The sequence below is a fragment of the Leptinotarsa decemlineata genome, unplaced genomic scaffold (assembly GCF_025532065.1).
Source record: "Leptinotarsa decemlineata unplaced genomic scaffold, Ldec_3_MD MMD2_tig00026307_RagTag_RagTag, whole genome shotgun sequence".
Lineage (NCBI taxonomy): Eukaryota > Metazoa > Arthropoda > Insecta > Coleoptera > Chrysomelidae > Leptinotarsa > Leptinotarsa decemlineata.
This window is the reverse complement of record NW_027412681.1, coordinates 19,419,220-19,707,577: the sequence shown is the minus strand read 5'-3', so window position 1 is coordinate 19,707,577 and position 288,358 is coordinate 19,419,220. Positions and strand designations below refer to the sequence as shown.

The following is a 288,358-nucleotide window of genomic DNA, read 5'->3' as shown; positions in this document are numbered from 1 at the left end:
ATTCTGATTCTGTCAAAAAATGGGAACAGCAGCGATACAGCATTATAGTACTAATCAGTACTACAACTACCAAATTCTACGCGGGCGAAGCCGCGGGCAACAACTAGTTATCAATATAATAGATTCAGCATCGTCAAGATAAATTACTACAAAGATCAATTAGTACAAAACATTAAACCTTTTTTACTATGGTGGTAAGGCTCTTCAACCATCTAACATAATATATGAGGAAATTACATATGACTAAATTCAAAAAAATTATAAAAGAGCTGCTGGTTGATATCTGCCCTTATGGCGTAAATGAATTTTTCAACTGCAAGTTTGAATGCTTTGCCTTTTAATGTGTATGTTTTGTACTAATTTATCTTTGTAGTAATTTATCTTGACGATGCTAAATCTATTACATTGATAACTAGTTGTTGCCCGCGGCTTCGCCCGCATACAATTTGGTAGTTGTAGTAGTAATTAGTACTATGTTGCTGTATGACTGCTGTTTCAATGTTTTGACAGAATCAGAATCAACGAACTTAGGCGTGTGCAGCGTTATAGAATAGTGCTTTAGAAAAATTGTTCTACAATGCCATCTTGTGGCGAGTTACAGAAAAATTGATAGCCTCAAAACCTCTATGAAAAATTATTTGTACATATCAAGTTTCATCACGATGGGTTGAGCGATGTAGAAGTTTATCACTTACCAACCAACCAACCAACCAACCAACAAATATCCATTTTTATATATTAGATAAGCAGATAAATTGATTGATAGAAAGTCAAAATTTTCCTTTCCCAAAAATATGTTATTTTGAATAATAAGCTTTCCTGCGAAGGTTTCAAAAACGAGATTTTCCAGTGAAATGAATTTCTAACCAATCATGACATCTTCTGGTTATCTACCATTTCGGCGATATGAAAAATAAATAGACTTTTTTAATGACAATTTATTCAGAAGACTCGATATTGACAATATAAAGACTCCTATTAGTGAACACAAAACATTTTTTTTGAAAATCGTGATGAGGAAATAATCTCTGGAAACGTTTATATCATCAACAATCTTATTCGAAGTCGATTGTACCGAATAATTTCTGGATCTTCATCAACTGACGGCCGAATCAATCAGGTAACTGAATGAAATTACAAAATTAGATTGATATACTCTCAAGTCAAACAACCAGAAATCAAGAAATGGGTAACGCTAACATATTTTGGAAAAAGAACAGAGATAATTGCGGGTTTCTTCAGAAAAAACAATGTGGACGTGGCATTCAGACCACATGCCAGGTTAAATTTTTCAATGCCAAAGATAAGGTGGATAAGTTGGAGAAATCTGGAGTTCATAAGCTCAAGTGTCAGGAGTGTAATAGTTTTTACGTGGGACAATGTGGCCGAAATTTCCAAAAACGGTATGCTGAACATGAAAGGTCCTTCAGAATAGGAAAAAATGATTTGACGTTTTCAAACCATTCCTTGGCATGCAACCACAAGTTTCCGAATCTAAACGATACGGAAATTTTGCACTATGCCAGGAAGGGTTGCAAACTTAATTATTTAGAATCCTTGGAAATCCACAAGCATAAACATTGCGGCTGCAACCCGTTGAAAGATCAAATCGATTTAATTTACTCGCCGGTTTTTAAATTGGCACATCCGCATTGTGAACTGTAAATTCAGGTACTCAATCAAGTCAATTACCTCTATTTCTATTAGTACCTACAGGGGTGGTATATAATGGCGAATGTAATGAATAATAGTTAGTTTATTGTATACGTTTGAAAATGTCCGTATAAGATGAAACTGCAGTAACGTTAGTTACAATTAAAAGTGGTAAAAAACATAGAAACTTTCATATCTCTTTTCTTCATTATGATTTCCTACCACGTAGTAACGGCTACATCCATCAATTTAATAATAGATTTTGGATAATATTTCAGGTTGATTGTTATTATAAATCTTATTTTAGAGTCTTAGAAAAAGTTTAAAATCCTATTCGCGATATACGTTCTATACATACTTGAATGATGACGACGACCAAATCTATTCTCACGATCAATGGCAACATTTATCGATCATTGAATGATGTACCTTAAAAATATTTCATAACCCAAATGTACCACCGTTAATAACCCTACGAGTTTGATGCGGATTACAATACAAAAACATTCTAGTCGTCATTCCTGTCGGTGAAATGACTGGTGTTATTTTTGTCTCAGCCAAATATATCAAAAATATTTTAATAACCAAATCTATATGAAAATCAGGAATAATCCAAGCTGCGCTGGATAAACAAAAATAAGAGAGTCAGCATTTTCGTTCCATAATAATCAACCGCCCATTCATTCCTTACAGAACTGAACATTTACATGATATTTTTCTCGTTTTCGGAACGCCCTTTGAATTAATTAGTTGAGACTTTTCTCCCTACAGAGTATTCTTCCACAAGACCTGATTGCAACATTGTCTAGCGCTCCAACCTTCCATCAAGCTTTTAAAATGTCCAAGGTGAATTTTTGTGATGTAGATTTAATAGACTTAAAGCGAGCTTTCGGGAATAATTAGACGGTTAACTGAGTCTGGAAGGAATATGGCAGCGGAACGAGCAAGAGTGGAATCGTTGACAGAGTGGCAATGAGAAGCAGGGGGGCCTGTACGTCCTGTTTGGTGATTTCCCCAGAGTGGTATCGATTGGGAAATGCAACACCTACCTGATGGCCTGGACAGTGGCGGATTATGAAAGAATATCGCGTTGGAGGTCGTTTTTCCATTTCTGGAAAAAATACTGCTGAATATTAACACTTGAACTGCCATTTTTCACAGGGTGATTTCTTGACGAGAACGAGTAAGTTGTATGTTGCAAAATGATATATTTCAAATTAAAGAGAGTGTACTCTAGAGAGGGACTAGTTTTTAGGAAAAAATTTTTTGGCTGTCACTTTTCCATCTCTATACAAAACAGTATAGAAAATATCCAAAGAAAAGAAAAAAACAATATGTAAGTGGCATTCCGGGTAATCTGATTTTCTTTTTAATGCCACAGATAAAGTGGGCAAGATGGAGAAATTTGGAGTTTATAAGATAAAGTGTCCGGAGTTCAATTTGTGTTCATATTGGGCAATGTAGCTAAACAAAACGATATGCTGAACATGAAAGATACTTCAGACTAGGTAAAAATGATTCGACGTTTTCAAACCATTCCTTGGAATGTAACCACAAGGTCCCGAATCTAAATATTGCGAATGCGGATGACCAAATTGACCTGGTCAACTCGCCAGTTTTCATATTAGCGTACCCACATTGTCACAGATGAACAAAATTCAGGTAATGAAGTCGTTAAAGACCGTCTGTTATTGTCGCAACTCAGTTCTCGCTTGGCTATTAACAAGAGGATTTTTATTTGCTGTATCACCCGCTCATTTATTCATCCCAAATAATGAAAGAACTCATTTAAAATTTAATAAAATATTTATTGTGAAAGAAACGGAAAAATACTTTAAATAAACTCACACTCAATGTTAATAAAAAAAATACATTAAAATGATCAAAAAACTTACATTATACTGCCACCCAGCAGGATTGAAGAAAAGGAGATGTGCTGCATTTCTGATGACCCAATCGATACGTAAATGAATACTGTCTGTTGACTGTTAACTGTTAACTCTCATCCATGATCTTGACCTCCCTCAATATTTATAAAGAATTATACGCTGACATTGCGACTTTGATCCGGTCACTGTACTGAGGTAAAATGCACAGCATGCAATCTGTGCCAAGTTTGCATATTTGGAGATTGTTTTATATTCCATATCCTGTGATCGGATCAATTTCGATGTCTATGAACTTGAAATATCAAAAGATGGAATTCTGAATACTGAGTGTTCTTGTGTTAAAATATTGAAGTGAGGTTGGAATATCTTTCAATTCATATATTTACTCAAATGAATCTGAATTATTTCATGTTTATTTCCTATAATTGACACATCTCCCCTCCACGTTAAAGCTGGTCCCCAGCTTTCTGGGTGGTAACGAAAAACAACAAAAAAAAAACAAATTGAAAGTCAAATGAAAACTCACAACTCAATAAAAATATTTTGAATAATAAAAAAACAATGGGTTTAAAATATGATTATAAACATCAATTACAAACTACATGTCCTATAAAAGTTAGAAAAAACTATATTGTCCAATTGATCCTGCAACTATGAGTTCCCACACTAATATTGTCATAGTCCGGCACTGAACTTTATCTGTCTTTGTGTCACTCCACCAATCTGTCCGCACAGCGTTCCGTGTCTTGGTTCTGACTTTGTTTTGGTTGACGGCTGCTCGGCTACCACAACTCAACTGGATGGAAACATTGGCAACGTAACAGTGGACTGAATTGGACTGGACTATAATTACGTATTACGTTGTGCTTTGCGTTTTCTCGTATTACCAGAACATGTTTTTCTGGTTTCTGTGAAATGTATCTGTCATTCTGTTCCATGCCTATTCTCTCAATTGTGTATAGAGAAGAAGATTTACGATTTGACATGACATATGACATACATACAATTTGATGAATATGTGAATATTTAGCGCCATTTTTCGTTCACTGAAGTGATTTTGATTTTACACTTTGAAATATATTTATATCTGTGTGTTCATCGTGTAATAGTGTGATCGAGTTATTAGCTGCCCAGGAATATAGAAATTACCTCTTCGAGAGCTTTTGGGAAACTTCAAACATCATCGTCTGTGGTTCTGTTGTGTCAGCATTTATGAAACTAGCGTCGTTCTCATAAATTATTAGTGAAATATTTTCTGTAGGCTGCTTGGGATTTGGATTATCCTGGTACTCAACGGTATGATGGTGATTCTGAATTGTTTTGAGTATTACAATTTTATTCACATATTATGTCTGTGGATGATGTCTGCCTACACAGGAACTGTTTATCAGCTACTCAGAACAACTGGTAACGCAACAACGTAAGTATTTATTTCTGGTTGAATATGGCACTAGTGACTGCGATATTCCTATAGTCCATTCATTTGAGCCATGATGATTCAACTTCATGTTTCCCTAGGTCATCGTGCTGTCTATGGTACGATCTGCTGAATGTCCTGGAGTGGAAAACCGTAACAGTGGTGATGGAGTAGTGGAGTAGTGACTGCCTCGAAGTGCCTTGGGGTGTGGTGTTGCCTCGATTGCATGAAACAAGAGAGAAATTCGGCAGTAAGTTCTTTCATGATATATTTTTATTCTTATAGCTAGGTTATGTTACTATTAAATTTGATAATAAAAAAAAATCAACAGAAATCCCTGCATTATATAGTTAACAATCATTTGACAGTTTAATCTAATTCGTTAGAGTACATATAATGTACATTTAAGTTAATTTGACAATAACTTGCAGATACCTTACAAACTTTCTTTTTCAACTTTGAAGCATACTTTTTGATTTATGCTTGAGCATACTTTCAAAATTCATTGGTTCTTTATGACACACCCATTTTAACATTAATTTCTTTTTGTACAATTTTTCACTGATTCCTTACAGTATGTGTCACCTGCCTATTCAATTGTCACCTCATGTGATATACATTTCACTGAATAATAGGAAATTGAAAATAGCAATAGCAATTTATTTTCTTTTCAATGAAAATAAACAGCTATTGGAAATATTTATCGAAAACAACTACTTTCCTGGCTAGTACCAACGACGAATATTGAATGATATCTGATAAATATATATTAGAAACCACATGTATATATTATTATTATTCTCTTTATACTCTTTCACCTTTTTTCATAATTACCATGACGTAGTAACTTTCTACATCTTGAAACATCATATTTGTCTTTTCTTAAGACAACTTTCTGTGTCGTACTTTCTACAACACCGTACCTGTCTTTCCTCCGAAGACCTCATGTATGCGCATTTCATTTCATGCCTCATACAAAATTCATATTATTATCATCATTATTTCTCATAAACACCTAGCACATTTTACACACCATCAAAAATGAAAAATTTCATGCAGTTTTGGGAGCGTCCTCCACAGTCTGCCTTTTCATCTTGTGTGTATAGTCTACCTATATAAATGATTCTTCTTCAATACATAATCATCAATTCTCACATTTTCAATATATCTTTATGCTTCTTTTATTTCTCATAATATTACAAACTTCACTGTTTGTAGATCATCAGTCTGAGATGCTATTTCCTATTACTTTCCATACAAAATAAAATTAAAATAAAACTATGTGGTGACATTGAATTGTTTGTACTACTTCTGGCAAGAGGTGTGTCAATAATGCATTCATTATTATTGTTTCTTTTCTTATAAATTTACTGCTTATTTTTCCTTAATTAATTGTGTGTAAAATTTCATTTGAAAAATGCAATTGAAAAAATATTTTGTATCTGCATTTCATTCAATTACTAATCTCTAATGTTTATATCCTAACTATTCTGGATTCTTATATGTTTAAAATTAAATATTTTGATTCGAGTCAGAATACTCATTCATGAAACAATTCAGTTCTGGAATTTTTCCGTATACCTAACTAGATAAATTAATTTTTGTTTAATATTATATGTACTCTGGACATGCTCTACCGAGCATAATTTAACAAATTTAATTTTGTTATAGGGGAGGCGGTTAAGATTATGCAACGAATAGTGAACAATAGTATTTGAGAAAAAAAACTTTTTGTGAAAGAGAGGTAAGTATGTATGAAGTGTAACACTGCCATGTAAAACATGTCTTAATAAAATTTTTGAAGACCATCATCTTTTACTACCTCTTGATATCAGTCTAGCAATAAATATTTATAGCAAATGAATTGTTACTCTTCAAACTCAAAGGAAAAAGTTTGAATATTTGGCGGGCATATTAAAATAAAACCATTCCCAGAATTTACTGAAAATAGTAAATCTGAGGGATTTTTTAAATATTTTATGTTGCGCTGTATCGAAAACAACATCATAAACCAATCGACAAGGGTTCATATTTATACTGTATCTCAAAAATGAGGATTTTTTCATGTTGGCGATCATGATGGCGTTCCTTATCTAAACAGTTTTCGCAAATTATAGGAAATTATGTCAATTATAGGAAATAAACATGAAATAATTCAGATTCATTTGAGTAAATATATGAATTGAAAGATATTCCAACCTCACTTCAATATTTTAACACAAGAACACTCAGTATTCAGAATTCCATCTTTTGATATTTCAAGTTCATAGACATCGAAATTGATCCGATCACAGGATATGGAATATAAAACAATCTCCAAATATGCAAACTTGGCACAGATTGCATGCTGTGCATTTTACCTCAGTACAGTGACCGGATCAAAGTCGCAATGTCAGCGTATAATTCTTTATAAATATTGAGGGAGGTCAAGATCATGGATGAGAGTTAACAGTTAACAGTCAACAGACAGTATTCATTTACGTATCGATTGGGTCATCAGAAATGCAGCACATCTCCTTTTCTTCAATCCTGCTGGGTGGCAGTATAATGTAAGTTTTTTGATCATTTTAATGTATTTTTTTTATTAACATTGAGTATGAGTTTATTTAAAGTATTTTTCCGTTTCTTTCACAATAAATATTTTATTAAATTTTAAATGAGTTCTTTCATTATTTGGATGAATGAGATGAATGGGTGAAACAGCAAATAAAAATCCTCTCGTAAATAGCCAAGCGAGAACTGAGTTGCGACATTATTACCAACTGTGGTGCTACAAGGGTGTACGATGTTGATTATGTCAGTTTATTGTATCCGTTTGAAAATGTCCTTGTGGGACGAAACTGCACTAACGTTAGTTACAAATAAGTTACATATAATACCATACCATCTACCATATAATCATGGTACTGTCAATATCTAGTGGAAGGGGCTCGTGATTATTTGAAATTTTAAGGGGTATTTCTATCAAAAACTGGTATCTGCAGAATATATTGGCAGTAGGGAGAAGTGAGCATATAGGGAAGAACTGAATGTTATTTTATCCAACAGTGAGATTGATATTCAATCGACCGAATTATTCCAAACCTCTAAAGCACTGTTGCCAGAACTGTACCACAGATTTTACCTAAAATGAAAACGAGAGGACGAAGTAACACTAGACCAACTTCTTTCGATAATGAAACAATTGATACTATGATCAGCCAATTGGGATCAAAGTTGATTGAGCAACTTTGAGAGGAAATTGATGAAAAAGTGAGTAACATGGAGATCACACTGAATGATGTCATCCAAAATGTATCTTCAATGGAGAAAATGATGCGGGCAAGTGATAAAGGTGTTAATTTGGTGAACAAAAGGCAGAATATTATGGAGCAGGGCTTGAAATTAAATATTCTGTGACTAACAGCAATACAAGAAGAGCAAAACGAAAATCTTACATCTAAGGTACTTACTCTTATTAATGACTCATTGCATGTAAAATGTGCATGTTTCATTTTGAGTAGGTAGGAATTCATCGCTACTCTTATTTCATAAAACATTATGATAACGGTATCACTTAGATTTTAGATTATTATATTTTATTGAGTGTATACCACTAAAACTGCAGAGGTCTGAATAGTAAATGTACTGAGTTTTCTAGAACTTCCTTAGTTGGTGCTTATGATGTTAATATCTGAAACATGGTTACGAGAGGGAGTCGAAGACGGCGAAATCGTAGATACAGATAGGTTTCATCTGATACGAGCTAACAGAGATCTCGAATATACAAATAAATCTACGGGAGGAGGTGTTTTACTGGGTATCAGAAAAAAGTACAAAATTTTGCAAGTAGTTAGGAAAGCGACACTTTTTGAGGTACTGGTTGTTCAGGTGAAAGTTATTGGTTGTAAGTACACACTGTGAGCCTTATATATTCCTTCGAATAGTTAATGTTTATGTTATGTTTATGTTTATGTTAATGTTTATGAATCGGCCATGGACTTTCTGCAAGGTAATATAAATGATGTTGAAAAAACATATATATTTGTAGTGCAAAACTTGCAATTTTGACTGATTTTAGGGATTTCAATACTTTTCAGTTATATGATGATATTTCCGATTTGCAGGGAAAAACACTGGACCTAAAAATCACTTCTGAAGGTAATATAAATAATTGTACCATTCAAAGGGTTTGTTTATCATTTGTCAAGGGAAATATTTATGATCCTGCCTTAGAAATTATTATAAAAATTCAACGTGAAAAATAACTTGTGAACGAATTGATAGAACCAAGATTTATATAAAAAAAAGCTAATTTTCTTATGCTAAGTGATCGAGTTAGAAATACTGATTGGGAAAGTGTGTTATATGAAAATACTGTGAATATGGCTGTAGATAAATTTTATATTATATGGAACACAATTATTGAATTGAAGGGGTTATATTTTTAGGAGTGATTAATTTTTTGGGAAAGAAAGTTTTTGGCTTTCTACTACTCCATCTGATACAAAAAAAGGGATGAGAGAATCTTCCAAAGGAAAGAAGGAAGTAATCAATTTGAAACTCTATAGATGAATGTGTAAATCATGCAAAGAAGTAATTTTCAGACACAAACTGTAAGAAAGTCCTCCTGAAACAGCTACTTTCATATAAACATTGAATTACCCGAAAGAAAATAATTCTTTCGAAACAAATACTTCTATATGAACACTGAATTATACAGAAGATACTTTTCTCTACTCAGTTTGTATTTCAAACATTTGTTGTGGAATAAGAATCAGATATCATTCACATGAGTTCTACTTTGAATGAATGGTAATAAATTGTACTCACATAGAACACTGTCACCCTCACTGGTATACACCGATGTATTATTGATAATGATTAATGAGTGCCCAAATGTAATAATTTTCGAAAAGGAAAAAAAAATTGGTTTGCTAAAGAGGTCAATGAATTATGTAGAGAAAAAAATACATTAAGAAAATTAAGACTAGTATCGGACTACTACGGAGAAAGGTATAAAGAATTGAGATAATGCTGTTATAGTTAACAATTTTTGCGACATTAGGGAGTCAGATTTTGAAAATTCAATAAAGAAATTGAAACCAAAGAAAGCGGCTGATGTTGATGGAATTCCCCCATACATTCTGAAAGCTTGTGGCGATTGGGTAAAAATATCACTTCATTCTGCACATATTTAGCCTCTTCATGAAGTCAAATGTTTTCCCAGATTTGTGGAAAACTGCTATAACAACACCTATTTTTAAGAGTGGTAAAAATGTGAGATAGTAAATTATCGGTAAATCTCCATAATGTGTGCCCCGGCCAGGTTATTTGAGCAAATTATTTATACACGAATATTTCACTACGCAAAAATATATATCACGGAAGAACAGCATGGGTTTGTCAACAACAAATCCATCAATACCAATCTATTCATTTTTACTAGAATTGAAGAGTCAACTCGATACTATATTCAAGGATTTCAGAAGAACTTGTGATAGCTCTGGTGTTCCTCAAGCGTTAGTTACTAAGTGTTGTGAATAAATTAGTTTGTGATTATTGAAATATTGTTGGAAATGAATTTGTTCAAGGCAGTTAATTCATTAATTTGTTACAAGTGGTGATCAGAAGTGGATTTGTAAAATAAATCTGTGAGCGCTCGGTGACAATCTTTGTCTTGCGGATAAATTAACTATAAGACTTATTTGTTCGCGCAGAGAGACTGGTGATTCTTTGTATTGCGAAGTGGAGAATACCGGACTAAGGAAATATAAGCTGATAGACCTTTCTCGCAAAAAATAGATGTGAAAGTAAATAGGTGTTTAGGACTTGATTGAAATAAGTGGACATAATATGAAGTTTTGTGGAAAATAGACAATAAGAGACCAATTGTGTTCGAGGAAAGTGTGCCTAACGAACTTGAAAGTCGCCTAATTGAAGTAAAAATTGGCGAAGAGAGAACTAGATTGTTCTGGAAAGAAATCAGTACTCCGGAAGAGACTGTGGAATAACTTGCTGAATCAGGAGAAGATCCCGAAACATATTTTTTCCAAGTTTCTGGGTCTGATTTGAGTTCAATAATGAGCAAACTCGATGAACTTCAACGAATTTCGGTAAGATTGAAGGAATAACTTTTAGAAAATGCAGAAGGCCTAAAAAATAACTTTGTGGTGTGGCGAGTCTACTCGAAGACATCGATATAGAAATAGACAAAATCAGGTAGGAAATGAACATGGAAGTAGAGCATTGGTGGCGAACATCGAGGACGATGCGACCATTGGACATGATGGACACAATGAATTCCAGAGGGTTCGAGCTGAATTTTCAAGACGGCGTCCTACGTGTTGATGGAGAAGCTGTTGCTAAAGATGAACAGGGTTCTGTTGGCTGAAGATGTGTGCGTACCTTAGAGGGCTGAAACCATCCTGGAGGCTCATTTGGACGAAAGTGTGAGCAGCGAAAAGGTGCCCAAGATACACGATGAGAAAAGTGAGCGAAGAATCGCACTGGGCAAGACCCTGTTCCGTGTTGATGAAGTTATGCCGGTCAGGGTCATGAATGTCAACTACTTTCCCGTGACCTCGAAGAAAGGAACAATACTGGGGCACTGTTCGTCCATTTCCTCTGTGATACGGAGGGTATGCAGTCTGGTTAGCCAAACCAACAACTTGCCTAAAGAGTTGGAGAAGTTAATTGACATTCACTTCAAGGATATACCACGAACTCACCGGTCCAAATTGAGGGAGTTAGTCAAGAAGTACCGGAAAATCTTCGATATTGGAGGAGGAAAAGGCAGCAGAACACATGTGGTTCAGCACATAATCGACACTGGGAATGCCCGACCAATCCAGCAATCAGCTAGAAGACTCCCCCTTACCAAGAAAGCAGACAAGAAAGTCAGAGATATGGGAAAAAAGGAGTCATCAAACCTTCTGACAGCCACTGGTCTTCCCCAGTCGTATTGGTGAAGAAGAAGGACGGCTCGACAATGTTCTGCGTGCATTATCGCCAACTAAATAACGTGACGAAGAAAAACCCTCTTTCAAGAATCGACGACACTTTAGACATGCTATCCGGCTCGACACAAGAGTGGATATTGGCAAGTTGGTTTGGCCCCATAAGATCGTGAAAAGACAGCTTTCACCATTGGCTCAGGATTATGGCAGTTCAAGGTTATGCCATTCGGGCTTTGCAATGTTCCAGCGACCTTCGAGAGATTGATGGAGACGGTACTCAAGGGGCCCTCTTGGAAGACGTGTTTAGTGTATCTCGACGATATAATCGTGGTCGGAAAATCTTTCGACGATCACTTGAAAAATCTGGAGGTGGTATTTATGCATCTGAGGAGTACTGAATTGGAAGTTTGTCCCAAGAAATGCCATCTGTCTCGAAAAGAAATCCGTTACTTTGGCCACGTTGTCTCTGGGGAAGGAGTGGCGGTAGATGAACAAAAGATCAAAGCTGTTAAGGATTGGCCCATTCCGAAAGACATACATCAGCTTCGGAGCTTCCTTGGTTTGTGCACCTACAAAAGCAGATATATGCTGGGGTTCGCAACATCGCCAAACTATTGACCCGACTTACAGAAGAACAAATCCTGTTCCAGTGGTTCGAGGAATGCCAAGACTCATTCAGGAAGTTGAAAAGAGCTTCAATCAACGCTCCTGTTTTAAGCTATCCCCTACCGGACGAAAAATTCATTTCAAATACGGATGCCAGCAACGTGGGACTTGGAGCAGTCCTTTCTCAGATCCAGGCGGGACAAGGAAAAGTTATTGGCTACTTCAGCAAAACGCTCAGTAAACCAGGGCGCAAATACGTGTATGGAAGAAGATTTCTGCTGAGAACGAACTCCTTAGCTCTCAAATAGCTTCTGCAGTTAAAAAATCACGAAGGCCAAGTAGCGCGCTGGATTGGGAGACTTCAAGAATTTGACTTCCAAATAGGACATCGAGCAGGGACTAGCCATAAAAATGCAAATGCTCTGTCACGAAGATCATGCCCCGATGACTGCTTAGTTTGCCGATGAGCAGAAGAGAAGGAAGCAGCTATTTTTAGAACTACAGCTGTAGTCTACAACTGGGTGGACAATAAGATCAAATGAGACCAGGAGAAATATCCAGATCTTTGTTCAGTCATCGATTGGAGGAAAATTATTCAAAGACCATCGTGGCAGGAGGTAGCAGGTTATTCGCCAGCGGTAAATTCCTACTAGGCCCAATTAAACTCCCTGATTTTGAAAAATGGAATTCTGAAGCGGTTATTGGAGTCTAAAGACGGTGGAAAAGAAAGGTGTCAGACAATGATATCCAGGAACAGATGACTGGGGGTGCTAAAAGAAATCCATGATGGAGTCACTGGAGGACATCTGAGAGTAACGAAGACCCTCCAGAAAGTGAGACAGCGGATTGACTGGGTTAATTGTCAAGTTGTCAAGCCGACGTCAAGGACTGGTGCCCCCGTAAGGGCTACTAACGCCTGTGTGCAAAAAAGGATTTTGGCGCCCCTTAAGGCATTTTGGATCATGTTTTTTTAATAATTTGTTTGAAGGTAGGTAGGTGCTTACAATAAAGCAAAAACTGAACTTTAGAAGTCATATTTATTTGTTGACTAAAATATCAAAATGAAACAAACAGAATAAAATCATAACAAAATAAATTGAAATAAATTCTTGTTCACACTCATTTTGAACCATTTACTTTACTGATAGGGTACAGACACGTTGTTTATAAATACCAAAAAGTAACCCGAAAGTAAAAATTACATCTTTTTTACGAACAAATAACAGAAATATTGCCTAATGCCTACATAATGTCCAGATATTTTAAAAAATATGCAATATGCAGATACTTCTGATAAAAAATACCTAGGTAACTTCGTTATAAAATCAAAAATGATAGCTAGGTACGATAGAAAAATACAAAATAGCTATTGTAGCAGCGATATTTTCCTCTAATATCGCTAGCCCAGACAATCTTTCTTGAAGCATTGTCGACCTTAAATTTTCAATGATTTTTAACTTTGAAAAAGATAGCTCGCCAGACGCTACAGGTACAGGCAATGTCAGAAGAATTCTTAGTGAAATGCTAAGTTTGGAAGGGTGGAGATTGAATTGTTTCCAAATATATATTGTAAAATACTCAAGAGGTCAGTATCATCAGGTAATGAAAACAAATTTAACGTACTTAAGTAAAAAGCAATTTGTTCGAGCCCATTCACTTAAACCCTTTCAAAAATAAAGGTAGGAAAAGTATTGAACTAATTTGAACTTATAGCTCTTAAAAAACCTACAAAATGGTTTTTTGAAAAGATCGATAGCATAAAAACTAAGCCAATTAATAAAAAACCAATTATTTTTTGAAACTCGTACAGGGTCTTTGACTTTTTGACTATATTAATGTGCTTCCTAGAGCATTTATTATGTCAGATAGAAAAAAAAATTTTATGCTTATATTCGTTTGCTATTTGGACTATTGAAAATAAATTATATTTCTTCTAATTGTTTCTCTGCAATTTATTCAAGCTAATGTAACTTAAAAATTTAAAAACACCTCACCCAAATGATATCAACATATATATTTTTCAAATCAGAGAAAAAAGGGCTTTTATTTTAGCGCATGATGTACAGGGTGTTTTATTAATGTGGATGCTGCCTATATTTTTTCATTTTCGATGCGATTTTGTTTTTATCTTATAACTTCAAAAGATAATATAGGAAAAAAAAACGTACAACTTCTGCTCAAAACATTTTTTTCTATCTGACAGGCTCTAGGAAGCACGTAAATGTAGTCAAAGACCCTGTACATGACATTTCAATTAATAAAAAGATATTTGGGTAAACAAAAAATAATTATAACCAGTATCCTATATAGGGTTAATGTTGATAGTAATTAAAGTAGGGACCACTTACCAATTTTAAAAAATCAAACCGTTGAAATTGGAGTCAGCAGGTATTCAGCATTTGATTTTTTAGAAAAAAAGTAGTAAACAAAATATTATACAACACAACACTTGACAGAATAAAAATAATTTTAAATGTAATAATTGATAGGATTACTTATTTTTATGCACTTGTTGCACGGTCCAGTGAACTAACCGGTTTAAAAACGCCTCTGGCGATGCATCATCTGTTTTATAGCGCTCCGGGCATTGTTCATGTCTAAACAGGAAAAATCACCGCCTGACATGTTCTCGCACATAGGAATCGGCAGTAACTGGATGATATACTAATAAAATTTCATGTGTATTCATACCTAATCCTATTTAATTTCTCTACTTTTATTTTAAAATTAATTATTGTTTTTTTTTGAAAATTATTGCAATTTTTGACCCTAAATTTTGGCGCCTCTAAAGGATGGCGCCCGTGTGCATTGCACACTTTGCACATATGGTAGCGGGGGCCCTGTGTATGTGTGCTACCAGTAACGGACTTTGGATACGACCGAAAGCTCCAATGTGCCAGTATAACGCGGGTAGTCCCTTTGAGAGAATCGCCATCGACATCCTGATAGACATGGACTACTTCAGTAAATGGGCAGAATCTTATGCCCTGCCCAACCAGGAAGCCTTTACCGTCGCTGACGTCCTGGTAAAGGAATGGCTATGTCGATTCGGTGTCCTATTGGAACTGTATTCGGACCAGGGCAGGAATTTCGAGTCCAACCTGTTCCAAGGAATGTGTAAACTGTTAGACATTCGAAAGACCAGAACCACAGTCTCACATCCACAGTCATATGGAATGGTGAAACGAATGAATGAGACCATAAACCACCTCTTGTCTGAGGTAGTATCTGACCACTAGAGAGACTGGGACCAGTACCCCCACCTATTCCTGTTGGTCAAACCCCTACCAGTATTATAATGGCCAAAGTGATAGGTTGAAGAAGGCCTTTGACATCAAGGCGAATGCTGGAGAATTTGAAACCGGTGACTTAGTTTGGCTGTACAACCCTAAGCGACGCCGTGGTTTATCACTGAAGTTGCGAAACTCGTGGGAAGGTCCGTACAAATCATGAAGAAGATAAATGACCCCGTCTATCCATAGGCAACCTCGCGGAAAGCCTTGGGTCGTCCATTTTAATAGATTGGCTCCTTATGCTGAAAATCGCGACCAAGTTAGCGCCCTCAGACCACCAGAGTATGAAATTACGTTCCAGCAGTTCATGTCTTTATACTCGAACGGACAGAAGGTCGTACATGGTGTACCTCAAGAAGAGTCAGTAGACGTTTTCAACTTTTCAAGGTTTCAGTTGATTACTAGTATACTGCATGGCAGAGGATCTCCAAATGTCTGGATGTATCGCTGTAGTATTCAACAAAAAATTCGGAGAGCTCCAAACATTACAAGAACAGAATCCAGAATTCGGAAGAGTGCTACAGTTGAAGAAGGGCCAGAGAAATATTCTCTACTTGATCACCAAAAAGCATTCTCGAGACAAACCGTCCTATGAAGATGTTAGGAGGAGTCTTACCAGACTGAGGAACACGATGCTCGATCAGAATCTTGTGGACTTCGTAATCCCGAAATTAGCCTCTGGGCTCGACAAGCTGGATTGGAGAATTGTGGGAAGCATGTTGTAAACTATATACAGATCTAGCGGCATCAAGATTTTGGTGTGCGACAACCATCTTCCGCGACCGAGTATGAAGACTGTGGAGTGTTACTTCCATCGAACTTCACAGTGCAGATATGGAGAGTCATGCAGGTAGAGAAACTGAAGCCGTCTGATATGCTGACCGACTCAGCGAACATACACATGACATCACCACGAAAGAATGCAGTCGGGAATGGTCTGTAAAATTATAGGACCGAACCGACTTCAGATTTCTAGAAAAGACCGTTAGTGAATCAAGCGGCTAAACAAGAAATTCAAATAGTGGAAATAAATTAAGCGTTAGTTGTTAAGTGTTGTAAATGAATTAGTTTGTGAAATATTGTAGGAAATAAATTTGTTTGAGACAGTTACTCAATTCAATAATTTGTTACATTGTATTCATTATCCAACTAAACCTTTGGTCTATTTGGATACTGTTTAAAAAAATCTGTTTGAAATCTGTTTTTCCGTTAATCAGCTGTCGCCCCCATACGAACGACAACTTTCAGAAGTTGAGAAACTTGTACGAGCTGAAGACTAACGAGGTCTTACCTTTCAATGTGAGATTCCTAACACGGTTGAAGAATCATTCCAGCTTCAACCAGATAAATTCTCTAGAGAAAAATATCTGGTCTGAAAAAGAAGTATACAGGTATACTTCTTTTGAAAAACTCCAGAAAAAATGATTATTATATTCGATAGTCTATATAAATATATATCCAGGACAATTTAACTTGTGTTAATATTTCCGTCCTTCAATCTCTTTTCGAAAAAATTCTTTGAATATTTACACATGAACTGATCTGAAAATTTAGAACACAAAGTAAGAGGTAATGATCTGTTACTTCGTGTCCTTGAAATATTATCGAACTACTTTCATTATTTTAGTTATAACTCTCTCCCCAGAAATAATTTTGTTGGTGTTAATTTTATAGTACAGTGAGGAGTTGAACGATAGTCAAATAACAAATCGTTTATTTACATATTTATCGTTACATTAGTGTACTTCCCCAGTGCATTTTTAATGCCTTTTCAATTATGCCTACTGAATTTTCCGCCGCACCGTTAGATACCGGATGAAATGACGGTGTTGTTATGTGTCTGATATTATTTTTTGATAAAAAGTTCTCACACTCTCCTGAATGAAAAGAACTTCCGTTATCTGTTACTACTTGTTCCGGTAGTCCATATCTTGCAAAACATGTTCTGAGAACTTCAATGGTTGATGTCGAAGTGATGAAAGTCATTGGGAATACTTCTATCCACTTACTATGAGCACAAAAAATTATCAAAAAATTCTTATTCATAAAACGACCTGAAAAATCCAAGTGTAACCTGCTCCATGGTTGATTAGGCCAAGGCCATGGGTTCAAAATTGATTTTTTAGGCGATTTCTTATTTACTGAATAATTTTTGCAAGTTTTACAAATCACTTAAATTTCTTTATCTGAACCAGGGCAAAAAAATAGGAGCGCGCAAGACTCTTCATTTTTACTACACCCATGTGACTACGATGCCAACTTTCCAGTATTTTACCACGCAATTAATAAGGAATTACAATTCTATTATTCCACATTGAACATTATGACTCAATGGTTAACGCATTCCTTATTTTATAAAAACTGCGAACATTTTCATCTTTGCCCCACTTGTAGGATCCTGAAGGCCAACCATACTTAACAAAATTCAAAATGCTTTTCAACAAATCATCCTTGACCGTGGGCTTGTGGACCACCTCAAAATCTATAGGAAAATGTTCATTCTTTGGAAAATAATGGGCATAATTTAGATCTATGTTTTCTACAGAAATGTTTCAGGTAAACGTGACAACATTTCTGCGGGATTATTTTCAGATTTGACTACTTCAATATCATATTGATAACTGGAAAGTATTATCGCCCATCAGAGAAATGCGGAATACTTTTATTTGGATGGAAAATATATGAAAGAGGCTTGTTGTCCGTCACCAATATAAAATATCTACCAAATAAAAAAGTATGAAACTTGATTAATCCAAAAATTACTGCTAGTCCTTCTTTATCAAGAGCACAGAATTTACGTTCTCGTTCTGATACAATTCGTGAAGCATAACATAACTTTTTCTTTGCCGTCCGGAGTTATATGTGCTAGCAACGCACCTACCCTGAATTCACTAGCGTCTGTAACCAACCTTGACACTATCTATTTTGAAGGTTATGAAATAGCTAGTCACTTCACTAGACGTAATTTTAATAAAAAAATCATTAGTTTATAAAAATGAAGCAAACCTTGACAACATGTCCATAGAGTTAGAATATGAATCTTGTGCAATTTCTTTCAGTGATAACAATCTCAAATCCTGTCTTATTTTATTATATAGACCTCCTAAAGGTAATACAGAAATATTTATGGATAGTTTGTTCAATGCTCTACAATATTTTGACAAAAAATTCAGAAATATCGTGATATGCGGATACTTGAATATTAATTATTTATGTAATTCAAATGATAAGACATCTTTAAATGATTTGTTACGCAGTTTCAACCTTAGATTCAAAAGCTTCGAACCGACGAGAATTTTCACAAATTCATGGAAAAACAAGTATTACAAAGATTGATTATTTCCTGATGAATATTCCAGAAGAAAATTATAATGAAAGAGTTGTCAATGTAAATCTTGCAGACCACTTGAGTCTCTCTTTCGAAATTTTGAATTCTCAATTAAAAATATTGAATAACCAAAAAATAATCAGTTTCACGAACACATGTGATGAAAATCTTGCAAATCTCCTATCTTGCCTAGAAAGTGAGAACTTCAGTTCAGTTTATGAAAACTCTAATTGTATTCAATCCGCTTTTGAAACTTTCTTAAATATTTCAACATATTGGACTGATTTAACATGCCCTACTGTGAAAAAGACCGTTAATCTTGAAATACAGATGCACAAAAAGAAGTGGGTAACCAAAGAAATAATTTTCATGGGAAATAGTCTCAAAAATCTCTTTCGGTTAACCAAAAATGTGGATGATCCAGAACTTAACAAACACTACCAAGACTCAAAAAAAAATGCATGCTAAAAAAATAATTGAAGCTAAATACTCATTTTACCATCATTCACTCAATGGCCAGAGTCAACAAGAAAAACAAAAGAAAATATGGAATATGGTTAAAAATCAGACAGGCAGGACCAAGTTGAGATTCAATCATGAATTGATGCTAAATAACAAAATAGTAAGTGATAGAAATATAATCGCTAATACTTTTGGTGTATATTTTTCAACCATTGCCAATGATTTGATCCATACACATTTCGCATTTACATCCTTCAATGGCTATACAACGATGCATTCAACTGACACCTTTTATTCTACTTCCGTAAACCCAATAGATATTTGCGAAATAATATCTAGCCTGAAAAACACAAATGCTGTGGGAATCGATTGCATTTCTACAAAAATGATAAAACATATTATGAACTTTATTTGTAAAACTCTGGCATATATGATAAATATTTCAGTGAAAACAGGAATTTTCCCCGACAAACTGAAAATTGGATCGGTTACGCCGGTTCTCAAAAAAGGTGATCCAACTATAATTGAGAACCATAGATCTGTAACAGTACCTACAGTGCTGTGTAAAATAGTCGAAAGGTGTATCTACAATAAAATGCTAGTATTCTTAAATCGGTTTGGCATCATTTCTAAATTTCAGCATGGTTTTTGCCCAGGTAGGTCAACGGAAAGTGCATTTTATACTTTTTTCAAGTATGTTTATGACTCACTTGATGAAGGAAAGTATGTTGGTGCTCTTTTCTTTGACCTATCGAAAGCTTTTGACATTATTGACCCCGATATTGTTTGCAGTAAACTATATGCAATGGGTTTCAGATGTATCTTTCTACAGTGGCTCAGGTCGTACTTTACTCAAACGAAAATATATGTTGAAATTAATAACTGTTACTCTCAATCGTATGGCATAGACCTAGGAGTTCCTCAAGGCTCTATTTTGGGACCACTAATTTTTTTACTATATATCAATGATATGCCGAATTATATAAGCACAAATTGTATTGTCTTATATGCGGATGATACAACTTTAGCAATTGATGCTGATAGCTCCGAGGAACTTCAAGTCAACGTATTTTTGAATTCACAACCTGGTGCAGAAAAAATTCATCAGTTGTGAATCCAAGCAAAACAGTGGTGATGCAATTTTACTATAGAACGATTAAAAAAATTAGACCACTTGTGGTCGGGGTAGGAAAAGAGATTATTGCATCATCAGACAAAACCAAATTTTTTGGTACGGTCATAGATAGACACATGTCGTGGGAGTCAAGTATAGCTCAAGTGAATAAAAAAGTCGATTCGGGGTACTATGCTATTAGACAATTGGGATCGGTATTCAACAGAAAACAGCTCCTAAATGTCTATTTTGCCCTTATATACTGTCACATCTCATATAATATCGGTGTGTGGGGTTGCTCCTCCAAGCTTCATAGAATTTTGGGGCCCAGAAAAAGGTTATAGGACTAATATTCAAATTAGAGTGCCGATAGTCTTGCAAAGAAACTTTTGTTGGAAATGGAATTATGTGTGTATCATGCATATATATTTACAAGTGCATACTAGTATTCAAGAAATATTTACACGATCACCATCGAAACTCTGAAATTCATCCGTACCCAACGAGACATGGTAATTTGATGAGACTTCAAAAACACTCTACATTGTTTTTTGAAAAGTGTCCATCTTTCGCAGGTGCAAATTTTTTCAATAATCTTCCTGTAGATATAAGAAATGAAAAAAGAATTAATATTTTCAAAGTCAAACTGAAAGAGTTTTTGATTGACGGTTGCTTTTACAGTACAGCAGAATATTTGAGTCAATATGAGGACTGATAATATAAGAGTTGATAATGAAATATGCTTTGTGAAATATTCTATCTGTATATTTGTATGTCATATATATGTAAACGTGTGTTTGTGCATATATGTATGTATTTTATTTTCCATGTGACGAATCCTATATCATTTTGTGATCTTGAAGGATTTAATAAACATTATTATTATATTATTATTATTAGTGATGAATGTATCACAAATAACACCGTATTCGATGTCACAGTGGTGTGAAACCTGTCAGTGTATTTTTCAAAACTGAAGGTCTTTATGAATATCAACGACAGCAAGCTGGTGTAAAATATTTTCCACTCTGTGGGAAAAGTGGATTCATCAGACAACATTCACTGAAATCGTTCTCGATGGCAATTTGTACCGGTGATTCTTCAGATTATCTAGGATGATGAATAGAATAAAAAGTATTCATGTTTATAGTAAGCTAGTTGTCTAATTTGTAATAAGAGCTGCAGAGAAAATATTTCCACCTGATATTGAATCAACTTTAACAAAATCCACTCATTGAAGATGAGTTATCATGATTTGTATGGATACGTTTCAGAATCCAAGAAATTCAATAAATTGAGGTATTGTAATCAAACTCAAAAAATATCTGTCGGAACAACGACTGTTAACTTCGTTTTTGAATATAACAGAGAACTGAAGTAATTTATGGGAGTTTAAAATGATATTTCCTTTTTCTTTCTTCTGCAAAACTGTCTATACTTTTTTACATCAAATTTATTCAGCTTCAATTTTTTCCCCACGGTTATTTCTCCTTATTGTCTATTCCTCCTGCAAATTCGCATTTAATATACTGTAGATCTCATCGGCAGGGACCAATTTTTCTTTGAATTATAAAAACTCGGGGGCTTCAAATCATCTGGAATTTTCAAACTGTCATTTCTTCAGTCCTATGGAATACGTAACTCGATGTTTCAATATTTGCATTTCTGATCCATTGAATAACTGTATGGGAAATCCTACCAAAAATAAGCTTTTGCTGCTTGAAGTTTCAAATTTGGAATGCACTACTTTTTTTAGTGAAGCAACTCTGATTTTTATATTACTAATAATGTTTTAATCGTTAACATTCGAAAATCAGAAATAACAACTAAGAGGAGCAATGGCTTGTTGGCTGGCATCGCAGAAAATATGCTGGTCTGATATAAAAACTTTACAGTTTTCCAGATTGGAATTCTAAGGTTTCTCTCTTTTCGCAGGTAATGGAACTTTGAAAATTTGGGGTTTCTCGATTTTTGCAGGTATTCTAACCATCTCAATCACTTTTTCTTGATGAATTCTGATATTTTTTCATCCCATTGTATTCTGCTGCTCCATATTTCCTACATGAGAAATTTGCTTCTGATTATTAGATTTTTCGGAAGGCCTAAAAGATCATTAACCGACATGATTAATTTCAAGACTTCTCTTCTCGTGGAATTTAAAATTTTCTGGTATATTTTTCGATAATTCGAGGGAATTACCCATCCAACTGAGTATATTTTTTATGGATTTCAGTTATTTCTTTTACTATTTTCATGTCTTTTTCTTCGTCTGATATACTGTCTTAATGGTCATCCAAATAATATTTTTTCCTAATGGAATTTACAGCTTCAAAAAAATCATTTCCGAACTGTTCGGCATTTTTGTTCCTTATATATTGAGCACAAAATGGGGAGGATACGGCTCCGAAAATAATGACGTTCCTGGAATAAACATCAGGGTTTCTTATGCTTTCTGAACCTTTCCATGAAACTTTTCGTGTATCCTGTGGTCTTCTTCCAGAATTTTCATTTGGTGAAACATCTTCTCTATAAAACCACAAAACAGTAAGTTTTCTTAACGAACTTTCCGAATAATGCCAACTGAAGAGTCGAATACGTCGGGACTATTCAGTAGAAAATTGTCAATTTTCATCATCATCATCAGAATCGAATACAAATCGAAATTTACCGGGTTCATTCTCATTGTCTACATCAAAATGGAAAAAATACCATATTTTTCTATTTTCGGTATTGTTCTCCACTTGATCAGGCTTCAATAATCGACAGTATTTCTTCTCGATATACAACTCAATTTTTTCTTCATACTTTTGGGCAAATTATCCCTCTCTAGCCATTTTTTTTTCAATGGATTTCAACTTCTGCATTGCCATCGATTTAGTTTTCGGCAAAGTTATATACTCTTTTTCTACCACCGGAAACCAGTTTCTCAACCATCTTCTGTTTTTCGTGATACATTCACCATCAAACTTACTTCATGTTTATCTTTCTCATTTTTCATTTCTTTTCTTTTCAAAACATAACTTTCAAATGGAAAAAAACTCCTTAACTTATTCGTGTAGGTTTCTCAAGTCTTCATCGTATTTTTTTTCACAAAGAAGATTGTGTTATTGATGATTCTTTTCAAGTTTTCTATATTGCCGTGGTTAATCCAACCTAATTTTGTTTCGAAAAGAACCGAAACATATTTTGGGCTTTCAAAAATCTCCCAGCTGATGAATAAATTCCAATTGTCTTGGCCTATCAATAATTTCGGCTTCAGTAAACTCATTTCCGAAATGTTAACAGTCTTCAAATTCTTTGAATTTGAACTGGTGAATACATTCCTCCATAGTTCAGGCATTAGTTAATTCATAAGCTTTTCCGTTACTTTCGCTGATTATAATGTTGATTTTTCGGGTTGCCATTGATATACTTGAATTTCTGTGAGCCCATCTTAATCCAAGATTGGTGGGATCACCCTGTATATTTAACCAGTTCTCAATTTTTTTCTGTAGAAGAGTTGCTGCTTCATCAAAAAGGGCATACATTTTCAATTAATGTCCATTGGGTTTTATTTTTACGGAAGCAACTTTTAATTGGATGAAATTTCTATCAGAGTTGTTCTTGTCAGATATTATATCGTTTTGATTCATATGGTCCGTTTCACAGACTCTCTCTTTTCATATGCAATGAATGATGGTGAAATTTTTGGCAGCTGTCCCTGTCACAAACCTTTTTTCTTAAACAGTTTTTCACTCTATGTGCTACTTTCAATTCATAACAAAATTAAAATTTTCTTCTAAGTCAAGTTTCAGGATTTTTCACATTTTTAGACAAAATGAATTTCCAAATCGCAATATCTACAGTCAAAATGTTTCTTGGTCTTCGTTTTCTCATTTGCAGTGACTGACGTATGTTCAAATTTGGATGACCTGAAATGTCTAGTCTCCTCTATAGGGTTTGAAGGTTTGGTTGAAGTTTGTACATAGATAGCCGCTTTCGAATTTTTCCATATCCAGTCGCTGAAGTCCTTCAGATAAAGATAATTTCCACTCAATGATATTTTCTTAGAAGACATCTGCATTGAGTAGGCTAACTTCTGTAACGATTTTTCAGCAAATGAGGTCTATCAAAATGATTTTTCTTATCAAGTACTTCTAATGTAGCAACTAGGTAGGCAACTGTTTCAGATATAATATTATAATTTTTTTTATCTGCATCTAAATTACACATTATACATAATATTATATGTTACAATTATATAGATGATCTAGATAAAAATATATATAATAAGAATATATTAAAATTCAGTACTTATATCATAGTTCGTGGAAGTGACAGCATCAATAATTATATAACAATTTGAAAATAATATAGTTACAAACATATAAATAGTTATTGACAAAGAATATATAAAGCGAAAGTGGAGTGAAAATTTAACACTTATATATATATATATATATATATATATATATATATATATATATATATATAATATATATATATATATATATATATATGTAGTGCGTGGAACTAACTGACATCAATGGTAATATAATATGCTATGCAAACAAAACGGTACCCACAAAGTCATAGACTCTCTGTCTGTGGTGACAATATCGTGCATTTCCTAATACCTACACAATATCAATGAATGAAGTTTCCTATTACATATACATATATAACGATTTTTCATTTTATTTCCTATTACAAACTAACTGTTACATTCAATCAACCTATGTATTTCCGATCTTTTTGTGTTCAGTAAGTATTTTTTTAGATTTCTCATAAATTTGTTAAATATTCTTATTGTTTTTATTTCATGCGGCAAAAAGTTAAAGAACCTTGGAACCAAATGGGTATAACAGCGTTGACCAATAGACTTGGAGGCAAATGGTGTTCTAAAATGACCCGTCTTCCTTCTCGTATCGTAGGTATATTCTAGTTTGAAAAGGTATGATTTGTGTTTGAATGGAAAGCAGGTTGCTTTGAAAAAATAAATGCCTCTCTCACATCACCTGAATGTGTTGGCTTGTTTAAAAAAAAAACAATATTTCCATTTTGTCTTCCTAAAGGACTTGAATGTTTCGAGTGTGGTTCTCTTGATTTTCAATCCAAGTCTATTCAAAATCATCTATTTCTCCTTTTCTAATATACGCGCCAATGCTTTATCTGTGTTTATCTGAGCCTCTATCTTGAGTTCAGAGGCGGTTCTGCTTGCATTGGATTTTTCGCTTTAGAACTTTTTCTGGTGCATGTTTTAGTATTAACAATACTTCCTTTAGGAAGTTCAGCTTTACTATTTGAACACATATTTGATCTCGCTTGCTCTTCTCCTACATCATGAAAAATAACATTTTATGTCGTCATACTTCTTGTCTGAATTTTATTTGTATGTATGGATGAATGTATGGATTCAATATATTAAGGTATTGAAATGAAACTCACAATTATCTGTCGAAACAATGACTGTCAACTTTGTTTTTTTTGTTCTTTACCTAGTAACATTCGAAATCAATCAACACAAAATCATTACAACAAATTTCAACATGAGTAATACTGATGGAACTGTTACAGTCTCTTCAGCGGTTCCTAAATCTAGAAATATTAAAGAAATCAAGGTTCATTGAAAAATCACCTACTCATAAGAACATGGGCTATCAGGGCCACAGTCATGATTGAAGGGAACAAAATCTGGACTTCTAGACCGTGGTAGTGGTTTGTTCTGATTATAAATTCAAATAATTGTTGGTATGAGAAGACGTGGTTCCAGTGTTTACAAAACGTTCGTTAAGAATTTCATCAAACAATTAGTTATGATCTAATCATGAAGCACATTGGGTATAATAATAATCAAAATAATTAGCAATATATTTTTATATTACCAATACATTATATGTATAACTCGATGATCTACATTATACCTGAACATTATACAGTTTTTAAAGCCGATTGGAATAAATCATTATTTCGGCTACTGTACATATTTCAGAAAATCCGGAAACACGTTGAATTTAAATTATAATTTGGAATTATTCAACGTAAAAATGTCACCCGTACCTTCAACTCCCTTCGAATGACAGGTACAACCCCCAATATTTTAAATTGGGAGTACAGTTTTGTGATATATCGTTTGGAAGGTCTCTTTATTTTCAAGTTTATTGCGCAACAATTAAGATAAAATAAATTAAAGTCATGTGGTTTCCGAAATTCGATAAAATACACTCAAAAACTATAATGTAATGCAAAACGCAATGAAATGTAGAATACGGAAAATACCATGGAAGTTATCATAGTCGATGATCAAAATGTTGACCGCGAACGTCATGGCAACATCCTAATCTCAAGTAAAACTGTCTTCTAACATTATTTAACATATCAGGCGTGACTGACCTAATCGCAAGCGTTATTCGTTCTTTCAAGTCATTCAAATCTGATGGTTTGGTTTTGTACACATGGCTCTTCACATATCCTCATAAAAAGAAATCTAATGGCAAGGATCAATCGATCCTTGCCTCCCTATCCACCGATTGGGAAATGTTGTATCGAGGTATTGCCGGACATTAACTTGGTAATGTGGTGGTCCTCCATCCTACTGAAACCATATCGTATTCACTGGAATTTGAGGGTTTCCTTGATCAGGATATGAATTTGCTAAACTTGGAATGACATACAAAACAAGTTGACAAGGCGTTTTGAACTAACGTTGCCACAGAAATTATTTGCAGTTTTTTAAAAGATACCATCTAAAAAACGTTGATATGGTTTTTGCTTACGTTCTTAGCACCAATACCTCAACATGAAATAAGTTTTGAGTATATTGCAATAAGTTTTGGATGTTTTTCATCGAATTTCGGTAACCACATGATTGAAAGCGATAACATTTTTGAATAGAGAATGAAGAGACCTTCCAAACGATATATCGCAATCCTATACTTCCCATTTGAAAAATTGGGGGTTGTACCTGTTATTCGACGTGAGTTGAAGGTAGGGGTAGCATTTTTCCATTGTAGCATTATAATTTGAATTCGACTTGTTTCGGAATGTTATGTTATGTACTGTAACCAATATAATGAATTTATTCCATTTGGCTTTTACACACTGTATATTGGTTTTTGAATATATCGCTTTCAGAACAACTGACGTCTCAACTATGTACGTGAATGAATAATAATTAGCTCGAACACTATTCATGAGTTTCCATAATTAATAGGTACTTTTGAATAAGAAATAATGATGATAAAATAAAACTCTGCAGAGCCACATCAATATTTCAATAATGAACTGCATCAAAATTATTATCTAAACATTCTTCGGAATCGCTAATAATTATTCCTAATTTGTCAAATGAACTGATGACCAATATTCTGAATAATTCTTTATATTTTCAACACTATCTATACCTAATTATTCCCCATCATGATAATATCAAGTAAATAATTTTTCCATTTCCAATACACTTTTTCCCTTTGTTTCAGGTAAGTAAAAATAAATGAATATGAATGATATAATACATAATAGACTATGTATCCAAAATACCCAATATAAACCAAATGTTGACATCATGATCGGAAATAGAAATATAACAAAACCCATTATCAGATCGTTGTTCACCATTATGAAAGAAATTGCAATCGGCCTGACATTTACTGGGAATATTTCACTAAGGAGAACCATTGGGACACAGCCAAATCCAATTCCATTGACAATGCAAAACAATATAACACTAGTAACTGGCATCCATCCAATGGACTCCATCAAAGGGGATCCCTGTTGTTTCAACCAAAAAAATAAGCCGAGTAATGACAAAGGTATACTACATCCAAGTGAAGATATGAGTAAAAGACACCTTCGACCATATGACTCAACTATGAAAGATGCTACAAAAGCACAGATAACTTGAACTGTAGCCGCTACTATGGAACTTATGAATGGTGATACGCCTGTACCAGATTCTTCGAAAATAATCCCAAGGAAAGACATCAAACCTGGTGCTCCGGTTAAAAATGCGAATGCCCATACCATGTTGGCAAGGATGAGTCTTTTTCTGGTTGACTTGTTTTTCACGAGCGATACAAAAGTAGCACTTGTTTCAGATTTTGAACTGACACTTAGAGCTATTTCAATCGTTTCGACTTCTTTGGACACGAAGCGATGGCTCTTGTTCCTTAATCTTGACAAAGCAATCTTGGCACCATTTATATTTCCCTTCATGATGAGGTAAACTGGTGATTCAGGTAGAATCGTAATGAATATAACAAAATAAATCGCCATCGGCAAGGTACATAAGAGTGTAAATAATTTCACAGAACAAATTGGACCAGCTGCATAACCAAAAAGACTTCCAAGAGGTAATCCCATTGATATGAAACAAGCAAGTTTTGCCCTATTATGATCTTCACTTATTTCGCTAGAATACATAGTCGTTCCAAGCATCCCGGCTGCAAAAGCGAAGCCGTTCATGAAGAGAAATATATAATATAAGACTATATGTGTGGAGAATGCGAGGCAAATCAAATCTGCAGTGATTATAGCAGAAATCACTAGCAGTCCCTTTCTTCTTCCATAAATGTCGAAGCAATTTCCGACCAATAGGAATCCAATCAAATTTCCAAGTACGGGAAGAGATCCAAGAAGAGACAACTCCACCGGGGTGACAGGTTCTTCAAGAGGATTGATATCTGAGTTGTTTGACAATAGTTTCAGTGATACTGGTGAAATCCAAACCGCAAGAATCCCAAACGTGGCTGACATCAGGTTAACTGGAAGTACAAAAATATATAAATATCCGTAATATCATCAACAAGCATATCCAGGAAATAAATCCTTATGACTTCATAATGATATTTGCCTAATGTTCAGTGATTTATCACCTATCCGAAATGAAACATGATATCTAATAAAGTCATTTCAACAAAATAGGGATTATCTTGCTGTTTGTATGAATTTTGGTCTGTTTCGGATTTTATTTGAAATACTTAGGAACTGCTATACAGAGTGGTCCAACGAAAAGTATGCACCTTGCTTTTCTCCTTTTTTTGTAACTCAACGCAAAAATGCTCGGACAGGTCAATTTAAGACACATTTTAGATGTATTTTTCTACCTGTGCCTTCAACCCCCTAGCGAGGGTAAGTAACAACCCTAAAATTTCAAATGGAAAGTGGAATCGAGTGATATATCATTTGAAAGGGCACAAAATTATCTTTTCAATGATACCAAATTTGTTGTTATAACTTTTTAGTTAACCTCATTAAGTTACTGCCTAAAATTAAAGTATTTTACACAAAAAAAATGTTCAATTTATCAGTAACGTGTCGTATTTATTACTTACCTCAACGTTTCAGATGCCAAAATCTGCCTTCGTCTTCAGAAATGAACAAAAAATATACAACACCATTGCCAACTCCTTTATTATTGATGCTACGAATTTGGTTGAGTGGGCGAACTAGTAGAATTTTTAATAGCATTCTCTTTGGCAAAAACAAAAAAATTGACAGTCGCGTTTTCAAAATATTTCATAAAATGATATTTCTTTAATTGGAACACCCTATACTGCATCATGCATTTCGATTCGTAATAACATTCTCAACAACTGAGCTCATATCACCTTCCCTTCTACAGTTGAAAATGGGCGACTTATGTGGACATATTTATTTTTTTCACTAGTACAAACAATATTTTTGTTTTGGCGAATAAAGGGCTATAAAGTATGGAGTAAAATTCAAAAACGTCGCCTTCTTCTTGAATACATATTTGGCCCTTTCTCTTGACACTACGTGTTGCTTTCAACACTATTCGGCTATCAATTCTGTTAATTATAGTTTCAATATAATTTCTCAGTTCATCTTTGTTATCATGTTTTATTTCGTACACCTCACTTTTCATAAATCCCCAAAAATAAAAATCTAGAGGTGTCATGTCTGGTGAACGAGAAGGCCACTTAACAGTATCATTTGTAGCAATCCATCTGTTTTCAAAACAGTCACGCAATATTCTTTCTACGTCACTGAAATTATGTGCCATCCTGCTGAAAAAAGATCATCCGACGAGCCTCCAGATTAAGATCATCGAAAAACTCTCCCAAAACTCTTGTTAATGAATTACTGTAACGGGGTCCGTTTAAAGAACCATGATAGAAAATTGGACCGGTAATTCTGCCTCTAAAAAGACCACACCAAATATATAATAATGAACCGTTTTTGCGGATTGTGGATGGATTATGTCTACTCCAATGATGGAAATTGTTTCTACTATACATCCCATATAATATTTCTATAGAAGTTTGTATCTTGTCTGCATTTATTCATGAACCACCGTCAAAACCCAATTAGTCTCTCAGGGACCAGAGTTTGCACTGGTTTTATGTTTCTTCAGAATTCGTTGAATAACAGACGGTGGATCAACTATTTCTCCAGATAAATCTCATTTGGAATTATTTGGATTCACCTCAAAGTAGGCTGAAACGTCAAGTTCTGTATCTTCCGGTATTACGAAAAATTTTTTACTCCTCCTATTCCGATTAGGTAATTCACGATCCGGCAACGAATTGCTGCAGTGTTGGAGTGCTCGTACGCTATTTTTTGGCAAATCAAATAAAATTATAATATATTAAATATATTAAAATTGACATTGCCATGATATACTTGAGAATATTTGACAAATTTTATTCAACAAATTCAAGGCAACTTGGTTACTCATTATACTCTGTTACATCGAATCAAACACATTTTTTCCAACCGCCTTAATATGACGTCCCAGTATTTTCTGTTCTGTACAAAAACGGCTTCAATGTTATCATTATAGCTGACATATTTTGAATCGCTTAAAAAATGCGGCTAGTGTAATGCTTCAAGATGAAAATTATCGTTTTGTAAATTAATAGCAAATAGCTCAGTGGTATCAAGTGAGTGGTATGACATCCAGTCATTTTAGGTTTTTTTTTTGTGTGTCAGCACTGTATGAAATGGTTGTGATGTTTACTCCCAAATACAGTAAAAAAATTGTGAAATTGAGCGCGAGATAAATCTGGAAAAGTACACCAAGTGAAAATACGGCTGCTGATATAGTCAGTAAGTTGAAGGCCTTTCACCAAATGTTGAATCACCTCCCAATTGTGAGAACTTCACCTCAGAAATCGATTTCAAATACACCAAGTGGATCGTATTGTTGCCAAATTGTAACAGATAGCGAGAATTTTGAGAAATTTCACTTTGTGATTTATAAACCAAATAATTATAGCTGCAATTATGAACGATTCAACAAATCTATCGGCAGAGCATCTCCAGTTATATAATTTACTACTGAAGGCGAATCAGGACCAAACCAATCAGATCAAAGACGAGTTTCAAAAAACAACTTGTAAATTGATACAAAAATTGAATCAGGCTAATCACGAAATCGAAAGTTTGAAACAAAAATGTGTTGAACTGGGAAAACAATTATTCGACTAAATTGGTGAAACTAGGAGACAATGAATATGCAGAAACGTTAGGCTTGAATTGGTGTCCAAATACGGATAGTATACAGAATAAATAATGAGATAACTAATAAAAAGATAACCAAACGCGTTATTTCATCTAGCATTTCTCAAGTGTTTGATCCGCTTGGATTATTAGGTCCATGTATAATATTGGTCAAAATTCTCCTTCAAAATTTGTGGATAGAAAAGGTTACTTGGGATCAAAAATTACCTCACAGTATAAATGTATTTTGATCTGAATTCCGAAATGACATCCGAATTAACCGTAACGTGTTATGTATTAAACCTCTAAGTATTGAAATGCACGGTCTACTTAAGGTCAGTTAATAAACACGGAAATATAGAAGTCAATTCACTCTGTTCAGAAACTAAGGTCGTACCTCTAAAAACAATCAGTTTGCCTCGTTTAGAATTATCGGGTGCATTAATATTAGCACAATTGGCAAACAAAGTATCGAAATCATTACGGCTTAATATCAACAGAAGATTCTTCTGGTCTGACTCAACCATACCTAGTCCTGGCATGGTTGAAAACACCACCGAATAAACTAAAAACTTTTGTGAGCAACAGAATAGCAAAAATACAAGAACTAACTAATAGTGATATTTGGCGTCATATTCCTAGCAGTCAAAATCCGGGGGATATTTTATCTCGCGGATTGATGCCTGACGAAATAGCGAATGTTCAGCTGTGGTGGCATGGTCCATTGTTGCTTTCAAAAGGTTGTAAGGATTGGCCAAATGAAGTTAATTCATTGAAAACAAATTAATTACCAGACTTTAAATTCCTTGATGATGACGGTATTGTGAGTGTCGGAGGTAGATTACGAAATTCATTGTACAGTATCGATAAAAGACATCCAATCATATTAAGTGCTAATCACCATCTGACTAAATTAATATTCGAGTATGAGCATTCTATACTCATGCATTGTGGTCCACAGCAACTATTGGCATCGTTGAAAGAAAAGTATTGGACCATTGGTGGAAGAATCCTTGCTAAAAAAGCAATACGACATTGTGTCAAATGTTTTCGCACTAAACCAATAGGGATGCAGCCACTCATGGGTCAATTGCCTGCGTCTTGTCTACAGCCAGCTCAGCCTTTTAATACTACTAGAATTGATTACGTGGGTCTTATTTTGGTCGTAAAGATCGAGGATCAAAACTCAATAAGTGTTATATAGGACTCTTTATTTGTTTTGCCACAAAGACGATTCATTTAGAATTGATTTCAGACTCAACCAAATATTCTTTTCTGATGGCATTTAGAAGGTTCTTGGCTCGTCGCGGAAAACCTTCTCATTGATTTTCCGACAATGGTTCAAACTTTGTTTCTGCTAGATCTCATTTGAAAGAATTAGGTAGGTTTTTGTCAGATCATAAAAACGAGTTAGAGAATGAAATGTCTGAATTCAATATAAAATGGGATTTGATTCCTCCTTATTCACCTCATTTCGGAGGGATTTGGGAAGCTGGAATAAAATCAAGTAAGGCTCATCTAAAAAGGGTTGTTGGAAATGCGCATTTGACTTTCGAAGAGTTAAACACAGTTCTTGTGCAGGTAGAGGCAGTATTAAACTCACGGCCCCTTTTTCCCATTTCCTCCGATCCTAAAGATTTAAATCCTCTTACCCTGGCTCATTTTCTTCTGCTATACCGGACCCGAACTTCAGAGACATTTCCATGAATCGAACGTCCAGATATCAACTTATCCAACAGTGTCAGCAACATTTTTGGAGCCGTTGGCAGAAAGAGTATAAATCCGAACTCCAACAGAGAACTAAATGGAAAACATCCCAGGGAGAATTGAAAATTGGTTCCTTGGTCTTGATAAAGGAATATAATTTACCTCCTTTGAGATGGAAGTTGGGACGCATTATTCATCTATATCCCGAAAAGGACGGTGTCAGTAGAGTCGCTACGATCAAAACATAAATTGGTGTTATCAAGAGATCTTTTGCAAAGTTATGTCCACTTCCAGATTCTGATTCCAGTTAGATGTTGAAAGAATACGTGAGGCCTTCCAAGGCGGGGGGCATGTTTGAGAATTCATGTTTGACAATTTGAAAAAATCAACATTTATTTTGTTCTCTTTTTTATTGTTTTTTGTAACGCCAATGTGTATTGAAATAATTGAAAAACGTCACGTAATTGTCAAATAATTAAATTCGGAATTGTACAACATTCACGAAATAAAAACAGTTTTAGAAGCTATAAGCAGCCCAGTTTCTTAGTAGAACGTAAGCGGTTCAGACTTTAGTTTTTCAATAACATAATTTGGTAGCAGAGCGTCGTTATCGCAATAAAAAACATAACAACGAACCCATTTCTGCCAATATAATACGAGAACTTGATTGCTTCAAGGACATCTTTGACCCCGTTGAGTTCAAAATTATACATATGAACATACGTAGTGTTGCAAAAAATATACATTTCTTCTTAGTCTTTCTTGATAAACTTTCAGTTGATATAGATGTAATAATACTTACAGAAATACACCAGCTCTCTGATCTCTACTTATACAGAATTCAAGGTTATCAATTGGTGTACAGTCATTGATCACTCAACAAAAATGACGAGATAATTATCTTTATAAAGAAGTCACTAAAAGTGACAACATGTAAACTACTGATTGGAGAAGTTGATGCACTAAAAATTCTGATTTCCACTGAAAAAAGAAAAGTTAATATTACTGCCATTTATCGTTCACCGAGCATTGATCCGCAAGTTTTTGATCAACATTTTCTGGAATATCTGAGAAATTTTCAAAAAACAGATATTAATATAATTACAGGAAACATAAATATAAATTTGATTGGAGATTCTGATTATATAGAGGAGTATAAGAATATTCTCAGTTACTTTGGATTTGTTTCATATATAAATGAGTGTACATGATTACCTAGTTTTTTTGTTAATCAAAACACAAACTGCAGAGTAATGAAAATGAAATCTTCCATCTTCAGATATAACATAACAGATCATAATCCAATAGGACTTACTTTCCATAACGAATCAAATAAGTCAAATGTGAAACAGAATGACTTCAAATTATTCTTAGATTACGACAAATTGAAGAATTTCTTGCGAAATGAAACCTGGAATGAACTTTATCAAGAGAGAAGTGTAGATAATATTGCAGCTAAATTTTTCGAGGAAATGAAATATTACACAGAGTTTCATACAAAAAAAGTTAAAATAAAAACTAAAATCAAGTTTATAAAAAAATGGATGACTTCATCTTTGCTAAATTCAATTAACGAAAAAAATAAACTTTACAAATCATCTCTAAAATATTCGCAGAATAAAGAATTGAAAGAAAGGTATAAAAATTACAAAACCAAGATCGAAAAATTAACTAAACAAGCAAAAAAAGATAATTTTCCCAAACAAATTGAAAAAAATCAAAACTCATCTAAAGCTTTATGGAAAACTAAATTATCTATGTGGAAAAGATAAAACTAAAACAAACATAGAGGCTATTGAAAATGCAGATGGCACTGAAATAACGAATGAAAAAGATATTGCGGACAGATTCAATGATTATTTTAGTAAAATAGGACAAAAACTTGCTGAAAAAATCTCAGATGTACCGACAAAATCGAGTTTTTTTATCAAACCATGTATTCAAATCCAACAAATGAGAAAGACATCGTTTCAATAATGAAACCAAAAAAATCTCCAGGACCTGATAAACTAAGGGCGGACACCTTAAAAGAGACAGCATCAGAAATCGCCAAGCCCCTAGTATTCTTAGTGAATAAATGTTTTGATATGGGGCGTTTTCCTAGAATTTTTAAAAGCAGAATAATAAAACCCCTACATAAAGGTGGAAATAAATCATCTGTCGCTAATTACAGGCCCATTAGACTAATCTCTAACTTATCGAAAATAATTGAAAAAATCATCACGATAAGATTATAGTGTTACTTGAAAAAATTCAATATCAGATCGTCAATATGGCTTTAGAGAGGGCAGATCTACAGAGGACGCTATTCTGAGAATGACGAAGATGATTTATGAATCGTTAGATAAAAAAATTCCTACCGTCAGTATTTTTCTAGACCTGTCTAAAGCATTTGACACTGTCTCTCACAAAATACTCCTTAATAAATTTAAATGATTTTGAATAAGAGGAAATATTTATAACCTTCTTGAAAATTATTTATTGGGTAGAGAACAAACACACACAAACACAAACAGTATCATATGGAGGGAACTGTACTCGGACCTCTTCCGTTCAGTATCCACATAAACAGTTATTTCTAGACACTAGTGGTGAAATCATTAGCTTTGCTGATGATTCTGCTGTGGTGTACAAAGCGTCAACCTGGCAAGAACTCAAAGAGACAGTAGAGAGTGACTTTCCCAACATATCAAATTGGCTAAAAGGGAACAAATTAACATTAAACTGTAAGAAGACAACTTATCTATACCTTTCACGTCGTATGCGTGTGGTTTACCAGATCTTGGGCCTTTGAATGTAGGACTAGACTCTCAAATAAAAGAAGGTGACAAAATAAAGTACTTAGAAATCATTGTCGATCGACATATGAAGTGGAATATGCAAACAAAACAAATATCAGGAAAAAAGAGGGTTTTTTCTATCTAAATTCCAATATATGAAGGATTTTTTGAACAACAACCAGTTGAAAACTGTTTATTCTTCCTTGATAGAGTCCTTACTACTCTATGGGATTTTGGGCTGGGCCGGGGTCAATGATTGCTTCTCGAACCAAGTACATGTTTTACAGAGATGGGTTCTGAAAATTATTTATGGCAAAAAGCTGACATTTTCTTCTGACGCACTCTATAATGAATCTCAATGTATAGATGTGAGACGAATATTTGTTAATAAAATTTTACTTTATGTCAAAGCTAATAAAATTCAAGTCAACCCTCATGAACATTCTTACAATAACAGAAAAGCTGATGCAATTTCCTTTCCCAGAAGTGAAAAATGTATAGGTCAACGAAGTGCAAATTACCTTGCTCCAAGAATATATAGTTTGTTACCAAATGAGCTGAAGAATATATCTGTTGATAAGTTATTCAAAAAGAAAATAAAAAAGTGGATTGTGAGTGATAGACCCATAATCAATACAATTTTCAAGCAAAAACTATAAAGAGAAAAAAAAACTGAAATACACACATTACAACTGAAAATAAGTATCTGTGTCTATATGTCGTGTTATCCAGTATTGAACGACGTTACCCCGAAAATGTAAAATTAACCGGATTGTGACTTAAATATAACTGATTTGAGAAAAAAACCTTAGAACTAGAATGTGATTAATAGTATCGTAGTTGTTTTGATACAAAGATACGTAGGTGTTAGATATTACATTTTTTCATCGATTATGTCAATTGTACTCTTATATTAAACTTATTTTGTTACTGCCTTCATATACACATATACAAGTAGCTTTTGCAGCTACTTCTTTGTTTTTTCCGTGTTTATTCACCACTTACCCTAATTCAATGAGTTACTGTATTTTTAAATGAACTTTTTTATGTAATTATATGTTGTTTACTGTGAATAAACCTTATTATTATATTATTATTATTATTATTATTGAACCCTAATCTGCAAAAAAATTCCTACTGAGCTGAATTTTGGTATACATCTTCATTATGGCGTTTTATCAATGTATTTATTTTGAGGAAAATCATATTTACAATATAAATTGTCCATATCCAACAGCACTATTTGATGATGTTAGCATGAGAAAAACTCAGAAATCAAAAATATATCAATACTTGGAGCCAATTGATTATCAATTAGTTTGTGTTAATGCAACATAAATAATTGATGGTGGATTTCTTATTCATCGTGCTGTATGGCAAAAAATGATACATTCAATATTATCATTAACAAATATATTAATTATTCATCAAACAATTTTGGTTACTCTGATACCAGTAAAAATATCAAAGCGATGGAACAACTAAGACGAACCGCAGCCCTTTCTATATCTTGTGAAGTGCACATCAATGAATCGATGGAAGTTCTTATCAGTCAAGAAACATTTTCATCTGATCGACTCAACGAAAGAAAATTAATTGAAATGCTCATTGAGAATTTAGAAAAAGTTGGTATTTCTACAAGACGGTCACGTGATGATGCTGACGTCTTAATAGTTGAAATAGCAATTGGAAAATCAATAAATAATACTACAATTATCGTTGGCGAAGACATAGATCTATTGGTACTTCTCATAGCAAGCACACAAATACTTGATCAACCTACATCCATTTTTTCAAGAAACCAGGGAAAACAATTTTGAAATAAAAATATACTCACTGAGAGTCTCAACAAGTATCCACACTGCAAGAAAAATATTCTCTTCCTACATGCTATGACCGGATGTGACACAACTTCAACACTTTTTGGGAAAGGAAAAATTAAAGTCATGAAGATGTTTGAAAAAAGACCCGATTTACACAATTCTGCAGAAATATTCCAACATGAAAATTGCGCTCGAGATGCCCTTGTCAAAGCTGGAATACATTTTCTACTAGCAATGTACGGTGCTCCAAAATCAGAAAATTCAATTGACAATTACAGATACTGCAGCTTTGCTGAACTAACAAGACAAAGCACAGCTGTGAAATCTCATTTATTACCACCCACTTCTTCAGCAGCTCAACAGCATATTTTTCGAGTCTATCATCAAATATAAACCTGGCTAGGAAAAGAAATTGATTCAGTTGAAAAATAATATATTACAACCAATAACAACTTAATGCTACCAGCACCCGATGATCTAATAAACACAATCTTTTGTAATTGTACAAAAGGTTGTGGCGGCAAATGTGGATGTGAAAAAATTGGATTGAGATGTTCTTAAGCTTGTGGACATTGTCGTGGTCAGTCATGCTTAAACGCAGAGTCCACTAGTGAAGAAAATGATGAAGATGATGATTTTAATACAGCAATAAGTCCACTCGATGTTTTGTCAGCAACTTTTGATGAAGTTGGAATTGAGGATATCGACGACGAATTAATATAAAAGAAAATTATATACAAAAATTTTTTTCCCAACTTTTCAAGTAAAGTAAAATTTATTGAGCATAAAATAAAAAAACCTTTTATTTCAGTTCATGGATTATGCCTACGTGGAAAACCATGTAAAAAGACGCGTCTTGCATTCTACCTCAAAGGTGGTACGGAAACGAGTGCATCATCATAATGTAGTCGTTTTCTCAGCGCTCTAGTCCGAAAATGGTTGACTTTACAGGAAAATGCAAAAGACATTTGTTGTATAGATAATCGTATGAGGAATAACTTTTATGATGACTTTCTTTGACCTCTGACCTATAGGTCGCGAGATATTCCCGAAAAACTGATTATCGTGACCTTTTGACCCTTATAACTTTTTTAGCCGGCACGATATCAATGTCGATTTCTCACATCTTCATTAAAACGCCATAATGAAGGTGTATACCAAAATTCAGCTCAGTAGAAATTTTTCCGCAGATAAAACCTTAAATGACTGGAGATTTCACGAGTTCAAATCCCAGGGCAATTCTTTATTTTTGCTGATAGTAACAAAATATTGTCATTCGTATAAGTACCAAAATTGGGTGTTTGGATAATCATGAGTTTTATTTGCCAAAACAAAGAAATTTTTTTACTAGTGAAATAATAGTATATTATGCAACGATCATGTAATGATGGTTATTAAGACACGAGCATTAACCGGGATACGAAACGAGCCGAAGGCGAGTTTTGTATGGTATATGCGAGTGTATTAATAACCATTACATGACAGTTGCATACGCTATTTTTTCTAAACCCGATTAATAATGAAAAACTATAAATATTATATTGGTATTGAACACATTTACAGTAATTAACTCATATTTTTTTAAAAAAACACAAACTTAATGGTACTATCATGGTTATATGAAAACTATAAAGATTCTAATTATATTTATATTGAATATGACAATTGTAATTAATCTGATCTTTTAAAAATATTGGAGTCGATGGTATTCCTTCTATATCGCTGTTTTCAGACATTCTATAATATAGGTAGGTAATATGAAAACTGATTTTGACAAATAAAGTAATTAGTTACTTAGGTTAGAATCTAGGACAAACAAAGGAACAGGATTCTTGATTGAAAAATTATGGGTTTCTATTGGTTGATAATCTGTATCGTTATGAAAAATCTGGATCATAATGGATATCATTATGAAACGGATTATGGTCATATAAGTGTATTGTTAGAGTACGGGTGTAGAAAAATAAATATTTCCACATTAGGAAGAAAGGTGATATGAACTTTGTTGTTGAGAATGTTTTACGAATCAAAATGCATGATAAAACATAGGGTGTTCAATTTAAAAAATATCATTTTATAAAATATTCTGAAAACACGACTGTCCATTTTTTTCGGCATCGAGAAGGCCATTAAAAATGCTACTAGTTTGCACATTCAACCGAATTCGAAGCATCAATGATAACGGAGTTGGCAATGGTGCCGACTTAATTTGAAACACACTGTATATGCAGTTCTTCCTTTGCTGATTGCTTATTTCTTTGACAGATGTCAAAGGAGTTTTGAAATGTGAATTATGTTAATGTAGCACAAGGTGTGTCTTGAGATCAGTTTGTTGCTTTTTTTCCATCAATCTGAGGAGCTATTTGGAATACTCTTTCCTCCATATATGAGAATATACGCTGATTCTTTTAGTTTACGACTCTTAGAGTGAGGTTCATTGGAACTATTTTTTGTCTTGTTCTAACAATTTAGATCCTGTTAATATTTTGTTTTTGATGTAATTCCAATGTTCACGCACTTTTAATGGTCTCTAAGTTTCACCAATATAACTTTTACCACAAGAACAAAGTATCTATCTCATGAATGCAATTTTTGTTTTTTTCTTCTGTGTTGTCTGTGTTGTTGTGTTTTGTATGTGTGAGTATAGATCTCAGTCTATTTTTTGTTCTGTGTGGAGTTTGAACATCATATCTATAATTCGTCTTATCTTTTCAGATATTCCTGGAATATAAGGTATAACGTTAGTTGTGAAAGGTGTCGGTGGATGTAGATTTGGTAATTGTTGAGCTGGACTGTCTGAAAAGAAAAGACAAATTGGAAATAGATATGATATTAGAACTTCTTGCAAAACAAACAACATTGACATAATTCACATTTTAAAACTCCGACATCTGTCGATGGAAGGTGAATATATCCAAAAAGTAGATAAAAAACTAATTTTTGTTCACAAAAAATTACTTTTGTTCAATAGATTGACCATGTAGGCTGAAAGTTTTACGTATATGAAATATGATTCATTAGGAAAAATGTTCTTCATTCTCTTTACAGAAATATATTGCTTTGAGATGAACGAGAAACTTCCCTGTGAGGTAACTTATCTAATTCTTGCAGGTGGTACTTACTGTATAGGAACGTTTGAGAGAGGTGAATGTTTCGAAACATCATTTCAAAATATGAAATATCTGACAGCATTGCAAGGTTTATGTATTTTTTTCATACAATTCATAATTTTTTTCGTTTTTTGTATGTTTTTTTTATTCAAAATGATTATAATAATTTCGCAAAGTAAACTGGGTATCGAGAATTTGTCAATTTTTGCTAAGTTTATCATTCCACCATATACGACATATCTATGAATTGTAAATATGCGGCTTTCATTTCATTTCATATACAGGGTTTTAAGTATGTACCATAAATTTAACAGATGATTGTTTAGGTAATTTTAGGACGAAATGTTCATATAAACATGGGTCCGCAAATCTTTTTCGTTCTCAAGATACAGGGTGTAGAAATAAAAATAAAAAAAAGGTATTCGTAAATATCTTAAATATCCTTTACCTAATTTTGTTGCAATTTGGTAATGGTATTTATAACATCAAGGAGCTAATTTAGCCCGAACGTGATTCAATTTATTGAGTCCAGTGACGTATCGAGCGGGATTTGAATGAATATTTTTGACTCAAAAATGTATGTCACAGACGTTTGTGCAATTTTTATTATTTCTTTGGATTATGCAATTAGGAAAACAACGTTTTTGTCTCTTGAATTTTTTTTGTCTCTTGAATTTTTTTCGTATATTGCTTAGTTTTAAAAAATAAAAAGTCGACCTAATTGCAAATCCCTGGACCTCACAAGGAATAATATGGGGAATCAAATGTTTCTTTTAGAAATTATTATTTTTCCAATTCTTCATTACTAATTATGTAACAATAACAACAAATATTAAATAACATCAACATCTAGACTAACGAATTGCACTAAATTAAGTGTTGGAAAGTGCAATAGAACCATCTAGCCGCCGCATCATTGAATTTCGCACTCTTCTGAAAATACCTGGCGTATGAATTAATGATTTCATTCCATAAATCCTCTTCACTTTCAATAGCAGTTTTATATACCAACGCTTTAAGGTGTCCCCAGAGTAAATAATCATAATTGGGATTCATTTCGGGCGAGCGAGGTGGCTATGAGTGTGGCCCTGCTCTCCCAATCCAGCGATTATGGTAATTTTCATCCAAAAATTGCCGTGCCACTACACTTAAGTGTGGTGGAGCACCATCGTGCATGTACCACATACGGAAACTTTCCATGACTGGAATTTCTTCTGAAAGTTCAGGTAAAACAAATTCTAAAAACCTTTGGTATTCTTCTCCATTAAATCTAGGTTGAAGGAAGTGAGGACCAATGAGATGGTCTCCGACAATTCCAACACAAATATTAAAAGAAAACTGTTCTTGAAAATCATTTTCTATCTAGGCGTGTGGATTGTTTTCGGCCCAAATGTGATTGTTGTGAAAGTTAATAATTGAATTGCGAGAAAAACAAGCTTCATCTGTAAACAATATTCGGCTTAGGAAATCTGGATTTCTTCTTATTTTACCGCGTTACCAATTAGAAAAAGCTAGTCTTGAAGGCAAATCTCTGGGTAATAGAGCTTGCACACGTTGCACGTGATAGGGATATAGCTGCTGGGCTTTCAAAATCTGCCACACTGTGACATGGGTAATATTCAGTTCTTCAGCTATTTTCCAAAGTACTGGAATGAGGATTTACTTCAATCTCATTTAAAACAGCTCCTTCAATTAGAACTGTTCGTACCGTTGCAGGCCTTCCAATCTTTTAAAGCTGCCTATTTCAGAAAGTCGTGCATGGAGACATACAAAAGTTTCTTTCATGGTAAATGCGTCTTGCAGCATTCGAGTTTCCGTGAGCCATTCCATAACAGAAATAAATATCTGCCATTTCACTGTTAGTAAATTGAACCATGTTTTACAAAAATGGTTCGAAAAATAACCACTAAACACGCTTTTTATAACAATTATAAATTAAAAGCTTATAAAGTTGACAACAACTGTCAAGTTGTTCATTAAATGCTGCAATCGTTTTCCAAGACAACCCTTGATTATTATTCATAGTATTTTCAGAAGAGTGCGAAATTCAATGATGCGGCGGCTCGACGGTTGTATTGAAGCCGAAGGAGCACTTAATTTAGTGCAATTCGTTAGTCTAGATGTTAATGTTATCTAATACATAATCAGTTATGAAAAATTGTAAGAAAAATAATTTCTAAAAGAAACATTCAATTCCCCATATTATTCTTCGTGAGGTCCAGGGATATGCAATTAGGTCGATTTTTTTTTCTTGAAAACTAAGCAAGATACGAAAAAAATTCTAGAGACAAAAAATTTGTATTTTCAATCGCTCAATCCAAAAAAATGATGAAAATTGCACAAAAGTTAGTGGCGTACATTTTTAAGTCAAAAATATTCGTTCAAATCTCGCTCGTGACGCCACTGGACTTAATAAATTGAATCAAGTGCATGCTAAATCAGCTCCCTGATGTTATGAATACCATTGCCAAATCACAATGAAATTACGTAAAGAATATTCAAGGTATTTACGAATAACTTTTTTTAAATTTTTATTTTAACACCCTGTATCTTGAGACCAAAGGATTTGCGGACCCATGTCCGTCTGTTGAATTTATGGTACATACTTAATTAACACCCTGTATAAAAAATCATCAATTTTCAAACAGTAATTCACAGTAAGGTAATTGGTTTTCTCTGCAACTTACTTACCGATAAAAGATACAAAGTATAAAAATGGACTGGTCATTTTCTTTTCTTCATTCTCTTGATTAAGTTTTGTTGAACCGCCAGTACTACTTTTGGGTTTATAAATAACCTCTTGCAGAGTGATCTCATGTTCTTTCAAATTACCCATAATATTTTTTTAACTTGAACTCAAAACTGCTACCTATACTATAGTTATCATAAACACAATAGAAAAGGAATTTAGTTGTGCAACAACGATATTTATCAGAAGATGTGTTTCTATATTGACACTCTTATTTCAGATTCATGATAGTGTGGTAATTCAACAATTGTGTTATCAACATATTCAAACATAGGTGGGATTTTGTTAAATAAAAAGTAACTACGTCTGAATTGCTAGAACAAGTCATACCCGTTTTCGGTTCAAGTAATGAAACCATTAGTTGAAGTACAAAATATTCCGAAACTTTTTATTCGTTCTGTATATTCTGGTTGATCGACAAAAAAAACGATTTTCAGATACTGTCTGACATACTGATAATTTTCTGTTCAGCTCTTTTGGATGGAAAGTTGATAGACGGATATAATCAATACAGAAAAAAATCAACTTTGGGGTTATCATGAAATGAATAGTGGATACAGTGTGTCCTGTTTTCAATGAATCCTTTATATCTGAGTTGTTGAAAGCTAGACTTTGAATTGGTAGAATTTGTGGACTCCACTTTTTCGACTTATTTGAAACATATGTTTCTGATAAGCGTAGAATTTTTAAGTAAAATGAGCTTGATTTTCTGTGACAAGTATATTCAAATTTGATATAAATGATGTCCATTCAAATTCAAATTCAAAGTTGAACGATAGCAAAAATACATTCGAATAAATGAATACTTTTATCATTAGCGCATTGAAATTTACCACATAAACAAAACCATAATATTTTTCTGGAAGAAATGGAGGATAGTTTGATTTCGGTTTATCCCGTTATACATGAAGAAGTTTGTGTGGGTGATTTTTATTTAGATTTTGAAAATAGTTTAGTTAGAAAGTTTCACTCAATTTTAGAAAATATTGTTGCCAAACAAATTCTTGCCGGAAAAAAATTGTAGCATTCCAAGTCTTGTCATGGAACCAAGTCGAATCAATAAGTTTTTCATTGAATCCTTCACACTAAGCCTACCTCATCAAGACGTTATGAATGTTCACGAACCACAGACTCTGAATATTTCCACATTTCCGTTTGGAGAGGTTAATGATTCCTTTGCTTACGAAACAATTTCTGAGATCAAAACTAATGCCAAAGGATGCGATGGACTCAATGTGGACTTATCGAACTGTGCTGTATTCATGTAGTACCGTACATTACTCACATAGTGAATGTCTCTGTAACTGATAATCAATGGCCAACAATGTGGAAAATTGATCTCGTTAAAGTTTTACCCAGACAAAAAAAATTCAAATGAATTCAAAGAATTCTAGAGAATGCTATGGAAACACAGATCAAGTCATTCAAGTAGTCACTTTTCATTATCATCCATTCAATCTGTGTTTCATGAGGGTTATAGTTATGCGTCAGCACTTCTCCACATCAACGATGATATCCTAAGAGCTACTGATCAAGGTCAGTGCACACTGCTAGTTCTACTCGATTTTAGTCGTACTTTCGACACACTTCATTACGATTTGTTATTGAACATGTTACATCATATAGGCTTTTTAGAAAATTCACGAGTGTTAACAGGCAACCATCTCAAGAATAGGCGACAGAAAGTTGTTCTCGAAGACAACAGCTCTGAATATTCAACACTTAGGTCAGGTATGCCGCAGGGATCTACACTGGACCTCCTCTGTTTTCTATATAACCCTCCCAGTTGTTGACTGGAATGAAAGCCTGCAATATTCATTCATACGCTGATGATATCTAACTTCACCATAGTTTCCTTCCACATATGGTGGATGATGCATGCATTTTAATCTATAATGATCTCGAGGCTTTCGCAAAAGCTGACAAAGACCACTGCCAGATGAGTCAATTTATGTTATTTGGAAGAACATATCAGAGGTAAAAAGTGGAGGACTCTATCAATATTACGGTGAATAATGAGCAGCTGATAGTGGAAAAATTGTATGCGGAGTTCCTCAGGGTTCAGTTCTAGGCTCAATTTTATTATTGCTATATATTAACGATATGACAAAACTTGATATATCTAGACTCTAGAGCATTTATCTTGTCTGCGGATGACACTACGGTACTTTGACGTAATAAAGATCCTGATACCTTGACTCGGTCTGTCCACTTAGATTTAGACAATATAAGAAAATGTTGTAATTGAATATGCTATCGCCGAATGTTTCTAAAACAAATCTGATAACATTCAAGTGGGAATTAGAGCAAGTAATACTAGGTGAATACATGATTGAAAGTAAGCCTGTAACTAAATTTATTGGTATATTCATTGACAGTAATTTAAAATTTGATAAGCATGTTACTGCTTTAAAATGAATATTATTTTCTGGTTGCTTTGCCATAAATGTCACATCTCGTGAACTGGGATTTTTAGCAGTAATGAATGCATACCATTCAATCATGAAGAGTCATCTCCGGTATGGAATTCCTTTCTGGGGCTCAGGCAGCCAGATTTCGATGCAGAGTATATTCGTTACCCAGGAAAAAGCTTCCAGAATAATATTCAAATTGAAGATGCGTGACTCGTGTAGGCCACTTTTCTGCAGAAATGAAATACCAACAATATTTGAAATATTCATTATGGTGACTGTCTGCTTACTTTACAAACATAAAGATAAGTTTGAAAGCCATAAAGAAAGATCTACGCGTAGCGATAAGAAACTTGCCCTTCCACTGCCCACATCATCTTTTATCAGGCAGTCTCAAATCTATAGAAGTAGATAAATATATAATCATCTACCAAAACATATTACATCAATTAATGAACTTAAAAAATGAAGAAAATCAGTAGAGAACCTTGTTTCGGGAAAGTGCTTCTACAGCTTGGAAGAGTATTTTGCATACAAATTCTAGTCTTAAGTCAAGTAATTTTAAAATTGTGTTGTTTTATTGATAATATATTTGTACATTTTTACTTATCTTTGACTTTTTTTTATTGTTTTTTGTCTGTTATTTTTAATCTTCACTGTATTTTTGTAAATACTATATAGTCTTAAAAAACTTTTTATATATTTTTACCTTTTTATGTATTTATAAACATGACACCCTTTGTCGACAAATTGTATCACATTTTAGACAATAAAGATCTCTCTATCATCTAACAGAACAAATTCCATTTCATTTACATATGGAACTACAGACGTACATAATTTGAATATCAGAAATAAAGGCTTACTGACTGTATCTGCCATTAGAATGGAATATTTCAGATGATTATTTGGCTACAAAATATATTCTCTGTGCAATCCGGTTCTGAATTTTACAATTTTACAAAGAACATCTTGAATCTCAAATTTTATAAGATTTTTTTCAAATTTTCTGGTCCAAATTTTCTTTTCTGTATCATTTCACAGGTTTGTTCAGGGTCGTTTTCACACAAGTTCATATGTGAAAATCCAATATTTATTGTATTCCTTCGAATGTGGAAATAGTAAAGACGATTATTATTATTTCATCAGCATAAAAACTATTTGCTTGGGATTTGATGAAGTCGACGAAGGCCATTTTTACCTGGTCCTGATTAGCGAAGGTTCTGCCGGTGAGAAAGTTACCGAAGTGCTTGAAAAGATGGCGGTCGGTAGGTCGGTTGAAATTTTCTGATCCAATTTTCGGTACATTTCAGGTTTGGCCTGGTTGCAGCTACTGTTGTAAATTAGATGGATTCTTATTATTTATTCGTTATAAAAATAGGTTTTGACTTTTCTCGTAATGACTTTTATTGATATTTTAACAACTGAACAACTGGATACAATAGTTACCAAACAAATCATCAAACAAAATTATTCATATAGGGAGAGAAAATATTAAACTAATGAACAATTCCAACATTCTCCCCCATTCTGCAATCTAATTGCAAAATTATTCCAACCCAAAACGCTTCGGTATCTTCATTCCTCTTCCAGATCTTGTTATGACTTGTGATGAAGCCGTCGCACCTTGGTGTCTTCTTTCATATTTATTTTGTTCCTCTCCATTTTCCCCTCGCTGTGTTACATTTTCATTGAATATGCTATTGTTTTCTTCGTCTTGATTTTCTGGTATCTCGTTAGTATCCACTTTCTCTATTTAATCGTTATAAAAATAGGTTTTGACTTTTCTCGTAATGACTTTTATTGATATTTCAACAACTGAACAACTGGATACAATAGTTACCAAACAAATCATCAAACAAAATTATTCATATATGGAGAGAAAATATTAAACTAATAAACAATTCCGTCGCACCTTGGTGTCTTCTTTCATATTTATTTTCTTCCTCTCCATTTTCTCCTCGCTGTTTTACATTTTTATTGTATATGCTATTGTTTTCTTCGTCTTGATTTTCTGGTATCTCGTTAGTATCCACTTCTTTGTCTTTTCTAATTGGTTCGCCGCGACTGCCTCAATGTCTAATGGAAACAATCGCTGCAGAGAACGAATTAGTTCTCCTCATTCTGTTTTAACTCGTGCTACTCTTTCTATTCCATCCCTTCCTGGAAACAGTTGTGAAATTTTCCTCAATGGCCAGTTTACTCGTTTTAGGTTGTCACTTCCAATGAGTATCTCCAATTTTGAGTGAAGTTACCCTTTTTTGACCAGTATGGACTAATTCTGCCAGATATTCCTTCCTAAATCGACTACGAAGGCCCTCTCGAAGTTTTTGCAGATACTTGTACCTTTTCAGTAGATGACCTCTGTCAACCTCATCCAACTCGGGAGTGTCGGTGCTTGAGTTTGAACTAATCAACATCAAAGGTGTTAATGGAATCAGATCCTCTTCGCTACTTGAGTTATATGTGAGAGGTCAAGCATTAATATTTGCTTCACAATGCCACAGAACAGTCATGAGTTCTTCAAAATTCAACAATGATTTTCCCAAATTACGACGCAATAGTTCGTTTATAATTCTGACTATTCGCTCCCACCATCCTCCCCACCAAGGAGCGGTTGGAGCATTGAAAATCCATTTAATTTTCCTAGTTGTCGAATATTCTTCAATATCTTCCCACGAAATTTTCTGCAACAAATTCCAAGTACCTACAAAATTCCGACCGTTATCCAAATAGATTACAGAAATATTCCATCTTCTCGCCACGAATCGACTGAGTGCCATCAAGAAATCCTCAGTAGACAGGGATCGCACTAATTTAAATTATAGATAATTTTGAGAAATCGTTTCTGTTGTACCATAAGCGGTTGTACAATAGACTCCACCCCATCCTAGATTTTCATTCGTAAAGAGTGACTAAACTAAAGAAAAATAAATACTGCGCAAATCATTGATACTCAGTATATTTTTAAGTGTTCGAAAAACATACAAAAGGACTCTGAGTCTTTTACAAAGATAGTCTATATGTATTTTCCAATTGAGATTATGATCAATGTGTATTCCAAGATATTTTACTGAACTGGATTTTTTCAAAGTTATGTTCTTATTTCTACTAGTTGAATGAAAATTGATGTTTTGTGCATTGGGAAAATCATCACTGTTACTACAAAATGAAATGTTAGATGTTTTATCAATACTCATTGTCAGTAAACTATCATCAAGCCAATTTACTATAGTGTCAATATCGTTTCTTGTATGAGATATTAAATCCTTCCAGGTTGCTCCATCAATTATTAGTACTGTATCATCAGCAAATGATACCAGTTTTTCAGAAATATCAATGGATAACATGTCATTCAAATATAATATAAATAGGATTGGCCCTAAAACAGTGCCCTGGGGAACTCCGTATTTGATTTCTAATGGATCGTACAGTACACCGTTTATTTCAACCATTTGTACTCTATCATTGAGGTAGTTTCTGATTAGATCATTTGCCAGACCTCTGATACCAAGATTATTTAATTTCGACAGCAATTTTTCATGAATAATGGTATCGAAGGCCTTAGCCAAATCGCATGGTCGTTTTTTATCTAAGTGATCATATATTTCTGTGACTGAGTTAACTATGGCATCAGAGGTTGATCTTCCATTTTGAAAACCAAATTGGAAATCTGAAATTATATGATATTTCTCTGTGAAAGTCATTAAACGTTTTTTGAGGATTTTTTCGAATATTTTTGACAGATTGAATATTATGCTCAATGAATGGTGATTGTTCACTTTGTTTTTTTCGCCCGACTTAAATACAGGTTTAACAAATGTTATTTTGAAGTTCAAGGGGCATATGCCAGTGGCAAAGATAGCGTTTATCAAAATACATAAAGATTTCGTTATACGTTCAGATATTGTTTTGATAACTTTCACAGAAATTCCATCATACCCAGGTGCAATGTTTGTCTTTAGTTCTTTAATCATATTCAATATCTCAACCTCATCACATGTTGTTAGGAAGATAGTATCACCCACAGTACTCACATTTTGAGTTATTACCTCATGTGCTTCTTGTCTTTTACTATGTAGGATTAGTAATATTTTTTATCGTGTGACCCTTTCCATTATATTCTTTACTTTTGTTGTTAAATTTTCAGACATATTATCAACATGGTTATTTTGACTGAAATTTCTACTTCAGTCTTCCTTTCTTGCCAATAATTCTAGCATTTTATAATCGACATATAAAGTGTTGAGTTTGTTCCGTTTTTTCTTGTGACGCATTGAAATTAATGATTATAGGATAATGATCTGTTATTTTCGACTCAATTATCATATATATTAACGTATACGCACGTATATATATATATATATATATATTTAAATCAAAAGGAGGAAATTCGTGAACATAACACTCAAGAAATATGGAGGCAAACCGCGGACACGTGTTTCTAGCCAGAAACACGTGTCCGCGACCTTTTAGTGGTGTTAGTAGTTCGATTTGAATTTGTGGAGGTAAATTGGAAAATTGCTGAACGACATCGTATTATTATGAGCTGAAAAGAGGCAAAAAACTGAAATTTGAAAAAAATCAACAGAATTGTATAGAGTACAAAATTCTCTATCGATCAGTAAATTACCACGACACAGTAGAATAAATATTTATTGGTATATATGGAGCTACAAAAACACATGACAATAAAACAGACAAAACTTTTGAAACAACCTGATAAAAAAGCAATAATCTTTTCTAAAAATTGATCCCTGAATTTCTACTGAAATTGCTATCTTATATCTCACAAAAGAAATCATAACTTCTCTTGACAAATCATCTGAGTGTTCAGCGATTTTTCTGGAGCCAAAGCATTTGACACTGTCTCATGATGCAATGTTGAAAAATATATAGTATTAGGAGAATATCCCTACAACTTTTTCAAAACTATCACAGTGGTAGAACCCAACAAGTTGAAATCGGTAAAACTCAAAGCTGAGAAAATTGGATTATGACTAAATAATAACTAATTGAGTATAAATATACAAAACCTTTTCTCTCAGATCTAACGACCAAACCAACACAAAAACAATTAAAATTCATAAACCAGATTGCACAAGTCTACAGTGCCAATGCCCGAAATAACAAAAACATCGTCGATTAAATACTTGGGAATTTTTTCTCGACCCAGATGGGATGAACATATTAATCACTTGATCAAAAGGATACAATTGCCAATGGATAAATTTTCCAATCTGAGAGGCATAGTTTCCAAAAACAATTTAATAACAGTTCGGCTGAATCTGTCCTAAGTTACTGCATTACAGTATGGGGTAGCTTCTTCAATAATATTCTTGACTCTCTAAAAATTGTTCAAAATTCTTAACTAAAAATTATTTACAATGAATATAGTTTAAAAAAATAAAACACGCTTTTAGAGAACATCGAACTGAAAAGTTAAACATATTTTTTAAATAAGCTTTAAACAATCACGAACGCAAAATACTAGTATTATTGTGAAAAAAGCGACGGGCGCTTGGTATTCAAAAAATATGGCACAAAGCGCTTACGCTTCTTCACAATAATACTCGTATTTTTCGTTCGTTATTGTTTTAAACTTATTTAAAAAAAAAATATTTTTCACTTTTTAGTTCGATGTTCTTTTGAACGTGTTTTTTAATTTTTCAAACCATATTTACTTTCAATTTTTCAGTTTTGTATGCTATAAAAGCGTATTTTTTAGTCTTTTCAAACTATATTTATTTTATCTAAACTTTGGGATCAATCAGCCGTATAAATTAATTGAATAAAATTAAGAGCACTATCACAATCTGAAACATGGCACAATGTGTTCTCATCAAATAATACTCAAAATTCCGTATATTGTTTGAAAAATGATCATTGATATTTTCGTACAGCGCCATCTGCCCGCGAATAGATCAAGCAATAATGTCGATATATCAAGGAGGTTACGTACAGCGCCATCTGCCCGCGAGTAGATCAAACAGTAATGTCGATAATTCTCTCAAATACAGATCCTGAGCATGAGTGTTACAAAAATACATACATACATACAGGTGAAGCTAATATAAAGCGTGTAAAAAAGAAAAACGACTTTTAACCACGTTACTCTACAACAATACACCACTAATGAATATAAATTCCTTATATATTCACAGAAGCATCATCTGGGTCTATTTAAACATCGGAAAATTAAAAAAGTAGAAGATGTAACAAGGTCAAGTATAGTCACAACATTACAAATTCCACTCTCATTCCCAAAGAAGTATTTTTTATTATGGCCCTAAATTTTTCAACCTTCTTCCTGATAACCTAAAAGCAAGAAAATTAAAAACTGCTTTGAAAAATCCTATACAAAGAAACCCAACCCGTTTTTGAAATGAATAATGTTTCACCTTTGCTATCATTCGCCTATCAACATATTTTTAATTGAAATTCAGCTTTTCCTAGCTCTCCTGACAACAACTCACTCAAACCACTAGAATTGAATAGCCCTCAGATTTCACCCAGTGTATTTATTAAGCATGTCCATTTTATGTATTCGAGATGTACATGATTTATAATCCTGCTGAATAGATGGGAAAGAACAATACAGGTATATTTCATACCTAGGTGTGACCCATACATTCAACAAGATAACTCTGTAGTCATATATTTTTTGAAATATTAAAGTGCAAGTACGTGTTGAATGAATGAATAAATGGAAATGAATAAATGAAATGAAACAACTAAAAAACTGTTGATAGGAGAGTATTTGCTTCAAGGAACTTCTTTGTAGCAAAATCAATTCCCTAAAAAATCTGCATACTCATTTTTTTCTAAAAAAAATTCATTGAAATCGAAAAAACGAGTTGAAATTGAAAAAAAGATTTTTTCCCGTGTAATTTACATGTGAAATCGAAATTTCGAATGAGCGAAGCCCCTAAATTGACGAAAATATTTTTTTTTTATAAATCATCAGATTTACAGGTAGGACCAAGAAAAACAATATCGCCTTGAAATGAAACACCCTAATATACCACAAATATTTAAATTTATTATGGGTTTTTATTGATAAATTACCATTTTTGAATGGATTTTTCATTTTTATTTATTATTTTCATTATCGAATACATCAGTGATTACTGTGGTTGATTATAAGACCGAGACAATAGGCTTATTGTATGAGAAATAAGATACTTATGTTTTCTAATGAAAATTAGAAAAATATCTAGAGAAAATTGCATCGATTTTTGTTTCATGTCTTGTGGTAGGCTAATTTTGGTTATTATTCATTTGTAGTTCAAATTTATCTTGAAGAAAGTTTACCAAAATTGGTCCATTTTCGGACGCGAAATTACCATTGAAATCTCCTGCTAAAATTAGTGACAACGTTTAATAGTTTTCTCCTAATTCTTGATAGCCCACTCGCCTACAGTAATATACGAAACGTAACTCTCTCTCTCTGTCAAGCTTCACTCTATCTCAACTTCCGTTCGCCTCGCCCCATCAAACTTCATAACGCTCTCGTCACACATTCACCAGCTTACTCCCCAAGTCAAGTGGGAGAAAAGAAGTTATACTTCAAAAATCTGACAGAAAACTGGCAAATTTTGACATTGTGGTACACCTGTCGAGTGATTCAAATATTCAATGAAACATGTGATGGAGTTGACCGATACTCGATGTAAATCTGTAACGTATCTGAGTAACAATTCATTTTGAGATTTTTACTGAACACAAAACCGCAACACTTGTTTCAATATACAAAATCTCCCGTTCTAGTAATCGCACGTTGAAAGATAAGACCCCGTGAATTCTTAATTCGCACAAGTTTCGACTTATGATGTTTTTCGTTCGTAAAGAGGCGTCAGATGCTTTTGAAAAATCAATTGTTTTGTTCCTCAGGCCCGTTAATATACGTATGAATGTATGAATTAGTCCGAGAAAGCTATTATACAGGGTGTTTCAAATTCGATCCTCACCATTGGGATCCCGGAAACTATGAGAGATACGAAGATGGCTGAATCGGGGCAAAATTGCACATTTACCTGGCTAACAATATGCCGTTGAGAAAGTTCTGAAATTTCCAGTAACTCTGAAGGTATCCGGGAAAAACAGAAACTTCGGAAAATGGTTTTTATTTTTTTCTGGCTTTATATTTCGAAGGATCCGAAAATAAAGTTTATTGTATAAGTTTGAAAATGTCCGCATAGGACGAAACTGCAGTAACGTTAGTTACAAATGAAAGTGGTAAAAAACATAGAAAGTTTCATTTTTCTTTTCTTCATTATGATTTTCTACCACGTAGTAGCGGCTACAACCATCAATTTACCCCATAAGAATATATCCATAACATTTAAGTCTGGAGACCTTACGGGCCACCTCACTGGCCCATTATTTCCTATCCATTTATCACGAAACCTTTCAGTTAGGTAATTAGATACTCATTTGGTAGTGTGCGGTGGGGCACCATCATATTGAAACCAGATGATGTCATAGTTAGCCAAAGGTAGATCATCGAAACAGTCTTCGAAAATCGACATTAAAAACTGGTGATAGGTTTCTCCATTCAGAATTCCGTCAAATAAATGATGTAAATTCCTGCCCACACGTTAATACTGAATCGCACTTGTGGTCGAATTTCTCGGAACTGTCTGGGGTTGTTTATGCTCCAAATGTGTTCGTTATTTCGGTTGAATATCCCACAATTCGTAAAAGTGCTTTCATCTGTCCAAATAACATTTTCCAGGAAAACAGAAAAATCAGGTCTTTTTATTAGCCAATCACAAAATTCTGATCGGTTTTTGGGATCAGCAAACAATTTTCAAGTTGTAACATTTTAAACCGCTTTTTTGAGATGTCTCCAAGCACTTGTACGACAAATGTTCATTTCGGAGGAAATTTGACGTGTAGATTTCCCCGGATTCATGTTTGTCTGCAAATTATTGATTTTAATTGAAAAGGACACAATGTCTAACTTACCTCATACATACCTCATTTATCAAATTCAAATTTTCTTTAATTTCCTGCTCCATTCCGTCTCCGTATTTTTTTTTCGGCTTTTTAAATGAACCACACTCTGTGAGATTTTGATCTCATAACTTGAACATAGTTCAATGTGGTTGTCATCTTTCGGAATGAAAGTTTAAATACATTTCCGACGTCCTAACACTGTTTCTTTCGTGTTTGTAATAAATTTGTATGATATTTTTTTCTTCATTCGTGAAAGCCATTTTTCGCCAAAAGTTCAATGATAAAATGTCATTGAGTGTAACCAATCGAAAAGTCAAATTTAGAAACATGAAAGGCAAAGCCTATTATGATACTATTTATTTTTTTTCGATATATTCAATTTTTGGAAAAAGAATTATAACTTAAGGTACATGATTGAAAAGGTAAAATCTGGTTCTCTTCAAAACAGAAAGAATCCAATATAACGTACATTAGAAAAAATAATGTTGATGAGGGTGGCCGAAAGACGAAACGTCGGATAGCAAATCGAAAAACACCATTATGTAGCAGGGAAAAAGTGTCGATGTAAAAGTGCAATTTATTGTCGAATCCTTCGAAAAATAAAGCCAGAAAAAAATAAAAACCATTTTCCGAAATTTCTGTTTTTTCCGGATATCTCAGGATATACTGGGAATTTCAGAACTTTCCCAGTGGCATATTATTAGTTAGGTAAATGCTCAACTTTACCCTAATTCAATATTGGCGTGAAGTTATCCACACATTTCTGGCCACACATGCTGACGTAGAGGAAAATAAAAATCTGTGGTTGGGATACGAAATTATTAGCACCCGTACTAATATCTGTGGCTGAAAATACCTATTCACCATAGGTTGAATGTGGTATTATTAAGACTATTTGGTGTTTAACTTTTTTATAGAATCTTGAGTAGCTTGACGCGTTGATAATCGTTTTCTCATCAACAATACAGATTTAGGGAAAAATAAAATTGGAAATATTAGACTTACTTCCAAATACCCCATAGAGAAGTGATATCCGATGATGTGCGTCCTCAAAATCACACAACTTCCATAGTTTCTTGGGTGGATTAACTTAATGATAAGAGTTTTCTTGTCATTTACAGATTGCGAAAAAGAAATTGTTGAAACAATCAGACTCATTTTTTGAGACTCCTTGTATTCATGAAAATCACACAACTCTTATAGAATTTTGGGTAGATCAACACAGTGAAAACCGTTTTCTTGTCACCCATACAGATTTCGAGAATAAAATTGTTGAAACGATCAGACTAACTTATTAAAACCTCTTGTTGAATTGGAACCAGATGATGTGCGTTCATGAAAATCACAAAACTCTTATAAAATCTTGGGTAGATTAATATAGTGGAAACTGTTTTCTTGTCACCCATACAGATTTCAATAAAAAAATTGTTGCAACAATCAGACTCATTTTTTGAGATTCCTTGTAGAATTGGAATCAGAAGATGTGCGTTCATGAAAATTACACAACTGTTATAGAATTATGGGTAGATCGATATGGTGAATACCCTTTTCTTGTCACCCATACAGATTTCGACAAAAAAATTGTTGCAAAAATCAGACTTACTTTTTAAAACACCTTGTAGAATTGGAACCATATGATGTGCGTTAATGAAAATCACACAACTCTTATAGAATCTTGGGTAGGTCGATATAGTGAAAACTGTTTTCTTGTCACCCATACCGATTTCAATAAAAAAATTGTTGCAACAATCAGACTCATTTTTTGAGATTCCTTGTAGAATTGGAACCAGAAAATGTGCGTTCATGGAAATCACACAACTCTTATAGAATCTTGGGTAGGTCGATATAGTGAAAACTGTTTTCTTGTCACCCATACCGATTTCAATAAAAAAATTGTTGCAACAATCAGACTCATTTTTTGAGATTCCTTGTAGAATTGGAACCAGAAGATATGCGTTCATGAAAATCACACAACTCCTATAGAATCTTGGGTAGATCGATATAGTGAAAACCGTTTTCTTGTCACTCATACAGATTTCGAGAAAAACATTGTTGCAACAATCAGACTCACTTTTTAAAACACCTTGTAGAATTGGAACCATAAGATGTGCGTTCATGAAAATCACACAACTCCTATAGAATCTTGAGTAAATCGATATAGTAAAAACCGTTTTCTTGTCATCCATACAGATTTCGATAAAAAAATTGTTGCAACAATCAGACTCATTTTTTGAGATTCCTTGTAGAATTGGAACCAGAAGATGTGCGTTCATGAAAATCACACAACTCTTATAGAATCTTGGGTAGATCGATATAGTGAAAACTGTTTTCTCGTCATCCATACAGATTTCGATAAAAAAATTGTTGCAACAATCAGACTAATTTTTTGAGATACCTTGTAGAATTGGAACCAGAAGATGTGCGTTCATGAAAATCACACAACTCCACAAATCTGTGGATAACTTCACGCCAATTAATTCAACTATCTTCGTATCTCTCACAGTTTCCGAGATCCCAATGTTGAGGATGGAATTTGAAACACCCTTTATAGTTAAACACGTGTTGCGCTTTTGTAAGCAGTTCGATGACATTTTTCCAATAAAGTGTGTTACTTGAATATTAAATCAGAGACACTCTAACTAGCAACCGATGTATTATGAAACTTTAGGTGAAATCAACAACCAACCAATTTGTGAAAACCTGTTTAGTTTTCTTGCACAATCGAAAATATAGGTTTAATTCAATTCTTCGACAGTATCTAAGTAAGCGATTTTAGTAAAATACCGATTGTCAACCTAGATGGCTTGATCGTCATCTAGGTTGAAAGGTGGTAGGACTACTGCCTGTGCGGTGTTGAAGGTGAAATTTGAACGAAAAAATTGAAACAATATTCCTAGATTTCTCAAATAATGAGATATGGAGTTTTTTAATTAAACTATATTTGGTAGAAGAAATAAAATAATTGATATAGTTACACGGTGTTCCAGCGTACATTTCGTCTTTAGAAATTATCTAAATGAAAATCTGCCTATGGAGAAGCTAGTTTTTTGTAACCGGCTATTACGCCCTTCAAATCAGCACATATTATTTCTCGCGATTTTTTTTGGGATATTTGACAAATAGAATATACGTCACTTGAATACGATCTAGGACAAATTTATTGGGTGATTGAAGTCGTGAATTAACTCGTGATTCTCTGTCAGAAGATGGATTGTAAATGTTGAATTGATCTTCCCATTCAAAAATGTATTGGACTATTATAAAATTAGGAACAAATACTATATTTTCGATGTTTCCGCCGATGACATTTATCTTTATTATTTCCAGAGAACTACGTTCTAGTCTTTTTTCTTTGAAGAAATGCGTGGGTTCATCAAGGTAAAAAAGGACCAATAACGCTCAATATCATTTGAAGTTTCGTAGCTTGTTCTAGAAGATTTTTACGATTAATCAAGTCATCAATATCCACCTCGTGGGGGTGGTTTGTAGCAATTCTTTCTAAAAGTGAAATATTCAATAGTTTGTGGAGCATGTTTTGATTGCTGCTACTTTGTGCTGATATGAATATGTGAAAGAATTTTACATGACAATGTCCGTATAAAGAGAATACAAGTAGATTTTGGAATGAGAAGACCAATTCAACATACATGTGGTGAGAAACTTGGAAAACGCATAGTTCCTCAAAGCAGATAATTCCAATGAATGAACAATTGAAAACCTATTTCGATACAACCGTAAACATTTGCTCAGTTTCCAAATGAAAATTTGAGGACTGAAATTTATCACAAATTCACATTTCAATAATCATTAATACAGTTTTTCACTTCATTCATCATGAAAATCTCGAAAAAAAGTGGTACTTTTCAAGTGTATCTCTTCCATCGCAAAAAATGTCAGAGTTACTATGCATTTCATTTTCCTATGCCAGTGGACAATGGGAAGTTTAGAATCTCCCAAACCTCCTTATTTTATTATAAAGTAGTTAATGAAAAGGGAACCTTTTTCACTGATACATAGTATAGGTATTTGACACAGCAACGACTGAGATTTCGAAATGTTACCTTCGTCCTCGCAATTAACTGATGATGTCTGTTGCAGACACTTAGTACTTCCAGTTTAATTCGACTAACGCCTACCAGCCCGGATTTTGTCCTCATCAAACTGGATATTTAAAATATGGATAAAAATCGTCAAATCAGATACATTGGTGGTAGCTTGAAATTTCGACAGTTTTCAGAGCGGGATATTAGGTTATATTAATACGCTATTCGGCAACAATATATGTATTGAATATGAAAAAACAGTTACTTTGTGAATCGCGAGATATGGAAAATTTGAGGAGAATTCATAATTACCCTCTATTCTGGTTATACCTGTAAAAATTAAAAAAAATTGATTCAAAATCGTCTATGAGAATAGTTGTTCGAGAGTAAACTTTTTTCGATAATATAATGATAATAATTAAGAAGAGAACCGGATTGAAAAATATATTTGTTTCGATTTTTATTTAAACTAAGTGGTGGAGGTGATTTCAATTCGATGAGTAGCCGATTATCTAATGCAATGTTATAAGACAAACATCTTCGAACGGTTCTATGTTTAAGTGCAGTCAAAATATGTTTAAATCTCAAATTCAGATTATGTGTGCACCATGTTCAGCCACCCAACTTGTCTCAAGTATGGAGACACATGTTCGTGTCCTTGTGTCCGTGACTTGTCTTTTCAAGAATCCTACAGTTTTTCAAGTCCGCCTGTCAGATTTCAAGAGTACTGAATCATCAAAACATATTTACTAAACTAATAGTATACTCGAGTATACTATTAGTTGAAGATTGATTGATATGACCCTTTTTCTGAATATAAAAACATGTGTGGTGAATCGCAGAGAATTATCAAAATGAAGACCTAAATTTTTCGTGACGGCTCTATTTGGTAATTGAACCCCGTTTATAGAACTGTCGACGACGATTCTTTGTTACAGTGAGTGACGAATTCTATAGACTGGAATGAAATTAAACGTAGAGGGTTTTGGAACACAAAACAACCGGAAAAAACATAATGATATTTATTCAAATGAGCTCTTTCAGAAAATAGCAATACATACGCTCTCCATCTAAGAGATAACCCATTGAAATGCACGCATGACTGGAACTTTCGTAGTCAATTGCATCCCTTGTAAACTATTCCTCACGATCAGGATCATAGGAAGTTTCAACCTCAACAATCAAATCACATAAACACTCCATTGACTTCATTATTGCAACTTTCCGGTTGACTTATATTTGTTAAAGTCGATGTACAACACTCCCTTCGATATAATTTGAATATAAATTTGAGAATTTCTTGTTGAAGGGTAATGGCACCAAGCTGGCAACACAATCAAGTGCGATGTGGCGGAAGATATTGATGTGACTCTGGAAGAGAAGTGCTCATAGTTTGAGCTCAATTTGTTCAGTGATCATTAATGAAAGTTGATTATGGAAATATGAATCATTTGGTTATTTGAATAGTGTTTCCTTCTCTGTCTATTACAAGATGCATAAAACCTTTGGGGTTTTCAGCTTATTCAGTTTATTCTATTGTTCTTGTTGATTATGCATTTGATTAACAGTTTTCATTCGTTATTTTTCCTATAGCAGCAATGCTTAGATTTTCAACCTAATACGAGTACCATCATTTGAGGACTATTTATTGTAGGGTGTTTTACATATTTATATATACATATAAAGTTACATAGATTGGTATAAAATCAACAGATTGACTCTCATGCTCGGGATCTGTATTTGACAGAATTATCGACATTATTGCTTGATCTATTCGCGGGCAGATGTCGTTGTACATAACCTCCTTGATATAATTCGAACTCACTTTACATGTATTTCTTCATTTGAAAAAAGTATTTTTTTATATCAACACGCGCGCCTGCTGCCCTATTTGTAACCCTCTTTTGCGCGGCTGCTGCCTTCCTTGGGCTTGGTAGCTGAGTTTCAGGCTCCTTTTCCAGAATCGGAAAATATCGATGGTCATTTTTCTAAACAATATACGGCTGATTGATTCCAAAGTTCAGATAAATTGAATATAGTTTAAAAAGACTAAAAAACACGCTTTCACAGCTACTAAAGTAAAAAAGTGAAAAATAAATATAGTTTAAAAAAAAACTTAAAAACGCGCTTTTAAAGAACATCGAACTGAAAAGTTATAAGTATTTTTTTTTAAATAAGCTCAAAACAATAACGAACGGGCGCTTGATATACACAAATATGGCACAAAGCGCCCAGACTTCTTTTCAATAATACTAGTATTTTTCGTTCGTTATTGTTTTAAGCTTATTTTTTTAACAAATTATTCTTAACTTTCTAGTTCGATGTTCTTCAAAAGAGAGTTTTTTAGTTTTTTCAAACTATATTCTAGATGTAGTAGGTTATATTTCCAGGAAAGCTCACATTCATTGAAATTTATAATTGGATTGAATTATTATCATTCCACCAATATTCATTTATTATAATTGATTTTTCAGGAAATTTGCGAGGTAAGTGAGAGCAATATGTCTCAAATTATGAATACTCTGACCCGTAAGTTACTTCATGCAAATCAATAGCACTCTCCATGTTGATAATTATAGAATTTTCACAAAACATTTCATTGAGGACGCGTTTCGCTACACGGCAGCTCTATCAGTTAAACTGGTACATGACGAAACTTATCAGATACATGATTGAATTCGATAAAACAGGTAGATTTTGGAAAAAAAAAATCAAATATAATATTACCTCTAGGAAAACAGGTAAAACTTTGGCATTTTGTGTCAAAACCTAATTAGATCAATTTTATTAATTCTGGCAAAACAAATAGATTTCGAAAATACAATTGAAATAATATTACTTTTTATAAAACAGTTAGTTTGTATATATGTTGATCATTGACATTTTATGAAAACAAGTTCAATAATGGTGAATGGAAAACTTCTTGTTGGTCGTTTTAAAAAAAATTTGAATATTTGCTTCCATTGATTTCCAGACTATGTAGTGAGTTTGATCATATTCCTTCATTTTCTGTATGTGAAATGTCGAAGTCCAAGCTGATATCGTTTTCATTCTCTTAAAAGGGTTAAACATAGGTGGTATTGATTTTTTCAGTACAACATTTTTTTATGTTCGGGGAATCTTGTTTTGGAATGTTTTGAAGTCCTTTTGATTTGAACTTTTGGGCATGATCAACATATTTTAAACTTGTTGTTCTTTATATGCATACCCGAGGAGTAACCAGTCTTGTATACTATATTGATGTTCTATGAGTGTTAATATGAGTTAATCAAACTTGCGTTGTAGTTGTTGTTAACTGTACTTTGTTACATCAAATTCAATTCCTTATTAAAATTCTCTGTGGACATTGGGATACTGATGAGTCTGTGGATCATGCTATGTTGGAGGAAGGAGTAATCAAAGAATCAAACAGCCCCTGTTCGTCACCTGTTGTGTTTGTGGCTGGAAAAGATGGATCGATAAGATTTCACACAAGAGGCTAAATGATGTCTTCAGAAAAGACAGTTAACCTTTTTCCAGAATAAGTGACACCCTGAATATCTTGGCTGAACAACGTTAGACCTGGAAAGTGGCAGGTGGTCGTTCACCCTGAGGATAAAAAGAAGGCTACTTTTTCCACCGGCAATGGATTAAAACAGTTTCGGTTCATGCCATTCGGATTATGCGATCCACCCACAACATTTGAACGCTTGGTGGAGTTGGTGCAGAGAGGACACACCTGGAGAACATGCTTGATGACATTATAGTCCCCGGAAACAGTTTTGACCAACATCTGTCGAACTTGAGGATTGTTTTCAGTATGCTACGAAATGCTCATTTGCAGATCGAGCCCAAGAATAGGGGTTGAAACAGATCCAGATAAAATCAAAGTCTGGAAACATTTTCCGACCGCTGCTTAGCTTGATTGAAAGGAGAACCCACTTCGTTTAGTCTCCAGACTGCCCGCATGCATTTACTGCCCTGAAGAGAAATATGACAAGCGCACCGGTCCTGGCATAGCCAAAGGAGGAGGGTTCATTTATACTCGACACGAATGCATCCTAACATGGAATAGGAGCAGTACTTTCTCAGGTATAAGAAAAGAAAGGTGTCATCATTAACTAATTTAGTGAGTTCCTGTGAACGCCCGAAAGGAATACTGCGTTACGAGAAAGGAGCTTCCCGCAGTGGTCAAAGCCGTGGATCACTACCACTCTTTTTATATGGCCGTGAATTCTTGATTAGGTCAGACCACTTCGCACTTCGGAGGCTCACCAAATGTATGTATAACAACAATAAATTGATCCAGAAAAAACGATCTAACACCAAAACCGGATCAAAAGAGTTTAAAAATTCCGTCAGTGAAGTATCTATGAGCTTAATTCAATTGAGGATATGACTGGCTTCTTATTTGATTATCATACACGAATGATAAATGTAAACTTCTCTCCCAGAAACGTGTCTGGCAAATTTAAAAAATCTCCCCACTGGGTGAATGACGAAATAGAAAACATGAAAAATGAAGTTCAAGCTATAAACTAACAGGCTTATTTTGCATTGAACGTTGAATATTCAAAAATGATACTATCAGTGAAACGATGTTCATATGACGACTTCATTTTAAATTCGCATAATAAAGTTAGAGATAGTGGAAGACTTATTGAATGAAATGAAAGGCAAAGGTTTAAAAAATCGTGAAAGTAAGTAGGTACACTGCGAATGAGTTCAATACATATTTTGTTAACGTAACCGTGAGAATATCTAAGAATTTGTCATCCTCAAATGCCTGTTATGTTTTTCTATCAAACACAGACAGACCAAATACACCAGAATTCCTTTTTTGAAACCCATTCTGGACAGTGACGTTGTCGGTGCAATATCTGATTTGAAAAACTCAAACTGTTCTATACGTACGAAATCAATAGTACAATTGTCAAAAAACGGCCTCATGACTAATTCAACCACTTGGAATACTCTTCAATGCGTGTATGGAAAACAGTGTATTTTCAAATGAGTTCAAAGTGACCCCAGTTGTCCTAATCTTCAAAAAATGCAATTGAAAATTACCGACCAACATCGATCGTCCCAATTTTCGGAAAACTATTTGAAATCATCCTGAAAAATAGGCTTCATGAGTATATCCATAAGTATTCGAGTTTAGGAAATCATTCTCCACAATCAGTGTGGTAAAGAGGAACTCTCCTGTCTCTTTTTTCATATCATATCTGACAAACAGATACCGATATGTAACACTCGATTCGAATAATGTGTTCGACTTAGAACATGAGAAGTTTCCCAAGGCACGGTTGTAGGCGCTTTTCTATTCATATTCTATGTGAATGATCTCTTTTCCTTCATGTCACCTCTCAATTGTTTCGCTTTCATCGATGATACCACTCTTACGACATCCAAATTCAAATAAATGTGGATGCATGATTCAGAAGAAATACTACAAAGTAGAACAAAAATGGCACTCAATATATAATTTTTGCTACAAAAACCTCTTGTGTTGAAATACACATTGTTAAACTTTTAGGCACATATCACATATTTAGATACTACTTTGAACTGGTTAGAGCCGAAATACACCTTTCTTTTTGGGAAATTGAAAAAAACGTAATTTCTTAACAGGCGCTATCATCAACTTACTACGCTTTTTTCAATTATCATATATCATACGGGGCAATTCTCTGAGAGAATAGTAGTAACTAAAAAAAGAAATATATCTTAGACTCCTGTAAACCTCATTTTCTATCGTTGAGAATAATGATGACACTTTTCATTGTAACAACTCTTGATGGATATTCATAAAAATAAATCAACACAAAACCGAACTTGTGATTTCCACGATCATGAGACAAGAAGATGTGATTTGTTGAGGGCAAGTATATTCAGACTAAAAAAGCTAAGCAGAAACTCTATCGCCGTTAACTTCTACAATATTCTACCTCCAATATCAAGAAGTTAAATCAATATTTGTTCGAATCGTATCTGAAAGATATATTGATTACAAATTGTGTTTAGTATACTGATGAGTGAATACGAGTAGTTGTCCTATCCAATGCAACACAAAACAACGGCTGAGCAGTACAATATTCATTACATGTCAGTTTATTGATGTATGTGTGTATATGTGAGTGTATAATGTGAGTATGCATGTGGATATAAATAAATGAAAACAAAAACCTTTTGTTTTTTTGAATTTAAGTTACCTAAGTATTACTGCAACCCTAACCTTTTCAATGTCTATTTTATAATCATAACTCTATATATGTATATCGTTTGCAAACTTGCATTTCAGACTCATCTTATTTGTATTGTTTTATGCATCATAAAGATCAATAAACTTCATATATTTATATCTTTATATCTTACTGCTTGAATTCAAAAAGAAAAATGTTGACATAACTGTAGATAGTAGCGTGTGTGTAGAGGCATTTTTAGCTCGTGTATTCAATTCGAATTACCATTCATAGATAATTCTGAGAGATGTTACAATTCAAACTTCGAATCGCCACAAAAAAGAAAAATCATAGGAGAAAAGGATAATATAATTGTGGAAAAGAAGACTATTCCTAAGATTAATATTTATTGTTTCAAGAAAAATGGAGATAACAATAATATCACCCAAGATTGGAACTCGAATATTTTCAATTTCATTGTGGCTATTGGCAAGAAATACTCATTTTTGAACGTTCTTTTTCGACTTTTCAGCACACAAGAAATTATATCAACATCATCTTCTGAAAAATATCTCCACATGAATTGAAATATATGGGTTTTTGTGTGAGTGTCATTAGAGGTGACAATTTTAATGGTTGTCAAAAATATTAAAAGATGATGTTCAAAAAGTAGCGTGTGAAAATATTTTTAACATGACTTTTTCCAAATAGCAAAGAACAAACATAATTATTCAATGTTCAAGAAAGTATTATTATGAACAATAGATATAGATACAATTAAATTCTGTTACAAATGTATTATATACATTGATAACAATATTATTATTTTTTTTTTGGGAAAGAAAGTTTTTGGCTTTCTACTACTCCATCTGATACAATTTTTTTTTTTTTTGTATCAGATGGAGTAGTAGAGAGCCAAAAACTTTCTTTCCCAAAAAATTAATCACTCCTAAAAATATAACCCTTTCAAATCAAATATTATTATTATTTATGAACATTAATATGAAAAGTACAATTAGAACAACTGATGAGATCAATAAAAAAATCTGTTTTCCGTTAATCAGCCTTACGATTTTGAAGAGATTCGTAATATATTTGAACTAGGAATCAACGTGTTAGGAATCACACGTTAAAAGGTAAGACTTCGTTAATCCTTAGCTCGCACAAGTTTCGAATTCTAGGGGTTGTCTTTCGTAGGGTGCGACAGCTGGTTAAAAGAAAAACATATTGTTTTTTCAACCTGAGTTGATACTTTTATGGGCATTTACATGTAATTGATAATTTTTTCATCAATAGCCTTCTTATAAGAAATAGATTGATTGATGTAACCCTCAGCTACTGTTGTAGCTTTTCATCCTCCGCGCTTCTCAATGTCCGTTATATTTGCTCCTGATTCTGCTAGCAAAGAAGCAGAAGACATTCTGAAACAGTGACCTGTATTGTACTTTGGATCCGAGAGGTTCAGAAACTTAGCAATGGTAGAGGGCATTTTCTTCAACGTGTTTATACCAACTGGATTGGCACTGTATTTATAATTTGAGTAATTCAGAAAAAACGTTGATGATTAATAACAAGAAGGCGTAATGCAACGTATTTATTGAAATAGTCGATGTTTTTCCAAGAATGCCAATTTTGCCAAGAATACCTATTTTCGTTTTTGTATTCAAAATTTGAACAACCAATGATTTATCCATTAATTTATTGTCTTCTATTAATGAAAGACAGAGCTCTTCACGCCGGCAAGCTCCATATATTCCGAAAATAGTTGCAACTTTTATCATCCAATATATTTCATCTGGCGTCTCATTTATAAACCTCAGGACTTGTTCAAACGTAAAAGTTTTTCATTTTTTGGGCCTATAACTTTCATTTATCCGCTTTGAGAATACTATTACCTTGAAATATTTGCTTGTATTACCGCCATTTTCAACGAGCGCACTCGACTTCATCATTGAAAACTTGCTCCAAAAAGTTGACGAGTTCCATAGTTTTGATTTCTCTTCTAGATAAGCTAAAAAGACGGTTTTGCTGAAATTTCCTTCGACAATTATAAGTCTACACCAGCTAAGAAAATTAAAATATGCGATGTCGTACTGCTAAGCCTATTTTTTTGGTAACATTTCATCCATTTGCATTTTATGCAAAACATTAAACACCAGCAAGAACTTTAAATGTGAAAAATATCAGCTTTTTCAAAAGGTCGGTTTGCTTTTTGTTCGTTGAAATCTTTATTTTTTGATGGTGTGGAGAAAATATACATTACTATAGAAGAAATGCAAAAAATGGAAAAAACTCGAATTCGAATTTTTTTCAATCATTACGTAAAATTTTGAGCTATTTATTAAAATTTACATTTCAATTACTAGTGATGTACTGCTTGGAACTTCTGGTGTAGTAATGACTATTGTCAAATATAGAAAATAATCATGAAATGATTCAGATTCATTTGAGTAAATATATGAATTGATCCAACCTCACTTCAATATTTTAACACAAGAACACTCAGTATTCAGAATTCCATCTTTTGATATTTCAAGTTCATAGACATCGAAATTGATCCGATCACAGGATATGGAATATAAAACAATCTCCAAATATGCAAACTTGGCACAGAATGCATGCTGTGCATTTTACCTCAGTACAGTGACCGGATCAAAGTCGCAATGTCAGCGTATAATTCTTTATAAATATTGAGGGAGGTCAAGATCATTAATAGTTAACTGTTAACAGTCAACAGACAGTATTCATTTACGTATCGATTGGGTCATCAGAAATGCAGCACATCTCCTTTTCTTCAATCCTGCTGGGTGGCAGTATAATGTAAGTTTTTTGATTATTTTAATGTATTTTTTTTATTAACATTGAGTGTGAGTTTATTTAAAGTATTTTTCCGTTTCTTTCACAATAAATATTTTATTAAGTTTTAAATGAGTTCTTTCATTATTTGGGATGAATAAATGAGCGGGTGAAACAGCAAATAAAAATCCTCTCGTTAATAGCCAAGCGAGAACTGAGTTGCGACACTATTACTGGAGATTTTGTCCAACACCACGTGTTTCGATCACCAAATGATCATCTTCGAGAGAAAGATCAAACTTTGATCTTTCTTTGATTAACTATAGAATTGGAAAGGGTTGTCGAATGTAACGTCAAAGAGACAAAAATTACTGGATAAGTGATTGTAATTCAAGATAAGGTATTTGTAAACACCGAGATTACTGTTTTTGAAAATATTATAATTAATAACGTACCTAATCAGAAAGAAGTATCTAAATTCAATAGTACGATTTACATGTGTATTTATATTTTATGAGATTTTCTATGACATGAATATTATTATAATTCAGTTAATGAACTTTCCAACTGAATAAAATTGCAGCAATTACTTTTTTGATGAAATTGTAAATAATGATAAAAAAATCGAATTCGAGTTTTTTTTTAGATTTTTTTTATATTTTCTGAGAACATTCACGATAGTAATGTATTTTTTTCACACTATCAGAGAGTAGAGACTTCAACGAACAAAAAGCATATCAACTTTTTGAAAAAAGCTGATATTTTGATGCGAGAATTTTCTTTTGAAAATTAGGGTACTTTTTTGATATTAAGTCAAAATAAGGTGATAACATAAATATATCGAATCAAATAAATGACAGTATATTTGGAACATGGAAAGGTAAGTTTACACCAAATTTGGTAGTTATTTTTTTTTAAAGAAAAATAAAAAACTAAAAACATGGTTATTTGAATTTTTCACATAAACTTTGAGGTCATGTGAAAAAATTGTGTATACAAGAGTTGTAGATCTTTTTATTACCTACAATTTTGCTTTTTGAATTTTTTCCATAGGACATGTAGTTTTGCCGGATAAAACTCAACCTCTCCCACTTTCTGAACTCTGATTACCCGTAATTTATTTTTTCTCCCATTTTTATCATATTCCCTTCCTTTTCTAGTGGGATACATCCTACTGTTTTTTTTTCAAAAATTATCGACCATGGTCTAACATATCTATGATTTTGAGTATAAATTTGAGGCAAAAATTTTCGTAAAATTTCTTTAGTTTTTGTACGGGTCAGTTTCCTTATCAAATGGAAGTTGGCAAAGTATATATCTCTATACACAAGAAAAACAATAGATTTCCATTGAGTAATTATGAAGCGGGCATGCAGAACTTCATCTTTTTGAAAATTTCTGAGCACTGCTTTTCAAGCAGATTTCTGATGTATTCAAATAGCAGTACACAGCACAGTCGACCACTATAGCAAATGTAAGGATTTTCTGTGATTTCACCAGGGCATTCGATTACGTTGAGTTTCAAATTCTGCTATGAAAACTGCATGAAATTGGATTCACATGACTGTGGAGCGATTGGATATGTCGATAACAAGTACCATACAGGGTCAAACATGCCAAATTAACTCCGAATGACTTTCCATGACGCTGGGAATGCTTCAGGGACCAATTTCAGCTCCTGTGCTACTTCGAATATATATTTACGGGCATACATGCGGATGATGTTGGAGTCACTATTAGAGACGGTTAACAAGATATCATTTTGAACAAAATGCCTTTCATCATCATCAAAAAGTGATAGCACCTATAATGTAAATGTTGACAATGAAATCTCAACTCAGTCCAAAGAAGTCAAATTTTTGGGTATGAATGTCGATGAAAAATCAAATTTCAAGGGACACTGTAAATTTATTCCTCAGTTACACTATTCTGTATACAAACTGAAAAATCTTAGCTATGTTTTTGTCATCGGACATCGGATTTACTTTATATAGGTAGAGTCTAGACTAGACGATATAAAGTACTATCTGGGGTTGGTCAACGAATGCAAAGGACGTGTTGGTAGCTGAAATATAATTCACAATAATGGAAGTAGTCAGTTATATAGGGTCATGTGAAAAAACTTGAAATACTTACTCTACCTGGAATATGTACCTTTGAGATCTGTATTTATTTATACCAAAACAAAAATGATTTTTTGAGTAATTATCATACTTGACAGAGATATTTACTGTATATTTCACTGACCAAAGGCCAAATTGTACATGAAAAAACGAACTTTGAAGGCCCGCGTTTTTATAACGTTTTACTATATACAATGAAGAACTGTACCTCATTCAACAATTTCTAGGAGAAGCTCAATTGAGGGGCTCAGTGGTAAAGGTGACTAAGCCACATTACCGCAGTTTTTTGTTAGGTTGGGGTAAAGTCGAAACCAAATTATAAAATGCACCTTTGGATGAAAGGTCAAGGGAATAATTTCACGATTTCATAGAGAAAGTTCTAAATCACATTATGCTGTGAAAAAAAAATATATCCTATGTTTTGATATTAGTATTATGTGCTTTAGAATAATAGGCACCTTTGCTGTTACAAAAAATGTATTTTATAAGAAATAACATGTGGGTTAGGCCCCAACAGAACGAAACATAATGACTAATAATACTCTAACAATTCATATTTATTCCTGTTCAGCAGCTTCTTCAGCCAAATCATTGTCAACTGTCTCAGAACTATCCCTTAGCCCTTCATATAAATCATGGAACTGCTGGAATAAACTTTAGCAAATCTAGCAAGTCTTTCTTCTTCTCCTTAGTTATTGCTCTACCAGTTGGATGAAGAAGGTCCAGGTCATTGACTGTGTTCTTTGATGATCGCCCTTTAGATTTTTTGCTTAGGTCAACCTCATAAAAGAAACCTTCCTCCTGAGTGGTATATTTTACATAAATCTTTTTAGGTTCATTTTTTATGTAATTTATGTACTTTATTTGCTGTATTTTTAGCCATTCTATTTTTTCGCCAGTTGTAGATATTTTCCGGTTTGTTATTTTTTGTGTAAGAGATTTACTACTAAAAAAGTCGTTGCACCTCATTGTTGTCACCTCGAATTTTGGATTTCTTTTTTTTGCGGATCTAATGATGGATTGAAAATTCGGTCATGGTATCTTTTTTCCTTTTCAATAATGCCGAAATCCTGATCACAAGAACTAAAACTGTGACCAGGCACAAAAAATCTTTGTTCAATACATTTTAGTGATGTGGTACTTTTTTGGAGGTAATCGTTCAACATAACAGCCATATTGATATTTCGGTTTTGACCACCACATGCGTCACTGTACAATAGCAAATGTTCTGTTTGTGCAGATGAGTTTGTTGATAAATGCTTTATCAAACATGAAGCTACTTCTTGAGACCCCCTGGAAGCTATATTTTCACTCCATACATGAATCCCTTTTGCAAAACTTCATCATGGATGTCCAAATTGTACGTCCAAAGTTGTCGTTTGTAGTAAACCACGCCTGTCTGTAACTCTGGCGTCGGAAGAGTTTTTTGAAGATCAAACACCAAGACAGAAATTCTCCTATCAGATCCCTTTGCTTTGAAAACATTTTGGGTTTTATTTGCCTTAACTGCTTGTGCTCGCCTTTGGTGAAATTCCAGCTCGGTATGTGCGACACGTTTGCGGTCTTCTGAAGTACCAGATGACTTTATTTCCGCATTAAGAGCATCACATTTCTGACACGTATCCTTATGAGGTGCATGAAACTGTAAATTGAATTTAGTATTAAAAATATGGCGAAACATGAATAGGGACAAAGGTTGTCTAGAGCTATCTGAACATTTTTGTTTATAATCTCTGTACATTATTGACATGTTTAGGATCGGTGACAGAAATTTTCTATTTATATTATCTTTTCTGGCATAATGGGACTCATATGCCGGAAAAAGATTAATAAATTCACATAAAAATTGTTGGTCTTCAAGATTTGTTTTATTAGGAGGAGAATGCCTGCCTCTGCCATCCTGAAGGGATGTCCCAGGATGTTGTTTTCTTTTCAGGGCTAATGAAATTTTTCCATCAGTTATGGATAGAGTTTGTTTGAAAAAGGATTTACAGACACGTTGGTCGCAACCATTTTCGTCATGTAGAGTATATACACGGGTTTTCGATCTCCATGATATTTGGTTATTAGTGTAAGTTCGTTTTTTGTCTGTAACTTTTATTTGACCCTGAATGAAAGCATTTTTCATGGTCCAGTTGAGAGTGTAAAAATTGTCAAAGATGCTTTTCTTCCTTTCATCAGAAATTTTCAAATGGCATTCCATTTTACAAGAACATGGTCTAATAACCTGTTGTTTTGCATCTTTATTTTTTTATTTTTCTGTCTTGTACTTTGCTCCTCTATCCCTTGCCAGCTTCCTAATGAATCTCGCGTGAGTTTCAGGCCTTCGCAATGTTTTCTTGGAATTTGAATGAGTTTTGAAAGCTGACATACCATTTTCTGCATTATTCTCGCCTAGGAACCGAACAAAAGAAAACTAAATAAAATGTGCGGCAAAAGTGCCTAACCCATATTCTTTACTAAGTCATTTTTGCATCAAACAATTTGCTTCTCGGTCAATAAAACATTGAAAAAACTCTTGAAACTCACATGAAGACTTACTTCTTGATGAGTCTGGATTATAATCACTATCCTGATCGCTATAATCCGAACCAATAGGCTCGTGTTCATCACTGCTCATGTTGACGTCCGCCATGTTTGTGTTGGTTAGGCAGTTTTGTCACACACGTTCTATGATTATTTGTCAGTTCAAAAACTACTCGATAGATGGATACACGTAATAATAGCTGTAGGCTTAGGCACAATTGCCACACGGATCATAACGTACCAAAATAAGTAGATGCGATATGTAACCCAAAAAAATATAGTTTGTGGTTTATCACCTTTACCTCTGAGCCCCTCAATTTATATTTGGCCAACAGTTACAAAACCGATGAATTGTTCAATTGAAATGTTCGTTAGACTCAATCGAATATTTTAATTTTTTTTATTCATCACTGCTATAGATTTAAGATTACGTGACCGTTCCTGACACAATCCACTATAGAATTGTCTAAATGATGAAAATATCCATCTATTTATCTAAATTTTTTCTATCTATGATATTCAATATGTTAGAACAACCTGACGACCATCAGAAGAAGATAAATCAAGTATGCCGCCTATCTCTCCGCAATAAAACACTCATCCAAATCACCCCCGTTTGCCCGAATATCTTTATATTTCAAGATATTTTTCAATTTCAGAAGTATAAAAGTTGTCAAGTTGTTTATTATGGTCGTCTGTATCTTTTATTGCGGCACGCCTCACTTCGTATTTCTCTTCATTTGGGAACGTTTCACCTGATGCACCCTCACTGTCTCATTCCATACGTTTCAGGAATGGTAATGATCAAATAAAAGCAGGAAATCGGTTACTTTCACGGCCTTGCATCCCAGATTCAAATAAAGTCAGATTAATATGTTTCTGTTTCTTGTTTATGATACACATGTCTAGTGTTAATTTGACATCAAAAGCTTCCCCCCCTTTTTTGAGTTTTGGAGGGGAATAGATGAATATTACTGGAGTTTTATCCCAATACAAAACCTGTATTTTTAACACCTCGACACGTCTTTCAATAACCAAGTAATCATCTTCAAGAGGAAGAATACACTAAATTCACATACGTTGTCCTTATTCACACCATAGATTCCTCTGCTAAGTATCTGCGTCTTAATTGTTTTGAATTTTTTCACAATATTGCCTTACCTACTAGTCAGGAAAATCTAAACTATAAATACTCATTTCAACAAGCTATATAATATAGTAAACTTTAAGGGATTGATCCACCATCGTTAGTCATTATATAATTATGTTGACTCATTTTCAAGGTCTCATAGTCATCTAACCTATGAGAACTTATCTAACTAATCTTAATGAACGATTCAAACCCTAGTCTGAACGATCGATTTTCACTTGCTATCGTCCAACCTGTGTTAGGAATTACACGTTAAAAGGTAAGACCACGTTAATGCTTAGCTTGTACAAGTTTCGATTTCTAAGGGTTGTCGTTCGTAGAGGTGCGACAGCTGGTTAACGGTAAAACTGATTTGAACAGATTTTAAAAGTCTATGAAATAGTTTTGTTGCAAAACATGATGGGCGACTGCTGATTTTTCTAGTCTTGCATATTTTATATGTGCTAAATGTTCCTTATATCTTATTTTAATAGATCTTTTTGTCTCTCCATTATATTTCGCATCGTAGTCCTTACATTTAATTTTGTTGATTCCGGACTTTTCCGAATTCTCGACTTTGGCCTTATGATTTCCTAAAAGTCTCTGTAGTGTATGTCCCCAGTAAAATTCATTACTACACCAAACAGTGCATTACAAGGGGAATAGATATCAATATTTAGATCTAAAGGAATCATTTTGGGTACCTTACAATTAAAAAAGCATAAGTGTCGCATCACTTGTTGCCGAGAGAATGACAGTTCCATTATTTCAATAGAAAGAGAAATGTCGTTCAGTCAAATCTGATTTCTTAATATCCGATGTAAAAAATTTCAAATCGATTGCATTCATCGTTATCAAAATACGAGTTTGTCGAAAATTAATGTGACGTCACGAGATATTTACGATTATGTTTATATTATGTTTGAGTTTGAATGAAGATATGTTCAGAACACGAAAGTTTCATTGAGACAGACATAAGCAATTTACCTCATGTGCTTATTTATGGTTATATATTATTTGAATGGGATGAGTCTATCGATGAATTCAATGAATGAGAGCATATCTGATATACAACTGTTTGAATGTTATTTTTTGAAAGCAATGAGGAATGAAAGGTTAACGATATACAAGTATCTGAGTTTGTTTGTATGTTTAGGTCCACCTCCTTCATAAATGGGTATGATACATTTATTTCATTATCACTTTGAAATGAATACAAAAACAAGACTAGGCAAAAAGCTGAAAAACGTGAAAAATAGATACAAAGTGAAAAAATTTATGAAAATCAAAGAAATGAGAGTGAATTTTTTTAACGAATTTTTTGTAAACAAATCGAAAAATTTGACAGTTCAGAGAATTGTTTTGCCATTCTGTTGTGATAAAAAAATCATAATTGAAAAAAACTTTTTTTTTCAAATGTTGATATTTTTCCAATTCACATATTCTCAATAATTGATTGAGAAAAACATTTCTTCCTAAAAATCATTATTTCTGTTTCCCAACATGATTAAAATACATTTTTCACATCCATAATTTATATGTTTAACATTGTTGACAAATTGTTAACAAAAAAATTGTTACAAGCAATTAAGGATTATTTTTATAATTTTTTACTAAAAGTAAATGTAATTCTTAGAACAGCTATATGCAACAAAATAAAAAAAATAAATTGTTTTTAATACTTTTCAACATAACAAGAGAGCAGCTACGTGATTTGTTATGTAACAAACAGGTGTAACTTTCAAACAGTTTGAGATACGGTGATGGATATTCAGGTCTTTTTTATACAGAATACATTGATATTTAAAATTAGAAATTGTAACAACTGAATGAAAGTTCATGGGGTGAAGCAGTTTCAACAGCTGTCTATTTGATCAATCAAAACCAAACTAATGCTCCGAAAGATGAACTTCCTCGAACTGTGGCTCGAGAAAAAGCCCAATTTGAATATAGGTCACGACATTATATTGTTACATCTGAAGATGCAATTGTAAAGCAAAATACATCTTGAGGTTTTGTAAACTGTTAACTAGAAATCTCACATCAAAATGTTTTTTTAAATATGTCGTAAATGATTTTCATCAATTTTCGGTAAGTACTCATATAATCTACTCAGATCAATGGTTCCTAATGGAATACTTTATCGATATTGTAATAAAAATGAAACGAAATGTGTAGAGGTATAAATGGAATAACTTACTTAGTTACTTTTTAATGAATAAATTAAAAAAATATGTGTCGGATGTTCATATTTACAGTTTGGTAAATTAAGTATATTATCTCTGTAAAAAGTATTGGGAAAACAGGTTGAATTCGATTTTTTTTTCAGATTGTTCAGTAGGAAACATACAAAACATAATTTTGTTCAATATGGAAGAAATTTTAACGATTTCACATTAGTAGGTTTTGCAAATGAAACACCACTTAATCGACTCGTGATTTTGTCAACTTGGGAAGAAATGGAGGCAACTTGCATGTACAACTAGAAAAGTCCATATCAATCGTCCTTCATAACATAAAATCATGCCTACAACGTGTTGTGTTGTAAATTGCGGAAGCCGTGGGGATCGTTATTGGGTGAACTTTTTCAAAATACCTAGTGAATTACATTTTGCACATAGAGAGGATTCGAACGAACTTTCAAAAAAGAGACGCCAAAAATGGATACACGCTATCAGAAGAAAAGATCTCACAGAAGTCGAACCTAAATACAGTAGAGTGTGCAGTAAACATTTTTTGTCTGGTGAAACATTTATGGTATATTTGATTTTCATAATCAAATAAAATCAAATAACATTGTAGCAAACCATCCGAGTTGAATGACGAAAATAGTCCTGACTGGGTTTCATTTTTGGCAATGGGCTATGGAAATGATGAAAAGGAAACACATGATAGAAGATATATCTGAGGTACAGTAACATTATATTTTGTTTAATTTCATCAAGGTATTGGTTTACTTTGTAGGAAGTTCCTAATGAGATCGAAGATGTTGAGTTATTGGAGGCACAATCAAAAGAGAACGATGAAAGTTGTCAGACCAATATAACAGCAGAAGACTTCACAGGAATGATTATATCCCTCGAAGCGACTAAGAAATTAGAGGCTAGGATACAAAAAGTAGAGATGTGTTATAATTTTTTGAAAGACGATGATATGAAAACAAAGTATTATACTGATTTGAATTCATTTAACAAGTTACAAATACTTATGGAAGCCTTGACAAACTATATTTCAGTGCATCATAATTCCAGCTCAGCAGTTTTTGAGCAGGTACTACTAATATTGATACAGTTGGGACTGAATTTGGATTTCAAGGATTTAGCTTACCGTTTTGGTATCAGTCCCACTACAGCATCAACATACTTTAAAAATATCATTGATGTTTTTTATGACAGGTTGAAGAAATTAATAGTCTGGCCAAGCCGAGAAATTTTGAAGAAAACTATGCCCATATGTTTAACTGACAGTTTTGGTGACAAAATATCAGTTATTATAGATTGCTTCGAAATATATATTGAAAAACCATCAAATTCACCCAAAAGTGCCCAGTGTTGATCGCACTAGAAACATCATCATACAGTGAAATTTCTTATTGGAATTACACCACAAGGAACGATCAGTTTCATAAGTTTCTTTGATTGACGACTTATTTATTTTGTGAAAATTCATGTTCACTGAGGATACACTACAAAAACACACTTTTGTCTATTTTACACGATATTTCTTTATTGTTGACTAGTTTTGGGTTTTGAAAATGGTGTAATTGCCGAAACTAGTCAACAATAAAGAAATATCGTGGATAATAGATCAAAGTGTGTTTTTGTAGTGTATCCTCAGTTTCATGAGTAAAGCATGGGGTGGTCGAGCTTCAGACAAGCATATTATCCAAATTTCTGGATAATATTATTCCAGGTATAGTTTGACTTACATCAGTGAATTTATTCATTTTATATTTTCAATTATTTTTAGGTGATGTGATATTAGCAGACAGGGGATGTTTGATACAGGATTATCTGAAACTGTTTAAAACTGAATTACAAATTCCTGTCGTGTCGTGTCAAAAACTCATCTACATTCCCTTGAGGTTATGCAGAAGAGATTTATCAGATGTATCCTACGGAAAGGTTACGTCTACCCTAGCGATCTACTTTATTCAAAATCTGGAATATTTGATCCCAGACAACTGTGTTTTATAAATATTACTGCTATACAGCATTAAAATAAAAAAGAATTAACTACTCATCACCATAAATATGCTATACGTCGAAATAATAGTATCGTCATACCATTAATGCTCGAATCAGTTGGGCAGAAATCCTTCCGGCAATTAGGACCAAAACTTCCTGAAAATTTAAGATGCGAAACAAATCTCAAAAAATGTATGACAAAGATTAAATTATTCGACAAGAAAATACCACGAGAAGAGATACATAGACAAATATAAATATAAATACTTACTTCCACGATTGTGGGTATATATTGTGTATTGATTTGTTTGTAGTTTGGATTCCTCATGATTGAAATCTCTATATCCATTGATTGTTTGATTTATTTATATTATGTCCAAATGTGTCCAGTTCAAAGTTATGTTTTTATCCATACTTACCCATTCAATACATTAGTTTATTTTGTTTCTTCATATTCTGTTTGAATATGTCCAGTTTAAACTTATATTCTTATCTATATCTAGTACTTATTTCAATAGATTTATTGGTTTTATTCATTTATATTCTTTTTAAATGTAGCTATTTTGAATTTATATCTTATTACTCAATTTAAAGCATGAATCTCATCCAATGTCAGATTCAGTATGCTCATTCCTTACACACAGGCAGATCATTTTGCCTCGTAAGATGTATTTTATTTGTTCACTGTTCATTTCTATATATACATGTATATTTACTGTAAACAATCTTAAGAAAGTGAATAAATACATGTTATTATTATATATTATTATATTTAACAAATGTTCTTGAGAAGAGTCAAAAATCGGTTATCAAGAAATAAAAAAAACATTCCAAAGAATAGCTTTACGATGAAATTCAGCATTGAATATGAACAAAAAAGCCACATGCAAAAACTGTTTACTGGGCCTGCACTCTAGAATTTCACCTAGTTGACTCATTCAGTTAACACATTGATACAATAAATAGCTATACACTATGACAAGAGAAAAAATAATAAGGCAAAATAAAAAAGCAATATCTAACTAGAAAAGTGGAAGAATGCGCTGATGACACATCCATGAGTTTTCAGGGATATCAGGTAACCCTACACCTTCCAGATGAAACCACTGAATTTCACAGCTATCATTTTCACATTGCAACATAATGCGGCCTTCATTTGCTTTATTGCAAAAACACCATATTTGGTTTAAATGTCTACCCTTGGTGAAGTTCCTTCCGAGAAGTTCAGGAAGCACAACTCTTTTATGATAGGCATACACTTTTGGGTAATTCACTACCCAAAAATTTTCATCTCGAAAAATTCTCTCATGAAAAATTCTTTTGGTGACCAAATAAAAAAGTCACATTATTTTGAATTGGTCGCTTTTTTCTGGATCTGAGTTTGATAGTAATAAGCATGCTCACGGTCTAAAAGAACTTTACTACCATCATATGTTAAGGCTGAGTTTTTTATATTCAAATGTTGTCCCATTTCCATAGTTTTCAATAAATATGGACACTTCACCTCAACACACCCATTGCGACAGCAGTCACAGGTAGTTGTCACTAAGATCAATGTGAAATACAGCTTTTTCTACTTTTACATTTGTATGACTCTCCATTTGTTCAAATTTGTAGGCTTCTAATGTATCATATTCATGGTGCAATCCCCATTCTGTATCCTTCGATTTGAATTGACATTCCGAAAGATAACAAATACTATTGATTAGGAATAATGAAGGTTTTAAAATAGAAGTTTTGCAGGCCCTCTTGAAATTTGAAGCACTAATACGTCCAGCTCTCTGATTGAACCATACCTTCGATTTATTTTGTTTTAATATGGCTAATAAAATATTTCGACATTATTCACTACTCATTTTTTCATTGATTTGAAGTGCTATATCACATAAATCTCTATAGGACAGGCCTTCATATTTTTTTTTATGAATATCAGAAACACTTGGAATTACAGTTCTTAAAATGCTCTTACTGATTTCTGAAACAAAGGGCTCAACCAAACGCATTAGTGCTGCTTCATCACCACTATCTTTGATTTTCTGAATAAAATTTATATGGCAGGAATCATCTTCTTTGCAGGAACTGAAGGTCTTAATATTTGCCTACTCAGTTAAATTTCACTGATACTAATAATAGGAACATTTGATATTGATGAAACCAGTCACTTCGCTTCAACATCCGTACAGGATTTATTTTTAGCACATTGGTTGATATATTCCAGGCCATACAGTACAGCAGCAACGTTACTGCAAACTTCAGAATAACCTGCCATGCAGGTACAATGAGCTGAAATTATTGCACTCGAATATAATCCAGACTTGCAGTGGGGGATTGTTCATTCTCTGTGAATGCTTGACCTAAAATTAAGATACATATTCAGAGAAAATTATGAATAAATCAAGTTTGAAAAATATCTAAATGCCTTGGCAATCACAACAATGTTCTCTCCGATTGATTTTGCTTCACAATCATGTACAAATCCAGCTTCAAAATATTTGTACCCAGTCAAACTTTTGTAGGGCCTTCTGCTGGTTTGTATAGAAACTATGAGTTAGCACCAGATAAGAACTCATATCGAAAGCATTCTATAGAACTGTTCATTTCTTTGTAACGCACAGCAATGTCTTTGTTTTCACGTTTCAATGTTAGTAAATAGTCACTTCATTGAAAATAGCCATCATAATTGTTTTCACAGCTTCCAAAGATAACAAAACACGAAAAAACAGCGAAGTACCTATGTCAATGTACTCATTGGATGCCTACAGGCGGCCATATTGTTCAAGAATTGGTCACATGTTCTGGACATCCTTATAATGTCAATCTGGATTCAAATGATTCGTCTTGCACAATTGCGTGCTTATCGTGATTCATAAAAGAACCGTAACGTATATGATCAGTAAACGTACGCATGGTAGCTAATGAATATCTGTCAGAAGATAGATACTTACTTCCTCACATCAACCTTATTTTCAATGTATTTTCTACTTCATGATTCTGTTCAATGACGCTTCATAACTTTCTATTTCAATGGTTATGTTTATACAGTCTTTGTGATGTTTGTACCAGTTTTTTTTTGAAAAAGCATTCGAAGAAAATTTATTGTTCAATGTTCAATTTTTAGAGACATTCATTTCTTTACAATTTTGGTATTACGTATATCCAATGGATGGAGTTGGCAACTCCAAATATTATCAATTATAACGATTCTACCTATAAATTGTAAATCTATGTGCTTTTTTTGCATATAGAACCGGTAATACGTTGGAAAAGATAGTTGAAAACAATAAACACAAAACAAACAAAACAGGTAGATATTGGTCAAACTGGCAGAACTATTAGAAGTTGCATCCAGGAATATTATATGAGCTATGTAAATGAGTAAACAAGTTCAACATATTCAAATCATTTTTTGAATTGAAGGGGTTATATTTTCAAGAGTGATTAATTTTTGGAAAAGAAAGTTTTTGGCTTCCTACTACTAGAAAGCCAAATCATCTTTTAGAAAAAAATTATATCTTCAACGGAGATTTTGAAATTTTACACATAGAAAATGAAGGTTCAAAGCTGAATTAAATATTCAAATGAATTCGGAAATTACAATGTGTTAAAACAACGATAAAAATAAAATAAATACAACAATAAAAATTAATTGGCGCTCCGGGGCGACTTCATTGATTCCAGTGGCGCATTTGCTTTTTCAGCTGCAGGAATTATTTGGAAGCAATAGAAATTAATAACCTTGAAAATGCAAACATTTTACTGAATGACCAATTGAATTTGAATACTGAATTTGTTTTTTCAGAAACCGTGGAGTTCTAGAGTTGATGTGATATGCTCCAGGTAGTCATATTTTGAGGATGTTATTATAATAATAATAATAATAACGTTTATTTATACTGAAAAAATATACAAATACAATTACAGAAGTTACATACGATGTTGGTGTAGAATAAACTAGTTACACACAAAAATCATAGATTGCGCGTGGTATAGGTATAGGTATATGAAATTTGAATAGATGCTTTGAGTAATTATGATCGAATAAGAACCTGAGTAGGTATCTCTAACTTATGAATTCATGTGGTATATAAAAATTAGAGTATATTCAGTACGTCGTTCACTACGAAAAAGCTATTATGGTAGCGAAACATGTCGTGTTTGTGAAGAGCAAACAAGTTTGTGAGGAGCAAATCAAAAAGTGTAGTTTATCAAATACCTGTGAATCTTCATCGGGGAACGGCCAAATCAATCAGAAAAAAGATAACTGAGATCAATAGCCTTTGATCTGTAAGGCACGAAAATAATATTAAGTAAAGCGGAGAAGTATCTTGCGGTACGGCTTGACACGAAGTTTACCGTTACCGACCACGCAATCCAAAGTAGTCTTCAAGCAGAAAAAACAGTTTCTGTGTTAGCCAATTTGATGCCCAATGTTGGGGGTCCTGGGTCTTCAAAAAACAAAAAACAAACAAAAAAAACAAAAAAATCAATTCAAAAACTAACCGGCTTGCAAAATGAACTAACAATTGGAATAAACAGTGCATATAGAACTGTATCTGCAGAAGCAAAATGTGTTATTACTGGAACTCCACCAAATTAACTCCAATTTATCGAGAGAAGGAAGCGATATACAGGCACTTCCAAGGAAATGACCAGGAGAAGTCTCATGAACAACCGGCAATTAAAATGTAAAAACGGTGGAAACGGTAAATGAACACACCGATTGGTACCTGCAATAGAGCCCAGACATTATCTGGGCACGGCTGCTTCCTATATAACCTGACTGACTTTACTGCAATGCAGATGACGTCGCGAACATAGAAAGATGCTAGATTTTTATTTGAATGCGAAACAAGTACTATATTTAATGCCGAAAATATAACGAATTGCCTTATATGTGGCCAAGAGACATGGAACTGAACCTACAGAATGATAAGAGGAATAATCGAAAGTAAGAAAAGAGAGAGAGAGCAGGCGTTGCAACGAGCTTAAGGAAGCTCTATACCAATCGGGGCACAAGTTGAAGATCAACTGTGGTAACAACTGTTATATTTGGAATGTAGAATGTGAATGCGATAAATGTAAGTATAATACAGTAGAATTCATATATAACGACTATCCGTTTACAGCGTTATGTTCATTGAACCTCTAATGAAGATAATAGGGTTCTGATGAATAATCATCACATATTTCAATCATAGAAAATCACTCCTGATGACAAGATTTAAAAAGTGTATGTGGTTTCTGTTGCATTTCAAAAAACGAATTTTTATTTACTTGTTGAAGGAATCACAGGCAGTTCAAGTGCAATGTGAAGTCACTATATAATATAGCCTAAACCTGTTGAACATGATAGATGTAGAAAAAATTATAAAGAATTATCCAACCCAGAATACGTAAGAGTAGTTGTTGCCCACGTATAATTCAATACAATCTTTGAACCCCTACTTTCTCACCTTGGGTGTGAAAATTTCTGATTCCCTTTCTTGATGCTTATTAACTCTACACAAAGACCCTACCTGCATATTTCAAGATTCTACGTTCAGTAGCTTCAGCTGTATGTTAATATAAGAGTGGGAAACAGCTAGTAATTTATGTTTTGACTTCAAAAATACAGTAACTCAAAAAATATACCAACTGCACTAAGTAATGAATAGCTTTGAGAATCTAATTATGTTACCTATAAAGAAATTCGCAAAACTAACACGACCGTTAATGACGTCTGCCCTCACGCTTCTGCCCGCGTTCGGGTCGCGTTCGTGGCGATGGCGCTTTATTGCTTAGATCGCCCCTCTACCCCCTCACATCACCCTCCGTCGTCTTACAATAGACGCGACGCGTAATGTATACTGCGTTACGGATAGTTAATCTTATCGTGATAACTTTCAAACGATTCGTCTTAATTACTTAGTATGAGAAACAAAGTTTATCTTTATGGAATACTCAAAACGATAATTGTATCAATTTTTAAAAGAATTTGACGGAGTTTCTGAAATGTGAATTATAAAAAAAGTATCGAATCCAATTGTATTCATGACTCAGTATTTTGCATATAGTGGCTACCACATGAGAGGTAGATATAGGTACGCTATCAAGAAATTTTATTCAGAACTATTCAAGATAAACAATCTTACGAATCTGCATGTAACTTCAACGGTGTAGGCAGAGCACGTCAAGAATGTTTCCGAATTACTTAATACTTATGGTTATATTACGACTATAATTGAACAAAACCTTTGTAAATTGCAGCAAATGTTATTCTGATGTATAAGCTATATTTATGTAAAGTTTCATCTAAATCCGTTCAGTCGTTTAGGCGTGAAAGAGCCACAAACATACATACATCTATCTATCCATCCTCACGAACTTTCACATTTATATTAGTATAGATAGATACTCAAATTGTTTCCAATTTTAGAAGACGCAATATGCCAGCATTTTCTGGACGGGATTTCTGCTGAAGAGCAGCAAGCCAGTTTGATCGTCAGATATGACAGTAGACGGTATCTCGAAAACAATTTGGGGAAAGTGAATATATGTGTTTTGCAACCATAATGATAGAAGAATAAGTACATAGATCTACTCGACTGTATGCTATTTATCGTTTTGCAGTTCTCATGTAGGATTTTGTATTTTCATTTTTTTATTATTACCATATCTAGAACTGTTAACAATCTGGACATTTTTTTTACTACTAGATGAACAAGAATAAGATATTCAGTTTTAGTGACTTCCAATTATTTCTAAACTATTCCCGAAACCACAGGTTTCGCGAAATTCATTTCCCATTTCAGAGAGCTGATATGATGTGTAGTGAAATTCTAGTTTTCAGAAGTAATTAAAATACCAAAATTGTAATATTTATTGCTATTCTAATAAGACAAAGTTAAATTGACTTTAGAAACAAAGACTCGTTCGTCATAACTCTATATTCTCACCGGATTTCCGATTCATCTCTGAAAGATAGTTCATTCATTGTACAGAATTCTGCAGCAAATTGATTATCTCATGGGATGACTCCACAAAACCATATCTTTGTAGAGTTCATCCTGAATTAAAACTCTAAAGATAGTATTCAGCAGAAATGAAATTAGCAAACCATTTTTTTGGGATGAATGGTTTCATAAAAAAACAGATAATGATGATAGTAGATTAATGAGGTTCGTCTAGAGACCGAGATATATCATTCATTGTGTAAGTGAGAGGAAGGCAATTATGCCATCTTGGGAAATGTAACCTTTGGGGTCGCAGATTATTAATATGATTGCTAATTTTGTTGCATTTCGAGATTTCAATTAGAATAATGTTTAAAATATAGGAAAGACGTAACGGATGTCCCAAAAAAGATGCTAGTTTTACATAATTGCTGTTTATACAACAACTGCACTCAATCATCAAGTTCTCTCCACCCTTAGATGTTGTGATGACATAGGTACCTGAAGATTTGCAAAAAAGGCTTTAATTTGCATCCCTGTTAGTTCTTGGAGATTATCAGTTACCAGAAGGGTGTGGTCGTTGACGACGAAGACAAAGAAGTGCCAAAAAGGCCTTAATGAACGACCCTGGGGGTGAGAGAGAGAAGACAATGGAATAACGTAACTTCTTGAGCAACCCTGTTCATGTCGATTGTCATCAATGACCATGAGGGATGGCCTGAGAAGTGGCAAATGGGCCTTTGGGGTGATGGCCAGAGAGGGTATTTTGCCAAAAGGGCATACGTATTCCGATAGAGGCAGCCTATCCTCGCCAACATAATATTAGTTGTGTACGCATCTGGTAGTTATAGAGGGAGCTGATCCATTTCAAAGATAAGAAATATGTCCCAAAAATGCAACACACTAGGTGGTCTTCAAGGAGATCGTTGACATAGAAAAAACAATGACGGTCACCGTAGATCGTGTTTCGCTAACCATCATCAGGAGATGACTAAGAGTGATTCAGATTTAGGTGAACAAAACAGAAAAAATCTACAGAGTGCCTCAAAAAACATTGTTTACACAGGGTGTCTCGTTTGAGAAAAAAATTGTACGGTACCGGGAGACTAACTCCTCAAACTGCTCAGCAGATCAATACCTGTTCGAGATCTGATCAAGATCTGTTCGAGTCCTGATCAAGACGTATACATGGTGTCTCAAAGATATATCGTTGGTCGCTTTTCAGTAAGAGAGAAAAAACAATGAACGACATTTAAAATTAGTGACAATACACCAATGACGACGTGTGCTCCATGGCGAAGTATACTACATGATGACTGTGTTATTTTTAACAAAACAAGAAGCGCCGCTCTCTCCCCTCTAAACTAATTCAATTAGTAAGGTAATTTCTCTTCAAAATTATCATTTTTGAAATGTCTTCTGAAAAGTACAGATATCTCCTCGAAGATTTCGGCAGACGAGTGCGAGAACTCTACAAAGATATCAAATTTTATGAAGAGAAAATTCAACATTTTGAGCATTTGGAATTTGGAAACAAGCAAGCTACCTCAAACAATAACACATCCATTGCGGCGAATTCATCATCAACAAAATGGTTCTTCTGTATGGAATTTTTCTTCGGCTCTCACTGATACTCAATAAAAATATGTTGTATATTCTTGTCCCACAGGTGAATAAAACACTGAAATATTCACGAATTTCATTCAATACGATAAATAATATGATATAAAATGATTATTTGCTAATCAATTGACCGCAATACAATGAAAGGTTGAATTGATAAACAGAAACGGTTTGTACTCATCAAGAAAAATGTTTTATATGAACGTCACATAGGAAGTCGAGATAGATATCTATTGAAAATATCAACAGCAAGCCTCAGTTTCGTTACAGCAGTTTCTGTAGCAGTTTCAATTGTGGCCCTTAGCAATTTGGGTATCTCTATTTATAGTTTGTGCGTATTTTCAACTATCAAAAATGTGAGTCTTCCCTATGCTTTTTCATTTCACAAGTTTTTGTTCCAATTTCTGAAATAAATTTCAACATTCCACACCAAGTTTTCAAAGAAGTACCTCCCTCAAATGTAACATCATTTTGAAAGCTTATAAATTTAACTTGTTTGTTCACAAAATATAATATAGTTGACTAAGAATTTTCTTAATTTTTTCTACCAATACCCTAAACTCATTTTCTATCTTAGAAAAGAATTCCCCCAAGTCTGTTGAGAAGCTATAGGATCTGGTCGTTGGAGAGTCTCATAAAATATTGAAAGCCGAAATTGCGAGAACCGAAGAAACCGTTATAGTTATTGGAATTGGAGAATGGAGTATTATGGAGATTATGTATTGAAAACTAAAAATAATTTGGAAGGTCCTAGGTAGCAGTAATCATACCACTCTCCTCAGCAATCTACGGTATCGATCAGATGAAAAAATAATAGAATCGTTGGGCGCAGTACATTTATGAGTAAAGTACACATCGTATAAACTGGATAGTATAAACCGAATTGGAAGAATTTTGTAAAAACACAACTTGAAATCGGTATTCGGCGCACGAAAACCATCAGAGAGATTCTAAAGGTCAGCTCAGGATACCAAAGGGCCTCACCGAGGGTACACAGGATTCCTTCTTAGCTGAGCATCGGTCTACGAAATCACGAAGGGAAGTGTATGTACCCGGTTTCCGAATACAAGAGAAATTTTCGTGTGGTATACCGACAAATAAACAGTAGTGCACTTAAAAGTGGATACCCAGGTTACTTATCCAAGTACTTGTTGGACTATCAACTCAACATTGTGCATTGTAGCCAATTGTCTCGTCGTGACTCTTCACTACAGTTGTTTTTGGTTTTAGTTGATATCAAATCGTAATATATTCTTGATATCACATTCTTTGAAAATAAGTTATCACTATTTGTTCAATTAGAGCTTGTAACAAGCATCACTTTTTTTTAAAGATGAGTGACATACATTCCTATTACATAACTTTATCGTTTTATTTATAAGAATGTCGTCAAGATAAAAACATTGTTAATTCTTTTTCTAATTGCTCAGACGATGATTCTAAGCAAATATGGAGTCATTCTTGATGAAGTAGATAGGTACGTAGGTGAATATATATGGTGAGCTATTGAAAACGTACCGCAAGATTCTAATAAAATTTTCACGAAAATACAAAAATGCGTCATCTTTTTTTTAGGAAAGAAAGTTTTTGGCTTTCTACTACTCCATCTAATACAAAAACTTTCTTTCCCAAAAAATTAATCACTCCTAAAAATATAACCCTTTCAAAGCGTCATCTTTGTTTGGGACAAGATTTGATTTTGGTTCAGGCCAAGTCACACTTCAATGAAAAGGGCATTCGATACGTTTTCCATTGCTGCTTTTTAAAATCGGTTCACGTGTTTGAAAAATATGGAGCGTTGAAGTACCAACAATGTGTTTGGAAATTTGGGAGATTTCACTTGAAGATTCACCGTACAGATTATCTGCTATTTTTTTTGGGAAAGAAAGTTTTTGGCTTTCTACTACTCCATCTAATACAAAAAAAGGGATGAGAGAATCTTCCAAAGAAAGGAAGGAAGTAATCAATTTGAAACTCTATACATGAATGTGTAGATCATGCAAAGAAGTAACTTTCAGATACAAATTGAAAGAAAGTCCTCCTGTAACAGCTACTTTCATATAAACATTTAATTACACGGAAGAAAATAATTCTTTCGAAACAAATACTTCTATATGAACACTGAATTATACAGAAGATACTTTTCTCTACTCAGTTTGTATTTCAAACATTTGTTGTGTAATAAGAATCAGATATCATTCACATGAGTTCTACTTTGAATGAATGGTAATAAATTGTACTCACATAGAACACTGTCATCCTCACTGGTATACATCGATGTTTCGCCTTAAGACACTTGCCCTGAGGCTCTTTAGTACCAAATTGGATAACATTATAGAAAATACACACACTTCATTCATGAATTACGATTTTGAATGTCACGGAATAAGCTTGATCTGCTTATGTCATCGATGACATCGTAATGACATTCATTCACCTATTTGATTCAATCGCAGCCAAGAGGAATCTTATTTGAATGGAAGGGGTTATATTTTTAGGAGTGATTAATTTTATTGGGAAAGAAAGTTTTTGGCTTTCTACTACTCCATCTAATACAAAAAAAAGGGATGAGAGAATCTTCCAAAGAAAGGAAGGAAGTAATCAATTTGAAACTCTATACATGAATGTGTAGATCATGCAAAGAAGTAACTTTCAGATACAAACTGAAAGAAAGTCCTCCTGAAACAGCTACTTTCATATAAACATTGAATTACACGAAAGAAAATAATTCTTTCGAAACAAATACTTCTATATGAACACTGAATTATACAGAAGTAGAAAGCCAAAAACTTTCTTTCCCAAAAAAATTAATCACTCCTAAAAATATAACCCCTTCAATTCAAATCTGCTAATTGTTGTCTGCTATTTTGAAGCAACTTTGGAGTCAACTAGCAACATACAATGATGATCCGTATACGTAGGTCTTTCAGTGAGTCAGATATGATACGATACTTTTCATTTCTTAGGTGTTCTTACAAAAAAAGCAGACAAATGAGGTAATCAGGAAGCTACTCAATTACATTCGTCCGTCTCTCCAACAACCTCGAAACTTATCGTTTATATAATTACGCACGAAATTCGAGCACTCAGACCGTTATCCCATCGCCTCTTCGCCTACCGTAATAGTTGACGAAACGTCAGGCATAGAAACCTGCAGAAAAAATCCGGAAAACAGCTTTGACATAAAATTTCATCATTTGAGAAATGTACTCAAGGACGATGCAGCGAAAAATTTACATTCTTAAGGTGTTTTCGAGGGAAATAACACGATGGCATGATTATTACTACAGAAACGCTTCGAAACATCGATGCTCAATTCAATTTTCCACCTATTCTAAAAAAAAACTTATATTTATTGCTTCAAGGAAGTTATGAGGTGAAATAAATGAAAGTATCAGAAGTTCAAAAGGTTTTGGACAGCCTGCAGGTACATAGGATACTTTTCTCATTTACATTATAGAGAAAAAACTAGATAACATATTGAAAAGAAAATGGCAAGAAGAAAGTGATACTAGTGAATTTTCTAAATTGGATGAATTTTAGAAATTTCTGAGTCAGAGGTGTCAGTTATGTTAGAATATGGAATCAAATGAAATATATGAGGCATTGAAGGGGGAATCGAGTGAATCCGAATCAAGGATGAATAAGTTTTTACTACTGAACACATATGTGCACTTCACAAGGATCATCACTTACTTTTCACCTGTACGATTTTTTTGGGTTTTCAACGTGAACATGTACAAACGTGAAAACTCGCTGGAATTATTTGGGAAGCAGTCACAGGGTTCAGAATTGCACAATTGCACCTTCTACATGAAGGTTCTGTTCAAACCAAATAATAGTTGCCTCACACTATTAACATAGACGAAGATAACCCTTTCCATCAACGGGTAAAACTAGGACAGAGCGCAGAAAATTCAGCTAACATGTAACAGATGGGCATGAATGTGGTGAAGCTTCACTCGATTCAGGTTCGTAGTCCAACTTCATCAAAAGAGATTCGAGTGAAAAATTGCAAATACCTCCCCAAAGAGTGGATTATAGGCATTATTCAGGGTATTTCAAATATTCGTGGCGGCATATCTGCAACAATTGGTTCAAAGAATAACAACTTCATCACCCAGTCATCACCCGAAGACGATTGTAGATACTAACAATCGAAACGTCGTGAAGTAACTTGGTTTGGAATCTCCTAATTTTTGATTTTTTTGTTTAATTGTTTTTTTTACTTGTATTTTACATGTATTATACAATGGAAGTTCGAACTAATGAAATTCGTCATGAAACATTGTCAATCACCTTAAAACAAACGTTCAAAATTAATACTTAATTTCTCATTTCGGATTAGATTTCTAATAATTTACCATCAATTACTTTTTAAATCACAAAGTTTGACTATAGATTGAAAGTTTTATATTTTTAGGAGTGATTTATTTTTGGGAAAGAAAGTTTTTGGCTTCCTACTACTTCTTGATACAAAAAAATGTGGGAATCTTCCGAAGGGAGAGAGGAAGCAAACAATTTCAAAAGAAATATCTGTATACATAGATGTATAGATCATGTGGAGAAGTAACTTTCAGACGCAAACTAAAAGAGAAAGCCCTCCTGAAACAGCTACTTTCATATAAACATTGAATTGCACAAAAATTACTTTCGAAACAAATAGTTTTATATGAACTCTGAATTATACAAAAATCACTTTTCTCTACTCAGTTTGAAATCCAAACATTCGTTATGGAATTGAATCAGTTATCATTCACAGTATTTCCTACACAATATACTGAATGGAAGAGTAAAATTCACTTTCATGTCATTATCACTGGTAGACATCCGATGTTTCACCGCGAGACACTTGTCTTAGGGCGCTTCAGTACCAATCTGAATAACATTATAAAAAAAACACAATTCATCCATAAAATTACAAGTTTATGTCACGGAATGAGTTTGTTCTACTCACGTTATCGATGACATCATAATGATTTAATCAAATAAGCAAATGAATTTCATTACGATGTCATCGATGACATGAGTGGATCAAACTCAGTGCGTTGTATAAAATCGTAAGTTCATGATTAATTTGTGTTTTTTTCTCATAATGTTATCCAGATTGGTACTGAAGAGCCCTAAGGTGTGTCACGGCGAAACATCGGATGTCTACCAGTGAAGATGACAGTGTTATATGTAAGTGAAATTTTCACTTTCTCATTTAGGTATATTGTGTAGGAATCCTGTGAATGATATCTGATTCAATTCGATAACGAATGTTTGAAATACATACTGAGTAGAGAAAAGTGTTTTTTGTTGGTTAGGTCAGGCTTGGTATAGGTAAGCCCATAATGGTTGATTGATTTCACAGACGATTGCCCATAAAGTAAATAAGATAGGGTTAAATCATCATAAATTTTGTTTTCGGATTCGACAACAGGAATTTAAAAACAGTAAATTGAGTTCTGGAAGAGGGCAAACGAAAAAAAAAATATTAAAAGAAGAAAAACATTGTCAACAAAGGGAACTTAACACAATCGTGAAATTCTGTGGATATCGCTTTAAACTTTTCAATCGTTAGAAGGAAAGATGGGAAAAATTAAATTTTCCATGTGTAACAAGTGAATTGTTACATGTCATCTAAGTCATTAAAAGACTCGAGTTATGAATATCTACAAATATTTCGGTAACGTAACTGCGAGACGCAAATAAATGCCTACCTCAACCCAAATAAACAACTATTTCGATACTCGTCAATAAACGGCTATTGATCGGAGTTCTGTGGCTTCTGTCAGAATTTCTGCCTTAAAAATGGAAGTCGATATATGTTTTCGACCGGAAATATTTTTTTGGTGTAGAGTGAATTAATAAAACTGTTGAGCACCTTGCTTCAGCCTATTTTCTGCTGGAGAACTCCAAGTGCAAAGGATTAGAGGTATAATTGCGGTGTTTGTGCACTGAAACGCCATTTTGATGAATAAATGTCTGAAGATTTTCTCGATTGGATTCTTCACATTTCTGAAGGGACTAATAAAGGTTAGTTTGAATAATGATCCATATTTTATTTTAATCGCCATTATAAAGAATTCCTTCCAGAAACAAAACAAGGTTAGTTTTATTGTTGAACAAATTATGTATTTGAGATAGCATCCTGCAACTTCCTTTTATTTCATCTCACCAAATCCCTTGCTTATTTGATGTGGTTTGATTTCATTGAGATTATTTAAACTAAATTTTAACGCTTCATGCATATTTATGGTTATTTCCACATGTTGTTTTTACATTCCGTAGATATAATATTCAGATTTTTTTTAGCTTTCTTATGTACATCTATTATCATGTTGTATTAAGTATAACTATTAAATTCATAATAATGGGACACATAGCTCGAGTCGAATGGAGGTGTGCAGAGGTAGTGCTTATGGAATTTATAGCTCCCTATTTTTAAGCTGGGGCATTTCTTGAAACACCCTTTCAAGCATATCCTAATTCTGGAATAACATTTCAAGCTGGGAGCATTTCCTGATCCCGAAATCAAACTTCAAGCTGGAGCATTTCCTGATCCCGGAATCATACTTCAAGCTGGAATATTTCCTGATCGTGGAAACATCTTCCAAAACTGGAGCATTTATCCTGACCACGCGAAGCACCACACCCGAAAGTACCTTTTGGACATCAAGCAATCACCAATAACTAATAAGATAAGTACACTAAACTGTGTACTGTCAGTGTTCATCATATTCATCATATTCATCATATCATTCATTCATATTTGTCTTATGATATGAAATAAATGTTATATTTTGTTTTATAGTACGTGTTATTTTCTCATAACTATTCATTACTGGTGGTGGCGCCCTAGAAAAGTAAACATTGTATGGTCCCAACAACGGCAATGCAATGTCCAATTCAATAGTGAATAGATTCCAGTCTAATCCACCTGAGGAGAGTCTCTGCTGCTAGTTGTGTGTTCACCTGCTATAGGAAACACACTTTTGAATCACTTAACATTACACTGAATTGGCGCCCAACGTGAGGCTGGTTTTTGAGAAAATTAACAACTTGTAAAAGGAGAAACACTGGGAGATACATTTCTGTTCATAAATAATCTGAGTAACTTTCGACCTTCACATCAATACCTACCGTTTACTTACCGTTCCTCAAATTCTCAAATTTGAGACCAAAATAGGAGAAAAATTACCTGAATTATCTCAATAATCTCTTGAACACTATTTTAGCTTGTCTTTTACAATATACAGGGTCCTGCAACAGTGGCGCGGTGTTCCATATCTCTATTCATGAACGTACATTTTGCGGTGTAATTCAAAACTTGTTTATCTAGCAAAAGGTAATTTTAAACATGGGGCGATATTTTAAGGAAAGGCTTGGACATCATCAAATGAAAGAATTGCACGGTGTTCTATTTAGAGAATAAATGTGTCATAAACATAATATATATCTCGATCACAGCCGTCACATATGGATTTCGCAATGAAAAAATCATTGATATTATGGCGATACAATAGAGAGTTGTCATTTTTAGAAAAAAATAATAAAAAATAAGAAAAACTATAGGACACGCTATAATGTTCAAAATTGAAACAAGATATCTTTCGTACATTCCTTATCAGTCGTCAAATGGATTACGCTTTGAAAAAAGTCTTTCATCGAGTTTATGGCTTAGAAATAGAAAGAACGACCATTTTTCGAAAAAAATGCTTTTTTAAGAAAAACTATTGAACTTAGCCATAGGAAATACTCCATGAAATTTGTAGAGGTTTCTTCGAAGCTCCTTATGGATCAATAATATACAGGGTGTTCCCATTCAAAATAAGGAAGATTCTGCAAATTTTTGTTTACAATATGTGGCAAGCGGTTTCATACCCTGTATATCACAGGTCGACTTCAGATATATCGTTTGAAAGAGTTACCACTGTAGAATATTTGACAAAAAAAAACAATTGGACTTGGTACAACTTTATAATTTCAAATATTCTGAGTGACGAATATTGAAAAAAAACGTGCCATACTAGATATCTCGAAAACCGTCATTATTTTCGAAGTGAAGATATATATGGTGTCTTTTATTTTCTATGTAGAAACCGAAAAATCAATACAAAAATAGGTTGCTATTCAAAAAAACACAGTTGGGATCCGCCCAGAAAAAATTGAACACCCTGTGTGACCGCCAATATTTTTATTTTGTCTAGCTCGTATGAGGTGATATGATAGAAATTTAGATTCCCATCTGTTTCCTAAATTGATATATGAAACACCGCGCCACTGTTGCGGGACCCAGTATATCATCATGTCTCACTTTCGATTAAACGTTGACTATTTGCACACTCATGAATTACAGCACGAAATCCAAGCTCGAGGGTTAGAGATTCCTGTTCCTGAAGAATGTGCGAAGAAAAAGTACTTACAGAAAGTTTCAACTTTAGAAGGTGAGCTCGATATAAAATTAATTTTACAACCAGGTGCTCATTCTACACCAAATCATACAGTTTTGAGTGCCTCTAGTTTTTTTTTGTCAAGCCAATTCCTATTCATACATGGGGTGTTCATTTTACTGGGACTAACGATAAAGAATCTGTAGTGGGATTTGTTATAAAAGGTTGAGTGTTTCCAATGTGCTCGGAGAGTGTCAGACTCTGACATTTTTGCTGGTGCTGCTGATTTGTTCCAAGGTAAAGCTTTTACTTGGTATCTCAATAATAGATTTAGATTTAGTTGTTGGGCAGATGTAGTTTTCAAACTTAAATCGGATTTTTTACCCTTTAATTATCAAGAGTATCTCTTAGAAGAGATAAAAGGTAGAAAGCAGGGTTCAAGTGAAAGAGTGAAGAGTGCGATGAATGGACTTTTTAATCGTCTGGAGAGTAAATCAGAAGAAAAAGCTATGGTTCGCAAAATTCAGCGTAATCTTCTTCCTTCATATGCTCAACCTTTGGCCTTATTAGACATCAATTCAGTAGACGATCTCACTGATAAGTGTGAGCGTCTTGAGGAGTCCCTTACCTGGTTTCATAAACCTCAGTGAGGAAAACCTGTGAGGAAAACTGGCTTTTTAGAACCTGATCTTAGTGCCCCTAGCACATCAGGGTACCGTTCTTTTTTCTCATCCTCAGATATCAGGGGAAATATTTCAACAGTGTCCTCCAACATGAAATGTTGGAACTGTAACTCTATGGGACATACAGCTCATGTTCTAGGCCGAAGAAGATGATTTGTTATGGCTGTGGAAGAGCAGGCATTACTAAATCAAAATGCCCTAATTGCTCAAAAAACGGAACGAGCGGTGTTGTGTCCCTGAACAACACAACCGCTCCTCCACAAACATCAGGGAGCGAAAGCCAACAAAACAAACCTCAGAAGGGAAAGAAGTCTCAGGACACTCCAAGCACAAGCAATAATTAAAGAGAGATTTTATTTCTCCTAACACAAATTCTAGGTTACCTTTTCTTCCTGAAAAATAGATAGATAGATAGATAGATATTTATTCATCCTATTACACAAAGTGTTTTTACATACGTCAAATCAATAATTTGATATACTCAAATGAACACACACATACATATACAACAGACACATATAACTCATAAAGGTATATACACATTTACATGTACATAAATAGAAATACACTATTAATTATTAAATTATTAGATACACCCTAGGGTAACAGTAACATTACATCCATCAGACTTCGTAAGATATACATACTTATCTATTTGAATATAAAAAGAAATCAAAGTATTCTTCGAATGAGTAAAAACTTTCCGCAATGAAAATGTTTTATATGGAAATATAAACATTACTAACTATTTTGTGACACAACTAGAAATACAAATCAATTCAAAGAACTATGATTATTAAGAGAAAAGGAAAGAAGAGAAAAAAAAGCTAAGAAGAAAAAAAAAACACACATCAAAGGTGCTGCTTCGTTCCCTCCTGTTCATAAAAGAGGACATATGCCTCATTGCTCACAATTGATTTTGGCGAAATTGGGAACACCTGTGAATCGTTGTATTCATGCCATGTGCCACTATATGGGTGTCTGCAATATGCTGTGTAATGTCCGTTGTAAGTAGTCCCACTGTGATTTGAAAGTGCATATAGATTATAATGACAAGGAGCCACATTCTCTGCTGCATAACTGCTCATATCTAATCCGTCTGAAGAAAAGTCAATGTAAACGTTCAATTTGCCACTGAACCTTTCCGTCGAAGAGAATCTTTTCAAATGAATTACTAAAATACGGGGAAACTTATAGATTGATGAGGACTTTGTACATTTTCTCCTTTGATTTTAATTTTGAATTGATTCATATTCAGGGCTACACCTTTTAGATCAGTGGGAAGAGCATTGTAAAATGTTATTGCCAGATATCTGTAAGAGTGCTTAGTTTTGGTTATTCTTGGTTTAGGCAATCTAAAGTCCATTCTCTTTCTAGTGGGGTATTTATGTATTTCTTCATTTGTAATCATATTGTCTTTGAAGATTTCCTTCCTCATGTAGATTAAGCATTCATATATAAAACAGGAAGGAAGTGTTAAAATTCCAGATTCTCTAAAAATTGGTTTACAATGTTCACTGAAACTTTTCCCAGCCATTTTCCTAAGTACTTTTTTTTGTAGGGTAAATATTTCAGCTGAGTGACTCGAAGATCCCCATACTATCAAAGCGTACGTCATTGTTAAATGGAATAGTGAAAAATATGATATCCTTAAATATTCTTCCGTTAGTTTGCTTTTCAGCTGTGTTATAATATATGTGGCAGTTGAGAAACGTTTTGAAAGATACTTGATATGATATGAAAAATTCAAGCTGTTGTCAAGGTGTACACCGAGTAATTTTACTGGATCTTCATCTCTTTGTTCAACAAGTGTAAAGTTGAGATTCAGAGTTTTGTCAGAGTTTAGAAAAAGGTAGTTACTCTTATTCCACATCCAGATGAGTTCATCAGAATCTATCATAAGGTCTCCTAATGACCGACTGTTTGTGTCACAATGTTTTATTGATACATTGTTAGCATAACCAAAAGGATGAATAGAGGTGCTTAGGCTCTGTATATTGAACATCATATCTTTGACATAAATAATAAAAAGGATAGGACCTAGTACAGATCCTTGTGGTACTCCGTGCTCCATGGCTACAAAATCAGATACTTCATTTTCCCAGTATACTCTGGCTTTCCTATTCACAAGGTATGACTTAAATAAATACAGTTGTTCACCTCTAATTCCGTAGTATTCAAGTTTTCCAGTCATAATCTTATGATTTACCGTATCGAAGGCACGTGAAAGGTCATAGAACTTCGCGTTACAGTATTCTTGTGTTTCGAAAGACTCCAATACTTTATCACAAATATCACTTAGGGCAGTAACTGTGGATTTTTCAGATCGATAACCGTACTGAAAGTTAGTAAATAACTCATTTTTTTCAAAGAATTTCACTAGTCTAATTTTTAATACTATCTCGAAATATTTTGCTAGAATGGGTATTATAGAGATGGGACGATAACCATTAGCATCATCATGGTTACCTTTTTTAAATATTGGAGATATCTGGGAGAGTTTGAAAACTTCCGGAAATGTGTTATGCGCAATACAAAAATTAATTAAATGTGTTAAGGGATAAAATCACTGATCAGTTTTATAATTATACTGTTCAATTCAAACACATCTTTGGCAGACGAGGTTTTTAGACCATTCATAATGTAATCAATCTCATTTTCAGTTGTAGGATATAAGAAGATAGATTTTTCTATAGTTGGTGCCAATTTGAGATACCTGTAGAAATCATCATTGTCTCTGTTATTCACAAACTGCGTCATCAGAGTATCGATTACATTCACAAAGCATTGAGAGAAGTCATCTGCAGATATATCAGACTTGACTGTACACTTTTTTTTATTTTCTCTTATTTCATTGCAATTAATAACATTCCAGGCTGCTTTTTGCTTATTATTAGATTGGTTTATGCTATGCTATTTTCATCGTTCTTACTATTGTTTGCTATGACTTGAATTGCTGATAGTGAGTTTTTCATCTGGGTTAATTCCTCATTGAATTCAAACTTCAATTTTTTTTGTTTTTTCCTAACTTTTTTCATTTGGAAGCATAACGTATATTGACATGACAAAAAATCAGTTAGGAATTTAGCTTTCTCATTTGGACAAGTAATACTATAAAATTCTTCATTATTAAAAGAAGTCATGCTATTTATAAAATCATTTATACTGTTTACACTCATAGGTCTGCATATCACATACTACTCATTAGCTTTCGAAGCAGTTAAGTTGAGATCAAAAAGTATACCTCGATGATCAGACAGATGTGGTTCGATTACTTCAGCCGAAAACTCTTTTTCAATGTTGGTGAAAATATTATAGATTCTAGTGCTACTGTTCGGAGTGACTCTGGTGTCATCATTCACCCTTTTAGTGAAGTTATAGGTCAACATAACATTTTTACAATCATTTACCACATTGTTACATTGATTGAAATCAATGTTATAGTCCCCTACCATAATTACCTGTTTATCTCCCGCCACATGTGCTAATACATTGTCAACTGCATTTAGGTACGCATTTATTCCCTGCCCTCTGGGTGACCTATATGTGCAGATTATAATCGTTTTTTGAGATAATATTTCAATTCCAGCAAACTCAGCAGTTTGTTTTAAACAAAATTCAGACAAGAAATGCTCCAACTCTCTGACCTTGTTACTAATGCTCGGAATATTAATATAAAACATTTTCAAAACCGACTTTGAATTTATTTTCATATCCCTTCTGTCTGACTTAAAAGTACAAAATTTATTAGTCGTTTCTAAAGGGTTACTTGCAATAGCCGTTGGTATAAAAAATTATAGCTTTCTTCTTCCCTGGGTGTGATACGATTGCTTTCTTGCAGCTCACTGGCTAAGGATTTGTTCAGAATTCCTGAATGCCTGCTGGCACCTCCTACTTCTTGCTGTGGAACAGCTTTTTCTGTTAGGAAATTCCAAATGGTTCTATATAGAAACAACTTCTCTTTAGTAGACAGAAGTAGGAGATTTGAGCCGGTTCTAAGCCTCCCCCCACCACTATGACGTATTAATTGCTTTTTTTGTTGTTGTTTAGTGAAGTCAAGGCGATGTGACCTTGAAGCGTCTGGTATATGAATCGTTCAGAATTTTTTTTCCGGTTCTGGGCCTCCCCCCACCACTATGACGTATTAATTGCTTTTTTTATTGTTAAATAACATCAAGGCGATGTGACCTTGAAGTGTCTGGTGCAGGGATCGTTCAGATTTTTTTTTCATATGAAATTTTGTGTGTGTGTGTGTGTGACATAGTGACGTAATTACAATTGCTTGGTGTGTGGGAATGCACGGTACAGGGTTTACATCCTTCAGTTATTTTCATGAAACATGACCCTGAATATGGAATTCAACTTTGAGATTAGGGAACTAGATTGCATACATGGTAAAGTCAAGGTTTGATATTGTCCTTCATGTGTATTCTGTACCTGTTTGTACAGAATAACCACACGTCTGCATACGACGAAGATCCATCGACTGATGAGCGGTCCTTCTTCACCAGTTTGGACGGTACCCATCGTGACAGAGAGCGTATACGTCTGCACTCCGTGAAGTTTCAACGACCACTGTTTGCTTGTATCGCCTTCTGTCAACACATCGAGTTGGAATTGGTGGTGGTGGTGGTGGTGGTGGTGGGGGAGCGCCTGTGTTCGACGCATCGAGTTGGCTTCGACCTTGATCGACCTTGATCTACGTCACACCCTTAATGTACGTCACAAGGCAAAAAGGATAAGGCGACTTTGAGGTAGTGTTTTGGGTTTGACTTTGAATGACTTTCATTCACACTTTATATTTTCACAGCTATTTTGAACAATGTTCAAAGTCGCATAACCTTGGGGGTTGACCTTGAGATTTTTAGTCTGTCTCGGTCACATCAACATTGAAATGACCTCTACATACGTCACATGATGTCGACACGGTGACTTTGAAGAAGTCCTTTGAGTTCGACGTTGAACGAGCTTTATCTACTCCACACCCTTGAACTATGTCAGAAGGTGATACGGTCAATGTGACTTTGAGATAATAATTTGGATTTAACCTTGAATGACCTTCATTCACTTCCCGTATTTTCACGACATTCATTGATTCTTGTGATTATTTTGACTTTGAAATGACCTCTACATACGTCACATGATGTCGACAAGGTGACTCTGAAGAAGTCTTTTGAGTTCGACTTTGAACGAGCTTTATCTACGTCACACCCTTGAACTATGTCAGAAGGTGATACGGTAAATGTGACTTTGAGATAATGTTTTGGATTTAACCTTGAATGACCTTAATTCACTTCCCATATTTTCACGACATTCATTGATTCATGTGATTATTTTGACTTTGAAATGACCTCTACATACGTCACATGATGTCGACAAGGTGACTTTGAAGAAGTCTTTTGAGTTCGACTTTGAACGATCTTTATCTACGTCACACCCTTGAACTATGTCAGAAGGTGATACGGTCAATGTGACTTTGAGATAATGTTTTGGATTTAACCTTGAATGACCTTCATTCACTTCTCATATTTTCATAACCTTCATTGATTCATGTGGTTATTTTGACTTTGAAATGACCTCTACATACGTCACATGATGTCGACAAGGTGACTCTGAAGAAATGTTTTGAATTCGAACTTGAATGACCTTCACCTACGTCACACCCTTGAACTACGTCACACTGAGAGTAGTGTGACGTACCACGACCACAATCGAATCATATAAAAGACGAGTTGTGATCGTGAACGTCGTCATTCAATACATGAGAGCGCATCGAGATGAATTCCAAAAAAATCGCCGATGTAGTTTGAATTTCGCTTTTCTTCTGACAGTGTCGTCTTTCATTAGCATATGAAATTGGATTACGGCTAAAAATATACATTTTTCATTATATAACTTATATATATTGAATTTTATGAGAAAAATAGTTATGACAAAAGTTGTATGAAATTAAATTCTCAACAATTTTGATTCCTATAATTTCTTTTTCATAAAATCGATATTTTTAGAGAAAGGGTGGAGGTGAAATTTCGTCATTGTATTATCACGTTTATTTTTGACTTTACGAGAAACTTCGTATTGAACAAAGTTGTATAAAATTGAATTACCTACATTTTCGATCCCATCAATTTTTTTTCATAGGTTCGATATTTGTATCGATTCAAATCTGAAATAAGTAGGGGGTGAAATCTTATAATGGAATTATCTCATTTATTTCCAATTTCACAAGAAAAATCACAATGATCAAAGTAGTATGAAATGGAATGAAAGAGGAAGAATTTTTTCCACATTGTTTATTCCAAGATTACAAACTGCTTCTTCTAACCTTCCAATATCTACCAAACTAATTTGAATGTTTATCTGTCGTCATCGTCTTCGAAATGAAATTTAGGGAAATAAATGTTGATTATGTCACCATGTCGTCAACTCCCTTCTTGATCCGCTTCTGAAGATCCTTCACACAGTTGCTAATGTGAGCGACTTCCAGCCGGTACTGTTTCGTTGAATTACCCTCAACACGGTACTCCTTATTGACTCCGACAATGTCCTGACTTCCCCTTTCAATGTTGGTTTCCGCCTCTGACAGTTCAGCCAGCAAACAACTTTTCCGTTCGACTAGTTGTTCCTGTCGATCCACAAATCGTCGCTTGCGTGTGGCAATCTCTGCCAATCTCTCATCGCTGTTCCGGATCACTAGTAGCTTCGTCTTCCTCTCTCGGCATATTCTGCCGAGTTCGAGCACGTCGTTGACTAAGTTGCAGCTCCTCTGCGGTGTCGGTAAGTCCATCTTGCTACCAGAGGGTGGGACGGAAGTTGTCCCCTGAACAGTTGGCACAGGCATCGGTGGCGGAGATAGTATGGATCCGGCTCTTGGTAGATTATGCGGTCCGGTTGTGGTCTCTAAAGATATCATGGTGGTGGGCATCGGTGGCTGAGGTACTATGGATCCGGCTTTTGGTAAGTTATGCGGCCCGATTGTGGTCTCTAAAGATGTCATGCTGGTGGGCATCTGTGGCTGAGGTACTATGGATCCAGCTTTTGGTAGGTTATGAGTCCCAGTTGTGGTCTCTGAAGATGTCATGGTGGTGGGCATTGGTGGCTGAGGTACTATGGATCCAGCTTTTGGTAGGTTATGCGGCCCGGTTGTGGTCTCTGAAGATGTCGTGGTGGTGGTTGGCTCAATGTTTAATGCAGTGGATGGCATCTGCGATGCCGTCGGTGGCTGGTTTTTCGTATTGACCGTCTCGGGCTTTGAAACGGTGGTATCCAACGTAGAAGGGACTCGCCACAGGGTCGAGGTCATCGGCGGCTGCCGATAACGATTCGTCTCATCCCATATTTTCATATTTTTCCGCAGCTTCGACTGCTTTGGTTTCACCTTCAGCTCCACCTGCTTCGACTTAGCGGCAGACATTCTTTTCTTAGTCGATTGGGGGGCAGCAAACTCATTATCGCTACCGTTCGCTGCCTCTCTCTTGTTGGCCTTCTTCGAACCCTTCTCCGCGTCTTTGCTGGTGCTGCTCGTTCCAGAAGAGGGGGTGGTTGAACGAACATCCTCCATTCTGCTACATCCAGGTCTTGGAGTTGTCACCATCACAGGTTCTCCAGGAAGGGGGCTGAGTGGGAGTTCTACATGGAATTCCGTTAGGAAGTCCACGATATTCTCTGGTAGCTTTGATCCCTGCACCAACACCACGTCTTGCAGGATATTCACCTTACCCTTCTCAGATTTACCGGTATCAGTGAAAAGAGGCATACTCCAAGCTAGAAATTCACAAAATAATTAGAATGGAATATAATAATAGACATTAATAATATATCTGAAGAATGGTTGGTTGGGTAACAGGATCAATTTTCTCTCAAAGAAACAATTGTTTTCTTGCCAACGTTTCGAATTCAATCAAATTCTTCTTCAGGGCTTTGTAATAATGTAGTTTCATAAACATACCTCCCACAAAAACTTATACGACAAGTATCGATTCTATAACTTACCAAAAAGTACTTTCTCCGTGTTGATATAACTATTTTGAAAAAACATTAGATATATTAGATACATTTAAAAAATAAAATAAAAAAAATTGCAATACCTTCGATAGAACACCGACTCAAAAGGACATGAATATATAGACTCCAATTACTTTTGTTACAATGGAACTATTTACAAACACATTTCTCGAGTTGGTAATGGGTAATTGTATATCAACCATTTGTGCAGATTTGGTCATGGCAGAACTACAAAATATATGCATAAAAAGTTAACAAACAGAAAAAACACCCCAAGACATGCAATCTAATGTAGTGTACAAATTGAACTGTGGAAGGTGTCACAAATGCTATGTTGGTCAAACTGGATGGTATTATAAAACATGAGTTTCATGACAGACTCTGAGAAACTGAATATAAGCAAAAACTCCACAGCCCTGATTGAACATGAAAAAGAATATGCACACATTTTTGATTTCCAGCTGTTCTAGATATTTATCAAAAAGGCTCTTGAGCAAAACACACACACACACACAACCCATGCATGTATGAACCATCATGCATTAGATACTTCAAAGGAGGGGGGGGGGGGTTAGAACCGGCTCAAATCTCCTACGAGAGATTTTTGAAATATTTTTCCAAACATAACTTCCACAGTAAAATCAATATTATAGGGAATTTGAAATCTAGAGCAATTACCATTTCCAATTCTGATTTCCATAACAAAAATCTCAAATTGATTGGGAATTACCTACTACAAATAATTTTTCTAAAGCCCTTATTAGAAAAATAATGACAGAAAGAAGTTCCTCTTCATAAAATACTGAGGTGAAACCCAAATATCACAAAATGTCATTTATAGAAAATTCATCTGATGAACTTGCAATGACAGTCATTAGCAATCAAATTAAAGTAGCCTTCTTAAATGAAAGTACATTTGGAAAGCATTTTTTCTTAAATGAAACAAATAAAAAACACCCCAAAACCTGCAATCTAACGTAGTGTACAAATTGAACTGTGGAAGCTGTCACAAATGCTATGTTGGTCAAACTGGACGATATCATAAAACACGAATTTCAGAACACATGAGAGACTCTAAGAAACTGAATATTCGTTTTGAGGGCACCCGGCGATTTTGAAAATTTTTTTGAGTTTACTTACATATTTCGATGCGTAGATTACGAATCCAAAAGAAAAAAGCGGCGCTCTCATTCATTTACAAAGTTACGTCCTTTCAAAGTTCAGAAAAGGGCAACTTTTCATCTTCCTTTTTCATAAGATAAACTACTTAAAAGCACAAGCGTTTATTCAGTAGGTCACCTTTACACCTTATTCTCCCTTAATTGACACTTTTCAATTCAACAATCAATATTTTTCTTATAAAAACTCAATTGGAAATTGAATACTTGCATCAGTCGTACCAACTATGTCATTAACCTTAAAAACGTAAAATATAGAGATATGTAACCAAAAAAGCAGCTCCGTACATTTTTTAACATTTTTATTGGAAAAATGTTGATTGTTGAAGTGAAAAGTGTCAAGGAAGGAGGACTAAGGTGTAAAGGTGGCCTAGTGAATAAATGCTTGTGTTTTTAAATAGTTTATATGGTTAATGAATATTACTGGAGTTTTTTCCCAACACCAAATCGTTATTTTTACACCTCGACACGTGTTTCGATCACCGAGTGATCATCTTCAAGAGGAAGATAAAACTAGAAACTACTCAAAACTAAAGCTATTTATGCTATTCAGGTACATCATACAGGTAGGTAGTCAGTATTACCACCCACCCTCGAGGGGTATTGTAGATGACATAATTAGGAAAAAGAAGTTTAGGTTGAGAATGAACGAAATCTCGAATTTCAGAAAGGACAAAAACCAAGATAAATACATCTCAGTTCCATACCACCAATATACTGAGAACTTTGGAAATATTTTCAAGGAGCTAGGTATGAAGGTGGTTTTTAAATCATACACTGCAGAGCCTTTTGGGAAGTCCAAAAGACAAAGTCGAGAATTCGGAAAAGTCTGGAATTCACGAAATTGAATATAAGGAATGCGATGCAAAATATTATGGACAGACAAAAAGATCTATTCAAGTGAGATATTAGAAACATATAGCACACTTGAAATATGGAAGACCTGAAAAATCAGCAGTCACCCATCATATTTTGCAACAAAACCATTTCATAAACTTCAGTTCTTTAAGATTAGTCAGACAAGTTAACAACAACAGGCAACTAGATGCCTATGAGAGTGTAGAAATAAGTGAACATAATAATATTTTGAATAACGATAACGGACCAATACCAAATATCATACTGTATAGCTTGTTGAAATAATATTGTTGGGTTTACTGATTACTACAGAAAGACACATTGTAAATATATTTAGATATGCAATATTGTGAAACTAATTTTATATAGCTGATATTTGTTCTTTATATAGCTGTAACATTTAAACATACATAAGGACATATTGTAAAATAATAGAAAGGCCAATTGTGAAATTAATTAAGGGTGGTATACTTGTATGGGTGGTATTACTGATTACCTACCTGTATGATGTACCTGAATGGCATAAATAGCTTTAGTTTTGAGTAGTTTCTAGTTTTATCTTCCTCTTGAAGATGATCACTTGGTGATCAAAACACGTGTCGAGGTGTAAAACTAACGATTTGGTGTTGGGAAAAAACTCCAGTAATATTCATTACTACACCAACGTTTCCAAACAATACATCATAAGTTTATATGGTGATAAAGAAGGCTGAAAAGTTGCCCTTATCTGAACTTTGAAGGGCCGTTACTTTGTAAATAAGGGAGAGCGCCGCTTTTTTCTTTCGGATTCGTAATCTACGCATCAAAATACAGAAGTACACTTAAATCGCCGGGTACCCTCAAAACGAATATTTACCCAATTATGTGTAACTTTAAGAATAGTATTGGAAAACTTGAGTTCTGGGTTAAAATAATCACCAATAACGCCTTATCTTAAGGTTTGTACTAGATAAATATATTTTTGGTCGTAGTAGAAAATAGCGCAACTCAAAATATTAATCGATAAATTTTCCAAAAAAGTGACTTGTTTTTTTAAATTGATTCTAGTTATTAGAGAGTCGCACTGTAGATATTTCAATTTATAGAAACACTGTACTATTTCTCCATGGCATAAAACGTATTATGTAGCGAATTTCTGAAAATTTTGAGATCTTTGAATTTTTCATTGATTGTACATTCATTTGCTTTCGTAAATTATAGAAATTGTAATGCAATGCAGAATTTCGACATCGACATTGGCCAATGTTTGGTATGGTCTATTACATTCTACACCAGAAGTAGGTATGTTTTTTTTTTGTACAGGATACAAGTGTCTTCCTTGGAAATAATATCGATGTATTCTTCACCTTGGATATTATGTCCTGGAAAGTAGGCATATTTCAATGCGATAAGTAGAACACCTAGATAATTTACCCCTTCTGTTGCAATGTTTTTTATTTTATTTTTAAATGTATCTAATACGTCTAATGTTTTTTAAAATAGTTATATCAACACGGAGAAACTACTTTTTAGTGAGTAATTCAATTAACCTTATTATTTCTTATAAAATTGAAACGATACTTATCATATAAACTTATGAAACTACGTTGTTATAGAGCCCTGAAAAGAAACGTTGGCAAGAAAACAATTGTTTTTTAGAGAAAAAATTGATCTTGTTACCCAACCAACCAATCTTCAGAAAAATTATTGGTTCACTGAATTAGTTAACTGATTGATAATATACTTACAGTTTCGATTCGTAGGTTATTACCACAACAAAAAACTCAAATTAATTAGGTAGATATAAGGTTAGAAGAAACAGTTTGAATGATGCTAGCTTTCGACTAGACACACTTTTATATCTAAATCACACCTAACCTCCCTCCACATATCACCCCTTCTTCATCTAATACTGGAGCTGAATACTTCACGAAAAAAATTGTGATCGATAATGTTGTATAAAATTGAATTTCCTACAATTTCAACTCTATAATTTTTGTTTTTCGTATGATCGATTTTTATTATTTAAACCTGATAAAAATTTTGTAACATTACAATCATAATAAATCTCATCTTTACCACATATCTCACTTCCCCCACAAAAGTTATTATAATTCTTGTGTGAATTGAATGGGTTATATTTTTAGGAGTGATTAATTTTTGGGAAAGAAAGTTTTTGGCTTTCTACTGCTCCATCTCGATACATAAAAATTAGGGAATCTTCCAAAGAAAGGATTACTTCTTTCCTTTCTTTAGAATATTCCCTAATTTTATGTATCGGAATACTTCTTTCCTTTCTTTGGAAGATTCCCTAATTTCATTTATCGAGATGGAGTAGTAGAAAGCCAAAAACTTTCTTTCCCAAAAATCCTTGTGTGTATTAAACATTCATACTCACTCACTATAAAATAATCGTGAGTCAAACCATAATAATCAAAGTTGAATGAAATTGAATTTTCAACAATTTTGAAGGAATTTTCATATCCTTTTATGCGAATAAATTCAATAGAACTATAGCCTAAATTTTAGTATGTCGTCCTCCACGTTCAATACAAATTATGGACCCTCTACTGACATCTGTAATTGCATTTTCAAAAAATGGAGGATTTATATTTGCGCAGCACTCGCGAATGGTATTTTCCAGATGTTGTATGTCAGTAAATGGTCTACTTCGGTACACTTTTTGTTTCAGGTAACACCACAAGAAAAAGTCTAAAGACGTCAAGTCGGGTGATCTAGGTGGTCAATAGTGTTCCCAGTTACGTCCAATAACTTTGTCTCTGAACATTCGTTGGAGGGACTATTTCACAGCAACCGTGTGATGTATTGGTGCGCCATCAAGCTGATACCATAGGTCGTATTTAATACTTAAAGGTATATTATCTAAAACTTCACTAACCTCATTATTTGAAAGGTTGAGATAATCGACGGATGATAAATTTTCCCTAAGGAAAAATGGCCCAATTATTTGGTCGTTAAGTATCCCACACCATACATTAGTATTCGACACTACCATGGCATGCATTTTGTTTGTCAAAATCTACTTAAAATTTTTATTCGACGTAATTAGGCATCCTTACCGCCCTAGTTAGTGTTTATAAATAATCTGTAAATACTAAATATTGAAATTTTAATGTAATTTCAACTCTAGTAATTTTATTAATACTTATTGCAGTTTTTGAGGTATGTCTGCTTTTTCAAAAAATTTTCAACAATTTCGAAAGAATTTTCATATTCCATCTTATTTTTATTATCACAAATTTCATGAATCAAATTCATGAAAAATCTTCTTTAAATGAATAGGTAGATACCCACTGAGTTCACGAAAATTCATTAACAGAAACAGCTGATACCATAGGTCGTATTTAATACTTAAAGGCATATTATCTAAAACCTCACTAACCTCATTATTTGAAAGGTTGAGATAATCGATGGATGATAAATTTTCCCTAAAGAAAAATGGACCAATTATTTGGTCGTTAAGTATCCCACACCATACATTAGTTTTAAAGGAATACTGATCACCATGCACATTTAACTGTGAAATTGGGATTTTCTTGCGCCCACCATGAGAGTAAATGTGTGTACAGGATACAAGTGTCTTCCTTGGAAATAATATCGATGTATTCTTCAGCTTGGATATTATTTCCTGGAAAGGACATATCGCTGTAATGCAGTTATATCAATTACATCGCGGACGCTGATTTTCGAAAATCAATACATTTCTTTAAACTTGACATCAATAATATCCATTGAGGGTGTCTACCATTGTGAGTTGTGAGAATATCCTGTTTTTTCTTCGTTAATGAAACATAAAAAAGATTCATTAGACGCCACCTCAGTGAGATTGCGTCTCCACAAATATTCCCACACATTCTATAGCATGTAAACGAATATTTTTTTCAATGCATCCAACATCCAGTTGGTGAAAGAATATATATATATATATACATATATATATATATTTATATATATATATATATATATATATATATATATATATATATATATATATATATATATATATATATATATATATATATATATATATATATATATATATATATATATATATATATAAAAAGTTAATTCACGATGTACAGATTTTATTAGACGCTACGTCAATGAGGTTGTGTCTCCAGAAAATTTCCCCACACATGCTATCCCAAAAAATATAATTTACGATTATGGCTAATGATAAATAAGAGGAATTATGAGAAGGTGTTCTACCTGCTGAAATGCAATGAATCTTTTTTATGTTTCATTAACGAAGAAAAAACAGGATAGATATTCTCACGACTCACAATGGTAGACACCTTCAATGGATATTATTGATGTCAAGTTTAAAGAAATGTATTGATTTTCGAAAATCAGCATCCGCGATGTAATTGATATAACTGCATTACAGCGATCTGTATCTGTATCTGTAGAGTAGGGAGGGTGAGTGTAAGCCCACGCACTTAGGCCACATGTGACCCATTGTACATCCTCCCGAGGAGTTGTCCTCCTAGGTCGTCGTCCATCCTGTCCTTTCCAGGAAGGTGGACAGGTCGCTGGGAGACATCTCCTTTATATCGGCAGGTGTAGGCCAAGACGATAACTTCGGGCACTCGCACAGGACATGCCTGACAGTCTCATCTTCCTGTTCACACATCCTGCATAGAGGTGTGTCCACTAGCCCCATATTATGTAGGTGTTTTCTTAGCTGACAGTGGCCAGTCAGAATTCCTACTGTAAGGCGTAGATTTTTCCTGGTCATCGCCAGATATTTCTTCGGCGCCAGCTTCCCAGGGTCGCCCAAGGTGATCCTGGCAAGATTACATCCTTTGATTTCATCCCATCTCTTTAGAGATTGAGCATGGGTGTAACTTTTGACTAGTTCCGCAATTGTCGAAGTCATCAGGCCGTGGGTGCCACTTGGTCCTAAAATTCTTAGTCCAGCCGCTTCCTTGGCTAAAGAGTCGGCAATGCGATTACCTTTACTCCTGTTGTGCCCTTAACCCACCTCAGGATAATGTTATTATCTATCGAGGCTTTGGCTAAATCTTCCTGGCACTCTAGTGCTAGCCCTGAAGTAACACGGTGTCTGTTCATGGCTAATAGTGCTTGTCTGCTATCAGTGCAGATTGTAATGTTTTTGCCAGAAATTCTATTCTTGGTTATTTCTTTTATGGCGATTGAGATACCAGCCAGTTCTGTTTGGACCACGCTGGTATTTCTTCCCATTCCCCACTTAATCCTTAGGCTTAGTGATCTGGAGTACACTCCACATCCTGAGCCTTCTTTGGTTTTTGAGCCATCTGTATAAATCCGTATTGCATTTATAACATCTGACACTGTGTTCTGTTTGATTTGTATTTTGTAGGGTTTATTAAACACAAACCTGGGTTCAATTGCATCACTTGTTGCCTGCAGCAGAGGTTGCGCAGTAAGCGCTTTACGCCATAGGCCCAACCTCAATCGACCCATTCCTACTTCTAGGTTTACACCAGCCGTGTGCAATCGTACCATGGCCATTAACGCAACCTCCTTAACGTACAGGTCCAGAGGGGTCAGACCCGTGATTAATTCCATTGCCGCGGTTGGTGTTGTTCTCATGGCTCCTGTGATGTTCAAACAAGCCAGTCGCTGTATTTGGTATAATTTTTGGATAGCCGTTGCTTGTAGAACTTTCGGTTCCCATGCAATGGCTCCATACGTTAACATAGGTCTTATTATTGCAGTGTAGATCCAGGCGACTACACGGGGTGAAAGACCCCATGCGCGTCCCACTGTCCTCCGACATTGCTCATAAGCCACGTATGCTCTTTTTGCTCTACTCTGTAGATGAGAGTTCCATGTTAGCTTCTTGTCGAGGATAATACCAAGGTATTTCACCTCTTCAGAGAAGTTTAGTTGGCTTTTGAAGATTTCGGCAGGTTTTAAGCTCGTTAAACTTCTTTTCCTGGTGAAAAGGACCATCTCAGTCTTCTTGGGATTGATCGACAGTGAGTGTTCCTTACACCATGTTTCTATCAATTTGAGCCCATCCTGCGCTCTATCGCACAGTGTGTTTACAAATTTGCCGGTCTGCAAGATAACTATGTCATCTGCATATGCAATTGTGTAGAATCCATTTTTGTTAAGGTGATTAATTAGGGTATCCAGAACTATGTTCCAGAGAAGGAGTGATAAGACCCCTCCCTGTGGACATCCCCTCATGACCAGTCCTTTTACTGTGATGTCTTCTACATCAATACTTATTGCTCTGCTAGAGAGCATCTGGAGTATCCATTCTCCTACTACCAGGGGTACATTCCTGGAGTGTAGTTGCTGAGTAATTGTTGGAAAGATTGTTTTATCAAACGCTCCCTCAATATCTATGAATATACCTAGGGTGGATTCTTTGTTATCCAATGATCTCTCGATTCTGCCAACCACATGGTGAAGGGCCGAATCAGTAGACCTTCCTGGGGTATATGCATGCTGATTTGGATGAAGTGGGTTGTTAACAAGTACTTCATCTCTTATATACCGCTCACATAGCCTCTCCATGGTTTTTAAGAAAAACGATGTGAGACTAATTGGTCGGAATGCTTTTGGTAGGGTGTAGTCCATCCTACCTGGTTTGGGTATAAATATTACTCTTACTTCTCTCCACTTACTGGGAATATACCTCAGAGCTAGAGAGGCTCTGAATATTCCAACCAGGTGTGGCATAAGAGTGTCCAGTCCCCACTGAAGTAGGGCTGGTCTTATACCGTCAGGCCCTGGTGACTTGAAGGGGGAAAAGCCCGATATAGCCCATCTTATTTTGTCCTCATCAATTACTGTACTAGCATATTGCCAGTCATATTGTGAGGGTGTTATTGGTACATCCGTCCAGTTCGCCGTTCCAGGAAAGGCAGAACCTGGGAAGTGAGTTTCCATAAGAATCTCAGCACTCTCCTGGAGGTTGGCGGCTTTGTCGCCATTTTCCCTCGTCAGGATGCCGATAGTCTTATGGTGGTCATTTGAGAGTGCCTTCTGTAGCCTAGAAGCTAGTGGAAAGTCTTCGACTGCCTCACAATAGGCTCTCCAGGCTTCTCTTTGTTTTCGTCTGCAGACTTTTTTGAACTCTCTGAGGTTGGCTTGATATATAACCCAGTCCTCTTCGAGTCTTGTACATTTTGCCTTGTTAAAGGTCGTTCTCGCTGTCTTTCTGAGGTGTTCCAATTCAGGGCACCACCATGTGTTGGTTGTGCCATGCGTATGAACCATCCTCATTGGACAGGATTCCTTATAGGCAGTGTCTATTTTGTTGTGGATAGATACTGTGTACCTTTCCAGTTCCTCATTGTTGCCAGGAGTCAGGACCTCTGTTTCCCGCAGAGCTCCTCTTAAGAGTCGATTGTAGAGATCTACATCCGTCCTCTTCGGGTCACGGGATTTTACAGTAGTGCTGAGATCCTGGCTTACCGTATAGGTCAGCCAGCGGTGGTCTGACATAGAGATATGGTCCGAGACTTGCCAGTCTTGGATTTTGTTTGATATTTCGGCTGTCGTGAGCGTGATATCTATTAACGTTTGGCTACGGGCATTAATAAATGTTGGCTCCGTGCCTCTGTTCAAGATAGTTAGATCTTTCTGTATTATATATTCATATAGTGACTCACCTCGGGCGTTGATATCCTTGCTGCCCCAGCTCACGTGGTGAGAGTTTGAGCTCCAATATGAGCTCCACTCTCTGGTTGAGGCAGTGGTCCACTAGTACCTCCATTTCTCTGGTCGGTGGTAGGGTGGCTGCATCTGAAGGGAGGTACACCGATGCGATTATTTATCAACGCCATATATTTGCCTTTCCCAACTGGACATTCAACTTTGACCGCAGTGAGATCTGAGGTGCTGAATTGTGCCATCGAAAACGCTCTGTATTTCCTAGGAACGTAGACAGCCGTCCTAGGTTGCTGGTTGCTTGGTAAGCTGAAAATTTGACCAGTTAAACTACTGAGACCAGTAATTTTGGTCTTTATTATCCAGGGCTCCTGGATCAAAGCTATTGCATCCTCCAATACATCAAGGTGGCGACATAGTGTTGCCGTTGCCGCCTTTTGTGTTGGAGGTTGCATTGTATTATTTTTACTTTTTTTCCAACGTCCTTGCCCATGAGACAGTTGTTGGATACAAAGTTACTTTTAGAGGTCCATCTGCTCCCCTGCTAAGGGGGAGGTGGCCTCGCTGTTTTTGGGTGCCTCCTCCGTCAGGTCATCGAATGTCATCTGTTCAGATGCTTCGACTTCCTTTTCGAGACCCATGGTGGCCTTGGGGTCAATATCCACTTTAGGTGGTTCAACTTCCGAGGACTTAGGGTCTTCAGAGGTACTCTCTGTTTTTTTATTGTTGCCCTGATAGTCAGTGAGGTAAACGCGTAGCCTAACCTCATCGACTTCTTCTTCAGGACAGCCATATCCTCGTCTCCGATCCCGAAGACGAAGAGGTGTCCTTGTGGGTTCATGTTAACCTCATGATGGAAGGTGCACCATCTTGCTACCTTCAGGTCAGGATTCTGCGCCTTCAGCCGACTCAGCACCCTCTCCTTTTCACCGGATGTCGTCTTGTGGACGTCCTCCGGGATCCAGAGTGAGGCTTTGGTGAGCTTCGGGAGCTTATCCACACTGACGACCGCAAGTGATGCCTCCTCCCATGGCTAATATTCATTGTGGCTTTCTTCAGCCACTCTAGCGTCACGTCGTCATCGCAGACCACTCTGATGATTTCACCGGAGTATGTCCACGACTTGAACGTGGGCGGTGGGCGGTTTGCGGTTTGCTGGGGTTCCCTCCGTGGAGGTACTCGCATGAGGGCGCTTTCCTGCGGTGGCAGCCGGTTCCTTGCCTTTTTCCAAGGCGGAGCTCTTGGCGCCCTCCGCAAGAGGTGCCCTTGTTGTTGAGGATGGAGTGGGAGAGGGGGAGGGTGCACTCATAGTTGCTGCCACTTCTGCCTCTTTCGCTCTCTTCCTCCTCTTGGCCTCGGCGCCGCTGATCCGCTTACGCCTTGGCCTTTGCGTTGTATCGTGAGGTGGTCTGCTATGTCCAGCCTCTTTCTGAGCGGTAGCTTGGGGTGAGCATTTATGTTCATCCCCAGCCCCCGCCCTAAATTGAGGTGAGCATTGTTGTCCAGCCTCGGGATTGGTTGTTTTTTTTTCTGTTTTGGTTGTTTTGTTTGTGTGTCTGTGTTCATGTGTGTTCCCACGAGTAGCAAGGGAAGGGTTGGTCACCTCTAGCAGAGCCCCGCATTACCAGAGGAAGGCTAGTTACAATGAGGTTTCGCCCGGTTCCTCAAGGGGATCGTTCGTAACCGCATATAACCCTGCGGCCATTCAGCTGTCGACACGATTCCTTACATCTTAGCTTGGGTAGGCTGGTCCGCGGTGGCATGTTTTGTAGGGCTTTTGGGGGGTTTCAGTTCCCCTCACCCTACTTATTTCTGCCACTTACCAGGAGTCCGTCAACCCCGTCCGTTAGGCCACATTGGCTTCCCGGATAGGACCTCCAGTCCCCTGGCCGTTCCCCTATCCGCCACCTGGGGACGCGCCCGATAGGTAGCCCAACCCACGGGTGCATTACAGCGATATGTCCTTTCTAGGAAATAATATCCAAGCTGAAGAATACATCGATATTATTTCCAAGGAAGACACTTGTATCCTGTACACACATTTACTCTCATGGTGGGCGCAAGAAAATCCCAATTTCACAGTTGAATGTGCATGGTGACCAGTATTCCTTTAAAACTAATGTATGGTGTGGGATACTTAACGACCAAATAATTGGCCAATTTTTCTTTAAGGAAAATTTATTATCCGTCGATTGTCTCAACCTTTCAAATAATGAGGTTAGTGAGATTTTAGATAATATGCCTTTGAGTATTAAATACGACCTATGGTATCAGCTGTTTCTGTTAATGAATTTTCGTGAACTCAGTGGGTATCTACCTATTCATTTGAAGAAAATTTTTCATGAATTTGATTCATGAAATTTGTGATAATAAAAATAAGATAGAATATGAAAATTCCTTCAAAATTGTTGAAAATTTTTTGAAAAAGCAGACATAACTCAAAAACTGCAATAAGTATTAATAAAATTACTAGAGTTGAAATTACATTAAAATTTCAATATTCAGTATTTACAGATTATTCATAAACACTAACTAGGGCGGTAAGAATGCCTAATCACGTCGAATAAAAATTTTAAGTAGATTTTGACAAACAAAATGCATGCCATGGTAGTGTCGAATACTAATGTATGGTGTGGGATACTTAACGACCAAATAATTGGGCCATTTTTCCTTAGGGAAAATTTATCATCCGTCGATTATCTCAACCTTTCAAATAATGAGGTTAGTGAAGTTTTAGATAATATACCTTTAAGTATTGAATAAGACCTATGGTATCAGCTTGATGGCGCACCAATACATCACACGGTTGCTGTAAAATAGTCCCTCCAACAAATGTTCAGAGACAAAGTTATTGGACGTAACTGGGAACACTATTGACCACCTAGATCACCCGACTTGACGCCTTTAGACTTTTTCTTGTGGTGTTACCTGAAACAAAAAGTGTACCGAAGTAGACCATTTACTGACATACAACATCTGGAAAATATCATTCGCGAGTGCTGCGCAAATATAAATCCTCGATTTATTGAAAATGCAATTACAGGTGTCAGTAGAGGGTCCATAATTTGTATTGAACGTGGAGGACGACATACTAAAATGTAGGCTATAAGTGTTTGACAACCTCATTTAGATCACTAAGTAATTTTTTGTACCCATTTGTATTTTCTATAATATTATTGTGGTTTAAAATTTATAATAATAATAATAATAGTTCTATTGAATTTATTCGCATAAAAGGATATGAGGAAGATAAAAGAGGAGGAAGATAAAACTAGAAACTACTCAAAACTAAAGCTATTTATGCTATTCAGGTACATCATACAGGTAGGTAATCAGTAATACCACCCATACAAGTATACCACCCTAAATTAATTTTACAATTGGCCTTTCTATCATTTTACAATATGTTCTTATGTATGTTTAAATGTTACAGCTATATAAAGAACAAATATCAGCTATATAAAATTAGTTTCACAATATTGCATATCTAAATATATTTACAATGTGTCTTTCTGTAGTAATCAGTAAACCCAACAATATTATTTCAACAAGCTATACAGTATGATATTTGGTATTGGTCCGTTTTCGTTATTCATAATATTATTATGTTCACTTATTTCTACACTCTCATAGGCATCTAGTTGCCTGTTGTTCTAACTTGTCTAACTACTCTTAAAGAACTGAAGTTTATGAAATGGTTTTGTTGCAAAATATGATGGGTGACTGCTGATTTTTCAGGTCTTCCATATTTTAAGTGTGCTATATGTTTCTAATATCTCACTTGAATAGATCTTTTTGTCTGTCCATAATTATTTGCATCGCATTCCTTATATTCAATTTCGTGAATTCCAGACTTTTCCGAATTCTCGACTTTGTCTTTTGGACTTCCCAAAAGGCTCTGCAGTGTATGATTTAAAAACCACCTTCATACCTAGTTCCTTGAAAATATTTCCAAAGTTCTTCGTATATTGGTGGTATGGAACTGAGATGTATTTATCTTGGTTTTTGTGTTTTCTGAAATTCGAGATTTCGTTCATTCTCAACCTAAACTTCTTTTTCTCAATTATGTCATCTACAATACCCCTCGAGGGTGGGTGGTAATACTGACTACCTACCTGTATGATGTACCTGAATAGCATAAATAGCTTTAGTTTTGAGTAGTTTCTAGTTTTATCTTCCTCTTGAAGATGATCACTCGGTGATCGAAACACGTGTCGAGGTGTAAAAATAACGATTTGGTGTTGGGAAAAAACTCCAGTAATATTCATTAACCATATAAACTATTTAAAAACACAAGCATTCATTCACTAGGCCACCTTTACACCTTAGTCCTCCTTCCTTGACACTTTTCACTTCAACAATCAACATTTTTCCAATAAAAATGTTAAAAAATGTACGGAGCTGCTTTTTTGGTTACATATCTCTATATTTTACGTTTTTAAGGTTAATGACATAGTTGGTACGACTGATGCAAGTATTCAATTTCCAATTGAGTTTTTATAAGAAAAATATTGATTGTTGAATTGGAAAGTGTCAATTAAGGGAGAATAAGGTGTAAAGGTGACCTACTGAATAAACGCTTGTGCTTTTTAGTAGTTTATCTTATGAAAAAGGAAGATGAAAAGTTGCCCTTTTCTGAACTTTGAAAGGACGTAACTTTGTAAATGAATGAGAGCGCCGCTTTATTCTTTTGGATTCGTAATCTACGCATCGAAATATGTAAGTAAACTCAAAAAAATTTTCAAAATCGACGGGTGCCCTCAAAACGAATATTCAGTTTCTTAGAGTCTCTCATGTGTTCTGAAATTCGTGTTTTATGATATCGTCCAGTTTGACCAACATAGCATTTGTGACAGCTTCCACAGTTCAATTTGTACACTACGTTAGATTGCAGGTCTTGGGGTGTTTTTTATTTGTTTTATTTAAGAAAAAATGCTTTCCAAATGTACTTTCATTTAAGAAGGCTACTTTAATTTGATTGCTAATGACTATCATTCCAAGTTTATCAGATGAATTTTCTATAAATGACATTTTGTGATATTTGGGTTTCACCTCAGTATTTTATGAAGAGGAACTTCTTTCTGTCATTATTTTTCTAATGAGGGCTTTAGAAAAATTATTTGTAGTAGGTAATTCTCAATCAATTTGAGATTTTTGTTATGGAAATCAGAATTGGAAATGGTAATTGCTCTAGATTTCAAATTTCCTATAATATTGATTTTACTGTGGAAGTTATGTTTGGAAAAATATTTAAAAAATCTCTCGTAGGAGATTTGAGCCGGTTCTAACCCCCCCTCCTTTGAAGTATCTGATGCATGATGGTTCATATATGGATGGGTTGTGTGTGTGTGTGTGTGTGTGTTTTGCTCAAGAGTCTTTTTGATAAATATGGTTGAACATCTAGAACAGCTGGATGTTCAAAATCAAAAATGTGTGCATATTCTTTTTCATGTTCAATCAGGGCTGTGGAGTTTTTGCTTATATTCAGTTTCTCAGAGTCTGTCATGCGTTCTGAAACTCATGTTTTATAATACCGTCCAGTTTGACCAACATAGCATTTGTGACACCTTCCACAGTTCAATTTGTACACTACATTAGATTGCATGTCTTGGGGTGATTTTTTTTGTTTGTTAACTTTTTATGCATATATTTTGTAGTTCTGCCATGACCAAATTTGCACAAATGGTGCAGATTTGGTTCTGCCATGACCAACTCGAGAAATTTGTTTGTAAATAGTTCCATTGTAACAAAAGTAATTGGAGTCTATACATTCATGTCCTTTTGCGTCGGTGTTCTATCGAAGGTATTGCAATTTTTTTTATTTTATTTTTTAAATGTATCTAATATGTCTAATGTTTTTTCAAAATAGTTATATCAACACGGAGAAAGTACTTTTTGGTAAGTTATAGAAACGATACTTGTCGTATAAGTTTTTGTGGGAGATATGTTTATGAAACTACATTATTACAAAGCCCTGAAGAAGAATTTGATTGGATTCGAAACGTTGGCAAGAAAACAATTGTTTCTTTGAGAAAAAATTGATCCTGTTACCCAACCAACCATTCTTCAGATATATTATTAATGTCTATTATTATATTCCATTCTATTTATTTTGTGAATTTCTAGCTTGGAGTATGCCTCTTTTCACTGATACCGGTAAATCTGAGAAGGGTAAGGTGAATATCCTGCAAGACGTGGTGTTGGTGCAGGGATCAGAGCTACCAGAGAATATCGTGGACTTCCTAACGGAATTCCATGTAGAACTCCCACTCAGCCCCCTTCCTGGAGAACCTGTGATGGTGACAACTCCAAGACCTAGATGTAGCAGAATGGAGGATGTTCGTTCAACCACCTCCTCTTCTGAAACGAGCAGCACCAGCAAAGATGCGGAGAAGGGTTCGAAGAGGGCCAGTAAGAGAGAGGCAGCGAACGGTAGCGATAATGAGTTTGCTGCCCCCCAATCAACTAAGAAAAGAATGTCTGCCGCTAAGTCGAAGCAGGTGGAGCTGAAGGTGAAACCAAAGTAGTCGGAGCTGCGGAAAAATATGAAAATATGGGATGAGACGAATCCTTGTCGGCAGCCGCCGATGACCTCGACCCTGTGGCGAGCCCCTTCTACGTTGGATACCACCGTTTCAAAGTCCGAGACGGTCAATACAAAAAATCAGCCACCGACGGCATCGCAGATGCCATCCACTGCATTGAACATTGAGCCAACCACCACCACGACATCTTCAGAGACCACAACCGGGCCGCATAACCTACCAAAAGCTGGATCCATAGTACCTCAGCCACCAATGCCCACCACCATGACATCTTCAGAGACCACAACTGGGACTCATAACCTACCAAAAGCTGGATCCATAGTACCTCAGCCACAGATGCCCACCAGCATGACATCTTTAGAGACCACAACCGGGCCGCATAACTTACCAAAAGCCGGATCCATAGTACCTCAGCCACCGATGCCCACCACCATGATATCTTTAGAGACCACAACCGGACCGCATAATCTACCAAGAGCCGGATCCATACTATCTCCGCCACCGATGCCTGTGCCAACTGTTCAGGGGACAACTTCCGTCCCACCCTCTGGTAGCAAGATGGACTTACCGACACCGCAGAGGAGCTGCAACTTAGTCAACGACGTGCTCGAACTCGGCAGAATATGCCGAGAGAGAAAGACGAAGCTACTAGTGATCCGGGACAGCGATGAGAGATTGGCAGAGATTGCCACACGCAAGCGACGATTTGTGGATCGACAGGAACAACTAGTCGAACGGAAAAGTTGTTTGCTGGCTGAACTGTCAGAGGTGGAAACCAACATTGAAAGGGGAAGTCAGGACATCGTCGGAGTCAATGAGGAGTACCGTGTTGAGGGTGATTCAACGAAACAGTACCGGCTGGAAGTCGCCCACATTAGCAACTGTGTGAAGTATCTTCAGAAGCGGATCAAGAAGGGAGTTGACGACATGGTGACATAATCAACATTTATTTCCCTAAATTTCAATTCGAAGACGATGACGACAGATAAACATTCAAATTAGTTTGGTAGATATTGGAAGGTTAAAAGAAGCAGTTTGTAATCTTGGAATAAACAATGTGGAAAAAAATTCCTCCTCTTTCATTCCATTTCATACTACTTTGATCATTGTGATTTTTCTTGTGAAATTGAAAATAAATGAGATAATTCCATTATAAGATTTCACCCCCTACTTATTTCAGGTTTAAATCGATACAAATATCGAACCTATGAAAAAAATTTGATGCGATCGAAAATGTAGGTAATTCAATTTTATACAACTTTGTTCATCACGAAGTTTCTCGTAAAGTCAAAAATAAACGTGATAATAAAATGACGAAATTTCACCTCCACCCTTTCTCTAAAAATATCGATTTTATGAAAAAAAAAATTATAGGAATCAAAATTGTTGAGAATTTAATTTCATACAACTTTTGTCATAACTATTTTTCTCATAAAATTAAATATATTTATATATATATATATATATATATATATATATATATATATATATATATATATATATATATAAGTTATATAATGAAAAATGTATATTTTTAGCCGTAATCCAATTTCATATGCTGATGAAAGACGACACTGTCAGAAGAAAAGCGAAATTCAAACTACAGCTGCGATTTTTTCGGAATTCATCTCGATGCGCTCTCATGTATTGAATGACGACGTTCACGATCACAACTCGTCTTTTATATGATTCGATTGTGGTCGTGGTACGTCACACTACTCTCAGTGTGACGTAGTTCAAGGGTGTGACGAAGGTGAAGGTCATTCAAGTTCGAATTCAAAACATTTCTTCAAAGTCACCTTGTCGACATCATGTGACGTATGTAGAGGTCATTTCAAAGTCAAAATAACCACATGAATCAATGAATGTCGTGAAAATATGGAAAGTGAATGAAGGTCATTCGAAGTTAAATCCAAATTATTATCTCAAAGTCACATTGACCGTATCACCTTCTAACATAGTTCAAGGGTGTGAAGTAGATAAAGCTGGTTCAACGTCGAACTCAAAGGACTTCTTCAAAGTCACCTTGTCGACATCATGTGACGTATGTAGAGGTCATTTCAATGTTGATGTGACCGAGACAGACTAAAAATCTCAAGGTCAACCCCCAAGGTTATGCGACTTTGAACATTGTTCAAAATAGCTTGGATAAAGTGTGAATGAAAGTCATTCAAAGTCAAACCCAAAACACTACCTCAAAGTCGCCTTATCCTTATTGCCTTGTGACGTACATTAAGGGTGTGACGTAGATCAAGGTCGATCAAGGTCGAAGCCAACTCGATGCGTCGAACACAGGCGCTCCCCCACCACCACCACCACCACCACCACCAATTCCAACTCGATGTGTTGACAGAAGGCGATACAAGCAAACAGTGGTCGTTGAAACTTCACGGAGTGCAGACGTATACGCTCTCTGTCACGATGGGTACCGTCCAAACTGGTGAAGAAGGACCGCTCATCAGTCGATGGATCTTCGTCGTATGCAGACGTGTGGTTATTCTGTACAAACAGATACAGAATACACATGAAGGACAATATCAAACCCTGACTTTACCATGTATGCAATCTAGTTCCCAAATCTCAAAGTTGAATTCCATATTCAAGGTCATGTTTCATCAACATAACTGTACCGTGCATTCCCACACACCAAGCAATTGTAATTACGTCACTATGTCACACACACACACACAAAATTTCATATGAAAAAAAAACTGAACGATCCCTGCACCAGACTCTTCAAGGTCACATCGCCTTGATGTTATTCAACAATAAAAAAAGCAATTAATACGTCAAAGTGGTGGGGGGAGGCCCAGAACCGGAAAAAAATGTCTGAACGATCCATATACCAGACGCTTCAAGGTCACATCGCCTTGACTTCACTAAACAACAACAAAAAAAGCAATTAATACGTCATATTGGTGGGGGGAGGCTCAGAACCGGCTCAAATCTCCTACTGACAGAGAGTACCCATCTCTAAGATAATTTGATCTTCTTAAGTGGTTATTGCATTCAAAGATGCAAGAACTACGTATGTTCATCTGATGCAGTTCTTTCTGCAGCTGTAAGTTTCCCTGGTATATTTCGTCATTGATTGCCCTAATATCTTATCTGTAAGGTTCCGTCATAATTAGAGGATGTGTGTGCTTTAAATTCAATATCAATTTCTTTGTAATACTCTTGGATAATTTTTCCGGCCATATGAAATCAAAATCGTTCTTGGTAAAATTTTTAGTGTTGTCTATAGCCGTCTCTTTTAGTTTGTCGGAAGTACAGTTTGGTTTCAGAATTGATTGTATTGAGTAGTTTTGCCTATTTTGTGCCATCAAGAGCCTGGCCATGTCTCTACCATGATAACCTGCTATTATAAGTATTTTATTTTTGCCTGTAGCTGACTCATACTCCGTTTCACCACTTTGTGGTACTTTGCACTTCTGGTTATGGGTCAAAGTAGAGGTCTGGGTAGAAATTGTAACTGTTGACTTCTTTGTCGTCACCCTCGGCGTTGTGTTCGTTGGCATTGTGTCGGTTTGGGTGAACCTTGTTTCAGTGTGGTTGTTCGTTGTATCCTTAAGCTTTTTTTTCAGTTCATAAATTTCGTTCTTAGCACGTTTGATCAATTCCTTCTGTAGTTTGATAGTTGCATTTAGTTCTTCTACTCTTTGTGTGACTTCCTTTAAAAACAGTTCATTCTTCTTAAGAATTTTTTCAATGTGGGCGTCTTTCATTTCATTACTCTCTTCCAGCTCACATATCGTCTGTTCCAGAAGACTCGTCTCATTTTCGGGGTTGTTATCTTCTATATTACAACAAATGATTTGAAAGTTCATGATAAATTTGAATTTTTGCTTATTAGACTATACGCAGCTCGTGTGAAAAACTTTGAGGCATTTAACGCAGATGTAGTACGACAGAGGAAAAGATTTCGTTTTACAACATTCAAAATTAGCCATCCGTGAAAGAATTGATTTTCTGTACTCCTTATTATAATGTTATAATACAGCAGCGATGGTACGATAGCCACTCCTGATTTAAGTTCAAATTAACGATAAAAACACAGCGTCCTTTTTGCGTCAATATAATCTTTTCTTTTTTATCTGATTGTAAGAAACAATCATTCACGTTCACGTCGAATTAAATTGCATTTATGGTCGATTATAATACAGTCATTAATAATTTCCAATGTCTATTATCACTATTAGATTCTTGCAGCTATTGGCTTCACAATGATATTAATATGGAGTTTTATTTCTCCTTTAGCACTATTGAAACGCACTAACAATAATATGGCAACACACATATATATATATATATATATATATATATATATATATATATATATATATATATATATATATATATATAAATACAGAGATAAAGATGTTATTGAGTGTGTATGATATACATCAAAAAGGGGAAAATTTGTGGACAGAGCACTCAAAAAATGGAATGCTAGGCCTTCTAATTGAAACCACAAATGTGCGGTTAGCTGTTGGTGACACCGTGCATATGTGAAGTTTTTCATTTTTGGTAACCAGTTGTTATCCATCTTTGCAATTGGCTGCACCGCGCTGATGAGGCCAATAGCCAGAAACACGTGTCCGCGGTTTGCCTCCATATTTGGAGTGTTCTGTCCACACATTTTCCCCAAAAAGGATTTGAAGTTGAAGCTATGATAACTTCTTATTATTATATGCGAGCGCTTTCAATAGCAGATTGTGCTATCATCTTCATGGCAATACTTAAACTGAAAATATTACCTTCTTGTTTGTTCTTTTATATGGTTAGACCGTCTTAGTGAATTGGCTGATGCTTCATTAATTAGGGTTTGGGCAGGTATTTGTCCTCCTCTTTCATCCGGATGTCTCATCAAATTTACCTGTACCTGGCTTACATCAGGTAACATTCTTTGTGTTGGTGCCTCTCCAGGTTCACTTCGTCTACTAGGAATGTGTATTGTTTTGTGAAGTATATTGAATGTTAAGTCTTGTTGTGTTTTGACTTGTATTTGTACCTCGATAAGTAAATTATAACTTTTGAATTTATGGATGTTTATGTTTTCCCAGATGTTTTATGAGTTTGAGTTTCCTGGTGTGGGAAAGTTATGGCATGTGTGGCGAGATTTGATTTATATGTTACTGGGTTTATGTATGCTTTTTTGTGCTCGTCGTACTTTTGGATCGATTTTTTCTTGGTTTGGCCGATATATAATTTGTTTCAGTTCGAGCATTGTATGCTGTACACTCCGTTTATGGTTTTGTCTTCTCTTTTTTCATAGCTGTTTATTATTTGTGTTATTTTCGAGTTTGAAGACTTGTTTGTTAAATTTTTGGTTTGGTGACCTACGCAGTCCATCTTTGTGTTGTTTTATCTGTTGGAGTAGTTTGATCATCGTTCTGTATTTTTTGTTTGATTCAATTTTCTAGTTTATCTATTGTCTTTTGGGTTTCCTTGTATATTGTTCACTTTCCGAGTCGGAAGGCCTCTTACGTGCCCTGGGTTGCGCGTTGTCCCTTCGGTGTCGTCTTATCCTGCGTACCGACTGTTCGACTCTGTTTTCATTTTCTCAACATTGTCTTTCAAAATTGTCAGCAAAAGCTTCTGCTTTCTCTTGATCTATGTAGACGACTCCTTGCTCACTGTGTTTTGGCGAGCATGGTTTTCGGCGGCCCTTTCCCAGAATTATCTTCTTTTCTGCATTATCGGTTTCGAAGTGCACGCAGCTGTTGCCTCAGGATTCTGCCGGCTCTGTGCATGCATCTTTTGTCCATTGGCCCGCGTGCTCATCGGTATATTCTCTTCAGGCGTCCTGTGGTTCTGACGAGCTCCATTATTTCCGGTGTGATGTGGCCCAGCAGATTGAAGCGCGGGGCTGGGAGTTCTCGAGCGCTTCCCTACATGGATTGGACAGTCGCCTGTTTCAGCTGTGTTGTGGTATTCTACAGGTTGGTCTTCGTATCGATGCGAGGAATGTCTGCTATCGCATCGTGGACGGTACGTTGAAATTTGTTTCAGTCGATGATTCTCTTTGTTGGTTCATCTGGTTCTCCTTCGCTTATTCCTACTGTGAATAAGATAGGGTGGTGGTCTGACAAACCTTCATCTAGTACTTCCATCTCCGATGTAGAGATGTTTTGCACTACTTCGACGTCAAGAATGACTGGGACTTGGTCTTCCCTTCGGTAAAACGTTGGGGCCTCTGGGGTGACTACCGCGGTGCCCTCAAATTCTTCTAGGAGCTTGGTGAGCTACCTCTTCGGTTTCTATTCTTGCAATTCCATTCACGCGATTTCGCTTCGAAATCGCCTATGGCTATTGTTGTGTGGTGATCTGGGAACATTTCTGCTATGTCGGCTTTCTGTATGTTTCCCTGCGGAGGCAGGGAAACATACAGAGAGATCCTCAGATGATCATATCGTCTTGTCTTGACTCTGAGTGCGACTGCCTCGCCGAGCTGGGAGAGCCGCACCATCTGCGGCTACTGGATCCCTGGCCTGTCGCTCCTGTAGGTATTTTGGCCTAGCATGCGGAAGTTCTGTTTGTTTCTGAGCCTTGTCTCCTGGATTGCCACGAAGTCTACGTCTAGCCGTGATAACAACTACATAAACTCGTCCTTTTTTTCTGTGGCGCTGTTAATGTTACACGATCCGACTGTTAGCATATTCGGAATTCGTTTTGGCATTAACGTCTTCTGGGTTCCTTTAGTAGTGCATATAATACCGCTTGCGCGAGCCTTTGTTGCTCAGTCGTGAGTTTCCTTAGTGTATTTATTAGGTCGTTTTCATTATTTTTATTTTCGGCTGCATCACCTGTAGCTAGCTGGATATCCTTCAAAGCAGTTGATGCATTTCGCTGGCGTATCCCTCGGTTTCTTGCATTCTCCGCTCTCGTTATTTTACGCAACGCGCTGTTGTGTGGCAGCATCGTTGTGTATGCTCGAAAAATTGACATTGGTGGCATTGGGACACTACCCTCCTGTTCGTTCTCTGCGGTTCAGCCCGCACTATTAGATGTACGCATGTTCTTAATGCGTATATTTTCTCCTCTTTCTTTTTGGTTGAATGTGTACAGTTGTGTGTGGAATTGTGAGATGATTGGCTTAGTAGAAATCTTGTTTATTCAATTTGTAACTTCTCAAGTACTAGTCGAATTGCACTTTCAATCAGAAATTCGAGGAGCATTGGAGAATTTACAGATTGAATAAACAAGATTTCAACTAAGTCAATCATCTCATAGAAAACACTCACGATCTCACACAAAATTAAATATATTGAAATCTATAGAAATCGACAAAAAATCTTATTAATAAAAACAACATTGTTCTGAATGATCAGAAAATGACACAGTGTGTCGACTCAACTGTTAGCATCAAATGTTGGTGTTGTGTAAATTGTGAAGTATCATTTTCACCCTACGTATTCACTTATATCACCCTCTAAACTCTTTAACTTTCTCACATTTTCCAAGAAATAATTAAGAAAATTTGATAAGAAGTTTTTCTAAACTGTCAATCAATTTATGAAATGTTTCATGAATGAATGGATGCTAATCAATGGTAATAGCAAAACAAGTGCATAATCGCATGCACTCTCGACAAAATCAATTATGAAGTTGACATTCAGCAATAATTTGGTTGTTAGTACGTGCTTGAAACAATAATGGGTGAATTTCAAACGACTAGCTTATTTGAACTCGGATATTGAGAAGTTGCCAGTGTGTGGCTAGCCTGAGTGTTTTCGTTTTGTTACTTCATTTAGAACAGATAAGTATATTTATATATTATCTTAATGAATATGTTCCATTTTTTAATCAAGCAATTGTTTGAATGAAGTGGCCATGGTAATTCAACGATGATTATTTCACCAACATATTATTTTTGAAGTGTTTTAGCAATAATAAATTCATTTTTCATCACTCAAATCACCTATTGTTTTGTTTGCTTCATCGATTGAAGTTTCACGAATTTCCCTGGTTTCATATAATTTTGTTCTTCAGTGAACCTAATAAAACTCTTTCAATTGTCGTATTTCTTCACATTGTGAAATAATCATCTCCTTATAAGACATGATATACTTTCAAAATATTAGACTCAATTCCTTTCGAGGGTTTTTCAGTTAAACGACTCAATATACGATGATAAATATCGTATTGAAACTTTTTTTTTGACTAATACCACGATGAATTACCACGATTACATATTAACAGGTCTATCTCATGACGATTCTACAATTTAGAATCTGAAAAATGCCAACCGGAAAATAACCACTGTCCTCGCTAATAACACTATGGACATTAGATCATTGATAAAATCATTCTTAGAGATATTTCAAAGGTTTAGGACTCGAAGAATTGGCATTGTAATTTCTACAACTCGGGTTTTTGGTCTACCTATCATATTCTGCAATTCCAACGTAAATTTTGTAATATCATATAAATTTCTGAGGTAAGTCACTTCTTGTTTCATCTTCTGATTCGACCAATTATATGTGATCTTCATTTAATCATCTTCATCATAATTTTCATGTGTATATTCGCCTCAGTAGGTACTGACTTTTTTAATTTATGTTTTTAATTCGTTGTATCTTCCTTCTTCGTTGAAACTGTTGTTCAGTGACCGGAATATATATTCTTCTTACTGTATATCTGAAAACAATCACTTTTCCCAGACGCCGGAACTGTAAAACTACTGGACGCGAGTTTCACCAACCAAGTTGGCGTCTTCAGAAGATTGAATACACAAATTCTAAATTTTGATATGGGCCTCTTTTGGTATCTAAACAGGGTACACTTTCACTTTCCGACACGCATTGATGATTTCGGGTAAAAATTTGCGATTGAAGAGTTCCAGAAGAGCCCAACAAAACATTTTATTGCGAACATTAAACCAAATGAACATGAAATTTATGAAAAGAATTAAAAAAAGTGCTCTTATAGAAAGAGAAGAAATTGTTTCGTGGCAAAGAAATTACTTGAAAAAATCCGAGAGGATCATCTTAAAGTAGAAATATTTATTATTCAGACAAGACTTGATTGAATTAGGGCCATACTGTCTCAAAGGTATGGAAAGATTCAAAAATAAAAAGTTGTCGACAAGCTTTCATTGAACGCCTCTCAACAGGATCAAAAGCAAAGGACGGTACTCATAATAACTTATATAGGCAGAGATTCGGGTTTTATGGAAAATGGCTTGTTACTCTTCGAGTCCAAGAAAACTAGCGACTACCAGGAGGAAATGTACGCGGAAAAGTTCGAAAGTTGGTTTTTTAAAATTTTACTAAACCTTGACCCAAACTCTATCATGGCCATGAACAACGCCTCCTACTACAGCAGACAATTGGAGCAGTTACCAACAACTGCCTGGCGGAAAGTTGATATCATTAACTGACTGTCTCAAAAAAACCTACCATACGACAATAATATGTTGAAAGTCACATTACTCAATATTGCAAGGAAAAATATACTTCAGTTGAAGAAATATGCTGTCGATGGAATGGCTCGTGAAAAGAACATAATTGTACACCGCCTCCCTCCAAGTGGAAAACTTAACTTTTTAAATGGATGAGGTAAAAGGTCTACTAGCTACTGCGATAGAAAATGTAACAAAACGAGTCATGGAAAAAATGCATTAGACATACTATGAAAAAAGGAGACAAAATGTGGGATCTCGGTACCAGTATGGACATTGCATACCGGTCGCGGTAGTTGCTGATCAGTTGCTTTTTTGGTACTGGTTAATGTTTTATTTGCGATCATTTGCAGAATTTTACAGAAAATCAAAAAAGACCACCCACGGTCAATTTTACATATATAACATGCACACTTTTGCTAAAACGACTTTCTTGATTCTTGGTGAAATCATGAACATATGATTAATCTCAATGTGGAAATTGAAATTTTGGTTTGAAAATTCTAATTCATGACTTTTTTTAGATTACACACATCGTTCATAATTTTAAAAAACTTAAATAAAAAAATTGCGATACCTACTCTTCTCAAGGAAGATTTCCACGTTTTATTACTTCACTAACACCCTGTACATCCGTTCTCAGATTATTTTATGTCCGTATTTATTCCAAAACCTGCAATTTTTTTTATAAGAATAAAAGAAAGAAAGAATAAAATAAAATAAAGATTTTTCTCCTCATAGCAACTTCAATCGTGAACACACTGTACCTATATTTTTTTATATAATATATATATATATATATATATATATATATATATATATATATAAATTCAATTTATTTTGATTATTATTTGTAAATGTAATTTTTAATTACTAGGATACTTTCGAAATTAGTTTTTTATCAACTGCTTGGCATAATTTTTGTACGCGATTACAAGAGAGATTTAGGCAAAAAAAATTCAGTCATTTCTGAGAATTCAGTGACTACTATTCTGGAATTATATTATAGTGCCATCTTAGCGCGGCTGAGGTGATATCGCAAATGAGTGTTATATTATTAAAAAATAAAAAATACACAACAAAGCACTCAAAAATAAAAATTTCAGACACCTGTTTCTAGATTATTGGATGCCGCCATTATTAAGCTGTAGGGAAATGTAAAGATGGGCGAAAGAAATATTCGGTTATAGAAAACAGCACGACAGTACGAAGTCGGCAAAAGAAGCTTAGAGGCATCAGATGAAATCTCCAAATAGTCAACTTTAGCTACTTGCTTTACTTCTGGGTATATGATATAATATAATGATGGTTTTACGGGTGAGTTTGTCATGAAATGGTGGACAGATCTCTCAACATGCAAACAGCAAATAGGCGTTTTTGGCTTACTGGCTTTCAGCGGTGTAAGTGCAGGGGCAGGCAAAAATAGTTTCAGAAAACAGCGCAAAGTTATCAACAGAAGGCAGCCAAATTTACTCTATGGAAGTATATTCAACTCGTACTTGTGTAAAGTTGCATCAGGAAGATGGTATAAAATCCAACAAACGGAGTACAAATTTTATTTTATTTATAGTATGAATATTCATCTTCTTCGCGCACGTCTCTGTACTAAGGCTTTTCGGCGGGTTTCCCGTCGGATTGGCGCCGACACCCACCTACCAAGACAAGTGACAGTCTAATTATTTGTGGGGTTTCAATTACTCGGCCCGTAATCGGGCGTCAAACTGCGAACGGAATTGAATTATTTGTCCGGTTTCGAAATGCCTCGGATCGTACGTCGGAAATAATATGCGGAAATTGTTATAAATGTTCGGAAGAAAGGACGATCCAGTGGCGGATCTTCCGTTACACGGCTGAAAATGAATTTTAGAGATTATCGAAAAATGGTTGAAAATTTGCTAAGCTATCGGGTGACTTCCCAACAGTAGTTGATTTCTCTTGGTCTGCCAGGTAACATTAAACTTTTGCAACTTTTGCAAATAACATTTCTAAGTTGGTAATTATCTTAACTGTAAAATGAGATATGGATGATTTTCTCAACTTACTGACTTCTGGATGTTTTTCCGTTAACCTACTGCCAGCCCCTACGAACAAAATTATCTAAAGTCAAAACTTGAGTGAGCTAAGGACTAACGAGGTCTTACGTGTGATTCCTAAAACGGATTGGACGATAGGAAGTAAAAATCGGTCGTCCGGCTTTGTGGTTTGAAACACCGGTTCGCGCATCGGTCGACTGACTGAGTGGAGCTGACCACCCACGTCAACCCACCAGGCTACCTTCATATATAAAATTGATGTCTCTTGCGATGAATAAATCTGATTAATTTTTTTTTTCTGATTTTGAAAAATTATTTCCATTAGATTCAACTCATTGAATTAATTCAAAAGAACAGTGCTTTCTGAGCAAATCAGGTCACAAATTTTAATATTACTATACAAGTACTTTGGTGTAGTAATGAATATTACTGGAGTTTTTCCCCAACACCAAACCGTTAATTTAACACCTCGACACGTGTTTCGATCACCAAGTGATCATCTTCAAGGGAAGGACCAAACTAATCATACTTATAAAGCTATCCTTATTAATACCATAGATACCTGTTCTAGGTACTTACGTCGAGAGTGTCTTCAAATAATTTCACAATATTACATTATCTACTGGTCTCAAATTAATTTCACAATGTGTCCTTACGTAATAGTAACGTAAATCTAATGATTGACATATTATAACCTATATGAAATTATTTTCACATTATTCCCTAATATAGGAGTCTTAAATAAATTTTAAAATGTGTCCCCATGTAATAGTTAGATGAATCTAATAATTGAAATATTATAAGCTACACAAAATTAATTTCACAATATTACCTTATCCACTACTCTTAAATTGATTTTACCATGTGCTCTTATGTAATAGTAAATGTAAATTTATTATATAAAATATTATTTTAACAAGCTATATAGTATACTATTAGGGGTTGGTCCACCATCGTTATTCATAATATTATTATTTTACTTATTCCTACACTCTCATAGGCATCTAGATGCTTGTTGTTATTAACTTGTCTTACTAATCTCAATGAACTGAAGTCCATAGAATGATTTTGTTGCAAAATATGATAGGCGACTGCTGATTTTTCAGGTCTTCCTCATTTTAAGTGTGCCAAGTGTTCCTTATACATGTCATCCAACATAAATGTTCTAGAACGAATTCTATGTACTGCCTGCCAAAAATATCAATTGTTTGTATAATTGTGTGATTTTTAATTGAAAGTGGACTGTAACTTTGTACATTCCTTTTGAATTGAACATTTTAAAATTATACGAAATTGTAATATGATATATGTGACATTACATGACATCACTTCAAAAACAATTTGTGGTTAGCGCACGTGCTAAATGATGAACATGAGTTGAAAACATACATCTATACAGCATTGAAAAGCTTTGGTTTTTTGAAAAACATCGGCAAATAAAATAAATGAAATCAACAGATTGATGAAATCTAATAACAACACGTTTTCCAATGATTAGTTCAGTCAAAACATGAATCTTCACCAATGCAAACAATGAAAAACGGTGTAACCACTAAGTTGATATCGGGTTTTTTATTGAATGGAAAACAAATATTCGCACTGCAACACTTCACCAAAAATTATATTTGTAACACAATATCGAACAATTGACGAACAAATAAAAAGTCTTGTCTTAAATTTGAATAAGTTCACGCTATTCTTAAGACTTCAAAATTCTCTTGATACAATGATAATTGATTGTCAAATAATATTATCAATACTTAATAACATTGAAGATTCAATTTTTAGTTGCAGAATTAAACATTATTCATAGCACGATACTACCATTATCTGATATCGAAGAATTATTAAAAATAATGTTAAACCTATACAAAGGCAGTTTACCAAACTTTAAAAACATTCAGTCGTATAACAAATTACTAAAAATTGAAATTAATTATAAAAATGGAATTATTATATTTGCAATTCATTTTCCGATACTTCTTGAAAATGTTTATGATTACTTCCATTTGTTCCCAATTCCAATACTCAACCAAGCTATCGTTCCTTTAAAACCCTATATAATTTTTAACTCGACTTACCATCATTATGAAGATGTACGAGAATTGAAAATACCTGCATATACCATGTTGACAACCAAATTTCAAAGGAAGATTGTTTACCGAAATTACTAATTGGTAAAACCGATCATCAATGCCAGACGATTCAAATTCAATTAGACCTGGACATAATAGAACCTGTCAACGATGTCTACATTATCATTATTCCCAATGATAAGATCATGATTGAGAAAAATTGTAAGGAGCATGGATACGAAGAGATCAGACAACCACAGTTGATTGCTATCCCATGTAAATGTAACCTAACAGTTAGAGACGAAGTTTATTCCAACGACGCCACTTCCGTTCAAGGAATCCCTCTACAGTTACCCGAAATAGACACTATCCAGCTACTTCCTGGGAATAACCCCATGAAAGTTCCTGAAAGAGTGAACCTCGACGAACTAACCCGACTTCAGGACTTCGCTGAAAACACCCAATTACATCGACTAGAAGCCTTAGAAGAAGACAGCACTTCTTATACTTTCATGTATATTTGTATATTTATAATTATTATACTTCTTACTTATTTTATTTCACATTCCAAATATAAGAACAAATTGAAATGTTTTAAAAGAAAAAATAACCAAGAAAATATTCAATTAGAAAAGGTTGATGAAAATAATATTAATGTATTATTTTCATCTTAGGGATGGAGGAGTTTTGTATATAAAACCATCCTTTATGCTTATTTATCAAATGCTGACTAAGCTATAATAAACATATGAAAGCTACCTATCTTGAAGGAAGAGTCTGTACAATAAAGTCTGTATATCCAAATAAAGTATTTTTAAAAAGTGGTTCCCGTGGCTCGAAACTATAATTTGCCACACACTTTCACTTCTGAATAATTGCAAGAAAGTCGGAAATTAGTCCATTTAGGCTATACACATTTTCAAAATGGCCTCCTCCTTGATCACGGCAAAGTTCAACTTTTTCAATGAACCTTTATCCTGAAGTACGAAAAATCACTCACTAGCAGCGCTAGTAGTTCGGTAGGGACAAACACTGCCTAATTCTCATATTTATAAACATATGCTAAAGTACAATTAAAAAATTATGTTTTCAACAGAAGGAAATGTTCCTGGAGCAAAACTAAAATTTGCAACTGTAAAGCATAATAATGTAACATTAAAACGTTGGCTTGCATGCCTAAATCTGAAAGTAAGTGGAAAAAAAAGTGAATTAATAGATAGGTTAGTATACAGACCCTAGTAAAAGAGTAGCGGTAGATTCAAACTGTGATATAATAAATTTAAAATAATTATGAATTCCAGATTTATTTCCCAGTGAAATATGAATCAAATATAGATGGTAATGACATAAATTTAATTAAATATAATAAATGAATACAATTCAATAAATGATTGAGGTTATATCTCATTCTAATCAATGGTAATTAACTATGAAAAATTTACTATTCATTTCATGTTTAGAGCATACATATGAATATTTATTTATTTTTTGCACTATTAAATCTACTCTCCTCGACGAATGTATCCATTACTTACATCTAACGTCATTGATATGAGGTTTTATAAGTGGTATAAAAATCACGTTTTCTTCCGGATATCCATTATCCGACGTACAATTCTCAAAACAGCAATGCTTTGTTGGCATTATACTAGCACAAAATAATTTTCCATATCAGATTTATATTTTCAAATAATAAATTAATATTGCGTAAATAATACTGTTTTACATGTGAATAGTTTATGTTTGTACCTACTACTAGTGCTGCCTCTCGTGACACGTTCGCTGTACCATTCTCAGGAAAAAGGCCATTGTTGCGCGCATCACATTGATTAGCTGTTCCTCAGTGATGTTCTGGAATGCCACCCTTACGTTAGGCTCTAGTTCTTCACGAGTAGTTTATGTTGTAAACCTGATTTTTAATTGTTCTCCAGGAAAAAATCTAGCGGAGTAAGATCTGATGATCTCGAATATGAAAAAGAAATAATACAGTCATGTAAAAATATGACAACTCAAGAATGTACCTCGCAGGCCACTGAATAGGTCCATAAGTGCCAATCCACATTTTTGGGAAAGCGTAATTCAGATGTTTTCTTACGACTTGAGAATTGTGGTGTGGCGCTCAATCTTGTTGAAAATAGATATCAACTTGGTTAGTCAGTGGCAAATCTTCAATGAAATCATTAATTTTATTCCTAAGGAACTGTAGATATTTTACCTTTCCGCAGTCAGTTGTCCGTCGAAAATGATTTGCCCCAAAATTTTTCGTCCGATAATAATACCCATCCAGCAATTGAAACCAAATCGCTTTTGAACATTTCCTTCTTGCATCAGATGTAAATTTGTTTGAATGGAAAACATACATATTCTCTGTATTTAGTGACAAACCAGTTGCAATAAGTCAATCTTCGGTTGTGATCGTTATCGTGAACATGTTGGTGTAGTTGGTACTTGAATGGTCGATAATTATATTTGTGAAGTTTTCGAAACGGACGAATAACTTATATCATACTCAGAAATGATTTGGCGAATTGACGAGACGTACAATTCACTTCAACATAGGCCAGCACGTCTACTTCTTTTTCTCACTGACGATGAAGTTATTGACATTTTCTTCTGATTCATTTCGCATTTTTTTTCTAGCTTTGGAAAATAATGCCGAGTGAGATGGCGACGATTAGGGAATCTCTGAGCATAAATTCGAGCTGCATCAGTTGCATTCTTTTTTGTTTCTCCGTAAATTGGCAACATGTCAATTTTCTCGTTTCTAGTATCTATAATTTGCCATATCTGATTATAAACTACACAATAAATAAATCATAAAAGTGACAGCATATTCATTAGACTATTTGTTTAGGTAGTTTTAGCAACAGCTTCAATTGTTTGTCACGTATAACTAGTATAACGGGACTTAGTGCATAAGTACATCGAATACTTATTATTTGTTATTAGGTATGATAGTTTCTTGCAATCACTCAGAAAAATACAGAAAATGAAGTGAAAGTGTGTGACATCAAATCATTCGTAAAAAAATGATCTTTCACAAAAAGCCGACAAACCACCACCTTTCCATTTGACCTTAAAAATTCATATTTGTGAAATGATTCTTAAAACGACTGTGAAGTTATAAGCCTCAAACTTGTAGTTTTCCCATGATACCTGACCAAAAATGAAGCGATTTACACAATCCATGGCATTCTAGATCAAAAAATAAAAATTGGATAAAAAATGATTTCATTCGTCAAATATTGACAAGTGGAGTATTGTTGGATTCAGAATGTCATTCTCGATCGAAATAAGAAAAAATATATAAGATGTCCTATTTGAAAATTGAAGGTTGGGGTAACTTCCGGTCAAACTGGAAAAAAGGCAAAGCAAGTAAATATGTTGAAAAATATACAACTATAATACACACCCTTCAGATTTCATTTATCTGTCTTCAAAAATAAAGAAGTTAAAGGGCTGAGCCACCTTAGAAAATCACCCTGTATTCTATCGCGGATTTTTATTTAGAATAATTTGAGATAAACAATAATACGGTTAGGGCTGTAGCGAAAAGAAAAACCAGGGGGGGAGGAGGGAATCCAAATTTTCCCAACCCCACCAGCAAAATTTACCAACTTTCGAAGAAATGAAAGCCAAGGGATCAGTTACTACTATATATCAATTTTGTTACTTAGCTATCCAAAGATTGGCTGAATGCTTATGCCCGTTAGGGTATGCACAAACAAAAATAAATTTTGGTGATTATGAAAATAATAATGGGAATTATTCTGCTTTGGACCAAGGTCCTTGGTCTTCCACCATATCCACCATGTATAGGAATATTCAATACAAATGAAAGGAAACAACAATTACTTAAATAATATTGTGCTTATTGTTTTCTACTATTATTTTTACTATCTTCACGGCCCGAAATTTCCTAACTTTTCCAAGTCGAAAAAACAGCAAGAAGTTGGGAGTTTTGTGGACTGTTCAGGACTGTTTTCTCATTTGGGAGAAATTAAACTTTTTTGACGATTTCAAATAACTCAGAATTATGCATTTTGGGAAATCCCAACCTTCTCCTGGTTCTTCACCTTTTCTTATTACCTCTCCTTTTCTTTTCTCTAATTCTAATTTTTTAAATTTTTATTCATTTTATTACTATATTTTTTTTCTATCTTCATGGCCCAAAATTTCCCAACTTTTTCCCAAGTCAAAAAAGCAGGGGGGGAGGCTCCCCCCATCACCCCCATGGCGACGGCCCTGATTACGGTACATTATCTGCATGTAACTCCCAACGGTATAGGCTGCACACACCAAGATAAATTCATGGAGCAAGTATTTTTCCGACTCACTTAATACTTATGGATATATTAAAACCAAATTTACACAAAACCTTTATTAATTGTAGCCTATATGTTATTCTGATGTATGAGCTGATATTTATGTAAAGTGTCATTTGAATCTGTCCAGTCGTTCAGACGTGAAAGAGCCACACACATACATACATACATCCACCCTCACAAACTTTCACATTTATATTAATATAGATTCATATTTGGAAATGTGCCAATCTGAACAAATTTTTTCAATAACATTTTTGTATTTCTAAAAAACGAAGGGTACTTCACTCTGGTACCAATTTACGTTCTTTGGGTTTTGGATTATGCAGGACTTTTCATGAAGATCGAAATTTTCCGATAAATCGAAAACAGTTTGCCGGATGAAAAATAGCAAGAGACCATTTTCATGAAAAGATACAGGGCAAGTATAAAAATTATATTCATTCGATAAACGGACAGTGGCGTAGCATGATTTTGAAAAAAATATGACAGGGGATCTTAACAGGGACGCGACTGATGCAGATTAAAAAATTTTTCACCATGAAGAAAATGTATTTTCAAGGGAGAAATGATTTTCTTGCTGAATTTCTACAAACTGTATCTCAGAAATAAAATAAGTAGGAGATTTGAGCCGGTTCTAAGCCTCCCCCCACCACTATGACGTATTAATTGCTTTTTTATTGGTTGTTGTTTGGTGAAGTCACTGTGATGTGACCTTGAAGGGTGTGGTGTATGGATTGTTCAGAAATTTTTTCCCGGTTCTAATCTTCCCCCCACCAATATGACGTGTTATTTGCTTTTTTTTGTTGTGCAGTGAAGTCAAGGCGTTGTGACCTTGAAGTGTCTGGTGCATGGATCGTTCAGATTTTTTTTTCATATGAGATTTTGTGTGTGTATGTGTGTGTGTGTGTGTGTAAGAGAATGCACGGTACAGGGTTTCATCATGTGCTTGTTTGTCTATGTACAAACATACGTCTGCATACTTCGAAGATCCTCCAAGTAATAAATGTTCCATCGGTGTGAGGGCACCAAGTTAGTAGTGGAGTGACGTCACAGCAATAACCGTTCAACGGCTAGAGAGCGACATGTTCACTCCACGACGTGTGGCAGAGTAATGCGTATTCATCGGTCTGCTCTCACCTCCCTCGATGTAGTGAAGGATGTGACGTAACGCCCCAGACTCGCCATCAATGGTGACACGCAGGCGGGCGAGGACTGTGCTAACGTCTGTCCTCTCCGAGAGCGCAACGACAATTGCTTGTTCGGCTATCGCTCTCGAAGCAGTGAATGATGTGACGTAACGCATCACCCTACCCTCGCTATTGATGGTGACACCCAGGCGGGCGAGGACTGTGCAAACGTCTGCCCTCTCCGAGAGCGCAACGATCACTGCTTGCTCGTGCCGGCAACTGTTATCGCATCAAATTGGGAGATGGGCTTGGCTGTGACGTCAGGCATCTCTAGTGGATAGCAACTAGCAATGTGAACCTTTCACGGTTTCATGGTGGGGGTGACTCGCACTGTTTAATATAAAAGAAATGCTTGGCACACTATGAAATCAGTAGACGAATATATCTGCAGCAGTTAGCAATTGGTAGAGTGTTATTCAGTTCGTAATAGAAGGAAGACGGTGAGTGTATTTGTCTGTTGGAAATTGTTTATATTTTCATATATATTATCATCATGTCCGTTTCAAAAGTAGACTTGAATAAAATTAATAATTTGATTGTACAGGAGGTTGAAATACTAGAGCAAAAGGCCTTATCATCATTGCCAATTGATGAAGTGTACATAATTAAAAATATGTCAACTTATTCTACACGATTTGGTAAATCAATTTTATTAACTTTGCAAGATGTGAGCAATGATAAATTATTTAAAACATGGCTACCAAAACGTATTTCGTTGCAATTCAGTGATGACGATATATCTTGTATCAACTCATCAGGTGGTAAATATACGATGGTGTATTTAGGACAGAGCCAACAAAGTTTTGCTGGCATGAAAACGCGATCTCTAGTTAAATTCAATATGATTGAATAATAATTGTAATAATTTATAGCGAATTTCTTTAGGTCATAGCTTACAAAGTTTTTTGGTGTGAAAACGCTAACTCTAGTCAAATTCAATATGATTGAATAATAATAGTAATTATAATGAATTTCTTATTGCTTCATTAATATTCATATATTAGATGATAATTATATGGAAATATAAACATTACTAACTTAGTTGAATACACCCACTTTGTAACTACAAGTAAAATGGGAATGTGAGTATTATATCACTGAAAAATTGGAGGTTGCTTATTGTTTTTTTTTATTCGATTTCAGTTCCACCATTTAAAGATGTGGATGCAGTACGCAAGTCAAGATTGGGTCGATGTTGTAGATCTCAAATCATCGGTTCAACATTTGTCGTCTAAATTGAAGGTGTTGGGTGATGGAACCGAACATGCAAGCAATTATGATATGAGTGTATGCTATGATGAAAAACAAATCGAATTATGCCTTCGTGATGCTGAGAACTATTGGAGTGGTGCAGAAGTTTGTAACAAATTTTTGGATAATGAATTGGAATTGTGGCAACTTTGTGAGGTTATGATTGAACTGAACCTAAGAAGATTCCTGTATAGCCTCCAACCATACTTGCCAGAATGGATTATTCATCACTTTGAATTGAATGATGAAAATCGAGAGGAAATTGAAGATGGTCGCGAAAATGATGATTATGAGGAAGAAGTTATTTTAGATAGTCTGTATGTTCCCGTAAATCATAAATGATGTCAAATAAAAAACTTTGTATTATATTCATGTTTTATTTATTTAAATCTCATGAAATACAATAGAAAATGATTACAAAACAATAAATATGATATAAAATACAATACGTGATATAAGTCAGTTACAAATAAAAAAAAGATCATAAAACAGTATATGATAGAGTGAAAAAAAGTGTCAATATCTGCTATGAACTGAACCATCCAATGCATTGTATGTTAAAACTGTATCATGCAAAATTAATGCATATACTTTAGTGTTGTCTGGAAACTTGGTCTTCCTCGTCTCAAACTCAATCTTTATATCAATAGTTGATGATTTTGTTGCATTCGGTTGATGGGAACAATCGATGACGAATAGTGGATTCTCTCTAAATTGCCCAATGTCCATCAGAGGTTCACTCATATCTTTATCATAATAACTTCGCTGGAAACTCTCAAAAGCATAATAAGCAGGAGCATCAAGTTTTTTATCGAAATTCAAATTCCAACGCTCATATGGATAAACTTCAGAATTCAAGTATACTCGAATACTATTGATATCAGCAGTTGTGAATTTTGTAATATCCTGTGTTCTATCTTCAGATGTGGTAGTACTTTGGAATGCGATGATGACAAAACGAGGAGTTTCCAATGCATTAGTTGTTTTGATGGCCCATATGTCTGAAGAAGTCCCACGTAATGATGGTAGTTCATAGAGGTCCCACATACGATATGCCAATTTGATTTTGGCATTCAGACCGCTTTTGTTTATTCTACTCAAAAGTTTGAGCTTGTGTTTATCATCTGGTACAATATGTCTTATTTTCCATTCGATTTTATTTATTTCCAAATCAGCATCAACCTCACCTATATACGAGTTTTTGAATGATCGAGCGATACTCAAAATCAATTCCTGTTTGGCATTCAAGATACTTTTGTTGTAATCTTCAGCAAAACCCATCAAATATTTCAGTGGTAGTTTTCCACTAAAAACATGACTGCTTGTATACAAGATATCTTGCTTCAATTGTGAAAGTCCCCAACCAGATGTCAATAATGTGTTAGCATGAGATTGTCCAAATGATATCATGGTTTTCATTGTAGATGTTATCCCAGGTTTTCTAACAACAGCCACTTGTTCACCACCCATTTCATAACGAATTTCGTCAAAGAGAAATGCAATTGCATTATTCGAGAGATAGCATGTTTTCGCTACATCTTTGGGGGTGAATTTACTTTCTATGTAAATGAAGCTGTCGGCAATATCTAGTATAACATCTTGATTATTGATTGCAATTCTGATTTCATCCGAATTCCTGAATAGCGGTGATCCATAGGGCTTATATGTGTGCTCATGTAAACTTATGAGAGAATGATCGAGCACTGGTTCATTGAATATATTCAACTTTTCACTGTTTGTTTCGAGCACCATTGTTATTTTCTCACTTTCAATCCAATCGATTTCAAAAATTTAAGATCACTCACAGACAGAGCGTTATGTGCTAACTGTTTAGCATACACTTGTGGAATGAGCTTCTTTTTATGCACACTTTTCTTTTTATGCACACCTTTCTTTTTAATAGTACAACTCGTTTGGGATTGTTCAATGCGATTTTGTCTATTGTAAATGAAACCCATAACAACAGTTATTCGATTTTCTTCAATTCCAAAATAATGAAAATCTCTTCTTCACTTCCAAAATCGATAAGGTTATTTTTTTCATCCAAAATACGCACTGTAATGTTGTGAATCAATTGACGACCTTCTGGACTGACAGGCATATATATAATACTGTGTGGTTCTTCAGTAAGATTGTAGCCAGGTTCAACATCAATATCGAATGAGAAAAGAATGTGAGATTCTTCACCATTTATATATGAACCAGATATTATATTGCAATCTAAGCGGATAAGTCTCACAGTTGTAATGTTTATTGGTAATGATGATTCATGTATCTGATTTGGTGGAAATATTCCATGAGCGAACCCCATCATTTCTGCTATAGAATTTGGATGTGTCAGATCAATTTCATATTTGGATCGCATTTCACATTTGAATGTATTATTATTGGCGTGTAGATAGAAAATATCATCTGCAACGACATCATTTGGTTTTTTATCATGAAACAATCTGAACATGATATGTTTCTGTATGACGGCATTGATCTCTTCTATTTCGTAAGCACCACATGGAATTTCAATTGTCAACTTTTGGGATATCGATGAGTTGTCATTACTGATTCTAAAACTAACTAAGTTATTAGCTTCAGTTATATTATTGATTGTATTGCATCCATAGAATCCCAAAAGTCCTAATCCATAACGACTGTTCCTATCCAATTCAATTGGTGGAAAAAAATCCGCACTCAAGACACTTGTCCCGACAGCTTGTAGCTCGAACTTTCGTGACATGACTGATGAATATTTTGAAACACATTTCAATTTATTATTGTACACAGCAACAGCACATTTGAGACAATTTACACTTTTTGGAAGGTGTTGTATTGTAATAAGTATCATTTTTATTGATACCAATATTCACATCCTCTATATTACAAATACAACACATTGATTTTCGAGGTATAGGACCATCATTAACATCCGAATCTGAATTTTGATCGTGGTGGTGCTCATAACAATATCTATGTTTCATTATATCGATGTCATCTTGCAGATGCTTAGGCAACTTTTCCCAAACATATGCAATCTCATGTGCAACACATGCAAGTATCACTTCCTTAGGCATATTTGCAAGCATCACTTTATCCATTTTTTTCAAGGTACCATATTTTGAAAACATTCTAAGTGAAAACCCCATTCCCTTGATAGCCTCCCGATCCAGTTTTGGTGTTGAATCCATTTTTATTTGGAAAATTATTTAGAGAGAAACTGCAAGCACAAGTGACCACAGAGAACTGTATTAAATTTCTGTTGTCGATCATAGTTATATTTGATTTTTACATTCGAACATTTTCGAAAGAATCGAGTCAATTCCAATGGTGGGGGTAGATCTCCAAAACTATCGAAATATGTGACTTCTTTCCCACATTTTTTATATGCCACCCAATGTGTTCCTGGTCCACTTATTCCATCTAAATTAACAATAGCTGTCTCGTTTTGTTTTGGACCTGAAGATGGTAATCTATCACGCATAAAAACACCACGAAAATGTGGAATTTTCATTTTTTGTGCATAATAACTGAGATCGAGATCAGTAAGAGGCCTCTGAGGTAGGGGTTCAATCAGTTTTTTGTTTTGTTTGTGGCTTTGTATGGTTTTAAATATAGTCCTAAACCTTTACGGTATGGTTTGAGATATATTCCACTTCCGTGTTTGCCTAATGCTACAGCCTCCATGGTTTTATTGTGACGATTGGCTTCCATTAAAGCCGCTCTGCTGGCTTTTGCCGAATTCACGGCCTTGGTAATACCAGCAGCGGCTCCCGCCAAACTTCCTAGTGCGGATAGTCCAGCAAAAATTGGTATCAATGGTAAAAGTCCACCGATCTTGGGAACAGGAATTATGCGTGGTGTGCGGATTTTCTTCTTTCCACCGGCAGCTTTAAGGTATTTACGTGCCGCCTGCAATGCCACAGTGATAGCTTTTTTGCTATTATTCGTCACAAATTGATTCCCACCAGCTTTCTTCAATACATTTCGCACTTTATGGACTATCCCAGCACCAAATGCAACTTTTTTAATATTATTTTTCTTCGATTGTTTCCTCTTACATTTTTTCTTATTGGTACTACAACCCATGCCCATATGTCTTTTCGCTTTCATAATGTTGGTGACAAGTAATGCAGCTGCTCTTTCCCCAATACTCGCGTCCTTTGATTTAACCCTATCCCAAGCGCTGTATTCAAGTTCTTTGTCGGCTAAATGTCTTGCTGCAAGATCAGATGGATGCTTAGAATATTGAATATCGTGTTTTTTGCATTCAATATCTAATTTATTGATTCCAGGATCGTTACGAGCTAAACGTTTTTTCAATTTTGTACCCGGTCCACAGTATTGATATCCTCCAGGTAGATGTAATTCGAAAGGAAGTTTGTTTATTAAATCATTAACAAAACCACAACCTCTTTTAATTTTACGATCACTTTCAATACGTCCGTATCGTTTGATGGTACACATTGAAATGAATAAGCTAATAACATTTATATAGTCTCCAACCACGGCACGATGCGCATTGTAAAACAGAAAGAAAAGTTTGCTGTAGATAATCTAGATGAGAAATTTGGGTGTGGATTGAATGGACAAAGAGTATTCAGACATGGTCCACTACTTCCATCATCAGTTCGAGGACTCATTATAGGACCTTCAAATTGTGGAAAGACGAATGCAATGATATCACTATTAACACATCCACAAGGATTGAGATTTAGAAATGTGTATCTCTATTCGAAGTCACTCAATCAACCTAAATATCAGTACTTGCGAAGTGTTTTGGAACCTATAAAAGGATTAGGTTTTTATACATTCAGCAATAATGCAGAAATAGTGGAACCCTCCGACGCTAAGCCTAATTCTGTTTTCATTTTCGATGATGTGATATGTGAAAAGCAAGATATTATTAGATCATATTTCTGTATGGGACGTCATAAGGATGTTGATTGTTTTTATCTAGCACAGACATATTCACGGGTACCCAAACAGTTAGTGCGTGACAATACCAATTTCATTATAATGTTCAAACAAGATGAGACGAATTTACATCACATTTATTCAGATCATGTTTCACCCGATGTAACATTCAAACAATTCCAATTGATGTGTGTTAAATGCTGGGAGGATCAATATGGATTTCTAGTAATTGATAAGGATAGAAAAATAGATGAAGGTAGATATCGCAAAGGATTCGATAGTTTTATATACCCATGATCTTGTTTTTGAAACTTATTCGATCACTGAATATTGTAGAGGTCACTTCATCAACGAATTGAGCTATAATTTAAAAAGGGCATTATGAATACAAAAAACGATTCTGAACATAAAAACAATGAAATGAATTTGAAACGTCAACTAGTAGAGACAACAGAAGCTGTCAGACAGAAATTCAACTCTATCAAGAATGATAATATTGAAAATCGTTCGACACTTGAAAGATTGTATGAGCCCATAATGAAACCATTGAATGTTTTATCATCAAACGCTACTTCTAAATCAGCAGTGTTATCACCAAATCGTGGATCTGTTCAATCTACTTCAAATTATCCCATGAGTACTCCAATAAGAAGAAAACAATCTTTTGATGGTGTATCATCTGTGAATAGTGACACGAGCACACTTCAAGACGATATGAGAACAACTCTATTCGAAACACCATCATCGTCCCACATCGATTCCTCGGATCCTGACATCTCACCTGTTATGAATGAAAGTGGTGAAGATGTTTTGATGAAACATTTGAATAATGTAAAATCTAGAAATCCAGCATATGATGGAACATTTGGCGTACGTATGGATCCAATTACACAAAAGCTGAAAATGGGAAGTCTAGTGGTACATTTCAAAGATGGAAACATTTCATTTTGGGATGCTAATAAAGTGAAAAAATATGAATGCGCAGGTAGTCCAGAATTATATGATATGATCTTTTTGAAGAATCCACAAGATGTTGATAATGAAGAAACTCGTCAAGTATATTCCAAAATATTGAAAATAACGAATGCTCCATATAAACAATATCATCTGAAGAATGGTTTTAAAAATACAAATTCTAAAAAATTTCGTGAAGTCATCAAACCACTATTAGACTCACGACAATATCCAATTAGGAGTAGAAGTAAAATTGGTGGAGCACTCAAACGAGTGAAAATGGAGAAAACATATAATTCTAAACCTGCGAATTATGTGTACTGGAATTCACCGAAAGAGTTAGTTGCTCGCCTACGACTATTGGTAGCATCAAAGTCAGCTGGACATACCGGACATGATAATGAAATAATTTCAATAATTGAAGAATTACGTGAAGAAGGTATAATATATTAATATATATCCACAAGTAATGATCACTGTCACATCATCATTCAATGCAGTAACATTATCACTTTTTTTCTCTTTAATCATATTGAAATAGAATGACTAATGAAGTAAGTGATATCAAACGACAAGTTGTTAATGAATTACACAGACCTGCAAGACGTAATTTTCGTAGAAGAATAACTACCATCAAAGGTTTTGCAGATCTATGGCAAATAGATCTAGCTGAACTACAACCTTATGCAAAAAGTAATGAAGGATACCGATATATACTTATAGTAATTGATTGTTACTCAAAATATCTATGGACTGTGCCAGTTAAAGATAAAACAGGTAGTACAATAACTAATGCAATGAAATATGTACTGAAGAAAGCCAAATTTTCCCCTAAACATATACAAAGCGATCAAGGGAAAGAATTTTTTAATAGAAGCTTCTCATCTCTCATGCGAGAATATAATATCAATCATTATTCAACATTCAGCACAAAGAAGGCAGCTATAGCAGAAATAGTGATTCGTACAATAAAGGCATGGCTCTACAAGGAATTTTCGATGAGAGGTCACCACAAATGGCTTGATATTCTTCCAATTATAACTAGTAGATATAATAATAAAGTTCATCGTACAATAGGTATGGCACCCATCAATGTTGATTCAACAACAAAATTGAAATTCAAGGGTATCAATGGAATTGGAGGAAGACAAAGTAAACCCAAATTCCAATTGAATGATATTGTACGTATAAGTAAGTACAAAAATATTTTTGAAAAGTCTTACACTGCGAATTTTACCACGGAGCTATTCAAGATTGTTAAAATTAATAAAACCATCCCAACGACTTATAATCTTGAAGATATGAATGAACAGCCGATTAGAGGATGTTTTTACGAAGAAGAGTTATTACGAACCGAGAATCCTGACGTATATCTGATTGAGAAGGTGTTGAAGAGAAGAAAAAATAAAGTATATGTAAAGTGGTTAGGTCTTCCTAGCGAACAAAATTCTTGGATTGATGAATCAAATATGGTTTAAATGTATCTAATAGTGACTTTTATGAATAAAGTAATATTAAAGTTCATTATTGTTTTCATTTCAATTATAAGTATGTGAATTGAAAAATATTGCAGCGGTAAACATTGCCCCAGCCATTCGCAATGTTCTGTGTATACCAAACCAAATTAATTGTATACTCCATTCCCGCTTATATTTTTCAACTCACGATATTGAAAACACATTATCATTCCCAAAACTAATCGCCGTCACTTTGAAATGCAGTATCCAACTCTTTTTGCCAATTATCTCTCACTGATAATGCCGTCTCATAAAGCTTAGTCGACTCCTCAAGCTCAGCCTGAGCTTGCATTCTCGAACGTTGATGGAATTGCTTATCTTTACCTATTTTTGAACGGAGTTCATCAGCATCTTTAGACATTCTAGCCAATTCAACCTTCGCTAATGCAATCTTGGCATCTAATGCTTCAAGAGTTTCATTATTAGCATTAATAGCTCGCTCACTCTTTTCAAGTTCAGCAATAGTCATCTGTGCCTTTACAAGACGGTATTTTGCTTTCCTTTTCATTTCCCCAAACCGATGGAGGGGACTGAAAGAAGATAGCGGTTCAGCTTTCAAATCACTCTTCATTTCTTTAGGAGTACCTTTTGGCTTCCTCTTCGATCTGTCACTTTTCGTTGCGGGTTTTTTCTGTCGCACAACACTTTTGGATTCTTTCTTTTCTTTAAAGTCAGTGACAATCGATGAAGATGCCTTAGTAACCTTCCTCTTGATTGTTCTAGATTTCTTATCAACACCAAGAGGAAGGGTAGATGAAGAGTGTTTGAGTGATGATAATTGCGAAACGATCGGATTTTCAATAATAATTTGCTCATTTGGTTCTGGCACATCTGCAAAGTTAACGAAGTCGTTAATATCAAAATCATTTATCGAATCTTGACTCGATAAATGTAATACTGGAATATTTTCAAAATCAGTCTGATCGATATCAACAAGTGGTGAACCATCTTCAGCAATCAATAGCGGCATAGAGCTCATGATTATTAAGGTCTGAGGAATGATATGTGATAGCAATAGAATGTGGATAGGAAAGGTGATGATGTTACTGAGACCTCACCATTTATAGAAGAAAATAAACTAGCGCATGCGCTCTTTCATCAACTGGCACATGCGCTCTCTCACTGAACTATTCACGCATGTAACAATCTTTGTCATTTAAGAGGAAAACTTTGTGTTGCATGCATGTATTTTTAAATGTTAGAAAATAATACAAATAAATTCAAAATATATATATATATATATATATATATTTATTAATAATAGAGGACAATAACGATAATAAAAAATATAAAATGAAAAATGTTAATATGTCTCTGTGGATGTGGAACGTTCTTTGACTCTATTCCTCAATAGTTGTTGCTCGTGCGTCAAAAACCAACATTGAAAAAAATGGATTCTCCTATTGGGGTAGAGTTGACCAACCTTCTCACACAGATCCCAAGTACTTCTACATGCATTGCATACATGATTCCAACAATTCATGGAATATGTATCACAACGCAAACAACGTTGCAGTGGAGTTGGAACGGCAGCACAGGTACCGCAAATATTTCTACAGATACCTATATTGTTAAATATTATAGGTTCGGAACACTTCAGACACTGTAACTGTTGTTGATGATAATCCGATTTTGTTCGCTTCGGTGGATGAGAAGGAGGCGATAGTTGAATCCGCAACACGCAATCACTACACATACCAGTACATGGATTGATTGAATCCTTAGGTCTACTTATTTGACAAAAGTAGCACACAATAGCCCCTGCAATCATCATTGGGTAGACACACACTTTTGGTTTTTCATTCCACTCTTTTGGAAACGGCATTTTACTAATTCGATTAGAAATATTAAGAGATGACTTACAGAAACTCTGAATGCTCTCTCCTACACCTACGATCTCTATTTATACAAATCAACATCATGTGAAAGTATAGTGGGATAACTTCTCCTACTATTCCACTCTAAACGAGTCAAGTGGGAGTCGCATCACCTCCTATATAAGTCGACTTGCAAACCTAGAGTTCATTCATTCACTCTCTACAACTGTGAGCAAACAACAACAAGATGAATTCTGCAAAAATAAATGCTGCATTAAATAGAATATCTGCTGTTGATGAAAACAATTGGATAGACGAATCAGATGATGAGGATGTCAATGTTCCGCTAGAGGAAGTGATAGTTGAAGCAGAAGATGTTGGAGTCGATGAAGATGAGATAGACGAAGTTGAAAACGAGGCCAACCAAAGCGACGAAGATGATGACGTGATGGAGTTTGAGAGGGTCATGGATGAAGAAGGAGATGATGAAGGGATAGAAGCTGACACAACTGAAGGCGATGGTGCTTTGAGGATCGGTATGCGAACGCTCAATGTCAGTGAGACACTGGAAGATCCCTTGGATTTGTATTGTGCAATGGATGCATACGTATTGATCAGCACAATAGATGGAGAGAACAAAAAACTATGTTGGTGCTGCTTTCGGTTTTATTCGCATAGAAACAATAATGGAGGGTGGTATGCCCATGTCAACACCCACAACACTGTCTCAATTATGGAAATGGGACAGAATTGGTGTGAAGCTTGCGAGAGGCCACTAACAAACTTCACCCGAGTATCTACATGTATTATATGTAATAATGTCCAACCTGTGGCACAATAACCGTGGACCTACTGGTCAAAAAAACAACAGCCCTTTTCAGGGCTACATTATTCACACAAACAGTAGTTAGTTGTATTAGTATTCATAGATTATATGACAAATGAATACTTTGACTAATAAAAGTCTAAGTAATTTGTTAGTCTTTGAATATCTATACATTATATGACAAATAAATTACTACTTTGACTGAAAAGTCGATATTTGGAATTTGATAGTCATTGAATATCTATGCATATGATGAGTACTACTTTAAATGAAAGTTGAAGTTGGCATTTTGTCAATCATTGTATGCATATAATGATGAATACTTTTACATACATACATTTTGTTTGAGACTATAATGTTAACAATGGTATGAACCTGTTTCTGTTTGAAAGTATAATGATAGCTCTGAAAAGAGCTATTTTTTATTGTTTCAGTCTTCAATTGTAGCCCTGAAAAGGGCTGTTTTTTTTATTAATCCATGCAATGGTATGGACTAACGCTCCTCATCATCATCAGAAACAATGATGATTGTATCATCATCTGTATCTGATGATATACTGATGATGTCATCCTCATAATCATCTGAATCAGACGATATACTAATGGCATCATCATTAGCATAATTATCTAGCTCGTTATCCTCTAGATCGTCTAACTCATTGACATCCATCTCTAACTCTGCCTCTACTTCCTCTTGCATACCTTCTTCCATACGTGCCGGGAAATCATCAGGTAGATCATAGATACGTTGCAGCATTTGTGCAAAATTTGTACTGAAATGATCGAACGTTGAATCTATTCTATGTACCTGGATGGGGCCTGTACTCGTCATAGAACACTCTGGTACACTCATCGGTTCGGTGGTGGAATCAGCACTCGACATTGTGGAAGAATGATATAGAACTGGGATTGATGCTTTATTTATATTGGAAAAAAAAGGAGGGGGTGAAGTGTAAATGTAGAACAATTCAGTGTTTGAAATTCGAAAGCAATAAGAATGACAATTTTCTTGAAATTCTAAGTGATTATTATTATTAGAAACTCTGAGTGATTATTATAAAAAAAACTAATAAGGGAGAGGGAAAAAGACACTGCCCCAACCTCGCAGTGTCTCGTGTACACCAACCAAAAAGTGTGTACTCCGTGGAAGGAAAGGAAAGGAATAGAAAGGATGGGAGAAATGAGGAAACGATTACATATCATCGTCTGAATTCAGGACTTCATCAATCAGGATAGGGGATGGTGGAGGACTATCATCGGACTCATTGTCAGCGTCACCGTCATCATCGTCATCGCTGTCGTCGTCGTCTGTGTTTCCGGACTGTGTATCCCATTCGTAATCATTCCGCCAATCATAGGGATCTGGATAATCCCCATCAGACAGGTCCGCTTGATCGGTTCCAGTAACGTGAAGCACTTGTATCCGATCATCATAAATTATGTCATCATAATTCATCGAGTGAGGTGCAGTCGTGGAGGTAACGAAACCTTCATGGATAGAAGCCCAGTAAGGATGTTGATGCGCTGGGTCACTGTACGGCTCAGTAGTTGAATCAGGTTCCATGTTGAAGGTGGCTGATCAACTGAATATTCCAACAGATAATTCCTACTTTTATACTTTTGAAAGGGAGTGGGGGAGGAGTGGGGAGGAGAGGGGATTAAGTGGGAATGAATTTCAAAAATGACATGAGCTATATTCCATGAAAGAGAAAATTGAAAATACTATATGAATTATATGAAATATACTTATTGATTTCATTATGAAACATATTTTCTTCCCAAGAGATTATTTACAATAGATTAGAGAACACAAAAATTGATGTGAGGTATTTGCATAGAAGAACTTGTAATTGAAATAAAAAAAGGAAATAATAATGAGACGAAGTGAAGAAAAATGCTCCAACCATCGCATTGTTCAATGTGTACCAAACCAAAACAATGTACACCCTTAATTTCACTTCTTTTTTTTTATTTTATTTTTATTTCCTAAAATTACAAACATAAACTTAAAACTATCTTAATTAAATATTCCTAACTAACCTAAAACTAATCTTACTACACTTACACTTAATCTATGGGAAAGTTTTTATAAAAGTCACTAACTTTTTATAAGTCTCTATCGAAGAGGTATCTGCTTCACACTTTTTCTCCAGAGATGCATACTTCCGATCTAGTTCGGCTATTACTTTTTCTGCTTCCCTCCGTCGGTTAACAATTTCAGCCATTTCGCGCTTCCTTTTAACCAACGCGGCCTCACTAGCTCGAGAAGCATGTTCTGCTTCCTTACATCTCTGTAGAAAACTGTCCAACATTTCACTAACCTCTCCGATAGGCTGTCGCACTTGTGGCACTAACACTTCAGGATTCGTCACCGGTGTTGCCAGCATCGGCGAAAGCGGCACCACCGACGGAGTGAATACGATGGGAGCCTCCTCCGATGGGGACAATACAACTGGTGGCTCCTCCGGAGAAGGCGCCCTAGGTTGTTCCACTACTGCTGCGGGTGGTGTGGAGGGCCTTAAGCTGTTTGGAGCGGTCGACCAACTACCTGCATAAGGATTAGTCCTATTGCAAGTAGCTCGGTACTTAGAAATAGGACCAACCTTCGCTGCAGGTCGTTGGCAAACCTTCTTTACAGGCCTGACTTCCTCCTCCTCCTCGAATAAGTCAGGGCTGGTGGATCTGCACCTAACTCGTGAAGTGGATGCCTTCTCCTGCTCTGTCATAGGCATGATGGATGCCACAGCGTTATTTAATTCCTGAGTGTTGGTTGCCATTCTAAAAATGTAAAATAATACAAAGTTAGTAGATGTAAAAAATTAAAGTACATTGTTAACTTACTCAAACTAAGCTCCTCGTCGTATAGTACACTGCTTCTGGTTGAGTATGGCTGGACTGCTCTGGATGACTGGAGTTGTCGTACTGAATGTAGAAGAACGTGCTCCTCGGGGTATCAACATCATTGGGAGTGGAGGGAATGAGGTGGGGGCGTGCATGCGCAATGGTTGGAATATGGTGGGGCGAGAAATGGTAGGAAGTGGGCGGGGTGAGCAATGGTGGGAAGAAAGCGGGCCGCGCTCCGCGCGGCTTACGCCCCAATTCGCTACGCTCGCGCCGGCGCGCTTCGCGCGCCGGCGCGAGCGTAATGGGGCCACCGCGCCGGCGCGCTTCGCGCGCCGGCGCGGTGGCCCCCCACCCCCACCCGCGCGCTTCGCGCGCCGTGAAACCTAACCTAACCTAACACCTATGACCCTAACCTACTGTATGTATTAATCTAATCTAACCTAACGCGGGAGTAAATTCACCATGTTGGTTCAATTAATACGTCATCTGTTGGTTTTGGTTTTGGTTCTATTATTCTAACATTTGGATCAATGTCCAGTCCTGGATATCCCAGTCCACCTGATGGCCTGACTTTATGGCTTTTCTCCAAAACTTCAACTCTCTCTTCTAGTACATCATACTTTTTCATTGTAGTCCCTGTTATGTTTGACATAGCATCAAATTTTTTATTTGTAGACGCTGTTATGTCAGACATTTTTATGTCCACATCATTTGTAAGTTTGTCAAATTTACGAGTGAAAGTTATCCGAGCCTCTGCAATTTTATCGTCAAATGCTTGACGGGCATCGCGAGCAATATTACCTATTGTGGATTGTATTGCAGCTTGTAGGGCTAGAAGTATAACCTCCTTTGTTCCGTTAATTTCCCCCTCAAGATATGATACAGTTACACAATCACTCTTGTCAATTGGTTCGCTTATATTTTTCAATATTTTTCTTTGCATGTCATAATGACCATCTTTTGTTAATTTAAAACCAATCCCGGGAGGACCTCGAATGACATTACCACCCAATTTTCTTTTTCTACCAAACTTATCGATTGTTTTAGACATTGTGCACTCTACGATGATTCTTTTCAAACTGATATTTCTTTCATTTACATTATGCTATATACTTTACAGTAATTGGTTAGGAAAATAGAAATGAAACAAATAATATTTTTATCATTTTTTATTCATCTAAGTAACTTGGTAAAAGTGATACATATACAATACATAATACAATAATCACAAATAATCACAAATAAGAATGTTCCGGTTTGAAGGAATAAGCAATAATACTTCGAATTATAATTCAATTATTCATCTCTACAGTCAACAAATTGATTAGTTGGTCTAAGGCGCTCTCTTGAGAAAAAGAATGAACGATTTCAGACACCCAACGAATGTTATCATTAGGATCATTTCGATAAAATTCTATATCGCTATGACCCCATGGAAGAGTTCGAGTGGTATTCGGAATGATGAATCTCTTGTCGTCATGATACGATAAAGCGACTTTATTTTTCAATTCAGTGTAAATATCATGCAATACGCTTCTGAACGAGTTCATCTTCCTGAATATCATACCTCCCTCTTCAATGATTTTTTCATAGTCTTCACATGTCAATTCATTCTTTATAACAGATCGTTTCACACCTTTGGCCTTCTTCAGTTCACCATCAACAGATTTCACGTAATACGCTTTAGCACCTGTACCGTAAAAGCTGATTATTGGATCATTTGGGAATTCATCTTTGAAATTACCCAGAACTGACTTTGTCACTGGAATATTGAATTGGTTTCCTATTTTATAATTAGATGTATCGAACTTATTTATATTATTTTTGATAAATTCATAGAAATTGTCTGTATTTACTTTGAGAATAAGGGAGTCGGTATCAGTGTAGAGTAAGGACGCATCTTCTCCAAACTGTTGTTTAATACATCCATAGAAAAAATCATACATAACTGTTTTAGATAATTCTAGAATGGAAAATCCTAAATATAGTGGTTTATCATAATGAACTTTTACTCTAGCCAATTGAATGGCAACAAAATTTTCTGTAAAAATAGAGCATTTTTTAAAATTTGGTCGAGATATGAGACAACTAGCACCTATAGTTCTTTTTATATTTTCCCAATGTGTAATGAGTCTAACATCAATTCTATTGTCTACGTTTTCCATTGTTTTTCCATAGACTGCATTATTCATTAGTTTGTAGAAATCTTTTTCAGATTTGTTATTAGACCTATTACGCATTTCAGTATTCAAATCTATATAAGGCTTCATCCAACATGACTGCTTAAACCTCAATACTCTATGTGTGTTCATCACTATCAAACCATGATTGACAGCTTGCTGTAAGTTTCTATAGTGAACAATATATTTTCTTTTGTCGTTTAAATTTGGAATTAATTTGGGAACTTTCGATTTTGCATATGGAGGTATCAAACGTTCAACTAAGAATGGTAAATCGGAATGTTTATCATGAAGTTCTTGGGGATAATGTATATCCACTTCCAATACATATCCATAAGGACTATCGATATCCACATTCATTATATCAAGATTGAGAATTTCATGAGGTGCTAACCATGAAAATTCACCTGTTGGTAATGGTTGCGACATGCTGTGACCATATAGATTTGTTGCATTCAAATATGAAATGAATGAAGATGGTTCATTTGGATTATAATCCGGTAAAAATGTATTGTTTGCTTTATGTTTCCTTTCACTACATTGACTTATTCCACCACGAATACCTTTTTGAAAGAAGTGAACCATATCAATATCAGTTAGTAATTCCAATTCAATATTAGTATATTTCAACATGGCATCCCACGATAATCCGGGTGCAGTGAAGTATTGTGCCGGATCCAATTTATATTTATCAACAGATATATTTCTAAAGTTTTCAAAAATGTCACATAATAGTAACACATCTGACTTTAAATATAAATCAGAGTATTCACCCAAATCCTGACATTCGAATAAATTCCAAACAAGTTGAGCTCTCCCATAATCATTATCTGATATATGTTCACAATTGAGTTTATCATAAAATTGATTTTTGGTTGGAAGTCTTGGATGATTCAGTTTTTCGATGTCATCAACAAAACTATAGGGAAATACACCTTTCTTTCTCATCAAATTGAAATTTTCAATTTGTGGGAAATGTTTGCGCATCTCGATACACTGATCAGATGTTAAATTTGCACCTAAATTCTCCAAAGAACTAGGCATGAATCTGAAACTATCAATGAATCTCATTTTCAAATAATTCTTCTTCACCCTACCATCTTTATCCGTATAGGAGTGTGTAAAGAGATGTTTTGTGAAAGATATATATTTTTCATTAGTTTGTGGGATGACATCCACTTTATCTTTGTTTTTATACAATTCCTTTATGAATAAATGACAATCATATCCACTGAGATTGTGAAAAATTATAGGAATGAAATTTGGCAATTTAAAATTCAAATTACAAGATGAATGAGCAGCAGGGGACCTTTTTTTTCCTGTGAGGTGACAATGATCCCTCACTTTGACTTCGCCATCATTAAATTGTTTGGAACAAATGCCACAATTTGTGGCAGAAGCAAACTGTTCCTCTTCCTCAGGAGTTTGTACATCCATAGGAATAGGAAACCTGAGATGATTTTCATAAATATTTTTCAAATCATCTTCGATTTTGCTAACGAATTTCTGGGCTGCATCCATACCCCTATACGAAACAAATTTTGATAAATCATCATTGTATGAACATTTAATCAAATAAGCAAATGAATAAGGCTCATGTTTGAATGTCTTGATCGAATACGAGTATTCAGGATTTGGTTTAGTGGTTTGAATCGGCTTCAGTACTGATTCAAAATCGGCATACACTACAAATGGTACCTTCATTTGTTTCTCAAAGTTTTCAAAAGTTAGTATATTTTCAGGTACCGTTTTCCCATATTTATTGACTTTGAAATTGGTTGATGGTGTTGTAGTACTCAAGTGATTACAATCATTTATCTTATGACGTAATAGTAATTGTTCATTAGAAAAATATAATAAACAGCCATCACAAAAATATTTCTTATGTTCATGAGCCGATAATTGGCTTGAAACTAATCTTGAAAGATCTTTAATCCAACAATAATGATTATTACCGAAATCATCTGTGATAAGTAACAAATTGACATGTCTTCTAAGTCTTCTCTGAGAGTAACGTAATGGTCCAATTATTTCATACATTATTTTACCCTTCTCGAATTTACTTTCTAAACCGTACACATTAACTGAAATATCATTCTTGTCTTCAAATTTCACAATATCTTTCAACTTTACCGGAAAATTCATACCTGTTACATCTATGACTGTACTGAAATGTGGATACGATGAAACTTCTGATGTTCTATCGATTGCAGGATGTAGTGCTGAAGTGATAGCCCATGCAAAACAATGCTGATCTTCATTACGGACATTAACCACGGCCTTCCTACGCTCGATACATTCAGGCAGCTTCACATATGAACATCCACTGAGCGGGCTGTATTTATTAATGTTCAACTCCAGAAACATGATTTTTTCACAAGTCCAACCTTAAATACAGAACAATATTACTAATCCATCCAATTAAAACTTGGTAGAAATGTTTACCTGAATCACGTTCCTGGAATTCTGTAGTTTGAGCGATAATCCCATTTCGAAATCCATCAAATAAGGAATTCAAATCAGTAGATTGATCAACTGTTCTATTCTGTGAATTAAATGATTTGGTTTCCTTCAGGTCTTGTGTTTGTAGAATATAACTCCCAAATAATTCCATATTCACTTTGATGATTTTGTGAACCCTGATGGCCGATTCCAATAATTCTATAACTTTCTGCCTGATTTCATTAAAGAATAACATGTAATCGGTGGAAACAATGGAACTCTGCACCCTGTATGTCGCAATCCGACGTTTGAAGGCGCTCTTTATAATTTGAACACCATCACTGAATTGAACACATGTATTATTCTTATGTTGTAGAGTTCTATTGTGAGAATTCACTTGAGTCAATGGAATCATCACATTACAACAATTACATGTGTACATAGGTGCTGCAGCGTCATCTAATCTCACTCGTTTCACTGATGGCCCTCCTTGGCAACTCTGGAGCTGATGACGACGAAGGTTGTCACTACGGGTAAAAGATTTACCACATTCACAAGAATACATTTTCTATGATATGTTCTCACTAACTCACTCGATGGAAACTGACATAACCAACACTCGCCCGCTTCTTAAATACCATAATCCACGTCGCCTGCGCATCACCGTAGAGAGTGAGGGTAGGTAAGGACACATCGATGCATCCACTAGAGATGCCTGACGTCACAGCCAAGCCCATCTCCCAATTTGATGCGAGTTGCCGGCACGAGCAAGCAGTGATCGTTGCGCTCTCGGAGAGGGCAGACGTTTGCACAGTCCTCGCCCGCCTGCGTGTCACCATCAATAGCGAGGGTAGGGTGATGCGTTACGTCACATCATTCACTGCTTCGAGAGCGATAGCCGAACAAGCAATTGTCGTTGCGCTCTCGGAGAGGACAGACGTTAGCACAGTCCTCGCCCGCCTGCGTGTCACCATTGATGGCGAGTCTGGGGCGTTACGTCACATCCTTCACTACATCGAGGGAGGTGAGAGCAGACCGATGAATACGCATTACTCTGCCACACGTCGTGGAGTGAACATGTCGCTCTCTAGCCGTTGAACGGTTATTGCTGTGACGTCACTCCACTACTAACTTGGTGCCCTCACACCGATGGAGCATTCATTACTTGGAGGATCTTCGAAGTATGCAGACGTATGTTTGTACATAGACAAACAAGCACATGATGAAACCCTGTACCGTGCATTCTCTTACACACACACACACACATACACACACAAAATCTCATATGAAAAAAAAAATCTGAACGATCCATGCACCAGACACTTCAAGGTCACAACGCCTTGACTTCACTGCACAACAAAAAAAAAGCAAATAACACGTCATATTGGTGGGGGGAGGATTAGAACCGGGAAAAAATTTCTGAACAATCCATACACCACACCCTTCAAGGTCACATCACAGTGACTTCACCAAACAACAACCAATAAAAAAGCAATTAATACGTCATAGTGGTGGGGGGAGGCTTAGAACCGGCTCAAATCTCCTACTAAAATAGTTGCGGACGTATATTCATATGAAGAGTTTTTCTTAAAATTATCCATTGCCATTGCCATTCAGGTTCAGCATCCAGTTATGCAACACTCTGTATAAATTTTTTTCACAGTATTTATATATTTGAGAAGTATATTCAATTATTCAGTTTTTCTGGATATAAGATTACATCACTGTATAGAAAATCGAATCCTGAATTAGGAATTTCCTACTTCAGTGAATACATGTTCAACTATCTCCAAAATGCTCAAATATTTCACCCAATACACAGATTGGTATAGACTTTCGAAATACTTCTGTGGCAGAATTTTCATCAGCTAAAGCAATAAGAAAATAGTCAGTGTTTATTACATTGAGTTTCATCCAATAAAAATCTCCACCGAATTAACGTTTGTAACCCTTTCCGGGCGCTAAATTGAATAAGTAAACCAGATGAGGTCCGAATCTAGTTAGCCGGTTTCACCCTCCTCGTAGGCGATTTACGGAAGTTGTTGGAGTACGGAAAAAGAGCTGGGTACGATGTGATCAATTACATAATTTTTAACGATTATCGTATAACCGGGAGTTGTTTCACATTATTAAACAAAGAACGTTCATAAAATTTAATAATCACGGAGAAACAGCGACAATATAGTAATTGAATTAGTTTAAAGTACATTTCTCTTCAGTTGCCGTGAATTTGGGGTCATAATTGAATCGTTATTGATTCAACTAATGATTTGGAATGGAAATTTAGACCGTTTATTTATTCTGTTTCATGAAGTTATCTACATAACAATTGTGAAAAGGTAATTACTGAGAAATGATAATGATACATAATATATTCATTATTCATATTATCACCGTCAATAAGGCGACAATTTTCGTAATTGTTCGAAATACTTTGGCTGATAATAAATCCTCCGTCAACGTAATACAAATCGAAAAATTCCGTCATCATGGAAATTGGGTGCTCGGGATTCAATGAAGTTGACGAAGACCGTTTTTGTCTGGTCCTGATTAACGAAGGTTCTGTCGGTGAGAAAGTTATCAAAGTGCTTGGAAAGATGGTGATCCGTTGACGAGGGATCTGGGGAGTATAGTGGGGGCGTTGTCGTTCTGTTGACCTGTGTCAGCTGCCCGGATAACATTATTTTTGGTATACTTCATCAAAATAGATCTCTGCTTTCATATTCTAGTATGTTTGCAGAAAGTTATTGTGAATCACACCAACCGCTGACCACCATACAGTAACGGCCTATTTTTGGTGGGTTCTCGCCTATGGGAAGTACCTGGGTGGCTCATCGGTATCCAACCACTATGCTGAACATCTCCTGTTGTCAAAAGGGATCCATGACGTGACGATCTCATATAAAATATAATCGTATTACTTGTGCAAAATCAAACAAGAGACTTCGAAACCTGATAATTTTTGTCGATCGTTCAAATCGTGGGGCACTCACTTTTCGAGCTTTTCATCTTTCCAATACGTTTCAAAACATGAAGGCTGAAGCCCAGTTTTTCGCGCCATATCAAGCATCGTTCGTGATGGGTCAGTCTCCAACAGAGTCCTCAAATCCCAATCTTCTATTACTGCTTACAGGCTTCTGCACCCAAGACGAGGTAGTAATCCAAATTTCCATATCGGGCAAGGACGGTAAGACGAATATTATCGCCTGCTCCGTCTACTATCCGGGAGATTCAGATATCGTACCTTCTCTAGCTGTTACACGACCTATCGACTACAGCAAAAGGAACAAACTTCAAAATAGTAATGAGGTGTGACGCTAATTCACCCCATACACCGTGGGGCAGCACAAATATAAATCACAGAGGTGAGTTACACTCTTTGATTATACAGGGTGATTCAAAAGTACTTTGACAAACTTCAGGAGGTGATTCCTCACAATATTGTAATATTAATTGTCCAAATAAATAAATGTCCGGAAACGCTTCGTTTACAAGATACAGGATGTTGAAGTTTTATTTTTATTTTCGTTTTTTTCAAATAACTTTTGAAATACTGAACTTAATTAAACGAAACTTGGTAATAGGGGGTTTTTGAGGTGACGAATTCGAGCCTGATGTTTATATTGCTATTACTCGTAGGAGGCGCCACCTACACGTCTTTTTCTTTTTTTTTTAAGATTCGTAACTTTTTTTGGGCTTACTTCTAGCACATTTTTCAGTAAAAAAATCGATTCCTCTATCATATCTACGTAAAAAAGGTACCCTTATTACTAGTCGCTGTAAGCAACCGTTTTCTAAATATTTGGACTTGAAAACTTCAAGTCGATTATTTGATAATCGATGCATGTTGAAGTTATTACGAAAATTTTGCATTTTTACAAGAATGCTTTGGAAATAAATTTGACGTTTGTGAGTAGTTTTGGTAATTACATATTTTGTGACAGTTAGACGTTTTGTTGAAGTTTCCATAAGTAAAAGTAGAAAAGACTTATTTTGGAAAAATGGATTATTTAAACAATAATGCTCATTTAGCCGATATGAATTTCGTTTGTGACCTTGCGGATGGCAATGCGCGAAGCAAGACGTATTTACCAGGAGCGATTTCCTAATCGAGTAGTGCCTTCAGCTACAACATTTGCTAGTCTCCATCGTCGTTTGGCAGAAACAGGTAGCTTTAAGAGGGCAGCTGATATTATTGGAAGACCACAAGTAGTCCGAACCCCAGAATTGGAAGAAGCAGTCCGAACCACAGAATGTACCATTAGAAATTCGTATCCGCATGTGGTTTATGCATGATGGGGCTCCGGCCCAGTTTAGCGTTGTAGCCAGGGAATTCCTTAACACAGTCTATCCAAATCGATGGATCGGTAGGGGTGTAGAAGAACCAAACCAGGCGTGGGCATCAAGGTTCCCAGATCTAAACCCGATATATTTTTATTTTTGAGGACATTTGAAGTCACTAGTATATAAGACTCCAGTAGTGAACGAGGAAGATCTAAGAAACCGAATAGTAGACGCCTGTGAAACAATAAGAAACACACCAATAATTTTTGAGCTGGTACGAGATTCAATGACTAGACGACTGACTGCCTGTATCTTCGCTAAAGGTGGATACTTCCAACAATTTATTTGAATACAATTTAGTTTCGTTTATTTTAGTTTATTCTACATATTCAAAATTTCCTTGAATAAAATGTTGACATTTCTTGCAAATTTTATTGAAACAAATACTGATTATGCACCCTTGATACAAAAATAACTATTTCGTTTAAGGGTGTTATAAACGAACGTACCCAACAGTAATGACCTCTTCAAACAGTAAAACGTCAAATTCATTTCCAAATCATTCTTGTGAAAAAAGCAAAATATTCGTAATAACTTCAACATGCATCGATTATTAAATAATCGACTTGAAGTTTTCAAGTCCAAATATTTAGAAAACGGTTGCTTACAGCGACTAGTAACAAGGGTAGCTTATTTACGTAGATATGATAGAGGAATCGATTTTTTTACTGAAAAATGTGCTAGAAGTACGCCCAAAAAAGTTATGAATCTTCAAAAAAGAAAAAGACGTGTAGGTGGCGCTTCCTACGAGTAAGAGCAATAAGAATTCGACACCTCAAAACCTCCTATTACCAAGTTTCGTTTAATCAAGTTCAGTATTTCAAAAGTTATTTGAAAAAAACGAAAATAAAAATAAAACTTCAACATTCTGTATCTTGGAAACGAAGCGTTTCCGGTCATTCATTTATTTGGACAATTTATATTAGAATATTGTGAGGAATCACCTCCTGAAGTTTGTAAAAGTACTTTTGAATCACCCTGTATATATACTAGGGAAAGGGCTGTCGGTAATTGATGAGGGCTCGGAACCTACTTTTGTCACTAGTAATAGGCAAGAGGTATTAGACTTAACCATCAGCTTACATTCTCTGAGCAATAAGATACACCATTGGTCTATATCTACTGAACCTTCTTGTTCAGACCATAGCTATATTCTTTTCAATATTAAGACAGGTCTAAGACCAATAGTGGAATATCGTGACTCAAAATCTACTGATTCGAGTGGGTATGAAAACTCCTGCCAATCGTACTTTGATGACGGATTCATTACTATTCACAGTTGTAATAATACGGATACAGTAGCGGAGCAATTTCGCAAAGCAGTGATTTCATCCTATTATGACTATCCACTGAAGTTTGAAAGAGATTACCATAACTCTTCTTGGTGGAACCAAAGCCTGGAAAAGCAAAGGAAAAAAGTTCGACTATTATTCAATCAAGCTAAAGAGTCAGGTAACTGGGGGCTTTATAAGAACACTCTAACGACATACAACAAGGAAATTAGAAAGGCAAATCGGGTGTCTTGGAGGAAATTCTGTGAGAGTATCTCTGATTCACCTCGCAGCACAAGAATTCACGAGATTCTCTCTAGAGAGCCGACTGCTGAAATTGGATCGCTCAAACGATCCGATGGAAAATTCACGACCTCTTGTAGAGGAACGTTAGAGCTTTTGCTAAAAAATCACTTCGAGGGCGCTAAACGCTCAAAAAAGAACGATTGGGAGGTCGTCAAGAATGTTATCACAGCACAGACATTTGAATGGGCTACCAAGTCGTTTAAGACCTTCAAATCTCCTGGAGAGGATGATATATTTCCAGCTATTCTTCAAAACGTACTAAAAATGATTTTACCTATTCTTATAAAATTATATAGAGCTAGTCTGGCTCTGAAGTGGGTCGGAAAGACCAACACCCTAAATCGGTACATCCTTCCTGTTGAAAGGACTTGAGAGGATACTAGAGGGACACATCAGGAGGGTGGCATTATATGCATCCCCCTGAATAATCACCAGTATGCTTATCAAACCGGCAAATCGACAGATTCAGCATTGAATAACCTTGTAGAGAAAATATCCCAATCCCTTAACAACAAGGAGATTGCGGTTGCTGTATCTCTCAATATGGAAGTAGCATTCGACAATGCACTACCTAAATCTATAGGATCGTCTCTGGCTAGGAAAGGTATAGAATCGACCATAACTGGATGTATCTATGCCATGCTGGTAAACATAACAGCAACTATAACTCTTCAAGGCAAGGCCATTAGGTTCAGGGTCACCAGGGGCTTTTGTGGTCGCTCCTGATGGATAGTCTGCTTAATGCCCTCGACAAAAGATGATTAGATCTGATGACCTTGTCATCTTGGCAAGGTCCACATCGGGAAGGGTAGCTTGTAATATCCTCCAAAGCATGTTGGATGTTGTTCACAGTTGGTGCCTGAGGGAGCAGATGTCTGTCAATCCCAGCAAAACTGTGTTAATCCCCTTCACCAGGAGGAGAAAATTGGATAATCTAACGCCACTTCTCCTTGGCATTTTCCTCGATACAAAAATTACCTGGTACGCTCACTTGGGAGAAGTTTTGTATAAAGGTCCCGAACAAATCCATTGGATTTTGGTGATGATTGTCAGACCAATGATCACTCGTGGTGCAATTGCCTGGTGGCCGAAGGCTTTATAGAAAACGGCCCAGGCGAAGCTGTCTGACTTATAGAGACAAGCTTGTCTGGCCATCAGTGGTGCCATCAGTACCGCATCATCAGCGGCCATGGAGATCCTTCTAGCTCTACCTCTTCTTCACATTTCTCTGGAGAGAGACTGCATATAGACTTGTGCTTTTTGCCAATTGCACAAATCAATTCAATGCAGAGTGCAACAGACTGTTGGTTGACACTGGAAGTCACAGAATTCTGAAAATGACCTCTGACTCAATGCTTCCCACTTCAACTACGAACTGCCTTATAAAGTACTGCTCCCGAGTAGAGAGGACTGGATCTTCCGGGTGAAAGACATATTAAGAGCAGATAGTTGTTGATTCACAGATGGATCAAAAACACATTCCGGTTCTTGTGCAAGTGTTTTCAGTTTTCCACTGTTTCAGTTTTCAGGACAGAGATATCAATCTGCCTGGGAACATATGCGACTGTATTTCAAGCGGAAGTTTATGCTACTGATTTGTGTCCGGAGAGATTGGAAGAATCCACATACACATGTCAATAAAAATATTGTCAGACAGTCAAGCGGCGTTGGAAGCTCTTGGCTCCTCCCAAGCAACGTCTAAATTGGTACCAAATTGCCAAAAACGACTCTCCTCTATAGAAAGACTCAACATATTGTATCTGGTCTGTTTTCCTGGTCATACTGGTCTGGAAAGCAATAAGGCCGCTGACTCCTTTGCAAAGGAGGGTGCTGCAAGCAGCTTCATCGAACCAGAACCTGTCATTGGCATCGCTTTAGGCTTTGCCAAACAAAAATTGAACATCTGGATGGCAAGAAGATTTATGGACTTCTGGCAGAATCTTCCAGGATTGGCTCACTCCAAGGCGTTCATTCACCCTTCCTAAGGCGTTCATTCACCCTTCGAAGTTTGATACCAAACAGTTGACTACAGTAGGGATGAACTACGATGTCTAACAGGCCTTCTTACATGTCATTGTCATTTGAATCATCATATGCAGAGATTCGGACTGTCGGAAGACGGTGTGTGTCGCCTGTGTTTGTGCCTGCCCCCCTGGGGACCGAATCAGGTTTTTAGAGTTCTGTATAGCCGTACTCTTACCCTCTCACCATACAAAAAAATCGGCTTCGTTAATAGGCTGGGTTAATTTGGTCGAGTGTGAATAGGTGTGGGCCACAATAAACCCTTGCGAGTTGCGGTGGAGGGTCGAAAAGATCCACTCACTTTGAGCCTAACCTAACCTAACCTGCTGTAGATCGATCACTTTGAGGCTCATATTCAAAGTTATAATATTCGGAACGAAATTTCGCAAACCAACGTCGAACATTGCTTTCATCAACATTATCATTGTCAGATGCCTGGTTAATTTTGGGTCTGTTTCGGCAGCGCTTTGGTTCAATTTGTATTCTCAGAGAAAAATTGGTCAAAAGTCTTCCAACAACATCATAAGTGATAAACTGGAAATATGTAAAAAATTGAAATTAGGAGAAAACTAACAGCATCAATGTGAAGAGTACAAAATTCTCTGTCGATGAGTATCGACCACATAGGAGTAGAAGAAATATTTATCGGAATATGGAACTAAAAAAACACATGACATTAAAACGGACAGAACTTCTGGAATAACCTAATACTACCATCGAAGTTTATTCAACCAAATTTTGGGAACCTAATGATTTTACATTTGTCGAAATTATCTAAAAAACATGAATATGTGAAAAATTTTGATACAATGTATGAGATAGCTAATAATCATATGATAATAAGCAATAATTAGTGATGAAAATGTCTATTCAACATGTAGGCATAAATATTGAACCCAAAGTTGAATAAATGTGTATATGAGGACAGCAGCACAAAGTTTTGAAATGTGGCAAACTTCCAAAGGAAACAAGAAAGCTATTACTTTCGAAATAAACTCTTCACAAAGGTGAGTATATCATGCATAGAAGTTACTTTCAGATGTAAATTGAAAAAAAATCCCTTTCATAACAAATACTTCTATATAAACATTGAATCATACAATAGTGAAAAGTACTTTCAATCAATTAATTTCATATCAATAAGAAGAAGTGATTTTTGTAGTGTTTCGAAAGCAATTTTTCTTTAATGTTATACGAAAATAGTGTGTGTTTGAATTTGGTTGACAATATTCCATGGCGAATTTCATTAGTTAGGACTTCCATTGTCTAATATGATATTGAATGATTTGAAATCCCTGAAAAAATCAATGAAGAATCCATAGGGAGGAACACTGGTTTAGGAGAAAAGTCAAAGAAGTCGCATATATGTTGTCCACCAAGCCCACCAGCCAAGCTAGCATAGAGATACGTAACATATGGAAACCCATGATCGAGCGAAAAACGGCCAACTTCTGCCAAACAGCCAGTACCCACTAAACCAGTGAAGCGAAGAGAGGAAAGAGGGGTAGGTGAAATCAGTCGTATGACCTATAAATAGTCATCTTTCGGAGAATAAGTCGTTATTACCCGAAGACGATTGTGGATACTAAATCCACACTTCACTTCGTGAGGTAACTTGGCTTGAAATCTTTTGATTTTTATTTCTTCTCAATCGTTCAATTCCCAATTGTTGCTTGTATTTGATTTTATTGTGATTTAATTTCAGTGTTTTTTGCTTAATATATTTGTATTTCACTAGTTCGGACTTCCATTGTCTATTATATAAAATGATTTGAAATCCCTGAAACAAGTAAAAACGAATAATTAAAAAGAATAGTTGAAAATAACAATTATATAAGCAACAATAAACCTGAAATGAAATGATAGTGAAATAACCGACAAGTAAAAATATAATAAAAATTAAAGGAATGCAAAAAGAAAATAATAAAAAATAAAAAAGTGTAGGGATTCCAAGTCACGTTAGTTCACGACGTTTCGATTGTTGGTATCTACAATCGTCTTCGGGTGATGACTGACAGTCATCAACACGTAATTTTGGTAACGATATTGGTGCTTACGACAAATGTTGAAAATTCACCTTTTTATCGATTTCAACAAAAACAGTTCATAGTGTAATTTTTTTTGAGTTAGCAGTATATCATCCGTATTTGTGAGATTGCTTTCGAATTTCACGTTCATGGAGAATCATGGTCTTTGAAAATTATTAGGGTCGATCCGGTGATCAGAACTTTTTGAATAATCTAAAGAAATAATTCGTTCAGGCCAGTCTCAATTCCTTACACTGTGAGTTAATGGATTGACACCTATCAGAAAACAACTACTTCCCTGGCTAATATCACGGAGGGCGTTGAGTAATATCCGACAGGTGTCAGTGCAAGATTATTCACTGAAGTTATTTTTGCATATGCTGTTTATGATACAACTGCCGCAATAGATTTTCAATTATTGGAACACACTTGCAGACCGGTTTCATGCTGTTTTGCTCGTCAGTGCAAGGTAGTGTCTATCACCAATATAAAGTCAATGATTTCCGATAATTGAAAATCGAATTCCTTCAGAGTATCATTCCTCAAACTAGGATGAAGCGGACAACAAACAACAGGTTTACTATTTGTCTGTGAATGAAGTAATCAGCCGCATATCGGAAATTTGCCCAATTCCTCGTATGTGGAAAGAAAATTTTCCACATATAGTCAGTGGGCATTCTTGAAGACTGGCTATCAATCGAAACATCTGAAGAAACAATTCGTTCAGGCCAGTCTCAACTCCCTACACTGTCAGTTAATGGACTGACACCTATCAGAAAACATCTACTTCCCCTAGCTGATACCAACTGAATAATTGCATGTGCAGGAATAACTTCAGTGAAGAATCCTGCACTGACAGCTGTTGGATATAATCCAACGCCCTTTGTGGTATTAGTCAGGGGAGTAGTTGTTTTCTGATAGGTGTCAATTAACCTACAGTGTAGGGAGTTGACACTGGCCTTAACGAATTGTTTCTTTTGATGATTTCATTTATAGCCAGTCTTCAAAAATCGATTGAAGAATTCGCTTCAAATTTTGTGTATAAAATGAAATTGAGTGTGCAAGAACACTTGAAATGTCGACAGTGGCGTACGGTGATTGTAAAAGTGGTACGAGCCAAATAACCATCGTATGAGCATCGCTCAAGAATAACCTAATCGTGCTTCAGCTACTGTATCCCCCATATTTGGCCTCCTACGACTCCTATATGTTTCCAAGATTGAATATAACCATAAAAAGACAGTGTTTTGCGACGATTGAGGAGATGAAAACCGAAACGTTAAGAAATTTTAAGGACATACCAATAAGTGAATATCAGAACTGCTTTGATGATTGAAAAAGACGCTGACACAAGTGAATTGAATCTGAGGGGAACTACTTTGATAGAAATCATTAAATAAATGAATAATTTTTTAAGAAGAACTGAAATTCACCTTATTTCTTGAACAGTGTAATATATTTCAATTTGAGATATATCTTCATTTGACTACGTCGCAACACTTAGTCGAATAACGTAATCCAGAAAACATATCTATCCCTATCTAGATAACGACCACTTTCACTTCCAAATGCTTCTCAAACGTAGGAGTACAAATAATCACGTCCTCTAGATTAGCGAACGTGTAACTATCCATTTCTTTTGTGATGTACTGTTTGGAACCTTTGGTGTAGTAATGAATATTACTGGAGTTTTTTCCCAACACCAAACCCTTATTTCAACACCTCGACAAGTGTTTCGATCACCAAGTGATCATCTTCAAGAGGAATATTAAACTAATCATACTAACAAAGCTATCCTTATTTATATCCTTATTTATACGTCTCAAGTGTCTTAAATTGACTTCACAATATTGCCTACTACTCTCAAATTGATTGAACATTGTGGCCTTATGAGTCAGGTATATCTAATGAATAAAATATTATTTCAACAAACTATATAGTATATTAGGTATTGGTCCACTATCGTTATTCATAATATTATTATGTTTAGTTATTTCTACACTCTCATTGGCATTTATATGCCTGTTGTTGTTAACTTGTCTAACTACTCTTAATGAACTGAAGTCTATGGAATGGTTTTGTTGCAAAATATTATGGGCGACTGCTTACTTTTCAGGTCTTCCATATTTTAAGTGTGCTAAGTGTTCCTTATATCTTATTTTGATAGGTATTTTTGTCTGTCCACAATATTTTGCATCGCAGTTCTTTCATTTAGTTTCGTAAATTCCAGACTTTTTCATATTCTTGACTTTCTCTTTTGGACTTCCTAAAAGACTCCTTGCTCTTTGAAAATCTTTTCAAAGTTCTTCGTGTATTAATGGTATGTAACTGAGATATATTTATCTTGGTTTTTGTCCTTTATAAAAGTCAAAATTTCGTTCGTTCTTAACCTAAACTTCTTCCTCATTATGTCAATACCCCTCGAGAAACGTTTTCCTTTTGTGAACCTTAAATGTGTAAGAGAGTGTACTAGAAAATTCAGCCTAGCACGTTTGTGCTGTCCACAATGATGTGAACTGTCAGATTGTGTTGCAAGCTTGCGAAAATATCTCTAAAAGGTTGTATGTTCTCTGGATACCTCTCGTGATACAAATTCCTTGCTGCTTCTGCAATTTGCCCGGTTTGTATAAAACAGACTATCATATTCCATTTTTCAGAATTCTCATACTTCATTGCGAATGTGTTTGAAACAAAAACTACTAATTATTGAAGAGCGTGTTTACTGCTAGAATCAAAATTTGACAGCTAACAGTGAAGATTTGCAATTTGTTTTATGGCCGCGTCGTCCAAAGCCTACTTGATCAAAGTGTGCGTTTCAAAGTCTACATGAAAAAACCTAAAAGTTCTGTTTAAAAGATGACTCCAGCAAAATATCAAGTGTGCTACATTTTTGAATGAGTTCTATTGAAATATACAGGAATATACAGAGTATCTCATTGAAATAATAGTTTTCCATCAATAACAATTGATATCTCATGTGGAAAAATAAATTTTCACATCATTGAATTCAACGTACCAAAGTGCCCTGGAAATGTTTTCATAGAAACAAGAAATTTTTGAGAGGAAAAAAGGTTCAGCAACTTTTTGAAAATGCATATTTTTGAAAAATATGCTGTCACTCACAAACGTTGATGGATATCAATATTCGGTTTCCACCATTGAGTTTGTCATATACTTTGACCCCCAGTTTTCATCTATCTAGTTTGAAAACAGGAGTTTTCCATCAGAAGTGTCCAATTTGATCCACTCTGTACATCTCATGTAAGTCTAGAAACGCACAAACTAATGAAAACGGAATCATTTGGCTACTGCACCGAACAACACCAAACAATTACTTTCATTTATGAGATTCGTAATAACTTCATTTAACTATCTTGTGAAAATATATTTTATATTCCATTTTTCATCTCTGATATCTGTCGATTTGAATTTTTCAGTGGCGAAACATTAGACAGATATAAAATTTACCCACTTTGAAATTTGAAATACCGACAGTTGGCTAGTTGTTAAAACTTTTGGTGTATTATAGTGACATGAAACCGTAGAAACTCTTTTATAAAAATCGTGTTAACCACCAAACGGTATAAAAATCTAAGAAATTTACGACCTCCCACGTTTGTTTAGCTATTTCTCTTCGATGAACTGAGTGCGTGTCATAATTCAAATGAATGCTCTTTCTGATTGAACGCAAACGTCAATGAAGAAGAAAAGTATACTAAATAAAATTATGTGGTTTATCGGGTATTTTGTTGACGACGCATGTGCCTTTTTTAATCGTCTAAAATGTTTTCTTGTTCACAAGCCCTATGTCATCGAAAGAAAAGTGGTTCAGATAATTTTTGAGAAAAATTAAGAAATATAAGTACTCTATCCACTTCATCCAACGTGACAAAAAGAGCCATTGAATTGCAAATACCGCTTTATGTGAATCATGTAACAATTCAGGCAGGATTCAGAAAAGGGTACAGTGGTAATATTGCTTTACTCCAGATATCCAATGATATTGTCAGCTTCATCGATAAAGTGGACGTACTATATGGACGTAATATAGTGCATTCCATTTAAAACGAGCTACCCTGAATAACTTTTGGTAAAATGATTTGCAGGAAAAAAAAACACGTCAACCATAATATACAGGAGGACACATTTTGACATATTTACATTTGATGTTACTTCCCCTATCGCACCCCCAGATCATGACATCATTTTTTTTAAATAGATCACCCTATATTATTTTGCATCATCAGATCGTCGAGTGTCGGAAAGATCGTCGAGTGTCGAGTCGAGTGAACAACGTCTTTGTGAACCTTTCTCGAAAATACTGAATTCTACTGTTGTTTGTGAACCCAAAATCTTGAGACTCTCATCAATCTGTACCTGTAAATTAGTGCTTCCTGCCTTATCGGGGTGAGCAACTTCTCTTATCTCGACGCTGAATAAGTGCTAATATAATGATTACTTCCTACATTGAAATCTCACACCAATCTTCAACAAAAAACTTTTTACAAGAAACGGCAAATAAACGATCACTTCTGATAAGCTGAGGCTTGTATTAGCACTGGGGCTAGAACAAAAACTGGTGTAAACAATGACCAATTCATTTGAACTTTCCTTGACTGCTATTTACAATCTATTGAAAAATCTAGACGAGAAATTTGATAAATCACAAATTACGCTTGCCGAGATCAAATCCGAATTACTAGGTGTCAATTACTACTCGAAGAAGAGAATGATACTTTGAAGAAAGTCGTACAGTCGCAGGATCGCAAACTTCGTCGGAATAACTTGTTGGATTTTGGTATCGAAAAAAAAGACAATGGTGAAGTCATTTTTCTCCTAAGCCATCTTCTTGAAGTACCTATCGAATTTGCTCATGTTAATAATATATACTCATTCGAGAATAACAACAAAAAGCGGACACTGAAACTCGAACTGGTCTCTTATTTTAAAAAATTGGAAATCATAAAAAACTTGCACAAACTGAAAAATAAAAGCATCTTTGTGGTCAACGATTTATGTCCAGCCGACCAGAGTATCCATAAATCTCTAAGGACTTACCTCAATACTGCTAAACTTAACGGGGTCAAAGCAACTATCAAGAATAACCACCTGATTATCAACGACACCTTCCACACTCTGGCTAATATCCAGTCTAATCCGGAACTCTTGCAAGTGAGTCGCAACAGAAGCGAGGTTGCGCCCTCTTCTACAAGAACTGCTGATAAAAGGACCCGAAGAACTCCTACAACATCTGACCGGAACTACAAATAACACAGTTACTCTAATTTTTACTATATTTGTTTACATTGAATTTGAATTCATTTATAATTTATTCAACTACTAAGTCAATATATTCATTTCCGCTTTGACGACTACCACCCTTACTAATTCATCTTTCAGAATTGTTTGTTTTGTATATGCTTCAGTCCGGAAAATATCCTTAAATGTACGAAACTTTAAAATTTGTTCATTTAAATGTAAGATCATTATTCACAGGGTTAGATTTTTTCTCGGAATATATTTTGAATGAAAATATTGTTTGAATTGAAGGAGTTATATTTTCAGGAGTGATTAATTTTTGAGAAAGAAAGTTTTTTGGCTTTCTACTACTCCATCTGATACAGATGGAGTAGTAGAAAGCCAAAAACTTTCTTTCCCAAAAATATTGTTATATTTGCTGTCACTGAAACTTGGCTCTCTCCAATAATTGACTCTGATACCATTGGAATCAACAATTATCTTTTAGTTCGCGCCGACAGAATTGACAGAGGAGGTGGCGTTGCCTTCTACATAAATAATTCTATTAAATTCATAGCACTCTTTAGTCATATAAGTTCTCATCTTGAACAGTTGTGGATCTCAACAACCCACAGATGTAAAACTCTCGTTTTTGGAGTATTATACCGGCCCCCTTCAGCTGATTTGATACAATGTTTAAACAAACTCGAAGACAGCATGGCCAACCTACTTCCTTCATATGATTTTTTGCTGGCTGCCGGCGATATTAACTCATTAGCGCCTACCGGTACCGCATGGTACCGCATGTTCATAGCTACATTCCTACTTATCGAACGAAGGTGAAAAATAAACACAAACTTTTATCCAGCCAATGTCAAAAATTTCCTATTGCGACAGTATTTATGGACCTGCTCTAAAACAATCGGATGCTCTCCGACTATAGCGTATTCAGAATAGCTGTCTACGTTTCTCGTGCGGTATTCGGAAATATGACCATATATCCCCAGCAATGCAAGAATCATATCAAATTCGGTGTATTAGTAACCATGTCGATAGGAACTGCCTGAGATATTTTTATTTTGCAGAAATTCAGTCAAATTTGATGTATGGCATAATGATATAGAGAACAATGCCGGAAGCACAAGGGCTTCTTTTATCACAAAAACGAGCAATACAGCTATAATGAAAACGTCAAACAGACTCTGTTGTAGACCTTTATTTGCAGAGTTGAATATCCTGCCATACGTCTGCTTGTATCTACTAGAGGTGGTATGTTATATCTACAAAACCAGAAATACACTTCCGAGATATAATGATGTACATTCATATCAAACTAGAGTTAGCAGCAATATCTACCACAGACTTGACAATCTTGACGTGTCAAAGGGACGAATTTTCATGGCTATGAAGGCTTACAATACGTTGCCAGTAAATATCAGAAATTCAGAACTCACTATCCAGATTCCGAAGCGATATGAAAAAATATTTAGAAATTAATTTGTTTCACGACCTCACTGAGTATTTTTATATGAAACAGTAGTGAATTAGTGTATGTTTTTATAAATTTGTGATTGAGCATACTGATTGTAAAACTATAGGTTTCTTTTTTAAGAATACGAACTTCTTTATTCTATACCCAATAGGGTCTCTGAATAAAATATATGATTGATTGATTGTATCGCACGCAGGTGTGCTCCTGATGTCCAGTGACTTCTCAACCTATCACATGATGACGGTAGGGTAAAATGTTGAAGAAACCATTCTGGCAGCCTACTTGACCTGGGTGAACGAAAGGTCAACAGTTCTTGGTTACCTTTTCCGATAAGAAATTGATTTGAAATAATAATTATGTGAATCTATATACTCGTTCATGGCGTGAACAGTCTGTCAGTTCAAAATATGTATCGAACCGTTCGTTTTTCTTCTAAGATCCTGATTTTCTTACTCTGGGTATGCTTTCACTTCGTTAATGGTTGTAAGCAGCTCAGTGGTAGTATCTAGATATTTCTACAGAACATCTCAACTCTCCAGCGAAAACACCTGTGCTTCATACTCACTTTTCAGGACATGATAACTTCTACAATCACTTAAACTCATTGCTCCAGGTACTTTCCACAGCGTAAATTTCTCTTGATAACTCAATCTGAGCAAACTCCTCAAACAATTACTTATTTACGATAACGGAGAATTGAATCAGTGCAATCCCTGGAGTTCAAGGAAATTCAGAAAATTTCTCTTTTCGAGTATTTTTTTGAGCCTGTGAAAAATACTGAAGTGATTTGATGAATATCTAAATGTTGTTAGATTCAATACTGGAGTTTTAGGAGGAACTTTCCACTTAATCTCCAACCCTTCGGTAATTATTTTCGATGCATAATAAGTGTAATTTTTACGGGTACCTATCTTCTAAATCATAAAAGTGATTTCTATCGCAAAGAATGGAGATCACTGCCAAATCATTGATTTATCAATATCCATCATATTCCTGTTGTCAACATGAATATTGCATCGCAATACCTTCATTATTAGGATTGTTTTTATGTATTCAAAATTCATATCTTTACTAACCTTGAAGTATTTTTTCTGCTCAATATTCAGCAAGAATGAATATATTAGCTGTAACACCTATGCTTGCTATTCACTAGCATACACTCTAATTGGAGGATTTTTAAATATGTATGAATAGATAAAAAATATTGTTATCAACAGGTTTAACTGAAGGTTTGAATGAAAAAGTGTGTCCCACATTGTCCTGTGCATTGCTTCAGATGATGGATACGACCCAGTTCCATGATGACATTCTGAAAGAAGTCACTGATGATGAGATGGGGGTATTAGCAGACTTGTACAAAAATCAGAGTATTATGCCGAATGCAAGTAATGCATTGAGCAACTCAAAACGTCAGAGGCAACAGGGATGTTGTGCCATGAGAATTTTGTCTCCTAAGAATGGAAAAGAGGATGGAACTTTTTTTGTATTGTTAGAGGTGAGTGTGAAATGTTGTGAATTTATATACAAAATTCATCATTCATCTGCTAATAAGTGGTTTTTCGTAATCAGTAGATTCAATGAATTGGTGATTTTTATTTGAGTCTAGTGGAATGGAACAAAGATATTAAACTTATTAGTTATTTTTAATCTCCATTGTATATATTCTAGTTGGTTCTAATAGTCCCTAGGCGAATTTGAAAAAACCTACAGATTTTCAATTCATATTAATTGTTTGATGTATGCTTGAAAACTTTATTTTTAAATTCATGATAGTTGTCTCTTGAATGAATCACGAATATTCGAAATATTTTTATCCTGCTTTATTTTGTCTCCATAATGAAAAATATGTATTTAGCGTGAATGTGTTCTTATTCAATCACAAATTTTAGTAATAATCCAAAGTAGGATAAATAACCCAGTTTTGCCAAATTAAAAAAAACTTCTTCTATTCATTAGAATTGTTTGTATCATATCAGCTCTTTCATGAGAGACACATATCAATACACATATCATTACAGGTGACTTAAAATTATTTCATCTGAATATTCGCAGTTATCAGTGAGTTCCGTCATTTATTTGACAGGACGTTGTCTCATTTTATATTGAGGGTCAGCTCAATCATCGATTTCATTGACAACCTAAACTTCACAGTTTGTGGAATTGGGGTAATTAGAATTTTAGTTTTGAATGAGATGAAGATATCCATTACAGCTATTTATTACTCTCCTATTACGTGTCCAAAACTTGTTGATTTTGATCTAATGGAATACTCAGAACAACAATAGCCAAATGATGTTGATTTTATGTGACCTCAATATAAATCTGTTGAGTGATAATGATTATGCCGAAGAATACAACATTATAATGAGTGATTTTGTTTACAATACCTTTGTTGATGATTGTAAGAGATTATCAAGTCACAGTTGCTTAGTTCATTCCTTCGTGAAATAATATGTTAACAAAACAAAAAAATTAAATCTGTCATGAATCAGTATGATAAAAAAGATCACTATCCCATTGTTCTGCCTATAAAATATCTCTTATCAACTATTGTAGGTCTATAAAAGTTACATTGACTATCACCAGCTTCAACTTGATTCAAGTACAAAAAGTTGTAACGAAATGTACACTTAAAAGTTATGTTGGCCAAATGGCTTCTATATTTATTGAAAAACTAAAAATAGTTCTGAAGTTATTTGGCAGTTCATTAAGAATGTATGTAATTGGAATGAACAAAAAAAGTAACGAAATCGAATCAGATGATGGGTTTATCATCACTAGAAAATGAAGATTGTCGATAATTTCAATAAGCATTATAGCGAATTGACAAAAATTGGCTAACGAAATACAGGATTTACGAAATTATAGAGTCACTAGGGTATGACACAATTAGAAACTTTGAAAGAACTAGCTAATGATATGTGCTCTCCACTAACATTCTTATGTAAATCTGGATGTTTTTCAAAAAAATTTAAATATTGTATCGAATTAAAGAATTAACTGTCTTGAACAAATTTATTTTTAACAATATTTCACTATCACAACTAATTTATATACAACACTTAGCAACTAACGCTTAATTCATCTTCACGGTTAGAATTCTTTCTTTAAACGCACGATTCACTTTCTAGATACAGACTCCCTCTCTGAGCGAGGACCCGACCTTTCTATATTGGTAACGAACGTTCTATATACCTCTAGCGGTTTTGGTACTCATCTATTCTTTTCGTGGCGATTCGTCGATCGCATTCCTTTCGCGGTGAGTCATATGTTTGGTGTCTGAGATAACGGTCAGGGCCGGCTTCAGATTCATAACATTGCCCCCTTCTCAAAGACGTTTCGTCCCGAAATATCATCCTTGGCGTGTGTCGATACCTGCAGAACTCCCCATATCTGCACTGTGAAGTTCGATGGAAGTAACACTCCACAGTCTTCATGCTCGGTCGTGGAAGATGGTTACCGCACACCAAAATCTGGATGCCGCTGGATCTGAAGATCGTTTCCAACATGCTTCCCACAATTCTCCAGTACAGCCTGCCGAGCCGAGAGGCTAATTTCGGGATTGCCAAGTCCACGAGATTCTGGTCGAGCATCGTCTTATTCAGTCTATTACCTGAGACTCCTCCAGACATCTTCATAGGACGGTTTGTCTCGAGAATGCTTTTTGGTCACCAAGTAGAAGATGTTTCTCTGACCCTCCTTCAACTATAGCACTCCACCGACTTCTGGATTCTGTTCTCGTAATGGACATTTGGAGATCCTCTGCCACGCAGTGAGCTAGTGCGTAATCAACAGGAACCTTGAAAAGATCTCGTGGCTCTTCTCGAGTTACCCCATGTACCACCTTCTGTCCGTTCGATATAAAGACATGAATTGCTGGCACGCCATTCCATCCTCTGGTGGTCTGAGGGCACGCACTTTATCGTGATTTCCAGCATAATGAGCCACTCTATCAGAATAAACGACCCTAGGCTTTCTTCGAGGTGGCTTATGAATTCGGTAGACGAGGTCATTAATGTTTTTCATGATTTTGTACGGACCTTCCCACGAGTTCCGCAACTTCGGTGATAAACCACGGCATCACTTAGGGTTGTACAGCCAAACTAGGTCACCGGTTTCGAATTCTCCAGCATTCGCCTTGATGTCATAGGCCTTCTTCATTCTATCGCTGGCACTCCGGATGTTCAGACGGACTCGTTCATGGATGTTGTCCATTCTCTGCCGAAGCTTGCTGACATAGCCTTCCCCCGCAGTGTCTTGTTCTGGCGGCGTCCCAAACTTCAAGTCGCAAGGAAGCCGCAGCTCTCGGCCCATTATAATACTGGCAGGGGTTTGGCCGGTTGACTCGTGTACTGCCGAACGATAAGCCAGCAGAAACAGGTGGAGGTATTGGTCCCAGTCTCTTTGATGGTCAGAGACTACTTTGGACAAGTGGCGGTTTATGGTCTTATTCATTCGTTCCACCATTCCATCGGACTGTGGATGTAAGGCTGTGGTTTTGGTCTTTCGAATGTCCAAAAGTTTACATATTTCTTGGAAAAGGTTGGACTCAAAATTCCTGCTCTGGTTTGAATGCTGCTTCAACGGGACACCGAATTGCCATATCCATTCCTTTACCAGGACGTCAGCGACGGTAAAGGCTTCCTGGTTGGGCAGGGCATTGAGTTCTGCCCACTTACTGAAGTAGTCCATGGCTACCAGGATGTATTTGTTCCCATGGTCGGACTCTGGGAACGGACCGGCGATGTCGATGGCGATTCTCCCAAGAGGACTACCCACGTTATACTGGCGCATTGGAGCTTTCTGTCGTATCCTAGGTCCGTTACTGGCAGCGCATATAGCACACTTTCTGCCCCAGTCCTTGACGTCGGCTTGACAATTAACTCAGTAAAACCGTTGTCTTACTTTCTGGGGGGTCTTCGTTACTCCCAGATGTCCTCCAGTGACTTCTTCATCGACACGTAGGACGCCATCTCCAAAATTCAGCTCGAACCCTCTGGAATTCATTATGTCTATTCTAGTGGTCGCATCGTCCTCGATGTCCGCCACCAATGCACGATGTTTCAATTTTGTGCTGCCCAACACCAATTCAATTGGTAGTTCTCCAAGTACAGTGGCTGCCTCCCCTGTTGCAGTGTATAGCTTCCAGCTTGACGGTTCAATTCTTGCCGGTGTTTTGGCAAAGGTTGGCCCAAGAATGATTCTCGTCGCACCTGTATCTAGCAGCATAGTGCAAGGCTCGTTGTTGATGAGGCCGTCTACGAAAACACCTTTGTCTTGTCGTTGGAGAACGGCAACATAAACGTTTCTTACGGGGGCTTGCTGGGTACAGGCCGACGATTGCCCCTTCTCATCGACCTCCTCTAGTTTTCCTGATTTGTTGTCGACTCTTGGAAAGCTTAACATTTGCTACACACATGTCCAATTTTCCCACAGTTCCAGCATCTTATATTTTTCCTCCCAGGCAACACTACTTTTATTGATTTTCTGATGGTGGCCTCAATATCCGCAGGCACTTGTCCATCTTCTTCGATACTTCGAACTTTGCTCTGGCTCTTGCAGGATTGTTTCGCAGCCTCAAACTCCAGAGCGCTTGCCAGTGCATCCACGATATGTTTGGGATGACCTTCCGTCAAGGCCTGCCTCGTTTCTTGGTCGTAAAGTCCATTCAAGAATGCCTGAACTGCTAACCGCTCCATTACATTTTCGGGTGTAGCAGGATATGCCAGACGGACCTATGGAGCTATGTCGGCTTCAAACTCCGGTAGGGCTTTTCCTGATTTCTGACAGCGGTTCTTCAGTTGTGAATGGTAAACGTGTTCTAGGTGTGCCTGTCCATACCGTAGCTCAAAATGGTTTATGAGTTGGTCATAGTCTTCCTGTTCTTGGGCCGTGAGGGTTTGCAAACTATTCGTTGCTTCTCCACGCAACGCCAGTGTTAATACTACCTCCTTTTCTCCTGCATTCCATCCATTTGCTCTGGCTGCAGCTTCGAATTGTCGGCGATAATTTTCCCAGGGAGTTTTTCCGTCGAACTGGGGCGACTTCATGGTGAGCTTTCCTAGTTCAGAACTGCCTTTGACATCTTTCAGTTCCAGAATCGAGTTTTTGGTAACAGATTCTGCAGTGTGGACAGAATTAACGATTTGGTTTTGCCAAGATGAAATCGGAGCATTTCTGCTCCGATTTCATCTTTGATTTCCTCTCTGATTTTGTCTATCTCTGTCTCGATGGTTCCTATTCTTTCTTCGAGTAGGCTCGCCACACTACAAAGCTCTTTCTTCAAGCCTTCTGCATTTTCTAGAAGTTCTTCCTTCAAACTATTCGAATTCTCTAGAAATTTAACTTCCAAACTCTTCGAGTTTTCTTGAAGTTCATCTTTTAAACTCACCGAACTTTGTTGAAGTTCATCTAGTTTGCTCATTATTGAACTCAAATCACCCCCAGAAGCTTCGAATAAATATGCTTCGGGATCTTCTCCTGATTCAATCAAGTTATCCCATAGTCTCTTCTGGAGTACTGATTCGTTTCCGGAAGAATCTAGCTCTCTCTCTCCTGCAATTCTTGCTTCAATTCCGCGACTTTCAAGTCCACTAGGCGCACTTTCCTCGAACACATTTTGTCTCTTAATGTCTATTTTTCACAAAACTGAATATGTCCACTTATTTTAATCGAGTCCGAAACACTTATTTATTTTCACAAGTCTATTTTTCGCGAGAAATGTCTATCGGTTTATGTGTCCGTAGTCCGTTATTGTCTACTTCGCGAAACACAATGAATCTCTAGTCTCTCTGCGCGAAAGTTTTATAGTCAATTTCACCGTAATACAAAGTGTCCACCAAGCGCTTGCAAATTTATTTTGAAAATCCACTTCTGATCACCAATTGTAACGAATTAAAGAATTAACTGTCTTAAACAAATTTATTTTTAACAATATTTCACTATCACAACTAATTTATATACAACACTTAGCAACCACCGCTTAATTCATCTTCACGGTTAGAATTCTTTCTTCAAACGCACGATTCACTTTCTAGATACAGACTCCTTCTCTGAGCGAGGACCCGACCTTTTATATTGGTAACGAACGTTCTAGATACCTCTAGCGGTTTCGGTACTTATCTATTCTTTTCGTGGCGATTCGTCGATCGCACTCCTTTCGCGGTGAGTCATATGTTTGGTGTCTGAGATAACGGTCAGGGCCGGCTTCAGATTCATTACAATATGTAACAATAAAATCAATGTAATAAAATGAATACGAATTTGAAGATATGCCAATTTCAGTACTATCTAATATTTCAAAAATTTTGTGAAGGCCAAAAGGAGGAGGCCATTTATAAACTGACTCCACTCATTTATGCTGCTTTAGATGTGAAAATACCGATATATTATTAATAGACCTTTCAAGAGCTCTTGACACCATATGCCACAAAAATCTTTCGAGAAAATTGAACAATTATGCCAACCAGTGGAAGACATACGATCTTTCGTCCAGTTGTACATCAGAGCATGAACAGAGTGTGGAAATTGATGGTGGTCTGAGTATGCCTAGAACAGTGACTTGTAGTGTTCTTCAAGTTACTATACTGAAGCCACTTTTCTTTACTATCTACATGATTAGTTTGTTTTCCCTCAATACCTCAATACCTCTGGGCAATACCTCTTCGCCGATGATATTGCCATTTTATATATTTCTTCAACTTGGCAAACAAATCGTTGAAGATGTTTTCCTAAAATTTCAGACTGGTTTCAATTCAATAAATTGACTGTTGATTACACAAAAACTTCATATTTCCCATTCACATACCCTTCATGTACACCAGACGATTGAAAATAATCTATTCCATAAACTACACCTCACGATTTGATCTCCACAAACTTTATTTGAAAAATAAAAATCAAAAGATTTCAAACCATGTTATTTAATTTTCATTTTTTCATTTTTTGTTAATAATATTTTTAATTTTTTCAGTTTTTTTCAGCTTTTATTAATATTTAAATTTTTATTCGTTTGGTTGTTGTTGTATGTTATTTCTTTGTAAATTCAGTTTTTTGTTTAATAAAATTGTTATTTTCGGTTAATCTTTTTGTTTTTTTTCAGGGTTATCAAATCAATTTATATTATATTAGACAATGGAAGTCCGAACTCATGAAATACACCACGAAACATTGTCAACCACCTTCAAACAAATAATAATAATGATTCGTGACCCAAATCATTATTATTATTTATAATTATTTTTCTAACGAACAAGTGAATGTTTCAGTGACAGATTATGAAATAAATAAAAAAATGAGTCCGAGTCTGAATTACTACAATTACGAAGTTGAGTGTAGCGAATGCTCTCCCGTTTTCATTGAAATTAATGAAATGAATTAGTTTATATTCGAGGACAATTAATCATATATATCTATCCGAAAGTATAAGTATACCTTTGATAAATATATTTTATCTGTATGTACAAATGATGTACAACTCATCAGTTATACATATGAGAGTGTTCTTTTTCGGATAATTGAAAAAAATCATGTTCGGAATTTAAATTCATCAAAAATTTTCGTAATCATTAAATACCATGATTATCTAACGATGAAAAATTGATTGACAGTATTTTCTGTAGATCAAATGATTTATTATAATTGCAGAATTTCTGTGGGTCGATGATCAGAATTTGAACTGAGATAATCATTTTCAGTATGGCCAAGAATATCAAATAGCAGTCTTCACATTAGATATGACTGGCGAGACAATATATGAAAGTCTGATGGAAACCAGAAGGATAGAATTTGACAAGCCAATATGTTTCTATGAAATTCACTATAGAATTTATGCAACCATAGAACGAGTACTGAAAAATAAGAACATGAAAGTGAAATATCCCTCTCCTTCTTATATTTACAGCATTCCAAAAGAGGAAGCAATGCTTCTCAATTCAGAGTGAGTAACTTGAAGAAAAATTAACATTTTCTTCAGTTGATAATTGTACAGATGTTCCAATATTGGAATTTATTATGAACGATTTTTCATTTCATTTCTGATTTGTTACAGCGATATGATCTCTTTTTTAAATGAAAAACTGATGAATCCTCATTTGCAGATGTCCTGATGATGTGAAGTTTGAAAAGATCGAACTAAGTCACATCCAAACAGCCAAATCTGTATGGTTTTTCGATGATTATAACCGATCTTACGAGTATGTGTGTTCTTTGATTGAACACAATGGTGGTGTCGGTTTGTTTTTGAAATCCACTAATGAACTAGTTGCATGGATATTGAAAAGTGCACTTGGTGAACTCGGATTACTGCATACTTTGGAAAAATATAGAGGTAGAGGATTTGCTGAAATACTTGTGAAAGAACTGAGTAGGCAGATTGCACAAGAAGGTGATGAACCTACAGCTATGATATCATTGTCAAACGCTGCGTCGAAGAGCTTGGCTGAAAAAGTAGGACTCAGATGCCAGGGTATGAGCTATTGGTTTTCTGTGGAAAAAGCAAATTTGAAGAGTGCTCTTTAATAATAATATATAATAATAATAATAATAATAATAATAATAATAAGTTTATTCTCAATAAATTCTCAAAATAATAATAAGTTTCTTAAAATAAAATACAATAATATAATAATAGTGCACTTTCATTCAGAGATATTTCGAATAAACAAGTATCCACTAAGGCAGTGCCTGTGCGTGGGTGATTTACTTATTCCAAATATTGACAATAATTAGTACACTTCAAAATAGGACTCAGTTGCATTTCTATATGAGAGTTATATGTATAAAATCATGTATAATTCACTAAAATGTTTGTGACATAATAAAATTGTAGTCAATTTAATAAAATTAGGCTAATGAGCCTTACACACAATTATTGAAACATAAATATCATAACATAGGTAACGAACATCAATAATCAACAAAATAAAATATATGGAATATTCTAATATTCAAACAATGAATGGATAGCCTTACGTTCTAAAGAAAGAATATAATGTTTAGTCTTTTTTTTGAAGGAGTATATGTTTGAGACTTCTTTGTTTTCCGTCGGCAAAAAGTTATAAAATTTACTAGATAAAAAAGAATGATTTCTCTGTCCTATTTTCTTTCTGACTGGTTTCGTTTTCAGAGAATTATTCGCTTTCAGACGAGTTTGGTAGTTATGGCTGATGAGTGGGAGATTAAATCTGTTTTTGAATTGTCTTATCACAATTTTATAGTAATAAAGCTGACGCAAATCAAAGACTTCCGTTTCTGCAAATAGTAGGTCGGAGGAATACCTCATTGGTTTGGATGATATAATTTCCAAATATCTTTTTTGTATTACTTCAAGATTCTGCAAGTGAGCATTCGTTGCTGCCCCCCAAGCTAGAATACCGTAAGTAAGTCGTGTTTCCACTAATGATTGATAAAGAATTTTGAGATATTTGAAATCCAGTATTTGCTGAAAGAATTTGAACCTGTATAGGAGAGAACGTAGAGTTTTACAGACTTGCACCAGGTGTTTATCCCATCTAAGATGACAATCCACTATTATGCCCAGATATTTCGCATTATTGGCTCTTTTAATCGTAATAGTTTCATCCGAGCTTATATCAATTTGTAACTTATCGTAGTCCGGGAGGCCACTGACGTAACAAGAAAATGGAACGAAACAGGTTTTTTCATAGTTTATTGAAAGTACTTTTTGTCCAAAACATTTAATTAAATTTGCCATATCTTTTTCTGCTTTTTCTTTCAACCCATCCCAAGTATCATCCTCATACATAACGACAGTGTCGTCTGCGAAACTGGAAACCGTACCTAAGCTATTGAAGGTGAGTATAGAGTTTATGTAAATTATAAAAAGTATTGGACCGAGTACGGTTCCTTGTGGTACTCCACATCTTATTTTTAATTTTTTACTCAATGTTTCGTTTATTCTAACACATTGTTTTCTATTGAGAAGGTAAGTTTTCAGTAATTCAAAAGATTTTCCTCTAAATCCTAGATCTTGCAATACTTCTAACAACTGCGTATGATTGACCGTGTCGAAAGCTTTTGCAAGATCTAAAAAAACACATAGGGATGGATGGCCTTTATCCAACTCTTCATAGATTTTGGTTGTAACTAAGTGGATTGCATCTTCCGTAGATTTACCATCTCGGAACCCAAATTGTCTATTTGAAATAAAATCATATTTTTCTATATACTTCATCATTCTTATTTTTATGACTTTTTCTAGTATTTTTGCTAAATTACTAATAAGAGAAATTGGGCGATAGTTACCTGGGTTCTTTTTACAGCCTTTTTTAAAGTGAGGCTGGACAATGCTGTCTTTGAAAATTGATGGAAAATGACCCTCTATTAATACTTTATTTATAAGTTGTGTCAGCGGACTTGCGATTTCATTTTTGATTTCCTTCAGTGTTTCTGATTTGATTCCATCAATTCCTGGTGCTTTGTTGGATTTGAGGGAATCGATGAGATTTATTACTTCATTTTCATCTGTTGGATGAAAAAACATAGAATGACGGGAAGAATATCTACTCAGAGGAGGATTTTCTGGAAATATTACCTGCCTAGCCAGATTTTCACCGACATTGATGTAATAATTGTTGAAAATGTCAGAAATTTCTTCCTTATCAACAGTGAGATGTCCGTTTTCATCAATGATTTGATCTATTCCTTTATTATTTTGATTTTTATTCAATGTTTTTATTGTGTTCCATAATGCTTGACTACTATTTTTATTATTTTCAATTTTTTGTCTGTAATAACTCTTTTTCCTGCTTTTAATCAAACTATTCAGTGTATTCCTGTAATTCAAATATTCTTCTTTGGAAACTGTGTCAGACATGTTATTTCGGTACTTTCTAAATAGTCTATCCCTTTCGATAATGGACCGTATTATGCCGTCGGTTATCCAAACTTTTCTTTTAATGAATTTGTGTTTGATTTTTTTATGTTTTGTATTATCCTCAAAGAAAGTATATTCAGAGTATCACATGTAATATATTACTTATTATTCGTACAAGTTTGTTACATGCTGTGTAATTTGATAAAATGAAAAATCACAATTGAACGGCGTTTTGAAATTTGAAAAATTTTGATTAGTTCCCAAGATACCAAAAATTCGTCAAGTTTGTTTAAATTTTTCATGACGTTATTCGAGAAAACATTTAGAAACGAGAACACTTTCTTATAGGTTCCGTATCCGAGAATCCATCACCAATTTTATATATTAGGAGTAGGGTAAGATGGGGTAATGCCGATCAGTTAACGATATTTGAGCATTAAAGTGAAAATACAAAACCTATAATTATTATAATGAAAGCAAAAGATAAAGTAACATTTATTCTATGTAATTGAACACAATTGAAAAGAAAAAACTGACATTTTGTAATATAAAATACTCAATTTGAAAAACTTGTCATTGACCGGAATTGTCCTGACCTGTGGGTATTACCGGTCATGGGCATGGGCAATACCGGTCATACACAAAAATCACAAATATATCCCCTCGGTGTATCCTTCCCGGAACATAACTGATGTGCCCATTGTCCACATGTTGTACATCTATACCAAACTTCACTATTTGGTCCATAATCATTGCACACAAGGCAAACATTTGAATCTGTTTCATAATTTTCGCTATCACTACAGATTTCCATATCAATATCAGATTCCGAGGACGACTCTGTTTGTTTTTTGCTTGATTTTGTTCGAAGTTTTTTCCGGGTAGTGATGTCTGCTATCTTTGGTTCTTCAATACTACTTTTATCAAGCGAGTCTATTATGTTTCCCTTAGCGTCCTTTAAACCTTTTCTTTTATTCGTCTTACCTTTATTCTTCTCCAGTTTTTCATTCTTCTTAAATTCTTTTTCTTGCAATAGGTCCTTAAGAGGTGTAGAAGTTAGAATGGTCGAGTGCTGTTTAGGTCTCCGATTTGGTTTTTCAACTCTCGTAGTCTTTTTTGGTTTTGAAAAGAGATTTTCAACAGTGCAATTGAGTAAGGACAGAGGTTTTGAAGTAGAAGGTGTTGCAGAGACTATATTTCCTGAAGAGTAATGTTGTTTCGAGCATCCTGTCACTTCTTGGCCCGGCCCTATATCTTGAGCAATATCATCGTCAAGTTTAGTATAATTTTCATTGATGAAAACAGTTATTTCTTTTGGCTCATTTAAAGCTTCAGCAGCCAAGTAGTCTTCATCTTTGAAGACATGCGGGTTAATGGGGTAGATTCCGGTTTCTTTGAACCCTGCTTCTCCTTTACCTACCGATGCAGCGTTAGCAAAAGCTTTTAGAAATAATGAGGCAACTTCATAAGGTGATATTTTTTCTCCTGCATGGGATTTCATGTAGAGATTGCACTCATTTCTATAATAGGACTTGAGTGGTCCGTAAAACGAAACGTTTAACGGTTGAGTCCTGTGAGAGGTATGGGGTGGTATGGATAACATGGTAATATTATTTCCTCTGCAAAAGTCATGGGCTGCCAGTGAAACGTGACTTGAATGGTTATCTAATATTAATAAGACTTTGTCAGATTCGAATGGTTTTGCATGAACCACAAAATGTTTTAGCCATTTAACGAATAGTTCTTCTGTTATCCAACCATTCTTGGAACATTCATATGCAGCTGCAATGGGACCATCTTTTTCCAATAGGGATGAATGCCGTTGGCGAGGAAAAATGAACATTGGAGGTATAAAACCTCCAGCAGCACTCATTGCACAAACAACTGTTATGTTGCAACCTCTTTCACAGCTTGTCATCGAACCAACCCTCTTTTGACCTTTTGCCGCTAACACTTTTTCCGGATCCTGGACCGTGGAAATTCCGGTCTCGTCGACATTGTAGATGTTTCTCGGTGAAAAGTTGTGCTTCTCATTAACTTGTTGTAAAAGTTCGTAGAACCGGTTGACTTCTTCTTTATTGAAGGCAGTAGCCCTGTTTAAACTAGTTGCTTCTGCTTTTCGTATTGAAATTTGATTTCTCTTTTGAAAGGCTATCAGCCAATCGCGACCTGCTAGTTTTAATTCGGTATTAAAATTATGGGTTATGCCATTTTTTTCAGCATACTGAAATGCCATGCGTCGGACTTCCTTATTGGTACAGCCATAAAATATGGATGCTAGATATTTTATTTGGTTTGCCATTTCTTCCTCCTGCTCCCTGGTGAAAACAGTGTTTCTGCCCATAGTAGGAGTAACCATTTTTTTCTTTTTAATTCTTTCTTGGAAGGTGGAAAATGGAATTTCAAATCGTTTAGCAGCAGCTCGCATAGAAATCTCATCTTGTTCATATAATCGTTTGGCAGCATTAAGATGTTCAACAGACCACTTTGCCCTCTCAGTTTTTCTGATACGTGGCTTCGGCATCTGTAATAAAAAAAATAAAAAAAACATTAAATAATACGTTTTTTATGTGGGCAATGCCGGTCACTTGACCGGTTTTACCCTCACATGCATGCCCTTATTCAAAAATCATTTGAAGTCTTAACGGTTTTAATAGTATTCATATTGAAGCGTAAGAGGATTATACGGTGTAGTAACCTACTCTTGAAATAGGTATAGTTCTAAAAAATAGTAAATATAAGTACTTACAACTTATTTTCAGAGTTGGTGGAACTACAAGAAACACCAGAAAAACAAAACCGCCAATCGTGTTACTTCAGCGCTTGTCTCTGACTGAATCTACTCAAGGCGGTCGGTACGACAATACTAAAATCCGCCGCTAGAGCGATTCGCTGTTGCCAGATTCAACTCCTTTCAAGGTAATATTGGTATGACCGGTATTGCCCACTGACCGGCATTGCCCTATTTTCCCCTACTCTGTGGCATCTCGTGAAGAACAAACAAGGCGTTATCATGTTGATTTTTTATTTGTATGAATTGAACAATCATGGCACATTGGCCAATAGAATTTGATTTGATAAGTTCGAGATATGTTTTCCTGATTCCATAAGAGTTTTCGAATAAAATAAACTTTAACACTGTCAAAGGCCAACACACCGCAGACACAAGTCTTGTTGAAGTAAATGATGAATTGTATTTGGAAGGAATGTATATTCTTTCTTGAAATTGTTATCTCACATAGTTGAGAAGCCATCAACAAACTAATAATAATCCATAACATCAAAAGGGGAAACACAGCCAACTAGTTTTTATCTGGAGACATTTGATATTCTAGAGTGAGATAGAATTTTGGATAGGCTGCACTATCCGATTAAAAAAAATGTTGGTGCACGTACGTATTCTGGCGTGTATATTACGAATCCAAATCGGTGCTCCTCATTATTTTCAGAGTAAACAGCCCTTCAAAGTTCTGGGAATTGCAATTTCTGATTTTCTGATCAATTTATCACAAACCGTCCTACACGGATATAACTATACATATATTACGATTTTACTCATCCATATCAACAAAACAAGTATCAGCTTATAATATCATGATTCACAGATCAGTCAATGTTCCTCTTTCGAAAGATAATTTCAATAAATAACTCAATATCATCAAGCAAATGGCAGTAAACAATGGGTTTAAAGTTGAATTAATATCCAAAATACTTACCAAAAAAGTCTACGCAAAAGCGATTCCAGGCGTTTTTCCTATTGATGAGTTACATAATCAAAATCAAAATTATGAAGCTTTAACTCATTTTGGACAAACAACAGGAAAAGTGGCTTCATTTTTTATGAAAAGAAATATTAAAATTGCATATAGAACAAGTGATACGTTGATGAAGTATGTTGAAAATAATAAAGAAAGAACATCCAAATTCGGAAATCAGGAGTATATAAATTAAAGTGTGAACTTGTCCTAAGGTATAAATTAGTCGAACTGGCAAATTATTTAGGGATCGAATCCAGGAACAGAATATGAGATGTTATGTAAATAAGAAAAGTTTCTTCTAAAAGTATAATCTTTGAGAAAAGAAAATCATATCATTAACGAAAAGTTCGAAATTCAAGACATAGGAAATGAAGGTTTGAAACTGAATCATTTGGAAGCAACAGAAATTAATAAAACATTCTAATGAATAACCAATTGGATTTGAATAGATCACCAATGATGAACTTGTTTTCTTAAAAATACCAAGAAAGTATTATTATTGATGTAGAAGCGAGGTAATATGCTTCAGGTAATCATAATTGAAGAGGAACCTCAGGTATATGAAAGTTGTAGAGGTTTAGATAATTTGATGGAGGTAGTCTCAATTGCAGTAAGAAACAACTTCATAAACTACACACCTCACGATTTGATCTCCACAAACTTTATTTGAAATATAACGACATATTTCGCTAACACAGTAGCTTTATCAACAGTGATTTGAATACATTCAAATCAAATCGTGAGGTGTAGTTTATGAAATTACTATGGAACTGCTAGAGGAATCGAGCAAATTTCGGATATGCAGTTGGTTAGTACCTCGTCCACTGGATGGAGTGACATTTTTGTTGTTCGCTCCAACTTAAGACGAGGAAAGAAATACTCTAAAATAATTTCGATTTTCAATTATGGATTAAATATCATTGACATTAGGTCGATGATGGCCATCATCTTGCACTGACGAGTGACTAAGGAGCCCGAAACCAGTCTGCAAGTGTGCCCGTTCCAAAATTGAAGGTCGACTCTTTCAGTTCTATTGCCGATTGCATATGCAGGAAATTTTCTGTGAAGATTCCTGCACTGACGCCTGTAGGATATAATCCAACACCGTTCGTGGTATTAGCCAGGGGAGTAGTTGTTTTCTGATAGGCGTCAGTCTATTCAACATACTGTGTAGGTATATCCAAGACTGGCTAGAACATTTAAAGTTCATTCCTTTAGATTTGTTTGCTGCCTGTCTTCAAGCATAGCCCATTAACTAATAAGAAAAAATTACGGCTTTCTGTTGATTAAAAATCTGTATTGTTATGCAAGATCTGTATCATAATGGATCTCATCATGAAACGGATTATAGGCATATAAGTGTATAACTATAATACGGGGGCAGAAAAAAAAAACATTATTGATATACGGAGCTGCTGTTTGGTGATAAATCTCCCCCTTTCACCTAATAAAGTGATTTTGCCTTCAGTGTTGAGCTCTTCAATTGTTGAATATCACTGGAGTTTTTTCCCAACACCAAATCGTTATTTTTAACACCTCGACACGTATTTCGACCACCAAGTGATCATCTTCAAAGAGAAAGATTAAAACTTAAGTTAAACTTCGAGGTGTTAAAAATAACGATTTGGTGTTGGGAAAAAACTCCAGTAAATTAAAAACAGTAAATTAAAACAGTTTTAATCTTCCTCTTTGAAGATGATCATTTGGTGATCGAAATACGTGTCGAGGTGTTAAAAATAACGATTTGGTGTTGGAAAAAAACTCCAGTAATATTCATTACTATACCAACGGTTCCAAACAGTACATCATAAGTCTTCAATTGTTTTGCGACGATAAATTGAGGGAAAAATGGATTTATGAAATGAATCAACATTGGTCCATATGCCTATCAATGAACCAAATGGGTATGCATTGCAGAATAATATGTGTGATTGATGACTTGTTTACTTTATGGTAAATTTATGATCACTTGAATGAAATGAATAAAAACACTTTTGTCTAAATGCAACTAGATTTTTTTTTTATTTATAAGACCGGTTTCGAGTTCGATCTAATTTTGAAGCATAAAACTGAAATCTGAATTTTGAAATATCGATTTTATTTGAATTTTCAGGTATACTGCAAGGACAGGTACTTGAGAGACAGGATGCCAACTTAAAATACCACCATGAAAATTCTAAGGGTTGTTAAACTCAAAAATTCAAGAGAGGAGACCTAAATAATTCAAGTTGCTCGTTTAGGGGTATACGTTTCTGGTTTTTAATTGATTTGTTAATTTCCATGGCCTCCAACTAATTCATTTTTCTCCCTTTATTACATATATGTAGGATTTTGAGGTTATCTTCATTTATCTTGTGGTTTGATTTTTGAAAATGTTTGTACATTGCAGATTTTTTGTCCAAACAGACGTGTTCATGCAGTCTTATTTCAAAATTTCTAACGGTTTGACCTGTATATACTTTAGAGCATTCGCCACACTCTATTCTATACCGGGTGTCCCACATTTTATGTGACAGGCAATATCTGCTTTGTTGAAGGAGATACACAAAAATGTTTCATACAAAAGTTTTAGGAGTTCATGAGAGCTATATTTTGATATAATTTTTAAATATACAGGGTGTTTGGTGTAGGTGCTACAGACCAAAATTCCATTTTTTAAAATAGAATGCCCTGTATATCATTACATATTCAGATGCTACGTTAAATTCTGATATCATTTCATGTTTGGTTTTTGAAATTCGGTTACGGCGTTGTTGAGTTATTGCACTTTTCCTTAAATATAAAGTTTCAAAAAAACTTATTTACTCGTACACGAATCCAGTCTATATCTTTTATTAAATTGAACTATACTACTACTGAATACAAACCATTATTCTCACCTCTACGATACGATATCGATATCAGTTGAATATAACATTGAAATTCTTGAGAATGCGACTAACTTGAGGGTGAATTGCTTTATATTGCACAATTTCATCAAGTAGCTTAGGCTTGTTGATGCCATAGTAACAAATGTTGTTGAATTGTATCTACTTGTCAGTTCGATTCAGTGATTCTTTGCAAAACAGTAACTGTGTTCTTTGTGCGAAAACTCCAGTATGCCTTTCGCGTTTAGTCCAAGTGATTGCATTGATATGTTATTAATTTTTGGGGAATGTCAGAAAAACTGCCGTCAAGCACAACGTCTATACCAAGAACGTTTTCCGGACAGACACATTCCGTCACGAATGACTTTTTCGAGAGTTGTAGAAAAATTGCCAACTGGGTCATTTCCTTCTACTATAAAGCATCGTCATCATACGAGATCTGTTAGAACTGAAGATTTAGAGATCAATGAGTTGGCTTATATTATTATTCATCCACATGTTTCTATCCGTACTCTTGCAGAAGAAGTCGGTGTGAGTAAATCTAATGTACACAGAATTCTGAAAGAATTCATTGCTTGTATTCAGGTAATATTACATGAAAGTCCTAACATATTCAGTCAAATTCTGTGGAGCGATGATCGCGATTCCACAATAATGGAGTTGTGAATTGACATAACAGTCACTATTGGTCTCAAGAAAATCCCCACTGGGTCCGCGAAAGTAATTTTCAAACTACTTGGGGTATTAATGTATGGTATGGATTGTTCAATGTCCGCATCATAGGACCTTACTTTTTCAATGAAAATCTCAATGGATTGCGATATTTACATTTTCTAGAAAATGATTTGATCCAGTTGATGGCAGATATTCCCATAGCAGAACGACAAGGAATTTGGTGGCAACAAGATGGTGCTCCTCCTCACAATTCACAGGTTGTTACTGAATATCTAGATAGAACGTACCCAAATAGATGGATTGGTAATAAGGGTCCAATTCGGTGTCCGGCTCGTTCCCCAGATTTATCACCGCTTGATTTTTTCCTATGCGGTTATTTAAAATATATTATTTTCACTACTCCCCCTTTGAATGTGGATGATCTGAAAATGAAAATTCGACTAGCGTGCAGTGATATTACGCCTGATATTATATGAGCGACTTGTACGAGAGAAGTGATTCGACGTTTCGAAGCCTGTATAATATCTAATGGGCATCACTTTGAACAATTTTTATGACTTATTTCTAGGTACCTACCATTCTTATGAAATGATTTATCAAGTTATATTATTTACATTGTTATTAATTAAAGATTTGTTTTCGAATACACCTCTTTCAATTTCGCAATTGTTTCATATTCAAAATGATTTCTTACTGAATTCCACAACTCAAAATTGGAACCATTACTTCGAACACCCAAAATTTTGACTAATTTTCATGTGATCTGATGCAGAGAGAATAATTGTATGAGATATTTTTAAAAATAATAGTCGTTCTCAAGACTTTACATTTTAAGCAATAACTCAACAACGCCGTAACCGAATTTCAAAAACCAAACATGAAATGATATCAGAATTTAACGAAGCATCTGAATATGTAATGATATACAGGGCGTTCTATTTTAAAAAATGGAATTTTGCTCTATAGCACCTATACCAAACACCCTTTATATTTAAAAATTATATCAAAATATAGCTCTCATGAACTCCTAAAACTTTTGTTTGAAACATTTTTGTGTATCTCTTCAACAAACCAGATATTGCCTGTCACATAAAATGTGGGACACCCGGTATATACCCGATTTTTTCATTCTATCCCGTTTGGGTTTTGCATTGAACAGGGTTCTGCCTAAATCATTATCACTTGTGAAAGCTGTTGAAATTCTGTATTTAGAGAAATAATTTTAAATATTTTCTAAAAGTTTACCTGAGTAATTGATGCTACTGTACTTGACTATATTGTTTTCACGACAGTTTGGGTATGATTCACTCATAAGAGTTTTGTGAGTTTTACCTGATATTATCTTTTCTATAGAATAGATTAATTTAATAGATTAATTCAGTAGATGATACTTAATGGATGATGCAGGATGTTGCCGGACCTCGAAGAGAATAGAAAACTTTATTATTGAGGTCATCAAATACTTTCAAATGTCCTAAAAAAGTAATAGTATGCTTGTATAGCTCTTTAAACGCGAAGAGCTATTCAATATTTTTGCAAAACCCTTCAGTTCGTACTGAAATGATGCACCTTATGTATAACTAACAAAATACCTTCACAAATATTGGTTGAGTGAGAAAAATGATTTTGACAAAAAATTAAAATGTTTTAGTAGGTGCATTTTGAATCAAATTCATGAAGATTTGAATGTGAATCACAACACATTTATTTGAATTTTAAATAAATGAAATGGATAAAACAAAATCATACTCTGTATTATTCCTTTCGTATTTCCATATATTGGGAATGGCTGGCTGAAATTATTCAACTGCAAGTAAAATATCAAGGTCTTTCATTCCCTCAAAACGTTTTCAATAGACTGCGAACATACAATATAAAAACAAAGGTAGCAACATAAAAAACATTGGTATTTGCTACGCGATGTTTTTGAACAAGATAATTAAATTTACAATAGGGTTGCCGAAAATCAAAAACACCACTAACATGCACGACTAGGTCAGTGGTTTGCACAAAGTCGTGGGTGCAACTAATTAAAAGAAAAACAATTATTTTTAACTGAATGGGGAAGCGCCACTAATTTTTGTTGGCCAGTTAAAAATCGGAAAACTGCCCAGTTATTGGGGAAGCCCACTATTGAAATATTTAACTTCTCATAAAAGTAATAATTCTATTTGCAATGACTAAGGAAGTTTATTACAATAATAAAAAGAAGAAATACAGTGACCCTTCTGTTTGCCGATTACTCACTTCAATTGCTAGATTACCACTATCATAATACATTCGCTAATATGTGCTAATATGTGACGTCACGTAAAAGCTTACACCACTCCTCTCAATGAGGTAACTTGTACATTTTATTATAGGAAATAAATAAACACCGGGTTCTTTATTCAAATAACTTAGTCTAAACTTAGCTGCTTTTCGGGTGCTCCTTTTTCGTAAGCTGCCAGGGAATGAATACTGATCCGGCAGTATCGGTGGATACGGATGTAGTAGGAATCTGTTAATATTCCCAGTGGTAATTATTAGTAAAGGTAACGATCAGGAAACTTCTTCAAGAGACTGATCTGGCAATCGATTTCAATTTCCCAAATTCAAGCTGATGCAAATACGCCTTTCTTAGGAATATTCTAACACCCTGAAGAAAAATATTCTCATGACAACATCGTAATCAAAAGGTAAGAACAATAAGGACAAAATTTATTATGAGTTCCATAGCTGAGTTGAACAAGGTTGTTTGAAAATACTGTACTAACCTCCTAATAATCGAGGGTGTTTCCAACACAAAACAGACAAAGATCGTCCTTTGAGAATTGAGAGAAAATACTGACTATTTGCCCTTTTTATAAAAATCCTGCTTTTGCAGCGGTGGTTTCCAATATTGTCCCAAAATACTCCAAACTTCACAATATCAAAAAGGAACCACAGTTGGCTGAAAATTCGAAAATCTCTTCTAGGTAGTTAACGAGCGAAATAATTCAACCAGGCAATCAGTTCATTCTGCAATTCACGATCGAAAAATATCTTTTCGCTAAAATTTCCGTCCTTATCCTCATGTCCTTGGGTGTGAGAAAAAAAAGGAACACAACCTATTTACCGACCTAGTCGGTGTCATAGGCGGGTTAGAAAGGCTTTAAATATACATAAATTCGCATGTGGAAATGAATAAACTAACCGATTATTAAAAGTATAAATAAATTGTTTAATTTATAACAAAGCAAAATTGTATCGTAACAATCCCCCCTTTACTCCCTTGAGAAAATTTCATAAAGATAATTTTCTCCACATAAACTACAGAAGGAAGGAAATAACGACTAGAAGAGAAAAAAAAAGTATTAATAAGAATAAAGTAACTACACACAGTAATGACATCTTGACACCTTGTAAACGACTATTATTTCATATTCCATCTGAGTCTTCCGGAGGATGAGATTTTAAATCCTTCCCATGCCAAATAGAGGTTTTACCTTCGGAATCTTTAATTTCGTAAGTCCATGGCGATACTATTCTTGAAATAGTAATAGGTCCAACATACTTTTCGGCTAGTTTGGAAGTGAAATATTTGGTAGCGTCAGATAGTGCATAATTCTTTCGATATACTAATTGTCCTACTGTGAACTTGTCTGGACGACGACGTAAATCGTACTGACGTTTTGATCGTTTAAAAGCTTTTTCCAAATGTGCTTGTACGTCCTTATAAATACGCGAAAATGCCTGAATTTTATCATTGATTGAATGTTGAGGATATAAAGAATCGATAGAATTGTAGGTTGCAGATTTATCGTCTAATATGACTTCACGTCCAAAATTAACAAAATTGGGAGTGTACTGTGTCACCTCATGTTTTGAAGACCTGATAGCGTAAGCAATTTTTGGAAGATACTGATCCCATAGCCGATGATTTTTAGAAACATAGGCAGTGAGCATGGATTTAATAACGCGATTAACCCGTTCAGTTGGGTTAGTCTGCGGATGATAATTTGCGTTATAGGAAATATCAAAATTATATTTCATGGAAAGATCTCTAAATAGTTTACTCCGAAACTGTACTCCATTATCAACTATCAAAGTTTTCGGAGAACCAAACATCAACAAGACATTGTCTTCAATGATCTGAGTCACAGTACTCGCAGTTGCGGTTTGTAAAGGAAATAGAAGAACAAACTTACTGAATGAATCACATACAGCAAGAATAAAACGGTAACCTTTGCACGTTTTAGGTAATGGTCCCATTAGGTCAGCACTGACGAGCTGCCAAGGTCGAGAGGCAGTGGGAGTTTTACTTAGCATTAAACCAATTGCTTTATTTTGGTCAGGTTTGGTAACGTTACAAACATGACAATGTTTTATATAGCGAGTCACGTCAGCTCTCAGTTTTGGCCAGTAATATTGGTTGGCTATTCGTGCTACAGTTTTGAAAATGCCTGCATGTCCTGCGGTGGGATCGTCATGAAAACGGGAAATAATATCTCGCCTTTTCTCCTTTGGAACTACTAATCGCCATTCATCGGACGGCCCCGATATCTCAGGATATTTTAGACGAACATGTTTGAATAATCTAAGCTGGTCATCAACTCTATACGAAGGATAACGAAACGGGTAATTTGTGATATCATCACGTAGTTTCAGATACCATCGATCGGAAGATGAAAATGGATAGTCATTTTCTGGCATTCTGGTCATGCCTACTTCTACAGACTCCGTTAAAAGATTAACAGATCGAGACAAAAAATCTGGAACAATATGTTCTGATCCCTTTCTGTGAATAATTTCATAATCATAAGTTTGTAGTCGTAAAGCCCAACGTCCTAGACGACCTTGAGGATCTTTCAGATTATGTAACCACTTCAAAGAGTGACAATCAGTGATTATTTTGAAATGGAATCCCTCCAAATAATGTCTCAGTTTTTCTACTGCCCAAATAACCGCAATACATTCTCTTTCGGTTGCACTATATTTTCGCTCCTGATGAGTTAGCGATCTGGAAAGGTAGCAGATTACTTTCTCTCCTTCCTCAAAATATTGACTGAGCACAGCACCAATTCCAAATGCTGACGAATCAGTTTGCAAATAAAACGTTTTCTGAAAATCAGGACATGCGAGGATAGGAGCACTAACCAAACATTTCTTAAGATATTTAAAAGATTTCTCACATTCCTCTGTCCAACGAAAAGGTATATTTTTCTTTGTGAGATTAGTTAAAGGTGCAACAATAGTGGAGAACTGTGGGACAAATCGACGGTACCACGAAGCGGTGCCTACAAACTGTCGAATTTGTTTGGCATTATTTGGTACCGGAATATTCAACATGGCTTCAACTTTCGAAGGATCAGGTCTCAATCCAAACTGATCCACAATGTAACCCAAATATCTCAGTTCAGAGCGGCAAAAGTAACATTTTTCGAAACTAACAATCAACCCTGATGTATGTAGTCTATCAAAATTTTTTGTCAGAATGTCGATATGTGATTCAAAGTCCTGAGATACCACTATGATATCATCAAGATATACAAAAACGTAAGGTTGTAAATCTGGTCCTAAGATAGAATCTATTAGCCTTTGCCAAGTAGCAGGAGCATTAGTCAGTCCGAAAGGCATGACTTTGAAACGATACAAGCCACCAGGGACCGTAAATGCCGTTAAATCTCTACATGATTCGGCTATAGGTACCTGCCAGTAAGCGCTTTTTATATCTAACGAGCTTAAGTATTTCGCGTCACGTAACTGATCCAGACTAGATGATATGTAGGGTAGGGGATATGCGTCTTTGACTGTAACCGCATTGAGTTGACGATAATCTACACAAAAGCGGTACGATCCATCCTTTTTTCTTATCAGGCAAACAGGAGAAGACCACGGACTTTTACAAGGCTCAATAATATCGTTTTGAAGCATCTTCTGAATCTCATCATCGATCACTTTTTGTTTAGGCGGAGATACCTGATAGTATCTCTGCTTAATGGGTTTGGCATTACTAACCAGTTCAATTGTATGAGATACAAGATGAGTCCTACCCAGGCAAGTTCCCATAATTTTTTTCTTTTCTTCGATCAAGGAATTCAGTACGTCTTTCTGTTGCAGACTCAACAAGGATTCATCCTGAATACTGCTAACTTGAATTTTATCGGGAAAATCCTTGCAAAAATACCAAACATTTTGTCTCAAATCCGGAACAATATTCATGGACTTCCAGAAGTCAATCCCCAGAATCAATTTTTGAGGTAGCTCGGGAATCACCCAAATATCAATAACACATATTTTGTCCATCAAACATAAAGGAGTGGTGACGTACCCTATACTATGACATATTTGGCCATTAGCGACTTTACATTCGTTCAACGAATTTTGCAATTTGAATCCAAGTTGTTTCAGTAGCTCAAAACCACTTGATCCAACCAACGTTCGAGAAGCACCTGAATCTAAAAGTCCTATCACTGGAAATCCCATCACTGAAACTTCCAGGTAGGGTCGTTCATCACCACTGACGTGTGACAGTACATAATCCAATATTATTTGATTTTTATTACTCAAATGGGAAGAGGTCGATTCATTCAAAAGGGGAAAAACTTCTCGACCACTTAGCTCCTCCCCGATCCGTTTCCCGAATGAACCCGGTTGGAGTTCTGTACAGTATCTTGTCGATGTCTGTATCTCTCCGAACTTCTCATCTGCCTACCTGCAGAACGAGAACAACAACGACACTCACGCGAAGTAACATCTGGTGCACCACAGCGGTAACAAAATTTCTTACGAGGAGTCAAGCAACCACGGAAGTTATGTCCACTTTGTCCACAGTTGTAGCAGCTCCTAGTTGTAGATATTGGAGATATTTCTGAAACGTAGTTAGTGGTACTGGCTACGGATGCTTCCACATAAGCTAATTCTGGTATCAAAGATTTATTTCGAGGAGGCGGGGGTATATAAGATTTGGCTATAACCCGCTTCTCATCCAATACGCGGCAAATCTTCAATAAATCAACAATGGATGTGATCTCTTGAAAGGCCAAAAAAGGTTGACAATAAGGATCAACACGTTCCAATATCATTGACAACTGAACTACTTCTGCAACAGGATTTCGCATCTTGTTAAAAAGACTTTTCATACTAGCCACGTACATTCCAATACTTTCCTTTGGTCCTTGAGTCCTACGCTTGATATCGTCAAACAAATCTCTATCAAAGTTTGGAGGTAAAAATTGTTGACGCATTAACTCTACCAAGGATTCCCAATCCGATGCCCAGGACTTCACTGAATTATACCAGACGTAAGCATCACCCTCAAACAGATCCACAGCATTCCTGAACAAAACAGAACGAGAGATGCCTCTTGATTTCCTTTTTTCCTCAACTTGCTCTATAAAGGTGCAAATTGAAATGGAACCTGGTTTTCCTGTGAACTTTAGACCCCAGTCACGAACAGGTACTGGTTTAATACTGACAGCTGCTTCTGAATCACTAGCTGAATCACTGGATTCAGCATCAGAAAAACTATGGGCTATAGGATTCAAGGATTGTCGTAAAATGGATATATCGAAAACAACCGAGTCTCTGTTACCTTTTCCTTGTTTAACCTTTTGGTTCAATTCATCAAATAATAATAACAATTGAACACGATAATCAGATTTACATGTCTTTTCAGCATCACTTTGTGGATTACTTCTATTAACACGACCTAAAAGATGAGCAATTCTTGGTATAATACTTTTATATTTATTGTCTTTCTCTGTTCCCGAAAAGTCGCCAAGAGATGTTTTAACAGTATCAATACCAGATAATACAGCAGTTGAGTCCTGTGCAAATTGATAAGGATAAACAGGGTTTTTGATTGCCAACGAAGTTGTTTCTAAAGCCAATGCATTACGAAGAGCTTTCCGAAGATCCGTAACGGTTAAACTACCACCCTCACCTAGACCTCTAACATTCAGTTCATAAATGAGTTCATCTTTTGTGAGACGACAAATGTCCATTTTAAGTTTTGTGGTTGCCATATTGACCATGAGAAATACTATGAAACACAAAAGATAACTGAAAGCTCAATAAAAACTACTATTCATGCATTTGTAATATCTTACACTAATTAAACAAACTCAATTATGATAGAAACAATCAAAATTAAAAAAAAAAATACTCTTAGCGTCGATAGGCGACGCAACGTTTCAAATTGTAAATTGATAATGTGTTTATGCAACTTCAAACTTCCGTCTTATACCTCAAATTTAATAATAGACACTGCATGGAATGATGCAAAATAAAAATTCGTATGCAGTGCCACCAGCAAACAAAAGAAAAAAAAAACGAGTCGGACTTTCTAACTGCTACATAAAAACATTCGCAACGATAGTGAATAGCAAAACAAAAATTCGAATATCGATAAACTATTCCAATATCGGTTCAAATATTTCCGAACAGAACCAACAGAAAAAAAACGGTACCTAACAAAAACGCATCAGCACAGCCTTAAAAAGAAATTGGAATTGTTTCAATTTATATTCCCGAGAAATGAACTCGAAACACTGAAAATGTTTATTATTGTGGATGCATGATACTTAGTTATACCAGCATTTTGTATTCATTTACTATGATAAACAGATTTTTTTTTTGTTTAAACTATGAACATTCAACCGAATAAAATTATCGTCTTTCTAGGGCCCTTGAAGTTGAGCGCCAATTTGCTACGCGAAGTTTTTGAACAAGATAATTAAATTTACAATAGGGTTGCCGAAAATCAAAAACACCACTAACATGCCCGACTAGCTCAGTGGTTTGCACAAAGTCGTGGGTGCAACTAATTAAAAGAAAAACAATTATTTTTAACTAAATGAGGAAGCGCCACCAATTTTTGTTGGCCAGTTAAAAATCGGAAAACTGCCCAGTTATTGGGGAAGCCCACTATTGAAATATTTAACTTCTCATAAAAGTAATAATTCTATTTGCAATGACTAAGGAAGTTTATTACAATAATAAAAAGAAGAAATACAGTGACCCTTCTGTTTGCCGATTACTCACTTCAATTGCTAGATTACCACTATCATAATACATTCGCTAATATGTGCTAATATGTGACGTCACGTAAAAGCTTACACCACTTCTCTCAATGAGGTAACTTGTACATTTTATTATAGGAAATAAATAAACACCGGGTTCTTTATTCAAATAACTTAGTCTAAACTTAGCTGCTTTTCGGGTGCTCCTTTTTCGTAAGCTGCCAGGGAATGAATACTGATCCGGCAGTATCGGTGGATACGGATGTAGTAGGAATTTGTTAATATTCCCAGTGGTAATTATTAGTAAAGGTAACGATCAGGAAACTTCTTCAAGAGACTGATCTGGCAATCGATTTCAATTTCCCAAATTCAAGCTGATGCAAATACGCCTTTCTTAGGAATATTCCAACACCCTGAAGAAAAATATTCTCATGACAACATCGTAATCAAAAGGTAAGAACAATAAGGACAAAATTTATTATGAGTTCCATAGCTGAGTTGAACAAGGTTGTTTGAAAATACTGTACTAACCTCCTAATAATCGAGGGTGTTTCCAACACAAAACAGACAAAGATCGTCCTTTGAGAATTGAGAGAAAATACTGACTATTTGCCCTTTTTATAAAAATCCTGCTTTTGCAGCGGTGGTTTCCAATATTGTCCCAAAATACTCCAAACTTCACAATATCAAAAAGGAACCACAGTTGGCTGAAAATTCGAAAATCCCTTCTAGGTAGTGAACGAGCGAAATAATTCAACCAGGCAATCAGTTCATTCAGCAATTCACGATCGAAAAATATCTTTTCGCCAAAATTTCCGTCCTTATCCTCATGTCCTTGGGTGTGAGAAAAAAAAGGAACACAACCTATTTACCGACCTAGTCGGTGTCATAGGCGGGTTAGAAAGGCTTTAAATATACATAAATTCGCATGTGGAAATGAATAAACTAACCGATTATTAAAAGTATAAATAAATTGTTTAATTTATAACAAAGCAAAATTGTATCGTAACATATTTCTTACTGAAATAAATAATATGGATATACCGAGTGATTAAATAGGTACATTTTCAATAAAAGTATATCACATCCTCCGCCATCAAATCAAAACTTAAAAGACAAAACATAAATTCGAAAATAATATTACTAATTCTATAGGTACCCTTTTCAGTTTAAAAAATTTCAAAAAAACAAAAACAGTTCATTCATAGTTTAAACGCTCTGATGGTTTTCTATTTCTTTCTGGTCTACTCACATCAGGTTGTAAATCAATAGGTGAATTGTTTGAAACATTCAATTTTCCATGTACGAGCAGGTCATTATTCAAATCGGTTTTCTCTAGATTCCTATTCTCGGTGGAAACCCTACCATCTCGCAAACCACTTTGTAATTTGCATTTTCTAATTTGGTTATTATGACGTTTCCATAATTTGCCGATTTCAGTAATTCTAACAATATAGGTACACTTACCAATGATTTTTTCATCGTAAGAGCCCATCGTCTCAAACGATTGGCTGAATTCTGTGGAATAACGTTTTTCGGGTTAAAAATTGCAAGTAGTGGTTTATTATCACTAACAAGTGTGAATTCCCTACCATACAAATATTGGTTAAATTTGCACAATGCGAATATTATTGATAACCCTTTCCTTTCCACTTGAGGGTAATTTTTTTCAGCCGGCGAAAGTGTTCGCGAGGCATATGCGATTGGGTGTTCCTGTCCATTAATAACATGAGAAAGAACACAGCCCAACCCATAGGGACTTGCATCAGTGGTTAATTCAATGCATAATCCGGATTGTAATGAACCAATACTCTTGTCGACATCAATATTTCTTTCACCTTTTGAAATGAATTTTCACAATTTGTAGTCCATGTCCATTTTACATTCTTTTTTAGTAGATCATATAGTGGGTGTAATAAAGTAGCTAAATTGGGTATAAACTTCCCATAATAATTAATCATACCTAATAACTGTTTAGCATTTGTGGGTGCTGGTGCATTTTTTATTGTCAAAATTTTTTCTGGTGACACGTGTGAACCGTCTTTATCTATTATGTAACCAAGATAACTTATTTTATCTTGAGAAAAACTACATTTATCTGGACTAACTTTCAACCCCACGTCCTGTAATCTAGAAAAGAGGCGATTCAATCTCTCTAGATGTTCGCTACAATTTCTTCCACATACGAGTATGTCATCTAAAAAACATACGCACCCTTCAATGTCGTGGGTCAAAGATTCGATGATTTCCTGAAATTTCGAAGGCGCACATTCAACTCCATATGGTAATTTTTGATACTGAAAAAGACCTTTATGGGTAGAAATTGTAACTGAAACCTTAGAATCCTCATCTAGAAAAAACTACTCCACCCTGTAATTTTGAAAAAAGATCATCTATTCGTGGCAGGGGAAATTGATCAATCTGTAAAACTGGGTTCAACGTGATTTTGAAATCTCCGCAAATTCTGACTGCACCGTTTTTTTTTTAAACTGGCACAATAGGAGTCGCCCAAGGAGAATAGTCCACCGGTTTAATTATACCTAAGTCTTGTAAATTTTTCAATTCTACTTCAACTTTATAACGAATGCCATATGGCAATGGCCTTGCTCTAATGAATTTTGGAACTACATTTTGATTTTTCAATTTCAGAGAAACTGTACCTTTATTGAAAGTTCCTATCCCTGGAGAAAAAACTGAAAAATTTTTTCCCATTAAAACTTGTATATCCATCCAGCGATTCTGTCGAAAAATCATTCTGATTTATACCAAGTTTATACAGAGACATAAAATCTCTACCGAGAATAGGAGGTCCACTATTTTTAATAACAAAAATATTCAAAATATTTTGAACATCATTATAGCTAACAGTTACTCTACACATACTCAAAGCGAACATTTTTTCTCTTGTATGAACATTCAAACATCTATCTGGAGGAGATAGTTCATAATTCGAGAAATTCTCTTTCCAAAAACTATCAGATATAGCCAATATGCTTGCACCTGTATCAAGTTGAAATGAGTAACTTTTACCATCAATTAAAACATGTACAATATATGGATTGTCTACAAACTTTTTATTTGTTATCGAAAACAAATTTTCGCATTCAATGAAATTTTGAATGGATCTTGGAGTAGATGTTCCTCTTGCTTTTTCTTTCTTCTTCGGACACATAGGACTCATATGGCCTTTGCACTTGCACAAATTACACGAATTATTACGCATTTCTACCACAACACTTGCACTTTTCCTTGGGTTTAGAACTGTGTGATGTTTGCGATGATGAAGCTGGAGTCTGCCGATATTTTCTTGAAGAAACATGATGCACTCCTGGTTCCGATGAATGGTTGTCTTCTGCTGGCATAATTATCCTCCGACGCCATTTCCGCCAATGCAGTTTCTAAAACAACTGCAAACTTGGAAGTTGACTTTTTTCTGAAAAGTTTAGATTGAACTGACCCTTTATCAAATCCAACGATGAATCGATCACGTAACATCATATCAATTACTGTTTCTTCAAATTCGCAGTTGATCGCTAAATTTCTAACTCCTGCCGCCCACTCATTGGCACTTTCATGTTGATTCTTGAAAGCTGCGAAAAACTTCGATCTGGCCACAAACAGTGACTCGGACACTTCGAAGTACTGACTAAACAGTTCTGTGAGTTGTTGATAACTTTTTTCCTCTGGAAACTTCGGAAGACACAAATTATATATCAACTTGTATGAATCTTCATCCAAAGCATTCAACAATATTGCCTTTTTCTTATCATCATCAATATCATTTACTTGGAAATAATTATCAAGTCTACGCTTATAAATTACCCAGTCGCTATCTTGACCACGGAATTCCCGTACTTGTCCATAATATGATGGATTTAGATTTGTTTGTGGATCTGGCATTTTCGCGAGCCAAACTTTTCAGTTGGTCCAAAAAAAAACACTATTACACTGTGTTCTAACACTTTTTATGAAGTGTTAACACTCCTCGTCGCCACTTCTGTTATATATTAGGAATGAGTAGTTGTTTACAGCTGATTCTCGGCCTCCCCCCACCACTATGACGTATTAATTGCTTTTTTTATTGGTTGTTGTTTGGTGAAGTTTTTTTGTTGTGCAGTGAAGTCAAGGCATTGTGACCTTGAAGTGTCTGGTGCATGGATCGTTCAGATTTTTTTTTCATATGAGATTTTGTGTGTTTATGTGTGTGTGTAGGAGAATGCACGGTACAGGGTTTCATCATGTGCTTGTTTGTCTATGTACAAACATACGTCTGCATACTTCGAAGATCCTCCAAGTAATAAATGCTCCATCGGTGTTAGGGCACCAAGTTAGTAGTGGAGTGACGTCACAGCAATAACCGTTCAACGGCTAGAGAGCGACATGTTCACTCCACGACGTGTGGCAGAGTAATGCGTATTCATCGGTCTGCCCTCACCTCTCCTGAAGCGATGAAGGTTCGCTCTAGCCCCGCTATCGATGGTGACACAACGGCAGCCGAGGACTGTTTGCCTAGCGTCTACCCTCTCCGAGACCGCAACGACCACTGCTTGCTCGTATATCGACATCTGTTATCGCATTCAGTTGGGAGGTAATCTTGGCGCATGTAGTTGAGAAGTGGGGTTGGCTATGACGTCTTGACGGGTCCTATCAGAGTGTATTTAAGAAGCGTACGAGTGTTGGCTATGTCAGTTTACATCAAGTGAGTTAGTGAGAACTATTATATAAAATGTATTCCTGTGACTGTGGTAAATCTTTCACTCGTAGTGATAATCTTCGTCGGCATCAGCTCCAGAGTTGCCAAGGAGGGCCTGCAGTGAAACGGGTGAGAGTGGATAATGCAACACCTATGTATACGTGCAATTGTTGTAATGTGACAATTCCTATGAGCCAAGTGAATTCTCACCGAAGAACCATGAGTCATAAAAATAATGCATGTGTTCAATTGTCTGACGGTGTTCAAATTATAACGAATGCATTCAATTGCCGCATTGCTACATACAGGGTGGAGAGTTCGATTGTAACCAGTGACTACATTTCATTTTTCAATAAGATTAGGCAGAAGGTCATTGAATTACTGGAATCAGCCATCAGGATCCATAAAAGCATCAAGGTGAATATGGAAGTTTTTGGGAATTATATTCTTCAGACTGATGATTCGAGGGACACGAAGTCATTTAATTCCCAAAATAAAATAGTGGACCAATCTTCAGATTTGAATGCTGTTTTTGATGGATTCCGTGATGTAATTGTGGCACAAACGACTGAGTTCCAGGATCGTGACTCAGGTATTTATTTTTTAAAAATTTCAATAAGATTGAATAGTAATATTTTTTTTTTTTTATAATTCAGGTTGGACTTGTGAAAAAATATTGTTTCTCGAGGTCAACATTAATAAATACAGTCCACTGGAAGGACGTTCATATGTGAAGCTGCCTCAATGTATTCAATGGAAGAAAGCTGTTGTGAATGTTCGTAATGAAGATCAATATTGTTTTGCTTGGGCTATAACATCAGCATTATATCCTGCAGATAGTCGAGTGTCCGAACTTACGTCATATCCACATTTTTCCACTGTTTTAGATGTCACAGGTATGGATTTTCCGGTTAAAGTTAATAATAAGAGTATCGAAATATTCGAAGATAGGAATGATATTTCAATTAATGTTTACGGTTTAGAGAGTACATTTGAGAAGGGTAAAATGAAGTATGAAGTGATTGGTCCATTGCGATACTCACAGAGAAGACTCCGGAGACATGTCAATTTGTTGTTTATAACTGATGACTCCGGTAATGGTCACTATTGTTGGATCAAAGATCTTTCAAGATTAGTTTCTAATCAACTATCAGCTCATAGACAGAAAAAATATTTTTGTGACGGATGTTTGATATATTTTTCTGATGAGAGATTGCTTTTACGTCATAATATGTATGATTGTAATCACATTAGTACCACAACACCAACTACTAATTTAAAGATCAATAAATATGGTAGAATGGTTGCGGAAAATAAACTAATGTTTGAAAACTTTGAGAGGCAAATGAGGGTGCCATTTGTAGTGTATGCTGATTTTGAATCAGTGCTTAAACCGATTCATGTGAATGAGCCAAATCCTGGAAGTTCATACACGATTAAAACATTCAAACATGCCCCATATTCATTTGCTTATTTGATAAAGTGTTCATATAATGATGATTTGACAAAATTTGTTACATATAGGGGTGTAGATGCAGCTCAGAAATTTGTGAGTAGCATTGAAGATGATTTGAAAGAGATACATGAAAATCATCTCAGAAACCCTAAACCAATGGATACACAAACTGTCGAAGAAGAAGAACAGTTTGTTGCAGCCAGAACTTGTGGTATATGTAATAAAGCATTTACTGATGGTGACGTCAAAGTAAGAGATCATTGTCATGTCACAGGAAAGAAAAGATCACATGCCGCTCACTCGAAATGTAATTTAAATTTCAAAATACCAAACTTCATACCTATCATTTTTCATAATTTAAGTGGTTATGATTGTCATTTATTCATAAAAGAATTGTATAGGAATAAAGAGAAAGTTGATGTTATCCCGCAAACTAAAGAGAAATATATATCTTTCACGAAGCATCTCTTTACACACAGCTATACCGATAAAGATGGTGTGGTTAGGAAGAATTATCTCAAAATGAGATTTATCGATAGTTATAAATTTATGACTAATTCGTTGGAGAAGTTGGGTGCAAACTTGACCTCCGATCAATGTTTGGAGATGCACAAACATTTCCCACAAATTGAGAAATTCAATTTGATGAGACAGAAAGGTGTATTTCCATATAGTTTTGTTGATGACATTGACAAATTGAATTATCCATTACTTCCGACAAAAAATCAGTTTTATGACACACTCAATTGTGAACATATATCGGAAACTGATTATGATAGGGCTAGAAAAGTTTGGAATTTATTCGAGTGTCAGAATTTGGGGGAATACTCTGATTTGTATTTGAAGTCGGATGTATTGCTACTATGTGATATTTTTGAAAACTTCCGCACCACAAGTTTAGAGATATATAACTTAGATCCGGCACAATATTACACTGCACCTGGATTATCATGGGATGCCATGTTGAAGTTCACTAATGTTGAATTGGAATTACTAACTGACATTGATATGATTCACTTTTTTCAAAAAGGTATACGAGGTGGAATTAGTCAATGTAGCGAGAGGAAACATATAGCAAATAATAGATTTTTACCCAATTATAATCCCAACGAACCTTCCACATTCATTACATATTTAGATGCAACAAATCTATACGGTCACAGTATGTCACAACCTCTACCAACAAGTGAATTTACATGGTTGACACCAAATGAAATTCTTAATCTCGATGTGATGGATGTGAGTACTGATAGTCCGTATGGGTATGTATTTGAAGTGGACATTCATTATCCACAAGAGTTGCATGATAAACATTCTGACCTTCCATTTTTAGTCGAAAAAATAATACCACCTCGTACACAATCGAAAATTCCCAAATTAATTCCAAATTTGAATGATAAAAGAAAATATATTGTTCATTATAGGAATCTACAGCAAGCTGTCAAAAATGGATTGATTGTAATGAATACACATAGAGTATTGAAATTCAAACAATCATGCTGGATGAAACCCTATATAGATCTTAATACTGAAATGCGTAATAGGTCTAACAACAAATCTGTTAAAGATTTCTATAAACTAATGAATAATGCGGTGTATGGAAAGACAATGGAGAATGTAGATAATCGAATTGATGTTAGACTCGTTACACATTGGGAAAATATAAAGAAAAATATAGGTGCCAGCACTCTCATAGCCAAACCAAATTTCAAAAATTGTTCAATTTTCACTGATAATTTCGTTGCCATTCAATTGGGTAGAGTGAAGGTTCATTACGATAAACCATTATATTTGGGATTTTCCATATTAGAATTATCTAAAACAGTCATGTATGACTTTTTCTATGGATGCATCAAACAACACTTTGATGAAAATGTCTCTTTACTTTACACAGATACCGACTCGCTCATTCTTAAAGTAAACACAGAAAATTTTTATGAATTCATAAAAACTAACATAAGTAGATTTGATACATCCAATTACAGTATAGTTAACCAATTCAATATTCCAGTAACAAGTTCAGTCTTGGGTAACTTCAAAGATGAATTTCCAAATGATCCAATCATGAGTTTTTATGGTACAGGTGCTAAAGCATATTATGTGAAATCTGTTGATGGTGAATTTAAGAAAGCCAAAGGGGTTAAACGATCTGTAATAAAGAATGAATTGACATGCGAAGATTATCAAAAAATCGTCGAACAAGGTGGTATGATATTCAGAAAGATGAATTCATTTAGAAGCGTGTTACATGATATGTATACTGAATTAAAAAATAAAGTTGCATTATCATATCACGATGATAAACGATTTATCATTCCGAATACTACCCACACTCTTCCTTGGGGTCATAATGATATTGAATTTTATGAAAACGATCCAAATGAGAACATTCGTTGGATAAGTAATATTATTCAACAATCACAATCTCAGGAGACTCCATTGGATCAATTGATTAATTTATTATCTGCCGAGATCAATGATTGAAATATCATTCAATATCTTCAAAACCGGAAAATTCAATATTGATATTTATGTAGCCATTTATAATTAATAATATATGATAGAAGTAATGTGATATTAATGTATTATGTATGTATGTATATGTATTACTGTAATGAATATAAAATGATTAAAATTTTATTTGTATTATTTCTATTTCCCTAATCAATTACTGCAATATATAGTATAATGTAAATGACAGAAATATCAGTTTGAAGAGAATCATCGTAGAGTGCACAATGTCTAAAACAATCGATAAGTTTGGTAGAAAAAGAAAATGGGGTGGTAATGTCATTCGAGGTCCTCCTGGGAATGGTTTTAAATTAACAAAAGATGGTCATTATGACATGCAAAGGAAAATATTGAAAAATACAAGTGAACCAATTGACAAGAGTGATTGTGTAACTGTATCATATCTTGAGGGGGAAATTAATGGAGCAAAGGAAGTTATACTTCTAGCCCTACAAGCTGCAATACAATCCACAATAGGCAATATTGCTCGGGACGCCCGGCAAGCATTTAACGATAAAATTGCAGAGGCTCGGATAACTTTCACTCGTAAATTTGACAAACTTACAAGTGATGTAGACATAAAAATGTCTGACATAACAGCGTCTACAAATAAAAAATTTGATGCTATGTCAAACATAACAGGGACTACAATGAAAAAGTATGATGTACTGGAACAGAGAGTTGAAGTATTGGAGAAAAACCATAAAGAAGTTTTGGAGAGAAACTATAAAGTCAGGCCATCATCATCAGGTGGACTGGGATATCCAGGACTGAACATTAATCCAAATCATAGAATAATACAACCAAAACCAAAACCAACTGATGATGTATTAATGGAACCAACATGGTGAATGTATTCCCTCGTTAGGTTAGGTTAATAGCTACGTTAGGTTAGCTGCATACTTACGTTAGGTTAGGTGTTAGGTTAGTATTCCCTCGTTAGGTTAGGTTAATAGTTACTGTAGGTTAGGTTAGGTTAGGTTAGGTTAGGTTAGGTTAGGTTAGGTTAGGTTAGGTGTTCGGTTGCATAGCGGTAGGTTAGCGTACTAGGTTAGGTTACGTTAATACGTTAATACGTTAGGTTAGGTGTTCGGTTGCATATTATGTTACGAACGCGCGCGCGAAGAGGGCGTAGATGTCTCTCCAGATGTCCCGCCTACCTGGGGCCGGAGGCCCCACCCACCTGGGCGGAGCCCAGGCAGTGGGCGGGGCCCGTTAGGGCCACGCCCCCCCCCCCCCCCCCCCCCCCCCCGTCGCCACCAACTTTTCGGATACCCCGCCCCTTTCCGAAGCCCCGCCCCCTTTCCGAAGCCCCGCCCCTCCCCTCCCCGAAGCCCCGCCCCCCGACTCCCAACATTTGCGCATGTACACCCCTACCCTCATCGCGCATGTGCGCTCCCACCATTTTCCCACCGCTCACGCATCGAAGTCGATACCCTCCGGAGAGCACTCCACAACATTCAGTTCGAGAAGTCATCTCATCGAGAGCAGTCCACTCCACAACAAGGCAGTACGTTCCAACGACCAACTTGATATTTGAGTAAGTAAATTAGGAATGTTATTTTTTATATCAACTAACTTTGTATTATTTCTTCTTTTTCAGAATGGCAACCAATACACAGGAGGTGAATAATGCTGTGGCGTCTATTCTGCCGGTGTCCGCTGACCAGGAGGAGGCAGCATCTTCGAGAGCGGTGACGGTTGACCAGCCAACCACTTCGCGTTCGCGAGTTAGGTGCAGATCTTCTAGCCCTGACTTATTCGAGGAGGAGGAGGAAGTCAGGGCTGTGAAGAAGGTTTGCCAACGACCTGCAGCAAAGGTTGGTCCTATTTCAAAGTACCGAGCTACTTGCAATAGGACTAATCCTTATGCAGGTAGTTTTTCGACCTCTCGTAAGAGGGCCTCCACACCAGCAGCAGCACCAGCAGCAGTGGAAATTCCGAGGAGTCCTTCTCCGGAGTTGGTGATATTGTCGCCGTTGGTGACGCGACTACCACCGCTGCCAGCGACACCGGCGGATCCTGAGGTGTTGGTGCCACAGCCTATCGGAGAGGTTAGTGAAAAGATGAGTGTTTTTCTGCAGAGATGCAAGAAAGCAGAACGAGCTGCCCGATCTAGCGAGGCCGAGTTGGTTACCATGAAGCGACAAATGGCTGAAATGGATAACCGACGGAGGGAACTCCAAAAGGAAATGGCCGAAATAGATCGGAATTATGCATCTCTGCAGGAAAGGTGTAAAGCAAAGACCTCTTCGATAGAGCTGTACAAAAAAGTAGTGACAGTTATGGACACTCTTTTTGTAGATGAAGTGTAAATGTAAGATTAGTTTTAGGTTAGTTAGGAGTATTTAATTATGGTAGTTTTAAGTTTATATTTGTTAAGTTTATATTGAATAAAGGAAAAGGAAGTGAAATAAAGGGTGTACACTGTTTTTTGGTTTGGTACACATTGAACAATGCGATGGTTGGAGCATTTTTCTTCACTTCCTCTTATTATCATTATTATTTTTTTATTTCAATTCCAAGTTCTTCTAGACAAATACCTCACATCAATTTTTGTGTTCTCTAATCACTTGTAAATAATTTCATGTGAAGAAAATTTAAAAAATAAAAAAATAGACATGTTTCATAGTGAAATCGACAAGTATATTTCATTTGTATTTTATCCATTCAAGTATCTCTTTCATTGAATATGTCTTATGTCACTTTGCAATTTACCCCTACTCATTGAATATGTCTTATGTCACACTACAATTTACCCCTACTCAATGTTCCACTCCTCTCCCACTCCCTCTCGAAAGTATAAAAGTAGAAATCATCTGATGAAACATTCAGTTGATCAGCTAGCATCGAGATGGAACCCGATTCAACCTCCGAACCCTATAGCTGCCCGGATCAGGGGTACAACTTCAATTACTGGGATAACAGCCAGGTACAGGTTGTCTCTTCCACCACGGAACCCCACAGTCCGCCATACGAATACCGGGATCACGACATCAGGATGCAAGTTCAGCATGTCACTGGCAGTGACGAAGGACACTTGGATGACTCGGAATATCCAGATCCTGACGGATGGTGGGACCCTGCTTATGATGACATTGTCCCAATGAGTAGCGACGACGACGATGATGACGACGACGACTCTGGTGATGATGCTGATGACGAGCTTGACGTTAGACGTCCTCCACCATCCCCTATCCTCATCGAGGATAGTCCTCCGCCATCCCCAATCCTAATCGATGATGATGTCCTCAATTCCGATGATGACATATAATCATCTACTCGTCCATCATTTCCTTTCCTTTCCTTCCACGGAGTACACACTTTTTGGTTGGTGTACACGAGGCACTGCGAGGCTGGGGCAGTGTCTTCCTCCCTTCCTCTCCCTCTTATTAGTTTTTTTTCCATAATAATCACTAGAATTTCTCCTAATAATCGCTCAGAGTTTCATTCTTGATGTTTTCGAATCTCAAACACTGTTCTACATTTCACCCCCTCCATTTCATTTCTTCCAATATAAATATAGCAACAATCCCAGTTCTATATCATTCTTCCACAATGTCGAGTACAGGACCCATCCAAGTACATGAAATAGATTCAACGTCTGATCATTTGAGTACAACCTTCGCTCAATTTCTGCAGCGAATCTATGATCTTCCTGATGATTTCGCAGAACGAGTGGAACAAGGTATTCAGGACGACATAGATGCTGTTGACGATAATAATGCGGATGATGTGATTAGTATATCATCTGATTCAGCTGATTATGACGACGACGACATCATGAGTATATCATCTGATTCAGATGACTACTATGAGGATGATATCATTAGTATATCATCTGATTCAGATGACGATACCATAATTATTGTTTCTGATGATGAGGAGCGTTAGTCCATATCATTGCATGGATTAATAAAAAAATAACAGCCCTTTTCAGGGCTACAATTAAAGACTGAAACAATAAAAAAAATAGCTCTTTTCAGAGCTACCATTATACTTTCAAACAGAAACAGATTCATACCATTGTTAACATTATGTTAACATTATAATCTCAAACGAAATATATGTATGTGAAAGTATTCATCATTATATGCATATGAATGATTGACAAATGCCAACTTCAACTTTCATTTAAAGTAGTACTCATCATATGCATAGATATTCAATGACTATCAAATTCCAAATTTCGACTTTTCAGTCAAAGTAGTAATTTATTTGTCATATAATGTATAGATATTCAAAGACTAACAAATTTCCAACTTAGACTTTTATTAATCAAAGTATTCATTTGTCACATAATCTATGAATACTAATACAACTAACTACTGTTTGTGTGAATAATGTAGCCCTGAAAAGGGCTGTTGTTTTTTTTTTGACCAGTAGGTCCACGGTTATTGTGCCACAGGTTGGACATTATTACATATAATACATGTAGATACTCGGGTGAAGTTTGTTAGTGGCCTCTCGCAAGCTTCACACCAATTCTGTCCCATTTCCATAATTGAGACAGTGTTGTGGGTGTTGACATGGGCATACCACCCTCCATTATTGTTTCTATGCGAATAAAACCGAAAGCAGCACCAACATAGTTTTTTGTTCTCTCCATCTATTGTGCTGATCAATACGTATGCATCCAATGCACAATACAAATCCAAGGGATCTTCCAGTGTCTCACTGACATTGAGTGTTCGCATACCGATCCTCATAGCACCATCACCTTCAGTTGTGTCAGCTTCTATCCCTTCATCATCTCCTTCTTCATCCATGACCCTCTCAAACTCCATCACGTCATCATCTTCGTCGCTTTGGTTGGCCTCGTTTTCAACTTCGTCTATCTCATCTTCATCGACTCCAACATCTTCTGCTTCAACTATTACTTCCTCTAGCGGAACATTGACATCCTCATCATCTGATTCGTCTATCCAATTGTTTTCATCAACAACAGCTATTCTATTTAATGCAGCATTTATTTTTGCAGAATTCATCTTGTTGTTGTTTGCTCACAGTTGTAGAGAGTGAATGAATGAACTCTAGGTTTGCAAGTCAACTTATATAGGAGGTGATGCGACTCCCACTTGACTCGTTTAGAGTGGAATAGTAGGAGAAGTTATCCCACTATACTTCCACATGATGTTGATTTGTATAAATAGAGATCGTAGGTATAGGAGAGAGCATTCAGAGTTTCTGTAAGTCATCTCTTTATATTTCTAATCGAATTAGTAAAATGCCGTTTCCAAAAGAGTGGAATGAAAAACCAAAAGTGTGTGTCTACCCAATGATGATTGCAGGGGCTATTGTGTGCTACTTTTGTCAAATAAGTAGACCTAAGGATTCAATCAATCCATGTACTGGTATGTGTAGTGATTGCGTGTTGCGGATTCAACTATCGCCTCCTTCTCATCCACCGAAGCGAACAAAATCGGATTATCGTCAACAACAGTTACAGTGTCTGAAGTGTTCCGAACCTATAATATTTAACAATATAGGTATCTGTAGAAATATTTGTGGTATCTGTGCTGCCGTTCCAACTCCACTGCAACGTTGTTTGCGTTGTGATACATATTCCATGAATTGTTGGAATCATGTATGCAATGCATGTAGAAGTACTTGGGATCTGTGTGAGAAGGTTGGTCAACTCTACCCCAATAGGAGAATCCATTTTTTTCAATGTTGGTGTTTGACGCACGAGCAACAACTATTGAGGAATAGAGTCAAAGAACGTTCCACATCCACAGAGACATATTAACATTTTTCATTTTTTATTATCGTTATTGTCCTCTATTATTAATAAATATATATATATTTTGAATTTATTTGTATTATTTTCTAACATTTAAAAATACATGCATGCAACACAAAGTTTTCCTCTTAAATGACAAAGATTGTTACATGCGTGAATAGTTTAGTGAGAGAGCGCATATGCCAGTTGATGAAAGAGCGCATGCGCTAGTTTATTTTCTTCTATAAATGGTGAGGTCTCAGTAACATCATCACCTTTCCTATCCACATTCTATTGCTATCACATATCATTCCTCAGACCTTAATAATCATGAGCTCTATGCCGCTATTGATTGCTGAAGATGGTTCACCACTTGTTGATATCGATCAGACTGATTTTGAAAATATTCCAGTATTACATTTATCGAGTCAAGATTCGATAAATGATTTTGATATTAACGACTTCGTTAACTTTGCAGATGTGCCAGAACCAAATGAGCAAATTATTATTGAAAATCCGATCGTTTCGCAATTATCATCACTCAAACACTCTTCATCTACCCTTCCTCTTGGTGTTGATAAGAAATCTAGAACAATCAAGAGGAAGGTTACTAAGGCATCTTCATCGATTGTCACTGACTTTAAAGAAAAGAAAGAATCCAAAAGTGTTGTGCGACAGAAAAAACCCGCAACGAAAAGTGACAGATCGAAGAGGAAGCCAAAAGGTACTCCTAAAGAAATGAAGAGTGATTTGAAAGCTGAACCGCTATCTTCTTTCAGCCCCCTCCATCGGTTTGGGGAAATGAAAAGGAAAGCAAAATGCCGTCTTGTAAAGGCACAGATGACTATTGCTGAACTTGAAAAGAGTGAGCGAGCTATTAATGCTAATAATGAAACTCTTGAAGCATTAGATGCCAAGATTGCATTAGCGAAGGTTGAATTGGCTAGAATGTCTAAAGATGCTGATGAACTCCGTTCAAAAATTGGTAAAGATAAGCAATTCCATCAACGTTCGAGAATGCAAGCTCAGGCTGAGCTTGAGGAGTCGACTAAGCTTTATGAGACAGCATTATCAGTGAGAGATAATTGGCAAAAAGAGTTGGATACTGCATTTCAAAGTGACGGCGATTAGTTTTGGGAATGATAATGTGTTTTCAATATCGTGAGTTGAAAAATATAAGCGGGAATGGAGTATACAATTAATTTGGTTTGGTATACACAGAACATTGCGAATGGCTGGGGCAATGTTTACCGCTGCAATATTTTTCAGTTCACATACTTATAATTGAAATGAAAACAATAATGAACTTTAATATTACTTTATTCATAAAAGTCACTATTATATACATTTAAACCATATTTGATTCATCAATCCAAGAATTTTGTTCGCTAGGAAGGCCTAACCACTTTACATATACTTTATTTTTTCTTCTCTTCAACACCTTCTCAATCAGATATACGTCAGGATTCTCGGTTCGTAATAACTCTTCTTCGTAAAAACATCCTCTAATCGGCTGTTCATTCATATCTTCAAGATTATAAGTCGTTGGGATGGTTTTATTAATTTTAACAATCTTGAATAGCTCCGTGGTAAAATTCGCAGTGTAAGACTTTTCAAAAATATGTTTGTATTTACTTATACGTACAATATCATTTAATTGGAATTTGGGTTTACTTTGTCTTCCTCCAATTCCATTGATACCCTTGAATTTTAATTTTGTTGTTGAATCAACATTGATGGGTGCCATACCTATTGTACGATGAACTTTATTATTATATCTACTAGTTATAATTGGAAGAATATCAAGCCATTTGTGGTGACCTCTCATCGAAAATTCCTTGTAGAGCCATGCCTTTATTGTACGAATCACTCTTTCTGCTATAGCTGCCTTCTTTGTGCTAAATGTTGAATAATGATTGATATTATATTCTCGCATGAGAGATGAGAAGCTTTTATTGAAAAATTCTTTCCCTTGATCGCTTTGTATGTGTTTGGGGGAGTATTTGGCTTCTTTCAGTACATGTTTCATTGCATTAGTTACTGTACTACCTGTTTTATCTTTAACTGCTACAGTCCACAGATATTTGGAGTAACAATCTATCACTACAAGTATATATCGGTATCCTTCATTACTTTTTGCATAAGGTTGCAGTTCAGCTAAATCTATTTGCCATAGATCTGCAAAACCTTTGATGGTGGTTATTCTTCTACGAAAATTACGTCTTGCAGGTTTATGTAATTCATTAACAACTTGTCGTTTGACATCACTTATTTCATTAGTCATTCTATTTCAATATGATTAAAGAGAAAAGGTGATAATGTTACTGCATTGAATGATGATGTGACAGTGATCATTACATGTGAATATGTTAATATATTATACCTTCTTCACGTAATTCTTCAATTATTGAAATTATTTCATTATCATGTCCGGTATGTCCGGCTGACTTTGAAGCTACCAATAGTCGTAGGCGAGCAACTAACTCTTTCGGTGAATTCCAGTACACATAATTCACAGGTTTAGAATTATATATTTTCTCCATTTTCACTCGTTTGAGTGCTCCACCAATTTTACTTCTACTTCTTATTGGATATTGTCGTGAGTCTAATAGAGGTTTGATAACTTCACGAAATTTTTTAGAATTTGTATTTTTAAAACCATTCTTCAGATGATATTGTTTATATGGAGCATTCGTTATTTTCAATATTTTGGAATATACTTGACGAGTTTCTTCATTATCAACATCTTGTGGATTCTTCAAAAAAATCATATCATACAATTCTGGACTACCTGCGCATTCATATTTTTTCACTTTATTAGCATCCCAAAATGAAATGTTTCCATCTTTGAAATTTACCACTAGACTTCCCATTTTCAGCTTTTGTGTAATTGGATCCATACGTACGCCAAATGTTCCATCATATGCTGGATTTCTAGATTTTATATTATTCAAATGTTTCATCAAAACATCTTCACCACTTTCATTCATAACAGGTGAGATGTCAGGATCCGAGGAATCGATGTGGGACGATGATGGTGTTTCGAATAGAGTTGTTCTCATATCGTCTTGAAGTGTGCTCGTGTCACTATTCACAGATGATACACTACCAAAAGATTGTTTTCTTCCTATTGGAGTACTCATGGGATAATTTGAAGTAGATTGAACAGTTCCATGATTTGGTGATAACACTGGTGATTTAGAAGTAGCGTTTGATGATAAAACATTCAATGGTTTCATTATGGGCTCATACAATCTTTCAAGTGTCGTACGATTTTCAATATTATCATTCTTGATAGAGTTGAATTTCTGCCTGACAGCTTCTGTTGTCTCTACTAGTTGACGTTTCAAATTTATTTCATTGTTTTTATTTTCAGGATCTTTTTTTGTATTCATAATGCCCTTTTTTTTGAATTAAAGCTTAATTCGTTGGTGAAGTGACCACTACAATATTCAGTGATCGAATAAGTTCCAAAAACAAGATCATGGGTATATAAAACTATCGAATCCTTTGCGATATCTACCTTCATCTATTTTTCTATCCTTATCAATGACTAGAAATCCATATTGGTCCTCCCAGCATTTAACACACATCAATTGGAATTGTTTGAATGTTACATCGGGTGAAACATGATCTGAATAAATGTGATGTAAATTCGTCTCATCTTGTTTGAACATTATAATGAAATTGGTATTGTCACGCACTAACTGTTTGGGTACCCGTGAATATGTCTGTGCTAGATAAAAACAATCAACATCCTTATGACGTCCCATACAGAAATATGATCTAATAATATCTTGCTTTTCACATATTACATCATCGAAAATGAAAACAGAATTAGGCTTAGCGTCGGAGGGTTCCACTATTTCTGCATTATTGCTGAATGTATAAAAACCTAATCCTTTTATAGGTTCCAAAACACTTCGCAAGTACTGATATTTAGGTTGATTGAGTGATTTCGAATAGAGATACACATTTCTAAATCTCAGTCCTTGTGGATGTGTTAATAGTGATATCATTGCATTCGTCTTTCCACAATTTGAAGGTCCTATAATGAGTCCTCGAACTGATGATGGAAGTAGTGGACCATGTCTGAATACCCTTTGTCCATTCAATCCACAACCAAATTTCTCATCTAGATTATCTACAGCAAACTTTTCTTTCTGTTTTACAATGCGCATCGTGCCGTGGTTGGAGACTATATAAATGTTATTAGCTTATTCATTTCAATGTGTACCATCAAACGATACGGACGTATTGAAAGTGATCGTAAAATTAAAAGAGGTTGTGGTTTTGTTAATGATTTAATAAACAAACTTCCTTTCGAATTACATCTACCGGAGGTTATCAATACTGTGGACCGGGTACAAAATTGAAACAACGTTTAGCTCGTAACGACCCTGGAATCAATAAATTAGATATTGAATGCAAAAAACACGATATTCAATATTCTAAGCATCCATCCGATCTTGCAGCAAGACATTTAGCCGACAAAGAACTTGAATACAGCGCTTGGGATAGGGTTAAATCGAAGGACGCGAGTATTGGGGAAAGAGCAGCTGCATTACTTGTCACCAACATTATGAAAGCGAAAAGACATATGGGCATGGGTTGTAGTACCAATAAGAAAAAATGTAAGAGGAAACAAACGAAGAAAAATAAAATTAAAAAAGTTGCATTTGGTGCTGGGATAGTCCATAAAGTGCGAAATGTATTGAAGAAAGCTGGTGGGAATCAATTTGTGACGAATAATAGCAAAAAAGCTATCACTGTGGCATTGCAGGCGGCACGTAAATACCTTAAAGCTGCCGGTGGAAAGAAGAAAATCCGCACACCACGCATAATTCCTGTTCCCAAGATCGGTGGACTTTTACCATTGATACCAATTTTTGCTGGACTATCCGCACTAGGAAGTTTGGCGGGAGCTGCTGCTGGTATTACCAAGGCCGTGAATTCGGCAAAAGCCAGCAGAGCGGCTTTAATGGAAGCCAATCGTCACAATAAAACCATGGAGGCTGTAGCATTAGGCAAACGCGGAAGTGGAATATATCTCAAACCATACCGTAAAGGTTTAGGACTATATTTAAAACCATACAAAGCCACAAACAAAACAAAAAACTAATTGAACCCCTACCTCAGAGGCCTCTTACTGATCTCGATCTCAGTTATTATGCACAAAAAATGAAAATTCCACATTTTCGTGGTGTTTTTATGCGTGATAGATTACCATCTTCAGGTCCAAAACAAAACGAGACAGCTATTGTTAATTTAGATGGAATAAGTGGACCAGGAACACATTGGGTGGCATATAAAAAATGTGGGAAAGAAGTCACATATTTCGATAGTTTTGGAGATCTACCCCCACCATTGGAATTGACTCGATTCTTTCGAAAATGTTCGAATGTAAAAATCAAATATAACTATGATCGACAACAGAAATTTAATACAGTTCTCTGTGGTCACTTGTGCTTGCAGTTTCTCTCTAAATAATTTTCCAAATAAAAATGGATTCAACACCAAAACTGGATCGGGAGGCTATCAAGGGAATGGGGTTTTCACTTAGAATGTTTTCAAAATATGGTACCTTGAAAAAAATGGATAAAGTGATGCTTGCAAATATGCCTAAGGAAGTGATACTTGCATGTGTTGCACATGAGATTGCATATGTTTGGGAAAAGTTGCCTAAGCATCTGCAAGATGACATCGATATAATGAAACATAGATATTGTTATGAGCACCACCACCACGATCAAAATTCAGAATCGGATGTTAATGACGGTCCTATACCTCGGAAATCTATGTGTTGTATTTGTAATATAGAGGATGTGAATATTGGTATCAATAAAAATGATACTTATTACAATACAACACCTTCCAAAAAGTGTAAATTGTCTCAAATGTGCTGTTGCTGTGTACAATAATAAATTGAAATGTGTTTCAAAATATTCATCAGTCATGTCACGAAAGTTCGAGCTACAAGCTGTCGGGACAAGTGTCTTGAGTGCGGATTTTTTTCCACCAATTGAATTGGATAGGAACAGTCGTTATGGATTAGGACTTTTGGGATTCTATGGATGCAATACAATCAATAATATAACTGAAGCTAATAACTTAGTTAGTTTTAGAATCAGTAATGACAACTCATCGATACCCCAAAAGTTGACAATTGAAATTCCATGTGGTGCTTATGAAATAGAAGAGATCAATGCCGTCATACAGAAACATATCATGTTCAGATTGTTTCATGATAAAAAACCAAATGATGTCGTTGCAGATGATATTTTCTATCTACACGCCAATAATAATACATTCAAATGTGAAATGCGATCCAAATATGAAATTGATCTGACACATCCAAATTCAATAGCAGAAATGATGGGGTTCGCTCATGAAATATTTCCACCAAATCAGATACATGAATCATCATTACCAATAAACATTACAACTGTGAGACTTATCCGCTTAGATTGCAATATAATATCTGGTTCATATATAAATGGTGAAGAATCCCACATTCTTTTCTCATTCGATATTGATGTTGAACCTGGCTACAATCTTACTAAAGAACCACACAGTATTATATATATGCCTGTCAGTCCAGAAGGTCGTCAATTGATTCACAACATTACAGTGCGTATTTTGGATGAAAAAAATAACCTTATCGATTTTGGAAGTGAAGAAGAGATTTTCATTATTTTGGAATTGAAGAAAATCGAATAACTGTTGTTATGGGTTTCATTTATAATAGACAAAATCGCATTGAACAATCCCAAACGAGTTGCACTATCAAAAAGAAAGGTGTGCATAAAAAGAAGCTCATTCCACAAGTGTATGCTAAACAGTTAGCACATAACGCTCTGTCTGTGAGTGATCTTAAATTTTTGAAATCGATTGGATTGAAAGTGAGAAAATAACAATGGTGCTCGAAACAAACAATGAAAAGTTGAATATATTCAATGAACCAGTGCTCGATCATTCTCTCATAAGTTTACATGAGCACACATATAAGCCCTATGGATCACCGCTATTCAGGAATTCGGATGAAATCAGAATTGCAATCAATAATCAAGATGTTATACTAGATATTGCCGAGAGCTTCATTTACATAGAAGGTAAATTCACCCCAAAGATGTAGCGAAAACATGCTATCTCTCGAATAATGCAATTGCATTTCTCTTTGACGAAATTCGTTATGAAATGGGAGGTGAACAAGTGGCTGTTGTTAGAAAACCTGGGATAACATCTACAATGAAAACCATGATATCATTTGGACAATCTCATGCTAACACATTATTGACATCTGGTTGGGGACTTTCACAATTGAAGCAAGATATCTTGGATACAAACAGTCATGTTTTTAGTGGAAAACTACCACTGAAATATTTGATGGGTTTTGCTGAAGATTACAACAAAAGTATCTTGAATGCCAAACAGGAATTGATTTTGATTATCGCTCGATCATTCAAAAACTCATATATAGGTGAGGTTGATGCTGATTTGGAAATAAATAAAATCGAATGGAAAATAAGGCATATTGTACCAGATGATAAACACAAGCTCAAACTTTTGAGTAGAATAAACAAAAGCGGTCTGAATGCCAAAATCAAGTTGGCGTATCGTATGTGGGACCTCTATGAACTACCATCATTACGTGGGACTTCTTCAGACATATGGGCCATCAAAACAACTAACGCATTGGAAACTCCTCGTTTTGTCATCATCGCATTCCAAAGTACTACCACATCTGAAGATAGAACACAAGATATTACAAAATTCACAACTGCTGATATCAATAGTATTCGAGTATACTTGAATTCTGAAGTTTATCCATATGAGCGTTGGAATTTGAATTTCGATAAAAAACTTGATGCTCCTGCTTATTATGCTTTTGAGAGTTTCCAGCGAAGTTATTATGATAAAGATATGAGTGAACCTCTGATGGACATTGGACAATTTAGAGAGAATCCACTATTCGTCATCGATTGTTCCCATCAACCGAATGCAACAAAATCATCAACTATTGATATAAAGATTGAGTTTGAGACGAGGAAGACCAAGTTTCCAGACAACACTAAAGTATATGCATTAATTTTGCATGATACAGTTTTAACATACAATGCATTGGATGGTTCAGTTCATAGCAGATATTGACACTTTTTTTTCACTCTATCATGTACTGTTTTATGATCTTTTTTTTTTTTTTATTTGTAACTGACTTATATCATGTATTGTATTTTATATCATATTTATTGTTTTGTAATCATTTTCTATTGTATTTCATCAGATTTAAATAAATAAAACATGAAAATAATACAAAGTTTTTTATTTGACATTATTTATGATTCACAGGAACATACAGACTATCTAAAATAACTTCTTCCTCATAATCATCATTTTCGCGACCATCTTCAATTTCCTCTCGATTTTCATCATTCAATTCAAAGTGATGAATAATCCATTCTGGCAAGTATGGTTGGAGGCTATACAGGAATCTTCTTAGGTTCAGTTCAATCATAACCTCACAAAGTTGCCACAATTCCAATTCATTATCCAAAAATTTGTTGCAAACTTCTGCACCACTCCAATAGTTCTCAGCATCACGAAGGCATAATTCGATTTGTTTTTCATCATAGCATACACTCATATCATAAACGCTTGCATGTTCGGCTCCATCACCCAACACCTTCAATTTAGACGACAAATGTTGAACCGATGATTTGAGATCTACAATATCGACCCAATCTTGACTTGCGTACTGCATCCACATCTTTAAATGGTGGAACTGAAATCGAACAAAAAAAAAAAAACAATAAGCAACCTCCAATTTTTCAGTGATATAATACTCACATTCCCATTTTACTTGTAGTTACAAAGTGAGTGTATTCAACTAAGTTAGTAATGTTTATATTTCCATATAATTATCATCTAATATATGAATATTAATAAAACAATAAGAAATTCATTATAATTACTATTATTATTCAATCATATTGAATTTGACTAGAGTTATCGTTTTCACACCAAAAAAAACTTTGTAAGCTATGACCTAAAGAAATTCACTATAAATTATTACTATTATTCAATCATATTGAATTTGACTAGAGATCGCGTTTTCATGCCAGCAAAACTTTGTTGGCTCTGTCCTAAATACATCATCGTATATTTACCACCTGATGAGTTGATACAAGATATATCGTCATCACTGAATTGCAACGAAATACGTTTTGGTAGCCATGTTTTAAATAATTTATCATTGCTCACATCTTGCAAAGTTAATAAAATTGATTTACCAAATCGTGTAGAATAAGTTGACATATTTTTAATTATGTACACTTCATCAATTGGCAATGATGATAAGGCCTTTTGCTCTAGTATTTCAACCTCCTGTACAATCAAATTATTAATTTTATTCAAGTCTACTTTTGAAACGGACATGATGAAAATATATATGAAAATATAAACAATTTCCAACAGACAAATACACTCACCGTCTTCCTTCTATTACGAACTGAATAACACTCTACCAATTGCTAACTGCTGCAGATATATTCGTCTACTGATTTCATAGTGTGCCAGGCATTTCTTTTATATTAAACAGTGTGAGTCACCCCCACCATGAAACCGTGAAAGATTCACATTGCTAGTTGCTATCCACTAGAGATGCCTGACGTCACAGCCAAGCCCATCTCCCAACTTGATGCGATAACAGTTGCCGGTACGAGCAAGCAGTGGTCGTTGCGGTCTCGGAGAGGGTAGACGCTAGGCAAACAGTCCTCGGCTGCCGTTGTGTCACCATGGATAGCGGGGCTAGAGCGAACCTTCATCGCTTCAGGAGAGGTGAGGGCAGACCGATGAATACGCATTACTCTGCCACACGTCGTGGAGTGAACATGTCGCTCTCTAGCCGTTGAACGGTTATTGCTGTGACGTCACTCCACTACTAACTTGGTGCCCTAACACCGATGGAGCATTTATTACTTGGAGGATCTTCGAAGTATGCAGACGTATGTTTGTACATAGACAAACAAGCACATGATGAAACCCTGTACCGTGCATTCTCCTACACACACACATAAACACACAAAATCTCATATGAAAAAAAAATCTGAACGATCCATGCACCAGACACTTCAAGGTCACAATGCCTTGACTTCACTGCACAACAAAAAAACTTCACCAAACAACAACCAATAAAAAAAGCAATTAATACGTCATAGTGGTGGGGGGAGGCCGAGAATCAGCTGTAAACAACTACTGGAATGACTGGGTGAAATTATTCAATTGCAAGTGAAATATCAAGGTCCTTTATTCCCTCAAAACGTTTCCAATAGACTGCGAACATACAATATAAAAACAAAGGTAGCAACATAAAAAACATTGTTATTTCTTACTGAAATAAATAATATGGATATACCGGGTGATTAAATAGGTACATTTTCAATAACAGTATATCACAGTAAAGGATAATTTAATTCTCCATTTAGTTCAAATTGAAGTGAAGTGAAGTATTTGCAAAAATGCACAGCTAACCTGGGTGAGGATCAATACAATTTATACTGTCGTTCACAGTGAGGTGTATACCCAACCGATTATAGGACAATCTACTATGGTGGTGGTTCCGGGTTCGATATTTTCCACTATGATCTCTATTAGTGTTTCCTCAGTCCTGTCAGGAACTAGAACTGGGACTAAATAATCGAAAAAGCATCTGATAGTACCCACCCTTGTCTGCCTCGATCCCTCCTAGGGTCGAGGAGTTCTAAGTTTGCGGCAACACTTGTTATCTTCAAGTGTTTGTAGGCAAACTTACAACATGCCGAAGACGCTTCATACGTCCTTGGAAAAAACTTCAAGGATAAATTAATCGACCTTGCCTGCCTGCAGGAACCACGAACAGGAAATACAGGCCGAGTAACCGGACTGAGCAATATTCCTGGTGAGGTCATAGCGTGCCCTGGGGTGAAACCCAGAGCATGTCTGGTCATCAGGAAAAGTATTTACCATTTTTTGCTTACAGGCTCCTGCACCCAAGACGTGGTAGCCATCCAAATTTCTCTATCGGGCAAGAAGGGTAAGACGAATTTTATCGCCTGCTTCACCTGCTCCGCTTACTTTCCGGGAGATTCGGATACTGTACCTCCTCTTGCTGTTTGACGACTTATTAACTATAGCAAAAGGAACAAAATACAAATAATAATGGGATGTGACGCCAATTCACACCATACAGCGTGGGGCAGCACGAATATAAACCGTAGGGGTGAGTTACTCTTTGATTATATACTAGGGGAAGGGCTGGCTGTAATTTATAAAGGCTCCGATCCAACTTTTGTCACTAGTAATAGGCAAGATGTATCAGATTTAACCATCAGCTTCACATTCTCTGACAACAAGATACACCATTGGTCTGTATCTACTGAATATTGAAACAGGTCTTAGATCAGTAGTAGAATATCGTGATTCAAAATCTACTGACCGGAGGGGGTATAAGAACTCCCTCCAATCGTACTTTGAGAACGGATTCAGTACTATTCACAGTTGTAATGATATGGATACAGTAGCGACGCAATTTCGCGAAGCAGTGATCTCATCCTATCATGAGAACTGTCCACTAAGGGTTAAAAGAGATAACCGCAACTCTTCTTGGTGGAACAAAAGCTTTGAAAGTAAAAGAAAAGAAGTTCGACGACTATTCAATCGAGCTAAAGAGTCAGGTAACTGGGAGCTTTATAAAATCACTCTAGAGGCAAAACGGCACTAGAGAGGCAAAACGGGAGTCTTGGAAGAAGTTCTGTGAGAGTATCTCTGATTTTCCTTGCAGCGCAAGCATTTCCAAGATTCTCTCTAGAGAGCCGACTGCTGAAATTGGGTCGCTTGAACGACCCGATGGAACATTTACGACCTCTAGTGAAGAAACGTTCGAGCTTTTGATAGAAAACCACTTTTCTGGAAATCTGACTCTTGATAACAACAGACCGCCCATCTTCGAGGGCGCTAAACGCCCAAAAAAAACGACTGGGACGTCGCAAAAAAGGTTATCACAGTACCGGCAGTTGAATGGGCTATCAAGTCTTTTCAGCCCTTCAAATCTCCTGGAGAGGATGGTATATTTCCAGCTCTTCTTCAAAACGGACTAGAAATAATTTTACCTATTCTCACAAATTTGTATAGAGCTAGTCTAGCGTGGAACTATATACCACCCAGTTGGTTGGCAGCAAGGGTGGTATAAATACCTAAAATGGGCCGGAGAGGCTCACACCAAATCGATATGACCAATCAGCCTTAAATCCTTCCTGCTGAAAGGACTTGACATGATACTGGATCAGGAGGGTAGCATTATATGCATCCCCCCTGAATAACCACCAGTATGCTTATCAAACCGGCAAATCGACGGAGTTCAGCGTTAAACAACCTCGTTGAGGAAATCTCCCAATCCCTTGACAACAAGGAGATTGCGATTGCTGTATTTCTTGATTTCGAAGGAGCATTCGACAATGCACTACCTAAATCAATAGGATTGTCTCTGGCTAGAAAGGGTATAGAATCGACGATAACTGGCTGAATCTATGCCATGCTAGTAAACAGAAGTTCAACTACGACTCTTCAAGGCGTAGCTATCAGGTTTAGGGTCACCAGGGGCTGCCCTCAAGTTGGGGTACTATCTCCCCTTCTGTGGTCGCTCCTGGTGGATAGTCTGCTTGATGCCCTCGACAGAAGGAAAGTTGATCTGCAAGCTTATGCAGATGACTTTGTCATCCTGACATGGTATACGTCGGGAAGGGTAGCTTGTAATATCCTCCAAAGCGCGTTGGACATTGTTTACAGTTGGTGCCTGATGAAGCAGATGTCTGTCAACCCCATCAAAACTATGTTAATCCCCTCCATCAAAAGAAGTAAATTGGGCGATCTAACGCCACTTTTCCTCAATGGTGTGGTCATTCCATTTGGAACGGTGGTGAAATATCTTGGCGTTGTCCTTGATGAAAGACTCACCTGGAACACTTATTTGGAAAAAGTTTTACACAAAGCCATACTGTCTCTATGGACATGTCGGAGGATTCGTGGTTAAACTTGGGGTTTAAGTCAAATTCAAATTCAAATTCAAATTTATTGCATCCATATCCTATTAACAAGAAATAGATCGGATTAGTCCAAGTTCACAAATTAAATTGTGTCTGATGAATATATACAAATAAAATGACATACATAAATATTGGTTAAAAAAACAAAATTACATTCTTGAATATTATGAAACATCGAGTCAAAAACCGAATTTGAATCGGGTATTTCAGTGATGCATACTTCACCGCCTGTGAAAAATCACACAAAGATAAAGCAAGATTTGAAGAAATATGAGAAGGTCAGTACTGAAAGTCACTTACGACAAAAAAGTTCGAATTCACGGAGGGAGTAAAAGCATCCTTCGGCCAGTACTTTCTTTAATTTGCATTTTTTGCAACACAAACACTCTTTGTAGTTACGATACTCTATGAAATAGCGGAGTACCCCAGTGCATAGTAAACTTCAAGCAGACAATCTCGTTCCAGCATGTTTTGGAGTGTGGTGACCACATAAAAACATTTGTTTAGCTTGCCACAAACTACATCGACATGCGAGTTCCATAATAGGTTGCAGTCGAATTGTGTTCCTAAGAACTTCACCATTATAGATGGCTCAATTGACACTCCTCCAAATGAGAGCGGTAAATGCAGAGGTGTTCTATGTTTGCTACAAAACTCTATATATTCCGTCTTATTATGATTAATCATAAGTTTATTTTTAAAGCACCAGTCCGTAAACTCTTTTAGGATTGTGTTGACCTTCTCAGATAGTCTTACAGATGAAGTATCTGACACAGTGATGCAAGTATCATCTGCGTACATAAGCACCCTTCCTTGAGATATGTGAATGGGAAGGTCGTTAATGGAAATGAGGAAAATTAGAGGACCGAGTATGCTTCCCGGCGGTGTACCAATATCTGTTTCAAATTCCTCCGAGATGACGTCATCAATCTTAACAATAAACTTTCTTCGTTTGAGGAAGGACACGATCCACTCATTGATTGGGCCGCGGACACCAAGGTTATTCAATTTATCAGATATGAAAGAAATATCGACCGAGTCGAAAGCTCTAGTTAGATCAAAGAAAATTGAGATCACAAATTCGCCAGAGTCCATTTTGTTGTTGACATATTGAACAAATTCAATCGTGCTTGTTTCAGTTGATATACCACTACGGAATTCATGCTGATTGTCACATAATACTTGATATGTGTTGAGGAAATTTGTGATTCTATTGGCCAATACTTTCTCTATCAGTTTAGAAAAAATGCTTAGTGAAGCGATTGGTCTATATTTCTCAATATTACTTGAATCGCCTTTTTTAAAAATAAGAATTATAGAGGCTAATTTGAGGCTAGAGGGAAATTTGCCTTGCAATACGGACAGATTGATAATATGCTCGAAAGCTGGTGCAATTATATCACTGGTGTCTTTAATTACTGAAATGGGAATTTCGTCCGAACCTCGGTAATGAGTTTATGATCTCAAGTATTTCGTCCTTTGTGACGGGTTCAAAAAACATTGATGCAGGATTGAATTCACCTGTGGTACATTGTGTGGAAAACTGTTGACCAAAATGTTCATTCAATTTATCAGTTATCACTGTTGATAAATATCGTCCAAACACAGGGGCCATGTTTTCTGGTTCGGTTAGGACTTCGTTTTTAAAATAATTTCAGATATTTTGTTAGATTCATGTTTTCCTTTAACTTTTTTTACAATGTGCCAAAGTGTTTTTGTTTTGTTATCCGATTCACTTATGATTGCTTTATAATGCGATTTTTTTTTGAAAGAAATTTTCTTATCAATATTCCTCCTCAGTAATTTATACTTTTCTTTTGCCGTTACATCGTCTGTCCTCTTGCGTAACCAATCTAAATCCTTCAACCTTTCTCTCATTTGATTTAGTTCATGTGAAAATTTGATTTTTTCACTTTTCACAGAAATTTTTTTTTTTTAGTTTTTTCTGGAAACGAGCCATTGAAACACCAAAGAAAATCATTCATGTAGTTGTCAAATATGATATCAATATCGTTGACGTGACTGGTATCGAAATTAATTTTAGCAAGTAAATATCTGAACTCGTTTCTGGAGTTCTGATCAATTTTTCTGTAAGAATATTTTTCTACATTCATTACTGAATTGAGAACCGAGGACAAGCGACAGGTAGCGATTTGTCCGTGATGATCAGAGATACCCGGGTCAAGATTAGTGGTTTTAATTAATTCAGGTCCCAAAAAAATCCATTGGAATTATGTGATGATTGTCAGACCAACGATCACTTATGGTGCAATTGCTTGGTGACCGAAGGCTTTACATAAAACGGCCCAAGTGAAGCTCTCTGGCTCACAGAGACAGGCTTGTCTGGCTATCAGTGGTGCCATCAGTATCACACCGTCAGCGGCCATGGAGATCCTTCTAGATCTACCTCCTCTCCACATTTTTCTGGAAAGAGAGGCTAGATGGACTGCATACAGACTTGTGCACATTGCCAATTGCACAAATCAATTCAATGCAGACTGCAACAGACTGTTGGTTGACATTAGAAGTCAAAGCATTCTGGAAATGACCTCTGACTTTATGCCTCCAACTGTCAACTATGAACTGCCTCATAAAGTACTATTCACGAGTAGAAAGGAATGGATCCTGGGGGAGAAGGGAATATTAAGAGCAAATAGTTGTTGGTTCAAGGATGGATCAAAAACACCTTCCGGTTCTGGTGCAGGTATTTTCAGTCGCAGACCCAAGACAGAGTTATCTACCTGCCTAGGAACTCATGCGACTGTATTTCAAGCGGAAATTTACGAAATTGAATTGTGTGCGGAGAGATTGGGTGAATCCAACCTCACTCACAAGTCAATAAAAATATTCTCGGACAGTCAAGCGGCGTTGGAAGCTCTTGGCTTTTACGGAGCAATGTCTAAATTGGTAGCAAACTGCAAAAAAGACTCTCCTCAATAGGAAAACTAAACATATTGTCTCTGGTCTGGATTCCTGACCATACTGGCCTGGAAGGCAATGAAGCTGCTGACTCTCTTGCAAAGAAGGGTGCTGCAAGCGGCTTCATTGGACCAGAATCTGTCATTGGCATCGCTTTGGGCTTTGCCAAACAAACACTAAACACCTGGATGGCAAGAAGAGTTTTGGACTTCTGGCAGAATCTTCCAGGATTGGCTCACTCCAAGGCGTTTATTCACCCTTCGAAGCTTGATTCCAATTAGTTGTTGGACTACAGTAGAGATGAACTACGATGTCTAACAGGCCTTGCAGGTCACTGTCATTTGAATCATCACATTCAGAGACTCGGACTGTCGGAAGACAGTGTGTGTCGCCTTCATCTGGAAAATGATGAAACTGCAGAGCATATACTTTGTTCCTGCCCCGCTGGGGACCGAATCAGGTTCTGTGAGTTCGGCAGATCCGTACTCTCACCATCTGACCTGAAAGACCACTCACCTCACAAACTAATTGGCTTCGTTAATAAGTTGGGTTGTGGAATTGGCCGCGGTGGTAGTGCGCCCGACCGTGGGTTCGATTCCCGCTTCGACCAGATATTTTTCTCGAGAGAATTTATCTGGTTGAAGCTGGAATGAATCTGCAACCGTATTAGGAACCACACGTTAAAAGATGAGACCTCGTTAGTCCTCAGCTCACACAAGTTCTCAACTTCTGAGAGTTGTCGTTCGTATGGGGGCGACAGCTGATTAACGAAAAAAGAGATTTTTTTAAACAGATTTATCCGAGTGTGAATGGGTGTGAGCTACAATAAACCCTTATGGGTTACGGTGGAGGGTCGAATAGACCCACTCACTTTAGACCTACCTACACACCTACCCACTTTTTCCTTTCATCATATTGACCGTTCTCTTTGGCGTGACATAAAGTCACTTCCGTTTCCTTGTTAAGTAATCAAGCTCAGCTCGGAGGATATAATGCAGCTATGAAATAGTTTGAGAGCTTCATATTTTTGAAACCTACAAAAGTGGGTGGCATGAGGGTTTGCTGGTCAAACTTCGATGTTATGGCTTGTCGGATCATTTTTGTGTATGGCTCTCCAGTTACCTAAAAGAACGTTTCCTGAAAGTGGCCGTCAATGAATCTATCTCGAATACTTTTACCATAAACGCTGGTGTTTCCTAGGAATACATATCGTCTCCAACCTTCTTTTGGAGACGAATTCAATATATTGCTTGACTGACGACAGCACACTTGTCTCGTTGTTATTCCATTTGGATTCCAGGACATCGACTGCGGAAGCGCATCTTCACCGGCAGCAAGAAGTTGCATATCTCAATGAGGATATAGAGGTGATTTCGTATTGGGGTGAAAGTAACCAGGTTCAATTCAATGCCACGAAAACCCAGGCATCGGTTTTCTCCAAAAACATAAATGTCACCGAAACGGATATAATAATGTCAGAACAGACAATTTCGCTTTCTGCGTCGATAAGTTTATTGGGGGTTGGAAGGTACACCAATATATCTTGGCACAATCATGTCGCTGGAATTGCAAAGGCTGCTTCTCAAAATCTTTATGTGGAATGAACTTCCTCAGAACGTTTTTCCATATGAATTTAATCTCCAACGATTCAATTTCAACGTGAATCGCTACTTTGGCACAACCGCCGCTTTCAAAGCGCCTCATGAATTTTCTTGTAGTGCTTGTGTTTTGTCCTTGAAAAAAATCCATTAGTAACAAGCCAAAATTTTTCGCTCCCAAAAATTATTTTATTCTAAAAATATATCTCTTTCAATTCGAACTATTGATAATATTTTGTTTTCTTCATGTCCAATTATATCATTGAGTGGAAATTTCTCTCAATTTCAGTGATTCATCTAGTTATGGCTTCCGTATTGATATTCTTTGACAATGTGCCAAAACACATAGACATCGCGAATATGTATATCAATTTCTCTTTTATAAGTAACAAATAATATATTCTTCAGATTATATGATTTTCTTTCATAAAGGTTAATCGAATCTATGCGGTATAGGTTTCAGTTAATTGCCTCCGTAACTGATGTCAAAATCAGCATTTCTAACTACCCTCGATATTTCTGATTAAATTGATAAGTTGTTTTCGTTGTTCATTTTGCTAGAAAGTATTTAACGATGAAACCGCGAGTTTTCTCATTTTGATGATCGTACAGAATGTTTTTGACACTGTTGAGGACATTGCGGGAAAGCGGTTGGTTTTTATTTCAGGTACAGATATTTATGAACTTCATCACATATGTGGTCCCTACACTGAATCCCTCGAAACACAGACTCCACTGTTTAAAAAAAAATCGATATTTTGTTCATAATATAAATTCAAGAAATTTAAAGAAACACTCAATTTTTTTTAAATGAAATTGTCTACTCAACAGGGTATTTTCTAACTACGGTACGAAACTTTAGATAATGATTCGATAGATCGTTTTGAGAGAAAAGTTTCTATGAACCGGTATTTGTGAAATATCATAAAACTACTTATACCGATTCAGTTGCAATTGGCTACAGTCATTTGAAGTAATAAGGCGCTTATGTAGCCCAAACCAGATGGAATTTATTGAGTTCAGTGGCATTTCAGTGGATACTAGAGCTAACAAAATTGAGAAAAAAATAACGCCACTGACTCTTTGTGGTGCTTCACTGTTTTAGATTAGGCTACTGAAAATTCAACTTTTTCCTGGCTTGTGTTGTCTTCATATCAAGCTTCCTGGTCGAGAAAAAACATCACGTCTAAAAACTATCCATGGACAACATAAAATAAAAAACAAAAATAAATAATAAACAATTTCGATCTCAAAGTAAATGAGCAATATGTCCATATTCTGATAAAATACACGACTGCAATCGATTTGTCAGGGATCGTTCAACACGTTCTAAAATACCTGGAGTGTATTCCTTATGACATTGCAATTGCCAATTATTCGATTCCTCAAATCATTCACATCCAGTACAGGAGTTTTAAAAACAAGAGCCCTCAGATGACCCCATAAATAGAAATCTAGAGAATTCATATTAGAAGTGCGAGCTGGCCAGTTTTGAGGTCGAGCATAACCACATGTTGCCTATTGCAAGTACCGGCACTTCTTCTAACGAAATTGATGAATGATCTCGCAAAAAGTCCGTATAGGCTTCACCCTCTAGTCTCAAAAAATGGGTCAATTAGGTAGTCAACACTCATTTCTACTCAAACGTTTCGTAAACATTTTTGCTGAAAATGATTTTCTTTAATAAAGTGAGGATTTTCGTCGTCTCACAAACGGTCATTGTGTACGTTCATGAAGTGCATAAAACTTTCTCCTTCGGTAAATGATATATTTGGATTTTGGGCTGACTTCCAGCTGCAGTGCAATACTCCTGGTACTATTTGAAGGATCTTCTTATATCTAATCAAGTATAGCTTCCTCTAGTTCAGACGTTGTTACAGTTTCTAGTCATCCACCACCTGAATTTTCATTAAAACTCCCAGTTTCAAATAATCTTGCATATAGCGTTCTAAATGTTTCAGTTAAGCTATCTGTTCTGGTAAATTCTCCGTGCTTTTTGCGCATTTCCATTTCCTTATCCATGAAGAAAGTGCATGTCAGCTATTTCAGCATTGGGAATATTATTCATGATGGGAATCAATTCTAACTGACTACCCCGACTTTCACTGATATGACATGACTATCATGACTATTTCACTGATATGACTATCACTGTCAGCTGGTCTCCAGCTGGTGTTCATGATATGCAAAGTGGCTTCTTTTTTTTCTCAAAAACGAAGCTAGATATGCAGAAAACACAAGCGATAAAAAAAATGTGTTTTCAGTTGATTCATCTAATTCATCTGAAAAAATTAAGAGATTCAGCAAAAAGTGGCGTACTTTTTTCCCAATCTTGTTGGATTTAGTGTCCACTGAGGCTCCATTGGACCTAATAGTTCGAATCTCATTAGGGTTAAATAAGCGCCCTATTATTCCAAATAATTGTGGCAAATTTCAAGCAAATCGGTGTAAGCGTATTTATGATATTTTATAAATACCGTTTTTTGAAATTTCAACACCATGTATCTCTGAAACGAAGCAACTTCGGACATATGCTCATGAAAACTTTTTCTCTGAAAACGACCTAACGAATCACCCTCTGAAGTTTCGCATCGTAGTTAGGAAACACTCTGTATATTTTTTCTTTTTATATGTTGAAATCACCATTCCTGAAATCAGTTACAAATATAAGAAAATAGGTACAATGTCACCACATATTCAAAGTACTAGCAGCGTTTCTCAATGTTTTTTTCCAATTACTTCAATTGCTCTTTATCAATTATTTTCAAACAATGACTCTTTATTATGCAAAAATAACTCATATTTCTTTCAAATAAAGAGGATTATAACACTTTTTCACGAATGAAAGGCTAATGAAAAATTAAAAAAGCAGCAATTTTTGGAATGTCATATTCAGTTACCATTTTTTAATATTGAAGAGAGAACTTATTTCCAAACTAATTATGAGGAAACGGTCTCTATAAAAAAATCAATTATGAGCACTCCATATTTTACAACAATAATTATCGTGAAAAACTTTAGCTGCTATATATGTGTTTATTATATATGTGCTATATGTATGTTTTTTCATTGAAAATGGTTGACATCGCTGTCAATTTTGGGAGAAGGTACAACACAAATATTTTTATATACAGAAAAAAATAGTTATTTATGTATCAAGGGAATTAGGAGGGCCTTAATTACCGATGGCAAAGTTTGCGTCCCGAGGGCCTCTGGCCCGAGGGACAGCAATTGCCTGAGGTTATTAAGGCTCATTAATTCCCGTGGTACATAGATAATTTTATTTCTGACCGTTTTCAATAAAATTTTGTTCATTTTTGAAACGGAAAATTTACCAATTCATTACCTTCCCGGTATATTTGAATCAGGTACCGTTGATTATAGTAGAGTTTTCTTGTTGCTAGGTTGTTGCTATGTTACTTGTTTATAAACAGAACTTTGTTATCAAGCTGTGTTTGTGGTGAAAACGTGTTTTCTACCCCAAATATAATGGAGGATATTTTGAAAAAAGCTGAACAAGCAAGAGAATCATTAATTCCATCGAAAAGTGAAGCCGTATACCAAAAAGAATACAAGATATATCTGGACTGGCTGACACGGAAAAATGTTATGCCAAAAGATGTCACTGAAACTGTATTTCTGGCATATTTTCAAGAACTGGTAAGGAATTTTCTATGTTTTTCGGTAGATTTGGTAGTAATTGTGTTTATTCGTTTCAGTCAGAAACGTATAGTCCGAATTCTTTATGGACTAAATGGTCAATGCTAAAATCGATGGTGACTATACATGAGAAACGAGATATCACCAAGTTCAATGAACTACAGGCTTTTTTGAAACGAAAGAGTAAGAGTTATAAGACGAAAAAGTCTGCTGTTTTATCTCCTGAAGATGTTATCAGATTCCTAAAGGACGCTCCTAATGATATTCATTTATTGCATAAGGTAATTTTTTTCTTATTTTCCTTTTTGTGTGTATTTATTTCCTTTTTTTTGTTATAGGTTGTTTTGATTATGGGTTATTTTGGAGGATGCAGAAGTCAGGAACTTTTGAATATGAAGATATCGGATATAGAGGACCGGGATTCCGTTATGGTAGTGAACGTACCGGAAAGTAAAACTGGTGTATCGAAGAAATTTACAGTTGTGGATGAAAAAGAGTTCTCCGCTTTGCCTTTATTAAGACTTTATATGTCTTTGCGTCCTAAAGGTATTGAACGATTTTTTTGAGCTTCCGACAAAATAAATGTACATCTCAGCCAATTGGAAAAAACATGTTTGGGAAAATCCCCAGCAAAATCGCAATGTATTTAGGATTGCCAAACTCATCTTCCTATACGGGACATTGCCTTCGTCGCACTTCTGCTACTGCTCTAGCCAATGCAGGAGCAACTATGACTAACTTAAAAAGACACGGAGGTTGGAAAAGTTCCACGGTGGCGGAGGGGTATTTGGAGGATAGCATCGAATTGAGAAATAAAACGGCGCGTATGTTGTCTACTTTGTCATCAGAAGAGGCAGGTACCTCGACTGTAGTGAACAGAAGCTCCAGCCATACAAAAGAAGAAATTGTTTCCAGTGGCGGAAGAAATTTTCAGGGAACATTTCAAAATTGTACATTTATTATTTGTAATGACGTGAATAAATAAAATATGGTTCAGTTTTCATTTCTATTTATTTTTATTTGTGAAAGGTAGAGGGAATTATAAAATCTATAATGTCCCAAGGGAGTTATGACCCTCTTTATTGATAGCGTAACTATGACGATATAAGCTTATAATATCCCGGTCAAAAATAAAACTTTTTTTATCTACCTGAGAGTCTAGTTACTCTTTCGACTTTCACTCTCATAATCAGAATTGTTTTCATTCAGAAACATCACAAGATGATATGAATCTAACCATAATCATATCGAAAAAACTCAGGTGAATTGAATAATTTTACGTCGATTTGTAGATCGTACGGGGATACTGTTCGTAAAATATTAATGTTTAGTAAAAAAATTTAGCCAACTTGACGTTTAACAGCATAATTACCGTTTTTACAGCAAATGATTGTGCTCATTCTTCGGTTCAACATGTCAAGTTCGCACAATTCTGTTTTATCAATTATGTTAATGAGTATTTGTAGATTTCCGATTAGAAAGCCGTTACATTTCCTGAACGAATCTCGACTTTCCCGTTTGTTATTTATTCATACCGGGGTAATTTTGAAAAGATGTGGATTATTTTATGAACTTTTTGCATGTTAATGAATTTCCGAAGGAACTTCCGAACGCTAAAACTAATTTGAAATTGGTAATTTTTATAAAATGATTTAACTTTTGATCTTCATTTACATATTTTATCGGGATAAAATCTAAAATATGGAAGCGTTCGTCAATAATAAGTGAAGTGAAACCAATATAACTTCACGAGATGAGTATGAGTATGAGTATGATGTATGTTGGATATAAGAGTATATTCAGAAATAAGAAATAACAGTTTGACTGTATTACATGCCGCAGGAAATTAATGTTGAAGATACGGTTCTGCGCGATAGGACTGGGTTTTCTTTAAGGGAAATGCATTTCCTTCAAGAAACTTAAATTTTGCAGATTTCTAACCCTATAAGACTCCAAACAAATTTTGTACTATCAGTTTCCTTCAAATAAAGAATTATTATCGCAAAACAGTTATTATTCACTGGGGCTGATTAGATGTAGTTCAAATTAGACGGGTACTGATTTTTTTTTTGGAAAAAACACAAGCAACACAGAAAAATCCCCAAGGTGCTCTAAGAGCAGTGCTATGCGAAAGCAGCAATTCACATTAGATTCGAATCGTTGGAGATTAAATTCATTTGGAAAAACATTCTCAAGAAGTTTATTCCTCATCACCGCAGTTCTCCAGATGGAAGAGTTTTCAAACAGTGCCAAGTTAAATGTGCCAAGTCACTTGAACAATTTCCGTGAAAGTATCTATAGAAGAGAGACAAATCTCCAATTTCTCTTCGTTATTCCAGGATATCAAGGTTACACGTGATGCGTGTCAGATCAGGCAAATGGTTCTTTTCTGAAATGAATGGGTATTTTGGGGGGCAGAGCTCCATACATGAGAACAATACTCCAAAGAAGGTCTGATCTGAGCTTTATAAATCATCTAAAGTCGCTGAGGTATGTATAGTTTTCTGGTTCGGATCAGTGTTCTGAGCTTTTGAGAAGCAGCCTTGGCATTTCCACCAACATGATTGTGCCGAGACATACTGGTGTCCATTTTAACCCCGAACAAACTTATCGAAGCAGATAGCGGAATTGTCTGACCTGACATTACTATATCCGGTTCGGAGACATTTATCTATTTGGGGAAAACCGATGCCTGGATTTTTGTGGCATTGAATTGAACCTGGTTACTTTCACCTCAATTCGAATTCACTCCTGGATTTTCAGCAAGATATGCAACCTCTTGCTGACGGTGAAGATGTTCCTCCGTAACCGATGTTCTGGAATCCAAATGGCATGACGAGACAAGTGTACTGCCGTCAGCAAAGCAATATATAGAATTCTTGGTTTTTTCCAATAAGTCGTTAATATGCAATAAAATAGGGTTGGAGTCAATATGGATCCCTAGGGAGCTCCAACGTTGATGGTTGAAGTATTGAAGAGATATTCATCGATGGCCACTTGCAGGAAACGTTTTTTCAGGAAGCTGAAAAGTTATACACAAAAATAACAAGCCGTAGCATTGAAGTTTGGCTAGCAAATCCTCATGCCACACACGGTCAAAAGCTTCAGAAATATCAAGCGCAACAGCTCTTCATTCTCTATGTTTCTCGATTGCGTTATTTCAAATATGGGTGACATATGATATAAGGTCGCCTATTGACCTATTTTGCCTATTTCCGAAAGCCATTTTGATGATCGCTCAAGATGTTGAAGCCTTCCTAATATTTGGGATATGATGGTTCACGACTTTCTCCATGATTTTTGATATCACTGATAGCAAAGCGCCTGGTTTATAGTTCTTTGGAAGATTTTTCTTGCCCTTTTTGGGGGCGCGTCTAATGCGAGCAATCTTCCAACAAGAAGGAAAAACCCCTTTCTTATAAGACAGGTTGAAAAGTCTGCAAACTACTGATACGAGTTCATTTGCGCATTTTTTAAGTATGATGACGGGTACTTCATCAGGGCCTGACGCCTTGTTGATATTGAGCTGTTTCAAAATTCGCCTGACTAGACGCTGTCGAAAAGTAATTTTCGGCAGTGTGGATTGTAGTTTAGGAAAAGTGGGTGGTGCCTTTGAGACTGGCAAGCAGTTTATCCCTAACTCTCTGATTGTGAAGTTCTTTGCTTTCATGATTCCTGAGTTTGCATCTGTTGCGAGAATTAACAAAACCAGTTCGGTTTAAGGCACTGAGATTTTTGCGCCACTGCCGGTAGGCGACAGCTAGCTCGCGATTTTTGTTGAACCACGGTTTGCCGTTAGCAGGTCTTTTCATTGAAAAAGGAGTATATGCATCCGTGGATGCAGTTACTTACGTGACTTCAGAAGCACAAACTGATGGATCTTTAGAGCTGAAACAAACATCTAGCCAGAGGAAATTTCGGAAATGATCCTCCCATTCAGCTGATTTGTAATGCCAAACGTTGCGCGGCTTTCCCAACATTTATGATTATTTCACTCAACACTGAAATGAGTTTGTGATCAGAAGATCCCAATGAAGACTTTACGGTGACTGTGTAAATTTCTGGATTGGTTGTTAGGTATATATCCAGAAGACTAGCATATTCTCCATCACGGTCGGGAATCCTAGTTGGCTCATTTATAATCTGAGTAATTCCGCTGCTTATTGCAAAAGCCTCAGCTTCGCAACCTTGTTCGTCGTTGATATTTGTAAATATGAGCCATTCGATATGACGATATTGAAGTCACTGAATATGGAAATTTCGGCATTGGAATGATTGATTTGCAGAAAGTCCATGGTGTTTGCAATTGAAGAGAATATTGTGTATCGCTAGGTGGTCGATAAACAGCATATGAATTTGGTGATCTTCTGTAATATTATTTTGAACCATATAACATCAAAATTTCGGGGTTCCAGCATTTTCTCTCGTTGACAGGAGAGATCGTTTCACATAAAAAGAGATATTCTGAAGTTACGTCGAGTCAAGAGTGGAAATCATAGCCGGGTTATAAAAAATTGACAGGGTTTGATGAAGCACTGACTTTGGTTTCTGTAAGTGCAAGTGAGTGTGAGTGCCCAAAATGTTCTTTGAAAAGAACGACTGAAATTGGCAAGAGGCTTAGACTTGGGTTTTGATAGAAAGAAGCGGGATGTTTGAATTTTGAATACTTATTCGTTATTTTATTATTTGAGTGAACTCTTGAAAGCAAGTTGAAATGTATTCTTGATTATATGATTATAATTCTTTTCACATCCGGTCAGTTCGTTTCTGAGATATGAATATTTTTCGAAATATAATGTTTTTTTGGTAGATTTTATAATTCCATTCATAACGACTCAGTGATGTGATTTCCATACAACATAAAAAACATGAGGTAAATTTGTAAATGATCAAGTGGTTATCAATGGAACGAACGGTTCAAGAAATACTCCATTGAAAAAATAGAATTTTGTTGATTTCCACAGAGCCGCAATGAAATGATAATCTGATATCTATTAAATGTTAATCTATGAAATGTTAATCGGCTCTTCAAGCATTCCTCATTGTGATATTCAATGATACACATGATTGTGAAAACACATAAAAAGAAACATTTTTCATGAGAATTATCCGGAAATTTCGAAGCAAGGGAGTAAAAGACTCACTATGAAAATACGAAAAATGGAAAATTTCATCTTCACATTCTTAAATATGGGAGAAAATTTAATGAAAAATGAACTTTCAATCTTCATAATAACCATTGGCTCTGTAAATTCTCATTTAATATATGAAAAACGCTTTCAGAATAATAAAAAAACCGATAATAATTGCTCCACTTTTTACATAGATTCCCTCGAATTTTGTCTTCATATTCATGAAGGCAATTCGAATTGAGAAAAGTATTGTAAGATTCAGTACGGTAGTTTGAAGAGTATTGAATGGAATGCCACAAGCAGAAAGGGAGATAACCTGGTGTCAACAGTATGAAGCTTTACCCCATAACGTTATTGATTATTCTGAAAAGAAAGTTCACACAGTAGGCTAATAAAAACCACCTTCAAGTACCTTACCGGACTCAAGGCCTCTGGAAAATATTATTCTGGCTTTCTATTTTTCAATCAATACATAAATATGAAGTTATTATGAAATCGTTGGTTTGGAGGTGGTTGACAATGTTTCATGATGAATTTCATTAGTTCGGACTTTCTAATTGTCTAATCGGATTGTCTAATATGATGAAATCATCAGAGCCTAAGTGAATTCTTCGACTTCTCAGATTCAGAGAGCAACTGACCCAATACTATGACTATTTGTTGCCACGGCTTCACCTACGCAGCATTTGGTTTGTCATATTAAGTTTCGTGACAGACCATTTTAAACAAATAGTTACTAAATTTTCGATTAACCCAGAATTTCAGGTTTCCAATTTCAAAACGAAATTCAGTACTATCTTTGAACCCCTATTTTTTTCCTTTTGGGAGGTGGAAATACTTTATTTCTTTTCTTGATGCTATACAAAGAACTTATCTACATATTTCAATATTCTAGGTTAAGTAGTATGGGTTGTACGTTAATATAGAGGGCGTTTATTGAACATGCGGAAAAAATTAATGGGACTATTCCTTGGACTATCCTAAGGTCATTTTGTCCTTTGATGATCTTTGATAGGGCGCTTAGTTTCAAAGGTATGGAGGGAAAAAGAATTTCGACAATAATAATTTATTACCAAAAATTACATGTAATTTAATTTCAATTCAATTTATTCATTTCAATTTAGGTAATTGGAAATACATTTTTACATTCTGTTTAATATTTTTTTTTACATTTTGTTTAACATGATTCCTCCAGTGATAGTTTCAGTTAGGCAACTTAATGCCTGTCTTCTGAAAGTTATCTTTTGAAGGATCAAATTCCTATTCCAACACAATATATCGTGGAGCAAAGATAAGATTAGTTGTACATAGAATGTATCCGATTTACTTGTTTTATACACATCTTAGGCTTCCATAATGCTTGGCTATGAGAGGAGTGAAACAATTGATAGAATGATGTTTCTGTTCAAAACAGGCGTATAGTTTACAACCTATGGGTGTTTTTTGAGGGTTAGTATTTGGGAGATATATTGAAAATATTTTAATTTATCATTAAAAACTGTTTAACTTCTTTTTTTGAACGTATGACACTTATTAGCTCTTTTAAATTATTTGGGAAGAGGTTATATAATTTGGGTCCATAAAAATGAACTGATTTTTGAGTCAAAGTTTTATGAATTAAGGAAACTATAAATTGTGTATTTGAAACACCTCTTGTTGTTCGGGAATTTTGTAGCAAAAATTTTTGACAATTCGTTTGAGACCACATTGAGCAACAATTGATGTGAAGAGATGTTATATTGAATATTTTTGTTTCCTCATTCAAAAGATTGGTAGACTAGTTTCTGTTCCTAAATCTTCAAGAACTTTTGTACATGACACCCCGCTCGGATGTAAGAATCCAATCTTCTCCTCATCGACTCCCGAACTCTTTCAGAAACACCAGTATCACTTATGAGACACTATTCAAATTGAATGTCTGCAGCCGTTGGTACTAATCGGAATGTTGTTGATAGATGATAACTTTTAAACGATTCGTCCAAGTTACTTAGTGTAAAAGACAAAGTTTATCCATGTTAAATACCTGAAACGACTATTATATCAACTTATATAAGAATTAAAAAAATATTCTGAAAAATATTGTGAGAAAATATTCAATTCAATTGTTTTTATGGCTCAGTATTTTGCATATAGTAGCTACCACATAAGAGGTAGATATATGCTATCGCGGACTTTCATTTAGATCTTTTCAAGATAAACAATCTTACGGTACAGTACCTGCATGTAACTTCAACGATATAGGCAGTGCACGTCAAGAGAGCTCTCAAGGAGCAAGAATTTTTCCGATTTACTCAAAACTTATTGTTATGGTATGACCAAAATCACAGAAAACGTTTGTGAATTGTATATGTTATTTTGATATATAGAGGGTATTTAGCAAACATGCGGCAAAAATTTCAGGGACTAAGGATATTTTATCCTCTGATGATTTATTGATAGGCCGCTTTGTTTCGAAGATACTTAGCGTAAATGAATGTCGATAATAATAATTTATTATCAAAAATTACATGTGAAAATAATACTAATATACTTTATTGTCATTAGGAATGAATCTTGTGGACAAAGTTTAAATATAAATGTGAGTAGAGAAATATAAAATGTGAATATAAAAACACCTTCAAAAAAGTAATGTTAGAGTATACACTATAGTTCAACGTCGAAATTTTGTGTCAACATGGTTGTGTGCAGATATGTTTGAAAATATTATCAACACCTATATAATATACATATAAACATATATACTCATTTATAATGTTACATAAATAAACACACACATTACACCAGACAATCAAACATTTATATCCAAACAAGAATATAAACAAAAACCTTATATAACATATATTCAAATATGCATATTTTGTCACGTAAATTTACCATTATAGAACTCTTGCAAATTATAATATTGTCTATCAGCCAGAAATGTTTTTGCTCTTATTCTGAACATTTTGGTAATCAAATTTGCCTGTCTTATATCTGAGGGCAAGTGATTGAACATCTTGACCCCATTGTATTAAATAGAATTCCTGACCAAATTTGTTAGTTGTTAGAGGAATTGGCAATTTCAATGCGGTGGAACGGGTGCTACATAAATTGCATGAAGCCTCAAATAGAGACATATTTTTGTGAATGAGGCAAACCGATTCCAAAATGAACAAAGCAATCACTGTTAAAATCTTTCGCTGAACGAAATTGTATCTGCATGAATCACGTGGTTTAATTTTATACATATACCTAATATCCCGTTTCTCCAGTACTAATACAGACAACAAGTACTGATGAATTGCATACTCCCCAAAACGGTATTCCATAACGAAGGTGGGATTCAACAAGGGCGTAAAACACTATTCTGGCAGGTTTGATTCCCAAATTTATTGAAGTTAATCTACAAGAACTGTTGAAATTGAATATCCCTCCACTCCGATGCAAGAATCCAATCTTCTCCTCATAAACTCCCGAACTCTTTCAAAAACACCAGGAACGTTTCTGATTGCGTTGAACCCAGCAATTATCTGATTTTTCCTTCGAAGAGTTGTGGGACCTTGGCGCGGTGAAGGGGTTCAGTAACTGCAATGATTCCTAGAGCAATTTCGGCGGGAGCACAACGCTCTCAATAAGGTCAAAGATGAGTAGTGAAGCGAAAGACAACTCAAAAGGAGAAAACTTTCGAAAAATCCGTAACCCAAGATGTCAATTGTACCGTGTCGACGGGTGAATGGCTCCGCGATAGTGAGTCACGAACGGTGTCCTACGAGTATCAGGCGATCCTCATTAGTATTCAGCCCCTCTGCGGTATGGGTGCACTGCTGCAGTTGACTATATTCAAACCAACTCTGTGGGAACTAGATGGAAAGTTCTACATTCAATTTATAAAATGCAACGGATAATGGTGCTGAACCCGTTGTAAATCAACTGCACCTGGAAGGCAAGGGAGAAAGCACTGTTGCCAGAAATACAACTGCTCTCAATAGTGCCGATGAAACACTCTAAACATCATCAACAAGACAGGAGATGGTGGAGAACAAACCTCGGTTTCTGCTTGTTGAGAGAATCTCCCAAGATGTGAGTGAAGTTTGTGATTTTGAAAAAGTTAACCCTTTTTTGATCTCAAAAATAGTATATGGTCTGATAGGTGAAGTTAACTCCTATAAAAAAAAAGTGAGAAGTGGGTTATTGATTAACACAAAATCTAATGCACAATCACGAAGATTGATGGAAAATAGGAAATTTGCAGACCACGACGTAGAGGTAGTTGCTCACCCTACTCTGAATATTTCAACAGGAGTGATTTTTTGTAGAGATCTTTTGATTATAGTGTTGAAGAAATCATGGACGGTCTAGTGATTCATAGAGTATCTAGTTAACGTCAGGAGACTGAAAGCTAAAAAAGATGGTATATTTATGGATAACCCAAATCACGTACTAACTTTCAACACTCCTAATCTACCCAAAGAGATCAATGTGGCGTACTATTAACTGAAGATTAGACCTTACATTTCCCCACCACAAAGATGTTTCAAATGCCAAGATTTTGTTCATGTACTGAGGAGCAAATACGCGCGTGTGGAAAGCTTTCACATGGAACTCCTAGTGAAGAACCAAAGAAATGTGTGAACTGTGGAGGACCCCATTCAGCTGGATACAAAAATTGCCCCACCTATAAAAAAGATCAACTTGTACAATAAATTAAAGTCGAAGAGGAAATTACTTATAACGAAGAGAAGAAAAAAGTTTAGAACAATAATACTACAATTCTTACACCGAATGTTTCATATGCTGGTGCAACTAGAACACAAAATAAAAGCGTTACAGATGCTATCTCCCAAATTCTGCCACGAATATAAGAAATGATAAAAAATGTACTTGCAAATAATTCTTTACAAGGTGAACCATTTAGGTCACCTCAGACCTGAACAGGAAATGACAGCAGGTATCGTACAAGCTCAATGTCCACTATTCGACCACATTCGAACAGAAAAAAGAGATAAAAGTTGATTAGAACCTAGTTCAGAAGAAGATGATAAAAACAATACACCCAAAAGTAGACAACCAAAAAAGAACTCCGGACTTGGTCGGGGTAGTAACAAAAGAACTAGGAACTGATAAGAATTTTACTAAAATTGTGATATAGACTGTGATATGAACTCTGATATAAACTGTGATATAAATTGTGATATAAAATGTGATAATAACTGTGATATCATTACATTCGCCTCGAATCGTATGTTATCAGCAGATAATACTTGAATCTCAGATCTACTGGAAACATCATTACTATTATAATGAACCAATACGAAAACCTCATACAATGGAATTGTAATGATATCAACCACCATTATATACATATAAAGGAACTTCTGCTGAAACAGCGTCCTTTCTGTCTCTGCGTCCAAGAAACTCACTTGAAACCCGATGAGCGAGAGCTCACGGAGGAGTTGCTACGCGCGTTGGAGAATCTGTAATGGTTGAAAATATTCCCCTAATCTACAGACCGTGGTGATATCAATAAAATCGCCCATTTCATTAACTATTTGTAATGTTTATCTTATGAATGATCAGTGGACCAAAGCTGAATTGTCTTATATTTTCCAACAACTTCCTAGGCCCCATTTGATAATGGGTGACTTCAATGCACATAGCAACATGTGGGACTCGTATAAGATACGGATTCCCGTGGACGTATATTTGAAGAAATAATTGAAGAATTAGATCTCATAGTCCTCAACACAGGGAAAGGTACCTTCATCAATTCTTGGTCAAATTGTCTGTCAGCGATAGATCTTACCATTTGCTCTCCTGAAATTGCACCCTATCATCAATGGAAAGTTTCAAACGACTCTGCTCTGAAAAATATACCAATTTCCATTAATTGCGCCAACAGATTCATACCACAACATAAATTTGAAAAATGGCGTCTACATCTAGCCAACTGGGACAAATTCTACGCTACAATAGAAAATTTCACATCAAATCTGGGTGACATCAATTCACTAGTTGAAAATATCACTAATGCGATCCCAGAAGCAGCCTATAAATCAATTCCGAGGATCAAAAATAAAACAGCTCAGAGAGAAGTACCAAGGTGGAACGGAAATATTGCTGCAGCTGTAAAAGAAACATGCCTTCAACAAATTCAAGAAAAGACCCACACAATATAATATGATCAACTTCAAACATCTGCGTGCGAAAGTAGGGAATCTGAAACTGAACAGTCAAAGAGAAACCTGGAAACATTTCACGAGCTCTATGACCGCAGACACATCACTAGCTAAAATATGGAGAAAAATCAGAAACATTTCTGGAAAAAAACTACTTCCCGTCGCCTATTCACATCATCCATGACCAACAAGACATAACAACTCCAGAAAAAATTTCTAAAACTTCTAGTGACGACTTTCAACACACCAACTCATCAGAAAACTATGATCCTACATTTCTTGATATCAAAGAAGCATACGTACAAGACAAAATACATTTTTAGACAGAGGAGTTGTATGATTATAACTCATCTCTCACTATGGATGAATTCAGGAAAGCGCTAAGCATAGCAAAACCTTCGGCACCTGGGCCTGACAAAATCCACTACGAATTCCTTGAACATCTTTCTGAAAAACAAAAGATTAATATTTTACACATTTTCAATGTAATTTGGTCTACAGGAACCTACCCTAAAAGATATTATTCCAATTCTGAAACCTGGTAAAGATCCCACCTTATCTGAGAGTTACCGCCCAATTTCGCTTACCAGCTGCCTAAGTAAGTTGTTGGAGAATAGTAAACAACCTTCTTACCTGCTGTTTGGAAAATAGACACCCTCTCTCCAGATTCCAAGCAGGATTCCGAAAATTTCGTTCTACTTTAGATCCGTTATCTTGTTTGGAACATAAAATCCAGTCCAGCTTCATCAAACGAAAACATCTACCAACTATATTTTTCGATATTGAAAAAGCTTTTTTGATCTCACATGGAGATATGGGGTACTGATAACTTTACATGAATGGGGATTCAGAGGCTATCTGCCGCTTCTTCTACAACAGTTTCTCAATAACAGGAAATTCAGGACTAGAATTTAAGAACCTATATCAAACCCTCGAGATACGGAGAACGGTATACCCCAAGGTTCTACACATTGAGTGTCACTCTATTTGCAATTGCCATAAACGGCTTAATAGAAGTAGTAGAAGGTCCAGTGCATATGCATATGTGGATGATCTAGCTATATTCTATTCGTATTCAGTCACTTAGTCACTTCTGATGCTGAGGAGGAGATACTTCCGAACACCATAAATGAGCTCCACAGCAGAGCATACAGTACAGGTCTCAGATTCTCAGCAAGCAAAACAAAGGCGATTCACCTCTGTAAAAAGTGAAAACTTCATAATAATCCACACCTCAACTTGAATGGAACACCTATACAGTTTGAAAACAAAATAAAATTCTTGGGGATGATATTTGACTCTAAACTGAATTGGGGAGCTCACATAGATAATTTGATGAAAAGATGCCAGAAACTACTGAATATCATCAGGAATCAAATGGGGAGCAGACCATGCAATGAAAGTTTATGGCAGCCTAATTCTCTCTCGAATGGATTATGGTAGTGTAGTATACTCCTCGGCCAGACCAACACGATTGAAATCTTTGAACAAATTTCAAAATAATTCTCTGAGACTGATAACGGGAAGTTTCAGAACGAGTCCTGTAATATCACTCTGCTGTGAGCTTGGTTTCAGAGAGCCTACGTCTACGAAAAATGCTATAAAAGAAAAGAAAACGAAGCTCAGCCGTAGACAAAAAGTCTCCAACATTGAGTATATTCGTAGACATAGCCATAGCATTTTGACACAGTCATCCATCAATAACTGCTTGATGTATTGGAGAGAATAGAATTTCGGGGAACATCATTCAGTCTGATGCAGAACTGATAGGTATCAATTCACTGAAATCGGAAATGCTCTAAGAGCCATCAGAACTGCTTGATGTATTGGAGAGAATAGAATTTCGGGGAACATCATTCAGTGTAATGCAGAGCTGAAAAGTATCAATTTACTGAAATCAAAAATGCTCCAAGCGAGAGCAGATCACTGATGTTTCGTGTTCCTCAAGGAACAGTATTGGAGACAAACTGTGTCTCAAAAGAAACATTTTCAATTTTGCTGACGATACCGTTGATGAAAATACTTGTGGGGATCTCTCAAAACATCAGCAAAGAAAAATATTGAAACATTCATTGACTGATTAGACAGTCGTTTACTCACAGTTGATATAAAGAAAACGGTATTCGCGCCATTTATTTCGTATTGTTGCGGAACAGCTAACATACTCATTTTTATTTTCCTAATTTTGCCTCACCCTGTACCCTCAAAACGACTTCAATATGATTGCGCCCTCTGTGGTGTGTTGGAGCGATGAAAAGGGACGAACAGTGTTGTTGAATTGTTTTTCTATGTGGTTGATTGTCCGCCATTCTCGACTGCCCAGTTCAACTGTGAATTATTCGTTTTTTTGCTGATAATATTTATGTTTATCACACCGCATAATATCGTGCTTCTTGATACACGGATTAGCTTCGATTCCAAGAACTGGTACCAATCTCAGGACTCTGATGAGACAGCCGCAATCCACTCAAGGTAAGTCGTCTTTGAGGGATTTACTTTAACATTTTGTTAAGTATCATAACGGTATACAGTCCCTACTGTTCCTATTACCGTTCTGTTACACGTATTGTAGAAACTTATTCAAATATCACAAAATAAAAATATCTAGATCAAATGGATTTTACTTGAAATTACTGATAGTGTCAAATGTCTTGGTAGGATATATGTCGATTGCAATCTGAAATGGCATGAATCCATTCATCACTTGACGAAAAAACTTTGTTCCCTGTTATATAAGTTCAGGTATCAGAGTGATTTCTTCGAGATTGCACATCTCAAAATATTATATCACCTCAGGTATGGTATTATTTGTTTGAGGATTTGCAAAATAAAATTCATATTGAACCAATAGAGATAACTCAAAGGATAAACATGACAAGTATTTATAGAAATCCATATACCTATGATACAAAATCATTATTTCACGGAATGGACTTGTTCTATATGAGACATGAAATATTGTGTATTGATTCCAGCCACCTTGAGATAAATAAACCCCATTTCATTATTGACAAAAATAAAAATACGTATAAGACAACATGTTTTTTCAAAAAGTCATCGGTATTTTGATACAATACCCTATTATCACTGAATTCAAATAATAAATATATAAAAATATATTAGTGCAAATATTGCAGTGAATGAAAACTGGCTAAAAAACTGAGAATTTCAAGTTTTTTTTTAATTACATTTATTTAATGTCGCATCAACCTCGAGGGTTATTAGCGACAATTCAAATTTCATAGTACATTGATTTCTTACAATAAATTTTCATATACGGTGCAGCAGCTTTATACGACTTAGAAAGGCAATTAGTTTTTCATAGTTACAATTTTGTCCTAACGCTACTTCAATTGAAAGGGAGATGTCATCCTCTACTCTCTCGTTGGAGTAAGATGCACACTCAGATAAAATATGTTTGACACTTATGGCACAGTCACAAACTTCACATGTAGGAGGGTTAATACCGTTGAAGATGTATTCATGAGTGAGGCGAGTATTCCCTAGTCGAAGACGTGATAGGATAACTTGCAATTTTCTTGTTTTTGTAAGTGATTTCCAGGGTAAGACCAATGGTTTGATTGCTGATAACTTAGAGTTGCCACACGTTAGTAAGGATTTGTTTGTAAAACGGTTTCAGGTCAGGGTGGGCTATTCTTTTTTCAATATCTCTAAGTGGGTTAGTAATAGCATCCTTTGCCAGCTGGTCGACCCTTACGTTGCCTGCTATACCAACATGTGATGGATATGTTTACGTTTCTCAATGATTGAGTGGAGCTTATGTTTGATGTGAAGTATGATGGGGTGTTCTGGATTTAGCTTTGTTATTGCCTCCAGTGTACCAACGATAAGCCAACGCATGAGGTCTTCTTCAATAACATTGGAGGTGGGCTGAAGTCGGAAACTGAGGGGTTCATCATGGCTTGCCAGGATGGACAAAAGGTGCAAGGCCTGCCGCGAGACCCTAATGCACTTGCTATCAGCATGTTCAGCATATGCGGTCTCGCTCCATCTATATAACGCGTCTCTTAGAGTTCTATATTACCATCTACAGCACTCTTACGGGGGATATTGAATCCGTTGTGCCGAACGAGAAGTGCCGAATTTATTGGAACTATTCGTTTCCCACCCTTAGGCTCATACAAGCTAATAAGCCTGTAGTCCTTCTCAACCACCAGAGCAAGACAATATTTGTCGTGGAGTTTTCAGCTCCTGGCGAGACTAATATCGTCTGAAAAGGGGAGGAGAAACCGATAAAATATCGAGATTTTTTCTTCGAACTCCGCAGATCACTTAGTCAAGATGGTTGTTCTGATTATTGGAGTACTTGCTGGAATTATGCTCTCTCTAATCTTGAATTCTGAAATCATACCAGCTTGCCGGTATAATCACACTGAAAAGAGGAGGAGAAAAGGATGAAATATCGAGATTTTCTCTTTGAACTCTGCAGTCTCTATCCAGATCACTCTGTCAAGATGGTTGTTCTGATTATTGGAGTCCTTGTTAGAATGATGCCCTTTCTACTCTCGAATTCTGAAATCATACCGGCTTGCCGCACTGAGGCGGAAATCTTAGCCGGACAGATGCAGAAGGCTGTTACCCTTGGCTCACTGCGCTTGCTCAGGCCACATGATTCTCGGATTCAATGATCACCTACCCCACGGTGTGGGGAGTGGTTGTTGGTTAATAATGCTGACGCGCCCTCTCGAATGTATCGGAGCTTCGGGGGATAAGGAAATAATTCATAAAGAAAATAATGTTACATGAATAACAGTAAACATTGAAATCATCACGGAAGTATTCAAGATAATTGTATGTGATAATACTAGAGTTAAAATAAACAAAATATATACATACATTTATAGTACACATAACCGTTAACACTAAATTGTTTCACACATCTAATATACTCACTACTCATATATCAGTATACACATATAACCAGCAGAGCCACTTAACAACTGAATATATTTTTTCTCTCCCCGTCAACCGGTATTATAATAATGATGACTATGTGATACCGATATTAAATGATTCCTTCTCAAAAATAACCTTTTTTTTTTAATTCTACCATTGGACCATTTTGATGAGTGTATTTATAGGTTATATGATATTAATCTTCCTGTCAAAGTTCTGTTTACTTCGAACATCAGCTTTCATTATCAATTTTCAGGTGTCGACCTCAAACTGCGAAAATGTATCACAATTGATTTTCCACAAGTGAAGAAAATCTCATGAAATTTTCTTGTATATACGTAAATAACGTCAGAATCAGCATCTCAACCTACCCTCGGTATTTGTCATTGAATTGATGAGTTGTTTTCGTTGTTAAATTTTGCGCTGTTTCTATTCTGGGAAGCGGTTGAGTAGGGTGCTAATGCCGACTGAACGCCTCCCCCCACCCCTTTTGACCTTGAGACGTCACACGACCTTGAATGACGTCACCTAACCTTGAACGTCGTACACGTAGTATGAGCTTGAATGCGGTGTTTGACCTTGAGTGTGGGGTTTGACCTTGACGTTCGACACTTCGACTACCTTGAGCTTGCTCCATGGCATTGAATGTTGACCTTGAATGAAATCGTGACGTGTACAGAATATAACCTTGAACAGTGGGCGTTCGGCGTTGTCCACTCCCTTGTTGGTAATTCCTATATAAGTTCAGAATATCGTATGACGTCACCTAACCTTGAACGTCGTACACATAGTATGAGATTGAATGCGGTGTTTGACCTTGAGTGTGGGGTTTGACCTTGACGTTCGACACTTCGACTACCTTGAGCTTGCTCCATGGCATTGAATGTTGACCTTGAATGAAATCGTGACGTGTACAGAATATACAGTGGGATTAGGCGTTGCGGTGTTTGACCTTGAGTGTGGGGTTTGACATTGACGTTCGTCACTTCGACTACCTTGAGCTTGCTCTGTGGCATTGAATGTTGACCTTGTAGCTCTCATTTGGGTTATGGTGGGGGGGAGGAGTTGGGCTTTTATAAGGAGTGTGGTGTGAACGTTTCACTCATTTCAAATTCTCCTTATCGTACGGTATATATTTCTATATACAAGATGTATTCGTGCGTTGATTGTAAAAAAAGTTTCACTCGTAGTGACAACCTACGTCGTCATCAGCGGGATTCCTGCACACCCGCAAATGGTGATGGACCTCCAACATCGAAGAGGCAACGGTTGACACCCCCAGCACTTCCAACACTGCAAACATGCGTTTGCTGCAATTTGACTATTGCAAGCGATCAGATGAATGTACATCGGAGGACGTTGCAGCACAGAACAAATGCATGTGTTCAATATGGGGAAGGTGTGAAAATTGTCAATACAGCTTTCAAGTGTCGAATTGTGAGCTACCGAGTAGACAGTGAAAACCATCACATGGATTACCCAACATTCTTCAATGAAATTAAGCAGAAAGTAGTGAAACTACTCGAAGAAGTGTTGGATATCCATAAATGCATGAAAGTGAACATGGAAGTGTTTGGGCGGTACAGTCTGCAAACTAAGGATCTTTCAGACATCAAATCATTTAATAGTCCCAATGAAGTAATTGATCAATCGAATGATTTGGATGTGGTTTATAGCAGTTTTGCAGATAGTTTAACTGTTAAAGCAGCGGAATTTCAAGATCGGGATTCAGGTATGTGATCTAGTCAAAATGTTGATGATGATGGACTTATAGAGAAAACCCATATTTTCAGGTTGGACCATTGAGAAAATTTTGTACTTGGAGGTGAATATCAACAAGTATAGCCCCTTCGGAGGGTCTTCATACATCAAATTGCCAAGGTTCATCGAATTGAAGAAAAGTGTGGTGAATGTTCTTAATCAAGATCAGTGCTGCTTTGCGTGGGCTGTGACTTCAGCTTTATACCCTGCCAGTCAGAAACTTAATGAAATTTCATCATATCCCCACTTCTCAACCGTCTTGAATGTAGCAGGTATGGAATTTCCAGTTAAGTTGAAAGATATTCCTAAGTTTGAGGTTATGAACGATTGCTCTATCAATGTTTATGGGTTGGAAAATGTTTTTAAAAATGGTAGAATTGAATATGAAGTTGTGGGTCCGTTACACTATTCTAAACGTAGATTAAATAGTCATGTTAATCTGTTGATTATTACAGATGATTCTGGTAATAGTCATTATTGTTGGATTAAGGATTTATCGAGACTAGTATCATCACAAATATCTGCCCGTGGTCATAAAAAGTATTTTTGTGATGGTTGTTTATTGTACTTTGATAATGAACGAACTTTATTGCGACATCAGTTGAATGATTGTAATCACATATCGACAACGACACCATCCACAAATTTCAGGGTTGATAAATTTGGTAAAAGGGTACCTGAGAATATTTTGAAATTTGAAAATATCGAGAAACAGTTGAGGGTTCCATTCGTTGTATATGCTGATTTCGAATCTATTCTGAAACCAGTGCATACTAATGAGCCAAATCCTGCTAACTCTTATACAAATCGAACATATCTTCATGAACCATATGCTTTTTCTTACCTCATAAAGTGCTCTTTTGATGATTCTATATCTAAATTTGTACTATATAGAGGTGCTGATGCAGCTAAAGTGTTTGTGTCAAACTTGGAGGCTGATGTCACCAATATTTATCACAAATATTTGAAGAAAGTCATTCCAATGAGTCCATTGACTGATGAGGAAGAGCATGATTTCAATATTGCCGCCACATGTGGTATATGTGGAGAACCATTTGGTGATGGTGATATTAAGGTGCGTGACCACTGCCATCTAACGGGGAAAAAAAGAAATGGAGCTGCACATAGTATTTGTAACCTCAATTTCAAATTGCCCAACTTTATACCCATAATTTTTCATAATCTCAGTGGGTATGACTGTCATTTGTTCATAAAAGAGTTATGCACAAACAAAACAAAAGTTGATGTCATTGCTCAAACTAAAGAAAAGTATGTTTCCTTCACGAAACATATAATTATGGAGAGAATAGTAGATCACAATGGAGTGACGAAAAATAAGTTTTTGAAATTAAGGTTCATCGATAGTTTTAAATTTATGGCTGCTTCCCTTCAAGAGTTAGGTGACAATTTAGATGAAAAACATTTTGTGGAAACAAGAAAATATTTTCCGGAACAGGATAAATTCAAACTTATGAGGCAGAAAGGTGTTTTTCCGTACAGTTTTATCGATTCTTTAGATAAATTAAATTATTCTAGTATACCATCAAAGGTGGACTTTTATGATAAATTAAATGAAAAACATGTTTCTGATGAGGATTATGATAGAGTAAAGCAGGTATGGAACACATTCAATTGTCAAGATTTGGGTGAATATTCTGACATATACCTAAAATCTGATGTTCTACTGTTGTGCGATATTTTTGAAAATTTTAGAAATATGAGTTTAGATACATATAAATTGGATCCTGCTCACTATTTCACTTCTCCAGGTCTTTCTTGGGATGCTATGTTGAAGTATACGGGTGTCAACTTGGAATTATTAACTGATATCGATATGGTGCATTTTCTCCAAAACGGTATACGTGGTGGTGTAAGCCAGTGTTCGGAGAGAAAGCATATTGCAAACAATCAGTTTCTTCCAAATTATAATCCCGAAGAACCTTCATCTTTCATAATGTATTTGGATGCAACAAATCTGTATGGTCATAGCATGTCTCAATCATTACCTTTTGGTGGGTTCACTTGGTTGACCGCCAGTGAAATATGTCAGTTGGATATCAATAGTATTCCAGATGATAGCCCCCAAGGATACATACTTGAAGTAGATGTGCATTATCCTGTCGAGTTACACGATCTACATTCGGATTTACCATTTTTGGTTGAAAGTATTATACCACCTGGTTCAAAGTCCAAAATACCCAAACTTATTCCTAATTTGAATGATAAAAAGAAATATATCGTTCATTATAGGAATTTGAAACAAGCGGTCCGTAATGGTTTGATGGTGATGAAAACTCATAGAATTCTCAGATTCAATCAGTCACCGTGGCTGAAAAAATATATCGATTTAAATACAAATTTGAGAAATAAGGCTACCAATAAGTTTGAGAAGGGTTACTTCAAATTGAATATAAATTCCATATTTGGCAAAACGATGGAAAATGTAAACAATAGAAGAGACATTCGAATTGTCACACATTGGGAATCCATAAGAAGAGGTATGGGTGCCAATGCTTTGATAGCTCGTCCCAATTTCAAAACATTATCCATATTTTCGGAAGACTTTGTCGTCATACATATGGATAAAGTTAAGGTTTGTTATAATAAACCATTGTATTTGGGGTTCAGTATATTGGATATGTCGAAAACAGTCATTTATGATTTTTTCTATGATGTCATCAAAAAACATTACGGACCACAAGCTTCTCTTCTCTATACCGATACGGATTCTTTGATACTGAAAATAATGACGGATAATTTTTATAATTTTATGATTGCAAATGTTGACAAATTTGACACTTCTAACTATAGGTTGGGTAATAAATTCAATGTGCCAGTTAGCAAATCGGTGATTGGAAATATGAAGGATGAACTTCCGAGTGATCCCATCATCAGTTTCCATGGCACCGGTGCGAAAGCATATCATGTACAAAGTGTGTCTGATGAAATAAAGAAAGCAAAAGGTATTAAAAAATCCGTTATAAAAAATCAAATTTCAATTGAAGATTACATTAGGATTGTTGAAACAGGCGGTATAATATTTAGAAAGATGAATGTATTCAGGAGTGATTTACATGATATTTACACGTTGATGTGCAATAAAGTCGCGCTATCACATAATGATGATAAGCGATTCATCATTCCTAATACCACCAAGACATTACCTTGGGGCCACAACGATATTGAATTCTATCAGACAAGTTCCGAACAAAATTTAAGAATTCTTTTGAATGTACTGAAAGATGAAAACAGTATAAGTGACAAGAAATTAAATTTACTCATTGCCTTATTGGAAGAGCAATCGAGTAATTGAATTTTTTCACTCATTATCTGGTTTGTTCAACAAATTGTGAAATTCATACTTGTCGAATATTTCAAACAAATTATCCTACCCCACTTCCACCCCCACTCCCATTCCCACCCGAAGTGGTAGGGAGCATACGGCTATAAAACATGAGGAGGAGGCCACAGTTCATCATTCGATTGCAGTCTTCCTTCGAAAGAAGCAGCCAACCTGAGATACCTGCCAGCCAACTTAGTTGAAAATTCCAAGCAGCTTGATGTAAGTACACACTTCCATACTATTTATATTATATTGTCTAATATTTTCATTTTCTCTTTCTAGAATCATGTCTTTTCTGAGGAATGCTCTGATGACCCCGATTACCACTCTCAGTGAGAGACAGTTGGAGGATGTAGAGCGGAGGAGGGTGGTTGTCCTACAGGACATCATGGTACAACCACCAGCTGCAACACCAGCTGCAGCTCCCATTCCACCACCGGGGATGACTTCCACCCAGGAAGTGGCGGCTCCCATTCCACCACCGGGGATGACTTCCACCCAGGAAGTGGCGGCTCCTGACTTGAAGTTCTTTTTCGAGGACTTCAAACCAACCCCCGAGGAGGAGGAGATTGACCCCCCACCAACTTTGTCGACATTCAGTGGACCAACTTCTTCGTCAGCACCCCAAATCGAAGATTTACTGAATGTCTACAACCCGGACCTGGACGAGTCTCTGGCGGATTTATCGCATCTTCAAAGCTTCTTATCGCCCATCGAACTATTATCCCCCATCGATTCAGGGGATGAGTCCGAGAAACCGGTGAAGAGGGCCAAGAAGATGAAGAAGTCCGCACCTGTGAAGAAGTCCGCACCTGTGAAGAAGTCCGCACCTGTGAAGAAGTCCGCACCTGTGAAGGCATCCAAAGCCAAAGGTGGAAGGGGTGGTAAGTTGAGTGCTTTTCGCAAAAAGTGTGAAAAGAACTCACCTTACGTTGGTTGGCCTACAGCACCCCTTCCAGTGATGGAGGTGCAGAACTTGGTGGAAGTCGTCGCCCAGGTCCATCGGGATGCGTCACCCCCTCCAGTCACCCCCCAGGTCCATCGGAATGCGTCACCCCCTCCAGTCACCCCCCAGGTACGTGTTGAGCATTCCGAACAAGAGGTTGGCCCGGAAAATGTCCTTTCACAGACTGTGGTAGAGGGTAATAAACTCAAAGAGTCTATTACCTATGCACAGTCTGTGAAAAAGAGATATTTGAGGGAAAAGAAGGTTGTGGATGGTTCTGATTCCAGAAAAAGGGCCTTGATGGCGGATATTTCCACCATCGAGGCCCAGAAACTGGAATTAGAGAAGCGACTCTCTATGCTTAGGGCGAAACTTCAAGAAGAAGATTCGCAACAAGGAAAGAGTTTGGCTTACATCCAAAAATATGGACCTCTTGTTCAGGAATGGGATGCCATGTGCCAGGGGTTCCTTAATACCTAACCCCTTTTGTAAATATATTTTTGTTTAGTTTAAGTTAGATGTATGTTTAGAATAAAAAAAATTGTAATTTTAGGAATATAATAAAAACTTGCATGTTAATTTTAAGGTTATGAATGTTATGAATGAAAAAATAAAATAAGGAATATTGGAGTGCATATCTATTTTGGTTGTTGCACACAAAATACTGCGTGGTTGGGGCAGTATTTATTCCTTCATTCTAGTCATTTTCTAGTCACATGTAGTATATAGAATAAAATTAGTTAAATAGAATATTTGTATAGAATTTCCATCATTTAAAAGTGTGTGAATTGTAAAATAGTTATTTTTTCTAGAGAATAAATAAAAGTGATTCTAGTAATGCTCTGAGTATAATTCCAAAACTTTTGACACTTCTCTCATCATTACTTCTCTCAACATTATTCAAACAAATTTCATTTATGTGAATGTGTAAAAATAAAATCATGAATCTAATGAATATTATATTGGATTTATTCCCCAATTCTCACATCAATACTTGAATAAATAATCTAGTGGGTCTTTATTTTTCACATATTCCCCCTCCCTTACTCTACCCCACTTTCTTCAAATCATATAAATAAGATTGTATTCTCAATATTCTTCAACTTGTTCGTTCATCATGAATCAAGCAACACCAATTATTCGGGAAGCTGATTCCACCAGTGAACCTCATTTTGCCCCACCAGAGAATTGGTCCTATGGTGACATTCAAGTTGCTGTAGTTGATTCAACATCTCCCGATGATGAATTCGATGGGTATTCAGATACAACAATAGAGCTGAATGAAGAACAAGATGTAACCTCAGACGAAGATGAGTTTGAACATGATGAATTTGCCAGCCCAGAACTTGTGGATCAATTGTGGCTCGAAGATCATCAAATCGCTCCACCAAATATCATCGTGGTGGTTGATTCTCCCGAACCTGACATCATCATTATAGATGATGATGATGATGATCAGGTAGGTTAGGTTAGGTTTTCCTCGGAGTGCACATAGTACCTGGTTGGTGCACACGGAATGCTGCGTGGATGGGGCAGCATTCAACCTAACCACTCTATTTGGTAGTAGTGAAAAAAAATAGGCCTATATCGGTACACCCTTGCGGTGAAACGTTAGTTGTTTCGCTATAAAACGAACTAATTAGAAAATGGAAACAGTTAATCATTATCTTTGAATATCTTTGGAACATTATTTCAATAATGTTGATAAAAATTAGTATCATAAAGAAATTTCAAGCAATGTATATTCGGATAAGTAACGAAGGGAAAGGTTGTATAGGCGATCGCGAAGTGATCGCTTCGCGATCGCTTCACGATCGCTTCGCGATCGTGAAGCGATCGCTCAGCAGGCCGCTTCGCGGCCTGGGGCGCTCAACATCCACCACTTGCATCCGGGGCGCGTTTTTTGCGACCCCCACCTCCCCCCCACTCCGCCTTCCACTATACCCCCTCCTGTGCAAGAGTATAAATGTAGGAGTTCCTCAATGTAATCTTCAGTTGAGTAGCTATCGTCAGCATGTCAACATACCAGGAAGCCGATTCCACGACCGGACCCCAGGCGGAAGAACCTACAGCGCCACTCTCGGATCTTCAGTTGGAGGATTCCGATATGGAGAATCCAGATATGGAGGCCGATTCAACCACCACGCCTCATCACCCTTCCACATCTTCGGTCCAGGTACTGCATGTGACCAGTACCGAAGACCACTCCGAAGATTCGAGCAGCTCGGATGATGATGACGATCTCTGGGACGACGACGCATTTGAGGAGGAAATGGCGTTTTCTGAGGGTTCGGTGATGTGGCAGTACTTCCCCCGACCCGATGACAGCGACGACGACGACGACGACTTGTAATCCTTTCCTTTTTTTCCCTATTTTTTTCCCTATTTCACCCATCCTTTATCCTTCCTCGGAGTACACATTTTGTTTGGTTGGTGTACACGAGACACTGCGTGGTTGGGGCAGTGTCTACCTCCCTCTCTCCTTTCCACCTTTGAAATAAATATTCTGAATTACAATACCAATTACTATTATTGACTACTCTGAATAAACACCCCTCGAATTTGAAATATTGTCTTATGAAAATTATATTTCCAAATCTTGACATGAATTCTGCAATTGTTCAGATAAGAGAGAGCTAGTATGCTATCAAACAGATTCAAATCCACTCGGACGCTTAAACAATCATTTTTCAATGTGATTTATTTTACAAAGATAAGATATTCAGAGAACTTACATATTCTATAACACATTTGTGCATACCTCATATGTATATGGATGTACATTTTAGAGGTATATCCATATATTACAAACTACTCTTCGTATGATTATGTGACACTCAAAATATTCTATTTCTTTGATTGAGTGATCAATCTTATTATTAGATATCTACACTTTGTTTGTAGCTCTGAAAAGAGCTGTATTTTTGTTGACCCGAAAGTCCACGGTAACTGCTCCGCAGATGGGGTGTTGTTGCAATCTCATTATGAGATATCTACTCTTTGTTTGAATAATGTAGCCCTGAAAAGGGCTGTTTTTTTTTGTTGACCCGAAGGTCCACGGTTACATCTCCAGAGGTGGGGTGTTGTTACATATGATACAGACGGCTATTCTCCTAAAGTTGGTCAAAGGCCTATCACATGCTTTACACCATGTTTGCCCCATCTCCATGAAGCGGGCGGTGTAATGAATGTCGACGTGCTCATAATACCCTCCATTGTTATTCCGCACAGAATAAAAGCGGAAGCAACACCAACACAACTTCTCTATTTCACCGTCAATCGTTTTGATCCTGACATGGCTATCCGTTACACAATACAAATCTAACGGATCATCCAATGTCTCAGTGATATTCAACCACTCAACATTGCCAATAACTACTCCGCTGTCGTCAGTCTCGTGAGTCGAATCTGTTGCGATACCTTCATCTTCTTCAACAAGACCTTCTTCATCATCATCAATATCTAAATCCCCAACACCTTGCTCAATTGCCTCATCGTCTTCGATATTTAAGCCACCTTCTGCACCTTGCTCATTCACCTCATACTGCATATCTCCACCATCATTTTCTTCGTCAACACCCACTATCTGTCCAACGTCTTCAAACTCTTCCACCAGCTCATGGTTATTAATATCTCTCTGAGATAATAATGCTAACACAGCAGCTCTCTGGGCAGACATATTAATGTATTCTTGTGGTGATACTTGAATACTGACTGAAGTTTACAATCACTCACCGATTTTTATATGATTTTTGACAGTGGTGGTGGTAGCTCCCTCCACTCTACCCCACTCTTCACGGTACCTGTTTATAAGAGGGAAACATGGGAGCGTGAGAGTGTAGTTAAATTCATCGATTGAATATTTGTACATCTATCAGTGAATATGTCTTTCCCTAAAGAGTGGGATACAAAACCGACAATACGCGGCTTTCCAATCAAAATTGGCAAACATATAGTGTGTTACAACTGCCATGGGTATTGGCCTGAAACATATATCAACCCATGTACCGGCCTGTGTCGTAGATGTGTTGTGGCAAGGAATCCAGACCCACTTCGGAAGAGGATAAATGGTTCAACTCTAGAAGTAAGTGACTACCGCCAGCAGTGCAGAGAATGTTCGAAAGAGATTATGTGTAATAATATGGGCATTTAAAGGAATATATGCATAAATTGTGTAGCGACTTGCGATACATTAGTCCAGCGATGTCTACAATGTGGTGAATATAGTGTGGATTGTTGGAACAATTTATGCAGTGCTTGTAGAAATGATTGGCAATTGTGTGAGAATGTCGGCCAATTTCACCCCAACAGAGATGTCCACTTTCGAGAGTGCTGGTGTCTAACCCATGAAGAGCGGATAGAGAGACGGAGGATTCATGGAAATCTTATGCTAACATACACATCTTGAAGTGATTTCAATATGTTGAATTTATGAAAAATAAAACCAATAGTTTACATATTACTTGCATCATTTCTAAGGTTATTATTCTATTTAGTTTTTAATAAATAAAACAATTTTAATACACTATTTTTTTATTTTTTATCTAATATTGAGTACAATCATGATAATGTCATTACACTAAAGAATTTTCATCGATCCATGAGTTGTGATCTTCAGAGAACCCCAGCCACTTTACATAGAGGCGATGTCCTTTTCTTTTTAAAACTCGCTCCACCAAATACGTATTGGGATCTTTCGTTTTATTCAACTCCAGCCCATAAAAACAGCCTTTGATTGGTTGCCCATTCACATCTTCTAATGCATAAGTTATAGGTTCTGTATTATTAACTTTCACAACTTTGAATATTTCAGCTGTAAAATTTGCTGTATAACCTTTATCGAATGCATTTTTATATTTGCTGATTCGAACACTATCCCCAATGTTAAACGTACTTTCTTTACGTTTCACATGTGGACTCTTAGATTCGGCATACATTGACAATTTAGTAGACTGTTTCACATCTGCAGGTTTCATACCAATCGTACGATGAACTTTGTTGTTATACTGACGAGTAATTCTAGGAAGAATGTTCAACCACTTGTAATGACCTTGAAGTGAAAACTCCTTATAAAGCCAACTCTTCAATGTTCTGATTACTCGTTCTGCAATTGCAGCTTTTTTTGTGCTGAATGTTGAGTAATGATTGATGTTGTGTTTCTTCATTAACGATGAGAATTTCGAATTATAGAACTCAGTACCATGATCAGATTGTAAATTTTTTGGAGTATATTTAGCATCTTTCAACACGCTTGCCATAGCTGCAGTAACTGAATCACCAGTTTTATTCTTCAACGGCCTTGACCATACAAACTTTGAATAACAGTTGATAACTATAAGGATGTACCTACATCCCTCATTTTCTTTAGAATATGGTTGCATTTCCATCAAATCCATCTGCCACAAGTCAGAAAAACCCTTTATTATTGTCTTCCGACGGGGGAAATTTCGACGCGCCGGCTTGTGTATTTCTTTCACAACCTGCCATTTTGCATTACTCATATTACTGCTCTAAGACTTCTTCAAGATGATAAAATTGAGGAATCACTTTTCTACTGTTCAGGTGCAAGTGTAACGATTGACTATTAAACTTCAATGACTCGCTCAGTAAAAGTATCAACCAACTTAGCTATTACGTCAGTTCGCTTTTCCACATTATTCAATTGATCAGCTAATGCAGAAGTGATGAGTGCATTTTTGTCAATGATTATTTGCACCTCATTATGTTTTGAATCAATATGTTTTCCGATGTTACGTAGCGTTGATGCAATGAATTCTTGGAAATACTTCAGAGTTGTCTCATTGACTTTTCTAATGTGATCGTCAACATATCCTTTAGTAACAGAATCTTTACTGTCTACAGGTTCACCAACATTTTGAAACCGCTTATTCTGAATATCATAATCACCATTTGGTGTGAGAATGAATCCAACACCAGATCTTCCAACTATTGGTTTACTAACACCACCTCTTCTACGACCAAATTTATCAATTGTGGTATGCATAGTTAGATCGTTTGTGATCGACTGAGCCAGTTTCACATATCATGTTCATGATATTGCGGTCAATAGACTAATCCTTCTTCACGTAATTCCTCAATTATGGCTAATATTTCATTATCATGTCCGGTATGTCCAGCCAGTCGTGAACTCCAAAGTAGTCGAAGGCGATCAATCAATTCTTCGAGTTCATTCCAATAAACATAATCTGTATGCTTATTTCTGATATATTTTTTCTGGGTGAGTATTTTGATCATGCCAGCACCTTCTCTACTAGGGTTTCCATTGGATAATAATGGTAGGATTATTTCTCTATATTTCTTCCAATTATTCGATAGAAGACCTTGTTTTCTCTCATTGTATTTATATGCAGCCTTTGTTAATTTGAGTATATCACCATATGTGGTCATATCGGAAGAGGGGATATTTCTCGATGGTACTTTCATGAATATCAAGTTATATAGTTTTGGAGTGCCCTGATAAGAGCCAATAGTTTTACCATTTTTCATAAACACAATTTTCTCATCGATAAATTCCACATCAGCTACTCCCATTTGTAAATTTCCCGTTTCAGTGTTCATGTGTACTCCAAAGACTGTATCGTAAGAGGGATTTCCTGATAGTAACTTTTTTATATGCTTTTGTACTTCATCACCATCATCGAATACATTAGGTGATTGTGAATCTAGAGTTGTCAATTGAGAGGTTTGAAGATCCTTCGAGGAAGCCCCCTCAAATTTCGGTTTCCACTCACTTTCAATTATAGTTTTGGCTGTTAATGGTGTAGCAGGCTTTGTTTTCTGCATCACTTGATTCATTTGAGATGCTCCTTCAGTATTGGCAGATATTACTTTCAAAGGTGTTATTATTGGCTCATAGATCCTCTCGAGTGCTGATTGATCACCTAGACGACTACTTTTGATATAATTGAATTTCTTCCGAACGGCATCCGTTGCTTCAATTAACTTTCTTTTTAAACATATTTCATCATCATTTTTTCCCTCCATAATTCACTCCAAGAATTTGTATAATGAAGTGTTATCTCCACTATCTAGCACTCAAGTGATTCAATTCTTCAAGAACGTCAAGGATATATGAAAGCGTCGAATCCTTTTCGATAACGTCCATTTACCACTTCTCGATCCTTATCAATTACTAAAAATCCATATTTATCTTCCCAACATCTCGCACACATATCTTGAAATTGCTTATATGTTACATCTGGTGATACATGGTCGGAAAAAATATGATTGAGATTCATATCATCTTGTTTGAACATTACGATAAAATTTGCATTATCTCGTATCAATTGTTTCGGAACTCGTGAATATGTTTGGGCTAAATAGAAACAATCCACATTTTTATGACGACCCATACTGAAATATGATTGTATAACATCCTGTTTCTCGCACATAACATCATCAAAAATGAATATCGAATCAGGTTTGGCGTCTGAAGTCTCTACTATTTCACCTGCATTATTGGCAAAAGTGTAAAAACCCAACCCTTCGATTGGAGATAATACTTCACGTAAATACTCGTATTTAGGTTGATAAAGAGACTTTGAATAAAGATAAACATTTGCGAATCGTAATCCTAGAGGATGCGTTAGCAAAGAAATCATAACATTTGTCTTGCCACAGTTAGAAGGTCCAATAATCAGGCCGCGAATAGAAAGTGGAAGTAAAGATCCGTGACGTTGTTTGACACCGCTTCCCGATCCACCACCCACTTTTTCATCGAAATTATCGATGGAAAATTGCTGCTTCTGCTTCAATATGCGCATTGTATGACAGTTGGAGACTATATAAGCAGGGTTCCACATCGATTCCTTTATTTAAATAGGGGTTATGAGTCGATGCAGATCTACTGAATTGCATTCAAATAAAACTGGTAGAGGATTGATCAATTCCCTCATCAATAATCTACCATTTGAATTACACTTACCTGGCTATCAGTATTGCGGTCCGGGCACCAAATTGCAGAAAAGATTGTTGAGAGGTGATTCGGGTGTCAATCAGCTGGATTTTGCATGCAAAAAACACGATATTGCATATTCACAGAACCCCGATAATCTTGCAGCTAGACACATAGCGGATAAGGAGCTTGCAGAAAGTGCTTGGAATCGTGTCAAAGCAAAAGACGCTACTATTGGAGAAAAAGGAGCTGCTTGGCTAGTTACGAATATAATAAAAGGGAAACGCCGATTTGGTATGGGTTGTGACTCATCTCCCAAGCAGTCACACATTCCGAAGAAAAAGCGTTCTATTAAGAAAAAAAAAGTTAAAAAAATATTGAAAGCTTCTAAGGTGATAGCTTTTGGTTCTGGGATCGTTCAGAAAGTGCGTGATGTTCTACACAAAGCGGGTGGAAGTGAATTTGTTGTCAAAAATTCTAAAAGAGCAGCTGAAATTGCACTCAAAGCAGCACGCAAATATATGAGGGCTGCAGGTGGGAAAAAGAAAATTCGCACACCGCGAATCATACCGATTCCTAAAATTGGTGGAATACTACCACTCATTCCAATTTTTGCTGGTTTATCAGCACTAGGTAGTTTAGCCGGTGCTACTGCTGGTATAACGAAAGCAGTTCAAGCAGCAAAAGCGAGTAGGGAGCAGTTGAGTGAGACAAATCGCCATAATAAACACATGGAGGCAATTGCTATAGGTAAACAAGGAAGTGGTATCTACTTGAAGCCTTACCGCAAAGGATTAGGAGTCTATTTGAAACCTCAAAATTCAAAAAACTCATAAATTTGCTACCTAAAAGAGCTCTCTCCAATATCGACCTCAACTATTACGCTAAGAAAATGACGATTCCATATTTTCGGGGGGTATATATGCGTGACGATTTACCAAAATCAGGACCACTCCGATATGAATCTGCCATAGTAAATTTGGATAGTCGACATGGTCAAGGGACACATTGGGTAGCATATAGAAAAAGGGGAACTTCGATAAAATATTTTGATAGTTTTGGCGATTTACCCCCTCCCAAAGAACTGATTCACTATTTTTATATGGGTTCGAATCCTATCAATACTATCACATATAACTATAAGCGTGAACAACGATTCAACACAGTATGGTGTGGCCATTTGTGTTTGAAGTTTCTTCAGAACAAGACATGGAGTTAACACCAGTACAGGATAGGGAGAGTATCAAGAGGATGAGTCATTCATTGATCGCATATTCCAGAGTACGCACTTTACAAAAAATGAGTAAAGAACAACTCGCTGATATGCCGAAAGAGGTGTTGATTGGGTGTGCATCACATGAAATTGCATCTGTATGGGATAAGTTACCACAAAACCTACAAAATGATATTGATGTCTTGAAGTATCAGTACTGTCAAGAGCATTACAATGATTCCAGAGGTAGCAGTAGTAATTCCGATATGAATGATGGTCCACCTACAAGAAAAATTTTTTGTTGTTATTGTAAAGTGAATGATGTGAATGTAGTCACACATAATGATATGGATAGACCACCGAAAAAGCGACGATTGGTCCACAATTTCTGCTGTCAGCAATAAAAAGACATGAATCATCGAAAATTCGTCAGTCATGTCACGCACGTTTTCATTGTCGGGATACTCTAGCGAGTTGAGTGCCAACTTCTACCCACCCATCGAATTGGATACCAATAGTAATTATGGTCTGGGATTACATGGTTTCTACTCCTACAATTCCATATTCAATGTAGATGCTAAGAATAATGTTATCGGCTATTCGAAGACAATTATCTCACCCCCCACTATTATAAAAATTCCACCTGGGGCATATGAAATTGATGAAATTAATAAGGTGATTCAAAAATTCATGAAATCCAAAGAAGTGCAACTAGAAAATGGAATTGAAGAAAATATCGACGAAGTATTTCTCCTACGTGCAAACAACAACACTCTGAAATGTGAAATGCGATCGAAATATTACATTCATCTCAAACATGAAAACAGCATTGCTGAACTTCTAGGGTTCGATGACAATGTTTTCAATTGTGGTGAAATACATGAATCAACATTGCCTGTGAATATCAATAAGGTGAGGATTATTCGTGTGGATTGTAATGTCACAGCTGGAGCATATTCGAATGGCGATGAAATCCATAGCATCTTTGAATTTGATATTGATGTAGAGCCCGGTTACAAACTCACCAAGGAGCCACAAAATATTATTTATATGCCAATCCGACCTGGTGGTCGTCAGTACCTCGACAATATCACTCTTCGCATATTGGATGATAATGGTAATCTGATCAATTTCAATGGTGAAAAAATAATAGTCAAATTGGAATTGATAAAGCTATAATAATCATCATTTCTCATATATTTATTCACAACATCGACGACAGTCATTAGTAACAATCATCGTTTCTCATACGTTGATTCAGAACATCGATGACTGTCATTAGTGTATCATAAAGAAAATGAGTAAAGGAAGCATCGATAAGTTTGGTCGCAGAAGTAAGGCAGTTTCAAATACTGTTTTGCGTGGGCAGCCTGGAGTTGGTTTCAAATTAACAACCGATGGAAACTTTGATATGGAAAATAAACGTTTGAAAAATATAGCAGAGCCTGAAGAGAGTACGGATTGTGTTAATCGAGGATATGTCGGTTTTTACATCTCAAAGATGAGAGGAGAATTAGATACTGATATTGACAAAATTAATTTGAAATTAGATGGAGTAGAAAAATATTCCGTATCAGTGAGGGAAGATCTCATTACGCTTGGACTGAAATTAGTAGAATTTGTAAAAAAGTATGAGCATATGGATAAGGATATCAAATCGCTGCAATCTGATTTGAAAAAACAACCCTCGATAAGCATTCAAACGATCGAGCAAAAACGATGATGAGCGATGATCATCTGTGAAAAAAGTCAATATAAAGCTGAAGTTGATCAAATTGTTACTCAGTATTTGTTACTTCCTAACGCTGAGCAGGTGATATTCATTGATGGAACTATAAATTCTGCGATTATCGTTTCTAAAAATGGGGTTGTGCTTCAATAGTCAGCGATTGCCGCAGCGGCAGCAGTTGAGTCAGCATAATGTATTTGGTGGAGGCTATGATCATGTGCATTTAAAGAAGCGAAAATCCAGCAGTCGATTCATTCCACGTATATCTGCCAAACGGTCAAGATATAGAATAAGTGCTAGTAGCCTGAACTTTCTCAAATCTATTGGCTTGAAGGTGCGATATAAAAAATAGTAATAACATGGCGACAATCACCACAAGTGATAAATTGGAAGTGTTCGAGGAGCCCATGTTCGACCATTCCCTCATCAGCCTTCATGAGCATACATATAAGCCGTATGGTTCACCATATTACAAAAATTCAGATGAAATACGAATTCCAATCAATTATCAAGATCTCATACTCGATATTGCAGATAGTTACATTTATATCGAGGGGAAGTTCACACCATCTGATGCCACAAAGCGGTGCTACCTATCCAATAATGCTCTCGCCTTTCTCTTCGACGAAATTCGCTATGAAATGGGTGGTGAGCAAGTGGTTGTTGTTCGAAAACCCGGCATAACTACCACAATGAAAACAATGATATCATTCGGAAAAACGCATGCAAATTCGCTACTACCGATAGGATGGGGACTCGATGTGAATAAACAAGATATATTCGATTCCGTTAGCAATGTATTTAGTGGTAAATTACCCTTGAAGTATCTCATGGGTTTTGCTGAAGATTACAATAAGGGGATAATGAATGTGAAGCAGGAGCTCATTTTGATTATAGCTCGCTCATTCAAAAATTCATTCATTGGAGAAGTCGATGCAGATTTGGAAATCAATAAAATAGAATGGAGAATCAGGCACATTGTGCCGGAAGATCGACAGAAACTGAAACTATTGAATCGCATAAATAAAAATGGTAATAATGCTAAAGTGAAAGTGGCTTATCGTATGTGGGACCTTTATGAATTACCCACACTTCGTGATACATCCTCGGATATATGGGCGGTGAAGACAACCATCGAAAGACCACGATATATCATCATCGGCTTTCAAAACACCGACCAATCCGAAAATATGTCAAAAGATGTAACGAAATTCACACATGTGAATATTAATAATATTCGACTATCTCTGAACTCTGAAGTATACCCATATGAGCGTTGGAATCTGGATTTCGACAAGAAGTTAGACTCATCAGCTTACTATGCATATGAAAACTTCCAACGTAGCTACTATTATAAAACTATGAGTGAACCGATGATGGATATTGGTAGCTTTCGCAACAACCCACTATTCATTATCGACTGCTCCCATCAACCCGAAGCTATGAAGTCATCCACTGTCGACATCAAAATAGAATTCGAAACACGCAAGGTGAAGTTTCCAGCAAACACCAAAGTATATGCACTCATCCTCCACGATGCTGTTCTATCATATAATGCTCTTAATGGCTCTGTTCAAACTGGATTGTAATAATATTGACATGTAATATGCTATGAAATATTCGATATTGATGAATAATAAAACACTCAATAATTATGTTATATCTTTTATTCACCAAACAATACAAACAAATATGGATTGAAACATTATTTTATTCACAAACATATACAACAGATTTCAAATATTTACAACACCATCATTTATCGCTTCTTCCAGTTGCGGGTTGGGACTCTGTGGTTCCAATTGATATTTCTCTATGATATTTTGCGGTAGGTAGGTGCATATGTTTTGAAGAAAATGTTTCAAGTCTGCTTCAATTATTAACTCACAGAACTCATCCAAATTTCTACTCCCATATGAATATTTATGACACAATGCCACACCGAGTTCATACTTCTCACTAAGCTCCAAAAGTTTTCGCACCTCTTCAGCATCGTAACATACACTCAAATCATAATTTGATGAATGTAGAGCATCAAAACTCAGATCAGCCATCTCCCAAGCCATTTTTCTTATGGCGGAATCCAAATCCACTGCTTCCGGCCACTTTTGGGCTGAATATTGCATCCACATATTTATAGAATGGTGAGTTCTGAAAATTCATAAATGGCATTCATTAGTTTGCAAATAATATAAAAAAAATACTCACTTGAAATCTGACTATGTCTATGAAGTGACCAAGTTGATACATATTTTATATTAATCTACCATATTTTCACTATTTACAAAAAAAAATCATAATTTCAAAATGTTCAATCTAAAACATTGAATTTCATCAATGATCGGGTTTTAGCACCAGGATAATCCTGCGAACTTTGACCCATATAAGTAAGTGTGAATTTGGCTTTGGATGAATTCACTTCACGAATGAAGTCTTCTGGTAATTGCTCTGTGACACGTTTTGGAAGCCATGCTTTAAAAGGAGTATCACTTTCCTCATCCAATAAAACTACTTGAATTGATTTACCATATCGTGTGGAATACATTGACATTTTTTCAATTTTATATTCTTTATCAATAACCAGAGCGTTTATAGGTTTCTGCTCTAAAGCTTCACTTTGTTGAATTATAGAAAAATTAATTTTTTCAATGTCAAATTTCAAATTATCCATATTCATAAATATAGTGAAATTACGGTTAATTAAAATAAAATATATATTCACCTCACTGACGAAAACGCCCTCTCGGATGGGTTGATACTCGTTGTCTTCACTTTGGAATTCGACAAATACTTCTGTTTACCTATTTGGGTATTTTAGAGTGTCTAAACTGAATGTGGAAGCATGATATTCTGAACTTATATAGGAATTACCAACAAGGGAGGGGGCAACGCCGAACCTCACTGTTCAAGGTTATATTCTGTGCACGTCACGATTTCATTCAAGGTCAACATGCAATGCCACAGAGCAAGCTCAAGGTAGTCGAAGTGTCGAACGTCAAGGTCAAACCCCACACTCAAGGTCAAACACCGCATTCAATCTCATACTATGTGTACGACGTTCAAGGTTAGGTGACGTCATACGATATTCTGAACTTATATAGGAATTACCAACAAGGGAGGGGACAACGCCGAACGCCCACTGTTCAAGGTTATATTCTGTACACGTCACGATTTCATTCAAGGTCAACATTCAATGCCATGGAGCAAGCTCAAGGTAGTCGACGTGTCGAACGTCAAGGTCAAACCCCACACTCAAGGACGTGTGACGTCTCAAGGTCAAAAGGGGGGGGAGGCGTTCAGTCGGCATTAGCACCCTACTCGGTTGACACTAAAACCGCGTGTTTTGTCATTTCAAGGTTCGATTAGAATGTTTTTGACTCTACACGAAGAAAAATCACCTATTTTTCATTTCGAAGACAGATATTTATGATACTCATCAAATTCGTAGTTCATTGTACATCGTTCCTAATACTGTTTTGGAAATATTCTGAGGTAACATCTGAAATATTAAAGTTATTGATGGATGAAAATATAATTAAGCTCCCTATGAAAATATTTTTTTATAAAGTATAATAGAAAACACTGGTGTTAGCCAGGGGAGCAATTAGTTTCTACAGTGTAGGTGAGTTGAGACTGGCCTGAACGAATTGTTTTTTTAGATAATTTGATTTTACAGCCAGTGTTCAAGTATGCCCCCTTACTATATGGGAAGTTATTTATTTTGTATGAAGAATTGGGTGATTCGGATATAGGGTTGGTTACCTCGTTCAGGGGCAGATGGAGCGATGACTGTTGTTCGCTTCAGCCTAGTCCAAAGAATGATACTCTGAAACGAATTCGATTTTCATTTATGGAAAATCATTGACTTCATTTGGATGATGTACGAACATCATCAATATGAATTTTTGTTTTGAATACCTTCGAGGCTTTCGGCAAATCTACTTTTTCAGTAAACTGAGCAATACAACAAAGTGACAAATATGGATTATTCGGGATCTCACAACTGAGAATCCTCATTCTGCGAAAAGCGCCAAGTATACGCTGATAGTTTGGTACTGATTAGCCAATCGGATTTGCAAAAACATTTTCTCAATAGTTGAGAAAAAGGCAATTCAATAACGTCTGAAATTGGTAAGGATATTATGTAAATATTTTTGAAACTTGGGTCCTTAATATAATGTCTCATTTTGAAAGGTTTCTTCTACTTTACATGAGGCATTGAAAAACACGTGAACTTGTGTTAGCACTTTCTGACAACTGTATGGTGGAATCTTTCTCACAAATTACGCTTGCAAATACTTAAGTTATGAGAACATCGCAATTTCCGAAAGAAGAACCAATTCCCTTGAAAGGTAGGGCAACTGTGAGGCGACCGGTGTTAGCAAGAGAACCAGTTCCTGAAACTTCTGTATGTTATTCTCTGAAAAAGTAGGACTTCCATCGAAACCGCAAAACGAATAGATTCAAGAATAGAATGGATTTGTAAATTTTCCTAATAAAACGGAAACATAAATCAATACCTGAGAGGATATGATATTGGTCTGCGAATTTGGTATTTTCAATATGAGACACCTCTTCAGGAATAACTTCACACGCTGTGTGATCTAAGCAAGGCCTTCGACTGTGTATCTCATGTTTTCTTGTCGAAAAAAGTATCACATTATGGTATAAGAGGACTACCGCTTAAATTTTTTGAATCATATCTCACGAACAGGAAGCAGTGGGTATTTGTTGGTACACTTGTTCCAAGCAAGTTACACACGGTGTACCACAAGGGTCTGTTCTTGGACCACTTTTGTTCATCATTTACATCAATGTAGATGGAAACTTGATTATTATTAAACAGGCAGAAAATCAAGCGGAGGTGTGGTATAATGCCAATAATTTGAAATTAAATAGAAAAAAACTCAAAATCTCGTTATTTCAACAAATCATAACGTGTCGGCAGGTAATGAGGTCACATTGCTTGAAATGATAAAATGAACTGGTCCAGGCACATAGAACAACTTGGTAAGAAAGTATCTAGCTATATTCATCTAATGCGACAACTAAAAAACGTTATTAACATTAACACTCTGATCTCTGCGTACTACTCATTGATACATTATCAGATCATTTATGAGATTGTTCTGTGGGGGAACTCAAGCTATGCTCTGAAAATATTCGTTCTACAGAAAAAACAATGAAGATAATCGTTGGTGCGGCCCTCAATTCTCACTGAAAGCCAATTTTCGAGAAATATGGCATCTTGAATCTACTTTGCCTGTTTGTCTATTATGCCGTGATAGATATTCACAAAAACAAACATTTCTATTCGAAAGTATCCGAATCTCATAATCATAATACGAGATCAGCGAATCTGTTCAAAATACCTTTTTATCGACTTGACGTGTCCAGGAATAACTCACCTAAACTGCAGTTATACAAAAAATTACCAACTAGTTTGATACAACTTCCTCTAAGATTATTCAAGAGAAAATGCAAAGTGCTATTATTGAAATATTGTTTTTATCCCATCAATGAATTTCTCAATGGTTTATATCATACACACTCGATAACATCTATATCTTTATAGATAGATATATATATATATATATATATATATATATATATATATATATATATATATATATATATATATATATATATATATATATATATATATCCTGGAGTTTGTGTGATGTTCCTATTTACAGTGGAAGCATTGGTCTTTCTATTTAAATTGTACATCACTTCAATTTTTGTTCCGAAAGGTGGAACACTGACTTGTCACAAATGTATTGTATGGATATGTTACGTGGCCAATAAAGTTCTATTCTATTCTATCCACAGGCATTGTCAAACAACTTTTCCTAATAACCACTGAATCAAACTGAATCGAAGGAGAACCTTGTCTAGGCGGACGAATAGTGCAAGACACTGAACTTGAACAATGAATCCTCCAGACCATAAATCCAACGATGTCCGTAAGAGAATTTAGGCCACAAGGCCACATTTCAATATTTGTCACTCAATAAACTATTCTGACTTCCACAATCTAGCAGAGCCCCAGATAAGTAAAAACTATGCACCGTTTTCAATTTCAGAAATAACTGAACAAGTATACATAATACTGTTGAGTAGTTATCGCTACTTCTTGAAACTAAAATCTGCAGCTGGTAAACCATTTTCACCATTAAACCAGAAGTTCCATTGATACCGCTATTGCTAGAATTAGGATTTTCAGGACGCTTTTCTACATAGTGCAAAATGGTGTGACATCTGGGTTGACATATATTACAATTTGTTGTCGACTCGCAGTCAGATGACTGCAAGAATAACTTTAGCACAAAAGTATTTTGTTCGAAATGCTTTCGAACAAAAGGAGATGTTTTCAAAGAAAGGACAATATTGCAAGTCATGCTTAGTTGAGCAAAGTTGACATAACGACAAATCTACTGCATTCAGAAAACAAGACAAAATTGGCTTGACAGAATCTGACGTATTCCTTCTCTCACAGGGTTTTTGCAATCATTGGCTGTTACTGAAACTTCTTGAGGAATCAAAAATCGAAACAGTTTTGAAGGCTTCATACTGGTTTCCTATGAACTTTCAAAAAGTTCAGATGCATTTTCTGACTCGAATGGCTTGATCACAGCAGAATATTGTTCACCAATAACTGATTGAAGAACGAAATAACTTCATTTTCCAGATGACAAACCTAATGCATTCAAAAGTTCATTCAAGAATTTTCAAACACACATTCTGATGAATTACGAAGTGAACCTAGAGAATTAGCTTTGTTTCCAGGAAAATCAATAATTTCATGTTGAAAAGTGTGGGTTCACAAACGTGGGTTGTTTGTTATATCTCTCTTTCAAAGCATTGAGAGCAATGTAATAAATATACCAGGAACAGCTTCGAAAATATACGTATCATGGAGATTATCATGAAGAAAATCTGTAACAAATCTCATAAATGTTGGCCAACCCCTCGAAATATCATCAAAATTTGATATATTCATGAGAGTGATACGCGGAAAAGCTGCTTTAATTAAAGTTGCAATTCAAACTTTGGTTGGCATTAGGATCTGGATCGTGAGATTAATCAATGAACAAATTTTAGAACGCTGTCTTGATGATTTCGACATAATCATCAAACTGATCGAAAATAACAGTTTCAAGGATACCATTTTCCAACTGGGCTCGTTTCAATTTCAATTATTGTCATATGACATTCAGTGAACTTGAAACAGATACGAGTATTTTCCAAGTCTTCGTAGCGTATTAGTAGTTGTCTAAGGCCGCTTGAGGACCTCCCCCCACCATTTGACCTTGTCCTTGAATGCCGTCATATGATCTTCAGTTACGGGTGAGACGATATGACATTGATCATGGGTGTCGACCTTGAGATTTGAGTATGTTCCTCAATATGTGACCTTGAAGTTTGGTCTTGAAAGATACCTCATGATCTTGCATTATGCACGTTCAATATGACCATGCGGTTCGACCTTGAGATTTATCCTCGCTCAATACGTGACCTCGATGTTAAACCTTGAAAGATGTCACATCATATGACCTTCACCTTATCCATTATATCTTCAATACATGACTCTGAACTTGTGCTTTAACTTTAAGATCAACCTTGAGCTATGTGTATATTATATAACTTTAAACATGAAATTTGAACTTGAGAATTCATGCTATTCCTGATATGTGACCTTGAGGTTCAACCTTGGAGACCATCTTACGACCTTGATATATATGCATGTCATATAATCTTGAACATGTAGTGGTGGGGGAAAATACTTTTAACGGGAGTGCGATGTGAATGTTTCACTCAGTTCGCATTCTCCTCCTAATCTTGTAGTTCATATAATTTCTTACAAAATGTATATGTGCAACGAATGTGGGAAACATTTCACACGCAGTGACAACTTGCGTCGTCATCAGCGCGATTCCTGTACGTTGATGAATTATGGAAGACCATCAACTGAGAATGATGGAGAAGCATCAACTCCGAAGAGGATGAGGTTAAACCCCTCAGCACCTCCGGTAATGCAGACATGCTAGTGCTGCAATTTGACAATTTCAAGTGATCAGATGAATGTACATCGTAGAACTTTGCAGCATAGAACGAATGCATGTGTGCATTATGGGGAAGGGGTCAAAATTGTAGGCACAGCGTTCAAGTGTAGAATTGTGAGCTATAGGGTGGATAGTCAAAATCACCATATGGATTACAACACATTCTTCAATGAATTGAAGCAGAAAGTGTTGAAACTACTGGAAGAAGTGTTGGTCATTCATAAAATTGTGAAAGTGAATATGGAGGTGTTTGGGCGCTACAATCTACAAACTAAAGAGTAATGTGATGCTAAAGCATTCAATAGTTCCAATCAAGTTATTGATCAATCGAATTATTTGAATGTGGTATATAACAATTTTGCTGATAGTTTGACTGCCCAAGCGATGGAATTTCAACATCGAGATTCAGGTATGTGATCTATTCTAAACATCACCAATTGAGTGTTTCGAAAAATAATCTCTGTTTTCAGGTTGGATAATTGAGAAAATTTTGTATTTGGAGGTGAATGCTAATAAGTTTAGTACCCTTGGTGGATCTTCTTACATCAAACTTCCCAAATTCATCGAGTCCAAGAAAAGTGTGGTGAATGTTGTGAATCAGGACCATTACTGCTTTGCATGGGCTGTGACTTCAGCTTTATATCCTGCCAGTGCAAGAGTGTATGAACTTTCGTCATACCCACACTTTTCAACCATATTGAATGTAGCAGATATGGAATTTCCAGTTAAGTTGAAAGATATCCCTAAATTTGAGATTATGAATAATTGCTCTATCAATGTTTATGGGTTGGAGAACACTTTCAAAAATGGTAAAATCGAATATGAAGTTGTAGGCCCATTGTATTATTCAAAATCTAGGCTTAACAGTCACGTGAATCTATTGAATATCACAGACGAATCTGGTAATAGTCATTATTGTTGGATAAAGGATTTATCGAGACTAGTATCATCCCTAATATCTGCACACCACCACAAAAAATATTTTTGTGATAGTTGTTTCTTGTACTTTAGTGATGAGCGGGCTTTATTGCGATACCAGTTAAATGATTGTAATCACATTTCAACAACAACACCGAACATTAATTTAAGAATTGACAAATTTGGTAAATGTGTACCTGAAAATATTTTGAAATTTGAAAATTTCGAAAAACAATTGAAAGTTCCATTCGTTGTGTATGCTGATTTTGAATCTATTTTGAAACTAGTGCACACAAGTGAACCAAATCCTGCACACTCTTTCACAAATAAAACTTATCTTCATGAACCATATGCTTTCTCACATATAAAGTGATCTTTTGATGATTCGATCTCCAAATTTGTATTATATAGAGGTGCTGATGCAGCTAAAGTATTTGTTTCAAACTTGGAGGCTGACGTAATCAATATATATCACAAATATTTGAAAAATGTGGTTCCGATGAGTCCTTTGACTGCTGAGGAAGAGCATGACTTCAATATTGCCACCAAATGTGGGATATGTGGAAATACATTTGAAGAGGGTGATATTAAAGTACGTGATCATTGCCATCTAACGGGGAAAAAACGAAATGGAGCTACTCATTCCATTTGTAATCTCATTATCAAATTGCCCGAATTAATTCCAATTATTTTCCATAATCTCAGCGGGTATGACTGCCACTTATTCATAAAGGAGTTATGTACCGATAAAAATAAAGTTGATGTCATCGCTCAAACTAAAGAGAAATATATTTCTTTCACGAAACATCTATTCATGGAAAAGGGATTGTATCGAAATGGTCAAATAAAAAAAATATTCGAAATTGAGATTTGTGGACAGCTTCAAATTTTTGGCTGCATCTCTACAAGAGTTGGGTGATAATTTGGATGAAAAACATTTTGTTGAAACTAGAAAATATTTTCCAGAAAATGATAAATTTCACTTAATGAAGCAGAAAGGTGTTTTTCCTTAAAACTTTATCGATTGCCTGGATAAATTGAATTATTCAAGTATACCATCGAAGTTGGACTTTTATGATAAACTGAATGAGAAGCATATTTCTGATGAGGATTATGATAGAGTGAAACAGGTATGGGGCATGTTCAATTGTCGGGATTAAGGTGAATATTCTGACATTTACTTGAAATCTTATGTTCTATTGTTGTGTGACATTTTTGAAAATTTCAGAAATATGAGTTTGGGTACATACAAATTGGATCCTGCTCATTATTTCACACCTCCAGGTCTATCTTGGGATGCTATGTTGAAGTTTACAGGTGTCGAGTTAAAATTACTAACTGATATCGATATGGTGCATTTTTTCCAAAATGGTATACGTGACGGTGTTAGCCAATGTTCTGAAAGGAAGCATATTACAAATGATCAATAATCAAATTATAATCCCAATGAACCTTCATCTTTCATAATGTATTTGGATGCAACCAATCTATATGGCCATAGTATGTGTCAATCACTACCTGTTAACGGATTCACTTGGTTGACCACCGATGAAATAAGTCAGTTAGATATCAATAGCATTCCAGATGATAGCTGTCAAGGATACATTCTTGAAGTAGATGTGCACTATCCTATAGAATTGCATGATTTACATTCAGATTTGCCATTTTTGGTGGAGAGCATTATACCACCTGGTTCAAAGTCTAATATACCCAAACTCATACCGAATTTGAATGATAAAAAAAATATATTGTTTACTATAGAAATTTGAAACAGGCGGTTCGTAATGGTTTGATGGTGATAAGAACTCATAAAATTCTCAGATTCAATCAATCACCATGGTTGAAGAAATATATTGATTTGAATACAACCCTAAGGAATAATGCCAAGAATAAGTTTGAGAAGAACTATTTCAAACTGAACGTGAATTCCATATATTGTAAAACAATGGAGAATGTTAATAATAGAAGAGACATTCGCATTGTTACACATTGGGAATCTATAAGAAGAGGTAAATTTTTTAAGCGGAGCGGAGCGAAGCGGACCACATCTGTTTTTTTCTTTTTCATCCCTCATTATATGATTCATTTAACGAATACTTCTACCCCCTCCATCCCCCCCCTCCACTCTCCCTCCTTCTACAAATCATATATAAAAGGTTGCATTCTCAATAACTGATAGACTTGTTCACTCATCATGAATCCAGTAACTCCCTTTGTGCAGGAAGCCGATTCCTCAAGTGAGCCTCATTTCGATTCTCCCGAAGGTTCGTCCTATGGAGATATCCAAGTACAAGATATCACATCAACGCGTCCGGACGATGACTTCGATGGGTATTCAAATACCACCATTGATTTGAATGAGGAACGACGTTATTTTGAATATGAAGCTGATGAGTATGACCAATTTGATGACCCAATGGATCCAGATGCCGACTTTGGGGTGATGAACGAGTTTTTTCTGATAGTTCGGGAAGAATCACCCGACATTATCGAGTCGTATTTGGATGATCAAGTCGAAGAACAAAATCAATTTGATGACCCCCCCAGTAATCATTGAGATACCCGATCCTCCGAATCCTGACATAATCGTTATAGATGACGATTGAAATGGTTGGTTTAAGTTTATTTTTCTCGGAGTGCACAAAATCTGGTTGGTGCACACGGAATACTGCGTGGTTTGGGGCAGTGTTCAACCTAACCCAATATTTTTTTTTGAAAACTAATTACCCATATCTATCACTTATAGCTGATAGAAAAAAAAGAGAAGTCCAATACAAATTCCAATATGAAGCGTGAAAGATTGCAATAAAGATATTAGAGACTTACTTGCATTACCATATAATATTTATTGAAACAAATCATTGTGAGAGTACATGGTTACAAATTATGCAAGCATCTAATCGACGAAAGTTCGTCAGTGGCCTGTCACAAGATTCGCAAAAAGTTTGCGTCATACCCATCATCGAAATAGTGTAATGGATATCAATATGTTGATACTCACCCCTATTATTATTTCGATGGGAATGAAACCTAAAACAGCACCAACATAACATGTGGATGGTATCGTCAATGGTTCGTATACAAACATGGGAGTCCGTAACACAATATAAATCTAAATTATTTTCCACCGTATCACTGACATTCAACCAACGACTTCCTATAATGATGTTCCCATTGTCAGTCGCCGGGACATCGTCGATACCCTCATCTACCATGACTACACCATCTTCTTCTACATCGATACCCTCATCTACCATGGCTACACCGTCTTCTCCTACATCGATGTCACCTACGATGTCGATTATGTCGTCCCCTCCTTCGACGATATCATCCTCTCCCCCGATAATGCCATCCTCTTCTTCAATAACGTCGATGGGAAGTTCATCCTCTTCTTCAATTATGTCGTTGGGGGGAAGTTCATTCTCTTCATCAGAAAACCAATTATTTTCGTCTTCGAGAGACGAATCTTATCAAAACTTCATTGATTTTTTTAGCGTTAATTTTTTTATTATTCGATAAGTTTCGTCAAAGCTGCTACTAGCACTAGTGAATAGTAAGTGGAGTTCAGAGTTGCGAGTCGATTTTTATATGTTTTTATTCTTGTGGAGGTGGTAACCCTAACACTACACCACCCCTCCTCTTTTCACTCTATGTGTTTATAATAGGAAGAGAGGTTCATGAGAGTACATTTGAATTCATCAGTTGATCAGTTGAATATTTCGACATCTAATAGTGAATACTGATATGCCTTTTCCAAAAGAATGGGATTCTAAACCGAAAGTACGCGGTCATCCAATCAAAGTCGATCAAGTTATAATGTGTAATAATTGTCAAGGTTATTGGCCTGAAGCATATGTTAATCCATGTACCGGTCTGTGTCGTAGATGTGTATTGAAAAATCCAACCCAAGTTCCGAGTCCAAATAAAGTTCCGAAGGCGACAAATAATTCAACTCCAGAATTATGCCCCCACCATCAGTGCTGCAAATGTTCCGTAGGAATCGTGTGTGACAATATGGGAATTTATAGAAATAACTGTGCAGCAAATTGTGAGTTACCACTTCAACGTTGTCTGACATGTGTTAACTATAAAACAGATTGTTGGAACAATTTATGTACCTTATGCAGAAGTGGATTGATATTATGTGAAAATGTAGGTGATTTCCATCCCGATGAGAATATTCACTTCCGGGATTGTTGGTGTTTGAACAATGAAGATCAGATGAAAAGACGAGAAATATATGGTAACGCTATTCGGACATATATTCCATTGGTTACAGTGCCACCCATCACAGCTAATGTCAATATTTAATACATGTGAAATTTTATGTTGAATAAAAAAATTGCTTTAATATTCAATGATAAAAATTCAACCAACCACTTCACAAATAGGGGACGTCCTTTCCTTTTCAAAACTCGCTCAACCAAATATGTATTGGGATCTCTAGCTTTATTCAACTTCATTTTATAAAAGCAACCTTTGATCAAATCTCCATTCACATCTTCTAGATAAGTTATAGGCTCTGTACTATTAATTTCCACAACTTTAAAAAGTTCAGTAGTAAAATTTGCTGTATAACCTTTGGCGAATGCATTTTTAACTTACTGATTCGCATCATATCTCCAATTTTAAATTCTTTTTTTTCACGTTTTCCATGCTGCTTCTTTGATCTTGCCTAAACTGTCATTTTTGTGGATGGTTTTACGTCTGCGGGCTTCATACCAATAGTACGATGAACTTTGTTGTTATATTGACTGGTAATTTTAGGAAGAATATTCAACCAACTGTAATGACTTTGAAGTGAAAATTGTCTATAAAGCCAACTTTTCAACGTCCTGATGACTCTTTCCGCAATTGCAGCCTTTTTTGTGTTGAATGTTGAGTAATGATTGATACCGTGCTCTCTTATTAGCGATGAAAATTTTGAATTATAAAATTCGGTACCGTGATCAGATTGTAAGTTTCTTGGGACATGCTTCGCATTTTTCAACACACTCGCCATAGCTGCAGTAACTGAATCAGCTGTTTTATTTTTCAGTGGTCTTGACCATGCATACTTTGAATAACAGTTGATTACTATGAGGATGTACCCATAACCATTACTTTCCTCAGCATATGGTTGCATTTCCATCAGATCCATCTGCCACAAGTCATAAAATCCCTTTATTATTGTCTTTCGACGGGGAAAATTTCGACGCGCCGGCTTATGTATTTCCTTCACAACCCGCCATTTTGAATCACTCATATTACTGCTATATGACTTCTTCGAAGTGATGAAGTCGAGAATTCAGTTCGCTACTGTTTACTTGCAGGTTTAACGACTGACTGTTCAACTTCAATAAAGGTATCAACCAACTCGGTTACAACACCAATTCGCTTCTCCACATTAGTCAATCGATCAGCTAATGCTGAAGTGATGAGTGCATTTTTGTCAATGATGATTCGCAGTTCAGTATTTTTTGAATCAATGTTTTTTCTGGCGTATCGTAGCGCTGGCGCAATGAATTCTTGGAAATAGTTCAGGATTGATTCCTTGGTTTCTTTAATGTGATCGTCAACGTATCTTTTAGTGACAGAGTCATCACCGTCTACAGGTTCACCAATATTCTGCAATCGCTTATTCTGAAAGTCATAATCACCATGTGGTGTGAGAATGAATCCAACACCCGATCTTCCAACAAGTGGTTTACCAACACCACCCCTTCTACGGCCAAATTTATCAATTGTGGTATGCATAGTTAGATCGTATGTGAGTAACTGAGTCAGCTTCATACATTGTGTTTATTATATTACGGTCAATAGACTAATCCTTCTTCACGTAATTCCTCAATTATGGCCAATATTTCATTATCGTGCCCGGTATGTCCAACCATTCGTGAACTCCAAAGCAATTGAAGGCGATCAACCAATTCTTCGAGTTTATTCCAATAAACATAATCTATATGCTTATTTCTGATATATATATATATATTTTGAGTGGGTATTTTGATTATACCTACCGATACCTTCTCTACTGAGATTCTGCAGTGGGTTTCCATTGGATAATAGTGGTACGATTATTTCTCGATATTCCTTCCAATTATTTGATAGTAGACCCTGTTTTCTTTCATTGTATTTATATGCTTTATAATTTGAGTTTATCACCATAAGTAGTCATATCGGAAGAGAGGATATTTCCCGATGGTACTTTCATGAATATCAATTTATATAGTTTTGGGGTACCCTGATAAGTGGCAATAGTTTTCCCATTTTTCTTGAACACAATTTTCTCATCGATGAACTCCACATCAGCTACACCCATTTGTGAATTTACCGTTTCAGTGTTCATGTGAACTCCAAAAAAGGTATCGTATGAGGGATTTCCTGATAGTAACTTTTGTATGTGCTTTTGTACCTCATCACCATTATCAAGCACATTAGATGATTCTAAATCTGAAGTTGTCGATGAAGAAGCTTGAAGATCCTTCCAGAAAGCCTCTTCAAATTTCGGTTTTAGCTCACTTTTGATTATATTTTTGGCGGTGAGTGGTGTAGCACTCTTTGTTGTCTGCATCACATGATTTATTTGAGATGCTCCTCCAGTATTGGCAGATATTGCTTTCAAAGGTGTTATTATTGGCTCATAGATTCTTTTGAGTGCTGATTGATCACCTAAGCGACTATTCTTGATATAATTGAATTTCTTCCGAACGGCATCTGATGCTTCAATAAACTTTCTTTTCAAACACATTTCATCATCATTCTTTCCCTCCATAATGTATTCACTTCAAGAATGTGTACAATGAAGCGTTGTCCACACTATCTAGCACTCGAATGATTCAATTGCTTCAAGAACGTCAAGGATAAATGAAAGCATCAAATCCTTTTCGATAACGTCCATCTAGCACTTCTTGATCCTTATCAACTACTAAAAATCCATATTTATCCTGCCAACATCTCGCACACTTATCTTTGAATTGCTTGTATGTCACATCTGGTGACACGTGGTCAGAAAAAAATATGATTGAGATTCATATCATCTTGTTTAAATAGCACAATAAAATTTGCATCATCTCGAATCAATTGTTTCGGGACTCGTGAATATGTTTGGGCTAGATAGAAGCAATCCACACTTTTGTCACGACCCATACTGAAATATGATCGTATAACATCCTGTTTCTCACACATCACATCATCGAAAATGAATATTGAATTGGTTTTGGCATCTGAAGGCTTTACTATTTCAGCTGCATTATTGGCGAAAGTGTAAAATCCCAATCCTTCAATTAGTGGAGCTAATACTTCACGTAAATACTCATATTTGGGTTGATAAAGGGACTTTGAATAAAGATGAACATTTGAAAATCGTAATCCTAGAGGGTGAGTCAGTAAAGAAATCATAACATTTGTCTTGCCGCAATTGGAAGGTCCGATAATAAGACCACGGATGGATAGTGGAAGTAAGGATCCATGGCGTTGTTTCACACCGCTTTCCGATCCGCTACCCACTTTTTCATCGAAATTATCGATGGAAAATTGGTACTTCTGCTTTAGTATGCACATAGTATGACAGTTGGAGACTATATAAGCAGGTCTCCATATCG

The 288,358-nt window shown here is 35.7% G+C and overlaps 7 protein-coding genes and 2 long non-coding RNA genes across 12 annotated transcripts; 5 read left to right on the top strand and 4 right to left on the bottom strand.

The window, feature by feature from the left end:
- Positions 1-4,030: 4,030 nt before the first annotated feature.
- On the top strand, positions 4,031-6,978 carry LOC141485170 (uncharacterized). Its single transcript, XR_012467062.1, has 3 exons — positions 4,031-4,962; positions 5,061-5,209; positions 6,631-6,978. It is a non-coding gene; the product is annotated as an uncharacterized lncRNA (long non-coding RNA).
- Positions 6,979-16,209: 9,231 nt separating this feature from the next.
- On the top strand, positions 16,210-16,521 carry LOC141485109 (ADP-ribose glycohydrolase OARD1-like). The gene has a single exon (XM_074181124.1). The coding sequence runs from the start codon at positions 16,210-16,212 to the stop codon at positions 16,519-16,521; it is 312 nt and encodes a 103-aa protein (XP_074037225.1).
- A 9,608-nt stretch (positions 16,522-26,129) lies between these two features.
- LOC111513726 (facilitated trehalose transporter Tret1) lies at positions 26,130-44,529 on the bottom strand. Of its 2 annotated transcripts, none has more exons than XM_023169956.2 (2): positions 44,254-44,506; positions 26,130-29,441 (listed from the first exon to the last, which is right to left on the bottom strand). In XM_023169956.2, the coding sequence occupies exons 1-2, from the start codon at positions 44,396-44,398 to the stop codon at positions 28,108-28,110; spliced, it is 1,479 nt and encodes a 492-aa protein (XP_023025724.2). In that variant the 5' UTR covers positions 44,399-44,506; the 3' UTR covers positions 26,130-28,107. The 2 variants fall into 2 exon arrangements, with proteins under 2 accessions (XP_023025724.2, XP_074037423.1); XM_074181322.1 differs by lacking the exon at positions 26,130-29,441 and adding an exon at positions 34,847-41,248 and having other exon boundaries at positions 44,254-44,529.
- Positions 44,530-71,662: 27,133 nt separating this feature from the next.
- LOC141485108 (uncharacterized) lies at positions 71,663-73,009 on the bottom strand. Its single transcript, XM_074181123.1, is given in 2 exon segments — positions 71,663-72,124; positions 72,127-73,009. Coding segments are annotated over 2 exon segments (1,227 nt in total). The 3' UTR covers positions 71,663-71,780.
- A 19,226-nt stretch (positions 73,010-92,235) lies between these two features.
- On the top strand, positions 92,236-185,641 carry LOC111512845 (uncharacterized). 3 transcript variants are annotated; one of them, XM_074181321.1, is made up of 5 exons: positions 159,903-161,587; positions 167,094-167,172; positions 176,140-176,417; positions 183,619-183,860; positions 184,021-185,641. In XM_074181321.1, exons 3-5 carry the CDS (start codon positions 176,199-176,201, stop codon positions 184,439-184,441), a joined length of 882 nt encoding a protein of 293 aa, XP_074037422.1. In that variant the 5' UTR covers positions 159,903-161,587; positions 167,094-167,172; positions 176,140-176,198; the 3' UTR covers positions 184,442-185,641. The 3 variants fall into 3 exon arrangements, with proteins under 3 accessions (XP_074037421.1, XP_074037420.1, XP_074037422.1); XM_074181320.1 differs by lacking the exons at positions 159,903-161,587; positions 167,094-167,172 and adding an exon at positions 92,236-92,384; XM_074181319.1 differs by lacking the exons at positions 159,903-161,587; positions 167,094-167,172 and adding an exon at positions 95,471-95,635.
- Positions 185,642-195,747: 10,106 nt separating this feature from the next.
- On the bottom strand, positions 195,748-198,581 carry LOC141485166 (uncharacterized). The gene is made up of 2 exons (XR_012467057.1): positions 196,815-198,581; positions 195,748-196,696 (listed from the first exon to the last, which is right to left on the bottom strand). It is a non-coding gene; the product is annotated as an uncharacterized lncRNA (long non-coding RNA).
- A 7,716-nt stretch (positions 198,582-206,297) lies between these two features.
- LOC141485107 (uncharacterized) lies at positions 206,298-206,942 on the bottom strand. The gene has a single exon (XM_074181122.1). It carries the CDS (start codon positions 206,940-206,942, stop codon positions 206,298-206,300), a length of 645 nt encoding a protein of 214 aa, XP_074037223.1.
- Positions 206,943-207,057: 115 nt separating this feature from the next.
- On the top strand, positions 207,058-214,100 carry LOC141485165 (uncharacterized). Its single transcript, XM_074181307.1, has 2 exons — positions 207,058-213,242; positions 213,306-214,100. Exons 1-2 carry the CDS (start codon positions 212,806-212,808, stop codon positions 214,015-214,017), a joined length of 1,149 nt encoding a protein of 382 aa, XP_074037408.1. The 5' UTR covers positions 207,058-212,805; the 3' UTR covers positions 214,018-214,100.
- A 24,245-nt stretch (positions 214,101-238,345) lies between these two features.
- Positions 238,346-239,698, top strand: LOC141485163 (uncharacterized). Its single transcript, XM_074181306.1, has 3 exons — positions 238,346-238,680; positions 238,740-238,961; positions 239,019-239,698. Exons 1-3 carry the CDS (start codon positions 238,510-238,512, stop codon positions 239,244-239,246), a joined length of 621 nt encoding a protein of 206 aa, XP_074037407.1. The 5' UTR covers positions 238,346-238,509; the 3' UTR covers positions 239,247-239,698.
- Positions 239,699-288,358: the final 48,660 nt, after the last annotated feature.

Coding starts and splice junctions, on each gene's coding strand:
- LOC141485109 (XM_074181124.1), top strand. CDS start 16,210: ATGGCAGAGGATCTCCAAATGTCTGGATGTATCGCTGTAGTATTCAAC.
- LOC141485165 (XM_074181307.1), top strand. CDS start 212,806: ATGTTACGAACGCGCGCGCGAAGAGGGCGTAGATGTCTCTCCAGATGT. Junction 213,243..213,305: donor ACGACCAACTTGATATTTGA/GTAAGTAAATTA, acceptor CTTCTTTTTCAG/AATGGCAACCAATACACAGG.
- LOC141485107 (XM_074181122.1), bottom strand. CDS start 206,942: ATGCCAGATCCACAAACAAATCTAAATCCATCATATTATGGACAAGTA.
- LOC141485163 (XM_074181306.1), top strand. CDS start 238,510: ATGGAGGATATTTTGAAAAAAGCTGAACAAGCAAGAGAATCATTAATT. Junction 238,681..238,739: donor TGGCATATTTTCAAGAACTG/GTAAGGAATTTT, acceptor TATTCGTTTCAG/TCAGAAACGTATAGTCCGAA. Junction 238,962..239,018: donor ATATTCATTTATTGCATAAG/GTAATTTTTTTC, acceptor TTTTTGTTATAG/GTTGTTTTGATTATGGGTTA.
- LOC111512845 (XM_074181319.1), top strand. CDS start 95,497: ATGTCTCACTTTCGATTAAACGTTGACTATTTGCACACTCATGAATTA. Junction 176,418..183,618: donor CTTTTTTTGTATTGTTAGAG/GTGAGTGTGAAA, acceptor AATCATTTTCAG/TATGGCCAAGAATATCAAAT. Junction 183,861..184,020: donor GCAATGCTTCTCAATTCAGA/GTGAGTAACTTG, acceptor CCTCATTTGCAG/ATGTCCTGATGATGTGAAGT.
- LOC111513726 (XM_023169956.2), bottom strand. CDS start 44,398: ATGGGTAATTTGAAAGAACATGAGATCACTCTGCAAGAGGTTATTTAT. Junction 29,442..44,253: donor ATACTTTGTATCTTTTATCG/GTAAGTAAGTTG, acceptor TTGTACTTCCAG/TTAACCTGATGTCAGCCACG.